The sequence below is a fragment of the Varroa destructor genome, unplaced genomic scaffold (assembly GCF_002443255.2).
Source record: "Varroa destructor unplaced genomic scaffold, Vdes_3.0 BEIS01000003.1, whole genome shotgun sequence".
Lineage (NCBI taxonomy): Eukaryota > Metazoa > Arthropoda > Arachnida > Mesostigmata > Varroidae > Varroa > Varroa destructor.
In genome coordinates, this window is record NW_019211456.1 from 13,282,793 (window position 1) to 13,525,000 (window position 242,208).

The 242,208-nt window shown below is 41.1% G+C and overlaps 11 protein-coding genes and 5 long non-coding RNA genes across 52 annotated transcripts; 9 read left to right on the plus strand and 7 right to left on the minus strand.

The window, feature by feature from the left end:
* Nucleotides 1-19,261: 19,261 nt before the first annotated feature.
* On the minus strand, nucleotides 19,262-49,076 carry hlk (hulk). Of its 5 annotated transcripts, none has more exons than XM_022796952.2 (32): nucleotides 48,629-49,076; nucleotides 42,252-42,411; nucleotides 41,958-42,124; nucleotides 41,391-41,720; nucleotides 41,033-41,221; nucleotides 40,770-40,901; nucleotides 40,371-40,553; nucleotides 39,433-39,540; nucleotides 38,838-38,969; nucleotides 38,588-38,694; nucleotides 36,456-36,666; nucleotides 35,904-36,230; nucleotides 35,462-35,779; nucleotides 35,067-35,252; nucleotides 32,149-32,289; nucleotides 31,821-32,026; nucleotides 31,491-31,608; nucleotides 31,127-31,309; nucleotides 30,771-30,902; nucleotides 30,199-30,381; nucleotides 29,826-29,966; nucleotides 27,766-27,937; nucleotides 26,560-26,717; nucleotides 25,519-25,563; nucleotides 23,915-24,103; nucleotides 22,665-22,796; nucleotides 22,202-22,384; nucleotides 21,810-21,950; nucleotides 21,298-21,480; nucleotides 21,041-21,181; nucleotides 20,714-20,896; nucleotides 19,262-20,559 (listed from the first exon to the last, which is right to left on the minus strand). In XM_022796952.2, exons 1-32 carry the CDS (start codon nucleotides 48,837-48,839, stop codon nucleotides 20,387-20,389), a joined length of 5,565 nt encoding a protein of 1,854 aa, XP_022652687.1. In that variant the 5' UTR covers nucleotides 48,840-49,076; the 3' UTR covers nucleotides 19,262-20,386. The 5 variants fall into 5 exon arrangements, with proteins under 5 accessions (XP_022652687.1, XP_086839637.1, XP_022652690.1 ...); XM_086983511.1 differs by lacking the exon at nucleotides 48,629-49,076 and adding an exon at nucleotides 43,051-43,102; XM_022796955.2 differs by lacking the exon at nucleotides 39,433-39,540 and having other exon boundaries at nucleotides 48,629-49,075.
* Nucleotides 49,077-49,367: 291 nt separating this feature from the next.
* On the plus strand, nucleotides 49,368-55,560 carry LOC147756545 (uncharacterized). Its single transcript, XR_015323657.1, has 3 exons — nucleotides 49,368-49,565; nucleotides 54,814-54,856; nucleotides 54,996-55,560. It is a non-coding gene; the product is annotated as an uncharacterized LOC147756545 (long non-coding RNA).
* Nucleotides 51,138-80,224, minus strand: LOC111246870 (uncharacterized). Of its 13 annotated transcripts, XR_015323649.1 has the most exons (16): nucleotides 70,390-70,490; nucleotides 70,084-70,241; nucleotides 66,831-67,852; nucleotides 66,462-66,605; nucleotides 65,856-66,172; nucleotides 65,367-65,534; nucleotides 63,683-63,802; nucleotides 63,321-63,494; nucleotides 62,410-62,673; nucleotides 62,088-62,264; nucleotides 61,490-61,738; nucleotides 60,947-61,281; nucleotides 60,445-60,543; nucleotides 54,559-54,670; nucleotides 54,273-54,369; nucleotides 51,138-52,590 (listed from the first exon to the last, which is right to left on the minus strand). XR_015323649.1 is itself a non-coding variant. In XM_086983523.1 (15 exons), the coding sequence occupies exons 5-15, from the start codon at nucleotides 66,488-66,490 to the stop codon at nucleotides 59,851-59,853; spliced, it is 2,169 nt and encodes a 722-aa protein (XP_086839649.1). In that variant the 5' UTR covers nucleotides 66,491-66,605; nucleotides 66,831-67,852; nucleotides 70,084-70,241; nucleotides 76,032-76,122; nucleotides 77,647-80,205; the 3' UTR covers nucleotides 58,261-59,850. The 13 variants fall into 13 exon arrangements, 12 of the variants coding, with proteins under 12 accessions (XP_086839649.1, XP_086839647.1, XP_086839651.1 ...); XM_086983523.1 differs by lacking the exons at nucleotides 51,138-52,590; nucleotides 54,273-54,369; nucleotides 54,559-54,670; nucleotides 70,390-70,490 and adding exons at nucleotides 58,261-60,087; nucleotides 76,032-76,122; nucleotides 77,647-80,205; XM_086983521.1 differs by lacking the exons at nucleotides 51,138-52,590; nucleotides 54,273-54,369; nucleotides 54,559-54,670; nucleotides 70,390-70,490 and adding exons at nucleotides 58,261-60,087; nucleotides 75,441-80,224.
* LOC147756546 (uncharacterized) lies at nucleotides 70,239-76,976 on the plus strand. Of its 2 annotated transcripts, none has more exons than XR_015323653.1 (2): nucleotides 70,239-73,397; nucleotides 75,023-76,976. It is a non-coding gene; the product is annotated as an uncharacterized LOC147756546 (long non-coding RNA). The 2 variants fall into 2 exon arrangements; XR_015323655.1 differs by having other exon boundaries at nucleotides 73,391-73,487.
* Nucleotides 80,225-83,210: 2,986 nt separating the features above from the next.
* Nucleotides 83,211-99,085, minus strand: LOC111246516 (uncharacterized). 4 transcript variants are annotated; one of them, XM_022796245.2, is made up of 8 exons: nucleotides 98,637-99,085; nucleotides 97,455-98,107; nucleotides 95,484-95,777; nucleotides 92,061-92,222; nucleotides 88,340-88,971; nucleotides 87,737-88,063; nucleotides 86,897-87,164; nucleotides 83,211-86,668 (listed from the first exon to the last, which is right to left on the minus strand). In XM_022796245.2, exons 3-8 carry the CDS (start codon nucleotides 95,644-95,646, stop codon nucleotides 86,364-86,366), a joined length of 1,857 nt encoding a protein of 618 aa, XP_022651980.1. In that variant the 5' UTR covers nucleotides 95,647-95,777; nucleotides 97,455-98,107; nucleotides 98,637-99,085; the 3' UTR covers nucleotides 83,211-86,363. The 4 variants fall into 4 exon arrangements, with proteins under 4 accessions (XP_022651980.1, XP_022651982.1, XP_022651981.1 ...); XM_022796247.2 differs by lacking the exon at nucleotides 97,455-98,107 and having other exon boundaries at nucleotides 98,818-99,085; XM_022796246.2 differs by lacking the exon at nucleotides 97,455-98,107.
* A 390-nt stretch (nucleotides 99,086-99,475) lies between these two features.
* On the plus strand, nucleotides 99,476-102,288 carry Nop56 (Nop56 ribonucleoprotein). Its single transcript, XM_022796253.2, has 2 exons — nucleotides 99,476-100,407; nucleotides 100,687-102,288. The coding sequence occupies exons 1-2, from the start codon at nucleotides 99,766-99,768 to the stop codon at nucleotides 101,575-101,577; spliced, it is 1,533 nt and encodes a 510-aa protein (XP_022651988.1). The 5' UTR covers nucleotides 99,476-99,765; the 3' UTR covers nucleotides 101,578-102,288.
* A 1,429-nt stretch (nucleotides 102,289-103,717) lies between these two features.
* LOC147756547 (uncharacterized) lies at nucleotides 103,718-112,021 on the minus strand. Its single transcript, XR_015323652.1, has 2 exons — nucleotides 109,260-112,021; nucleotides 103,718-104,607 (listed from the first exon to the last, which is right to left on the minus strand). It is a non-coding gene; the product is annotated as an uncharacterized LOC147756547 (long non-coding RNA).
* Nucleotides 111,851-117,757, plus strand: LOC111246513 (ribonuclease Z, mitochondrial-like). Of its 5 annotated transcripts, none has more exons than XM_086983519.1 (3): nucleotides 111,851-111,869; nucleotides 114,529-114,674; nucleotides 115,345-117,757. In XM_086983519.1, the coding sequence occupies exons 2-3, from the start codon at nucleotides 114,644-114,646 to the stop codon at nucleotides 117,684-117,686; spliced, it is 2,373 nt and encodes a 790-aa protein (XP_086839645.1). In that variant the 5' UTR covers nucleotides 111,851-111,869; nucleotides 114,529-114,643; the 3' UTR covers nucleotides 117,687-117,757. The 5 variants fall into 5 exon arrangements, with proteins under 5 accessions (XP_086839645.1, XP_022651972.1, XP_022651973.1 ...); XM_022796237.2 differs by lacking the exon at nucleotides 111,851-111,869 and adding an exon at nucleotides 113,816-113,964; XM_022796238.2 differs by lacking the exon at nucleotides 111,851-111,869 and adding an exon at nucleotides 113,898-114,008.
* Nucleotides 117,758-118,810: 1,053 nt separating this feature from the next.
* Nucleotides 118,811-121,819, plus strand: LOC111246514 (ribonuclease Z, mitochondrial-like). 2 transcript variants are annotated; one of them, XM_022796240.2, is made up of 2 exons: nucleotides 118,811-118,975; nucleotides 119,429-121,819. In XM_022796240.2, coding segments are annotated over exons 1-2 (2,316 nt in total). In that variant the 5' UTR covers nucleotides 118,811-118,973; the 3' UTR covers nucleotides 121,743-121,819. The 2 variants fall into 2 exon arrangements, with proteins under 2 accessions (XP_022651975.1, XP_022651974.1); XM_022796239.2 differs by lacking the exon at nucleotides 118,811-118,975 and adding an exon at nucleotides 118,988-119,144.
* A 1,266-nt stretch (nucleotides 121,820-123,085) lies between these two features.
* LOC111246515 (ribonuclease Z, mitochondrial-like) lies at nucleotides 123,086-126,504 on the plus strand. Of its 3 annotated transcripts, none has more exons than XM_022796244.2 (2): nucleotides 123,086-123,320; nucleotides 124,090-126,504. In XM_022796244.2, the coding sequence occupies exon 2, from the start codon at nucleotides 124,172-124,174 to the stop codon at nucleotides 126,386-126,388; it is 2,217 nt and encodes a 738-aa protein (XP_022651979.1). In that variant the 5' UTR covers nucleotides 123,086-123,320; nucleotides 124,090-124,171; the 3' UTR covers nucleotides 126,389-126,504. The 3 variants fall into 3 exon arrangements, with proteins under 3 accessions (XP_022651979.1, XP_022651977.1, XP_022651978.1); XM_022796242.2 differs by having other exon boundaries at nucleotides 123,087-123,320; nucleotides 124,083-126,504; XM_022796243.2 differs by lacking the exon at nucleotides 123,086-123,320 and adding an exon at nucleotides 123,335-123,861 and having other exon boundaries at nucleotides 124,083-126,504.
* A 3,004-nt stretch (nucleotides 126,505-129,508) lies between these two features.
* LOC111246512 (kinesin-like protein KIF13A) lies at nucleotides 129,509-205,086 on the minus strand. 8 transcript variants are annotated; one of them, XM_086983515.1, is made up of 16 exons: nucleotides 202,131-205,086; nucleotides 163,852-164,108; nucleotides 154,087-154,178; nucleotides 147,572-147,728; nucleotides 145,612-145,827; nucleotides 141,836-142,050; nucleotides 140,052-141,407; nucleotides 138,711-139,702; nucleotides 137,709-138,185; nucleotides 136,632-137,048; nucleotides 135,633-136,234; nucleotides 135,189-135,454; nucleotides 134,380-134,623; nucleotides 133,182-133,247; nucleotides 132,701-132,859; nucleotides 129,509-132,421 (listed from the first exon to the last, which is right to left on the minus strand). In XM_086983515.1, the coding sequence occupies exons 3-16, from the start codon at nucleotides 154,144-154,146 to the stop codon at nucleotides 132,354-132,356; spliced, it is 5,295 nt and encodes a 1,764-aa protein (XP_086839641.1). In that variant the 5' UTR covers nucleotides 154,147-154,178; nucleotides 163,852-164,108; nucleotides 202,131-205,086; the 3' UTR covers nucleotides 129,509-132,353. The 8 variants fall into 8 exon arrangements, with proteins under 8 accessions (XP_086839641.1, XP_086839640.1, XP_086839639.1 ...); XM_086983514.1 differs by lacking the exons at nucleotides 163,852-164,108; nucleotides 202,131-205,086 and adding exons at nucleotides 155,555-155,866; nucleotides 157,132-157,283; XM_086983513.1 differs by lacking the exons at nucleotides 163,852-164,108; nucleotides 202,131-205,086 and adding exons at nucleotides 155,465-155,866; nucleotides 157,132-157,283.
* A 499-nt stretch (nucleotides 205,087-205,585) lies between these two features.
* On the plus strand, nucleotides 205,586-211,199 carry LOC111246517 (uncharacterized). Of its 2 annotated transcripts, none has more exons than XM_022796252.2 (7): nucleotides 205,586-205,862; nucleotides 206,485-206,790; nucleotides 207,254-207,451; nucleotides 208,188-208,352; nucleotides 208,796-209,050; nucleotides 210,065-210,338; nucleotides 210,503-211,199. In XM_022796252.2, exons 1-7 carry the CDS (start codon nucleotides 205,770-205,772, stop codon nucleotides 210,748-210,750), a joined length of 1,539 nt encoding a protein of 512 aa, XP_022651987.1. In that variant the 5' UTR covers nucleotides 205,586-205,769; the 3' UTR covers nucleotides 210,751-211,199. The 2 variants fall into 2 exon arrangements, with proteins under 2 accessions (XP_022651987.1, XP_086839658.1); XM_086983532.1 differs by lacking the exon at nucleotides 205,586-205,862 and adding an exon at nucleotides 205,959-206,244.
* A 2,866-nt stretch (nucleotides 211,200-214,065) lies between these two features.
* LOC147756548 (uncharacterized) lies at nucleotides 214,066-220,810 on the minus strand. The gene is made up of 2 exons (XR_015323656.1): nucleotides 214,629-220,810; nucleotides 214,066-214,405 (listed from the first exon to the last, which is right to left on the minus strand). It is a non-coding gene; the product is annotated as an uncharacterized LOC147756548 (long non-coding RNA).
* Nucleotides 219,005-221,352, plus strand: LOC147756549 (uncharacterized). Its single transcript, XR_015323658.1, has 4 exons — nucleotides 219,005-219,231; nucleotides 219,910-219,989; nucleotides 220,235-220,361; nucleotides 220,933-221,352. It is a non-coding gene; the product is annotated as an uncharacterized LOC147756549 (long non-coding RNA).
* A 2,000-nt stretch (nucleotides 221,353-223,352) lies between these two features.
* On the plus strand, nucleotides 223,353-225,209 carry LOC111247958 (uncharacterized). The gene has a single exon (XM_022799567.2). The coding sequence runs from the start codon at nucleotides 223,494-223,496 to the stop codon at nucleotides 224,181-224,183; it is 690 nt and encodes a 229-aa protein (XP_022655302.1). The 5' UTR covers nucleotides 223,353-223,493; the 3' UTR covers nucleotides 224,184-225,209.
* A 6,358-nt stretch (nucleotides 225,210-231,567) lies between these two features.
* Nucleotides 231,568-236,948, minus strand: LOC111246961 (uncharacterized). 2 transcript variants are annotated; one of them, XM_022797422.2, is made up of 4 exons: nucleotides 235,510-236,944; nucleotides 234,016-234,218; nucleotides 233,332-233,532; nucleotides 231,571-231,941 (listed from the first exon to the last, which is right to left on the minus strand). In XM_022797422.2, the coding sequence occupies exons 1-4, from the start codon at nucleotides 235,670-235,672 to the stop codon at nucleotides 231,687-231,689; spliced, it is 822 nt and encodes a 273-aa protein (XP_022653157.1). In that variant the 5' UTR covers nucleotides 235,673-236,944; the 3' UTR covers nucleotides 231,571-231,686. The 2 variants fall into 2 exon arrangements, with proteins under 2 accessions (XP_022653158.1, XP_022653157.1); XM_022797423.2 differs by lacking the exon at nucleotides 233,332-233,532 and having other exon boundaries at nucleotides 231,568-231,941; nucleotides 235,510-236,948.
* Nucleotides 236,949-242,208: the final 5,260 nt, after the last annotated feature.

Below are 242,208 nucleotides of genomic sequence, written 5' to 3' on the forward strand. Positions count from 1 at the left end.
ATTTATTTGACTAACTGACGCATCTGTCGATCAATATCAACAAAAAATATACGAGGTACAAAGGCCTCTAAAGTGCGTTGAACAGAAGTAGTAGCGGCTACTTGGCTGACGTTCGGTTGGTTGATACGAAGGGGGGGGGGGGGTGAAGGGCGGTAAAAATATATGTTCTGTTCAGCTTTGACAGCAGTGATAGCGTAATGATAAATATGAGTATCATTGAGCAAATAATATTCCTATCTATCTAATAAGATCTAGGTCTAATAAAATCAGGGGATCGGGCAGGACAAAAGAATTAATGCCAAAAAATGAGGTACTTCGGAAAAACTTCTGAACGGGACCCGTTATCAGGATCAATAGGAGGAAAAAAACGTGGGCAGACAGTCCACGCTTAGGTGTTCCACTTCATAAATATTTAGTAACAAGCTCGATTACTGGATATAGAAACGCTGACTGGATGAGCGCTGTGAAATTTACAGCGCAACAGGATGTGCTGTTAATATGAGTTTTGCTAAACTCGGTTAAACATGCCCAAAGCCGAATCCGATAACATGAGGCGCTGTATGGGAACTTGATCTGGTAAAGGTGGTACAAGATTAACAATAGCTTTGCGTCTAGAATACAGAAAGAAGTCGATAAATAATGATTTAGGTTATACTTCACACGAGGTTTGAAGTCCTTTTTTGGACTAATATTGAATGCAGAGTGGCACTTATGTTTAGATGAAACGGTGGACTTTTTTACTCAGTAGAACGGGCCTAAAGAACGTTGAGACATTTTAAGGAATACGTGTATGTGTTCAGTATAATGCAGTTTAACAGAGGATTCTCCTATTTTGCTTTCAGCAACCTTGTTTAAATATGATGGCTATGCTTGATAACGTGCATTTGCGACAAGTGTTTCATAGCTCAAAACGACTGGGCCTAAATGGAAGGCTCTTCATACTCACAGCTTTCGAGTACTCTTCGTATCAGCAATTCTCCTAAAGTCTAAAGCGCCATAAAGCCGGGAAAGACCGCAAGTTAGAAACATCCTCAATTTATTTTTCTGAGTTGTTTCTATCTGCGCTCTCATTGGTTATGGCTGCGTATTTGCTGCTATTGACCAGAAAAGGTTTAGATCGTAGGAAACACAGAAATGAAAAATTCACCTGAATTAAAAAAAAAGACACGATAACAATAGTAAATTGCTCGCCTAGCAATTATTATACTCACTCAAAAAAATAAAACAGCAAGCTAGCAAACGAGATGACTAGTAATCCACAGGAGTCACTTAGAAGGCACTGTGCATAGCTCGAATCGATCCGTGTTCAAGCTCTCTTGCGCACTGAAGCTTTGTCAACCCAATGGGCGTTAAAGCCAAGCAGTGCACAAAATTGCATCAAATATTCAAGGTGTTTACGTGCTTGTTGCTGATTCGTTCGTATAGGCCCTCGTAGTAGCACTGATTTGGACAGATAACGTAGCAAGTTTTGCGAGAATCGAGCGCTGCCTAGAGAAGTATAAATGGCCAACGAGGAAAGCTCAAGGCAACAACTCTCTTGTTCGGTTTCCTTTTCCACTGCTTCACTGAAGGCAAGCGGTCTACAACAAGATCGGGTCTCCGACTTCGGCAAAATGTTCTTCCCGAGCGAGAGCTCGGAGACAAATCGGTCTCATAGGTTCAAATTGTACCGATTCCGTCGATTTCATTGGTTGACAATGCCGACAGGACAACGATTTTGCCCAACTCGACCCTCCACTCGAACACCTCCGCAGTCAACGCCTTCCTAGTCCATGGTCTTCTTGGTAGTTTCGTATGTCCGCCTTTCCTGTAATACGCCTTCTTCTGAAGCACGCCTACGCCTACTAAACCATAGAACTGGCCTACCTATCTAGAGCTCGACACGCTTTAGAGCCACCCACACTGTTCCCTTCTTGCCCGTTCTTATATCTAAAGCCAACCACGCTGGCTTCAGACCATACCAGTCGCTTGCCACTTCGCCGTATAACCTGCGGCATCCTGCAGTGGTGTTCCGATTGCCGTCAAGATCCTGGAACGCTTTTCGGAAAGCTCGGAGAAGAATAGTGACAGCGATACATTGCGGTGCAACCCTATTCTTGTTCGTAATCGACGTTGTCGTCATCGTTGTACAAAAGTGGCTGTTGCGCCTACAGTCGGTCTCATTGCATGTTGACACTGCTGTACCCTGCTGGTACGGTAGTTCACCTCTCGTCTGCGAAGAAGTGGAGCAAGACGTCAGGAGAACATAGCAGTCCTTTGCCGTATGTCAACCCGAGGACAGTGGTGGCGGTGGGGTCTTGTTAGTGGGTTCGATCAATACAAAAAAGTTCTATCAGAGCTGACTAGAGAATACCGGCCTCCGCGGAAACCTACCGCGAGGCGGGTTACTTAGCTCCCGCTTTGCTTTCAGTATACGGCACCAGGAACATACAAGGAGACTGGCCAAAATTCGAGCAGACGCCGAAAAAGTGGATTGGAATAAGGTGCTAATGCATGTGGTAGTAGTAGTAGTATGTAAGAACTGAAAATAAGCAGAGCTGTTAGATATCGAAAATGCCATTCACTGCGACCTTTGTCGTGCCATGCGCAGTGTTGTCTTTTACTCAAAGTGGTTTCGGGGGAAACGGAGTGAATAAAATACACACTGGTTCTACAGATACGAGAAATTTGGTAGAAGTATCCTCTGGGATTAACTATCCATTTAACCTTTTTTGGCACATCCGTCACAATAAAGCTCTGAACCGATTCACGACGTTCGAGAAATGAAAATTACGTTTTCGACAGATACTATATAAGGCTGTATAAATAACCAGAATACAATATAGCTTTCTAAGTCATTGTTAAAATTCTGATACGCGTTCCTCTAATAACCGTTAGTTAGAATATAAAACAATACTAAATAGTGTGATCCCAATTGATCGAAAGCTTGCTTACCTAAATATATTTGTTGTCTTCATAAAGCAGCAGACTGGAACACACCGCAGATGATCCGAAAACTACGATTATCTCCTAGAATAATGTCAGTCAAATCCGAAATGTGCTGTATATATGGTGCATATATAACCGTCTGCCTAGTCTATGCAGTACTTTAAAATAAGCTGCTTAACGACGTATACAAATTTTAATATTCTAATCTATTCGGGTACTGAACGTGTTTGCAGTATAACTAAATACGCAAATGTTATTCTATTAGAAGTGGATCAAACATATTCGTAGGGAAATTTCTCCTCGATTTCTGCGTCTGAAGTTAGATGTAAAATAATCAACCTGTATATAAGGTATGTATGCCAATGGACGTGTGCACGTGTGTGTGTGTGTGTAAGATATGGACCATGCAGAAGTGTGGTCATTGGTTCTACCACGTTCATAGTCGAGGATCATTGTCAGGAGGACAACGATACAGACCAGGTCGAACAAATGGCAAAATGTCTTAAGAATTGCCGCTTTTTCACTGTACAAAAAGGGACGCGAAATCAGAGAGAGGCTGCCCCTTGGATCGCTATCTCTTCCTCTGATTTCCGAAAGATAATGAAAAAAGGTTTAATGCGGCAGTTTTGTGCGAGGTTTTGATTAAAAAAAAAGTAGCTCGAAATAAGAGTTCAAAAGGTTTCCGGCTCGGTAAACCATTGCACACAAGGAATCGGAAATCGTCGAACTTGACGCGACCGATGGCGCAGAAGTTACTAGCAAAGACGGACCCTACAATTAACAGCAGACACATTTATATCGTTGACATCTTGCAAGGCATATTGATAAATCTAAGGCTAAGCTAATAAGTTAGAAGAGTAGAAAGTTACAGTTAGAAGACTTAAATTGTATACAGATGCATATCTATGGACTGAAAGCTCATACAACAAATATGTGATCGACATTTAGGTAACTACACACATAGATACAGGCTTTCTACGACTAGCCACAATGGAAGCTTGCTGCTTATTCTCTCTTTGTCACCTACCCATTTGTTTACCGCATATATTATTCTATATTAATTTATAAATAGCAACTGAATTCATCATTTTGAAACTTTTTTCGTAATAAAATGGAAGCACTGGTTTTTTTGAAATAGCCTGCAACTATTAAGATAAAGAGGTCGATTTCGCTCAAATGGGTCTATGGGTTATGTGATTATTTTAAGAGTCATTGTTTTTTCTTCTGCAAATCCTACTTTGTTTCTTATCCGCAACGTCGCAGTCCACCCTTCACACCTGGAAGTCGGTGAGCGATTTTAACAAGTACGTTGACTATTCTTATCTTTCATCAATGATTAACGACGAAAAACACATTTTTCCTATAACAGACAATTATTATAATAATCGTCTCTCTGACACGAACTTCTTTGCTCATGTTCGTTCACGTAAACGAATACCGTTTGGACCTTTCAGAGTACTGCACACACGCACGCACGCACGCACGCACGCCCGTACGCACGCATTGTATGACAGGACAATTAGTGGAAGAACATTTCGAAAAGAAAAGAACACAAAATCTATCGTCTCGGAAATTTTAAAGAAAAACACTGGCAGTATCAAGGCATGTTAAAAGCTGGCTATGCGAATGATTTTTCATTTGCGTATATACCTCGGTAAAACCGTGAAACCATATGTACATATATGTTCTCTTAAAAATAAAAAAGAAAATAAAATTATCATTTTAGTTGGTGATCATTTGCTAGAACCGTTCAGGGCACTGAGTCGATATAAACACTACTTATATGTTAGCCGATAACCGTTTATGTAATTACCAATTCACGCTTCTTTTATATTTTATGCATGGTTAGCTTGCTTGATGAAATTATTGTGTTTATTATCACGATCCTTTTACCCTTTCTGCTGGTTATGATGCCCAAGGATTTTCTTCTCGTAGTAGTCTTCTGCGCTGTCCTACCAAATCTAGAAATTCGCTCGTGCCTTTTGCAGATCTGTTGTGTGCTCTATCAGACCTAAAATCCCTTTGTGGACGCTTCTCTTGACAATCAGCTAATTGACTGTATAATGTTGCAGTCGACTGCCGCACGCAAATCTAAATATCGACACACTATCGTCTATTTATACGAAGAATAAATAAATGTTTTTTTTAACTGTTGTGAACAAGTTTTCATTTGTTTACGTACGTTTATGCAACCAAAGCTAGAGACTGCTTGGTACTGTCACCATTCCAGACAATACGCGTCGAAGTGACATTTCGTCTTATTTAGAATACGGAAACATAAATGCCAACGCATCACTCTGCGTATCTCTTTATCAGTTATATATAGATACAAATCGTTAGAATATCGCTCGTACTTTGAAGAAGTTTGCTCTTCGCAGGCGGCTTCCGCTCCGATGGGCATAGGCACACTAGAATAAATGGACGGATGTGTGTGTGTATGCATAGGGGAGCATGTGGTCACAGTGCACCCGGCAAGTCTGTTTGGCGAGAAAGGCCATCCGACGAAAAATTAGCGTTATTTTGTGGGCCATCTTGGCCGAGCAAGGGCAATTCCACCGCAGCTATTCCTGCAGACCTCAATAGGATGAGGTCATTATTACGCTATTGATGTCATTATCGTCAAGAATACGATAGTCTCGTTGAATAACAGCGGCGTAAAGTCCGCCGATGTGATGCCAGCCTTTGCGACGTTGTACGTTACACAGTACGGCGTCAGGCAGATCGATAAACTCATTTTTGAGGGTGCAAAGGATGTTGCTAAGGCGTTCGAAAAACTTTTGTAAGAAAGATCAGGCAGTCGTTGCGTGTCAGATAAACTTTGCATACTTCTAGAATTGCCATTTTTATTACCGGGCAAGGTATGTATAGAATAGTAAGAATGAACTAAGGATGAGGCAACGTTTTCAATGCCTGTTATAATTACAAAGGCAACAAAGTATGTTAAACTATCGATGCGTGCCTTTTACCAGATTTTAACCAGCTATAGTGATCTAAACGTATATGTGATTTGACCCTGACTTGATTCTATAGTCCTTGCGGGACTCTGAATACGCGTGCTCATAAGAACAGCATATACACAGAAGAGTTAACTGAGTTAAGGAAATGAAAGGTACTGAAACACGCAGAATTTTTGTCCATCTTAGCTCCGTGTATTATAAATGAACTCACGAATTTAGGTTATAGTTTTTGAATGAGAAATTATTATAATTTTCCAGACCTAATTAACGTTTTCAGGCCCGTGTGCCGCTAGCGTAGAAAAAACACGGTCCAGTATCGTCCAGCGAGGACAAGCTTCAGGGTCAGCATTAAACCGAGTCCGAACGCGAAAACAGTCTGGTAAAAAAGCGACAGGTCCCCCCACATTAGATAAGGACTCGTGGGAAAAATGGGGGCCAAAACGGTTAACGGGGGAATAAACGACAGAAGTAGGAATGCTCGCAGTATGTCAGTTATTCGTGAAGTGAAGCAAAAATTATCTAATTTACCGGACCGAAATGACCGAGCAGCAATAAAAACCAAAGTGGGTTAGAAAGAAGTTGGCTGAGAAAGGGCAGATAGTATAATATAAAGAAAACTGAGAAGAGTTCGCGTCGAAGAGAGGCAAAAAAAGAATCAAGAGGCAACGACTGTCGAATATCTGTGAGGCACAAGCTATTTTCATTAACTGTCATTAGAATAATAACAGCGAGCGCTCCCATTTGATGTTAGGGAAGAAATCTGCTCCGAAGAATAGGGTCAACGTGAACAAATGCGAAAGTGAAGATAGAAAGGCTGATGTCGATCGTTACTGGGTTTAGTTCCAGATTTCCGCTTATTTGGAGTCTATCTCAGCGCAGGAATGAAGGATAAGGGGATGCGGTAGGATCTGAAAGGGCAGCGAATTAGGAACGGTGAATATTAGGACGACCGAAGAAAAGCTGGCAATATCCTAGCCCAGATCATGCGGTCACAGAGTCACAAATGTATCAATGGTGTTTGTCTTCGCCTTAACCCACGACGTCCTTGCCCGTACTGACTAATTCATCATAGCGGCTGTTTTTAGTCAAGGAATCGATTGCACGCTCAATCGATCGATCCGCCTAGCTCCGTTCGTCCATGTACGTTCGTCTCGCGTTTACTATTTTGAGTACGACAGAGTGAGAAACCTTTAACAATACAAGGAGAAAATGCTGAATGGAACATCCGCCATTTTCGTTTGCCTTCGCGTCCGTCAGGGTAGTCCGTAGTCTAAATTCACAGACTTGATGAATTGGATAAGGCGATACGTCTGCTGACACTGATGTTTCTGTTGCTGCTGCTAACTTTCGAGGCGTCATGGACACTATGGGATAGGAAGTTACGCTGTTAAAAAGTGAAGCCTTGCCATTTTAATTCTGGTTAGGTAGTTAAGGAACACACGCACAGAAAGATCTAACAACATGTAGATATACTCTTCATGTTTTGTTGCAGAGGGATACCTGTTTTTATCCGTTAACTAGAGGTGTATCTCTTAGAATCATTTAATTATCGTCTTTTCAATCACAGCTTAGGGAAAATATGACTTGACGGATTCTAGTAATGACGTCGCAGTTAACTAGAGCTAGCCAGACAATCGAAACAAATAGGTAATGCTTTCGTATTTGAATCCAAACGATGTTGAACTTACTTAGGGTTTCAAACCAAAATGTATGTCTGTGAAACTTCTTGATACAAAAATAACTCAACCTTCTACTCAATGATGTCAACTTTCATTAGGCTTAGTTCATGTTCTTTGAAGGAGGTGTACTTGAAAAAAGATTAATTTGTAATTGGTTGCTTTTCGTACTTGCTCTTGGGCTTTTTATCACTGACAGTTCGCACCACATTGAGGCTTAAAATACTGACAAGATCCTTTAGGTTGAGTAGTGCCAGCGAAAAAGGTAGCCATTATATTTCGCCATTTGATGGAAACGCCGGGGCTCGTCCGCCTACAAGTGCTTGCTTCGAACGCACACTGTATGAAACATAATTTAAAGTGAAAATCATACTTAGAAAAATTAAAATAAAGAGATGTTTTATCTCGAAAGATTTATAATAAAGCCTTTCTGTTTACTTTGTGCAATCATGCATTGAAGCTAGTGAGAAATTCGGATTTCGAGAATGTCCATAATTCATTTGAAGCGATGCGGCACAATGCATGGAGCCCCCAGAATTAATAGTAGGATACTTATTGTGGGGGAACGGAAGGAAACGGACACAGATCGTTGCTCCTTCAACCCTTAACCAGCATAGCGAAACCACGCCATAGTAAAAGGCACTTGGGAAATGACTCTTTCACTACGCGGGATATTTGTTTGCTAACGTAAAATGTGCTAAAAGGTATGGCAAAAAATTCCTCGAAAAAAAAGAAAGAAATATGTATGTAGGGGACGCTTACTATCTTAAGCGCAGGCATACCACCTGGGACGCAAATGATAATCATTACGACAGGGGAACGAGGGAAAGAAGTATAATTAAAACGCATAAGTATACACCGCCTGTCCGCTGTCTACCTTCGCAGTAAGCTACCTGCGTAAATAAACATCGGATTGCTTAGTTCTCCTGACACTTGTTTCTGCTATAGATTATATCAAATAGTTGTAGATTGAGCTGACCTTCACGGCTATCAATGTCGTTGTCTATATTGTAGCATAGGTCTCTTCGCCATTTGTAGTCTATTATGAGATTTTATTATTATATTATGTTATTATGAAGCTTATTATAGTATGTTCGTCATATTTTGATAGGAGAGTTTAAATCATGCAGTAATGTATAGTTGTTTGAATTATCCAGATATTGTATAATTTTTGCTTTGCGATCGTGTACACTTGTGGAACAATGTGAAATGATTGCCGAACAGCCTATCGCACAGTTAGTTATACACGAGGATTCAGACTTGCAATACTTAAGATAGCGCAAATACGACTAACAAATTTACTATCCTCTATGAGATTTCATTGAGACGTAATACTCTGTATTCTTGTATTATTTTGATTCAAACTTATTAGCAGCGGACCGTCCTTTAGAAAATACGGTCTTCCGACAAGCAAATGCTGTATCCATAGAGTGTATGCTATTGAGTGACTCGAGATACCTAGCCGCTACCATTTTATGTATCAGAAGTTCGAATGCACAGCGTTAAGCTCGATAAAATTATGTACACACGCAAGTGAGTCGTAGAGGAACAATCACCAGTGTGCAACGTAAAAGACGTCCATAAAAGGCTTAGTCGTCAGACATTCACTACGAGTACTGTTGATTGATAGTGTGTTTCATGATAGCACTGGAAAATTTTCTGTGCCAATTAAGTGATTGTCGGTCAAATTTTGACAATTGTATCTCTAGCCCAAAGCCATCAAGGGCACGAGATACAGCTAATGTTTTTGGAACGCTCGTAGGACGGGGGTTGTGGATAGGTAGAGTACAGGAATAAACGAAGGTTCGGGCTTATTTTATGCCGGGGCGTAAGCGACAGATATAAGGCAGTTACTTTTAGGGAAATCGAGAATCAGGTAGAGCGTCATGGAGAACAATGCCACACTCCAACCTAGTTCAGCACCGGCTGAAGTTAGGTCGAGCCAAGCTCAGAACGCATATAGTTACCCACGTATATGGCAACTTGTACTGCTGCTTACGCATTATGCAGTCCACGTTCAGTAGCAGGGGAAGTTGGGAAAAGAGCGTATCAAGAGTAAACAGAATTTAAAGGTGTCGAAAGGTCAATGAGCAGACAATGACTAGTGCATAACCTTGGCGAGCGACGACGAAGGGTAAAGAACAATAAATGACGAAAGGCACATAGAGGCTTTATTTTCCGCTTGAATAAGCGAGACGTCCATTCGTGTCCTGCACAGCGTCTAACATCTGTTAGGGTATAGGACAACTATACGGCAGCCAACCAGCATGCTGGTCAACAACAGGAAAGACAAGTCCAGTAATGTGACGTTGATGGGGTTTAGGAACGAGGCGCAGGGTACACGTGGACGTTAATGACGTAAACACTTGTACCGTTCCGATCAAAAAGCCTCATCCACTCGACTGAGCGATCTTTACGATAAATGCTAGTCAGAAGGAAAGAACCATTTTTGAAACTGAGAATCTAAGGCGAACAAAAAGAGTTGACAGATCAATACGGTGCCAATCACGCAACCATAAGCAAAATATTTATACTCAAACCTCGCACAAATTAAACATCAAATGTTAATCAAATGGTGTTATAGTTGAACATGTACTCGTAATTGTTGTCTTCAGGCTCGCCTATAATATACATACTACCAAAAGGTCACACATTGTAGTAAACTGGAAAGTCGAGAATGCCTGTTTTTTCGGCTATGAACGTAGGAAGTAGATACTCGATCAACGCACCGAACTTACCTAAGAAGTAAATGTAACTTAGCCAGGACAATTGAACTGGATGTTAATGATCTATGAGCTATATAACAAGCAGTTTTTTTTGATCTCAGAGTTAAACTATTAAAATAAAAAAAGGCCGCGCTGGAAAATGAACCCCTTCGATAGCTAGTCACTCGTCGTATAATCATACGTATTGCACTCTCTAATAAACTCTACCTAGACCACAATCTATTCTTTGGGAAATTATAGGCTTCGTTCGTATTCCAAAGCTGATATTTAAGGTGGTGCCAAGTAACCATATATTACAAAACGCAAGCGCCAATGAATTGGCTATATATTCTGATCGATTGAACCACTTTTTATCTAGTCTGTACGATTATATTTATAAGGCTTTTGCGGCTAAAGTCAAACAGGAAATAACATGCAAATGGCGAGTAGGACCAGTGTGTCTTCTGAGAATACACTGGCAGTGAACGGTTGACACCACGAATCAACTGTACAACTAATTCCCGAGCGATCAATATTTTAGGATGCAGGGGTTCTAAAATGCGCACCTCCAGGATTCTCTGTTCTTGGTTGTTCGCTCTGCCACATCGCTTGAACGCTTAAGCATCAACACCCGCAACCCAATGCGGGGGGTACATTGAATTCTCGCGCACCTTGTGTCTTAACTGCCTAGAGAATAAACCAAAGATAAAGCCCCATTGCACTCGCATGTTCGCAGTCATATACGACGTTTAATGATCGTTTACTATACATACGTATCTATCGATCGCACGATACTCGACCGTTTTATTAATGTGTGCCAATAAAGCAGGGTAATGCATATCAAGTTTGTATAAGCAAAAACATGCATTATCATACATGTTACAGAATGCACTTAGGTCACTCACTACTTTGGCCCTAAGAGATAAATGACTATCAAGGCTGACTCCTAGCATGAAACGAAGTCTGTCTACGCTCTGTCACCCATATCCGTAAAGAGTAACTCGGATTTGCTCAATGTGTACAAATTCAGCTAAAATACCTAATAGCTCGTATTATAGGTTTCTAGTAAATGTATTCGATAATTACTCGCTTAGTATCCTGTAAGTTATTCACGTAAATACGTTATTTATCTTCTTGGCTTTAGGGATTCAAACAGGTGTTATATCCAGCCTGCGTTTCGAGTCACTTAGAAGCAACGTGAAATACTTACAAACTCTTCGATACGATCGTACAGGGACGTATGTGTATTGCTATGAAATACTGGGCTACGAGCTAAAAAATCCACGATTTTTTTTTATTAACATTGAGTCTCTGTACCATGCCGAGTAAATTTAGACTGCAACTCAAGGGCTTTGATGCATAGTATAAAATGAGGTTGCCAGACTTTACAGAGTGTATTTATTTCAGTACAACTAACCTTACAAAAATATAGATCTAGGATTTATTTTAGTTTTTTTTTCATGATAAACGAATCGGTGATAGTATTACAGAACAGAGCAGTAAATTACATCGCTTGCGTCATGAGGATGTTAAAGTTCAAAATGGGTTATAGTTATATAGTGGCCTCGCAAACGTCCAGTCCAAAGCTACGTAAGTGGTCCTTCAAAAATATTTGGGGGACTCTATACCTTAAAATCACTGATGTATCATTAATATGCGTTTTATAGAAGAGGATATACCGCTTTTTTATGTCTAGCGTAAATGTCGGACATGGGATTGATCCGAGGTGAGAGATCTAGGGGAGGCCGTGTGGGCAAGCGCCACTTCTGGCTGCACTGTGGTTGAATAGAACACGGGAAGATCTGCTGCGACGATTTGTCTATCATGTGTGATGTTGTTATTACCATTTGGGACCTACTCTTGGATCATGTACATCAGTTGTATATGATTTGGGTTGATTTTAATAACATCTGGGTTAAATAAATACAAAATATATAGCATTCGATTATAGGTACGCGTAAAACAACCGCAGTAGTTTCATAAAATGTCCGACGATGTTTTTCACAAGATAGTTTCGTGCTTCCAGTCAAGGCATAAGGCTGTGAATTAAATGATGTACTACTCCTAGTCACCACAAGCTGGTGTGAGCATCATAAATACTATGTGAGATACGACCATTTCTAAATGTTGCTAATGATTAATAATAGAGATATAAGAAACTTTGTCCTCTAAGCGTATTCAGCCTAAAAGTTCGAGCTTTAAATATACAGGTACAACGAAGATAAAGTTGAAAAATTTTTGACGTAGCGTGTGAGGTGGAACCCGTAGTATCCGACAAGTAAACAAACGTTTTATAAATTTGCCTAGAATGACGTTAACATAGCTGTAATGTTTTCGTTGGGCTTTTTCGGTCCGATATTATCCGATGCGGATATTGGGTTTCATATAAAAACTTCGGGGAGCTCTTTTCGTATAATGTATGATTTTTGCAGGTTAGAAAAATGCGAAGTTTTCTACAAATTGGCATCACGAGCGAATGACAAATATCTTATTAAGATGATGAAGTGCTTCAATCAACACCTTCTAGCGCCTTTCACATGAACCCCTTGCAGGCACAAGGTGGTCTCACCCATTTGTGAACAGTGTGCTGATTAGCACGGTCCTCTGGACCGTAAGCATCTTAAAATCTTACTGAATACTCTGATTTTCCCATTGACATAATGAGCGTTAGGGGTTTCATTTTTCATAGAAATGCCACTAGCTTCTAGTTCCTGACTCCACTTCATTACAAATTTTCGACTTCTCCCCGGTCGTTCTTTGCGTTATAGATTCTTGGCGACAGCTGGTGGAATCGGCAATATCGACGACAGCCGAAACTGACGTAGTCATTTGAAAGTTATCGTATCGTCCAGCCAAACACCGATTCATAGCACCTACACACGTTCTTCGAATACAACTATCAGACTACCCCCTCTCTACCAAGTAATTCGTCATCCTTTCAGCCAGGGCTAGTACTGATGGTAAGAAACTCTTCGGCAGAGAGCAACAGGAGCACAATAAGCACAGTCTGTATTCTATTGTCACCCTAATTCTGCTTTTGCCAATCTTTCACTACGACGGCGATCTCTTTGCGTTCACAGTATTCTTTAACCGTATCTTCGAAATAACTTTGTCGATGGATTTCCATAAGCTAAAACATTCCTGAGAGCTCGTGTGGGAATAAACCGGTCCACGTACAGACGAAGATAAAAAAAATATAGTTGGAAATTCGAACGCGACCGAGGCCAACGCATTGGGGCGACGGGAAACCAATGCTAGCAGTGAATATGACGTGAATTTGATATTTCCTTTCGGAGTTCTTTTGTTCATGTCGGCACGGCAGTGCCTACCGCTTCTCCTTACGCTTTTACTTGTGGAGCAGCTGTCGCCTTCTATCTTCAGTGGCTAGTTGCGAAAACCGAGGTGCCGACTGCCACGGCCTTTCTAACTCGTCATAGCGGCGATAGTGGCATTCCTGTTTTCCTTTTCCTTCTTATATGCCATCGGCTATTCATTCCCAGGAGGTTCCAAGGGCGTTCTCTGAGCGAACCTTCGTCCTTCAATGTACCGATCCTGCCAACCTAGCTCGCCACTACGCCGGTGGAGGGGAATACGAAACGAAACAGAACGATACAGGGGCGGAGTGCAAGAAAGACTGAGGGGCAAGCTAGCAGCATCAGAAGGAGTGCACGAAGATATCATGGCAACGAAAGGGCATCAAGACGGGTGCTGAAAAAAAGCGTGTCGGTGGTGATGTAGAAGGGCTTCTCAATGATCATGTTAGTAATGTTAGACATCGAATGAGGTGCGGGGGATGATTATAGCAAGACGAAGCCTCTACAACGAGCATATCTTATGCATTAAGATCGGCAAGGAACGCGCTATTGGAACAGACATGAGTGATATTAGCAAGAAAATTTGCGAATAGAAGTGAGATAATGAACATTATTATGAATAAAACCTCCGCGAAAGAACAAAAATTCTCTGATAAGGTTAAATTACTGATAGTAAAACGGTACTTTTATATATTAGGTGCGTCTAGACCAAACATGCTAGTTGTCTACTACATATCACAACTAAATAATCAAAGGTTGGTAGGAGCATGCAGTGATGCCAAAATAAACTTCCAGAAAATTTAACTCATGCCAAAAAATATGTTATTCAAGTATCCAAAACTCCATGCGCTCGGCTGTAGGATACGCGAAACAAAGTAGGATATGGGTTCCGCAAGAACGTACTGTAGATTTATGTAACGCAAAACCCGTTCCGCTGATTCGTGTTAATTAGCTGCTCTACCGATATTACCTTTTTCGTTCAATTTGGAATAGTATTTTCAGATTCGCTGAGCCTGATAAAAAGTGGCGCAACTTTTGAACAACTTTATTCTTCGTACGTAACTTCGCAGCAAGTTGAGCGCTGTATTTTGGCTTGAAAGTTGCCACTAACTAAAATAACTTTTCTTTCGAAATTAGATAGTTAGATACTATTATGTGACTTGTTCTCGCTTGCATGTACAGTTGCATGGTTTGCTCTAACTGATACCCTATAGCGGATTTACAAATAAACCTCTTGAATACCCTAGAAAAACCTGTAGGCCAATAATTACAATAGAAAACTTCCAAACAAAACTTTGTCAAAACTTCACACGCTAAGAACGACCACTGAGTCATTACGCAGGCCATAGTAAAGCTGAAGAGTACGATTATCGTATAGCCTGTAGTATCCACGATAGCCTATAGTAAACTAACAATTACGACATATAAATGTATTCTTTATATTTTTTATTATTGACAGTTAGTTCCATTGCGCTGTGTGTGCCAAAGTTACTTCTAAGGGAAATCTACACAAGAGTTGCAAAATCCATCAAGTTTTAGTCAGACATTTACTATTTCCCAATACGACTAGCCGTGCTAACTTCACTATAAACTTTACAACATCGCCGTTCGGCATTCCACCAGATGGCTGGCTCCCGCGACGAAACTACTTGTGTCTATCCCCGGATTCGAACCTAAGGCAAACGCGCTGCCTGCTAAGCTAAGACAGGTGCGAATTTCATTACGCCTAAGACAACTCATCCGCTGTATCTAATACGATCGGCAAACGGCTAGTTCTATTCTCTACGTTGAAAAATGCCATTATATCTTTATGCGATTGCACAAAGCTGTTAGGGAATCCTGAGTACTCGAAGAAGCCGCCGTTCACTTTACAGCGGCTCGCCCTGTCCGAAGTAATCCTGACGCGGCGACATAACCGCAAACCGTCCAAGCAAAAACAAGACGCTAAATAATGTAAAGGATGAGACTAGCTATTTCTAGCATATACGAAGCCTGCTTTTCGTTGAACTACTATTAACTCAGTTAAGGTCAGCCATTGACGACAGCTGTATTTTGGCTGTTACAAATATATGGCTCAAGGTTCGCTGACGTAACTTCTGGTTACACTAATATTGGGTCGAACTTTTGTCCTATGTCACTATGTGCCACACTAGTGACCTGTTAATTAATAACAAAAACGATTAACATCTACCTATACAATATTTATGGTCCGTACTATCTGAATCCTAAACCTATCGTTTCATAATATTTAGGGTTTGTACGGTTGAACGACTTGACCGCATGGTGATCGCGCTTTTGTTTGCTTAATATGTGACAGCGAGCGTTTCGACGTTGCCTTATGTTCAAAATGGCTATTGGCCGGTCTAATCGCATGTCAAGTAGCGGCACTGTTTTCAAGCATTCAAATATTTGTATATAGAAAGAAAGAGAGGTCTACGCAAATGACCCCCATGGGAATATCAACATGGACGTTCGATAGGTGGGTCGGTCGATTCTCTCACATCTGAAGCTAGTTCTGTGCAATTAGGCACCGCCGTGTCTGGGTTCGCTAGCTAGCACCGGTTGTAATCTAAAGCAGGGTCTACATGTAAAAACCCATTCATCAGTGTCGTTCGGGCATGAATGACTCTTCAATAGACCCAGTTGTTAGACACTTATGGGCTTAAAAATTGGCATTGGCTGAGCGGAGTAACAGAGGCAAGACGCCGGTAGCAATAGCAATAACAGTAGCAGGAGGGGTGACGCCAATCGTAGTAGTGGCAGCTGCGTTCAGCGGCTAACCAACTCTGTTACGAACGTTTGCCGTATCAAGGAAACGAAGAATTTTACAAGGGGATACAGGCGGAATACGCCTATGCTGAATCCGGTATTTATATATCATCCTTTCACATTTAATCTTCTAATTCATAATCCAGTACCAGGGTAAGATAACTGTTCCCTGGTAAGTTCTTTCAAAAAAAAAACCCACCCAGTGTTGCTATACGCAACGATGATTAATGCGCCCGCCATTTGGCTAACATTGGAAAAGGTAATTGAAAAAATCAGGATTTTTCGTATGCAGTTGTACACCTTGAGGTGCAGCTGACCTAACGCACCGACACAGGCTAACGTTCGTATGCAGCGGTTATTCCTCGTGATCTCAGTCACGCCAATCCAAGATATCTATCTTATATAGCAATTTTGTAATACATTTTTCAGAGTTGTTTAAATTTTATTTAAGTAATCAGTAAAATGGTTGAAGACTGAAAGATATAATTGAACCAGTAAACGCTACATTTACGCTTTCAGACATTCAATGTAAGGATACCTAAAAAAAAAAAGCTGAATACTGTTCTATCAAAACTTCATGTCACAGAACGAATATCCTCTGTATCAAGATTAAGTTCCCGTACGTACAACGTTCCGAAGCGTTCGTTACTTAATGACTTGTCTACTATACGACTTATTTACGGGTTATACTTTTTTTTTCCCGCCTTTAGATGGCAGATAATGAACATGCCGCGTTTTGGTCACGCGTCCGTCTACTGTAGCCAGTAGCTTAACAGAAGAAAAACGATTTATTATAAAAAGCCTCTCATTCTCTATGTCACACCCGCTTTATCGAAATGGCTTTTGCTCTCAGTCAGTCGAAGAGTCCGCCAAAGGCTGATTGCGAAATCAGCCAAAAGCCCGCCCAAGTGAAATTTTATTTGGAGGCTGTAAATGCTGGGAACGGCCCTAACAGTGATAAAGTAAGCGGTGCGAGGTGGGGCAGTCCCCTTGTAGTTCCGACGTCAGGTTAATGACGCGTTCACATTGGTGTATTTGATCATTGCGAGGCTTCCGATACCATTGAGAAAGCTGTCCGAAAATATAGCGCGAGAAGGCGCGGTAGGTAAATGCCCTAGGATGTTGTTAGCCAGTGCACAGAAGAAGACTATGGCAGAATCGGGTTGTTCTCTTCGGTCGTGTCATTTTTTGAAAGCTGTAGCAGAAGAAATTCTCTAGTGATACTCGTCTAAAACTTTAGCAGGGCAGGCTGTAGTGAAAGCGTAAGCGATAGTAAAAGAGCATTCGTTAAATGGTGATTATCGATTTAGCAAGTTAGTTATTGAAAAAAAAATGATCGAATACACAATTCTACTTGATTAATCCATCCTAAATAGCAGCTTGACGGGTAAGTTCACAAAAAAAAATTATCTTTGTTTCAGCAAAGGAAAGGTTTGTAAATAAACAGCTTTTTAGTTACGCATCTAGTTCCCAAGTAAACCGTAAAAACTGAAGTGTGTACAGCTTTAAAAATTTATTCATTTTAGTATTTAGTGACTCATTCTCGGGCGCATTCTCCTAAAATAAGTGTACATTGGAAATGCTCATGGCCCGCAACAAATTTATTATCATAAATGACAATGTTTTTGCTTGTAATGCGCAAGGGATTACGATGTAATGATCCGAGAACAGGCACATACGAATGGCTTTTGAATTACAGACTAAGCGCTTCTTTCCATTAATGTTAATGTAAAACTACGCTGGACATCCTCCAGCAGTCAGGCAAAGAAGGGCGATAAATAAAAAAAGGTACATGCAAATATCTTATAGGAAAAAAGATGGCCTGCTTTATTAGTAAGTTAAAAATATTTTTCAGTTTTTCGAAACAAAATATATCTTTGCTAAAGCCCAAATGTGGTGTTAACGATGGTGAACGGTCATTGATGCGGTACACATCTAATTTGAAAGGTCTCGAACAAATCTTGCACTGCCATGACAACATCGTTTACCTCTCTATACGATATAGATTAATACAATTTTTAGCTGTAAAAATACTTGCCTTCCTAATGTGCTCTTAGTATTACATTAAAGCCATATAAAAGTGGAAAGCGTGACCAGTGCAAAACTCGTCATTAGAAAATCTAATGACGAGTTTTGCACTGGTGCCCGTGCGACTGTCAGCGTATCCATATGTAACTAGAAGCATCTACGAAGACTTCATTTTAGATCATTCTCAGCTACGATTTATAACTAGCTCACCCTTCTGTGTTTTCTGTCCCACAGACAACGCAGGCCATTCGTGATAAACAGAGCGGGTGTCACACAATGAAGGTCTCTACATCAGTAAACGACTTATACGGATACCGTTGACGTATTCCAGAATATAATAGGCAAAGTTACTCAGTACCTGATCTCGCCCAGCCAGGTGGGTAAATGTACCCATCTCATAAAAAGTTTGGATGATCTAAGACCAGCAGTTAAACAAAAATGTAGTTACTAGTCAGCATTAATGTGACCTTTCATATCAGTAGATCTTTTCGGTGTAAGATCCATATAGACGCATATGACAAAGCTATGAAGAATGAGCATGTCAACAAATCGCAGGATTAACCTCAACAGAATACTGAACGGGAACTGTTGTGGTAGTTGTTCAAAATAAACTAAATGTTGTTTCATTTGTTGTTTATCAGAAGATTGAATATGATAGAATCATAATTTTGGGTCCGTAAAGCTGCAGCCAAGCCGAAACGCTAATTATATAACGGTGTTTTGTTCATGTTTATGAATCTGAGAGATAGATTTGCGGAAAAATCTTTGATAATTTTGTTATAGAATTTTTGCGCACTCTTCAGTATGCGGAAAAAATATATGTATATACATAACACTTCCCTAATTTATCAGAACATATAGTAACAATTTAGAAGGCCCATAGATCGCCAAAAAACAGTTTGTTTATTGGATATATTACAAGTGACCTTTGATATCGTTCGCCCCATCTTTAGTGTTCCTGGTTTACTGGTCCTAGTTTTACGGAAGACTTGCCTACAGTGAGTGGCTTACAGATTTTAGAAACTAATTTATGCATTAATTGCCTCGTTTATTGCCGGGCAGCAGTGAAAAACGGGAAAGCATCTCTGATACGATAGACAATTACTAGAAGATGATAAACTTCAAAGTATTAAAACATGCAAAGTAAGATCGGGCTTCACTAGTTTCTTGAGGCACAATTCGAAGCCGGTCTCTTCTTAAATATCTTTTCCATTCGTTCGATTTACGATCAAAAAGAGAAATCTCGCACAGATTAGTACTTCGCGCTACTTCCAGGCATCAAAAAGCGTATCGGTAATGTTGGACGGCAAAATTCCATATGCCCGTCGTGTGTGCAAAAGTTGGTCGTCACAATAGCGCGACATCATATGTGCACTGGGTCGGGCTTTGTCGTTGCTTATTTTCTGTTTTTGTTTAAAATTTAAAACATTTGAAATTGTAAAATCGATTCCGTCATTGAGCGGCCCCAGCGTTCGTATTGGTTTGTTCTGGTATGTCTTCTATTTTGCAATACGTATATGTACATGCAAATTCGCTCGTTGCCCTTGCCTGCCATCTTTCCACAGAAATACGCACAAGTCTGATTGAACATCAGCTCTCATTTGCGTTCGATCCGGCATCCTTCCCATCGCGTTCTTTTCTAACTCCTACCAGCACTGTGATCTTTGTGACAAAATGTAAAAATAGTACAGCTCATTTTGAGGCCACATTTTAAAGCTCTATTGTACAGATCTTATATACCGTACAACTGCTCTATATATTGGTATCGGGATCAGTTAGTTTTTCCGTCTACAATACATCTGTCAATAAATGGCTTTCTTTCTGGACCGTTCCAATAGTTCTCTGCTCACGTTCTGTTTGTAACAGTCGTTATTGTCGCGCAGTTGGAGAAGTAAAGCAATTTATATAGCCACCTCGCTTACTTGACCAATGAAGCAACTAACAGAAGTATTTCATAGGAGTTTACCATATCACTATATATGTATATTATTATCCTGGTCGTGCAGAATTTATTCTTTCTTATCCTTGGTCACGTCCTTCATGCAAAAAATAAGGAATAGAGTGTAGCCGATAAAACCTACTGCAACAATCACCAGTGCGTACATAAACAATGTTAATTCAGGTTGCCTATAACGATTCTTACGTAGCCACTCAAGAACTTGCTCCTCATGCATCAGATCACCTGGAACAGTAACGTTGATAAAAACTTATACTAATCTAGAAGAATTATATCTTGGCCAATAAATTTAATTATTAATACTATACGTATAGGTATGTATCCTCATGAGAAATTCGAAGATGACTACCGTATGGATATTGTCCTTCCATGACGTTACCTCTAAAGATTGAGGGGAACTTTCTTCGAAAGTAAACAATGGCAGGCACCTTGTTGATTCCGTATTTCCGAGCATACTTAACATCGTTGATCTTCAGCAGCATTATGTCCAACTCCTCAGCTTCATCGTCAATGTGTTCAAGTTCCTTTAGGACCTGGTCGCAGTCGTCATTGTTCAGTTCAACTAGAAAGTCAATGATTTCTATATGAAACGATTGTATCATCTTGATTTTAAATCTCGTCTTGAACTCACTGTGAAGAATCTGCATACGCAAGAATAGCCGTGCTATCAATCAGTGTACAATCCCATTCGCTGTATGTTACTCACAGAAGAAGACGGCGACGAAGTCATTCTCGTCAAGCAATTTTTCCAGCATTTTACGGTTAACCTCCTCGATTTCATCTTTAAGCTCGATATTTTCTTGAGCAGTAAGCCAAGCAAGAACTTTGTCTTCCTTTGTAAGGTCGCCTGCGGGTATACCATAACATCGATGTGACGCTCTGCATATTTAACAGTAGCACATTATGCACGCCTCACATGAGATCATAAAACGATTAGTGATTTATTTCAATGGCTAGCCTCACCATCATAGATCGTTGCTCTGCCCTTGCGGAAATAAGCGAGCGAGGGAAATGTAGTTATGTCGAATTTAGCCGCTGAACTTAGGGAGTTGATTTTGACGAAGTCGATACCATATATATCCGCTTCGTCGTCAATATTCTCGAGTTCTTTTAGAGCCCGCTCACAGTCGTCGCAGTCTTCCTCCACTGTAACCATAAGGCGAAGCGTTCGCCGAACAGAAATGTTTAGCAGGCGTGATTTTCCTTTGGTACTCGTATCGTTATCTATGCATTTGACCCATAACTTGCCTCGGTATAACACCTGCAAGTTGCTATTGGGGTATGTGGCTACAAAAGTTTCGCGCGAAGAAATACTCTCCTCTAAATTTCTAAAAGGCATCGTACTCTAAATACTGGTTTGTAAACGTAGAAATATCCATTCGAACACAATATATAGGCACTGAAATACCATGTAACACACAAAACGTAGCTTAATCATGACCTTATCGGCCGTGAAATATGCTGTGAATGCTTACGAAATAGTACAGCTAGAAAAGGCGAACTTTCGATAAGCCGATCAAGCATTTTCTCGTTGACTTCCTCAATTTCGCCTGCCAGCTCTCTATTGTCGTCATCTGTTAGCCACTCTAATACCTGCTCTTCATTTTTCAGGTCTCCTGTAATAATTCGATAGAATATAAATCCAAGACTCACGATAAAATACAGGCTGTGATCGAGACACAACATAAGAAAATGCATTGATTTTTTGAAAACGTGCAGAATAATAGTCAAACTCGTCGTTCCACAACCATAAACATATATACAAATTAAAAGTTCTGTTTTCACAAGAGATTATATGCTGCCTCTGATCCTCTAATGAGTCGTATCCTTGAGGGCTTAGTCATTTTGAGAACTATCTTTGAAATACCTTCAAATATGAGTGGATTTCCGTTGCGGAAATATACAAGTGCCGGGAAGGTTTTAATGCCATATCGTTTCGCGAGACCAACATCTTGAATCTTGACCACGTGGATACCGAAGAGATCCGTCTCGTCATCAATTCTCTCCAGCTCTGCTAGGGCCTGATCACATGCCCGGCAGTGCGATTTGTCTTTTCGGGGATGAAAATAGATCAATAGAGCAATTCTCTTAAATTAACGATTACTGTAAGTCATTTAAAAAAGCACAATTTTTTTTTGCGAAGGCAAACTTTTTCGGTTGTTTGTTATACCATTATTGATAAGAAAGTGATCATCACTAACCAGAAGTGTGATCCTGCAAATCATTTTCGGATACGTCCCTGATGTAGCCGTTTAATAGGGTAAATATCAGTTACTTTAAGGAGCCGTTCAGAAAAAGGTTCTAACATTTGTACACGTCAATTTACGTACAGAAAAATACTCCAAGATATTGCGTATTCTCGAAAAGCTTTTCGAGCATGTCTCGGTTAACGGTTTCGATTGTGTCCTCGGTCTTTTGTGTGATGAGCCATTGAAGGACCTCCTCCTCTCCCGACAGGTCGCCTGTAAGGCATAGAAAAATCATGTCCACCACGACTGATGTCGTGCACTGAGCGTTTCAATTTGAAGACAAATATATTTTGTTCAGAATATGGTTTTGATTCGATCAGCGTTATTGCAAATACTACTTCACAAATAGGATATATAAGTAGCACCCTTTCACGGCTTTGGAAAGCAAACTTTCTGTGCTGTGTTTACCAAAGGCTCTGACACCGTAAGAGTCTAATATGTTCTAATACTGAAAAGAGCATTGTGGCAGAGAATATTTCTTTTAAATGTGTATTGTGAAATATAAACAGGGTCTATCTTACGCAAAGCACTTGCCTTGCCCCCCACGCTTAGTTCCTTTATTTTCTTAAATGATCATTTTGCTAAATCTGCCATCAACGATCAGAAACGCTTATATCAATAATTTTTAAGACATAATACGAAGGATTTTTCTCGATTACATTATTTAAATCGGTTTCTTTTATGTTCGATTTTAGAACGGAAAGAATGTTTTACTAAAATACAGAAACAGAGAAGTTTTCGTAATAAGTTAGCGAATGTCATCTGGTTCTGACTGTACCCCAATGGACGCTGACACAACAGTGAGTCACCACCCAGTTTGACATGGGTCACGTATCTGAATCTGGATATACTCACAACATATTTCCGTATAATTTTTAAAAGTCTTTCTCAAAGACACCGAATTCAGGTATACGTCATAAGTCTGTTGACGCACGATCGTTTTAACGTAAAAGAAAAATGAACAGTTCGAAAGCAAGAGAATAAAAAAACAAATTTAAGCTATAACAAAAAAATCACGGGTACCGTCTTTGTCATCAAGTTGTTAGAGACATGATTAGGAAGAAATGCATCTAACTATGGCCCAAAGAGCAATGTAGAGTGAAAATATGTTGACAAAACTATGTCTTAGTCAGCCTCAAAAATTATTATCCAACCAACTTTGTCTTTCGGTCTGTGCATACTATAGCACAACGTGAAAAATGATTTGTTCGTCGAAAAACATAACTATATTTAAATAATCATGAAATATCCTTTTATAATTCACTCTACTTATTGGCTAATTTCAACATTTGGTGGGATGCTATTATTGAAGCTTGAGAATGATTGCAAACCTTCGTAAATGTTGGGGATGCTGTGTTCGAAATAAACAAGACTTGGATATCTCCTAATGCCAAGCTCCTTAGCCACGGTGTGATCACAACTTTTGACAAACTTGATTCCGTGCCTCTCCGTATCGTCGTCGATGTTTTCTAGTTCCTCTAGAATCTTCCGACACTCTTCGCAGTCAACTTTCTCTTCATCTTCATTCAGGCCATCACAGTCATCACGGTCAGCATGATAAGACGCACGGAAGTCAAGCAACAACATAACACACTGACGTTAGTTTCACGCACCATCAAAGGACCCATTGAGACTAAAAATCGAAAAGCCTTTTTGGTAAAAATAAAACCAAGGTTGAAAAATCCCTATGACAGCGTGAACCATAAGCATATCTTTGATGAGCAGTTACTTTTCAACACACTTTCGATCCTAACATCAACAAAATAGAAATAACACAATAGAACCTATTGATCCACGCCCAGCCTGTCCACTACTTGTACGAATCTAAGAATCCGACCCGGGCAGCTACCCGAATACACAAGTGCTCGCTGTCTTTCTACATAACTGCGCATCAAACTAAAAAACGAAAACCTCACTTTATGCACTGTTAATAGCCGGTTAACGTTCATGAGAAAAAAACGTGTGCAACGAAAAAAGCCTAAGCAACTTCAAGCTTGACGGTGTCAGCTGCTCCTGCACAATATCCACAGGTCTCAGTACGAAAAACAGATATATAGAGCAAGCGTACATGCTCACCACTAGCACGCTAGTACTATGCACCAGGGACAGCAGTGGACACAAAAAACTAGTAAAACATAGAAGAAACAATTACAAAACACTAAATCTAAAATGGGAAAATTGTCCATGATGATGGAAAGATATGACGCCTTATTTTTGCGTCTTATCTATCTATCTATCGCAGTATTATCACTAAATTGCAATTAAAAAAAGAAAAAAAAAACAACTGATTTAATATGAATATCAGTATTCTGTTCTATACACGCAACAGCGATCAGAGGCGATCATGGCGCTTATTAGCGAACCCCTTCGCTTGATGTGTGTGAAGGTTAGACCGCGTGAAGAACTAAAAAGATGTGCGTAATGTGCGAAGCAGAACATATAAATAAATAAAGAGAAGTCGTGTCCGATCAGGCTAATAAATGAAGTAATCAAACGTTCTACCGGTGTTCAACTCAACTAGTGGTAATGACAGCATGGCCAATAAACATCACCGACTAGCAAAGTTTACCTGTCGTCGTATATTGGTGAGCACCACTTGAAGACGTTTTAGGTAAAAACAGAATAAAAGGACGAATAAATAAGCAGGCGAAGGAAAAGCGTATTGCTCAATAAAAGGTTGTCAAATATTCATCGGAGGGGGAGTTGCCTCCAAGTTCGGACCCCTGACTAACTACACTACACAGATAATTGGCCATTAATGAGACCTCTCTCTGGGATGAAATAACCACAAAACTCAAACGAACAGTTGATCATAAACCAAACGGTGCCTTGTTAGTTCGAAACGTCACAGAACGGAAATATTCGCTATCCTGATTAGATACAACAACGCGAAAGTTGTCCCTAAAAAAAACTTCCGCAAAAAACTTAAACCTACCCGGATTCTGTGCTGAACCGTCACACTTCAGGCATTTTCGGTTGTCTTGTCCAAACGATAACCGAGGAACAAAAACAATCAGTCTGTGATTAGACATCTTGCCAGGTTCAAAAATACTATCCATTTACATAAGCTATGTGGAACATAGAAGGGCAAATTTTTTTTAATTATTTTGCATGGGTAGGTAAAAAGCTAAACGAGTAGGCGAACTAAATGTGGTTCCATTATATTCTGAATAAAGATCAAGTTAGGGTAGAGTCTTTTTTATTAGTAACGTTGGCTGTCATCATATGTGGCGTGGGTCCATTGGTGATCATCGACAGACCACTCCGCTGTTGTATCAGATAATTTTTTAGGTTCAGCTTTTAGGGCAATTGGATTTTGATTATCTATAGCTTTCGCTTAAACTTGAAATTTCAACTTTTCAATTTTTTGCTTGTTCGGGCTTCAGATCAGTTTCTTAGAGCTGCTCGTCAACGGCAGTTTGTTACAAAAATGCTAACTCGGCGTGGTATCGATTTTGCTGGGAAAAATTCAAAATCAATTATAGAAGCTGTGACGCGCACCATTAGAGCAATTGACGAAAGTAATGAACGCTGACCCTCCGCGTCGAGGAATGTCCTATCATTAAATTATCATTGCTTCAGTCTGTCGAATGCGGCTGTTGTTTTTGGATGTTTTTGGCATCGTTATGAAACACACATTTCTGTATGGTTCTGATGTATAAGAGGATGGCAACAGTCTTACATCTTACAAATGAGGCACTTGCCATCGATTAGGAATCGTACCATACCCCTTAAGTAGCAGCTATGGCTGGAACGAATATTGGATTTTTGATTCTACGACTGTTTAAAAGCTCTATCAAGTGTAAGGCAAAACTACGCTTGCTGTATCGGGTTATGATTTCCTTAAAACAAATTCCTTAAAACAGATTCCATTAAAACAAAATAATCTACACTGCCGCTATCTTAACCGCGTCTAGCTCTGCGTTTGAGGAACTCTGAGGAAAGACGATGCACAGACACCTGCGCGTGCACTTACAGAAATAGCAGGCGACCGATGGTGCCTCCTTGATGATATTCCGTAGTTCGTCTCCCACCAACTCTTCAATACGCTCCGAATCTGGGTTCTTCTGAAGAAGCATCCATTCAAGCATATTCTCTCCGGTACGGAAATCACCCGCATAAATTACTGGATCACTGTGAAATGTATCGCACATTTCTTAAGCCAAGCTTGAGTGTTTCCCCGTTCTTCCTTTCACTTCGCTACCAAATCTAAATGGCTAAATAGATTTTTGACGAGTCTAACGACTCCCTTGGCGCCCTTTTCTAGCTTATACTAACTATAACGAGAGAAATCGCAATGACTGCTGCACGATACGGCTATGCTATTCAGTAATGGCGACTAAATGCGACAAGAACCAAATAATCCACGAATAACTGTGTGGGAATTTAATGACTATAATAACAAAACTTCCAATTCAACTGTGTTTAACATAGAAATGGTTGGGTTCTATATTGTGAAGAAAAAAGGGCACCTTGTTCCCTGATTTATCCAACAAGTGGCGTTTATCTTGTCAGAGCCCAGCCGTCATAGTATCACGTAGTGCATAACACGTCGGCCCAGTATTATCCAGAGCTCCCTATTTAGTGCAAATTACTCCATCGATGCATTGCATCTTTCGCTCTACGTTTAGGCGTATCATTCGACAGAAAAGCGATCCTATTTGGAAATTATAGAGGCTAGATATAAGAAGGTGATTATATGATTAGAAATGCTTAAGGAGCTCTAGTTCTTTCTTGCTTTGGTCAAAGTAGGACCTCGCTTTCTTGGCTGCATCAAGAAAGCCAGGTCCTACTTTTTACTCTGACCTTGCTCGATTACTACCAATAGGATGCCTCATTATATCCCTTTTTTTTTTAAATCTTATCATCGATTTGTGTATGTTACGAGCGACCGCCAAAAGTAACAGCACAAAGATTGTCACAGATTTTTCAACCCACACTGAGCTTTACTTTCAAATACGCCTACGGCCTACGAAATATCCTGTCCTGACTATCGGCAGTCGCTAGCTAGATCCTGTGAATTATGAAAGTAAGCCATAATTGTTACATTGGCATCTTCAATTATTTACTTCAAGAGCTCAGAAACTCTCCTTGCGAACGATAGGCAATATCACCTGTGGCACAGTAGTAGACAATGTCGCAATCGTGATCGAAACAACGAAAACATTAAGAGTTCACTTACGGTTCGTCTTTGCGAAAGAACAGAAAAGCGGGAAGGGCGTAAACACCATACTTTCTTGCCAGTTGTACATCGTCGATTTTCACCATTTTAATTTGTTCGGCATCAGCATCGTCGTCGATTCGTTCGAGTTCCTCCAGGACCCGTGAACACTGTTTGCATGTCGTCTTGCTATCTACAATGGCCAACATTTTTCGAGAAGGACAAAAAGGCAATTGTACGATAATGCTGATTGTATTTTCTAGAACTTTCTTAAATGAAGTCTGTGGCATAAGTCTGCCGACGGAGGAACCAAGTCGATTGACGATAGATACTCTCTATCGAATGGACTGGTTACAACGATCGTCACGCAGACCGTAAGGCACGGTATACTCTATCACAGCAGGGTGAGCAGATTGCTAGAATGGCTGATGCAGGATAGTGCGACAGTCGTCATTATTATATTTAGCCAGTGCCATTTGTTGCACGATCCGTGCCGTACGACATTGAATCTGACGAGACAATTTTTCAGTATATGTGGAAATAATTATAGACCTATAGCTCGTTTCTTGGGAAAGTCGTAAGGGGTTTTGGCTATTCACGAAGTAAACGCCTAGGCTCATTATAAAACAAAGCCTGAAACACTATGAAATAAAAAATCTACATCTTGAAAACTACATAAGGGCAGCAACAGCCCTCCTCCTGGTCTGTATTTCTCCATGGTCATCAAGAATTTAAATATTTTCTTTCGATTTTTTCCGGAAAAATTACAACCGTAGTTGCCTTTCAGCAGTCATCAATTGGGAATTCGAAGAGAGGCGCTTTTAGCAAAACAGAACGTTTTACTGCACTCGAGAAGCCCGATGGCCAAAGAGACTAAGAATGTGACTACTGCAGGTGAAAAATTTGCGTACGTGTTAGGCCTATACTTGGTCCATTCTGTACCGAACGGGGCAAAGTATTCCGTTCAACAAAAAAAAAAAAAAGAAAAAAAAAACACTATATCAATAAGCGTAAAAATTGGGTACTTTCCATCTAATTTTTTTACCTGCCAGAACGCACAGGAGAGCATTTTAGTAATACGAGCTAAAAACGAGCATTTTGGCCGTTAGCTGTTGCAGTCGTTAATATGCTATAGGAGAGTTCGAAGTGTGGCAGGCAATAGGCGAGATACACATGAGGGCAATTCAAGGAAAAGCCCAACTAGAATTGCTTCAACTGACTTGTAAAGCACTTAGACATCGCTCCAGGTGCGTGAAAATTCTCCCTGGAAATAACAACTATGCCGAGTACACAACGTGTACAAGCCGTTTGCATCTCTGCTTGAAAAACACTTTAGACATCTTAGCGAATTATCGTTAAGAACGTCCCTCTATACTTAATCTCTGCCCCGGACAGGCAATGGCGGATTTAGTCATCATAAGACTGCTCTTTTATGACGTAAGTATTTTATTTAGATATAAAGCACTAGTATATATAATATAAAGTACGCAATAAATGTATAAAAGGCAGTAAACCATAGTAGTTGTCAAAGTTTTGGATAGCTTCCGAAATTCGATTAGTCATAGAACAGACCAAAAAGATCAACAAAGTCAGACAGATCGTCCACAGGTTTTAGCTACTTACGTTTATATAGGCCCGTGTCATATATTCAACATTATCAGATATGCTATTTCTAGAAAGAAACCAAAAATAGCACTTTAATTAGGGCAAACATCTTAACGTGCTGCGTCGTCTATCATTGCGATGACCATGCATCTTACCGCCTACACAGAACGTAGCAACGCCCTTATAGTTCGACATGTCTCAGTCGACTAAGGTATAGATCAATGATGGCTTTGGGCCATATCTGATCAATCGTCATGAATATATGTAACATATTTAGCACCTATTTTTCAGAGTCAAAAACGTCTTTTGGTAGAGACCATGGGGTCTACATGTTTACACAGTTTAGAATGTAGGTGTAAGTAGATAGTCTATTTTCCATATTATACTTTCCAAGATTCCAAGCGGAACTTTCCACGTAATAGGTTCATATATCAATTAAGTAGCAAGGTCGACTTCGTATAAACGTTTCGACTTACAGAAAAAGACCGCCAGCGATTCGACCTTGCCCAGCATCCTTTCAAACATTCGCTTATTAACGCGCTCAATCGCATCGTCCATCTCCATATTTTCGGGATTTGTCAACCATTCCAACACTTCTTCTGGATCATACAGATCACCTGAAATGTTTATATTAAATTTATCTCATAAGGTAGACTTTAGCGAAACAGGTTTGTTTTTTTGTGGGAGATTTTTTCAAATATATAAAAGTTCTCTGGATGTTTATTACGCATATCAAACGAATCCACATAAATTGATTAATTTGCGTAGTACAAAAGAAGTCGTTCCGAACTCGAAGCTGCTTGCAAACTCATCGCACATACGGCTGCACCGAAAGCACCCTTTGCATACCGGTAAACTTTATGTGCTTGCCATGACGAAAATAGGCAAGCCCTGGTGGGTCTCGGATGCCGTACTTTTTGGCCATTAGATGGTCTACCATCGCAACGAGATGGACTTCATAATCAGCGCAGTCGTCATCGATATTTTCAAGCGCTTTTAAGATCTCTTGGCTTTCTTCATCACGGGCTTTGTCTGAAATCATCAAATGCAACCAATAGAACTCATCGTAAATAGAAGGTCAATTCATTACTAGGGGTTCAGGTCATGATCGGATGATTCGTCAAAAACAATAAATATATGTCATAAAAAACAAAGAAGAATGTCCAGATCTGGGAAGAAGGTCATTAGCCTGACAAATACAATTCGATACGTTTCATTAAGCTGCGAGGTGGCACCTCGTAGATGGGCTACTATATAGAGGGCTATAGGAGCTTAATAAGACACGCCGTACTTAATATTGTCAAATATGCTTTTTTGTTCCGCGTTTTCAGATAAGACTATTCATATATAAGATTTATATTAATGATAATTGGACTCGTAAGCTAAAGAATAAATAGCGCTTCAAAGCGAAGCTTGCTTACAGAAAAATACGGCAAGGTAATCGGTCTCTTCGATCATCCGATTAAGCATATCGCGATTAATATTTTCGATCGTGTCCTCAGTTCGCTGCTTGATCAACCAGTCGAGTACTGCATCCTCGTTGGTAAGGTCACCTGGGAAACATCGAGAGAAACAACGAGCTTTCTGTAAGGCGTCTGCGCCGATCTATCTATTTGTTTTTAACTAGAGTGCTAAGAGAAATAAACAATCTTGTTTATAACTAATTAATTTGTTCATTGCGCTTCATGAACTTTATTCTAGTCGACCACTCAGTTATGTTTCATAGTACTTCTAGGGTTCTCTTAAATGGCAGAAGTACACTGCATTGATCACAAACCGAAGTAGATGCTGGGTGAATGGTTTTCGAAGTAGACCAAAGAAGGCACCTCCGTTACGCCTAATTCTTTGGCATACTCCATGTCGTCCGTTTTGACAAAGTAGATTCCGTATTTATCTGTATCATCATCGATGTTTTCCAGTTCCTCGAGAATCTTGTCACAGGTCTGGCAGTCCGCAGTGTCTGTCAGTCAGTCGGGATACAACAAACTTAATTTTGGTAATAGGCGACTTACAGTACTACTAGTGTATTTCAACCGAGCCAGCATTTAACAACTATCTTGAGAAATTCGTTTTTTAAACCCTTGTGTATGCATGCACGTGCGCGAAACTCGTTGCAGTGGAGAGAAGCTGATTATACTGACAAAACACAACGGTGACAGCCTCCATTTGGTCAAGCAGCATCTCAAGCATGGGCCTATCGACATCTTCTATTTCATCCACAGATGCGCGCTCTTTTTGCTGAGTAATCCACGAAAGTACCTGCAGCATACTCATTTAAACATTTTCATATTTTAAGCCCATTGCAATATTATAAGGGAAATATCTGTTTGCGCAGTCATCATAGAACAGGTAAGCTAGAAAACACCGTTATCCTATTTCAGGACAAAATTAGGCTAGAATAATAGAGCTCTGTTATCGACTGTTTCTATTGTACTTTAACCACTTTAACTGTGCTATTACAGCTGACTTACGGCATCCTCGTCCATTAGATCTCCGACGTAGTACTGGGGAAACTTCTTCCTAAAGAATATAACAGCGGGAAAGCTCTCGATGTCGTAGGCCCTCGCTACCTTGACGTCGTTTACGCGAACAAAGTCAACATCCATGGCTTCCGCCTCATCATCGATGGTTTCTAGCTCAGCCAGGACTTTTTCGCACTGTGAACATTTGTCCTTTGCTGTGATATTGCCAAACATTGTTATAATTACTATTGATCCATCAGCCAACCGTAGTCCGCTCAGACATGACAATGCATAAAAGCTATGCGAGTAAAGATAATTCCCACTCGGACATACTTACTGAACAATACAGCAACGAAATCATTGTTTTCAATAAGTTTTGAGAGCATCTTTTGGTTGATCTGCTCGATGGTGTCGGGGATGTCCAAGGTATCCTCACTTGTCAGCCACCTGAGCAGCTCGTCTTCATCTTCCATGTCACCTTTAAACGAAATTGCCATCATCATTAGCATTAAGGCCATGCAGTGAAAGGGTTATAGAGCACCTGTATGTTGAACGAGAAATGCATTAAATTAAAGAGATTAGTATTATTGTCATTATGAAATAGAGTCGTTATGCTGATAATTAGTAAAAAAGCCAATTTTGTCTCAACAAAGGCGACCCTCGTTTGCAAGGAGTGAATAGGCCGCAGCTCATTGTTCGATTCTACACATATATATATATATAGAGATTGACGTTAAGATATGGCAATGACCTTTCAATTAAATGTGTGAAACAAGATTAAATCTTTCCCAGCCATTTGCAAGTTCCAAGATGGCACATGTGTAACTGCTGCTTATATGACACCGCAGTTACACGTAGTCCGTCCTTGACTGAATAAAACGGGACCAAATATTAACCTGACCTTTGTCCTAGATTTAGAGTACGTGTAAACAACTCTGGCTGAAATTCACTCCTAGCCAAAAGGTCAAAAGTATTGTTTGGTGCTCAGCAGGTTCTCAGTTACGTGTTCCGCTGTTGAGACCCAACCTGCTCTGATCGAGCCTTTGCATTGGCACCTCAGTACTTAGCGGCAAACAGCGGAGTTACGCTAAGCAGTTTGTTATTACTAACAACAAATCGGAATTCGGGTCTTTATAATATAATCGCTTCCCTTATTACGTAGAAAACATAACATAAACGTGCATTAAATGAGTCTTGGAAAATCTCTGGTGTTATTGAATAAGGCTGTTAACATCTGGCAGTCTGCTAGAAGCAGGATAATTTTAGCCGTTGAGGGTTGGGTACTTGAAAATGTCAAAACATGTACACACTTTTGATGGCATCGTTTGCTATCGTGCTTAGGCCGGATCATGTGTATTTAGTTGATCTAAATTCGTCAGATATTCTAAATTACTAGTGATTTGTACACTCACGTAGCAGTCAGTGTGATAAGCATAGATCTCAGCAATATAATACGAAGAAAGCTGAATGGTAAGCGAAACCGCTGTAGTATCGGTGTGACTGTCGAGAAGCAGGCAGAAAGCGTAAAGAGAAGGACGTCCTGCGCCAGGCTGGGCGCAGGTTGAACAGCTGTTGGATAGCTGGAAACATCCGAGAGTGATGCTCCATTCGTTAAGCAGTAGTAGTTCTAGCGGTTGTAATTTTGGTAGCAATAACAGATTAAATAGCAGTGCAGTAGGACACAGAAGATAAGGCGAGCCAGATAGACATATATTTATTCGATTAGAGTTTCCTATCTAGTTTCGATCAGTTCAGTCGGCGATGCAGCTCGATCCGTCGAGACATACGCCACGCCACCGAACTTTTGCTGTTTTCCCTTTCGGTATACACTCACTCTCCCTTAACGGATTTTTGCGAGAGCCTCGAATCAATCGCACTCCAAGCTTCTGCTTTTTCTTGCAGAGCGGATTAACTGGTGAAGTATTGCAGCTTTTTTTATAGGGTCGCACTGATATTTCGTCGTGTCTGTTGCGTCCTAGTTTCAAGTCATCGGAAGTGCTAGATTTTCTATTGGACTCCGCACCATTTTCTGCCGCTTCGTCCGCATTTGTCTTAAGCGTATTTTCGTAGGACAACATAAGAACGTTGCAAAACGACGAGGAGACGATGACGGGCTTTTTTCGAACGGCTTTATCATCACATGCTGAGAACTTAACTAAGTCCTGATGCTGTTTTTCATAGTTAATTTTGCCGTCCTTGTTCAGGTTCTCAAGTGGAGTGCCTTCGGGTGCGGGACATCGCGCTCTTTGGCAAGAGGCCCGAAGTTCGTCGCCGAGTTCCGACGACGCAAGGCGGAAGCCGACAGTCACACCGAGCCATTGAAGCACCTGGCACGCGGCGTATGTACAGCCTACAAGAACAACCGACCCGGCAGACGGTGCTCAGGGTTAAAAGGGTTCATTAGCAGAGGCTACACAAACATGCAGATTAGTCACTGATCAGTAGTCGAACTGCGTTAATCGGAAACAAAAAGGAAGCAGTAATATTAATGTGGACCAAATTTTAACTTACAAAACTCAGGAATAAATAAACATATATATATATATATATATATGTATATAGTATCGCAAAAGGCCGTAGAATTACGGAACAACTCACTCAGAAGCAGGAAATATCTAAAAAACGTAATATATATATATACACACATATATATTTTTCGTCGCTAACATTGGAATAAAATTTTTTTCTACGCACCTTTTTAATGGGTGCCTTCGTTTTTACCTATGCGGACATCCATAGCTGCTAAGTTTAAATACACTCTAGTAACCTCTAAGTCCTGCACGAGTCGCCGAGTCGAAATTACATTTCTATTCCATATTAAAGGTAAAAATTAACTTATTTCCATTATATGGGTTGACTGATCCTGTGCAGTTTGCAGTCAGATAACTAGTCTTGCCAGGTCTACAGAAAAGATGAACTAAATTTAATCTGAAGTGCATACGTACCCCGGAATTTGTTTGACAGTTATTTGGGTTTTTCTCTCAAATGAATCCTTTTCTACAATGTATGTTGTGTGCTAGGTTTTTCAACAAAATGGCTAGTTAGTTAAACTGGACGAATTATAGATATGGATCCCACAGAAGACACAACGTCATATTACGAAGATCCAATCAACTATGGAACTAAAAAATGGAACCCTTTTAGTAAGCCTTTTAAAAATGAATTTGTCTCATTGAAAAGGAAATCGTGCCGCGATGCTGCCTACTGAAAATAGTTAATGGCATGTTTACACTATTGTCCCTTTATTAAACTCACCCTTATATACCATAGGCTGGCCGTTTCTGAATAGCACGATCGCTGGAAGTTTCGTGACACCAGCCGTTTTTCTCGCGAATTTTGTGTCATCAGTCGTTACGAACACGACACCGTGATCGTCCGATTCATCGTCGATTTTCTCCAGCTCAGACAGAATTGACGGGCATTCCTTGCAGTTATCGGGAGCTACGTACCAAATTGAGGGCGTTCGTTAGACACAACGGTATAGGGCAAAGTTTAGCCTCTACTGGTATTATTATAGCCTAACCGAATCCTCTTTTGTAACCTATTTCCTCTAGGGAAGTTTTCAGCTTCACAGCAGTTATATAATGACGAAGTATACTACCATAGAATTAGATTTTACCAATTTGCTTAAGTCAAAGTTAATTACATACCATAAAATACGAGAACATATTCTCTTTCTTTTACTAACAAACTGAGCATTTCCTCAGTGACTTCCTCAATTGTGTCCTCCTGAGCTTGCTTAATAATCCATTTCAGTGCCTTATCTTCATTATGGAGATCGCCCTCGTAAACACTAGGTATTTCTTCCTCAAAATAAACTAGGGCTGGTAGCTCGTCAAGAATGCCAAAGTCTTTGGCAATTGAGTCATCATCAATCTTGACGAATGGAATGCCTAACTTGTCAAGATCGTCGTCAATGTTTTCCAAATCGTCGAGAACGTCCTTGGATGTGTCGACGTCCTTGTCAACTGCAAAAATACCACAAACTTGTCTGATAGTTTTTTTTTGGGGGCGGGGGGGGGGGTAGGCGAAATGCATGCCTTATACACTAGTAAGTTTAATAAAATGGATATAAAAAATAAAAAAACTTACAGAATAGAACAACGATTTTTGGGTTGTCTTCAACTAGATCCTTCAACATTTCCTCGGTGATTTCTTCGATTTCCTCGCTAGTCTTCTGTCTAACAAGCCATGCTAAAACTTCATCTTCTTTAAGTAAATCTCCCTGGTAAATATTCGGAATTTCGCGGTCGAAGAAAACGAGCGTTGGAAATTGTTCAATACCATACTTCTTCGCGGCGTTCGGATCGTGGGTCTTTAGGAACAGGACAAATTGTTCATCAGCTTCATCGTCAATTTCTTCCAGCTCCTTAATCACTTTCTCCGTTTTTCTGTCCATTTTTTTATTCTTCATTTCATCTGCACAAACGAAATCATCCAGATTTATCTAAAACCATATTTGATACCTTTTCTTTAGTCAGTATATGCATCAACCACTCTGTTCACGTATCATGCCAAGGGTTACGGAAAAATGGGGCTCCAATTCTGTGTATACGTCAGAAAATCCTCACATGCAGTTTTCCACGTGCTTTTTTCTTCAACCGAGCTCTTTTGACCAATAGAGTACAATGCTGATATACTTACAAAACACGACTGCAACATGCTGATTTCTGTCAACAAGGTTTTCAAGGATTTTGTCTGTGACTTCTTCAATAGAATCCGAGTTGATTTGCTCAATGAGCCAATCAAGGACCTGATCTTCATTAGCAAGGTCTCCGTGGTAAATCGATGGGATCTCATTCTCGAAATACACAAGGCAAGGTAATTCATCTTCGATTCCGTAATCTCTGGCAACCTAGAATGAAAGTGTTTATTAGTGTTTTATTCTTTATAGGTATTTGAGTGAAGTACATAAAAGCTGTCTTTCCCAGATCATCAATAATAAAGCCAACAAGAATAGCTTGTCAAAAGAAGAGGTGTTCCTAAATATCTGCAGTAAAACAGCATTAAAATAGTTTTTTACCGACGCGATAAGAGGTTGCAGTGTTCTCGACGTTGTTCTTGCCAATAATGATTCTAGAGACAATGCGATAATTTGTCAAGCCCTGTTCGCTACTGATCATGCAATGGTCCTAATAATAATTGCAACTTCGATCGTCGACATCTGCCGTGACCGTTCCTGGAGCCGAAAAAAGAAGGATTACGATCGGATGATCCATAGTCTACTGATCACCGACTGAAGTCGCATTTTCTACATTCGCTGTCGTGTAAACCCAACGCACGAGCACGTTTTGTACATCACATTAATACAAGAATTCTTCACTCAGAGTAGGAGAAGTCTGCAATGGTCAGGGAAAAATTGACGCTCACATTAAGCGTATTAGCTGTCAGCTTAAAGAACACAATGACTAAGTAGGAGTCACGCTTGCAAAGCTGGCCAGAAGGGGGGCTACTGAAAATAGCCCCGTTCTTCAAAGTCCCAACTCATCTGCAATTCATAGGTATGTTTAGCGATGCCTCCAACGATAATGCTAAAAAAGCGCAGATTCTGCATGATTTTTTTGCTGCTATATATCCATCACGTGCCGAAATTTGTTAGCGTCCAGCTAGACTTTTACTGTTAATTAATGTTTCAAATAAATTATATAAGATTAATGATATTTCGCCAGTTGATGTGGAGCGCCACCTGACAAAAAACGGAGTCTGACGCTCAGCAAAACATAGGCCTTCGTCTTTAAAAAGTGCAGAAGTGCAACCTGCAAACCTCTGTTTCTTATTTTTCGGCGTCCACTTGAAAAAGGCGCAGTTGCCAATTTCTTTCGGATCTCTGTCGTCAGCCAGTCTACACGCGCGACAACGATTCCTCCATCACCGCAGTCGCATGCAAGCTTCTAGGAAGTATAATCGCGTACGAGTAAATAACGGTTCTTCTCTTTATTCCTACGTCACGTCAGGGTGCCTGGTTAGAACAGGTCTTGCCCCTATCATGTACATATTATATACTAACTCATTGAAACGTCTAAGAATGTCTATACTAGAGTTTACGGTGACGACACAGAAGTGTACGCAGTGGTCAATAAGAAAACAAAAACGGTTGTTTACTAGGTATCAATAAAATTCTCGGAATGATCTTTCAACCTTTCTCTCGATCTCCACTTATCTGTGGCAAACTGGGCCGTATTATATTTCGAGCATCGAAATACCGTTTCCAACTATTGTGTTAGCTCAAAAGTTATACAAAGTAAATCAAATGTTATAAAAGATTTTAGCGCCACTCCTCTGATGTGCGACGCCTATTTAACCTAAATTGCTAAAAAGCTAGCTGGCTAATAACCGCGTTGGTTCTGCAAGATTCTAAATTGTTCTTGTATAATGTAATAATGTACTAAAGTGTATAAACAACAGGCTTTTTCTTGTCGAATATACGTTTCACTAATGTAGAATACGGTTTACAAGGCATAATGCCATAATCCCAGAAGAAGCTCACTCGAAAAGTTGCCCGCTGTTGCAATATCAAAACGAATGACGTAGATCTTGACGTAGACGAATTGATGCTTCAACGGATATGTTTAGATGACGAGAAAACGTCTTGAACACTTTCTTAATAAAAGCAAAACCTACCGCGGGGTGCACTATAGTCAAGAATTTTTCGACAAATGAACCACAACGTTCGTCATTGATCTGTGACATATATATTGTGCCCCCGTTATTGAGAAAAACAGCGTGTTACAATTATAGCAAATCTAATGGGACTTCAGTCGCCTAGGGATCCTTGCCTGGTCATCGTCGATTTTGATGAATGGCAAATCGTGTTCGTCCGCCTCATCATCAATGTTTTCCAGTTCTTTCAGGATATTCTGAGACTTCGGGTCATCGCGATCATCTAAAACATCCAAAATTATGTATTCGAAAGCTTTCATGTAGAACAATTCGGGTGATTGTCCGTCTTTAGGTAAAGCGTTATCTGTCAAAAGTTAGTACGAATCTTCCGGAAGTCGCCAGAACTACGTCGCTAGGAGTACTTACAGAACAGCACAGCTAAGTAATCAGAGCGCTGAATAAGTGCCTCCAGTATTTCTGGTGTGACATCTTCTATCTCATCCGATTCCTTTTGACGTATAAGCCAATTTAAGACTTCCTGCTCCTTGAGAAGGCTACCTGAAATAGTCCATAAACCAAACATGCACTGGTTTTTCTAGCTTATCTACAGAATGTAAATTCCTCGGGAACAAATGACAGAACGTCGAAATGGATAGATATATAGATCAACATGTTTCATCACACTCTGGCTTGCAAAAACCTGCCGTTACTTTATACCGCGATGCGGCCCAAAAAGTCACATTTCTCTAATTGATAACTATCTGGGATATCGTTAGATGCATCAACATGCGGCACTATATAGAACAGTATATGTTTTCATCGCAAAGTTTAGAACCACCATTCCAATGAACTAACATGCCCCCTTTGTTAATGAAACAGCACAAAACAAATTGAAAACTGAAAAAAAAAATAGCAAAAACTCAGAATGGCTATCAGCGTGAAAGCCGTTCTGAACTGAAGAAGTGGTTGTTAGTCCACGGCAGGATTTCGCTTGAGCTCTTGGCCGACTGAAGCGCGGTACCTTTTTTCTTATGAGAAGTGACCTGATAGATACGATACTGCTCAAGTTCATCCGAATTTTGAACGGTCTTGAGCCACTCAAGTACCGCGATAGCGTTACTCAACTCACCTGCAATAGAAACCAGATTACAAAACGTTCTATAGACTCTTGAAAGATAATCAAGTGAATATCTGCCTTCATGAAATATCAGTTCTTAGGAGATGGTAGATTAATTCCCTGCCACAACAAAATACTGAATGATTTTAGCCGAGAAACGGTATCTAAGTTGAAAAACGTCTCGAAGTTCCTTAATTATTCAAAATTTAGTAATTATGAATACTTTCAAGTGTTCTAGTCACAAAATGGTGCTATAGTGATCCCTAGACAGAATGTTAAAATTAGTTTAGGTTCGTTATACGCGTGATCTATTACAACTGTTTTATCTCATATAATGATTGACTATTATGCTCAATGAAATTGTGACTACATCATTTCTTCATGATAAAACTAAGTTCTGGACTGTGTGCGTATGGCACTAGAATCAGCTGAAGGAATCTCATTCCAGGAATTTAGAACCTATATTCATAGGCGAAAACAAATCAAATGAGACAAATATCAATTTTAAGTAACGCCGAAAGAAATTTCCTGACACATGCAACGCCCATATTGTATGTTCCCGAACCTCGTTGCATATTGCGCCGCCATTTTATGAATGAGACCTAATTACTTACTATACATTTCCGCTCCCCCAGTCTATCTTAATCACACATGAAAGAATAAGTTTAACCTATTAGGCTTACACTTTTGTACCGGTCTTAAACATATATATATATGTTTATATATATATATATATATATATATATGTTTATATATATATATATATATATATATATATACGATTTATATCCATATCGTCCATAATTTTTGACTACTAGTAATAACCTAAGCATGTGTCTTACCTGGATAGTAATTGGGAATGCCCGCTTCAAAGTAAAGCAGTGCTGGGACTACGTCTACGCCAAACTGTTTGACTACATCGGGATCGTCAACCTTCACGAATGGAATATCATGCTGATCACATTCGTCATCGATGCTTTCAAGCTCTGCTAGCACGTCTTCGCTCTTTTCATCGCCAGCGTCGTCTGAAGGCCAATCAGCAAAATCACTATACTAAGTGTCGCCATCGGTAACGTGTTTCTTCGAAGTCAAACTATGCGAAACTTCAGATATGCACACACCTGCAACGGATCTCAGCAGGCGAGTGGGGCCTCGATCCCATATTTCTGCTACGTGATGTTAGATAATCAAGTTTCAAGAGGTAATGTTATTGCGTAGAAAAGAAATCCTGATCAACTTACAAATCAGCACGGCAAGGTAATCTGAGCTTTCGATGAGCTCCTGAAGGACATCCTCCGAAACTTCTTCGATTTCATCCTCCATCTTTTGCTCTACAAGCCAGTTCATAATTCGCTCCTCGTTCTGCATGTCATCTGTAAAGCAGGCTGACTTATACCCTGTTCTGAACTGAAATTTATCCTACACAATCACTCCAATCGTATAATGGTTCGCAGCTTGTTTTGTCCTACATGACAGAAGGGAGTGAAGCTAAATTTTCTACTACCTTTATAGAACTGCGGAATTCCATTTTCAAAATAGATGAGTAGCGGTAGATCAGCGGATTTAAAGCCGTATTTTTTAACGAATTCTATGTCGTCGGTCTTCACGAAGGGGATTCCATGCTGGTCAAGATCGTCATCAATGGTCTCCAACTCATCCAGGATCTGTTTTTGGGCTGCATCGTTCGAATCATCTGTAATAATAATAATCAAATAGCGTACTCAGTTCACACGTCTATATCAGATATAAAGCATGCAAAATGTCCCATCTTATAAATCGTCGTACCCTATGTACGTTACGATACCAGCTGATTAGTAGATAAATCGCCGAAGTAACAATCAGTAAGTAAATGGAAGACTCACAAACAAAGACAGCAATGATATCTGTCTTATCGATGAGACTTTCAAGTCCATCGGCGGACATGTCCTCAATCACATCGTCATCTTCATCGTCGACGTTCTTAAATTCTTCTAGCCATTTAAGTACTTCTTCTTCGTTGTTCAGATCGCCCTCGTACAACAGTGGAATTGTCTTGCGGTAGTAAGCAAGCGCCGGGATATTATCTAGACCGTACTTATCAAACAGCTCCTTTTCCGAAGTCTTAACAAAACCAATGCCTAATTGATCTGCTTCGTCGTCAATGTTTTCCAGCTCAACAAGGACTAGCTCAGACTCCTTGTGCTTATCTTTGTCTGTGAACAAAGAAAAAAACGAATGATTAAGTGTACTTTTTACAGCCAGATTCATTATGATCTCACACGTACCTAGCCGCTCGTTGTTACGGATGCGAATCCCGTTGTTGAAATTGCGCGTTGTATGTATGTATATATATATATATATATATATATATGCAAATATATCTTGAAAAGTTGCTGATAGTTGCGGTTTCGATCATACAACTCCAAAGTGTTAAGTTAGTTATAACTTACAAAAGAGGACAGCGAGGTAATCTTTTTCCTTGATCAGGGTCTCGAGAATTTTTCCATTTACTTCCTCAATTTTATCTGCTAGTTCCATCGCCTCGAGGTTAGTTAACCATTCTAATACAGCCGTCTCGTCCATCAGGTCACCGCTAAAGAGCTGTGGTTCTTGGTTCCTAACGTGAGAGATTGTTGACAAACAATAGCACATAGACAACTATGAATGGATACACGACTGTCTGCAGTAAAGTGGAAAGTCTCAAAATAATATAAGAAGCAGGTTCTTTATTAATATTCTCTTACCTATAGTAGGCGAGTGCAGGGAACTGCGTAATTCCGAGCAGCTTCTTGGCCACGGCGCGCTCTCCATTCTTAACAAAACGGACTCCAAATCGTTCTGCATCATCATTTATATGTTCCAGCTCCGCTAAAATGGATTCGCATGTCTTGCAAATTTTCGTGTCTTTTGGAGAAAAGAAAATCGCATAGATGCTTTTAATACAAATATCCATATCGTCCATTCAACAAATCATTGTAATAAAGTTGTCCCAGTGATGGAGGAAGGACATGAGGGGGTTCTGGTGGTCTGGGATCGAATCAGAGCGTTGTCAGACTTTGTTTGCTATTCACCTGTTTGATGGTATGCCTAACAGTGGTACCAAACGTAAAACCCGAAATATCTAGCTTAGATTTACTAAAAGTATCGAGTTATTTATTATGGAACATGCGTTCGTTTAAGAGGTAGTTATTGGAAAACATGTTAAAAAGTTTAATCTGCTTCTCGTAGTAAGAGAGGCTCATCACTTGATAGAAAATATAATAAATTTAACATCTTTATTATGATTGCACAAGTTAGTCTTTTTTTAAGAAATACAATATAAGTATTGCTTAAAAAAAAAAATATATATATATATATATATATATATAGATATAGATACAAATTATTCATCTTTAAACAATGCTAAAGGCTGAAACAGAAAAGCTACGTCAATATCAATGAATTCTAATGAATATGAACGCAGTTCTAACGTACAACGACTGGCAACATTAAGTGACAAACTTTAAATTAGGAAAAATTTCATTCTTCCTCTGCTATATATACCTGCTGTTGTTTGTTGAAAATAAGCTTCTAAATTCATGGCCTTTTGCTAGCTTTTTTCGGCCTTCCGGTACGCCAAGGTCAGATGGTACTCTTCCCTAACTGCAAGGCCGCCCGCCGCGCAGTTAAGGAACAGGAACATCTGGGACGGCAACGTCCCAGCCGACCCCCATGGCGCTAGGTGTCATTAATATAAATATCGACCGATCAGAATAAACTGTACGTTCTTTTTCACACACACACATGCTCTTCCTTAATGTTTATTTTTTTTAATATCGAGGTTCAGACCACCGCTTTAGAACTCCAACTGTGGCACAAGCTCAGGCAACACAGCGGACCCTGGTCTGCCAATTGAGCGTGGCAAAAAAAATTCTAGTCCTAAAAATAATTTATAACACACACATGAGATTGTCATGTCCTTTAAGAGTTGTGCATCAACCATGACAGAACGAAGCTCTCACGGGCCCGCTGAGTTTTACTGGCCACTTTGTTTAAGCAAAACGGCTAATCGAGTTAGTTATATTATAAGAAAATTGAATATTACTTCCTTACACTGCATTAATCTACAACAGAAACAATCATAATTTTTGGACAATCAAACAAAGTTTCAAATATTTAGGAAATGTTATATACGTTCGAGACGCACCTAGAAGGGGTGTAGCAGAAATGTCCTGTTTACTAACACTGTCTAACAAGTTTTCAACATACGTATGACACTCACCGAGTGCAAGTACGATATGGCATTTATTTTTACTATTTACCTCCGAAACATACTGGTGCTTTAAAAATTTGCTTGACGTCGTATTCAAAACTAAACGTATACTTTTTTTTTTCATCAAATAATCACAGTGAAATGCCTGTCTCGATGTTGCAGAAAAACAACCCCGAAATACATATTCGCTACGAATTTAAGCTTCACCTTCAACGGGCTAAAGTCGTCATAGGACCCGCCATGAACTTCCGCGTTGTCAACTCACTCCCCTTCCCTTCGCTCAAGGTCCCTTTCCCACCTGGCCAACCTACCCCTTGCACCCACGCAACGAACGCAGGCTGCGATTCTGAGTTTACGAGACGCAATCCCCAGGGTACCGATTCAATCGAATTTTCGAGATTGAAGAGGCGACACTTGCTTAGAGGCCTTAACTGAAGAAGCAGCAGCGTAATAATAAAGGTTGCCAAACACCATAAATATGTGGTAATCAGCGTCGTCCAAGTCACAAAATCGATTTCAACGTCTGTCTGCTAATGTTCTCACACTCATAGCTGCCGCACACGAAACATGTTTGTTTTACGTTGTAGAATATGCATGGCATCTATTAATACCATTATTCAGTGCTTCGTCACCATATGATGTCTTCTGTGTTCTAGTTTTATGATCTCACCGTCGCACTGGAGAGTGCGACGATGAGATCGTAAAATCGTGTGCTTAAAGAACCGTCCCCAAGCAACTGACCTCCTTTTTCGTTAATGCCTTTAGGTGTGCTAGCAATGTATGACCATCCTCACACGTTTGTCATGGGTAGAATGTCTTCCTCGCTGAGCACTTTTAGCATGATAGCCCATTTTTGCCGCTGAAAATTGGAAATAAGAGCACCTCGTTGGAAAACAAATTGCCTCCTCAAAGCACAACTATACTGAACATTGAATAAATACTGTTTTCACACCGGAATAGAGTTCGAAGTATTGGAGAACCGCCCACTTATTTTCTACGTACCGGTAATTCACTGCACAGAATTACACTGAAACAGTAAACTTATTTTTCCTTAGAAGTCGACTTTTGCTCTACGGTTTTTTATATATCCTAATCCTAAGCCTAAAGGTACTAATCGTAATACCAGGACACCGGTTTGGTCGAAGAGGGAACTGACGAAATAATATATAATATAATATTCCTTTCTGTGGCTCCTGTGTCTTGCACCAGTAGACCGAGTGACTTCATAGTTACAGGCTGAAAACGTGTAATGACAAAACTATAATTTCAATTGCTTCCGTTCTTTTCGCAGTTATCGATTCAGCGAAATAACTTTGTACGGGAATCGAATCTAGCGTTTCGATCCTAATTAAGTTTTACCTCGGTCTGCCAGTTTTGTTTAGGATTTATGCGGTTTCTGACCAGAGTAATAGTAAAACAGTATTCTGTCTACTCGTATTGCTACTCAGAGGCATAACAGGGAGAACTTCTTTTTTTTACTAGCTGAGGTATTAAACCCAGTTCTACAATGAAGTTATCTGTCAATCGTCAATAAGTACAGAACTGAATATCGGTGCTTGTTGAACTATTGACTTCTGCCAAATCTTATATTAGAGCAATGCATCAGCAACGTGTGATTTTCCTTGCTTTTTGGAACGACGTAAGCTTTAAAGCAACAACTTTTCACCATCGTCAAGTGGAATGGGGGCCGACAGCAGCATAATGGTGCAGCCTCACGGACTTCAGCCTCTTCGTCGGCTTTGATATGTAGGATAGAGCTGAAAATGGGTGGCTCTGCTAATACCGGCCGTCATGGTTTTATGTGTTTTGACTAAATGACATAATTTTGTTATTTCACTTTGTCGACATTTTAGTCGTAGTAAAACGATTCGACTGTCATAGTACCTTCCTCAGAACGCACTCTCTGACCCACAGTCGGCGTCGACATTTCGACGAATACTCGATCTAGGTGCTACAGTGTCTGTAGTGAGGTAGACGGAATATCTGCCTTTGCATCAATAGCATTGTTAGCTTTCTGTTGAGGAACCCACAGCCTGAAGGCTGCATTTTGGTCAGACACAAGCAAATACAGATGCTGAACTGCCCGCCGCCATCAGGGCAACAGTAGTCTAAGAACAAGGAACAGGGGCAAAACGTATAATCTGAAATAGAATTATCGACCCACAGCCGATCGCCTCTTGAGCCAAGAAAAGTTTTCAAGGCGCTTTAGAGCTCTGCCATTTACGAATGCATGCATGCACGTGTATGTGTTCATGCCGCATGCAATGCTGCCCGCTGGACTGTTACAGTTCAGAGTTCTGAAGCCTTTTCGCACAAACGATTGTTCCTTTAACGTAAACTTGTTTGCACTGGTTATCGCACCACGTTTGATACAAATGTCTCTACGTGACTACCGTTTGTGCTTAGTGGAAGATTTGGCGCAAAAAACTTAGGCCCGATCTTTTTTCCGCCACAGTATAGGAACAAGATTCTGCAAAGCTTCAAGATCTGGAAAAGCAGTGATGCTTGGAAAGAAGCAATCAATCATACACGCTTGACGTCTGCGTTGGGACCGAACAATACCTTCTGCGCAATAACTGCACGCAGAAAACATAAACAAACTTACGCTGATCGTCTCAAATATTAAATGGTTTCATATATGATCTTGCTGGCACCCTTTGCGCCAAGCGTACATTGCTACTCTTGTGATATTGCGCGTTAGAAACACAATTAATTAAGTTTATTAATACGATGTAACGCTTATTAAAATGTGATTTGATTCCATCATGAGTGTTGGCCATTTTCACTAGTATATGATGATTAAATTGCTTTCGCGTGCAAGAACAAAGGGAAACATCTAGGTACAACCAAGTAGAGCCTTAAATAACTTCGAATATTATATATCTGCTCCGTAACCACCGACGCTATTCACAGATCGACTATAAAAAGCATCGCTTTGGTACTCAGCTCGCTCATTGCAAAGTACATAGTAATTATCTACAGTGTAATTCGACGCATTGTGAAGAGTTTGCACTCTTGACACGTTATGACACGGGATCGCTATGACAAACTGAATTTGCTGCCTCTTTCAGCCAGGACTCGTAATAGACAGAGGGCTTCTTGCACATCAGGCTTAGGTTGGGCTTAGCGTATTTAGAGCCAACCCCTGGTAACCTGGTCATTTTCCAACATTTTTTCATATCTATACGTGCGAATCAATACTATTAAACGAATTTCTATAGATCTCTCACTGTTTCTCGGCGACCTGTTATTTCATACGTTTCAAGCTTGAAATTCGTTTATATGTTCTCATATACGATGCATAAAATTAGTAACGATAGCAGAATGATATTTGTAGACAAACGTGTGTGAACTATCATTACCCTGTATTGTATACCACACAGCCCGAAGACCTTGGGAAAAATGTCTAAGTTTACAGATGCTCGCTAATAATACCCCAGAAGGGCTCGCCATAGACCAGATCCGCCGTAAAAAAGATAATATACAGTAAATGTCGTACAGTCATCAGCCAAGCACGTGACGGAACACCCCGTGTATTGTGTACGTACCTTAATAATAATACCCTCCTAATCAGGAAGGCGTCTCGCTGCAACATCAGTGATGATCTCGAAGAAGCCAAAAGTAATTTAAAACGTATTTCTATTATGCGTTTAGTCAACAATCCAGAGCAAAAAGGTTACTCTCTAGTATGCGTTCTCGCTCCTTTAATAAAAAGCATTCTCTGCGATTTTTAGGAGGGTTGTTGTTACCTCACTAATATCTGAAAAAACATCTAATCCGAAGTTGGAATATTCTCTACGTGATGTACATACATAGGCACCGGAGGAAATATTCCTAAGTAGAATCCTGCACTCATTCATCGTGCACTAGCTGACTGGTGCCTATCCGGCAATAAACCTGCAGTTTATTAAAATGTATCAATTTTTTCATATGAATTAGTTTTTAATAGTAGTGGATAAAATCAACAAGACGATATCGAACTGATTTTAAACGTCGGATCAATGACCAACCAATAAATTCATGACCACTTAGGAACCCAACATGAAATCATCAGCATGTATACGACCGAGGAGATATATCGAATCAACAAAGTATTGTTTGGCGATGTCTCGTAAAGAGGTCTGTCGTTTTCGAACGATGTTGTTACTGTTTTTTAATGGGTCTTTGGTCCCATCACATAAGGGAGGGGCAGCTAGTTCGGGCTCTGTTAGTCCTCAATGACTGAGAGCTTAGGGTCCTTAAGCCATGCTTTCGCTGGCGTAGGCTGAACTATTCGTTTGCAATGCCAGCAAAATATCTACCGTCCTCAACGTTTAGCTGTTTTCCATTGGTCACAATGCGGACGTATTTGCGGAAAAACCCAAGAATTAAGTCCTAAACATATCGATCATGTTTTGTTTCGTTTTATCTAAAGCGATAAAATCCTCTGTTGAAGCTTGGCTATGGACATTTGGTATAGCAAAGCCGTGAAAACCTCCAAGCAAGTCGTCGCTCAAAAAGTTACTTGTGTAAATCCTGACATATCCATTTGAATGGTGCATTGGTATCTTTTGGTTGACAGTAAAAGGATCACTTAAGAAATCATTGGACCACTTGTGCTCGACGCTTACCGCGCTTGCACTTGAGGTCCTCAAGTGCACAGATAGTGGCAGTAATTCGGTACTAACTAGCCGGCCCGCACACGCTCCACTTAAGTAATACTGAACATGACTTGGTAAATTGCTTCAATTCCCAATTCAACAAGCTTCCTACAAGTGAGTGTTGATCTTTCAGGGAGGAACACGCACGTTTCTCAGATTGCCTGCTCATCGATTTTCCCATAGTTATATTGAACTGGCCTTTTATCGTTGTGGCCATATTGGTACTTACAAAAGAAGACAGCCAGGTACTCCTCGGTTTCAAGCAGCGATTCAAGTTTCTTCCCATTCACTTCAGGTATAACTTCACCATCGTCACCGAGAGGAGTCAATTCCTCCTTTTTTAGGCGCGCCTCTGCGCGTTCGTTAAGGCAAACAAGGATATTTAGGACACCGACCCAAAATATCCCAGTGGTTGCGATATTACCGAGCGGCCTCATCATGGTCGGTCACCCAACCGAGGCTCGCACGGCAGCGGACACACACTCTTCCCTCACTCCAAAATCACGCACTCGAATTAAAAATTCTTCACGCTAACGAAACAACTTATTTACTTGTTCGCTGATTCGTACCGGTCACAGCACTACCAATCTGAATCAGAGAGTCAGCAAGCAAAACAAGCAGAGGGGCTAACTGTTTCCACTAGAACAGCTAGTCCTACGTAAACAGTTAAGGCAGCTCAAGGAAAACAGCTAAGCTACGAATGAAATAGGCCGAAGGCCGTCCCATGTGAACCGATGCGCGGTTCCGGGTTCAGCGAGAAGAGCGGAAAGGCAAGCACTTGGTAAGAAGAAGGTTGCAGTCGTAGAGAGCGCACCGATGCTCACTATCAAAGCATCAACAAGAACCATTTGTGAAGCTGGCTTGCGATCAGAGCGCCATACGGCAACAAAGCCTTCAGCGCTCAACAGCAAGAGCCGTAGATCAAGCGGCTAGTCTTACCTAGCTGCAGGCTAACATACATTCACATAATCGGCAAGGGAGTACGTGATATATCTGTAACAGAGAGTAAGAAGCTCCAGATCAACAACTGTGACATTACGTAGGAAGCTACACGCACACATCCATCGACTAGCCTACATGGTATGGCAGTTTTCGTCGACTAAATACAAACTGCAGGGGCTGACGACGCAAGAGATGCGCGCGAAGCTTAGACAACGACGACGACGGTACGTGAACCAAACCCATATCGTCACCCGTCTGTTTCTACAGCGGTCGTAGCAAACAGAAACAGTTGAGAAAACCGTGGCGGCAGTGGCACGAGCAAGGGAATATGCCGCCGGGCCTAACAGTCAATTAGTGAAGCCAGCTACACACAACTACAGTATTAATTATAATGATATTGTACAATCACTTTTTTTTTGATGAACAAAGCCAGCGAGATGCGAAAATGTTTGCGAAACTTCACTATGCTGAAGTCATAGAATGTAGTCCGTATTAGGCGATCGACAGGACGCGCGATTCATTGTCAAGGTTGCGTGGGAGTTGTGTTGTTGTTGTTGCTGTCGTCGAAACGACGATGCTTCAATGAACGCCTTTCGTGCGTTTTGCTCGACCTGAGTGGGGTAAGCGCAGTGGCACGGGCCCCATCGCAGATTGACGCAGGTTGACAACGTTATAGTATACGACATATACGAATTGGTGCTATAGCTTTTCCCTAGTTTGTTTCACAATGGACGATTGAATAGACCTGGAAACACGGGCATGCACGTTGTCAGCCAAAGATCGAACATTACACGTAAACATACATTATAAGCAAACATAAATTAAGTACGATACAGGCCATACCAACAGGACGAACATTTCAAGCTAGTAGACATCGTGGTATATGATGATACTGATGATGATGTGATCATTTAATGTGATCTGAACTGATCTTGCTGTCCTTCAAGTTTACGCTGGTCTTGTGCCAATCGGCTGCTAAAATTAGTGCTCTTGGCTACTGTGAAGCCGGCAGTGCCTGATGCTTGTTGACTGCTGATATAAACGATGAAAAAAACTCAACAAAAAGAAAAAGAATAGTCTTCTGGTAGAAGCCGACTTTCACGCCTGGAGTGGAAGCTGACCGTGTTTACAGACCACAACCTCCATAACTTTTTATAGTATCGCACAGAGACATAACGTTGTGTCTAGCACTGTGCAGTTCATAACAGAAAATCGTCAATTGACTTCTTTATTTATCAGTGTTGTGTCGTCTATATCGCTGACGAGGCTGGAGGCTAAACTTAGTGACCCCTCATTTTTTTCAACCAGGCAGTAATTGCCGGGAATTATTGAGAGCCATTTTCTGATTAACTACGAAAATTCAAAAAAAAAAGGGAATTAAACTTTCTAAGAAATCATTTTCTTTTAAAAGATGATTTCTCGAGAAATTATTATATTAAGCTTCAAATGCGCTGGTGGTACTGATAGAAGTGTAAATACAGGTGTAAGGTGACACAGCATTTTCAGCCTTTTCCAGGACTCTCTTTGAGGTACCCTTTTTCAGGGGCACCTTGTTTCTGGGTAGCATTATGATTCGTACAGCAAATTAAAGGTTTCAATCTAGTCGCGTCGTCTTTCAAAGCCTGCTTGCCTTCAAGTAAACAGTTAGGCTCAAAAAATAGCTATATTTTTTTAAAAAAATTAAGTAAAATTAATTTTAAAAAATTTAAATAACCATAAATATATGAATTATTACCAAAGCGATAACATATTACAAAACTTAATGTAAATATTTGATACCGCTTTATTAGATAATTGTATACCATGGGCGTGTCTATGAACACGTTTCAAAATATCAAGTACATTTATTTACACATGGTCATAGGATGCATTATTCTCATCACTGTTTATCTATTGATTTTGAATAATGGCGAAATGAGTGTTAGTAAAATGTTTCCAATAAACGTTTACCTAAGGAACTATTGTGTCTTTAAAGCAACCTTAAAGACTCGGGAACAACAAAGAGTATCTAAAATATTTAAAAACAGAGCAATGTAAAATAAATAGGTAACAGTGTATTCGACCTAGGTCGCGGCGAATCATTCTACGAGGTAGAATCTTGAAGGTTTCTTTTTAACTTACCCCATCGAATTCGAGGCATTGATGTTAAAACTATATATAGGCTTCCCTATGCTACCATTTCCAGAGATAACCTTTTTCGTTTGGGAACTTAAACTATTTCTATGCCGATTGATGTCAATATCTCACTATCAGCTGTTTCACAAAAGCGTAACTTTTTTCTGCTGCCTCGTAACTCAACAGTTCTTTACTATCGAAGGCATACATATATTAACAAGGCTTAATTTGTAGGCACGTATTAGCTTTATTACCTACACCTCCGCAATGTACTGCTGTTGCATCTTACAATATATAGCCAATCTCATTAAGACGATACCAATTATTGACCAATCTCAGGTACAATATGAAAAAGATAACCATGGAAATAAAGACTGGCAAGTAAATACTTGTACACGGCCATTCTAGATGACTGATTAGGGTACGCTAGCCGTGTTTATTTTCACCTGTTGGTGCATCAAACACCATTTTTTCTAATTTATGCTTCCTTTAATCGCGCTTGGACGAGCGGCTTTTTAGGCATCAGCACGGTTCATTGCTGCGCTCTTCTGATGCCAGGTCTTCAGCTCTTCATAGGAAAAATCCCAGTAGCTTCGCATAATACAGACGGATTTTTGTAAGACCTACCCAGATATTCGTAGAACCTGTTAGACGTAGACAGGAATCTAGTTCGTAATACGATTCGGTAGTTCTTTAGAGAATCGACAGGGGAAAAACTGGAAGAACGAATGCTCTTTTGAGGAGGCTGACGACGACGACGACGACGACGAGGAGACATCGGCTTAATTTTTGGAGGTTCCATGGCCGTGAAGGAGAAGAAGCGCAGCTATAGAACAATATATGACGTCGCCGAGATCTTAAGAATACTACAGGAAATTTTTAGTAGACTCTATGATATTTGTGTTGTGTATTCCACGAATGGCTGTGAGCCGACTTGGATGAAATAGCGCTCCCTTACCAATGAATTTACATTTAACGAACTAAGAAAAACACCTAAGAAGCTAGTACTGCGCAGAGGATTTTTTGGTTGATACTTTCACGGGATTTATGGCTGCCAGCAGACGTCGAAAATGCTATGGCACTGTAATCGCTTTACGAAGTGCCAGCTGCTGCTGCTGGACCTGTGTGCGGTGCCTGTCGATGAAGAAAGATAACTCGAAGTTAGAAAAGTTGTACCTATTATGCATAATAGTACGTATCTTTACGGTGTGCGGAAAACTATCAGGACAAACTGATCTTGCCAGTGGGTTCATAATCATTAGCTCGACCTGTTTTGTCAAGATCATTTAGGTTGTGCTGTTCTGTGAATTTCTCTGTACCTTAGTGAGAAATTATAATTTCTCTCTAAGTGTATTCTGAGCGATATCACCACCTCAATTTTCCGGGGGAACATTTCCAATGCGGCTATTTTTTCTCCGGTGATGTCCTCAAATTGTGCCGTCAGAAATTTGATTTGTTTCACAGATTCTGACGTCTAATGCTACGGCTTCTTGTGTAGCGCCGAACGCTGGTTATGTTTCTACTAATATATAAATGACAGACATTTGAGTTAGCGGAAAGAAAGACTGGAGAATCAGTGAAGAAGTCGGAGTCATCAGCCATACATACATACATATATATGTAACCGCATTCAGTTACGTGTGAAAAAAACCTTCGCCTGATTGGCATTAGTCTATTGTTAGTTAATCTTCTACAAGGTACATTAAAACCTGCCATTGAAGCTAACAATGATTTGTTTTAGATTTAACTTTGAGGCATTTTGCAGTATAGTAGTAATTTAGTGAAGTATTCAACCATAAGTTGATCATGTTTGTAATAGAATGGATGGCAAATAGGCGTAGGTTTTCGAATCCAAGGCGGCAAAATGATCAAGGAGTAGAGAGTTCAGATCAAATATTGTGACTATTATAGCTACACTAAAATAAAGCAACAGATTTGGGGTTAAAAACAATGACTGATACTTCCTGAATGTATACTTAATTGTTTAATAATTTGCCTGGAATGCGCCGAAAATGAATATTTCCGTCCAAGGGAAATGACCCATTTCGTCGACAAATGAAATGGCCAAAATTCCGACCCTTTGAAATATTTCGCTTTAAATATAAATAAAAAAAAGAACATTAATAATTAATCTAAAGCTAAAAATTTAGTCCGCTTATAAATTATATGTTAAGAGCGTTTAATGACAAAATTGTTATTATCAACTAAATTATCAAAATATACTATTAATTTGTGTTAGTTCCAAAGGATGAGCCCCGTTTCCATGAACGCTTCGAATTGTGGCCAATTAGTCCTATCGGTTACTACAAAGTATTTGTTAAGTAGTAAGGAATACGCCCCTAAATATTTAGTAATTAGCATCATAATATTCAAACGAAATATATTTAGAAAGAAAAAAAACAGCTTTTAGCGACACAAAAAAGTGGCCAATGCCGATCCGGGTATTCAGGACTGTACACGGCTGGATAAGTGCGCCAGTTACTGAATATATTTTTAGATTGCACTCTAACAATTCTTATAGACAGTAAAAGCTGTTGAAAAAATATTTTCACCAATTAAACATATGTATTGAAATTAGCTAGAGCATAGCATCAACAAGGATTGCCTCTGATTTTGACGCCATTTTATTACTGGCGGTCATTTTGAACGCAGGTGGCCGACTGACTGGACCATGATCAAGCATCTTTCAAACAACGTTTACTAATAATAACAGAGGGCAAATTGTGTGACCTTCAGCATATATTGATCATAAAAATCCTACCATATAGATGGTACCCTCTGCAATCTGTTCGCAAGCAGTCCGATTTTGTACTTACCATTTCCAGATGTCGCTTATTAAATACCGTATGTATACAGAGTTGCAATCGAATCAGTGATGCGTATCGAGCAATTTAGCAAACAGCTCTGTGATACCTTTAATTTCAAAAAAAAAAATCTCAAATAGTACGAATTTAATCGACAAGAAAAAGAAGCTTGAGCCGGAGAAAAATTCTCTTAAGCGTCAATAGAAAATAAGATACCAACGAACAATTTACTTATCGTTATAATTATCGACATGGATTACTACGGCCAGATTATAACATTTATCTGTAACATACTAACTTGCGGTAAAAAAAAAATAGTAAATATTAATACACGAAACACTCTGGTCATATTTAGGGCGACGTGTGCATTTTGTGGGGTAACAGCAAACTGCTGTTTCTGACGCAATAATCTGAAACGAACGAACAAACAAACTAAAGTTAGACTTAGGCTGGACATATCCCAGCCGGAAAATGTACGAACCAGTCGTTAATTGTAGAGAGGAGCTTGTTCATATTTCTCTAATTATATATCTTTTTTTTTTGCCATTTTCAGCTATTCTCTCTACGCAAACAAGTCCTCCGAATTACCTTTCCAGGTCAGCATTAAGGACCTACCTCTACGCGGTGTCTTGCTAACGAGACAAAATAGCGTAAACTTTGTCTGCTTTTTACAAAATACTTATTCATGACTAGCTAAAGCAAATCTATTCCGGCCCTTGCTTTGCTTACTTCCAGGTAACATAATGACAACAGCATGCAGGATCGACCTTAAATCTATAATGCCACTTGTGGTCGGTGGTCTCTACAAACAGCATTTTTTTCTAAAACGACTAAGTTAAGAGGTAATAACTAGAGATTAATCGTTCATCCGACTTGCTGGATCGCACATAATCACCGGCACAATCCGTATAATCCGTAAAAATATAATCCACGTATGTACGATTTCAAGTTCTTCTCACTCTTAGCTCGTTCTCCCACTCGTACTATGATGGTATTCCCTTGAATTCGTTTTTAATTGCCCGACTTAAGCTATACGAGAAAAGAAGTCCTCAAATCGACCTAGCCTTAACATTTTTTTTGTTAATTTTAATCAGTATTTTGTTTCTCTACCTTACACAAGCCGGGTACTAGCTGTCAGTTTACTTGGACCCGACATCATCGTACACTCAACGTGAGATGTATTTTTCTCAGACTGGACAAACTTGTTTGTTTATTGCTAAGCTAAATTCTGAGGCTATTTTGAGTTTATGCTTATACGAATTTATGTTCTACCCAATTTATGTATGATCTACGTGCGGTCAGTTTATTCGATAGATTCGACGCGCCTTTGACGCGTGCAGGTGTACCTAGCATTGGCTGAAGACTGGCTGAATTCAGACAACTTCATTCGATGTTGGCCGATGGGCAGCTCAAGATATGGAGCGTTGCTAGGACACCAGCAAAGACATCAGAAGGGAAGATCAGTCTAGCAATATTTTTATTCTACCCAGCTTATCCTTTCACGAGCCACTTTCTGAATAATTTAATCCCTGCTGACACTCGTGTGACCAGGTTTAAGACATTTAAGGCTCCTGCATTGTGATAACCTGTAAGCACTTAAGGTACTCTGGCTACCTTAAGTCTATATGGGTGAGTCTTTAGGAGGAAAACACTTGTGTGAAACAGACGTAACTTTGATTTTCTGGCATTCTCGGTTAACATCAAATCTGGTTGGAATCGCACCGGTTGATTTTATCATATGCTTATGCACACAGGGTCAAATGGCCTCTTGGCAAACAGTGAGATCAAAATGAATAGCTGTATTAAGGAAGACGTTCGATCGGTTATAAACAGCTATTTTTGAACGGAAATATTCGTTCATTCCTAAATGCATGAAATACTTAGAAAGTTAACCTATAGCACAGTATACGAAGCATGTAAAACTTAAGTCTATTGTGTTTAAACTGTGTTGTGTTACATTACTTTTGACAGCCTACGTTCAAATTATTATGCTGAAATGTGTGTATTATTACATTTAACTATCGTTTATCGCTGCGAAACCTCTTTGCATCATGCTTGAAGCAAGTGTGCCTTGAAAACTTCTGAAAATGTATTTTAAAGTTACCCTGATCACCTCATTTGCTTATTGTCATAAGAACTTTCTAGGCGCTTAATAGATGGAGGTATAGTTCAGTCAAGCCTGTACTTCATATCAGTCTCCACATCGGGATCAGCTGTTGGCTCGTAAACGGTGTTCTTCCCGGCGTCTTCGGATTGGAAAGTTGATTTTGAAATTATTAGCTAACGGGTCGAACACACAAGTTTCCTGAACGGTTTTTTGAAAATGCAGAACGATGCTACAAAAAGATCACCTCGAATTATAAGAATTAGTTCGGCCGCCTTTTTGAGTTTCCTGTTTGGTCCATCGTTCCTTGTGGGCCTTACTTTACTTGCCCGAAACGCAGACATTCTCCTGCTGTTTCTGTCAGCTCCTTTTTTGAGGTACCCTGATGCATCACTTACGTCCAAAGAACAACTTCTCTTCCAGACACCTCGGGTTATAAAATTGTTACGATTAAAGATCGCTTCTTAGTGTCGTTTAAGCGCTGCAAGTCGCTCGATTGGCACGATATTCATTACCTTCGTCAATGCTAAAAGTCCTATTCTATAGTCAGAGTCCACAATAGAAGAAAGAAAGGCATGCCACACTTCGTCATCAACCAAAAACAAATTTCTTCTTGGTCGAACGTATGAAAAACAAAATAGCTTACCACAAGACTATATAATAATAATAATAACAGTCACCGACAATAATCACTGGATGGCCTTATAACGCTTCGAAATTGTTTTTTACACGTTTGTCGGCAAGGTATCGATGTCGTCAGGTCATCATCTGGCCTGGCGCGTCTAGAAATAAAGGCTGTCTACCAGGTTTAGGTAGCGCAGTTTTTGAGATGCTTTCTATAACTCACTGTATTTTGTCGTAGTAAATCATAATATGGTGACTCATTGATTGTAATACAATCATCTCAGGCCTTTCAGTATCTACCTATCCCGATTCGCTGAAACGGTAGAAATTCGAAGTAGAGATTACGGTAGTTGTCGGATTTAGACAGAGTATCAGCGGTATTCGAAAATACAGCGGCGGCTAGTGAAATCAGTGAGAGAAGAAACCAATACTTTTCTACTTACTGACGTATACCTAATAAGCTACATTTTATAGAAAAAAATTGCCTGCGACATACAGATGTGTCCCTGAATTTTTCCTGTGTAAACATTGCACATGCTAAACAGGACAAACGTACTAGTAAAGGCGAAGTATCCGGATGACTATTTTTTGTTCGGTATTTAAAATGTACATATAGCATAACTGTGGAATATTTATAGCTCGTTCTCAATTAATATTAAAAATATGAATTTTATGGATTTTGAAAAATTCATTCCTCGAGTATGTCTATGCCCCATTATCTGAAGCTATGCTAACGCCAGTACCGAAGGTGGCATTGGAAATACAGATATTCATTTTAACTATTATTTGATGCAACTTATTGACTATCTTTGCTACACATTTGTACAACAACCAAGCGCCAAATCCGTCAACAAGTCCTCCTCAATCGTAGGACACTTACTGCTAGTAAATGATAGGCCTACCTAGCTCCTATACTTGCTTCAATTGTAAGCCTAATTTTTTGCCCGGCCAAGATACAACTGTGACCCTTACCTTACTTACCTAGTCGTCATTTGAAAAGGACACGGAAATCGTGTAGTTAGACGTCTGCACTACGCCGGGCCGTAACGGAAACAACATCTTTCCAGCGATTACACGGTTACTGATTTCTTAGCTACGATAAGATTAGCTAACGCTTAATAAATACTACGGCAATTCAATAGCTAGAATAGATAATATTTAGATAATATTTAGTTAGTTTAGAAGACTAACTATTTGATGGTTATATTCATCGTAAGATTATGACTTGAATATAATTTGCCCCGAACGAGTTTAACGTACGACACATACCAATAATTATATCCTTCCGTATTATTATTATTGTTATTATTTCAAGTAATAATATTCTAATTTACGAAATATATGTAAATATGTGTGATAAATAAGTAGAAGTTTAGTAGTCGTCTTTTTGTTTGACAGTCATCACAGCGTCTTTGGTAGCTTGTATGCCGGCCAGAGGGTTAGAGTGATCCTCGCATTATCATTATCTTGAGGTTTTTGCACTTTATTTTTTCTTTCATATTATTTTGTTATTACGTATTATTATTTGTATGTATATATATATGTATGTATATATATATATATGTGTGTGTGTTCCCTACTCCTTGTAGTTTTATTTGTTGGCATGTTTTTGTGAGTCGTTGATTCTCTCCCTGTTGTCAGCAGTTTTCAGTTGAGAGGGGGCACTTTGTGAAGCATCATATTGGGTTTTGTGTGGATATTGTGCAGACACTATTTCCTTACAGCGAATTGAAAGTAGCGAACGCGTATCTCCTCTCCGCGGTAATATAATCATATATAGCTATATATTAACTAAGCCGAACAAAACTTCTTAAAAGGCTGTTGCAGACGCGGAGGAGATCTTCAGCTGGTTCATGCTTAGCTCTCCTGGGGTCGGATTATGACTGGTCATTTTTCATTGTTCCAATTCCGCCGGGCCACCGATGTAGGTTAGCTCACATTGTAATCAAATGTGATACGCACTTTGTTGTCCTGTTTCGGCCATATAAAAAGGACATGAAACCATTGTTTTTTCGACAGCCAATCGGCAACAGGATAAGATCTAATGTTTCTTTGCACACCGTTAGTGATCGGCAAAATGTTTATTGAAGACTTGAACCTGTGCTTATTGAAATGATGTTACAGGGAATCACATCACTGGTTAAAGTCGAGAGTTGGCATCGAGTAATGCCAATATTACGATATATAGCCTTGGATAGAACGAAGTCAGAGTTATTAAGGGATGTCCTAGCAGCAGTATATTGAATGAGACACGGCCAACAGCTCAAAGTCATTACCATTTATTCTACGCTTCGCACATTTCTCCTACAAAAAAAAGTCATAATAATAAATTATTCAGACGTTTAATACATTTGTATCAAATCATTTGAAAAGCTGTTAAGCCAGACAATGAGATACTGTCATCGTGCCGTCAAACAGAACTGCTAAAGGCTAGAAAGTCGGGCGCCGTCATCATGTGTAATTACAGGCCCGATTCCGTCACAACCGCAGAAGTCGCCAAGTGGCAGTAAACTCAACCTGTCACTGGGTTTTCTCATTCCAACCGGGTGCATCAATATAATATACCAGTCGTATAAATATACTAATATATCTGTGATTTTACAACTAGTAAGTGATTTGTTAAAAATCGGCTTTCACTTCTAACGGCGCCTATGTGACCGTTCATTTACTAAATATCAATACACTTTTTTGAACTTACCCGAAAAAAAAACCTATTTTCTCACATTGTTTCTAGCCATATCTCGAAATAGTATAGTTTTTTAGACAATAATATAGGTAAACTGAATCACATGTAATTCTGTTACTTGGGACGCCTGCCCTGAAATCGCTCCTACAAGCGTCACATGTGGAAAATGATTGAGATCATTCGTCAGCGTAACATCCAGTAGCGTCGTCCGAATTCTTACAAATCTGCGCCGACGGACTGAAGATAAGCTCCAAGGGGCAACGCATTACTTTTGGTAAGCCAGCTGTACAGTACAAAAAATGCCGGCAGTCCAATGGATGCGGAAATAGACCAAAATCCTTTGGGCAGGTCAACGGGATCGGAGAAGGCGTCGTTGTCGACGCAACAGGATACAGAAAACGTCCAGAATTCACCTAGAAATAGGACGTCGGGGTCCTTGTCACTTACTACAGAGTGATTAGTTGCTTGGTTTATCGACGTATTTGTATACATTTGTCACAATTGGAAGTCTACCCTATAATTAGACCGTATTTAAGTTTATTCGTTACTTTTTTCAATTTCTTTGTGTTAAGTGACCTTGTGTTAGTAAATTGCGTCTTTCTGTTACTATTTAGTTACAATCTATGTAGTGACAATTGAATCCTATGAATAAATGCATTCTAGATGTTTACGCTTTTACTCTTTCTTTCCTTAGGCAAAGTTCTTTAGGCAAAGACTGCACCATCCTATGCATTAAGTGGTGAAGAGGTCATTTACCTTGACACACTTACCTCGTCTTCATCAGAATCCTCTATCTCGATGTCATTATCTTCTTTGTCCGCCTCTTCAGCAAGCTTTTTCAATTCTTCGTCGTCCTCTGCTGAGTCTTCCTAGAAAAATCCGAAGTACTTCACATGAAAATATCGATACAAGGTAGGCTATACTTCAGCGTTACGTCGATCGAGAAGTAGGTTTTAGCGAATCAAAGGAAAACTCAGAATCGATCCTTTCATGTTCGCTCTGGTCAACTAATGTAAATTACGAACAATGAATTGCCTTTAATTTTTAGTTGGTTTTTAACTAAATAGAATAATTTTAGACCGTAAGAAATCTACGGGAATAACTAATCATCTATTAGCTAATAAGTCCAGCCAAAAAGTAGTTACTCATCGATCATAAACGCGGTGATTCCCAGTAGAGCCTATTAATATCGGCGGACACTTTATTAAGATGGCCTAGACAGAGTGCTTCGGAATCGACCTAGTTTTAGTTCACTTTTGTCTTTTCCCTTACATCGTCGTCATCATCAGTGGCAGTCGAAGTAGTTGCGAGTGGGCGTTTGTATTGTGCTAATGGTTGTCGGAGCGGTGGTAAAGCGGTGTCAAGCGGCTTCTGGCCGAACGACTGCCGATTGTAATTTGTAGCATTCTCCTGGACAACCTGGCGTGTCCGCACCATAAACTCCTTGGACGCTGGCGTCTGCTCGCCTTCACCCTTATCGGAAATCGATCCTTTTTTATCCTCCGAAACTGGCTCTATCTCTTGCCAATTTTCGCAACGTTCTTGAAATACGCAGATAGGTTGCGCGTGATTCCAGTCCCCATTTTGGCATCGCAGGATTGAATGGCCTACCACAATGCAAAGTATTAGGGAACACAATTGGTTAGCGATTTATGTTAAATATGCGAGGTATTGACAGCGAGAAATATATATAATCCTGCAAGATGAGCATTTTGTACCAATAGAGCTTTACAAAACTTTCTGCTTGAAAGCTCACGTGTGCAGTTGACAAATGGTAAAATAATTATTGAAATATAGTTTGTATTGAGGTCCTACCGAGCAGCCTTCCCGGCGGATCGCAAGCGAACACCGCAAGATCACCTTCGACCATATAGCGTAGGCCTTCACGAGCCTCAAAACCACCGCATCGTGCCTCTCGCGTCATAATTCTAACGGAACGCGTTTCGAACACAAGATTCGATACATTCGTTGTACAAATAAACTCAGCGTCGAACTTAGGTCCCGTGTTAAAAGAAAGCACCTTGGCGACTGCTGAGCTGTCCTCAGCCTCTGAAACATTATATACTTTACGCTAATAGCTTTAAGTTTTTCCTCTCTGATTTCTGATTTGACGTAACGTTTCTGAGCTATCAACAGTCCAGATTCGGAACTGTTAATCCATAGATCAAACATTACGTCGATAGAGTTTCGATTCAAATTATCGGTCTTGCTCTCGCGTACAATATGAATTCTTCAAATCTTGATGCTTTCCATGCATTGAGTCGTATATGTCTTTAAAAGTTAGCAGCTAAAAAGTATACATTAATTCAGATGGATGAAAATTTGTCGCTTTGCTTGTTGAAGTTTTGCAAAAAACACTGGCATAATAACGTCAGGTATGTTTCTTCATTAGTTCAATGTCATCCACAAGTACCTGCTTCAATAATAAACACGGGATTGTGTTCGTCTAGTACTGTGTAGTTGAGTGTAGGCATTAGTTTCATGGGACTGATGCATTTGATCACAACATCAGACCTCGGCTCAACGTAAAGTACACCAAGTGGGCCGAATCGATATGTGAAATCGAAATCCAATACAACTCCTTGAAGAGCTGGAAAGCAAAAAAGTTCGGTGCTTTTAATGGAACAAATATTACAAACAAAAAGCAGCTTTTCTATAGTTTCTGCTAGTTGTGACGTCCGCAGAGGGCTGCGCCTTTTGATGGCAGTCCTCATCGATCTAGTAGTGTCACTCACTTGATCTCTCCGGTACGGCACATACTGGAGGCGGCGATGTCCAATTGCCGTTAATGCACCGGGCTTCCCCAGCACCGATCCTCTGGACACGGCCGAGGTCCAGGCAGTGGAACATAACGTCGGCGCCGTGCGGGAGAACCTCATAGGAAAGAACTCGACTAGAGCTCGCATGGGCGATCATATCACCAGATAATTCAGGTAGTTGGCATGGAAAAAGTAGGCCCCCGTCTTGTGTACCATCCGCCTGCAGTTTACGCCGGTGGCCTGACGCGCAGAAAAAACCAATTTTGATATGGTTTGTAATTGAATTATTCTGTTGGTAGCAAAAAGGAAATTGTTGTAACATGTAATTTTTAGATTGGACGACCACTTATGCGTGTTAAGTGCGTTAGCGACATACATTCTAGTTTATCTTATTGTTGTTAACGTTTCTAAAAAACAAACAATAATTGTAAATTTCGAGAGAAGGTTGCATTGTATTTGTAGCAGTAGTTTCTACAGGGACGATTTAAAGGTCTATTATAATTCTGTCACGCGTACAAGTATTGATAAATATCTCTATGCTGAAATCTGCGACAATCAACGAATTAGCTCGCTACTATTTAGGGTAAGTACTGATCACTGCGACTAAATAGGGTTTGTCTAAGAAGCTGAATCTTAACCGTGCGAATCCTTAGTATGCAGCGAACGTTTTTTTTTTCACCCTTGTGCGTTCTGGAGTTGCAATGACGTGCTACAATCGTACTATAGTCATGTTGGCCACTTCCAGAGGGACTGCAGAGATAAATACCATTTCATAAATATAGTTTACCAAATGTTTTTAACAAATAATTTAAATTGTAGATGCCAAAGAGTACTGACTTGTAGCGAATCAAAAGTTGTGTAAGTAGTGTAAAAGAAAAGGTCTTTACATCCATGATAAGCGCAGATCGGTGCAGAAACGTCCCACTGGCGGAACTGCATGCAGTTTGCAGATTCCGGTCCCAGAAGTATCGATGACGACGGGCATTCAAAATCCACCCTAAGCCATGATGTCTGTGATACGACTAGCCCGCTCGATTTTTCGATCGGGGGACATTGAAGCGCTACGGAAATGGATGAAGTGAGGTACCGCAAGACACTTTTAGATACATACTGGTTCAAGATCGTTGACAGATTAACGGGTGAGAAAGTTATATCTTTGTTTCTGGGTGGTTTGTATTCATAATAATTTTTTCTTAGTATAATTTTTCAGTAGGACCCATAGAGTAAATAATTTAGTTTAAAGACATACGTCTTGAGATGATTCTGATGTGAATGTCGTCCGTCGTATCAGAACAAGTAAACGTGGCATTTGTATCATTTTTAGCTTCGAACTTGACGATTACGGTTACTTGGCCAAACGATACCCTCTCTGAAAGCAAAGACAAAAGACGGTCGCTATCTGCAAGTTATCGCAGTTCAAAACGGTAATTTTTCAATCATTAACGATCGTTCGATTGGTGAACTGAAATACCGAGCTATTGAAATGTGTGTATGGTCTCGTCGGTTTTATACTTCCCACTATGAGATTTCGCTTTTACCGTACAACCTTTCGTTTTTGTCGGCTTAGCGATATTTCGCTACGTTCACACCTTAAAATTGATCGATCTGCATATAGGTAACACTGTTATTTTAATTCTCATGTATAAAACTTCACGAAGTCTCTTACGGCTCGTGTGGTAGCACCCTGGAGCTGTTAATGATACTAAATTTTAAATGAAAATGAAACGAATTTTACCCTTTATTATCATGTTGTTTCATCTGATAACTATTCGAATGTTTAGGGTAAGTTGCTAGTTACTTTCTGCTCGTATTTTTTTTTCATTTGTCGTTAATTAATCGTAGCGATTATCTTTTCTCCATCTCTGTCTAACAACCCCTTTTTGGTCTTTGACAAAAACGACAATTGCAGTAACAATAAGAATGATTTATCCTCCCAGTCACCGGCTCTGTTAGATGCACAGCGTCGTCCCCGTCGCCGTCGTCAGGAACAGGCGATGGACCAATGCAGCTTTGAAAAAAAGACAGTAGGTTAATTTAAAGACAATGCAACAGCAAAGGCCTTACTGCTGTTATAGTAAAATCTGCTATTGCTTCTATCATTTTACGTAAACGGCAAAGTGGTCGCCAGATGACCACTAGCTGAAAGATAGGAACACACAGTCAGTCCAGTAATGTTATATATATAAATGTCATCTTTTTTTTTTTTTTTCAAATATTCGTAGATCAATCACCGATAGCAACTGTATAAACCGATCGTACATGGAAACTAACAGTTTATGATGAGCAAGAAGGTTTAGTGACACAAAACACAATATACAATAGACATGTTGCTGCATGCTTTATACAAATCAGCCCGCTAAGCGGTGTGCCTCTTTTTCTATACTGTGCAACAATTCACTAGATCGTTTGCATGCCCATTAAGTGCATACTCTCTGAATAAATAACAATGAGATGATTACATTACTTAGTTCTGAAGAGCCTGCACCGACCTTTGGAAATAATGCCTGATCTTTTTGGTAGATCGCGCATGGCTTCAGAATGTATTATAAACAGAAAGGTTGAGATTTCTGAGAAAGAAAAGGTGAGACTCCTGAAGTTCTTTTTGCGCAGACCGCTCTTTGCCTCGGAGGTAAAATTCTAATGCTTTGCTACGTTGCCCCTAATTCAAATAAAGATAACTGCCACTGCTTTGATCTAGCGAGAGAAGCATAAATAACCCAAACCTTACACGTTGTAAACCCACTTTTGTCCCCCCACTCGACAATGTAGGATGTAAAAGAATAATGCTACAACTCATTTAGGGCAATGTCTTATGAGTACTGCGCTAGATAGCAGGGTCTAACACAGCCGGTTCTAGGCTGCGCATGACGTCGAGCCTACACAACTTCCAGCAAGCTCATCTGTGTAAGACCATTCTAGACCGGTCCACTTACCTTCGATGAAGACGTGGTCAACTTTGCCCACCCACTGCCAAGACGGACGATAACTTCGACTAAGGGCATGGTAACAACTCATTCGAACTTGAGAGCCAGCAAATACAACGTATTCACCTCCTGGACCCAGAACGTACTCTGTATCAACTAGCGCGACCAAGCGGTTTGCTGAAACAAATAGCCAACGATAAGGAGAACAATTGTGACAGATTTTCATGTCTTGCTAACGCATACGGCGTACCCTGGGAGTTCAGAATTCAAATTATTCATTTACGTTCACTTGATATGATTATTTTCTAGCGTTCACTAACGCTCAAGACTATAGCACCTCACTTGAATGATTTTCCACGCCTATCGTATGTTTCGCGAAGCCTTAAGTAGATCACAGTTTCTATTTGAAGACTCTAATCCTTAAAATCAGTGGCACAATATCGGTCGATTGAAAAAAACTGTTGCTACTTTGCCCGAGTGCAAGTGCTTCCTACTCACAGATGAGAACAGCCTCGCAGTGCGGTATTTTCTCGTCGAACTTTCCATTATTACATCGTACGCTGTTGGAGCCGACGAGGCGGTAAAAACGTTGAATAGGACAGTGAAAACGCAATTCAGAGCCATGAGGGACGTACTCCTCCCCGGTCAGTGGCCGATTGCCGAGATGCACCTTAACTGAGTACGACGATGAGCCTGTCAGGTTGATGTAGCATGGTATGCCAAGCTGCGCCGGCGGCCTAGATTTAGCTAGGGTAGCGAGTCCAACAGTGACTGAGTCGTGCACGGCCAGTACACCTAACCCAACAAAGAGATGACTACAAGCGAACAAGTACAATCAGACCTTTTAGCACAGATCGTACTCGCACGCAGCTGCGGGTCCGCTAGTACACAGAACATAACTCAAACTAATTGTTCAGTTGCGATAATTCCTACTTCATCTGGATAGGCTACTGATGCTGTGAGGCTTCATCTGGGTGCAAAACAAAACCCAGTATCTATATATATAATCCCTGTAAATATGCAAGCTCGCAAATGAAGGTGTCCGAAATCCTTTCTCGAAATATCTTGCAGGATCCGGATGTGCCATAATATAGAATAACTCACCATACGACATAGAGTTGTATAGGCGCCATTGCGCCGCTCTACAGGAAATCCAAATCTTTGATAAGATTCAAGCGCACTTCGATAGAGAATATGGGAGAACTCACTTCAAATCCTAACACAAGTTAAACCGTCCGGGACTTTGCACTGGAACGGCACATCAACAAAATACAGCAATTAATACAAGGGGACGTTTGGTATTTTTCAGCACGGTTTTCGTGACGTCTCTTTCTATCGTTATGATCATTAATGCTAACGGACCTTTTAGCACTAGTACTGTTGCACAGGATCAACTAACTAAATTTCCTTCAATATTCAGCTTCTGCCTGACTGCCTGCCTGTGTTGTTCAGGATGCTTACTGATCAGAGTACCTGTTGTCTTGGCGCGGGAGTAAGTGTGAGCGGACGGATAGATAGATATATGTAGGGATGGACGACAGCCACGACCCCTGTTGCCGCCGATGTGCGCAGGAAAGCGAAGGCGACCGGCGAAGTCCGGTGGGGTCCCTTCCCGTTGGATGCTGTCCGTTGTCACTGTCCCTTCAAGCGCGGGGCCAGTTCACTGTAGTGGCTCGTTTCGCCTTCTCTCTCGACGTGTGTCTTCCCTCAACTATTGCTGCCGGTACTATGGTTGGCGTTGCCGTTACGACCGCTATCGGGACGGGACGGCTACACCTCCGACTCCCGAGGCTTCTGCGCACCGCGCAGTGTGGTCCATCACCACTCCGTTGTCATTCACTTCAGTGCGGCTGTTCCATCCGTCTGCTACGTTATAGACTCTGCTGCTGTTGCGTCCATTACTGTTGATCTTCCGCTAGTGAGCGAAACTGCCCTGTTAAGTTTCCTGTCGATGTGCTCTGTTTTCGATCGTTGTCTCTGCTACATAGTTTATAGTCAGCTACTTGACTGTTCACTCTTCCTTTCCACGATGACAAAGACGATACGTGAAAGGCGTACCGATGAGAGCTCAAAATATGGCTACGGCATAAGGCGTAGCACGGTAGCTGCGGAGAATGGTGTGGCAGGACAGCTCGTTTCAGTGCTCTGCTATGAGTCTACGGTGCTGATTGTCTTAAGGATGGCTTCTGCTTTTTTCCTCGATTAACCTCCAGAACTGTTCACTAATGTGGTCCGATATACTGGTCCGGTGAAATCGCGATGAAGTTGCGGTGTGTTGTCTTGCTCACCCCTTATTGTTGGTGCCATTACGATTTATTCAGCGGTCGTCACAATGGAGTATACGGCCAAAGCTCTGGGCAAACAGGTAAGCGGCTTCTGTAGGCTAGCAGCAACTACAATGCTAGCAAATGCTGCAAGAAAGCAACAACAGGCGGCGCTAGCAGTTCCGCAACATCAGTGTCAACAGCCGACGTACGACAACAAGCCGAAGACGTCTGCAAAAAATAGCGAACGACCATGAGTAAAAACGAAGAGGAGACGATTGAAGGGGAAAACGAGGCAACGAAAACGAAAATATCACCGAAGAAGTGTCACAGCCAGCAAATGGGTGAAGAGACAGCGCCAACGAAAGAAACTATAGCGACCAAAGCTCACTGAATCAGCAACAGTGACGATTCCGACGGTAACAATGACAATCTACCGTCAACAGTGAGCACGACAGGGACATAAAAAGAAAGAGCATAACGATAGGCTGTGGGGGAGCGGGGGGTAGAACTGGACAGCAGTTTTCCGCGTGCGGAGAACAGGGAAGGGGTACGGCAACAAGTTGAACAGGCCGATTGAGCTAAGAATGGACAAAGACGAAGATCGCGACTGAAAAAATATTAGCCACCTAATGAATCCGGCTGCCAGACAGGAGATGCGACGGCCTAGAGGGTGAGACAGACGCGCATACAAATAGTGGTATAACCACCAGTAAATGGTACGGGGATACTATCTAAGTTGCAAAATCCTCAAAGTAACTGACCAAATAGGGTCTAGACACTTCGTCACTCTATTGTCTACGGACCTGGGAGAGCCTAGGTGCCTAGACTAATACAGCTTTGACCCATACGTCAAACAAAATCACATAGAAACAAACGAAAATGTTCAATACAGATTTTTGAAATGGCCTAGACGCGTCAAATTGTTTTGGCGTTATACAGTTTAGTATCCAGATGGTTAGCTAAGCTAAATCTCACACACTAAATAGAATGCGAAAGCGTTTCATTATAGAATAAAAACAGTCAAGGCAATCTTTGGATGTGTTTTCTTGTCAGAAGCTTATGACAGATCAAGATGCAGTCTTATGTAGTTGAGCATTCATTTCAGTTGAGACATACTGAAATCTATCAGAAGAAAAACACGAGTATACGATATTTTGAACTCCTAAAAAATCGTAGACTCTAAATTTTGAATACGGTGTCACGCAGTACTTTGTTCGCTTACTACGCCGCTTCTAGATAAAGCAAATCGTTCTTACTGTATTTAGCTCTGTCACGCAGAGTCAACAGGGCTTAAAAAGCAAGCTTAAAAAACGCAATGAAAAAAGTGCCGTTTTTTTTTTACAAAACAGCTCTAAAAATAGCTGTTAGTAAACGTCTTGTAGGTCTTATACGAGAAAAAAATACGCTATACAAAATTAACCATAGGCGAATACACTTCGCTGTGAAGATTGTGCTATCTGAGAGGAAGGCGACATGGATTTTCTGCGTATTGAATAAATATATAAACCTGCGAGGGGTGCTTGCAAAATCTGAACACAAGACGAACGTAAATCGTATGGGCCAATCTCATGTATACTACTGAAACAGATCCTGGCAAATCGCTGGTTCTGCCGGAACATTCATTTCCCAAATGTATTAGTGTGCCATCTTCTCCCAAAGAGTGTCTAGTCAAAAAAAGCGCACATTTCAGGAACGAAAAAAAATCTAGACATTTTGGGGGTCATTTCATTGGGGGATTTAATAAAGGGGCATGTTATACCTAGTAATCAATACGAGCATAAGACATTACGATGCAGATGCTACCCCAGTTCAGTAAATACAAGTATTATTTTCAGTTGTAAATAAATAGCATGTACGGTGCCAGGATAAACCTTAGATGGCCAACACTCCCACAGCCAGAGGCAATAGGTTTAAGAACACCTTAACAAGAATGTTCATGTAATTCATTCAAATGTAATTGTACGGTAGCCTTTGAACGATGCACATATTCAAGACAGTATTCAAAGCTTTGTATTTATGCTGCGCTAGTTAGTACTACCTAATCAGTAAAACAGAAAACAAATTACGTTTTAACACGTATACGTACGCGTTTAAGACAAATAGGGTTGGCTGAGTAGGCCCACAGTGGGTAGATTAAAAAAACTGTTAAATATAATAGACTTGCATTTTTTACTGCTAAAACAGATGCTGATTACACTCTAACTTCACTGTTTTTTTTTTTTTTTTGTTTTTTTTTTTTACAGAAATCTAAAATAGTATGTTTTCATTAACTTCTGTTTTCTACAGTTGAAAGCTTCTTTTCGACCTGACCTTTCGAGAGTGCAGTTATGGCCCTCTTAGCTTCGAGTCACTCACGATCTACCCAGAAGAATAGTTAATCGATATGTTTAATAGCATCCTGCTGCCGATAATTTTGAGGCATAGTTTTTTAGGAAACGAAGTAACACAGTAAATAATACCTGGATCATGTCTGCCTTTCAGACTTAACATCTTCACCCGTCCTAGAAATGTTGTTTTTGGCGACTCCTTCGGAACAGCAAAGTACTTAAGCTATTTCCGCTAACTTCTCAAAAACCAGCTACGTGCAAACTTGGTAATTATCCCCGTTCGTGAACACCTGCAAATATCGAGAAGTATCCTTTAACAGTCAACCATATATATTTATATATATGTAAACTTAATAGGCAAACTTAGATACCTTAATGTTTAACTTATTTCGTTGAGAAAACAACCTTTTTTTCGAAAATATTTGTCTTCGCTGTTACCTTAAATCAGCTACGGCTGCTGTTTACAAGCACTGCTATTAAATCCGCACCCGCCAATAAGTCGCAAAGGGTTCGTCGACCTTGCTGATTATGAAAAGCGGCTGTAAGTGGCGACAAAACAGCCTAGATATCAATAATACACGGAGAAGATGATCGTAGTTTATGGCTACTTGCTACGTATACAGTCGTCCCCCTATGCGACGTGCTTAAGCAATCAATCCAGGTATTTGTTGGTTAGGGAGTGAGCTAATTCAATGGCCAAACTTAAGCTATGGAGCGACAGACATCGATGCAGACAGCGGTAATTCGAACGTTCCTAATCAAGTATAGCGGCAGAAGCGAAAGCGTACGTTTGTTGGGCTGACGGCGCCGACGGAAGCAGCAGCAATGACTACCGAAGTAGGAGGCTCTAATCAACGATAACCAGATACGTTTTATGCTGCTGCCATTTTTTTTCCATTCATTTGATCAGCATGGAGATGAATGGAAACAAAAAATACAACAACAACAACACGGGCCGAAATAATAAGAGGACAGAAACAAGATAAGGACAAACAATATATCTCAGCAACATCGTATAGATGCTATTGTGGATCCTCTTCTTGTTTCTCATTTAGGTCGTCTTCTCATTATCGTTATCCGTAAACGGCCATTCCTTCCCAGTGGGTTCTCAGTCGCGGTCTACTAGCATGACTTCACCAGACAAACGCGACACGTAGGTCGCTCGAAGGATCTGAACGAAAAAGGAGACGGGAACGGGATCAGGAAACTGGACTAGGCTTATTGCGGCAATGTATTCTACATTATATAGCGCTGCAAGCTCTATGCAGTTGTTTCAGTGCGTTATCGTCATCTTCTTTTATGAGGCGCCGGCTAACTGTGACCCGCTGGGCCCCCGGCTACCCGCCTGCCTGTTGCCGGGTTTTTCGGGGTGTGCTCAGGTCATCCGGTGGCGACGTCGGTGCGTCCAGCCTGCAACCACTGCGTTTTCGCTGTACTGTTGTTGCTGCCGCTGCTGCTGTTCCCGTTACCGGATTGCGTCGTCTCAGTGTGGCTCTTTTCGTCTGCGTCGCCTGCTGCTCCTTCTCGCTTCGAGACGAACAGCGGACAATCAGCGGCAGCTAGACACGAAACGCTATGGACGGATGAAAAGACTAAGGGACACACTCAGATACGTCGCTGTGGCCACTTCTATAGTGACCGTCACCGGCAACAACCACCATCACTTCGATAGCCACTGCGGTCAATCGGCGCCTTGTGGGAGAGAGGACGAACGCAACACCAAGATCTAAGAATAAAGTAGACAAATGATACACATGCGAATAGAGTTGAGGCCAACGAAGAGGCCCACTTCGGAAGAGGGAGCCAACCACCTAGCGACTGAAGCAAAAACTGACCCTTGAACACTGGAAAAGGGGTAGTGATAACAACAACAATAACGACAATGGATGATGACGACAACGACAACAAAGGCAACAACCACGATAAACGCGACAACGATGTCAACAACAATAGCACGTTCTACTTCGGCGGCGAAACGAGTGTCAAATGGACAGAGCAATGGAAAGAAAGAAAAGAAAACAGGCAGAGAAATAGAAAATGCTAGTGGCGGAACAACGGCCAGTCAGTCAGTCAACGGGATGAACATAGCTCTACCACGTGAAACTGAATTAAGCCAATCGCAGCGGTGCGTTGATACACCTTTGTCCAGGGTTCAAAGGCGTCCAACCAGGCAGTGTCAGAAGAGAGTCGAAAGTATGGCTTCAGCTTTACGTACTGCTGCCACTAGCGCCGGCGCCGCCGCCATCGTCCTGCGAGTTGAACCTGCGGAATACGTGTCTATGGCACGACGGTCACTGACGCAAATGGCACAACCGGTTCATTTTTTCAGCCGAGCTCCTTTCTTCTGCGTGGCTATTATACTCGGCCTGGTCCTCCCGGGCCGGTGCACAGAATAAGGCTGTCCCTATGTGTCCATCGACGCATGTGTCTAAGTGTGCATGTTTGGAATGAAAGGAATGGACTGACATGAGCGCGTAACCTGCGGTCTTACACTATCGCGTTTAGAGCGTTAGAAGGGTTTCAATGTGTGTGTATCTTCATGTTCTTCTATGTATACGTATATGTGTAGATGCATTGTCCACATAATGGCAGCCTGCGAAAGCCGCGAACGAATCAAATAGCTTTCTTTCTGCTTTGCTTGGCACAGCTTCTTAGCTTCACTGTTATTTTTATGCGTCTGCTTACATACGGCTTTCTGCGTGTGTGTGTAAGAGTAGATTGCTGTTTATCTGTTTGTATATCTGTCTGTCAGTCGATCGGTCGGTCGGTCGTATCTAATCCTGTGTCTGCCGCTGCTGTCCACTGTCTGTTTGTGCTTGCTACTGCAGTAGCAGACCGTCGCCACTGTTCGGGCTATTTTCTGTCCGCGGCCGTCGGATGCGTCATTGTGAGTCGAAAACAGACAGGGAGCTGCGTGAGCTAGTATTAGCTATACCGGCACTCTCCAGTAAGCAAGGTGTGCTATTAGTATTAGTAGTATTATTGCTATCATAGTTTGATAGGCGAGCGAGCGAGCGAGCGCGCGCGTCCGCGCTGCTTCTGTCAGGATGCCAGCAAGCGTCGTCGTTGCGATGATCGGTCGGCCCGTCGAAGATTCTGTTTGGTTCACAGAGATGCCAACGCTAGCTAAAGCTTTTGCAACGAATGTTGACAGACAATGAAGGAAGACACATAATGACGATAATGACGAGAAACGGCGTGAGGATTGTTCCCTTATGAGTGCAGCAGTCCCTTCGCGACACGCCTGTTGGCGACATAGAAGATACGTATTACATGAAACATCACCGCCTTCCAAGTTGCCGGCCACCACTTGCTGAAAGTTTTTAAACTACTCGTAGACGGGCGTAGTAGTTCTTGCATATGGACACTAAATATGCAGAAACAACGATCCCCACCGATGTATCAGAGGGACCGCGACGAAGGGCCGAAATAGAGCGGACAAATGGGTAAGCCCGAGGGTCGGCTCGCTTGTAAGCAATAGCAGCCATAGAAGTAGCATTGTCGAACAGTCCGATGGCCAGACACCCTGTTTACGCGTAAGCACTTTCACGCAATTAATTTTCGTCTGCTAGGCAATTTCAACAAAAGGAAGATAACATGACAGGTTAAAAGAACAGTAAGCCGTTATATATTGCTTAGAGGTGAACATAAGGGATACAATAGCGGTAGTGCTTGCCGGCATCAATATGAGCTGGAAAGAGACACTGTTTTCTCTAAGGGTTGACCGTTAGCATTTGTCACTAATATCGTCGGAACTAACAAAATGTAGGACAAATAGGCTGAAATAATAAAAACTAGTAACGCCGTCGAGGTAAACTAGAGCAAAAATCGAAAGCGAACGAAAAACGAAGCGAAAATCGGCCCTCTTTTTATTGAAGAACAACCATTAGAGAAAAACTTATGTAGATAGGCGTATTTGCTGATTGAGCACTTGTAATAAAACTTTGACCCAAACTACGCTCTACGGGTATTTAGCACAACTGTACATTTCTCTAGCTTTTGCTAGATAAAAATCAAATGAATTCTTACTAGCACCACCGATAAGATTTCGTAAAAACCAGCCAATTGTAACTTGCACTTCGCTGCATTTTTTGGAGAGCAACTGATAACTTCAAATCTGGGTCCATTGCCGTTGGCGTCAGATTTACGCTGGTACGGGTACGCGCAATTATGACATGCGTAATATGTTCGGCACAACTGGCCTTCTCCTAATAAATACACTTTTCGAGATTATCCCCCGTCTCCCGGCTCGTGGAAAGTCACGAAGCTCTCATATATTCTGCGAATCGATGAAAAATAATAAGATTTTTGTTTTTCGGCGGAGTTCGATAAGTCGCTTCAGCGGTCACACGTAGACAAACACTGGCTCAGAATATACATTCTGCGGGTTGACAAATTTTTAGTACTATCGATACATGTGTGCATCGAGATCCTTTGATGAACAAGCGTTAAACATAGAATCATAGGTCACCGATTGTACTTTACGAAACTGAAGTTTCTACAGTAGTAACTCCGTAGAGTTAACTATAACATATTTCTGCATCTAAATATGTATTGAAGTCGTAACGTTATCAGTGTACCGTTGGAAGCCTAAGGGAATAATTTTCGAAAACAGACATTCACGATTTCCACTGTCTGCTTACATGTTTCGTTCGATATGGTTAATTTTCGTAGATTTCAACCTCTTCACTTTTTCCAACTTTCAAAAGATGCATAACTTTTATCTTAGAACAATAGTTCTTTTGATTATCACTTAATAAAAAAGTAAATTATATGCGGAAAAAAACAACGAAAGCTTTTGATAATACCTATAGTGCCTATATACAGATTTGTAGTTTGGTTGTATGAACTGATTATAGTCGTCGTTTATTCAGCTTATTTCTCATATAGGCAAGTTTTTATAATGCAAGCTAAAATTGCAAAAAGTTATGTTGTCTCATTGGCTTCACAAACCGTATAACTACAGCTACCCCGTATCAAAGCTTGAATTGCTTTAAATTTCCTATCAAAAGTTAACTGTCAGCCAAAAATCCCTTCCAAACCACGTACGCCATTGACGTTTATATTGCAGCGCAATGCATGGACTAAGCTGCACATAGAAGGAAGGCTATTAATACCCACGGGGTAAATCTTATAAGGCTTTCACACGAATGGATTCGCTAGCGACCGTAACTGGGCGGCGTGCTAGCTGGGCCTGTGCTATCGAGAAGCTGAAGTTTGAAAATAACCCATGTCTGTAAGTGACTTTCCCAGAAGGAAAGCTCTCTGTTTAATAAGCTCGAGTTATCTCATTAGGCCATCATCAGCTATCGCATCCAACAACGAGCACTATTCATAAAATTGCCTCCGTACGACTGAAGCATATATACAATGTGGTAACATACAATATAGATGTGCATTATCTAAAAATAATTATGGCACGATCATCTCTCTATATCTAGCAGCCATTTTGTTTTTCTAGTGTTCGTTGCATTTGGCGACCGACCGACCTTTGTTTTGCTTGTTTTCTTTCTTCTAGGCCAAGATAGGCGACGCGAGGGCCTTTTGCTGATGCGTCGACCATAATAACTGCCGCTCCAACAAAGCCCTGCGCGCAGGCGAAGCTTGACAAAGGAAATAAATGTAAACGATCGTGCCAGTCAACTTCTGCTAGCAACAACACTAATATTAAACCTCTTCAGCTGCAACCGCTCCGCCGCGCGATAATAATTCTGTGGTCGATAGCAGTACAATATTGCCCGACTGACAATGTCGGGCTTGTGCAGAAGCTGATGAGGCGGCGGTAGCTGCAACAGAGCCAGGGGTGTCGGCTATACAGTTGGTTGCCTGCATTGGCTTTTGGCCTGGCAGCGTCATTTATGTTACTTCGCAGAGCCACGGCAGAGAACCGTAAATGATACAACGGTGAGACGGTGAAAAATCGAGCGAATGAGATAAACCGCGAGATGAGACGAGACGAGACCGTGATGAGTAATGCGGTGTCGTCTGCGAGCGATACAACAGAAGCAAGTTGTACGTTACCACAGATTACTTTGTAACGAATTGTTGCTGATGCTGTCTTGTCGTATTGCCTGACTTACCTATGATGCTGTTAATGTCGTCTATTGACACAGTTCACTTGTAGCAGCTGCGGCGGCCGCCAACAAACCACACGCAGGCAAAATAGGCCACCTAAAATAATGTCACGAAACAGCAAAGAGCAGAAAAAAGTTTGAAGAAAGGCGAATATTTGAACGTAAGCTGTGTGATACGCTTCGAGGGTGAGCTAGAACCAGTAAAAATAGCGGAAGCGAAACAGGGACGGTAGATCAAGCGCAAAAAGGAATTAGAAAGCAAACAAACACGGAATATTCGACGCGACGCGATAGGATCGCTGGAATCGTATGGTAGTGACAACGTCGTCAGTAAATGCCAATAGTAAGATGGTAACGAGGTAGTACAATGGTGTGGCGTAAAAAAAACTGATGAAACGCTAGCTCCAATTACAGGTGAACGAAATGCAGAACAGACAAACTTCTCAAAAAAAAGCTTGTTTTGTCGTCCTGCCTCCGCGGCAATCCCACGTACGAACGTATAGCCGCCAGAACTATTGTCGGAAAATGAAGAGTGAAAAAATTTATTTTGCTAGAGTTAAAATACGGAGACCGGTATATTTGTTTTCACCCATAGAGTTCTTGGATAAAATTAAGTTCAACTTTATTGCTTATGCTTCTATTGAAATATCACAAACTTTGTTCGTTTGTAATGAATAAATGTAAATTTATAATGTTCAGGGTCTACAACATATGTTAAACTTTGTAATCTGTAATTATCATACGTGGACATAGAAGGCAGCAGAGGTTTCAGAGTTGCTCTTCATCGAAGTACCGTAGAGAATTACATGACAGAGGTGTCCGCCAGGGCTGACGTAAAGCATGTAACTATAGAAAACAGTTAGCGAACTAACGCGGTTATTTATGGCCTGCTATCGAGTGCCGAATAGGTTCAAATAAAGAACGATAATATTGTTAAATAAATATATAGAATCCAGAAGATGTTATTAGCCTAATTTTACCACACGATGCACAATCAATAATAAATCAGTAATAAAAAAGAAACCTTATTTTTGCCTAAACGTTTTAGTAAACAATGCGTAGTCTGTTGTTTTTCGCTCGAAGTGCAAATATATATATATATATATATATATATATATATATAAAGCACAATGCATTTCTATGGACCTTACTGGAAAGCCTGGATTTATTGATTTATGTTCCATGCACCCATTTAATATATCTTTCAAGTAGTGAGGAACACTCGCCTATCTGGCGGCAAACGCCTCATTCAGGGCCGCTCTTTAGAAGGCGTCAAGTAAACTTTCGCAAGTCAAATAGTCCGCAGCGATGTGTAAAAACGACAGTTTTGTTGTTTTCATTGTCCCGCGTCAGTATCGCAGGTTTCTAATCTTTAGGCAAAACTATTCTAAATTGAGTTCCAACCTGCATATGCAGCCTCCATCACGAGTACGCTTCACTAGATTACTCTTTCTATTGATAATGCTGATAGAAAAAGGCTCCCTCTAGCGTCAAACTGTACCCGTCCTGATGATCCCAAGTGTAGCAAATGGGAGTTTATTGAGACGTAATTCATATTACGCTAAAAACAGTCTTAAAAAAGTTAAAAAAATGATGTTCAGGCACCTAGATTAGGACTTACCTCACTATTCAAGATGAGTTCAGAGACTTCACTAAAGTCTACGTACCGCCGTCGCTATTTCGATCTGAAGTGTATGCCGCTGTCTGTTAAAAGCTGTGATCTCATGCTCAGTGTGCCTAGGAAGATTATTGTTTCTGAGTAAGTGCATCCTAACAACAGGCACTATTGTCCATCTAACTAAGGTGTTCATATAATACTGCAACTATCCCTATTCGTTCACTTAGGCGAGGTTATTCTAGGTACCGATGTCACTGGTAACGTCCTTCCAACAAAAATGAAAAAAGTCAATATCTTCATACATCTTTATCGAGAATTGAAGATGGTTTGCTGAATCACTCTAAAGCTATATTGCTGATAGTTTCAACCGATCGCAGCGTTATCGATTTTATTTTGAGAGTCTGCAGGAACTAGCGATAAGTATATATTGTTGACCCAAAATCACAGCGTATTCACAAAGTCCACTATTTCCGCGTCCATAAGCTATTAGTGCTATCTATAATTGTTTCACCGCGTTCCTAAGTTTCGTGTGTGCTTACTACGCGCTTCAAACGATTTTCATCTGCTTCGTTACAAAGCGCAAAGAGCTGAAGGAATTCGTTCTGCTTCTCACAAAGGGAAGTTATAACGTCGCCGACGTTTCCGACAAAACAACTACTACATATGTACGATTGTGTCGATGTATTGATCTGTATCGACGCTGTTTACGTTCCCGTTGGCGTTGATGATGATGATGATGATGATGGTGGTGAAGATAATGCTGATGCTGAAGATAAATGCACCGCTACTCATCGTCATCATTACATCGCCATCATTGATTTGATCTCTCCTGCTGCTGTCGTTGACTTGACTCTTATCTGTACTAATGCCATACTGCCGTTGCTGCCCGTTCTCATTGTCGTTATCGTTGATGCGTTGTTGTTATTCTTATTATTACACGTTATTGTTGACGTCAAAGGATGTTGAAGTCGTGCTGCTGCTGCTGCTGCTGCTAATGATGGTCATCTCTAGAGAGTGTCAATAGCGAGAATGGTAGTGGCCGATGACAAGCCAATACTACCCAAAGGTACCTGGCGGAGTGTCCGCAGTAGCCGTGGCAACGGTTCGTAGTGCTACGGTCGGCGATAGCTACCGACGGGAACTGATTGTTCGCTGAGCGGCGATGGTGATCGATGACGACGAATACTCCCACTAACAGCAGCAGGACCACAGTACACAGCAGGCCAATCCACCTAACTTAACGAAGACTAAAAAGGGCCATCATCGCAGCCGCACTAGAAGCGTTCAAAAACAGCCGTTATACAGTTGGAACGCATGAGCGTGACATTCTGTTGGCTGCTGTCACTGCTACTGTCATTGTTGTCACAGGCCGCATGAAGTCGTTCGCAGGAGACCGTCCGTCCATACACTGGCCCAGCGAATGTCTTTCGCTTAGTCGCCTAGCCGGTGATAACGTTTATCGTAATGGCGATAGAGATTTTCGCCGAGATTCTAATATTATGGTTATTGCGTTGCAGCGCTACCAACAAAACTGCTCGAATCGACGATGGCGGTATAAAATGGACGTCGCTTTTGCTTTTGTCACGGTTTTGGTTACTGTCGTCGTCAGCACTGGACATCAATGTTAGTTTAATATAAAGCAGGTGCCTATCAAAAACAAGGACACCGCCTATGCAACCAATGGCACTATAATTTAATGGCCTACTCAATACACAAAAATGACTAATGTAAGTAATGCAGGATCCCTTGAGAGCTGGTTGAACACCGCATTCTATAGAGAATTCTATGATACATGTCGCGTCCTAAAAGAGCATACGATGTGTAACGGGACACGTAGGTAGGGCGTCACACAAACGTGTCACAGCCGGCACTTGAATTGACTGGATCCAGCGGCAAATGACAACGTTCGTTTCCAATGTGGGGAATTCGTGCCGATTTTCTTAGCTTTTTTCGTTGGTTCAACGTTTGTGCCTCATGACTGTATCCGAAAATGTTATAACGTAACAGCCTAACTAGGCGAGAACTTCTGTAGTGCTTATATTCTCTATACGAGTTTTGGTTCACGATGCATTTTCAGCGTGAGCGCTGTCGCAATCGGCGCTCAACGCTAAAGGTCTGCCATGGGGGAGTTATAAGGGAGAATTGAGACGGCACCAAGCGTCCCTTCGGGGGCACAGGCGTTCCTGCACAGAACGCAAGACCAAGTAGTAGAACTGTGTAGACGGAAGCGGCTGCAGTGCGCTAGCCTGTAACATCGGGGCTGACTGCCAACGATGGCCAAACAGGTGCCCAAGTCACTGTGCATGGCATTGCGCCATCGGCCCGGTGCGTGGATGCTTACACAGCCTATGAAAATACCGGTGGTCCTCTTTGAGATAAAATACCTAAAAAGGCTGTCGATGGACAGCTAGAGCATTGCTTCGTTCGTGCTGCCTGGGGGTGCTCACATTTTAAGCTACCTGTATTGGTAACTAAAAGTACTGCTTGTATTTGTTCGTCATACAAACGGAAGATTAACCCACAGAGAGATGTATACAAAGGCCATTGCGCAGCACATAGATGAATGGAACCGCCTATATCCTCCACGCACAACAGCTGTTGTCTACGGTTTTACTTCGAAGCGCACGATCGCCTCGCTTTTCAAACGACAATCATAGGGAAATTAATTTACTAGTATCTTACCAAATATCTACAATACACACCTTTAGTCATAAACTTTGAAATGTGATTTCCACTCGTGAAAACAGCACACAGGCTTGAAACAATGGTTTTATATAGACGTTTATATATACATTTCTATTGTTAACCATCACAAATGATACTATCAGTACTCTGTATGATCTGAATTGTTAACAGGTGTTAATCAAAGTACAATGTCCTGGACGCTGCAAAAGCCCACAAAAATGTAGTAGTACAACAGATCATCGACATTATAGCCAATGCCAAATGCTCCATTTTTTAAAACTACATATTTTCTAATTAAAAAGGGCATACTATTTTTTAAAGGGTAGTTTCGCTATTGGCTTGTGTATTCTTTATATTTGATATGGAATGTAAATCGAGCAAAAACCTGCCTACAAATGCAGGACTTCCTTGCCGGACGTAGGAGATGGCACGTAGCGGGTTTATGTATTAGATATAGCAGTTAGTAAGTGTTTACAAAGTCGTGCAAGCGTATGAGATTAGATCGAGCTGCTCAACTTCTATTAAGAAGGTTGAAACAGGCTACTCGACTCGCGACTACTCAAAAAATGTCTGGATTTTAGAACGAATAAACAAAAAAAAAAAAGAAATCGAAACCTTACTATCGCCGTAATTACCACAACGTCTATGTGCAGTGTGTGACAAGTTATGGGACTGTGCGACTTGCTGGTACTTATTAAATTTAACTTAGTGCTACTCAATTCCTCTCTAGTAAAGTAAGCTGATCTGAATGTTTCATTGGCATTTTATTATAGATCTTTTCCAAGTCCAACATGCGGATATATCAGGTCAGATAGGTTACTAAAAACATTTGGAAGCTATAGCAAAAACAATTGAAATAGGTGAATTCAGCGCACGGCAGCCGCGGGAAAATGTGAATTTCAATTATCCATGTAACTCTCTGAGCAGTACACGCTGCTGAACGTTGTTACATTTAGCATATATTGCCGAACTGGACCTTGTATAATGCTTAACAGCTGCTTTCACTTGCTATATGCTATTTACTTACTAATAGGATTATCCACTTACAACAGTGATAAGTACCAGCATTCGTATATAAAGATTATGCTGCAGACGATACATGCGTGTCACATAAAAGCAATTGTTTCTAGCCTGTTGGTATAAACCGTGGGTCAATTACGTGGCCGTTCTGTGATCGGAACCAAGCGCGCCACTTTTGATTATCACTTTTAGTCATTCGTGACATAACTACATGTCGACATACTAACGGCTGCTTGTAGTTATCTAATCTAAGATACTGTGCAGACATATTGCTCAAATCTGGATTGTTCCGTTTCATCACAGATAGTCGCCCGAGATATAGCTGCAACGAACACCATTCACGTTAGACTCACGCCGGCACATACGAACTTACACTGGCTATTCTTAAATGAAAGCTTTATGTGCTCCAGTTTTCTTTTGTTAAACAGCATAGAGAAACCTCAGAAGGCTGAAAAAGTACATTGTGCGACGGTAGAACCAAGCCTGAAAATGGAGTCACGGGAGAACCGTTTCTGTAGAAAACGTTTCTCGTATTCTAGTACATGGCCGTGACAACGTTTCATTTTCTATTTATAAAGGGAGTATTGTTAGGGTCGGTAGTTCGGCTGTAACTTAGAATTTGAAAAAATAAATAAAAAGAAACGGCACATTGAGTACAGGTATATTATGATTACCACATAAGTGTTTCAAAATTTCGATTAATCAGTTTTAACGAAACGATCTTTAGCCGATTCCTAAGTTTTAAAAAGTATGATTTTTCTTTCGTTATTGTTTGAGGTAGGCTAATTTGTAGTAGGCCAAGCTGAACGGTAGTTTGTCTTAGGATGTCACTGTGTCAGCGAAGTGAACTTTATTACAGCCGGATTCGTGCATTTCGTTCCTACATCTTTGTTAAATTTTCCATAGCTATTTTTACATGGTTATCGGGTTAAACCCAAATTCTGCTACAGAACGGTTCTAAAATGCACAGGAGAAAGGCTTTGCAGATGTACTTGATTTTATAAATAAGCAACCTAGAAACTGTACAGCAATAGCGGGCTAGTTAGAACGAAAACAAGATTCCTGTTCTTTATAAGACCTCTGTGGACACAAAGAAGTTAGCTACACAGGTGGATGAAGGCGCCCCACAGCATCATACTTTAGTGCCCTAACACTGCATTTCCACTGAGCAATGCACGGCGATCAACTCTCTCGTTCACAAGATTAGCGAATTCAATCTATACGCCTTCGTTACTTCAAAAACACGCTGTATATGTTTTTCTTGTTTTAACCAGAACTCCGCTTTCAAAAGACTTGTCACGTCAGATATTTTTCTACGAATATTGCTATTTATAACATTTATCTAAGCTGCAAAGATAATAAACGTTGTTGAAAGAAAAAGCGAGATGAGATGGAATACAAGAACGAGGAATTATCGTCTTCCGTCTGTTAAAGTTCCGTTGTTTTAAAAAATACTTGTTTTGAAGCTCTGCTTACGCGCGGATAAGCGCGTGGCAAAAACAAGCTACTTTCGACGTGGCTATTGTTCCGTGTACCATTTTATAGGCAATATCTTGCCATATGCATGTAAAAATCGTGTCCGACCTGCCTATATACACTTTAATCATGTGTCACGTCCACGAATATTTAAACACTAAACAGTCCGTACTTGATCACCCTCCAATTGATGGTACATCATTGCAGATTCTACCTGGGGGCAAAAGAAGACGCGTGTAGTAATGCACCTTTGCTAAACATATATATATATATATATATATATATATATATATGTTTTATGGGGTTTTATTATTGTAATGATAGTCATAGTCCTGTAATTCAGCCGTCATTTTGATTTACATATGCACAATTATGTTGACGATGTATGGAAGGACCGGCTGGTTTACTTATTTAGCTCAACAAAACGCACTAATTATGCAGACGCCTATTATTTCGTTATCGATCCCTTATTACGTAATCCTCATATTTGATGTTCCCATGATTGTACGGATCATTCGTCGGTAGCCAATGGGTGTACCACGTTCATCTACATATCTAACAACGAATCGTAATTTTCAGTTTTTCTAACTTTCCCTCAATTGTCAGTCCCACTCAGCGCAAATGACCCTACATCGGGCTCCGGCACTTCACCAATATAAAAATTAGGCCACATATAACTGACCCATGCAAACATCAACTTAAGAGAACCGTAAATATGGACCATTTTAGTGTTTTAATCTACGATATCTTATACATTTCGCACATGCACAGACATTCACTCGTAATATACACGACAAAAACTACATTATCGTATCGACCAATGAAACCGTCGGCCTTAGGGGTTCTTCCTAACCCAGTAACCCCTGACCGCCCGGCTTATCCCTCCTTTAACTGTCTCTAGCGGTAATCACCTGAACCCTATTGTTTCTCTGTCTCCCTCTGTATGTATATACTTTATGTGCGCCTACGGCATTCCACACACTGTTTGTTGGATTTGTCTCCGCCTACCTTCTCTTACTTATATTACTACTCTTGTATGGTCTACTCCACAGGTTCGATCAAGTATCTACGTTGTGTAATTTCAGAGAGGTTACCGTTTTTCTTTGAATTCGATTTGGCCCTAATCACAAATGTTCATTTTTTTATTGCTATCTCAACTGTTTTGAAGGGTGAACGCCTCCACTCAACGATGGACGCTTGAATGTTATCACACAATATTTGACAATGCAGACCGTCGTCACAGTCAGTCACCTTGTTTTACAATACAAATCTGTTACATAGGTACAGTCGCCTACTCGGATTCCCTGTTGATCCGGCAACCCTAACCCTGAGCACGGCACATACTAATGTACTGTGTCATGCATTAATACTGCAGCAACTGCTATATATTTAAAATTATTGAACTTGAGAGGGCAAACTTTCAGCCAAATGACCGACTCTGCTACAAATTGAATACAGGCATTTGAAATCACCACTTCTACCTCAGTAGCCTTCACAATATATCCGCCATTGTCCATCGACACGGATCGAAGGCACAAATTAAATATGCTTTCAACAGAATAATGATTCAACAATAATGCTTCCTCTTCGTATTGTTATTAGTAATATATAAACCGTGCTTGAAGGCAAGCGGTTTGACAAATCGTGCCATAGTCACGGTGTCAGGCTGCTCCGCCTTTACGGATGCTAGGTCAACTTTATTTAAAAGCGAATAATCTTGCAAGCGCTTTTGCTCGCCCCGTCATGTTCTAAGTACGAAGCACACAAAAAAGCTAAAATACGTACATCAACATTAACAACAGTAACAATATTATCACCTGTATTACTACTGTCTAACGTAAACAACTCCGCCTTTACACGACCGCACTCGCACAATCATCTTGGTGAGCAATAGAGGTCCCTTCCCGTCTGAGTAAGAACTATATGCCCCTTCTTCTATTTTAATGGCAATGCCTCTCCATGTCGTGTTCAAGCTAATTCTCGAATAGTTCCAGTGTGTGTCATTAATGATTCGGCTCGACATCTTGTATCACGTTTGATATTTCACGATCCTATCATTCTCATTCATCAAAAATACATTGTTCTTATAACTCAAAACATATTGATGTATGTATATGCCTTTTGTTTAGTCTATACATTATATGGCGACGGCTGCTACGAGATACGTCGCAGCCTCGGCGTTGCTGGTATCCTTAGTGCAAATATGTTGAATAGAAACAAGATCATTCGTTTGAATTGGGCAACATCGCTCTAACAAGTTGATGGGGAATAGTTTTTGCACACCTTATGTCAGCCACCTGCGGCTACCAATAACAACACTCTATACAACAATAACCGAAATCAAGTCTAATTTATACGATATAGTTCTGTGGATCAACACCCCTTTTACCTTCTATAATAGTTCGTATAATCTACGTGTGCATGATGACCTGGCGGTATGCGACACCGAATTTGAGTCAATTTAATAAATATATAGTAGACTGGTCCTTATGGTCGACTACAACTTGAGCTCGACTGACTCGTCGATACTATTGTATTTTCAATATCATCTTGTGTGAAGTCCGTGCGTGCCCGTCACAATGAAGGATAAGTGGCTATGCGCACACCGTCACTTCCGTATTCATGCGACCCGACATTTATACCGCACGTATCGCGTATTCTTGCGGTTCTTACGGTGAAATCGGTAACAAGAAAACGCTTTATGCTTTATCATTTGTTGCTTTTGCACAGATATATAGGCAAATCAAATGCTTCGATGTGGGAAATATCATAGCATTGACGCTAGGAGCCGCGGCGGCATCCACGAGCTTTAGTAACGCCTGCAACCCCAAATACTTCTTTTCTACAGTGGAGCACTAATAAGCAATACGAGGTAGGGGGCATAAAAGAGGGTGGAAGGCTAATAGCAGCGTCTACGAGCTATCGAAGACCATCCGTCTCGATAAATTAAATAATAGTTAACCGGTCACTAATAGAGCCACGCATATTAATACCATTATGTATATATATATATATATCAATGAGTTCATGTTAACGCAGTTACCGGATTAGCAACACAGCTATTTCTTGAGCTCTTCAAAGACTAAGGTTTCGATTGCCACTTTCGTCGTTACGTTTACTGCTGCCACCGACGCTGCTACCATCGTCTCTGTTATCAAATATCAGCCAAAATCAAATAAATTATAACATATATTGCGTCTTGTTTTCAAAATCCACCATTATAATAATAATAATACGAAAAAATGATTGGCTGAGGCGATACGAAAGTTTTACCCGAAAGCTTCACTGCTACCGAGACGGCTAATACGGATATCCTAACCCCGACGCATTCCGTTAATACTTGGGAAGCGCTTCTTGTCCGGTACGAAAAAGACTGTTGCAGCCTTTGTTAACCTTCGTTAGGATAAAATGCAAGTGGACATGTCCTTCATTCGTTTGTTCAGTGTCATTAACAGAAGTAATAAGATGTGTAAAAATATTGTATCGTGTCCTACATGAATCTATGTATGCGTGTTCAGGTGTACCTCTCAAGCATAGTTTCAGTGGGCCTCTTCAAGCTGTGCCCGGTACGATTTATTCACGTTTTGTCGAGTCTCGTTAAGAGCCTTGGTTTTGACAAAGTCCAATTCTTTGTATTCGATCGCAGTGCTCTGCTGCATCTGCACCGCCGTTGATGATGACGGACACGTTTGTGACTGCTGTTGTTGCTGCTGCTGTTGACTGCTGGCTGACGAGAGGTGATGACCGCCGTGGTGATGGCTTCCATGGGGGCCTGGCGTTCTCGGTGATGGCGTCGATGGCTCGGCATTGCCCAAATCAAGGTACTGAAGTTCATGCCCATCGCCTGCAGTGCACGATCGGGTGGCCAGGTTATAACAAAGATGACCGAAATAAAGACACTAAAGGTTAACTGATGTTTATCGAATGCCAGATATTATATATAGATTATTATTATTATTGAGTATGGGTTATAACACTAGGGATATTTTGGTGTCAACACATTGGATCCTTAAAAATTGTGTAGTCGATAAATATTTCTAGTAATAGCCGTAATGAGACGCCAATGACAGACCATCGGCGAGAAGTAGAGCGTCGACCGCGGTAGAACTACTTGCTCCTCCCCCTCCAGGTGCACCACTACATGGTTTTCGGAAATCGTGCGGAAAGAAGTGCTGAGGCCCCACAGGGGTTCCAGAGATTATGGACGAACTGTTTGTACCCCCACCATGCCCACCATTTATGGTGCCGTTATTGTTTCGAGTGGGAACAGGTGGGGGAGCTGGCGATCCGCTACTGCCCGTATTAGTTGAATTTATCCGACGGGGTACAGTACTTGCGATCTGGTAACGAACGTGTAAAAGACAACAGCCTCCCTTAAATGTCAATCGATCACTAGAAATAATTTTTTTCCTAATTTACTACATTTTACAAAATACAGCAAACAGAGGCGGTTGTTCGCTGAAGTTCATAGGATCCGGCACACTTTAGGTTGTCTCGTTCAATATTGCCTATGTCATTGATTCTTGGGTCATAAATATGAGTAACATATCTGTATCTGTTTCGAAATTAAGAATAATACTCACAGTGTACCTTTATAAATTTTACAAAATAGTTCGTTAATCCTGCGTTAATACTTGTCAGGTTAATATATAAAAACTAAAAGTCAATAAGAATTTACGTATCACACACATGCTCAACAGACCAACGAGAAATATTGGCCTTTATAGCGTGCAATATATATATATATATATATATATATATATAGTTTCTTTTGGAAAACATATCGTAAGAGGTTTAATTTTGAAATACGTGATCTTCTTTGTATGAATTTAGCCCATTGAAATACTACAAATCAAGCCTCCTAATTATGGTATCTCCTAATTTATAATAGCTGATCAAAACTGTTGCCTACTGTGGCTGAAGGCGGCGTAACAGGTTCATGAGAAGGTTTTGGCTTCAGTCTTCGATTGACGGCTGGAGGAACAGAATTTATAAGTTCTGTTGAGTCAGGCAAAAATCCACCAGTGGTCGAAGTTGGTCCAGCTGATGCAGCCATATCCCATGCATTCCCGTAAATTCGACCGGTCCCTCCGTCAAGTGGTCCTGCTGTGCCTCCTTGCGATATTGGCACATCGTAGGCACCCTCGTCACAAACACTATGTCCGTCAAATGGCCCTCGCATGCCTGGAGGCTTCGGTGGTCGTGGTGGGGCATCCACCAAGGTTACAGGTGGCGGCACCTGTTGGCCAGTGACTTAGTTAAATTCAAATCTGAACAATTACTAAGTATTATTCCTACCGCTATTGCTACTTATCATCACTATTGGTCCACGTCAACTGTGGGAGGGAAAACGGTGCCAGTTTGGAGAGTCAACAGGGTACTAAAGGGCCTTGACTCTCTCTTAAGCTTTGTTTTGTTAACACTGGAACACAAACAATATTACTCTCACAAGAAGGTAACCACAATACTTTTATTTTTTAGGTATTATACTATATATATATTATGGTGTGCTTACCACGTCATATGAGAGCGCGTCTGTGCCGAGTACAGACGCGTCCAATCTACTGCTCACCGCGGCATTATTTGTAGGTACGAGATAGTGATCTGTCCGAATTTCTGGTGGATTTACATTTGCTGGTGGTGGACTTTTAGTCAATATGTCCAAAGGAACCGGCGTGGACTTTGGGATTGCGTATGTCGCAGAGGCGCCCTGTTGCGTGTCGCTGGGTAAAGGCCGCGGAACCGAGTAGGCGGACGTGTCACCTACGGTTACTACAGTGGAGGCGATCGGTTTCGGAACGGAATACGTTCCCAGGTCGGATCGAGGAACATCGTAGTTAAATTGTCCTTGGCCGCCACTCGCACCCCCCGGGGGCGGCGGCCTAGCCGCCAAATTGTTGCTCATCTCGATTCTTCGCATATCGTCCATAATCGGATCGGGTGACGTACGGTCTGCGCTTGTCCATTTTGCGCCGGTCCTACACTCTAAAAGGGGAATATAGGGGGAGGTCTCCTTATCTTTACCGCCTGAACTATCAGCGGTCCGAGGTCCGGAACTGAGCGAACCCCCACTCTCCTGAGATGGGACAATTTTCAGGGGAGCTGGGGCAGTTCGCTTAGCAACGTGTGGTAGAGGATTTGGAATACCTGCAAGCAACAAACATGAACAAGTACACATATATATATATATATATATATATATATATATGTTGAACAAACGTATATCCAAAGGATTCCGCTTTTGCTATGAGTACACGAACAGAGTCTTTTAGCGACGAGCAATGCAAAATACGTGTATAACGCTAGCTAAATCGATCATGTAAGTGTTAAGCTCAATTTGGTGGGCCATGAGGTACAAGAAACAGAATTCGAGCATTACTATTTTTGTTTCATCAGGAGGTCTAAAGTGAAAACGACTGTTAAGTATAAGAACTAGATGTGTGAAATTGACTTTTCCGAAACGATACAATTGATTTTATCAACCTCACAAGTTAGTTCGCATCGTGAAGGGTAGTATTCGAGTAGCATTATTCTAATGTAACAGCCTCAAATCGTCTCTTAATTAGATCGAAGCTTTTCAGGACAGTCTTTGTACTTCACTGAACTGCACCACATGCATTTATTGTGCCTCTCTAAATGTCTTCGAAGGTTACTAATTCTTACGTTATAGCTTTTTTTAACGATGTAGGCCATTCATAGTATATAGAGATTCTACGTAATCCTCGGCCATACATATAATGACTGTATGATGCATCTATAGCAGCAGTTTCTGATTTCGAACCATGTCTATTATTGATTCGTTACTTAATATGCTATGGCTGACCCATCTCGGTTCATTCACTACCAGTTCATTACCATCGGGCCACTACTATGGGCTCATTGTCCTATCCACGGCGCTGTCGTGAAAACCGCAAACAACTATCAAGAAGCGGCCATTCATGATCAGCATAAATTTTATTCCAGGCATCATTGCATTCGTCTGTAGAATCACAGGCCGACAATTCCTAAACAACTTATTTCTACTTAATAGAAATGCTCCTTTCGTCGGGGTAAAATGGACAGCTGATATGAGCAATCCATCCCGCCACGTGTATACATAGCGCCCTATTGGAAATGACCAGCGGCGTTTTAATCAGCGCTAGTGAATAATGTTTAACTTCTTTATTTAATCATCGCCTCTATTTTTCTTCCGGATGATCTCAAGTAGGACAACAGCACGCCTGTCATCTCGAAGCTGTAATAACTCACGGCGTGCTTAGAGAGTCCTAGCGACCGATAGCGTCAACGTCTATAGGCTCACAACAATTTTCTCGTATCTGTAGGTCTAGATGATTCAACTGGATAAATTTGATCTCATCGCATATTTTGCTCTGTGAAACCATGGCTAAAATTACTCTATAATTTACAGAGTCTAACTCCATAGCTGCTACGATTTAGTTCTTTTACTGCAAGTAAATATAGGTAGTGGCTCTTCCAACAGACATCTTAAAGTACGGGATTCTATGAACAATTTCATGAACGATGTGTCCTTACATACGTGCTGCAAACTATGCAACAAACATTTTAGCTGACTGAAGATCACACGACACTGCACGGTTCAGCTTACACAAACGCTAGTCTAGGAGCAAGCAGTTGGTCTCTATGACTCATCCTACGACCATGTCTCCACGCGATATACCGAATGCTACTGAGAGCTTATATATACACACATGGAAAATATAGAAACAACCTCATATGCCGTATGTATATATAGGAGAAAACACAGTTTCACAAAAACTAATAGCGCCACAAAAATGCAATAGCTATAAAAATTTAAAGAAAATTATTTTTGTAAGGGCAACACAGAGTATCTTAAGCTGACGCTGTGCTATGCCCCAATTCACTTTCAAAGGCTTGCCTAACATGTTACACTTGTCAGTCCTTTGTTTCTGTACGTTGCGCTTCTTAATGCGTAATATCCGCTTGAAAACAAAAGGGACTCAGGCTTATTGATGAAATTGTATTTTACAGATTTTATGTATATCAAGAAAATTCTACAAGCTATAGCACCAGGACTATCCACTGCACCATACAAGATGGCAACTCGTTTTCGACGAGTGGGTCATTGGTCGGGCCGCTGACATATTTAGCACTAAAAAGGAGAATGGCGTTGCTGTGCCGGTGCCAATGTTTGCATCTGAAAAATCAATAACATCTGCCAAAAGTGGTGCTGGCTTAAGTTCATAGAACGAGCGATTTGCCTGCAGTGTTGGGAACGATTTTTTTGAGGAAAGGCAAATCACCGTGTGATTGTTGTCGTTCGGTGACTGACTAACCGTAATTCGCGATAGCCCATAATTCCATTAGGAGAATACTCTGAGACCCCAAAGACAAAGGTTATTGTGGAGTTACTACCATATGAAAACAGATTAATTTTTTGTCGCTACTAAGGCGGTTCTCTTCCTGATACAATTTTGTTTGCCCCATGTCGCTTTAGTGAGTGTTCCGCACACAAATATTTGTTTGGCTTTCGCTGATTAGAGCTTGGCCTGCCACAATAACAGACGGCGGCATTACCACCGCGCCATTTCTGAGGGTTCCGTTGGCCAGCGGATCCGCCTGCAACGGCGTAACATGCAGAGTACGCTAGTCGCTCAGTAGCAGCTGGGAAACAGTTAATCAATGATAACGTCGAGCGCTGTCCCATATCACATCAGTGATTCACAATCATGCTCGATTGGGTACATAATGTTTAGTTCTCCTGAAGGCTGTAGCTCTTATGAGCTGAGTCACCGGTGACATTACTGCAAAGCTATAATTAATTCGCTAGTGCGCTTCCAGCTTTGTTCCATTTGAGTTTCGAGCTGCAGCCATCAAATGCATTTAGAGAAAATCAAAATCCTTTCTCACCGGAAAATTCGTTGCAGTAACTTAGAGTAAAACTGAACACGCTAACTCGTATGTTGACCTCCCCATACTTTTGAAAAAGACATCCAGGCTGACTACTGAAAACCGACGTTCATGATTATTGTAGAAGCTAGTTAGGATAAATAAAACCGGGTGCACTCGCTGAAATTTCAATCACGTTGTTGGAAAGTTGAGCGTTTTTAAGCTGTTGCTAACAAGCGAGCTCAGCCTGACTACTTCTAAGCAGAAGAGAGGAAAAAAATAGGTAAACGAATTGTACCTTTTTTTTTTTCTGTTTGCCAAACGTTTCTGTCTGTCTGTCTGTCTGCAGAAAACATGAAAACGCTTACCTCCAGCTTCAGCGAGACGCGAGATCCATATCTTATAGTCATCGAACGATTCCGTGCTCAGGTTGTACTGCCGTTCGCTGGTTTTCAGCACGAATGAAAAATGTCGGCGTCCGTTCTCTCCTTCAGGACTAATTCCTCGACATTGGGAAAGGTCAATGCTTCCTAAAAATCAACGCAGGGACAAAAGAATGGCTGAATAAAGTGGTGACAATCGATCACAGATGCTGTCATAAAATAGCTACTTGATATAAAAACTGTGACGATGTACCTATGACGAATAAGAGATATTTACTTATTACTACTGCTATCGTTTTAGTAGTAGTTGTTGTTCCAGACTGACGTATTTCTCATAACTTTCTTAGATACAGCGACCAGAATCGAGCTTGTAGCTCTTGAACAAATCACAGCTCAGGCCTAGCACTGCCGGCCTTGTCCATGCTTCGGTGATTCGAATTCTCGTCATTTTTCGCAGCTTTCCGACGAGTTCCGTCAATTTTCCGACGAGTCACACTCAGATTTGTCGTTCAGGTAGTATCAACTCAAAAATATCGTGATAACAGTAAATGGACTAGCCGTTTAGTGCTAAGAAAATAAGCGGTAATTTTATCGTTGAGTTCTCCTCATGAGCTGCCACTATTTTCTCAGTAATTGTTTTTTAAAAATGATTTGCTTAAGTATCAGCTTGATCGATAAATAGCGATTTATTATTACAAATAGCTACTGTTCTATGAGCCAATGTATCATGGATGGCTTTTATCGCTATTAACGCTAATCTTACACATTCTATTCGTCGCTCAATTCGCGTACTATACAACCTCTGTAAATGGAGTTAGTTTTTATGTTACTTATAGTTTTTATTCGTATTAAGATTATTGCCGCTAAAAAAATCGTTCGATCGAACTAATAGACGCAAACAGCTGGAAAAGCCGTTGACAATTCGGAGTGTGAAGGGAGCAGGCGGCGGAACTCAGACGAAAAACCGCAGGAACAGTGATTGAAGGATTTAATGACACTAAATGAAATAAACCATAAAAGTGAACCGTCGGTGATACCGGTACGCGTATGCTCATGCAAAGGGAGGGGCCTCTGTGCCGGTCACATCGAAAAGACTGAGCGAAAATAACCGAAAGCGAGAAGCACAGCCGATCGAGATCAAAAGAAAGCGGAATCGGGAGGCGCCATCGAAACCACCGCCGTTAAACTGTAACAATGCTAACAGTCGTTAAAAACGGCGCACGATAGCAACAACAACACCAATACAATGCTTACGTCAACGACGACAAGAAGCGGATGGGCAGACGGCAAATGGAACGCGCAACCGAACAATTACTGATCATTTCTTGTTTTCTGGTAAATGCTTGACAGAAAGGAAGAAAACACCTAATCAAATAGTAATAATATCTCTCTAGCAATCGAAACAATGGATGGAGTCGAGTAAGAGTAGTCGTTGAAGAACGACAAAAGTACAAAAATAGCTCTAGCAGTGTTACAGATTGTTCTCAAGGCCGAGTTTAGGAGGGCTCTTTCAGTGACAGCATGCAATAATCATTCTGTTAGGTAATCAGATGGCAGACGCTCGTCGAATATCGCTATTGTGTAGATCATGGTGTGCTTATCGGTGACATTGTCACAACGTAGGGCCGCCACCGCCTTTGTATGGCTTCATAACGACCTAGTACCCAGTTGAAACAATTTCCGCTAGCCGACACAGCAGTGACATGAAAGCGTGGTACAAACAGAAACGCGATGGTTGCAGCACCAGGTCAAATGGTAACACGTGAGTACACGTATTAGTCCGTCGTTGGCGTTCATGCCGGCGTCAACTTTGCTTGCGAATTCGGTTCAATGCTGCAACACACCATGTGTCTGACCTAGTATCATATATGTCAATGTTTATACGACGACAATGTTCACTCTCCATCCACAGTCCATACAAGCTAGCTTGGGTATGAAAAGCGAGCTTTTATGACAAAAAAAAAATACATGTACTTTGCATATACCATTCGTCCGTTTTCTTATGGCCTTTTAAAGGAAGTTTACGTTTAAACTCGGCAGGGAGGGAAATAGACACCCACGGCTCATGCTGAGCAGAGCCTAAAGATGTTACATTGATTGATTTATTTACCTCTGTTTCAGATAGCAACTTCGACCTTTGCTTGCCTCGATCCAGTATGCGAGTAGCATAACGGCAACTTGTCATAAGCTCGAGATAACGAAAGACTTAAGCTTTTATTTAGTGTATTTACTACTGTATAACTATGGTGAGGGTAAGAATATATGACAAACGCCAAGAACGTGTCTATGAAATGACTAATATCGCCAATGGCTCTTTACAGAGAGGCCACGCACGTCTAGTATGATGAGCCGAGTTTGGAAATAGTTCGGAGAAAAAGGTCAAATGCATATTCCCGCCTGCATAAATCACGTGCACAATTTGCTTACGTTAGCTACATGACGGTAAATCCATTCTCGACGAATCTGGTCATAATATTGCAATGCTCACATGCACCGTTTCGTGTCCAACGCATCTATCGGTAAGACTTATTGTTATTAAACCGTCATTCTTATTTCTGTCTTCGTATATTTCTCTTGTTTTCGATTCCTTTCTTGAAGAAAAAAGGTTAACAGCTAAACATTACTGGCACTACTATTACTGCCATAAATTTCCAAGAAGCTGTAAACAAATCCCACTTCAACGCAAAAATCCTACTCTGGCTGAGAGCACTAATCAGAGTCATAATTAGAGCATTCATATTCATCTTCCCTTCGAGTTTACCTAGTACCGTGTTGATCTTGCCCCGGCCTATTTTCCTGCTTTTTACGTTCAATACACGCTTCTACGATGGAGCCTATTACCGCTGGCTAGTTGTCAAGCAGCGACCAAGTAACACAGATCAAAAAACAAGAAGGCAATCTCGCCTAGTTCTGGCTCATTCTCTGCAGCCGCAGACTCGACCAGCGGCCTGCAAAACCGTACTGGCTAATAGGCATCCACCGAATAGCTCAGACCGCAACATATTTTCTCGCTGCACGCATACTTTTCCTACACGATCATACACATCCCAGCGCGTGTCTAGCTCGCTAAGCGATTCCCGCTGAGAGCCGTAGGACCAACGAGCGCGTGCTGATTTGATACGAACACAAAACTAGGTGGACATAGCCGTCGCCTATTTGCCTCTATGCAAACGAACTGCCATGAATGCAAAAGTCAGTCGGTATCCGATCGCCAAACACCGGCAACACTGGCTGTATTAATATTATCTATTATTATTATATATATAATAGTATCATTGCAAACGTACAGCCAACCAATTAGGCGGAAACGATTGTCGACGCCTAGATGGAAGCTTAGAAATACTTGTGCCTATTCTATGATGTGCGGTAAAGAGGGAGATGAAATTAATCGTACGCCAATAAACAAACCTTTCGCCTTGGTCGACGTCGGCTCGTTGAAGTACTCGAGTAGGTAGCGATCATCCTTTGTCGAGCGTAGCACAAACCAGCGCTTGCGGCACTTCGAAAACGTGTGATTCGCGTGCGGCATCTTCTGCAGCCAGCCAGCGTGGAGAATAGACATCGAATCCATTTCGCGAATGGACGAGCGTATAAACAAGCCAATTATCACACTATCGTCGCTGCAGTCGCCGTAATAGGCGCTTTCTAAGCAGTTCCCGTCCGTACTGTTGGTAGCATTTACCGGGACGATGATTTGTCCACCTGAAATGATGTCGCACATTGGATAACATTGTAGAAACTTCCGCTTCATATTTCGCGCTCTTCCAAACGTCAACGCTGTCGTTCTATTGGACGTTACAGTAGCTGTCGTTGCTGACATGTTGCTGCTGAAAGTGTCTTTGCTGGTTGGTCCACTGCCGGTAAAGATCACAATGTTACGTTTTTCCCTGATTCTACGACAAGCAAACTGCACGATCGAACCAAGCCGATAGTTTACTTTTTTTTTTTGACGGAAAAGAGGAAAATGGTTAAATAGAAGTGTTTAGTAAATTCGATACTTTGTTGCCTCTGGTGGAATCACTATGTGCCTTCCATTTTGGCCGGTATTTCGGGACGTCGACAACGAGTTGGAAGCGATACCTGACTAGAATAAGGGTAGCATCAAACAGTAGTTACGTTTCGATCGATAGGCATAAACCCCATTAAAACGAAAGACACTGATTTTACTGTACTGCACAACCAAATCGTAGATAGCAGCGACCGCACAAGCCAGCCTTTCGGGTCTACTGGCTCACAGCGCGCTATATCGTCTCCACAAATGTAAACGAAGTAAGACAAAACACGAATTAACGAGATGACGAAACCGAGTTAGCGAACATGTGTCTACCCGCCGACCCAAGAAAGAGTGAATGACAACTGGAGCTGTGACGTCGAAGGTGGTGCAGACCCAGCCTATATGTCGCTGTTGCGGCAAGGCAATTGAAAGAATGCTCAAGCCACACAAGAATGGGCCACAAAAAGCTGCAACAATAACAGCCGCTAACGACGACGGTGAACGGCTAGACTATCGCCTAGACTTTCATTTGAAAAATAGTCGCGTTCTATTTCATTGTGGTGTGTGATATACACAGACTAGCTATTGGCTACATAAACAGAAACCGTTTCGCCTGTGTCATCGACAACTGTGAGCAACTGCCACCGCGTGCCCACGATGCTGCCGTAATTCCACCAGTGGTAACAACAGCAGCGGTACAACTCTTTCCACACCCTTCTTTTCCTTAATTTACAGTAATATCAATAATAGTAGTCATAATAAAAATGGAAACTCAATCGTGCTGACGAAGATCGCCAGTAAGCTTAGATTCGCGCTTCGTATAGTAAAACAACCGGTGATGAAGCATCGGTCGTGGGCGATAGGCAAGCAAGTGGGCGTGGAAAGGGATAGGCAAGAAGTAAGGTAACGGTGACATCGTCTTTGTAGTCTTTGCTTTTCGTCGTAGTAGTGTCATTACGGCAGTAGTACTATTTGTAGCTTTCCTGCTAAATTACGACCTCGCCATACACGAACGAAAGCCCGTTCGTCTGTGTACCACTATCATTACTATGACCGCCAGTGAGTATCAGTATTTCGTTTGCGACCCAGTCACCCAGCCCGCTAGCCCGTAGTCAGTCATCAAGCACGATCTCGTGCGATGACGCAAAGCATACGGAACTCGGCCGGCAGCCAGCTAATCGGTCAACAAGCACAAGCCAGTAACCGACAACTCACGCACGCGAAAAAGATACGCGGTCACACAAATAAACTCACTCATAACAGCACTGAACAATTTTGTATGCATTCAACGACACATCGACATATAAATACGTACACATACACACACAAAATTACATGTACGCGTCATGTATACCTGGCGAGAGGTATAGCGAGACCCAGCTTACCTCACATATAATAATGGATTTGATAGTTGTTGTCGGGGCGGTACGTTTGTTTGTTGGTTTGATGGCTCAGCGATGACTAACCGAGCCAGTTCTTCATTGTCCCTGTCGATGCGATGTCGCTACTGATGTAGTTCCTGTTTCTGTTGCAAACCGTCAATCACAATGATGTTTGATGACTCGGGCACTTGTTCGTTTTGTACCGCCTGGCTCGTATCAACCGATAACGGAAACGTTGGCTATAACGTCTAACCGTGAAGTGTAATAGTCGGAAACGCTTGATTCAATGCTGTTTGTTTGGTTTTCGCGCCGAAGTTAGCCATTTGAACTTACTGATTTTTTTCCACTTTACCGTTTATGTCTATGGGGTTCGAGTAGCAGTAACCGATATTGCTGCTGGGTCACAATCAGTTCACACGTCTAGGCTGGTTTCGGAACTCGTTCTGTTCGATGGACGCATGTCTTGTCGGCAAGTCTGTGCGCTGCCAATATTTCTGGCAGCGACAGACGAAAGCAGCTGCAGTGGCGGCTAGCCAGGGTCCACCTGGTGCACACCACGAAATGGACTTGCACGCTTACCAGGTCATCCCGCTAATGCACACTTCTCGAATCGCGCGGCCTCAGACGCTTAGCGGATTCTACTGAACACTGAAACACTGGGGGAAAAGGGAGAAAGACGTGAACGTAGAAAGAAACGCACAAACAAAGAAAATAGCAGGACGCAACGATGAAAGCAACAACGAGTGTACCTCACAGTAACACCGCTGTTACTACTTTTTATAGAAAAAAAAAAGTACTGGCGTATGTTCCGCAACAATACGTCGGCGGCATCGCATATACACAAACACAGTCGCACATAGGCACATAACAGCGAACAAAAACTACGAGAACACGGGCTAAAGGAGCATTACTTGTGAACAGGGAAATGGTCAGCACACGCAACTGCCGGCCAAGTACATCAATAATCACAGCAGAAATAATCAGCAACGGAACCGTCCTAGTGGGACACTTCAAAAAATTGTTATTGTCACCTATTTGAATCCATATGCCGAGTAAGTAGTGTGTGCGATAGATTCTAGCGATGTCGTATTACCAAAGGTGTAAAATCGTATAAAACCTGCTACAACAACGACACGAAATCTAAACAATTACGCGACCGAACACGAAGCCGATCTTCTAACTTACGTTGTGAGCTGGCAACTGCTAACGCTGCAGATGCCGTGATTCAATCTCTGGAACCACACGGTTGCTCCACGTACTTTACGGTTTTCTACGACACACTCAATTAACAGTACTCAAAACACCAGCAACATTAGCACAATAGCACCATTGTTATTATTGTTATTGTCATTATTACTATTTCTACCTCTGCTATGATTAGTCGTTCTGCCGCTGTCGCTGCCATTGGTGCCTCTACCACTTCTTCATTCCTTCTCGTCCATCCCCCAGCCGCAGCAGCGCCCACAATCTTGAGGCAGACAGATAGGCCAACTCGAGAATTCTTCTTCTGCCACTGACTCTGTTATGTATCCCGACGGCGCTGTTGTGTCTAATGTCTGTGCTGCCTACTTCTACTACAACACACGAGTGTTGCTACCGCTTCGAGGAGGACGATATTCATACTCCTCGCACATCGACTGGCAGCACAGTCGGCTTTGGGCAAGCTACAAGCGGCGACCAACGGCGACCACCAGCATCTAGCTAGTCATTCAACCAGCCAATCAGGATATCTAAGGAACGGAACAGCAACAGTGGCGGCTGAGACAACGTAGTCTGCTCCTCGTTGAAAAAGGAGCCGAAACCTGTAGTAAACCGGCAGCAACAGCAACAGCGACAGGGTCTGGGCCTGTTTTTCTGTCTCAATAGGAACGGGGAAGGGGAGAACCTGCTGATTTGAAACGTCCCTCAGAGCTTCATCGTTATTAAATCGACGGAACTGTCAATTCGCGCTCCGAGCTCTATCGCTCGGAAAGAGAATCAATAACAGAACATGCGGGCGCAGATGGCAGCCATATTCCTTTCTTGTTTTGGATTCGTCGGCACGTGGACTTGTATGTAGTGTAGTGCAGGAGTAGTACTGCTACTATTACTGAGTTTGTTGGCTACGCACTGATTCGTTGTTGTAGCGCAACGGTTGCCGGTGCATGTAGTGTTCGAGCACACCGTTGTTAGACAGTAGTACACCGAAGTTGTTTTTGTTCATGTCAGCTGCGATAGTTGGTGGCATATCCGTGGTGCGGAGGAATCGTTAAACGGTTTTCTATTGTCCGGTGACGGCGGCAAGGCAGCCCGTTGTTAGCCCGCCGGAACCGCGATGGCACCGATCCTTCGCGTACTTTTTGAGCACGCCACAGGTTATTCATTGTTCGCCATCAAAGAATTTGAAGAAGTGTCCGCGTTTTTGCCACAGGTTGAACGGGCAGTACTGGACGTGAGCAAGTTCAAATCATCAATTGTGGACCTTGTGGCGTTCTCCCCATTCAAGACAGCCATCAATGCGCTTGAAAATATTAACGCTGTCTCTGAAGGTGTTGTCCATGACGACCTTCAGCTTTTTCTCGAAACAAATCTCCCAAAAAAAAAATCCAAATTTATATTAGGTCTTGGCGATGCCAAACTCGCTGCCACAATTAATGAGCAGTTCGGCTATAGCTGCACACATGTGGGCATCGTACCAGAGGTACTCCGAGGCATTCGATTGCATTTCGCTAAGCTAATCGAGGACCTCAGTGAGTACAACTGCTCCAAGGCACAGCTAGGTCTTGGCCACTCCTATTCGCGTTCGAAGGTGAAGTTCAACGTTAACCGTGTGGACAACATGATCATTCAAAGCATTGCCATTCTTGACCAACTTGATAAAGATATTAACGTCTTTGCAATGCGGGTTCGTGAATGGTATTCCTACCACTATCCGGAACTGGTAAAAATTGTGAACGATAATCACATGTATGCCAAGGTACATCATCTCAGTTACATATCGGTAACGCTTAATCAGAGGTATCGTTCGATAATAACTAATCTGGCAATCTTCGTATTACCAAGGAAGTGTTATCATATAATTTTTCATGACATGTGCTTAACTTTAGCTATGCTCATCTGCTTACCAATAACTATGTTACTAGAGTGCCTGTCACATAGATTTATTGTGGTATTTCGCATTTCGAGCCTAAGCCTGGAATCTGAGGTTATAGATCAAACTTAACTACTGATGTTGGTGTGACGTTGATAATTTCAGGTATGTCTGCTCATCAAGGATCGCAAAAACCTCGAAAATAAGGAAATTCAGACACAGCTAGAAGAGCTATTGATGGATTCGGCAAAGACTCAGGCAGTCGTCGACGCTGCCCGCGCATCAATGGGAATGGACATTGCTCCTATAGATCTGGCCAACATCGAGATGTTCGCCTCGCGTGTTATATCCCTGTCTTCATACCGCAAGCGTCTAACGGAATATTTGCGGTTAAAGATGCATGACATCGCGCCGAATCTAACAGCAATTGTTGGCGAAAGTATCGGTGCCCGTCTGATTTCCAAGGCAGGTTCACTTATCAATCTAGCCAAGTATCCCGCGTCGACTGTTCAGATTCTTGGCGCCGAAAAGGCACTATTCCGCGCAATGAAGACACGCGGTAACACACCCAAGTACGGTTTGCTTTTCCATTCAACTTACATAGGCCGTGCTCAAAAACGCGACAAGGGCCGTATTGCTCGCTACGTTAGCAACAAATGTTCGATCGCGTCGCGTATCGACTGTTTCACCGATGAGGCCTCATCGGTGTTCGGAGAGAAACTGCGTGACCAGATTGAAGAGAGACTGAGATTCTACGAGACGGGCGAAATTCCGCGCAAGAACGTCGATGTAATGATGGAAGCTGAGGTGGAGGCCAAAGCAGCGGCGAAGGCAGCTAAGAAACTTAAGAAAAAAGAAAAGAAAAAGCGGAAGGCAGCCGAGGCACTTGATGAAGAGGCGCAAGCTAACGGAGATGAAAGTATCTTGAATGGAACCTTGTCGACCGGGAAGGAGAATGGCGAAGCTTTCGAAGAAGAACAGCCAAAGAAAAAGAAAAAAAAAGCCAAGAAATCGAAGAAAAACGATGACGACGGCGAAGAGAATGAACAGGCCTAATTGTTAAGCTACGGCGTATGCATTCACACATCGACGATGTACTACCGGATGTAGGTGCGGAAGCAAGGTCGCATTGTCCTAAACCTGATAGCATTATGAACAAGGGGTATTTCCTTGCAGATTAACAGGCCACTGTGAAAAATTGCTGAAAAAAAGCATTAAATGCATCAAATGCCTATTGCGAAAGAGCAGTAATTTGAAATGACAACGGCTCTGGCGAGCTGCAACCCTCGACCGAGATATTATAATGTCATTACTTATTCACGTTACATTGTCGCAAGCAATTTATATCATGTTAAATTTTCTGTTGATGACTCTGTATTGGCATTTACTTTAACTATGGACATATATATAATTGATAATTAGCTGAATCACTAGCTGTCAGATAGCAATGCCGTTGTTCAGTTTATTTGGCGAACGAGTATATCATTACTACTACAGGTATGGTTGTAAAAAAGTCATTAAAGAATGACCGCACGTCGACTGAACACGGGGGAGATTTAGTCAATTTTTTTTTTATATTTAGGATGATTAAGACTGCATGTATCTACATTGGTGGGTGTTCTAGGCGGCATGCGTTCTACATTATATTGTACATGGTTGAGAAAAATATTGGCCAGCAATTCGTCGTATCGTGCACTTCCATAGATGTTGTGTGCAATCGACTAGTAAATAACTAAACAAATAAAAAAAATACAATTTTTATATACACTTTCCGTGTTCTTGGCTGCTGAGGGGAACTTCAGGGACACCCGTCCCTTAGATAACTGAGTACGAAATAGCTTTTGAAAGCACGAAATATATAAACAGGGCCTTGTCAATATCTCAAAATTTGTATGGATTTTGAATTTTTAACAGTGAGTTGTACAGTTACAAAAATGCATCGTAAAAAAGCGTTAAATTCTTCGATTTAATACGTACAAAAACTAGAGGGCTTGGTTTTGTAAAGTTATTTTTTTTAACGATTCTCTAACGAGTAGCAGACGGATTCGACCTAAACAATATAACGCAATGCACAGGTAATTACTACTACGTAAAACGGATGTTACAAGAATTGTTCTGCAGATTTACTTCGAACAATATATGTACCGATTAACCCACCGCTCCAAACAAGATAACGTACGGGCGCAAAATTTTTATAATATTCATTTGGGCTCAGCTTTCATATTTTGATAGGAATAATGCTATTGTTATCACTGCGATATATGTATTAACTCCATGGCTTTCAGAAGTTTGCAAACTCTTTCTAGCAACGGAAAGCTACAACTCTAGGCAGATAATTCGGAAGTGTTTTTTCTGTGTGTTGTACATAACTCATTTTAATACGGAACCTGTGTAATTTAGCATGTGAAATTCCTGTCTCAATTTAAGCTGTTTTAACGACATTTTAACCTGACAGCGGTGAAACTGGATTTATCGCGGAGCGATATGTACCAACACAAACGTTCAGGGCATTAATAGGATTACTCCATATAACAATAACACCAGTATTAGCAATGTGCGTATGCACCCTTTCAAATAAACGTTCGAAGTTGTGCGCTTTTTTAATATACGAAATAGAATAATTATTTTCTTTTTCAATTGTTTTCTTCTTTCGACTTAGTATCTTACGGGTAGTTCTATTTTTCTATTGTTCACGCCTCTGCGTACATTTTTTACTTTATATTCAAGCAGCTGAATTGTACGTTTCTTGAATAAAAATGCTAGAGTTAGGGTATTAACTTCACAGCTACAGCCCACTCTTACAGCAGCTGCGCCATTATTAGTCAGAGTAGCCTCTTGGACTGACAACATATCACAGACGATCATTTCAGCCGTTTCAGGAAAGCGGCGAATCTAGGGGTCATCATATTTGACAGAAAACGGGTTTAACGTGAGCAATTTTATTGCCGTGCTGGAACGCTTCCTTCAACCGCTTCTCTATTACTTCTAAGTAGGACAACTACAGATCTAGATATAAATCCATTGCGCGTTGTTCCAGACGAAACCACACGATTAGCTGAATAATTGAAGGTCAATTGTACTTCACCCTAAGACACCCTGAATTCGTGTGCAGAGTGACATGTAGTGAGATAAGAAACATCTGTTAATTTAGAAATGCTTCAAGTACGTATTTAGTAAGAAATGCTTTAGGCCTCAAGAACTTTTGTAAAGAACGTTAGCGTTGCACAGTTTATTTATTAAATCAGTTATCAAATATTAATTAATGTAGAACTTCGTCAGCTTCACGTACTAACACGTTAGAGAATAAGAGGCTTTTTAAGGTTCTGTAGTGGACGCATGAAATCATGCTCACCAAGGTGCATGGCATTTTGAACAGTACTGGCTGGCTCCAATAGCTTTCACAAGGAAAGCAGTACGATCTGTCCACTTTGTTCAAAAACGGTTGGAAAATGTTGTAGTTATAATGAGAAGTCTTTTTCGTTTATCGGATCATCCTTGTCTCCTTCATTGGTGATTAGAACATACGTAACAGGATTGTGCGTGCTCGTAGTGCATCTGGCTGATTCTGGCTAGTTTCTTGGCCATGATCTGCAGAATACTGCGAGTTAGCCGGTGAACGTTGCCTGAACATTGCCTATTATATTCGTTCTGCCATGTATGCATAGGAGATGCCGTGCTAGCGTCATTGATGCATTTATGGGCTAATGATTTTTTCGAGGCTATCCTAAACATAGCTAACGCCCAGAACACCAAACACACGGAACTAAAGGTTCGATACAACATCGGTCAACCGCAGTACAACGGACAGGCCTTATTTAGTGTTGTCGCATTGAACAGCTGAAACTTTGGCTAACGCCTCATAAAGTGGCCTAGAGAATGTTTTCATTGTATAAGTCATTTTTAGGCGTTCCTCCACACGAAATCTGAAGATCACAGCAGCGATGAATAGTCGCATGGGAACCGTTTGTGTCTATTATACAGTGTAGCGTAGTCGAACGAAGAGAGCCCACGAGAGACCTGAGTAGACATAACAACGCTTATTGTTGATAATTTTATTTAAGAGGGGTTAAGTTTAAGTCATGATACCTGTAAGTCAAAAATAAGAGCTACTTATTACGAATAAATAACAAATTTGAAATGTTTTTCAATTTTAATTTTAAAAATTAAACATTTTTTACTATTTCACGTATTAATAGTGCACGCTTACTCTGTCACTTGTGTACTGTAGAAGTATACCGTTAATAAAGACGACCATATCTGATCTGAGTCTTAATAGTATTAAATACGCTCTATATGAACTACAAAGAACTGAAGTTATTTGACACAATTTTAGAGGAGGTTGTCTGATATGTAAATGTGCGCGCCTTTCAGTTACGTTTATGTTTTATGAAGGCAGTACTCAGTATTGGTTTACCCGTAGAAAATATCACGAATAAAAAGGCTGATTTTGTGGATTCGGGTTTATGGTTGAAAGTAAGTCAGAATAGTTAGGACAAAGAATCGGGTTATTTGAATCGAATCTTGGAGCAACCTCGAATATATTACTGTGACAATTAAAAAGGTTTGCTAAATCATGGTTCAGGATTTCATAATTTTTTGGTTCTCTGTATCATTACTAGGAAAGGAATGCTTCTCGTTTTACAGAGTCATCGCTCAACATAAATAAAAAAAAGTCGGTTAAAACAAAAAATGTTCTGAATCTGAAATAGTTTGAAATCCATGTATATCCGAACAAAAGTTCCAGGTACTCATATTGGCGCTGATTGGCTGCTAGAACCATTGTCTGGGATTTGCTTTAATAACAACAACAACAAGATAATATATAACCCATATTATATGCGTAGTTAAATGAGCAGTTGATATTTAATTCTGGTGAAAGTATTTAATAACAGTTTAAATCTTCAACTCATTGGGAAAGCATCCACTATTGGCTGTTTTCAGGCACTTTGGCTACGTGAAGAAATGAAAAATCAAGATATAACGGTCATATTCTCACTGATAGTTACATAGATATCTAAAAGGCTTCAATAGAAACCTTGTAGAAAGCGATGTACGCATTAGATGAGACTAGCCTTCGTAGAAGTCAATCTCATGTCATTTTCGTAAAGAAGACGTATATATATGTATCATATTCCTACCTGGTTGTGACAGCCGCTAAAGATACGACATTCGTTGTAAATTGTCGTATCATTTTAGTTACGTTTATAGCCTACCATGTGTAGAAATAACTGTCCGTGACAACGTAATCTATACAATTACAACGATGTCATTGCTCTAACCTGCCTTCAAACGTTAAGAAGTGTCAGTTCTCGCTGTTGGCGTTTTGGCGACGATGGGCTTGATCTGAATATTAATATATTGTAAATAGGTCAATGTTCAACTTTCTTCAGTTACTTCAATTTAGAGTCATGCATTACAACCCGAGATTATTCGTCGTGTTTGTCGTTGGCGTGTTTGTATCGATGTTTTTCACCTTAATACTAGGTCCAATTGTTTACGTACTGTTCACTGAATATAATGCAAATTATACTTTTACGGGGCTGCAAAATATCTGTTCGGTCATATCGGGGGTATATGTTCAGCCGCCTTGACAACTGGACAACATAGGAAAGCATTTGCTTTACATTGTTTATTTGTTTGGTTTTTTGTTCAAATCAAGTTTTTCACCTTGAGCTAGACTGACGACGTGGAAGGCCCACAATGCGAGATGACAGTGATAACTATTTGATTGCAATACACATATTTTGGATACATCTCCAAACAGTACAATTATTAATAAGCACGTTTCGCCGGAGCCAGTCAACAAGATAATATTTTATGCATTTACCCATAAGGATATGCTTGTAGAATTATACCTTGTACGTCTGCCGCTAATGAAGACTGATAACCATTAGCTAAGCTTAAAGTTCTTTGCTTTGAACTTTAAAAAAGTTGTGGAGGATCAGATGTTCGAATTCGTTTGTATCAACAGGTGTTCGATATTTTGAGCAACGACAGATAGTGTCCGCAGATTTCCTGTCTATATTCGCGCTAATTAGGGACACCCAAAAGGACCTAGTCCGTCTTGCTTGGTATGCCAGACCGACATCTTCAAGACTATGTAGATACTTATCGGTGCAAGTGTGGACCATCTTGTATGTCAAGCCAGAAAAGCAAGCTGGTAAGCAAACATCGTCTAAATTGCTACAAAGGACTAATGTCAACGTCTATGTTCGTGGTGTCCTGTAAAGCTGATCATTTCCACGAGACTGGCTGACACCTGTACGACCTTTAACAGTCAATAAAGCACAGTGGATAAAAAGAAAACCTAGAAAGTTATTCGCACGAAACCAGTAAAACTAAAAAACACAATTTTTTGGGGTCGATACAACATCGGCTTAGTGAAAAACGATAGATTTTTTCACACTCGTCCCAGGAGTCGCTGTTGATGAAGTCAGCAGTCTCCACCGCGACGACCTATGTTGTAAGCGCAACTGGGATAATCTGTTGCGCGTTAAGGAGTGCTTAGTGAGCTATACTCCTGATGCACGATTCACTAACCTTTTATCGGAATGAATCAACGGCCAGAATTTGTTTACTGTGACGACTGACGACTAGTATATAACAGTTCCAAGAAAAATTTCCAACTTTAGTGAGCCTAACCGTTTTTGGTATAACGGGCATTGTTGACCAACTTCCAGTTTATTCCACAATTACCATCTACGTTTTACCCGGCAGTCTGCGCACACGTACCTCATGCGTGCCTGCCCTTGCTTGGTATCAGGTTCAATTGACAGTCATATACAAAAATGATCACCGTGTTTTTCCACGAACAAAGAAAGTCAGACAACGAAACCATTTTGCCCAAGCCACAACATTTCTACTGGAATATTGGTCGCGTTTAATTAGTGGCTGGCAGTTCTTCCCACGACCACAGCTTCAATTGAGCTTATTTTATGCCATAAGCTGCCACTATTATCATTTTGCGATTTGCTTTGATATCTGTCGTTTTGATATTCAGACTCTTATAAGCCTATATAAAAACGTCTGTAAGTGAACAAACGGTAGGAAGGACACCAGGAAGGACTGTAATTACAGATAATGCAACAAAGTGTTTACAGTGAGACACAAGGAAATAGACAAAGGCTTTACAGCATGGATATGTATGCACTACTGAAAATGTAGCTCTCCAGGCAAATCTTTTAGAGACTATGGGTCCATGCACGAACGTAAAGTGTTTAATACAACCCACTAGCACTGTAGATGAACTCTCAGCAACTCTGTATCTCATAGGTCTTTTACCTCTGCCTTAACGTAGAGAGTTAAACAAACCGCATCGTTCACGTATTCATTCGTGCACAGAGTTCAAGCCTTATTAATACTCTTTACATTATAAATGCAGTCAGCCATTTGTCATACTGTTGCTCAGTACAGTCTTATTCAAAACAACCTATGCATAGCATAATACATCTAAACTAAATGCCATTTCGAATGTACCGACGATTCATCATCGGTGCGCCATTTCGTGCTACTGTACAAAGCGAATTTCCTGACACCTGGGTCGACGCACACTTTTACGTGTATATTTCGCAGGTACCCACTGTTGTCCAGTCTGACGACATATTTTGTTTGCTCTGACCTGACACCCTATATCTGTCTACCGCGATATTGGGCTATGAAACATGTTCGATAGTAGCTCTTCAAAGTTGCTGTGTCAAAATCAGTGACCTTATGGGTAGCAGACTTCGTTGAGAACAGACTGACTTCATACCAACGACAGGTCTTAGCACTTTAGGTGTGTCCTACTTCGACAAATTTGATTGCAACTCAGTAATTGAGTAATGTTAGGCCGCCCATAGGGCAGGCATTATAATGGAAGTATTTAGCATGAAATAATTTTTCGCAAATAAGTGATAAATAGTGGTAGAACAATAAGACCAACTGGTATACACTTTTTCTAACTTCAAACGTGAATTAGCGACGCTTTTCGCAAAACACAAAGCTACTTGCCGTCATGGAGTTAAACACCATTCTGCCATAGTTTATAATGAGCGGTTTTCTTATAGACTGAATGAATGACGACGTATTTACTCATAACCAGAATCGTTATTATAGACAAAATAGTAGAGTTGAACATAGAGTTACTGGACTGCAATGTATTTGGTTGAACTGATAGTGTGATGAAGCGATAAACAAACGTTATTAGCGTACTTTCAAAAAAATATATTTAAAAACAACACTTCAATTTTCCCCGGTAAGTATGTTTGTATCTGTGCTTAAGACGTTTTCTCAAATTCCTTTCCCTTCCTGGCTACTACTGAGCAATACGACCAATGTTTCCAGAAGCAAAGTTACTTCATATCGTGAAGGTTTATGGACTGGGCGTGTAGACGACAATATGATAAGCTGACTAGAATGACCCCATTGACTAAAATAACGTTTTATTGCGAATCAAAATACTACTAACAGAAGAGCGTCACAATAATTACATGCATACGAATATAAACACATTCTGAAATCCTATTAAAGATTGCGGTATGGTAAAAAAAGACAATTCTTTACCTAATAGTAGTGTGATAATGGTGCTATTTGACTGAGCAAAAATTTAATTATTCACCAATAGGGTACAAAATGAGAACTTACTGATACAACCAAGAGTGTATGTACAAAAACCTCAACATTTAAATGTAGGACAAAGAAGGGTAGGTACACCAAAATCAGGCATGTTGCTACGCAAACTCTGGGAAATTGCATCGTACCTTGACAATTCGTGGAGGACAAATAAAAGTACGGTCATATGGTGCTAAGCTACCACGAGCTGAACTGAGCAAGATGTCAATCTTCTGGTGTCGATCGTATATTACGAGCTTTCCAACGTGTATATGACATCTCTATAGAATGACATAACAGATGCATATCTAACTCTACAGGTAAATATCATACGCCGAGAGCAGTAGGCAACCAGTTAGTCAGAGATGTTTACGTGGCTTCATTACAGGTTCATCTCAAATACATGAACATCTTTCCAAGTAACATACGCTACGGCAATATATAACCAGCACGGTAAATCGAGACTGTACAAAGGCGAGTCTCCACAACGCACGCAGATAGCACAGCCCAAATGAGGCAAACCAAACAGCTAGGACTAGCAGGCGGACATATTTAAACCTAATGCCCCGTAAAGGAACAACAAAAGCTCGAAGATTATTAGTCTTATATAACAATAAGAAGAAGAATGGTTATATATATATATAAAAATCATTAATTCAAAACACGACTATCATATGCACTTCTAGAATGGCCTATGATGTAAACGTCTGTTTCCATCTTTCCTGTTAGTAAACCATTCATTTTCCTGACATAGTTATGCACAGCGTTTCCTATTATTACACGTGAAGAAAAAATGCAACTGACTAATCACGACCAGAAGTATCTCGCCTCGATTTTTTTATTATTAATAAGGATTTAGCTTGTTATTATAAATTTCGTGCACTATACAGATTCATCACCTGCAAGCATACATCGTCAACTGGCGTTCTCTAAGAAAAGCAGAAAAAACTAGCGAATTGAATTAATGTACGCCACAGTAGTATGAGTTATCCCGCAATTCCTACCTTAGCCCCAGTCCCAGCAAGATACCGTTTGTTTACCTTCTTCAATTAATGTTAAAGTACTATATCAATTAGAAACGCACTGCATCACGCTTTTGACAGTTCGATCATTTTCATAATTATTTATGCATATTCACATTTATATATATACACGCACACACACACACACACACATCTATACACATTCATGTAAACGAACCTCAGTCGAATTGCCATATGTTAATATACAATTATTATAGCTAAATAACAGTAGATTTTTACTATCGAACAGTGCCTGCGGACTCAGCGCCGGCCAGGCAACAGTTTTGTCTACGTTCCACTGTACATAATCGTGCCATGTTGCTATTTATTCTATGGCGACTGCAGCAGATAGCCCGGTCGCTTCGCTCTCAATTAGCGCGCCTTCGTCGTTCAGCGTCGCAGATAGGACGAAGGAGAACAACCACGGTTCGGCATTTTGAAAGATGTAATTAAAAGTAGATGACATGATACGGGTCTCTAATATCGATCGGCTTCCGGCATTTCGGACACTTAGCTCGTTGGCCAAGAATCGATTGCATGCATCGCTCGCAAAAAGCATGACAACAAGTATTCAACGCGACGGGTCGCATGTTCTGTCTTAGTAAGGATATGTACGATTCCAGACACACCGCACAGCAAAGTTGGTTTTCAACCGTGCTCGTTTCGAAGGATTCTGTTGATGCTGGCCGTGAACTGATCCTAGCTGAGGTCACAACGGGTGAAGTAGCGGTTCTTCTTAAACCACCAACCATAGCGTTACTTACTAAATGTGTACTGGTTATTAGCCGGAGCTGTCGATTACCGCTTGAGTTTCGATGACGCGTTTCCTGTGACGACGTCCTACTGTGAGCCAAGCTTCTATTCGTCTGCGGTGAAACGTGCGTTGCTGGTCGAATCATTGCATTTATCGGTTGCGCTAGAAGCTGATGGTTATGATGGACGAATGATGACCTCGAGCCACCTTCATAAAAGCTATTGTTGTCTGTGTATGGTAACATTTGAGGTAAAGAAACAGTTGTCGGGTGAACTGGAGGTTGATACGCAGGTGCCCGGTAGGCAGAATAGAACGTCTGAAATGGATAAACATTTGAATACTGGGTGGGCCTTGCGACGACGGTAGCTGTGGTAAAATAATTCGGCGCATTAGATGCCATGAGTCCCGCCAAAGGATTTGCAGGCCACGTTACAGTGGGTCGTGATACTGTAGAATTCCACGAGTAACTCATATTCACGGGGCTAAACTTTAGCTATTAGCAGCTCTTGATTAAATTCAGCAATTAATTCGCAGTAGTCGGCGGTCTGCTATGGGCCACAACGAACACAGTGATCCTGTATTGATCACTGTGACGAACTCAATACTTTGCTAACGAATACGGTATAACTCAAAAATATGATCGACCGGCGACGGTTTTTATCGATTCCATATTGGCACGACACTAGCTCCAATGGTTGGTTATTATACACAACAATCTCCTGGAAAGAATTGAGGTTACTGCTTTCGGTATAACTTTGAGTTTTGCCGTAGCTTACAGCGGGCCACGCGCCTCGTGGATAGTTTCCAGTGATCACCAGTCATCTGGTGGGGGAAAGTGGAAACGAAAAACCTTGCTAGACGTGCACACTGCACATTGTAAGGGCCGCAAGCCGTGTCACGTGGCCCGCTTTTGCTGACAGGCAAAATAAGGGTTGAGTAACTTATTTCTCACACTGCGTTTCAGCACCCAGGTGATCACTAACGTATGATTTATAAACGTTCGATTAAGAGGAAACACTTAAGTGTCAATTCTGTTTCGTGTCAATCTGCTGGGTTCGAACTTACACGTGTAAACAATGACGCAGGGTGGTGCGTTTAGATCGGGGAAACTTTTGGTCTTAGACAAAAGCCATTTCTTTCAAAGACCAAATAATAAACTACTCGTAACAAAAAGCACTGCGTCATTGTTTTTATATGAGCAAAGATCAGCTATTATTTTACTTTTTTTCTGTCGACGGGTCCCACCGTGATTAAATTTATTTTGGGCGAAATTAACGGTTTACGGTGTGTGTGTGTGTGTGTGGCTTTTGTAAAACGTGAAGAAGGTTTCACGAAGTAAAACGGGAATATCTTTAATAGGTTTTAGATTTAAGATACCCAAAAATTAATCAAAATGGCTCAAGAAGCCGTGTTTGATATACCTGGATTCTTTTATTCATAAATAAACCGCCGTTTTTGAGAAGCGAATATCAATTGCCGATGGGTCCAGAAAGCGGTAACAACTTTTTTAAAGACTTTTTATGTTTTTCTTATATTTTTTTAAAATTTGTTGGACATTTTGAGCCCTTCCATTTTTCGTAAATGTTTGCATGCTCCCAATCCAAAGTTTAATTTCGCCGAGCGTTTTTACTTGTAGTGTAATTAAGCAATACTTACCAGCTCAACTTACAGTTACTATTAAAAAGCCTACTAAAAGTTATTTGCCGATTAAAGAAGAAACACTTTGAAAATAATTAAATGCTGAATTAGATCCTAAATCGAAGCTGTAATCGGGATGAATGATCTTTATATGAAATAAATCTAACCGTCAGAAATAGCACTTTTACAACATTGAAAACATTCCGTTGAAATATATGTTTATATACAGTCTTAAAAACAAAGCGTGAGAAAAAGCTCTCAATGTACGTGTAACTGCCCTCTTCGTGTAATTTGACGCAATTTCCGTGCAAGCAAAACAGAAAAATAAGCGGCCAATGAACTTCTACTTACTTGGATCTGATTTCAAGAGTAACAGATCTCTTCTAATTTACAAAAGCACAGATATTAGTTTTCCTGCTAACCAACGAAAATTTAAACATTGTTGCCAGCTAAATCGATAGTATTGTTCGATTTGTGTTATATTTTATGCTGGAACCACGTACACTCAATGCGGCATACATGATCAAAGTTCTCAAAAAAAAAGATAGAAAAAAATGAGTAGGAGTAATTTATGTCTAGGGTGAAAGCCTCTGACCTCCGTTTCAACTGAATTTTGCAAACTATGCGAAAGTCAACAACTTAATGAAATTCCAATTATACTCATCTAGTATTCAGAGTCGTTGTAATAAGCAACTTGACAAAAAAAACAAGTTTTAAATTCATGGGCTGCATGTTAGTAAATAGCAGTAAGCTGAAAAATGTTGATCGATCTCTGATTGATGACTGTTTTCCCAAAAATGATGATACCGCTGCTATTCCTGCCACTTTTGAACTTTCCGATTTCATTTCCAATGTTGAAAAAATCTAAATTATCATAAAATTACAAAAAAACACGATTTTTACAAGCTGGATGTTGCAGCTGGCGAATAGTAGGACAATTCAACCAATAAATGAAATTTTGTTCTAGTTACGTTGTAACATATATCAGTCGGATGCACTTGCTTTTATCTTTTATGAAGTAGTCATTAACGTTTGGCTCAGTATATAACAATTAAAAATCTCTGAAAAATCGACCAATCGACAAAACAGTCAGTATGGAGCACTTTTTAGCCAAGTTGCCTTTAACTCCCGCAGAAATGCCTCAAAAAACTCTTTCTCTAGTGCTCCACTTTATCTCCCAAAGTAACTATCAACAACTGGTTAACGAAATACAGTTTCTTTATGATAATAAAAAATATGAGTGCCGATTATACAACCTCCTTACCATACTTTTCGTTATTCGTCTTCTTTTTTTTCTATGAATAGATGGCTTAACTGCTGCCCAAGGTGCCCTTAGAGAGGCGCGCGACACTTTTATTTGTAAACATTCCCCTCTCCTAAATGCGAAAGTGCGATTTGAGCAGTTCCATGTTCGTTTATCGTTTCCGTGACAGCGCAGTGGTAATGTTTTTGCCTGCTAAGTGGGGGTGTATGTTTAAAACCGGGTATGAATGTACTTTGTTTGGTCATGGGATCGAGCCATCTAAAACCGTACTTAATGTCAGTACTGAACGTGGAACACGAATTACTTATTAGTGCTTATTGATTACCAAACTGCGTCCCCGAAATAATGGCCTCAGTGTGATACAGTGAAGAGCGTCTCAATTAGATTCTGGTTAATTTATAAAAAAATGTGCATATATCCGGCACTTCTTTAATTAGCTAACTAATTTTTAGTATCCAAATAGATCTCTTGGATTCCTTAAAGAAAAGGTAGCCATATACCATATGGTTTTCAAAGTCGACTTTTTTTTTTGAATCCGTACTTAGTCAGCCCTGAATACTTTACGGTAACCCCGTCTATTAAACGAGTTTTCCTTTAACAAAGTTTTAATTTAAAAAAAATCGATGATTCTCCACTGAAATAATTGACTACGTGACATAGTTGCTCATATCCTTCTCTATCTACCACATCTACTTTACCACATTTAATCTTTTACTTGCCTATTCGACCCTCTTTCTCAGGCCGTCGACATTAGATGACACCATCAAAGCCGGTTCATCTATAACATATGATTGAATTGACTTAAGTAACAATTCAACATTCTTCCTTTAAATCTACTATGGACGTTAACTATTTATGATATTAACGCTTACCCAAACTAAAGCAAGTAAGTATCAACAAATATTTGCGAAGCAAACTAGTGGCATATAAAATTCTAGATCTAAAACAGAATTTGTAAACGTTACCAACTAATGTAGAAATGCCGAAATGAGTTCATTTTGTGCGCCCTGTAGGGTTGGAACTTTAATCCTATAAATGTTTATGACATATTGTTATCATAAAGAAAATAAATTGGTGTAGCGCTGCATTGACATTTTAAATTCACATTGAAATTGTTGAAACTCGCGCATATACGTTGCTGATTATTAACCACTTTATGAAGAGGTTTCGCTAACTAGGTCTAGTCAAAATCGTTCTTTGTTATAGTCAAGCCTACGTACAAGAAATACTTTCGATAGGTCGGCGCATATATATAGTTGAAGCTTGCGTTATACTGAGAATAGTTTTTTAATGTATTATATTGATAAGAAGCCTAAATATATTCATCTTAAGCGGAACGAAGATTTTAAAAGCTCAGGTACATTGAGCGCTTCGTGAGGATAGAACTTGAAATATAAAATGATGGCTGCTATAATCATATGCTCAATACGCGTCTAAAAGGAAACTATAAGGCTTGAACGTAGAAGAATAATACATATATTACAGAAAAATAATTTGTTGCATTGAATAATAGTAAACACATTAGTTGTATATGTTTGAATTTTTATGTGTTCTAGGTATGCTCCGTTTGTGGATACGGAACTGGTCTATTCATCGAGGTCTTACTAAGAATCGATCTATAAGCTCAACGGTAAACGATGGCACAGGACCATTTCAAAACAGAGACCACGCTAAACAGATCAAAAGGCAACAAATGTTGAAGCGAATCGAAGGTGCTCAAAGACAGTCTTCAAATGTGATCACCCTTCGGGTTTTCGGCAATGGATGTGTAGGGGGGCCAAGATCAGTGTCTGTCGTTGTAGGAAACTCCCGCTACTTGTTCAATTGCGGTGAAGGAACACAAAAGTTGTGTCAAGAGTACGGCGTTAAGATGTCCGACGTGAGAACTCTGTTTTTTACCTCGCCAACATGGGAAAATATAGGCGGTATATTAGGTTATATGCTGACAGTTCAGTCATGTGGAATGCATGAGTTTGAAATCTGCGGACACTCAGATATAATGAAGATATTCGAAATTACAGAGCCATTTGCTAATTTCAACGGGATCAAACTGACACGACATAACAAATTAGATTTCTCCGACAGTCTCATCAGTATTCAATCTGTCATCTTCAACAAAAGCAATAGCTGTGACACGAGTGATAGTATAATTAATGAAAATGAAGTTAGTGAAGATATAATTCCGAATGATGCTGTCATTGGCTACATTTGTAAGCCGTATAAACAACCGAAGAAACTTAATCTATATCGTTGTGTTGAACTGAGAGTACCCCCAGGACCGCCTTTCATGAAGATAAAAGCAGGTGAAGAGGTTGTACTCGACGATGGCCGTGTTATAAAACCTGATGATGTTTTTTGTCTGGACTCATGCGCAGCTGTATTTATCATATTGGAGTGTCCTGCAGAAGAATACATTGACTCGTTTCTCAAGGCCAAGGAGTTTTCACCGTATCAACTTGGGGAAAATGCTGCACAGTATGATGACACAGGTGTAATTGTACATATGACTCCCAAAAAAATTTTCGACTCGCCTAAATATCAAATGTTCTGTAAAAAGTTTCGTTCAAACATAGTTCATCTGCCCCTTTGCGAAGAGAATACCTATGAGTTAAGCGCCAAATCATGCAGCGCACAGTATAAACTGAGTTTGATCCATGATGAGATATTCCCGCCACCTTCAAGGTCTTCAAATGTTGGTGTAGCCGCTTTTACCAAATATCACATTAGACCTCATTTGGGATTAGATGATAAGGCCGCAGTAAAAATTAAGCCTGAACAATATATCAGTGAGGCAAGGTCGGTACCGAATTTTGAGCTTGCTTTAAAGCAGGTGAACGATCAACTATCGAAATTGAAAATCGTTGACAAAAGAGAATATCCGCTAGTGGTGTTCCTTGGCACTGGGAGCGCTGTTCCGAACAACGATCGTAACGTGTCCGGTATTTTAGTGGTGACAGGACCAGAAACATACTTACTTCTCGACTGTGGCGAAAGCACGTACAGCCAGTTGATTCGGCATTACGGTATTAACCGTTCCAAGGAAATCCTCCGCAATCTTCAATGTGTTTATGTATCGCATATGCACGCCGACCATCACCTTGGCCTAATTACGATGATAAATGAACGTACCAAACTGGGCGTTGAAACAACTTTGCGCGTTATAGGACCAATCAGTCTACTTCAGTGGCTGCAGAAATACGGTGAGCTCTTCGGCCAGCTTAAATTTGACTTTGTGAACAGCGCCACTTTTCAAGGTAAGGCCACAGAGGGTTTCCCGCCGGCTAACATACCCAGTCATCAGGACCTGCTTGCAAACCTAGGAATCAAACGTATTGCGACCTGTGAGGTTGATCATTGCCCGGATGCTTACGGGGTTCGTATAGACATTGGCAGCGGTTACAGCCTCGTTTACTCAGGCGATACGAGACGCTGCCCCAGTCTCATCGAGCTGGGGCAAGGATGCGACTTGCTCATACATGAGGCTACGCTTGAAACCGGATTCGAAGACGAGGCATTAGTTAAGGGGCACTGCACGACAGCACAAGCTGTTGAGGTGGGGCGTCAAATGAATGCAAAGTTTACGCTGCTAACACATTTTTCACAACGTTATGTCAAGATACCTAATGAAGATGAAAGCATCTTTGCAGAAGAGGGAGTAGGTTTTGCATTCGACCATATGCAAATATCACCCAAATTACTCCAGATTTTGCCTCATCTCTACCCGGCAATAAGATGCCTGTTTTCCCAATACGTTGAAAAGATGAAACAGAGAACTATCAGCGCAAGCAAGATGGATTGGGTGCGGACAGAACTGAAAGAGTTTAACAAAAATGGGAATAAGGTCCGAGCCCCTGAAGACTGTTTGAAAAATCATTCGAAGGCGATTGAAGTGTCTTAGCTTGGCAGTGCTGTCTACATATATATAACTGTCGTTAAAAATAAATTATTTTGTACATATATTCGTTATTATATCGTGATTGGTCTTCCTGTATTTCTATACGAGAAAGGCTATACCTGTATTCCTGTGTGTTGGACATAGCATAATAGTAAACAATTCGTACAGCTATACCTAGCTATAATCGTGCGTACTTATCGCTCTATACGGGTGTGTTTAAGTTATAAAAAAATTGCAAATAAATTTCAACATCGTTTAACAATGTTTAACTAATATTTACATAATCTCTCGTATCCAAATATTTCATTTATCTTCGAATTGCTACACATGCTTTTTGTCTATTAGTAGAAAGAAGGAGCATTGTTATGAAGTCTAGACATAGTTTAGTAAACTTTAACATATGTTTCGTGCTACTTCGTTCATTTGATCGTGTTCACTTATGAGAAATGTTAAATAAGGAACTGGTGACTAATATTGTAAAACAAAAAAAAATGAATCAGTTTTCTAAAAATCTAAAAAATCTGAATAAAATTGAAGCAAAAAGTCGTATTACGTTGAATAGAAGATTTCGAAACTATTCAAAATAAAACAAAATAATGATGTTGTGATAAGGAATCCCTAGACAACCAAAAATAAATAGGCTAGCATTAGGGGCTCTGTATAAAATGTGTTTCAAAACTCTATCTTAGGGAATGTGGTTCCTTTCGCATTCATTTTAGTCTGAGGCCATGCCTTATAAAATAAATGTGCTATGAAAAGTAGCAATGTACAAAACTGACAAGTGTGAGGAATGAATGAAACATAATGAATAGAAAAAACGTCTAGGTCGCAAATGTTGACTTGAGTAAAAATTGTAATTCAAAAAGATCGATGATCTTGCTATATTGATTATAGACAGTATCTTGTATTACAACGTTTTTGCTACCTTCAAGATGCGTTTCTCACTGCCAACAAAATAAGGGGCTTTCAGGTTTCCACGTTTTGGAAAGCTATAGCCAATAATGAGCTGACTTTTGACTTGTCAATCGCTCGATTTCACATAATTGAGGTAAGCAGAGCCGTCCGACTTGACTAGGCTGCATCTAGTTCTAGCTCATCATTGGTTCCGTGTGTTGACTAGTATTGGCTAGATACAGCCGCTCGAACCAAGCCTTTCCAGCAATGCGCACGTTCGAAACAATTCACGCGGGGTATCAATTTTCCCGTGGATTTGTAAGCCGACGAGAAACTTGAAGCACTCGGAAGACAATGTCCATCACCTTACGCATATATGAATATTGACGTGTACAGATGTACGTATTAGTTAAAGAAGTGTCCTTATGAACAGGAATTTTGGCAATAGTTCGAAGATTATTAGTATCCCGTGAAACGCTTGTTTACCAATCTAACTTAGAAAACGTAGAGACTGAAAATCTCGCAAAAACGCACCACCTTCTATGTGGTTGGTGTATATATGAATCGGTTAGTATAGCTCTTGTGCAGTTCTTAACATTGCAATCTGTACAGCATGCACTGTGCGATTGTTAACTCTTAGTATTGAGAGTACTGGCATAGTAATGCGTATACTAGGTATCACGCGTTTGGTGCCATTCATTGACTGTGCAACGTCTCTATAGCAATGTGAACGTTTTATACTGCTTTTCCAATTTTTTTTCCATCGTTATTCTTGCCCGGTGTTTTTTTAGATGTTTTGCCGATGTTTTGAATACGTAAAAATATGTTATTTATTTTCGTTGCTGTTGCAGGCGTTCCATGATGTTTGCATTGAAAGACTTCGGCCATTCGACTTGTAGCTACCGACTTTTTGGCGCAGTTCGGAACACAATTGGCCGGACAGCCTGGAAGCATCGATTAGCCCAGCAGAATCAAGATGAATGGATACAAAACCATCAACCTAATGACATCTACCTTCAGATTTTGGGAAATGGCACTATAGGCGGGCCTAGAACAGTGGTTGTTGTTGCAGGCTTTAAACGCTACTTTTTTAACTGCGGAGAGGGAACACAGAGACTCTGTCGGGAGCATAAAATCAAAATGAAGAATTCCACAGTGTTTCTCACTTCGCCAAAGTGGGAAAATATTGGAGGTCTAATTGGCTTTGTATTGACTTCACAAGATGCAGGGATACAAGAGCTTCAGATAAATGGATATAATCACATTTCTGATTTGTTTAGAATCACTCGTAGCTTTGTAAATCTAGGGTATTTGAAGCTAAGAACGAACGCTAAACTAGAATATGCTGATGCGGAAATGAACATTCGGCAGATTGTTCATAGAAAACGAAAATATGATGACCTCGGTAATTTAAAAAACATCCAGTTAGCTGGGCAGGATGAAACTGCTAGTGATTCCGTAAGCAGTTATATTTGTAAACCGATCTGGAAACCGGCCAAGATATCTCTGGAGCTCTGCGTTGAATTAGGCATACCCCCAGGCCCACATTTGGCTCAGTTAAAAGCCGGTCATGAGATAACTTTACCTGATGGACGCATCGTTAAACCAAGTGATGTCGTGCAGCCTAGCGCACTGTTTACAACTTTTGTTATATTGGAATGTCCCACTGAGGATTACATTGATTCTTTTCTCGAGGCCGAAGAGTTTAAACCGTACGACCTTGAAGAAGGGGCCCTGGAACAGGATATAAAAAACTTAATTGTTCATATTACTCCAAAAAATGTGTTTGAGTCAGCTAAGTATAAGTTGTTTCTGCAAAGGTTTTCGCCAAAGGCCGTTCATTTACAGCTTTGCGCGGAGAACAGTCACGATCTGAGTGCGCAAGCACATCGCGCGCAGTATCAGCTAAACCTGATACACAATGAGATATTTCCTCTCCTTCGGAGATCTTCAGTAACGAAGGGTGTAGCTGCTTTAACGAGATACAATGTGAGACCACATACGGGGCTAGACGACGAGACAAAATTAAAAATTATGCCCCAACAGTATATCGGAGAGGCAATGGCATCACCGAACTTTGAGCAGGAGTTAGCCGAGCTCAAAACTAAGTTGGAAAAGACAAAAGTTCATGATCAGAGAGAATACCCACTAGTGACCTTCTTCGGAACTGGAAGCGCCATTCCAAGCAAGGACCGTAACGTGTCCGGCATTTTATTAACGACGAAACCGAGTAGTCATATTCTACTTGACTGTGGTGAGGGCACTTGGGGGCAAATGATACGGCACTATGGGCCAGAAGATGCCGAAAAGGTCCTTAAGAACCTGAAATGTGTGTATGTCTCTCACATGCATCCCGATCACCATCTCGGATTAATCTCGATTATCAAAGAACGTATCGAACTCGGCGTCAAAACACGTCTACGTGTTTTAGGACCACCGGAATTGCGTACATGGCTTGACCTCTATAGTGAAGTCTTTGAGCGGCTCCCTTTCGAATTTGTGAACTGTCTTGTTTTGTGTAGGGATAAGCAAGAGCCGTCTTCAGCGGAGCAAAATCTAATTCGGAATCTATTCTCTAATTTGGCTGTTAACAATATTTCAGCTTGCCTTGTTCCTCATACGAAGAATGCATTTGCCATTCGTGTCGATACCAACGGTTACAGTGTGGTATACTCCGGTGACACGAAATATTGTCTGGATCTCATTAGACTGGGTGAAGGATGCGATTTGCTTATCCACGAGGCAACAATGGAGGATGGCCTCGAGGAGCTGGCAAAGAGAAAAAGGCACTCTACGACAATGCAGGCTGTTCAGGTCGGGAATCAGATGAACGCTAAGTTTACGTTGCTCACACATTTCTCTCAGCGTTATTGCAAGCTGCCAAATATAGACGATGCAATATTTGAGAAACATCCCGTTGGCTGTGCGTTCGATCATATGGAAATTGCCCCCAAGCATCTTCAAGTGCTTCCTCACCTCTATCCTTCACTAAAGAGCTTATTTGCGGAACACGTTCATCATATGAATGAAAATAGTAGCGCATCTAACATTATTCGGCGACTTCGACTTAAAGAAGAAGCGCGACGAGAGCAAGAGAAGGATAATCTTAAAAAGCTCATAAAAACATTAAAAGGAGGTCTTTTAGAACAAAAATTAGATGATTAGGTATTTCTTCTAACAATTAATAGTCAAGTAGTTGTAAAGAAATATACTTTTTGTACATTTGTTACTTTATAAAGGAAGGCATGTGTGTTCACTCTATTCTATTCTAGTCGAGCAGATTTATACGTAGGTATGTTTTGAGGTAACAACCGTGGCTTTTGATATTAGATTCGATCTAAATAAATGAGATGAAAAACGAGTAGACTAAACTAGGTAAAAAATATTTCGTACTCGGTATTAGCTAAAAATAATTGAAACGTCGAAAATTACTTGAATGTATATTTTAACGCTGACAAATATAGTTCGCGTATTCGACAACAAAGAGTGGAAATTAATGATCACAGCAAAAGAATTGAGCGGAAAATACCGTTAGAGTGAATCGATTGCGTTGCATTGTTTTGGCGTAATAGAGATTTGTATGAACTTCTTGTACGTGGCTCACAAATGTTTGAACAAGTGTTTATCATTGCGTATTTTGGTTTGAGGATGTAAGAAATTCCATATCTGCTTTAGTATCTCTAAGTATCTGCTCTAGTAAGTTTGCTAAAAGTTGGTAATCGACGCTGTTGAAAAAGGCACGCTATGGCATTAGCCATTCTTATCTTGAGTTCTGCACAAAATGCAGTTTAGTAAGTGCAACGCAATTAGTCAAGCATTTTACCAACGATTTTCGCTTCTTTTTTAATAAACGACAAGATGCTCGAAGACATGCATTGGAGTGTTCATCTTCAAGATATTTTTATGGCGTCATTTACATGATTCCGAATCTCTAAAGTAACAACAAATAACAATATAGCAAAACCGATGTCTACTTTGCACTCCCATGGCCGTCTCTTAGACCCTTCACTTGAGGAGGTAACAACGAGTTTATTTAGTGCTAACGCATCAAAGAATGGTCGCTGACAGAAGCTTATATACGTAACTTGATAGATATTTGCCACCATACTTATAACAATGTAAAACCAGTTTGAATAAGGTTACAAATGAAGAGCGCGTTCCTATCTTCACTGCTGTTACCCAATATCTAAAGCGCAAAGCCAGACTAAATTCATCAGAAATAATTATTACTACAGCATTGTTTTATGAGGGTGACGACACTCGTCATAGTCGTGACAGTTCGGCAGCCGCAATTTTGCGCACATAGAATTTTTTGAAACATGCGCGAGTAACTCAATATTTACAAAGATTGACTCTCTCCCACAAGTAGAGCGCGGCAATTTATGAACTGTGGAAGCCGATATTATTGACTTCAGTAAAAATGAATAATATCATAGCAAAACGTATGCTTGTCATAGCAGTTAGAATGATCCAAAATTCAGTAATTTCAATCGAATAGATGTGTACATACTATTAAACGCCTATTCCGCACATACTGCTTCATACTTAGTTTTTGCGTTGTGCTTCTTACCTGCACGCTTTCCTCAAAATCCTATTGACTAAATGAAGCAACCCGATCCGGCTCTCCGTCACACATGTTAGAATCGAAACACGCGTAGATTTCAGTAAGCGAATTCGAATATGAAGTGCTCGATCAATTGATGTGTATGTACGCACTTTTCAAGAATAACGGAAGCACCTGAGGTATGTTTGAGTAGCCAGTTGATTGTTAAGTCAGATATATATAGAGGCAGTACCTTGACCTCGTAAACCGATTTAACGGGTTACTATGTAACTGTGCGAATAATATACATGGGTTCTAGTTCCTATAGTGGTTATTACAGACAAAGGGCCTGAGGCAAACATAACAAATATAGCCACATGCTGAGGGTGGTAGATTTTATGATTGCTCAAAAATACAGCTGGGGGACTAATAGCTGCATTGATAGAACTATGTGACAGAAATACGTATACGAATATCTTATTGTATAATGGCGGTATTGTGCGTGTACTAGAACATTCTACAAAAAATTGTAGAGCAACTCAATGGTCGTGCGTGCTTTTGTCGATATTGTCAAATTTAGTGCAAGCGTAATCATGATAGTTACTAGGTGGATATTAAAGTGTTGCTTTGTTGGAGAACTCTCGAGTATGATGTGTTAAGCTGAAAAACGGCCAGTTTGACACACTGATACGTTAATTGAGCCCCGCGTATGGGTAAAGCTTTTGCAGACATCATCCGTTTGTAAGTAGCAGGTCTTGTATTAATACCTGGTATTCGATAAGAGCTATCGTTTGAATTATAGCAGTGTCTACTGGACGAGATCTAAGTTTCCCGAGTTTATTGACAAATCCATAGAGACTGTCTGTTTCGTATACAGAAAGTGGATTTTCTTGCTATCTTGAAATGGTTGCCCCGGTATAACAGTTCTTATTACATTATTAAGCTATTCATCACATGGTTAGTTTACAGGTTTATAGATCACGTTTGGAGGATGTGACGCCCTGTCATTAACGGTACAATCAGCTTCCCAACTTTTTACATTTCTGTCGAAATGCCGAAGAATCGAGGAGTTGCTGAGCAGCTACGACAGCAACGAATCGAGAAGCAAAGAGTTGCACATAAACCTATCGCTGCTGCCCCCAACATTTACCTTCAGATTTTGGGCAATGGTTGCCCGGGCGGACCAAGATCGGTGTTCGTTTTCACCGACATTTCTCGCTACCTGTTCAACTGTGGCGAAGGAACGCAGAAGCTTTGTCAGGAGAACAAGGTTAAGATGCCAAAAATGAAACAACTCTTCTTTACGTCGCCGAAATGGGAGAATATCGGAGGCCTAATCGGATATTTATTGACACTGCAGGATACAGGAGTGCCGGAACTGCAGATTAACGGACACAAGAGTATTCTGCAGTTGTTCGATATTACGCGTGGTTTTACACACCTCGACTTGATCAATCTCAACAGCAATAATGGATTGGAGTTCTGTGACGAAGTCATGAAAATTCAATATGTCATTCTGAACAGAAACGATTGTGCAAGTGGTACAGCAGCTACCAAAAGGGTTCGATTAAACAACGAAACGATACCTCAAGATGCAGTGATTAGCTATATTTGTAAACCGCATCCAAAACCTGGGAAGTTGTCCCCAAAACGCTGTGTGGAAATTGGTGTATCTCCAGGGCCTCTTTTCGCGAAACTAAAAGCAGGGGAGGAGGTCACACTGGGGGATGGACGTGTGGTGAAACCCACTGACGTCTTGGGTCCGTCGGAAATCTCTCCGACTTTCATCATACTGGAGTGCCCTTCTGATGATTATTTGGATTCTTTTCTTAGCGCTGATGAATTTCGACCTTATCAGACTGGCGAGGATGCTTTGCAACACGAACTGGTAAGTCTGATCATTCATATAACACCTAAACAGTTGTATAACTCGGCCAAATATCGCGTATTCCTCAACAAGTTTCCCTCAAAAACTGTCCACTTAGTGCTGTGTGAGGAAAACACTTACGAACTGAGTGTAGCAGTCTATCGGACGCAGTATCGGCTCAACTTGATTCATGACGAAGTCTTTCCTCTTCTCCCAAGGTCCAAGGACGTTGGTGTGGCTGCATTAACTAGGTACAACATCAGACCGCATGAAGGTCTAGATTGCGAGGCAATAATTAAAATTGTGCCGCAAGAATACCTCGACGAAGCGAAAACTGCACCTGACTTTGATGCTGTTTTAAGTGATCTAAAAGATAGACTGGCTAGGGTCGAAATAAATGAACAAAGGGAGTACCCCGTCGTCACATTTCTTGGGACCGGAAGTGCCATTCCAAGCAAAGATCGGAACGTATCCTCTATTTTAATGGCCATTAAACCTAACGCGTATCTACTATTTGACTGTGGAGAAAGTACGTGGAGTCAAATCGTTCGCCATTACGGCGTCGAAGAAGCTAAAAATGTGCTCCGCAACCTTAAATGCGTCTACGTCTCTCACATGCACGCTGATCACCATCTCGGTCTAATTACGATTATAAAGGAACGTACTAATCTTGGTATCGAAACAAATTTGCGCATTATTGGACCCACAAACCTAGCTGTTTGGCTTAAAAAGTATAGCGGCGTCTTCGAGTCGATCGACTTTGACTTTTCATACTGCGGCAACTTCAGAAACGACACTGAAGAGTTACCGGTCTCTAATTTTGAGACATTTACCGACATAGGAATTGATCGTATTTCGACTTGTTGCGTCCCTCATTGCAGGGATGCATATGGAGTTCGCGTCGATATTAGCGGCTACAGCATAGTTTATTCTGGCGACACGAGACCTGCTTCGAGTCTCGTCGAATTAGGCCAAGGATGCGATTTGCTAATTCATGAAGCAACCATGGAAGATGGGCTCGAAGAAGACGCGTTGACGAAAGCCCACTGCACTACGAGCCAGGCTATCGAAATTGGGCGTCAGATGAATGCAAAATTCACCATACTTACACACTTCTCGCAGCGTTACTGCAAATTACCCAACGTAGACGAAGCTATTTTTGAAAAAGGCCGTGTAGGTTGTGCATTCGACCATATGCAAGTCTCTCCTAAACACCTTAAGATGCTCCCTCATATCTATCCAATGTTGAAGTGCTTGTTTGCTGAACACTTCCATCGAATGACTCTGCGGACCAGTAATGTGGTCAAGAAGGCACAACAAAAGGAGCAACAGAACCTGGAAGAAGGTATCAAGGCGTATGAAACGGCACAATATGCGTCAAATATATTTCAGACCGTTTAATATTGTCACTTGTTTTCGTTACCTATGTACTGTAAATGATAAATGTATATAAAAGTCTTGTGAATAAGTAAATTATTTGTCTATTTGAATAAATCATGTATATATTTGTTGATCTATCGATGCCCATTTTACGTACAGGGAGAGGCGGTGGTCCTGTTCGTGCTGCTCAACATGTTGGTGGAATGTTTAATTAGAAAGTAAATGACATCTTCAATTACGTAAAGCTATTTCGCAATATCAAGCACTTGGCTGTTGCAAGCGAACTTATACAATAAAAGACAAAGTTTGGCTGGTACATACTTTAAATTCTTAGAGAAATTTGTAAACAGCATAAGCAGATATGGGGATCCTAAAGACAACAACGCATTGCCGCGATCGAGGGGGCTTCTCACAAAAGCAGAGATCGAAGTCTAAGGGCCTTGTTGGGCACAGCTAACAGTTCAGCTGCGACTTTTTACTTATGAGTAAATTGAGGACAAATGAATCCCCCGTGCCTTTGACTTTAGGCCTGTTAAAAATTCAGGCGGTGTATTCCAAATGCAATTAACGAAACTTAAAAACCTGTCTGGAGCACACATTCGCCATCGACGTGGCATGGTTCAGCTTCTACCGCCAGCCAGAGAGGGACTAGGCGTTGGCGTCGCTATAAAGTGACATTGGTTCCAGTAGCAGCGTCGAGTACGCTCAAACGTACGATGACAGTAGTACTACCAAAGTGTTGGGAGAAGTATGTAAAAAATAAAAGAAACTACCTTTACCACGTATTAAAAAACCATTATGGCGGAACTAGTGTAAAGGTCTTTCTTTTGAAGTCCGCCGGATTCTCAGGTTGTAGCGAATACTTTTAATGGTTGTTACCCATTAGTAGTGAAGGCCGATGTTAAAGAAAAATTTAATCCGGCTCTTTATTCAAGAGGAATGAACACACTATTTGTCATTGGGACCTGTTCGTTTATTTATTCGTTTTATTGAATTAATATTACTTCGTTCGATAAATCAATTATGCTCAGAGGGAGTAATTATAATGATTACTAATATGTCCTCATGCCATAACATATATCAATTAGTTGTGCCCAGTAGGTAGCGGTGACACAACCGGAAATTGTAAGGAGTATCATTTTGGTGACCCATAAAATGAATCTCTTTCGATAGAATTTTTTTTATTTTTAATTTCTCTTGTTCTGTTTATATTTCAATTTTCTGCTTGTTGCGTCCTCGCGGGGTGCCTGGAATTGCTTTTACACACCGTTTTTTTAATGCTGTTCATTTAAATTACGAATTGACATCGATTTATTATAGTTCGATCGACGAGCATATGAACAGTATTTTGCAGACTTCACTAGTACACTTCATACGGTTGTCGGTAGAGATTTTTTTGCATCGCTGTTCGCTGATTATTGCTATTGTAATCATTGTTTTTATATTTTCTCTATCGTGAACATTTTAATTTGCATCTACGCTTGTTAATACATAACAGCTATTATTTGATTGAAAGCTGTGCGATTACCCTATTTATGTAAAATGTATTTGCTGCATCTTTTCATATTTTAGTACAACATTTTTAGTGTTGTCGTAGCTTCACCATCATCGCCGCCATCATCGCCATTTTCACTAATTTATTACTATTATTATTATTTGTACCATTCGTGGCCATCTCAATTTTCGTTCATGGCGCTCGCGCGAACATTTCTGACAAACTCGACTGTAAAAATCGGTTCGGCCCGGAGACCCATTGGAAAGTTGACTGCCCAGAAAATGGTCTTTTTACTTCCTGTCGTCTACACGTCATCGTCCTCATCATTTATATCTTTACCTAATAGTTCCAGTCATCCCCGATTCATGTTATCCCATTTATATTATCGAGTTTTCTGAAACGCTTTCTGTCTGTTTTTTCGTTCGTGTTGTTCCAATTCATAAACATCTCTTAACGGCAAGTAAGGTTCATTTTATCTTGAATTATCATTATTAATCATCCGTTCCCATGTATCTATCAATTTATTTGATTACATGTAAGCTTTTTTAAGTACATTTTTAGTCAAGACTGGAAGAACTATAATTCTAGCTCCTTCATCTTTATCTTTGCAAATCATTTTCAGCTTACCAGCCACTATGTAATTGTGGCTCTAATTTATGTATCCGGATTGTGGCAGCACTGGTTCGATAGGCATTACTAGCAAAAAGGGTCGTTTTAAAGAGTTTCGCTTTAAAGACGTGTCTAAAGGTAATCTTTATCTCGATGTATAATATCTTCCACCTACTGTTTACGCCGACACACAATAATAGGGCTGATTATGCACAGACTTCATATGGTGATAACATTAATGCGTAATTAGAAAAAAATTTTTAACACTAGATTGGTTATTTTTATAAAGTCTCGTCTCGTGGGAAGCCTGCCACAATAAAGCGTAGCGCACAACGCGACGGGTTTGTAACAGTCAGACCAGGCTTCACTTCTATTTTGATACTTCTATTTGCCAAATCGCAATTAAGCGCTATTAACAATGCTAATTGAGAAATAGATCTGAATATAGCTCCCATTTACTTGTATTTTTTCGGAATATCAAGATAAAAACTACGTTTTTGATACGAAGCGAATTACACCACGTAGATTGAAGATTTAAAAACTTTTTTAGTCTGACAAAAAAGTATACATCAACGTCATAAAATCATTATTAAAGCAATGTCGGATATATAATCATAACAATTAATTGGTAATGACATATATATATATATATCTACTTGTGAGGTATATACGGTCAATATAATGCACAATCAACCTTTTCTACGAACTAAATAATATTATTAGATTAGCTAATTACAACGACTCAACACTACGTTTTTGAATATTCTTCTATCTTATTTTGTCTTGTTACTATAACGCTTTTCGTATTTTCGTCTCTCAACACAAGATCGTATGATAAGCTATATCTTTGAAGCAATAATAATAAAAAAGTGTGATAATTAAAACAGTAATATATACGCTACTTTCATAATAGATAAGCGTTTCTACGACGTCAAACGTTATTAATGCTATAGAATCAATCTACAACATTATAAATGAATTGTTGCCCTTGCGATACAAACTTAAAGTACATATAATCACTAATGACAATGTGTAAATCTCACAAAGTTACGTCACATGTCCCGTTTATTGTTATTGTTAGTTGTTATCATTTTTGTTGTCAAAGCAAAAGATTGAAGCGGGCTTTTATTTGTACTGCTGATCTTCACCTTTTACCTTAGCATGAATTCTCCCCTTGATCCTAATTGTTACCTTTTAAACGAATACTTTTCCCTTTATGAAAGGTATCGTGAGTAACGTATCTTTCAGTATTTTCGCTTATTGTTCGTCTTCCGTGTGCAGCGCGGATCACGATGACAACGGCGATTCGTGTGCAATAGGTATTACATTGTACATTTGCTTATTTTTTTTTTGCATTTGAACTAGCTGCTATACAAGACATATATATACCAATATCTATCTGTATATATGCTATCTGTGCGGACCAATAGACGTAGCCTTTTTCATAGTAGCAGACGCAGCGTTATACAGCGAACGTCTTCTTCAACTATACGTTTTGCCTGACTTCATTCCGTTCTACCGAGTGATGCTCTCACAGCAAACGAACAACTTTCACATTCCGACGTGCTTTTACGTTGATGCGTATATATATATATATATATGCTCTAATTTCTGGCCTATGCTTTTTCTTACTTATAGGACCTGTTTATACTTTAGGTACTAATCAGCTAGTAATTAACGCATACTATTCGCTATAGCGTCTTGCGCGACAATGATAATATTATTTAAAACTCGCGGTCGGCTTCAACGTTATACTCATTGATTTGTCGACATATTCTGATTAGTCAAACACGTTCTCTAAAAATTCTTTGTTTGAGTGCGCATATATTGTTGCTATATTATACATACATACATGAACAGGATCATCGTTAATATTCATATATATATATATAGAGAGAGAGAGAGAGAAAAAGAGAGATAATGTGTATTATATATCGCATGATGTATTATCTGTATATAAACGATTGCACACTTGATTGACAAAAACTAAAAAATAAAATGCTAGCCATTGTAGCTATATCGAGCTAGAGGTAATACTTGGATGATGGATGTATATTTAGGTATGGTGTAATAGCACAACCAGGACAGCCGTCCCGCTGAAGTGATAATCGCTGCTCTATCTGAATGTTCTCTTCTTGCTATATAGTCAAATTATCCCATTAACCGTCACCCACGTGACATAACGCGTTACAACGCACCAGTACACTATTCAGTGGCAGATATCGTGGCTGTCTACGATTCATGCGCACTTGTTCTTTCCCATAACGCAACGTGCAATTCGTGCTACGATGCCCTAACGTTCGCGGTATATCCCTCTGTTTAACGGATCTCTCTCGTTTTGCGACAATACAATATCACTGATTCCACAATGGCACCGCTTGTTTCAAGCTTTTTCATTGCGGTTTGTTTGCTTTAATGTTGTATTCTCTTTCATCTGTTTATCACAAGCCGTGGGGTCCCCGTGCGTACGATTAACGGACAACGTTAATTGCGTTCAACTGTAAGCGAACGTCGTCTCTTTGTTTTTGACTAATTATTCTAGTTAAAATGTGTTCTCTCTTTGCCCTCTACTAATTTTCATAACCCTTATATATAAATATTAATAATAAAAAAAATCACCAGAAGTCGTCACCAACTTGTTCTCTATAATAGATACACATACAAAGCCTTCATAAACATCTGCCAGATGGCAGTAACACTTCCACAGTTTCAACCGTACGAGGTCGTTCTCTAGCCATTACTAAAAGCTAATTGCTATTATGCAGATGCGGCCATAGCCGGTCAACCAGAAGTTGTATCTGTCATTTAGTTTGAGGTGGCTTATATCCTTTGTTGTTGTTTTTCGTCTTGACATAGGATAGCAGAGCCCTGATAACATTTCATGGCGTCTTTTTTTAATGACCTAAGGGTGCGCTCATCTACCCTCTTCTCATATTTTCTAAAATCTCCAAAGGTAATCTCTTCTTTGTGTGTTTTGTTCACTGCAAAATCTGCCTTCGTTGCTGAAACGTAATTTTTTTTTTACCTCTAGTCCCAGTCTAACGTGCGTGTTTGGTTTAGTTACGTTTATGTTCGGTACTATTAACATGTCTGGGTCAAGTAGACCACTAATCATGCTGACACCTTCTGGCTTTTTTTTGGTGTTGCTCGTGAGGCATCGTACACATTAAATTGCGCCTTACGCATTGCATCTTCTTCCGTCGTCATTCTTCGATCGCGTATAATTACAGATTTGTTTAAAACAGTACGATCGGATCAGACGTTCCCACAAGTCTCAGAAGTGCCACCAGTTTCTGTTGAGTGAACTGCTCATAACCAGGGAAGCAAAAACGCCCTCGTCCGTGTCAAGTTTGTCAAGCTTCTCAAACAGTTATCTACCGGTAGCCCCTATATTTTGCGGCAGATGATAGAAAAATCGTCGAGAAATTATGAGGAAAACATATTTTTCGGTGGTCCTTGATGCGTGTGTTTGTGTGTGTCTCAGTATTTAAAATGCCATTATTATTCAGGCTTTCCGCTAATTGATGTGTATTTTTCGCTGATCATGAGTGCTTCTGCTCAAGGATGGTTAGCAAGTATTCACTTGGGACTAATGTTTGTTTTTTAATACTATAATAAAGCAAGTCTAAGCTGTATAGTAGTGACCTATCGTATATTCAGTCAACCGTTTGTACCGTATTATCTTCTGATAGCTAAAGACGGAACCTGAATGCTGATGAACAATTTTTTAATTAAGCCCTTATTTTTTTTAACGTAATGGAACTGTTTGAAATTTTCGTTAATAACTTCGAGCTGATGACCACTTGGTGCATTCCTATCTTCCCTGGCTGCCCTTGGTAGTTACCTCAGGGCTTAAAAGCGTTTAACAAATGGTACGGATATTCATCTCGTGGGCGAATCTTCGGTGGAGAGCGCCTGCGAACCATATCCGCTTGATACGAGACTCTTCGCTATAAGGCAAACAAATTACAGATACGCACAACATATGTAATTTATAAATCTTGTACAATAACCAGGTGTAGATAGACTTAAACTACCCTAGACTATGTTGTCACGGCAGATCGAGTGGCGCCAATCACCTGGTCTGCATCTCAAGGGCACATCAACCCAACTGAGTATAAGAATAAGTTTGACAGTAAAACAAAGTGAAAACAAAAACCCTATTTGATATAAATACAATTGTCTCCATTATTTTTAAGCAGGCTCTATTGACGGAATTTCATATTTACGTTCTGTCGAATCGGAGGTATTGTGTGATCTCCTGAATAACTCTTCGGCATCTTCCTCCTCAGGGTGAGATAAAATCGAAATGGACTCGAGATTCTCTTCGATCAGAGGTCGCAATGGCTTCAGCTTTTGGCCCACAAGAGCGCCTGTAGCCGGAGAGTCTGTCATATTAAGATGCAGTCAATGGTAAAATTTTCACATGTTAGTAATTGCCTGCTAAAGCGTTCTAAATACAAATGACGATTTTCATGATTAAATTATCGTTTGCCGTGTGTTAAAGCGATAGAGTTGCGTAAATTCTCGCATTTAATTGCTTTATATAGTTAGACGATTGCCAATCGGGAACTTTTTTTGTTTATCCACAATATTCGACGATCACTCTAACTATTACTGCAACAAAGTCGTTTAAAGATTTTGAGTATCTGCTATATAAAAGTATATTGGATGGTTTTCTATAATGCTCATTTAGGTGTTGATCTTTACGTTTCAAAGAAGACTGTCTTAGGTTGAGGTTAAAGTTCAAATTGAGGAAAGTTGGACGCGCAGCTCCTGTACGTTAGTAGCAGTTGTAGTAAAGGTGAAGATGTTACCAAAAGTAAGTAACGCAGTCACGAAGTGGTGGAATCGTTTGTGAATCCGCGCAGCGTGCACGAGGGATATATTTGTTAGTGTTAGATAATAGCTCCCTTCACGACTAAAAACAAATTCGCTATTGATACGCTTAACGTCGAATTCTAACCTAATGTTTACTCATTTATGATCTTACAAGCAAATTGCTCAAGTTTAATCAGACCTAAGCTCATCATAATCGTCATTCTCAGACGAAAATCCCAAAAGGCTGCCGATTGCTACGTTCTGTTACTGTAGAACTTATAACGATCCTAGTGTCATTTGGTTATCAGTCAGAAATGGCATCCCTCGTTTGCACTGAAGCGTCGGAATGAATAAACATGCCAAAAATATTTTCTAGTCAAGCCATAGATGTAGCAAATTTATTCTCTCCAGTGCTTTGGCAAGAAACATCACTTATACTGCTTATGCTTACTTATGCTGCTTACTGATACCAAATTGAAAACTGTGCTATTTATTCGCCAAACCTACGAGGTTACGCGAAATGGAAAGGTAAGGTGAGGCGGTGTCGGTGAGACAGGCCAGAATACATGAATGAATGGATAAATGGAGGCAGAAATTGAAAAAGTTCCGGCAGTCAAAGTATTCAAGACATTCAAGTACGGTATTGCACAGGGCTGGATGCGCAAGAAATCACACACATTGGCCAAAATCCGTATTGAACACACATCTACACCGTCTCCACCTCGGACATCCTTCCATAGCGCATGTTTATCTTTTTTTTTGGTCAATGTTTGGTCGCCGACAAAAATGAATATACTAAACTTTCGCTATAAGCCATAGCAGTCTTGCTCGTTACTTTTGCATTAGTCTTTTCATTGAAAACTTGTTTTAAACCCGTGGCCTAAAGACTAGTCATGAAGCTTGAATGCATTATTCTTCCTTTAGCTTATTATAGTACATCTCACTCATTTTTTCTCTTTTGAACGTCTAAAATGCGCATTTTTTGATGTTCATTCCTGAAACAAACGTCAGAGAGTTATATGCGCTATGTGCTACTTGATTATGTGTGCGTGCATGCGTGTCAAAGGGATTTCTAAAGGTGACCTACCCGTGATAGCACTGGCCGCGTCCTTCAGCTTGTCGAGCCCGTCTCCGTACGATGAATTGTGTGACAGCGAACCGTTATGTCCATTGTGAACAGCGGCTGATTGTGAATGTGTTATTGTTGCTGCTGCTGCGGCCGACGCCATTCCCGTGGCTCCATGGTTATGACCGCTCGTGGACTCATCGTACATCGACAGTGACATGATGCTCTGCTTGATCATCGATGACGTCATGCTCGAAGACATGCTCTGCAGTATGTGGAAAGAATTGATCAGTATTTTGATCGATCGATCAGAGAGGAACGAAAAAATTGGAATAGAGACAGAAAATGAAGTGAATAGCAGAAATCAGGTGATAATTTAGTCACTTTAAATATTATCAGCCGTTTTAAGTTCGTGAACCATCCACCTTGATTTTCGTTTACTATGGCACGCGGGCTCGAAAACAACCTAGCATGCGCAATTATACGAACCAGTAACCAAAGCATTTGCCTTTGATTGACAACACTAGGAATAGAAAAAGCAAAGATCCTAACAAGAGAATATTGCAGCAGCTAGATCTTTAGCTTGCGAAAGCTATTTCCCCAAGTAATTTCTTTGGCGCCTCAAGGAATCAAAGTTATTGAACAATATGGGAAAAAGCGCGAATCATTCAGTGTGTTGACCAATTCAACTCTTGCTAGCCTTTGCTACTCCAGCCAGGGTTAATAAGAGTGTTAAATTAGTGAAGTCTTGTCAGCTTTCTTCAACTGCTTTGAAATTCATAGCAACAATTCTTAATTACACATGCCCCCATCAAAGCAAATAGGCTTACTTGCGCCATGTTAGGAACCGATAGCGTTTTGCGGATAGGACGCCCCTGGGAGTGCAGGAGTTCCTTGACAGCAACGTCTTGCCGTAGCTTATCGAGATTGAGAATCGACTCCACTGAGATGACAACTTTCGTATATTTCTCAATATACGACTCTCCGTCAGCAGCTACATCATCTAGACCTTGGGCAGCCATTAAAGCTAGAGTCTCTCTGCCTTCAAGATCTTCACACGCTTTCGGGATGGATCCCACAATCTCGTACGTGACACCTACAACATAAACAATAAGAGCTAACTAATAACCAACGACTTCTATGAATGGCTTTTCAGTGCATGGACTGTTCCGTTGATAGTGGATCACACACCGGTATTTTTTTTGCTTCCAAAATGAAATTTCGTTGGACATAGTCTTTTCTGTACGTTATGACATTATTAAAAACAATCCTACCTGACCGATAAAGTGTGGGAGCGCCCGATATCCGCTTTCGCAGTTTCTCTGTGAACGTCTGCCGTTTGTAGACGTTAATGGCGAATCGCTTACGCAGTATGATGTCCACTGAGACAGGGTGCGAAAGGCGTACCTTTGCCTTCAAAATGAGGTAGATCCGGTCTTGCGAAGATGTGGCGGCATTTAGTAGCGGCGAATCGTGAATCGACGAATCCCATGCTACCACGACACGATTGTCTTCACTTCGTACGATGGGCAGCGTGTATTGGGGACTGCCCAACTCTTTGCTGAGTATCGAGTTAGCACCTGGAATGTGGGAGGGATGAAGATTCATATCGTCACTGCTGAGATCGAGGAAGAGCACTGGTGTGTGTAGCTCCATTCCAGCCAGTTCGGCTCCGTCGCCTTCGGCTGGTGCTCCCGGCACCCGCGAGCCTGCCTGGGGGGTGTAGACCGCGTCCCGCTCCTCCTGTAGACGCATCCACGCATCCAGCAGCTGCCGCTCTCGTTCCGTTTCCTGTTCGCTTTTGTTTTCTTTTGCACTCATTTTGACCAGCTGCTCATGTAGATAGTGCTTGCGCTTGTCAAGCACAGCCACCCATCTACCACACGTTCGAGAAAAGAAAGGAAAAGGAGTTACATTATGCTTAATCTTGGTATGGTAAAGTAATAACGTATTTGCCCACTAAATCTAGAGAGAGGTAAGGCGGTCTATGTTTAAAGCCGCGTGAGACGTTTCGTTCCGTAATAAAAGGGCCAAGCCATCTAAACCAATGCTTGTCGGAGGTAGTGAAAACATTTGTTGTCATGACTAGATAGCTAGATACAGCGACAAACTTGCACGAGTTGTGAAAATATTAAAAAAAAAGATTACGATACACATGATTTTCAAATGAGCAAGTCACATGAGTATCATGAGGATATGTTTAAGAAACACCGCTATTTCAAATACATAACGATTGCGGTGATCCTTTCTTGTTAATATATAAAAGCTCTTACTTGTCTCGCAATGCGCGTAGGTCATCATCTTGGTATGAATCGAGAGGCTTCTGCAGCCCGACCTTACGAGCACAGAGTCCTCCTACAGAAACGTGGGTGATGGCCTCGCAGCTCAGCGGCAGGGTGCCCGAGTAGGGCGCAGCTGAAACCGATACCACCATGCGGCGCTGCTGGCCTTGGCGTAGCTGGAACACGCCCCCCGTGGCCGCGTCGGGCCGGGGCGTTACCTCAACTGGCGCGTACTCGCCTTGCTCATTGAGTTCATGAATTTCAAGCCACAACTCAAGCTTCCGTTTTAGTTCACTCCATCGGGCAGCGAGGGAATGTTCACCTAGGTGAACTTCCCCAAGGCTCTCTGGCCCTAAATCCATTCCCGTCCTAAATCCATCATTTATACCCGTGTGCCCATTATGCTTGCTATATTTGCGGTAAGAAGAATGAGCACCGGTTGTTGCGGAAGGATTGCAGCACCAAAATCACGCCAGATCACGGTGTAACGAAGGATTACAACAATCGATGGAAAACCCTTGTTAGTATAGGTTGAGCTCTTTTGTCAAATAATCATAATAACAGTAAACGTATTAACATAATAATATAACACTAAAATAGAAATGCGGGCTTTATAGGCAGGCACACAACATTAGCGAGTCGAGTTTACGTGATATGATAAATTGGATTACTGTTTGTTTCCTTACCAGCTTCATTCCAGTGCGCTGTTTGTGTATGTGCGTAGGGTTACTTTTACAGAAGCACGGACAGTGATTAAGTACACGAATCATGCGGTGCTCGAGTTGAGCTGCACATTGCGCTAGTAAAAGTAGTAGGGATGGCAAAAAAAGCAGTTTGATTTGAGTCTAAACAGAGCTCGAAGTGTTTCCTCAGCTGATATGCTGTGATACTATTATTAATCATATTATCATCAGAAATTACACCACACTACTTTTAACTCCTTCCTGGTATGGGTGCGTGAGTGAACTGAAATGGGTGGTTGATGGTAATCATGATGCTTCATGGTGGAAATGACGGTGCAATAACAACAACAACAAGTTCAACCGGGCGCCCCCGCTTCTGACCAACCTGATGAACTTTACCGCCTCGTCCAAGCTGCGTCTGTCGTGCGGCCGTTTCGTTGTGGCCTCATGACTATTCTGGTTCATAAACCAAAGGGCAGGCCCGTGAACCAGTGCCTGGAATAGCGCTCGCAAGGGATTGAGGAAAATAGCACCGAACGCCCCGTTAGGTGATACCCCACAGGAAGCCCTGAAGATTGGAGAAGGTGGACGACGGCCGGGCATTTCATCAGCCTCGCCCGCGTGGTAGGTTGAGTCGTGTTTATTGTGGGGTATGGCGTCTCGATAGGGATTATCGTTGGTAATGGTACTGTCGCTGCCATCAGCGTTTTGTGGAGGACTTGGCGAAGAAGGTGGGGAATCGATTAGGGCGAGTCGCGGATTTCCGCTCATCATAGCCGAGGTTAACGGATCCTCGCCCGTGCTTAAGATTTCCGAACGCGTCATCACGGAGTGGTCTAGTGGACAGCTCTCACCCTCGGAGCTTACGTGGTGGGTAGCGGAATTTAGTAGAGGATAACAGGAGAAGCTTAGGTTGAGTAGAAATAGGTGAAAATGTAATTGAAGCAAACAGGTACCGCACTCGTATGTCTTACAGATAAAAAAAAAAACTTGGTGTCGTATTGAACATTGCATCGAGGGTGACAAAACACATGATTGCGACTACTAGGTTTTATCGAAGCGGTAGCGCATCGCAAGTACATACATAATGCTAACTGGGTGTAGGCGTCTGACAGAAACAATCGAGATTCGGTATGTAGGTGACCTTGGGGTTGTTGAAGCGAACTTCCAGAAGCTTCAGTTTAAAAGAAAACATTCGCCTGTATACCTACATTAAACTATGGTGGCTACGTTCATGCGAATTGCACTTCTGTTCTTCTCTAGTTAGAAAAGCCAAAGGCTTGAGTATATTTTACAATAATATTCAACTATAAACAGAATTCCAAACGCTTTTCGTAGCACGCACAACGAAACGACACGGCACAACAGGCAAATGATAAACACGTACCAAACTATTTGCTGTCTGTTGCTTGACTCCTCGGATTCTAGCTGCTTGTGGTGACTGGAGAAGCCGGAACTTGTGTGGCCAAACACCTCGACGCTGAGGGCGCCCTCTAGGCAGTACTCCACGAAGTCCTCGGTCACCGCCAGATCGAATTCCTTGGTGTGGTCGAAGCGGACGATCGTTGACCCTCCATGGTGCCCGTGTTGCCCGTGCTGACCGCCCGCGACCAAGCGAGCCGGCGCACCATTTGGTGCTGTGACCAGGATGGCGTGGTTCGGCGGCACACTGGCACCGGCAGGATCTGGCACGTCCTGAGGAGCGACGGTTACGTTGTTTCCCCAGAACGAATACTGGCAGAAGACAAAGTTGCAAAGCGCGGACGGCAGTCCCGTAGCCTCCTTGATAGTGACGCGTATGCGGACGAAGCGTTGCGATGCACTCATGACGCTGGCGACCTCGCCGGAGCCGCTCGAACCTGTAGAAGTGACGGAAGTGGTGCTTGTGTCCATGGCCGAGGCCTGGCTAGAGCCGGGTGCTGCTAGCGCGACGCCCAGCTGGCCTGCACTCATACTGGTACTCATGTGAGCGCTCCCCGCGCTTGCGACCGAGCCCTGGCCATTAAACGGTCCACTCGTTCCCCCACAGTCAGCCACCCTGTCCAGGCTGCCCTGAGTTCGGCAAATCTCCATATGCAAACGGCCAGCCACCTCGCCATGCTGGCTAATAATGGGCACCTGATAGGCTAGCTTTACGTCGTGAAAAACGGCCCCCAAAAACATATTCGCCACTCCGATCAACGAGTGGTTCTCCTGCGACTCGAAGAATGGATCGAGATCTGTTCTTAGCTCGGGGTGAGGCGGTAATGAAGCGCCGCTCTCGGCAAACAACTCTCGCATGTCGATCAGCTTATTTTCTAGCTTATCCATCGACCAAATCTGCGAACTCATTCCTGGGCGGGAGACCAGTATGGCCGGCTCTGACACAAACGCGCTCTTCTGCAAAAATCAAATAAATAATACTAATAATAAAAGAACAGTAAACCTATGTACAAACCAAAAAGGGCATAATGGCATGGGGAAGATATTATCCCAGCAAAATATGAACGCTTTGCTTGCCTTTGGTCGTATCATTTTTCTATTATATCAACTGTACACGAATCATATTTCCTGCAGGCAGTTTAGCATTATCTACATAAATCCTTATTTATAGAATATGAGTATTTTACTCAACGAGAATTACTTTAGTAACCCGATCCTTAAATAAAAAACAATTGGTAGAAGATAAATGACCATAAACCCGCAACACCAAAACAAATGAAAAACATTCTTTTCGATGGGTTCTTACTTTTCTGTTAGGCGTCAAATTCGCGGTTGGAATCTGCAGCGTCACGCGAAAAGTTGTATTTTTGTTGAGCTGCTCGGACAAAAGATTGGCCTCGCGCACGAGGTCATTGGCGGTGGCAGTTTGCTCGCGCAGTTTGGCGAGGCTGACCTTGAATAAGTGGTCTCTTTCTCTGGCCCAGCTCTCCTGTGCTGCCCGTTCCAGGCCGACATATGGCGCGTACGGTGTTGTCGGCGACATTTGCTCACGCAGAATCTGTAGCTGCTTCTCGTACATTTGCCGTTGCTTCTCGAGTGCCATATTCTTGTCTTCCTCATGCTGTCGTTCCAAGGTCGCGATAGCCGTTTGAATAGGATCGTTGGAAAGCTCTTGCAGCATGAGTTCTTCTCGAGCGAACTGATAGTCGATTGGAGGCTCGGCAGCCTTCTGCGCCACTTGTTCGGGGGACAGTTGCTGCTGCTGCTGCTGCTTCTGAGGGCACGTAACACGGAAAAAGTGATGATTGCCCCAGAAGATGCGGTCGCCATTTTTCAGTAACCGTTTTTCACTCACCACGACACCATTGACACACGTTCGCGCCCCTTCCCGTGGCTCAATCCACAACTCCTCACCATTTTCAATTATCAGTACACAATGCTCATTCTGGATGCCTATGCCGAACAAATGGATATCAGGTTGAACTTCTGGTCGTTCGGAATCAGGACGGCCGACAAGCGTTCGCTCCTTTTTAATATTGAACAACAGCATCTCATTGAGAGACGGGTCGGCATTTAGATTGACCAAGTAGAACTTGTCGCTTTCCACCTTGATACCATCAGCCTCGACAGATATGCCCATCTTTTCGAGGGCTTGCTGCCGCTGTATGTGGACCTGCTCGGTGTGTTTCACCTTTTCCTCCCATGGCTGGGAAATTTCCTTCATCAAAGACTCGCTTTCTTCGAGCCGCGCGGATACATCTGCACTACGCACTTGCAGCAGTCTCGCCTTAAGCTCTTCGACCTGCTGCTTCAGCTGACGGATCAGTTTAGCGTTCGGGTCTTCATTGACAACGGCGTGGTTGACGATCCTCTTGGCGCGGTCTGCGTACCGCAGCGTAGACAGGGTCTCCTCGTAGTTGTCGGCTGCCGGACTAATCGTCGCTACCATAACTGTTTTCGAGTTTCCGCCCAGCTTGTCTTTAAGGAGCCAGGTGAGAACGGAGTCCCGGTAGGGAATAAACTGACTTGATGTCTTTCCTTCGGCAAGTTTCGAGATAACCATGCCTAATGTTGTAAGGGATTTGTTGATGTTCGAGCCTTCTTTCAAACGGTCACCTACAGCTCCGGTCTTCGTCGCACGTTCCGAGCCGGCTAAATCCACCTACGAAGTGTTCGCAACAGAGGCGATAATTTAAATTCAACGTACTTAGGTGTACGTGCTTAGGTAAATTTGCAATGCAAAGACAAATGACCATACAGTTTTTAGGATTTTCGCCAGCGTCGACATGGCTGTATACTACACACGCAGGGTGTAGCAATTTTTTTTTGGAAAAGATTTAAGCTTCACAAATTCTACACACGTGTATCAACTACAAAAACATACATCAAGGAAAAATTCGTACAGGTTTTCTAGAAAATCGTCTTAAGCACGAAAGGAGTCGCGAAGATCTGTCGCTGTTCAAGCAGCTTCCCACTTCTAACAAACGACAGCTGGATAAATTACGTGCATAATTTGACCATACGACTTACAATGCTTGGTGTTGAAAGAAATTATGTTGCTATATCAATGAATTGTTTAGTTATACATACCAGGCTCATTTTGGACATCTTTTCGCCTTGTGAGTTGGTAACCGGGTCGTTAATTGTGCATGTGAGCGTGATATTGAAGACGGCATGGGATCGAGACGATTCGGAGTTCATATTAGTTGCAGCCACTGTTCGGCTTTTGTTTCCTTGAGCCATCAGCTCGTTGATTTGATCGTACGATGTTACTGCGTGCTTGGATAAATTCTCCACGTACGTGCCTAGAGAGATAGACGAACAGAAAAATAATAAAGTTGTTTCAAAGATTAGATGAACTAAAATAATTTAACACAGATATATATAGTAATTTCCACATTGTACAAGCAAAACTAACTGTACTGCGACGACACGAGATAACAATGCTAAACGTACGTCACTAGCAAGCGTCTTGAAACAGGTAATATTATTATTTAAATATAAAAAAAAAAAAAAAAAGCTTAATGTCATAGTAAAAGGCTTTCGCTTAAATTAGCATTGGTACTCTACCTAAATAAGTATTTTGCGGTAAATCAATCGGTAATAATGCGAAATCAAATTCACGTTTCTTACGAGTACAAAAGTGTAAGACACCTTATTTATATGCGCAAAAATTGAATATACCTATATACTACGTATAAATTTGAGAGGTATTTGGAGCTGTGATACAAGTAAGGCTACAAAAAGCCAAGGCTGAAGTACGGGTTTGCAGCTAAAGGCCGTAGAAAGACCGCCATCACTTATAAACCATACTTCAGAACTTTCCATGACACAACTGCGGCACTCGCCCGTTTTCATTCACAGAGTTCAGGTACCCGTTCAGCGTTTATTGAAACATTGTCTCCCAGCTCAGTGAACGCTTTTCCGTAAAATTTAAGTAAAATTTTGTTTTTAATACTCTCCATCGATTCTAAGTTTGTGCGGATTGGGTAACCAATTTATGCCTGTACTTTGGATTCATTAGCTATGTATTGAGCATATAGTGAATTTATATCCAGCGAAATAATGGATTAAAAAGAAAAAACGAAATTCATGGTTAGTTTTAGAAACCGTCACTAAAACAACAGATCATCATATCGAAGACTTATCGCCAAAAGTTTATTACTATTGCGGCTGGAACTGTTGACACTTAAGCATTTATTCCGTCGTCATCTTTTTCACTATATTGATTGTTTCATCATGTTTTGTCTGATTTGCGTAAGTGACTGAAGCGTTCTGTCCATCGCCGGCGGGGGCCTCCTTCTTGCAACAAACATAAAGAAGGATATGGGAATAAGCTGCTGGATTAGATAAATTTCTCTGTGTTTTGACGCTTCTAGGGATTTATCGACAAAAATAGGTCACGCAATAAGTTTAGCTGCAATTTCCTGAAAAATCATCTCTTTTGTTTAAGGTGTATTCTAACTGCATGCAATGGAATCACAAAAGTCGACTTTTTATTAGTTACTGGAATCAGTGTTTTTGGTTCGCGAAACCAGGTCTCATATGAGGATCTAAAGCACAGACTTCGTATTGTGAGAGTAACAACAGGCTGTTTTTGCGTCTCACTCATACGCTTATGAACGATAGTGACAACAAAGCAGAACAGGTATAGAAAATGATTTACTGAATTGTGACTTGTAATCATCTTTCTTCGCTGCCTTTCTGGTTCGACTCCACGAACCAACACGATAATGGAAACTACGTCAAAAATAGACGGTATTACATCGTATGGTTACATGTTCGATACCGTTTCATGTCAAAAAGATCCCAAAGGCGGTGTAGTCAGAGTTGGCATTGAAATGAAATATGTTACCAGAACAGCGTGCCACGTTGAGGAACAACAACAACAAACAATTCCAGGCTGGCGTACTACTCGTACTTCTAGATCCTATTACGTGGACCTTAGAAGGGATCCATGCTTTACAGCAAGAAATTATCAGACCAATTAGACAGATCAGCAGATTTATATAATACCAATAGCCAAGTTTGTATTGCAATAAGACTGCTATTTTGTCACGTATCAATTGGGGATTCGGATAGTAGAAGAGGAAAATACGGTAGCGAACGAAAGCTTATAAAGATAACATGGGTTGAATCAGTCATAATACGCCGGTATCGAGGTCAGAGTGGCTGCGTGTTTGGGGTTCTACGAAGCAATGAATTTGCCTGCTTTTTGGTACCACTGTCTTATATATAAATAATCATTGTGTTAAATGAAGGCTTTTTTTTTTTAGTTAAGGTATATCTGATACAATTCCTACGAGCAGTCCTCTAGCTTATTAACATGTCTACACAAATACTTCAATAATCATTTTTCCCGGTTGCCCATAAATCTGATACAAATAAGACATATGCTAACATTTTGAGTATTTCAAATTGCAATCAAAAGTAGTGTCAATTGCGTTGTCGCGAGTAGTACTAGCACACCGTGTAACTACTGCTGTGAATAATTCTGTTTAAAAATGCAGATGTACCTGATACATTTGTTTTTATTGGTTATGCAAAAAGCCACTTGAGATCGATACGTAGTACAATAGAAATCTGTATAATATCGCCTATGTCTGGCCACATCAGCCACAAGTAGTCCAAAGCCGAATAAATTACCGCTATGGAAATGTGTGATTTTCGGCGCGGAGAGAAGCCATCGTCGTTTCTCTAATGGTCTTAGTATTTGTACGATTGTATAGCGTCAGCAGACAGTTCCGCCTGAACGATTCTTTGTACTGTGGTTTCTATAACCTTGGCAAACCTAGTTTCCTATAACAGCTGTACAACATGGTATAGCTAGTTTTCCGGCAAAAATCATTCGATTTGATGATTTTAAGGGTAAGTACGCCCCGTGTGTTCGATGTGACGATTCGTCCTTCAAAACCATGTTCATCAAGCCTGTCCTATCGCTAACCAGCAACTGCTGTTTCAGAGACACAGGCAACGACTGAGGCAAAGAGCGCATAGTCAGCAGCCAGCGCAAAGGGGTCCGTTCTGGGTTTCTGCTACTGGCATTGCAGGTGAGTACAAACTCTTTTCAACCAACGGAAGCAGCCGCCGTCGCTGCAAGGGCTGTAACAACGCTGACCAGTATTAGTGGAGGTTCCTCCTTCTCTCTCGCTTCTACGCAATCCCTGAATAAAACGCTTAACGAACAATACGCTAACGTTGCATACAGCCAACAGTGGTTGCTCTAGGTCGCGATAAAGCTCGATAGGTTTTACCCGTGGCCGCGAGACGCTTGCAGAAGCAACTGGGTCTCTTTTTGTCTCTTTAGCCAACAACAAGTTCGTCTTAACGACAACTTGCGTCTTTAAGTCTATACACACGCCAATCCTCGAATCCACCTTAATCACCTTGCCTTATTAGGCGCAATATGGAACCGCGATTATTTTCCCATCGGTAAGAAGCGAAAGAAATCACTACTCAGAGTCCATTTCTACCAATGACGTTTTCAGAATTAATGATAAGCCACTACAAATCAAACACGTACATTTGTCATATAGGACCACGTATTTGTTCTTAATACAAATCGCGACATATTCGAACTTACGGAAATGACAAGAAGTATCCGTTGTCGACTTTATTAGAGATAATTATCCACCTTCGAGAAACCCAGAATCCAAGGTTTTTCAATTTCAGCAATAGGCACTAGGTTAGCCATTCACCGTCTTGAAATTCTTCCAATATTATCCAGTTCATCTCCTAATTGCTACCAGCAAGGGACACACATCTACAAAAGACAACTACAAATACAAGGACGTGGATATAATTCAATGTCCCATTAACTGGGCTATCCCTTAATGTGTTGACGCCCGACAATGCCGCTTGCTTACCCATGATATTGTGCTCTCGAACTCGCAGTTGTTGTTTGCATCCGCTTGCATCAAGCAAGTCGTGAACTTTCTCATTATAGATCTCCATGTAAGATACTTCGACCTTAAATGATGTGTTTGGGTCAGCATGGCGAGCGATTCGCTCGAACAGGTCATCGCACAGTCGTGGTATCAAGCCTTTGTCCTCTTTTGAGCCCATCATTGTGTACGATTTGCCTGAAAATGAATGAGCAAAGCACATTATTTGTCGCAACGCTATTATGCTACCAATGTTTTGTCAACTATCATCATTTTCGAATATGTTTATAGTTCATATAGAGCATCACTTGAATGTGTGAAAAAGATAATATTCTTTTTGGAATTTCTGGACGACTCAGCTTAACAAACTCGGCCTCAAAGGTTCGATTTTAGAGAAGTATGATTATACTGATGTTTTATTCCCTGTCACAGGATGATAACTTCGCATGAGCAAAGGCAGCTGCATATGTGAACAGAGAGGGGGATGTTAGAGGGGGAACAGAGAGGGGGAAACATTTTTTTCCCTTTTGACATGGCATGGTAGTAGTGGATAACAGTAACGATTGATAAATTGGTGGATAATGGCACGGAGCGGTAGAGCCCCGTGTCATCTCAGGCATAGCGTCCTGGCAGCCTATGAGCCGCTACAATTATAGCTGTTCTGTCAACGCCAAATCTTTGCTTTTGCTGCATCTCCAACGCTGATGAGATCGCTCACTTGCGTTACTAACCTCAAAAGTTACAAGAGGCTGAAAAACGTATACTGTCATTATCCTGCCAGTAGCGATGTTCTTTTCGTCTCAGCTGTTCATATACGAGGCCCAATCCAGCGGCCGTAAGGTCGATAAAAGACTCCCCTTAATTTCCCTTTAATTTCACAGCAACGTTACGCTACTGTTATAAGTAAACCAACTATGTAACTCGTTTATGCTTACATATGAACGTTGTAACCCGACGAAAAGTTACTATTTTTCATTTTTTCCTAGTGGAACAATTATTCTTCAATACTTAGTATCCGCAAAATAAAAACAATCTATAGAGATGCACACTATATAAGACTTGATCGCTGGACGGACATCAACAATAATTCGTTCATGTGTATAAACAAATATCTTCAGCCACATTAGGGTTCGAAGCAAAGCAAAGCAAGACGTTTTATTTGTACTACCTTTTAGCTAATTACGGCCCTGTAGAGTTATGGAGCGAAGGAACATTCAGAAATGTTCCTTCGTCCATAGAAAAGTCCAAGAAGTCCCAATATTCACAAATAATTTAGGTAACAAATGACATGAACTGCGTTGATAGAACAGAATAATTGCAAAATGTCTGGAGTCGCGGGGCTGGTGGTCTAGATCAAGTTGAAGTGATGACGCAGACAAGGAGCAGCGACACGCCAGCTATCTACCGTTGTAACTATTTACGGCATTCGAGAAGACCTATAATAAGCATTAACCTTTATGGACAAATGACACAGAAATAGATCATTTCAGATACGGAGGAAGACTGCAATAGCTATTGCTCGTTTTGTCGGCACATTTTAACCATTTTCTCCTAAGAACGTCCAATACTTCAACGACTCAAAACATACAAACCTAATATTTGTCATGCGGAAGCGTATTTGTGGTTGTTTGGTGGAGAACTCTTAGATTAGATCCATATCCGAGAATAAACGTAGACCCTGCCTCTTACTTGACTTGATTCGCAGCTGGATTCGTCGACTTAATGCGAGTTAAGCCAAAGCATTTGAGGCTTTCTAGATGCTAGTGCAATTGTACGAAGTGTACCTCCGGATTATTTGTGTCCAGTGGGGGGAGACGCTATCCATGGAGGGAATCTTTGATCGATCAAGTTTATTGCGGCAATAGTTCTTGTACTCATAGCATTGTGCAATGTATAGATAATCTTAGGTGTTCAATATTATAAGCGATTGCTAGCTTCTTACCGGACCCCGTTTGTCCGTAGGCGAAGATACAGGCATTGTAGCCTTCCACGGCGTTGTCCAACAGCGCAGTGCCGATGTCGTGGTACACTTCTTTTTGTGACGCAAAATGCGCGTCCTCCACATCGAATGACCAGAAGCAGTGGTCGAACGCGAAGCTCTGTCGAAAGAAACATAGAAAAATGTATAAAAAGCATAAGAAGTCGTCTAGCGTGCGTGACCTCCGCAATACCGTGTCCAGATGCTGCCGTAGTTCTTAAACGCGGAAGACTTTGATTGATATCGACCAGCATTTCTTTGATATGACACTAATACTTAAGTTCCTTTCGTACAATTACTACAATATTAATGTTTAATAACAAACGTTGCCCTTGAGAACCGGTTGTTTCTTCAAATTATGTGTTCCAAATGTGTTTAAATTAAACTGTCAGGATTGATAGTTTCGAGGTGTCGATTAGCTTGATTGACAATCCCAATGTCTTCTAATGCAATATAAATAGCTATTTATAGACAACGGCAAACGGTGTAATAGATTAAATCTCAAAAAAACTCTAATACTAATTTGACTCCTATGCAGTTATCATATTATCTACATAATCGTGTGGGCGTAACTGATTTCCTTAAAAACAAGTGAGATGCTGTAGATTTATTTGATCCTATCCTTACGTCTTTTATCAGACTATGCCACACGTTACGAGACAGCTAAATACATTATAGTATATTATTACCTATCGTACCTATTATACCAAGCTGGTTCGCCTATGTCAAAAGAATCCAACAATTGTATAATGTTAAATTTAAAAAAATGTGAGAATCAATTAAAATTGACCCATTGCAAATAGGTTGAAAACGTTAACGAAAATGGAGCACCATGGTGCCAGAAGAATTTCCACAAATTGGTTTCGAAATCAATTATAATTGATAATATGATCGTATGATCGATGATGAATTATAATTGATGATATGATCAAGTCTTAAAGAAAGGCGTATGGTCTTGCGCCAAGGTGACGCAATCCCGCATTAGTAAGTCAAACGGTATACATTAAGCTAAACCCAAAGTAAGTGTAAGATGTGCCGGGTAGCTGTGTGCATTTTGAGCTATTTTATACAAACCTAATCGAGCTTAGCCTTTCTACTCATTTTGAAGCAGTACCTCAAGTTGGCATGTGCCAACTTTTGAACAGAAGTAACAGCACCGTGTGTCGTCCCACCGTGATGTTTACTTTTCTGCCCAGCAAAAGGTCCTGTTGACTTGTTGCGGTTGTTAAGTCTCTATTTTTAGCCACTCGTTGAAGTCAGCGCGATACATTCTGTCGCTCGTTCTTCGATCGACATGAGTCAATAGCACGATCGCTGCCGCGTAACAGCGTTATGCCTCGCTTGCGGTACTAATGTACGGTGCCAATCTACGTCACTGAGACAATGGCTTTCAATTGATGTTAAGGCCCACAGCCCTCTACCTACGAGGTAATTTCTTGGCTACGAGAAAACATCGCTCAATCGACGCCTAGTTGTTCGGTTAAACTTCTTGAAGTTGGTACAATCATTCGCCACCAAAAGCTCTTTGGCCAGAAAACTACGACACAGCTGCAACGGTAGTAAGAGGGCTATCAGCATTCGTAGTGAAGTCTACAATGACAGATAGAGGATGCAAAGGACAACAATACTATCCAAGACATCTCTGGGTTGAGCAGTAAAAATCGTTGGAAACCGTATCTTCCACCATCGAAAGTCTCGATTGTGCGTGCCTCTATTCAACTCAAAAGACGGTTTCTATTTCCATTGACCCCTATTTTCCCCTATGCCCAGCGGCGACCGCATCATCCTCTTCGTCGTCTCGCCTCCACTACAACGGTTACCTTTTATTCTAGAACTTCGGCTTCGACCGGGCATTATTTATTGCACTAGCATAATTTCTACGAACGAACACTACGTATAAAGGCTGTACGAAATTTACGGCGATTGGCCACAACTCAAATGATATAGAACAGCTGGTCGATGCAAGCAAATCGGCAGGGAAAGCAACGAGCGACTGAAACTGCCACCTCGCTAGCATTTCGTATCGTTTGCAGTTCTGCCGTTGGTGCTCTTCTTTACCAGAGCGGACCTAATGTCAGGACATATTTTTTCCCCCATTTAACTACCAAACGCGACACAATTCATCCATCTTACGTTCATCATTGCGTAAGCCCTGCAGTAAGGTCCAAAAAAAAAAACCGACAACGCCGTGAGCATAAAGCTGTATCGCAATTCCCTTTGTTAACTTGATGATCGAAGCGATTTGCTAAAAGGGCTGTATTTAAACTCTAATGTAATAATGATAACAAAAGCTTAATACCAAGCTTTTGTTGCTTCGAAGCAAATTACAGCCGACCCAGGCTTAGAACGAACGTGGCGCTCCCTGATGTTCTAATATTCGTAAGAAATAACCGTAACTGTTTCTCGTTAGGAAAGCCGAAATTTGTATGAGGGTATTTAAAATGGAAGCAAAGCAATATTTGCGACCAATTATTACACGTAAACTTTCCTATTCTGATAAAGAGTTGCTAAGTGGTCAATTTTATAATCATATATATGTAAAACCCTATAATAACATTGCAAAAAATTACAACACATTCAGTGAACCAGGGCAGCTTATGTTATTATTATGTATGACGCGCTTGACTCACAGTCAGTCAGTTGGAATTATTAACCAGTTTTGTAAAACAGAAACTTTTAATGCAGCATATCCGTACGAGAGAAATTTTGTGGAATTCGTGCTTGGAAAAAACTGTCCTACCAAGTCAAAAAAAGGCCTTACTTCTTTTTCATTTAGTGTATTTGGACTTAGACAAAACTGCTATTGCACAGCTCATTACCTTGTTCCCTGCTGTTGTCTGGTTTGTCAAAACGTCTACAGCATTTATCTGTCACACTAAAGATGGCCCAAGCGTTAAATGCACAATTTACGCTTATTTTATCGTATAAATAAGTAGCTGTAGATGGAAGACGTTAACCTTTGTTGGGACTGAACGAGATTTGCCCTGCCTGCCAACAACACAAAGGGCACAGGTGAAGGTTCTGTTTTACGAAGCATATCGGTCTGACATGTCGGTCGCAAGCATGACGCAGACTGCAATGCGAACTTTAACATGGATTTGGTGACCATTCAAACCAAAACTTGAATGAAAACATTGATAACGTTAGAAATAACTGAAAAAGCTATGAAGTTAAGTTATTTGTATGACCGAACACAAAAAGGGTAATTCCATTATCTAGTAAGCAAATATCTTCGAACAGGTTACCATTTGTACCGACTGTAGAATCTACAAAGTTAATGGAACATTTACTATTAATAACACCTGTCTATTTTACATGTTTATCGCGAACGTTTTTGATAATATTATTTATGTAATGAAAGTGAAGCAAGCTTGTTAGATGTAAAGTTTATCGTGAGTTGCGCTTACGAAATGATATAAACTAAAAAAAAAAAGCCGTTAAATGCCTCGTTTGGCAATTATTAAACTTACTACAGTAAGGACTTTCAAATTAAAAACGCAAGCGTAGCGTGTCACTTTAAAACCGTTCTTCCAATTCCAATCCCAGCTTTCTTTTTTGTTGGGGAGACTTCTAAAGCGAGCGCCTTTGTCAAGGACGCCTTACTTCTAGCAATAACTAAAAGGGAACGCGCAGCGTAGGGAACTCGCTTACAAAGTCAGCCGATTTATGATATCGTATTCCTGTAAATTGAGGCGAACGGCAAAGCTATTAGAAAAGCAGTGGTTAACAATTATAAAACAAGCGTGCAGCTTTTATCTATTCATCAAGTTAGACCGTTTTTGCTCAGCCCGCAACCTTAAAATAATAGTGAAAAGCTAAACAGAAAAAAAAGTGGCGTAGCAAGAATGTCTGTGTATATTCGTTCCGGCATTGCTAGACAACACCGCAACGTCATTTGACTTATATAACGATATCACGGTTTCGCGAAAAAAGAAAAAAAAATTGTAAGAATAGGGGTTCACTTGCAAATTTTCGATAAAGTTTATAGTAAACAATATGGTTATTTGACACACGAGCTCAGATTTGTAGATCTGAGTTTCGTGACAGACAAAAAAATGTCGGGCCAATTATGCGATCAATGGACACACCGAGGACAGGGCCAACTTTGTGTGAAGTTGGATATACTTCGTTTTTATTGAATTTCTTCAGATAATTCATGGTATTTATTATTCTCTATTTGAATGTAAATGAGGTCGATCTCAACGCATACGGAAATTGTCCAGAACCGTCGGAGGCGGTAATGGTCATAGCTTTTCGCGTTTGCTAATTTTAGAAGTACACTAGGAACTAGACCAATTGAGGCGTGAATAAGCTCTTCTATAGTATGAAATGTGACAGCATCGTCTCGACCGTTTACAGCGATAAATATAGGGTTTCAGAAATAAACGCTACTTGTTTGAATTGATTGTTGATGGAGTGATGTTTTAGCACGAAAAACCGAACGCTGAGTCGTTTTTTACCCCCCTCGGTTCAGTACCCCATGCTAAAATTCTGTATTAAACAATTATCTTTTATTATCCCGAAGAAAACAGATATCTGTTTAAGCAACGCGATACGTGTTGGAAGAAAGTTTCTCTTCGATCTATTTGAACTTCAGCTTGATGTACTACTATGTGTTCAAGATATGCGAGAGATACGTTTTGGCCACTTACCGTAATATATCACGCGTTCCGCTAATGGCCAATTGTTGTATAGCCATAAAGTTTTATTTTTTGTTAGCAGAATGTATATAATGCATTATTTTTTTACATTTTTACCTAGCATACTCTCAGTGAACATAGTACGAAGGGCTGATAGGCGCGCAAATGGCCGCAGTACAAGGCTAAGAAGGGAACGTCGAAGTTCTTCCACGAAATCCAGAGCTGAATACCCATCATTAAATTTTTAACACGGCTATGACCTCATCCACAAAGCCATGAAAATTATCTGCCTGGAAAAGGGGTTTCACAGTTGGTCGTCGTAATCTATCTAGAAACCGCTTCAACAAAGACACTCTGACCGGGTATCTACGCGCAGTAATCGCCACAGCCCGAAGCAGAAATGATTTTTTCGCTTCCATTAAGCAACCGCACTCATATGCCAATATGATTGTGGGTAGCCATCAGTTTTTAAAGGGATCTGTACAAGCATTTGCTCACGCCGGTATAGATTCCAATGTGGGAAGCTTGGTATTGTAAGAGACTTGTACTTATATGTACAGGGTAGATCCAATGCTTCTCGGATTGTTGTATGGAATACGCGGAATATAATTCAAATATAATATCTTATCGTGGCGTTCGAGAAGCTAACATGTTTTTATTCAATGGCTTAAAGCAGTGTCCCGATCATAGAACACACATGTTTTCCGTATGTTTCCATACGGCCAACTTGGAACGCAACATGACGCAAAGGAAACTAAGCCCGGACTACTTCTGAGAGAAGGAGTACGACGCCCTGACGCTCCAGCTTGTATTTGGATCAGAGCTACCCCGCTTTTAGGCAAAGGCTCTACTCAGTTCTGTTTCCAGAAATACTGACCAATACCGAGTGATTCACTATACAATTTACTCATGAGAGCAGTCACGTAAGGGCGAAAAAAGTAGAGCAAGTAACTTCAGAATCTTAACATATTAATATTTTATCTCGTTGAACGGCTGAGAGACAAGGCAAACCAAATGGACGCGTAGAGTTTGTTCTATTGTTCGTCTGCTAAAAGAGATTTCTTGAGGCCGCGAGCAGCCAGTCATCAACCAGGTAGGCTTGTAATATACTTCTATAAGGGGCTCCATGAAGACTTCTATGAAATCAATCGCCTATCCGCTTTCTCTGGAAAATAGATTATCTAAGTAATGATCATTATCATATCATAATAAATATCTCTAAAATTAGAATTTTATGTAGCTGGAAATCTTTGATATGCACTATTAGTGTTTTAAAATTTACTATAGCTAGTAAGGAACTATCGTCACTAGTATGAACGTACTTTCTTTTGGCAGCTGCCACAGTCACATATAATCGCTACACCCTATATAAGTAACTAACATCTTTTCAAGCCCATTGAGACATGAGCACAGTATCAAATTGCAAAACAGGTTACGACCCATCGATGATTCAAAAACATTAGCAAGATTTTCTGAAAGGCGCGAACGTTTAAATTTACTTCAGTATCTCAGAACTCTGCAATATTTACACACACACACAGTTTTGACTGTAGATGGTCAGGACTCGAAAGATCCAACGAATCGCACCCAGGGTCCATGTTACTTTTCAGAAAGTATATTCATTTGTAAACCGTGCTTCCGATGCCGCTTGTTCTTCATAGAAGTCGAAAACAATTACTAGGTTCCAGGGGTGGGTTAAGAATAATTGTTAAGTTATAAACAAAAGTGAATGATTTTGACAAATTGTGTAATAGCTAATGTCTTCTAAGACGCACGATGCGGTAAAGGAATAAGTTGTTACCAATCAATAATTTCATTGACTTCATGGATCGTTGTTACCTTTGGCTGCTGGTGATCCGTAGGCGAACTTTTGTAGAGAATTGTTTGGCCATTCCGCATTTCCACAACACATTTTGTTCCCAAACTTTGTTCTGTAATAAAAACAGAACATTCTAGTGAATAATTTGTTGCATAATCCTATTTTCTATTATTATTATTTTTGTTCAGTATAATAGTTACATTTGCTCGTATTTGGGTAAGCCAAATACACAAAAACATATAAACTGGGAAATCTATTCGGCTACTAGTATCTATCTATATGTATATATGTTTTGCGCATGGTTTCTAATAAAAATAGTTAACAATATCCCAGTTAGTTGACAGACTCAAATTTGTATTGGTTGACTTAGCTAACAGTAACTAGCATGGCAGATACAGCCTAAAAGGACCCGTCTGATTGACGACTACGTACGGCTACGTAACAAGATTTCTTTCCACAAAAAACATCAAGCACTGAACTATTATATCTGTCGTATTAAGGTTGTGCTATACAGTCGGTTACGAACACGTTAGTGCTCATCGAGGACCATGAAAACTGTAGTTCCCAGCGATGCCCCACACGCAAACAGTCACACTTTCCATACTGAGCAGCACGTTTCTGTTAACGCTTTAGTGACAATATCGTTGCAGCTGCGACGTATACCTTTGCCCATGGCAAAATTGCTCGGGGCGAAAACCTGGTAATCATTTATTATGGTCGCATAGCCATGGTTCAATACATAGATATGTGTGGCACGTGTGTATGAGCCCATATTTTATATCCGATAGATGACTGAAGAGAAGCACCCAATCACGTTAGCAGATAAACTACAGACAGAACAGAAAATAACGGACGGAAAAGTGATCGAATGCCAAAAGTATGTCAGTCCCAAACTTCGGAGCAACCAGCCCTTAAGCCCGCATTGCTGAATGGTGCGCCCCGATCTGCCGCTGACCACATGAACTACAACGATCTCTTTTATGTCGACGACTGCACAGTGTTAAACTTAGTTTTGCCTAATAGCTCTTGATAAAAAGTACTTTTCTGTATATACCAATTAACAGAATTGATCTAGTTTTACCTGTTGCTGGCTGGTACAACCAGGCTTATTGGTCTGTGCACGAACAAAGATTTTCAGAAGGATAACCGATACAAATGGAGCGTAAAAATCCATCGGCAGTCAATCGGGGATACGGTTTTATTATGTATACATATACATAATTTGATCTTTACTAGTCCTTCCCTTTCTTTCCTGTATTGGTCTGTGCTCTAGAGTCTTGATATTTTTACGGAGCATTGTGTTTTGCGTGTTTCCTTAGTTAAACAACTTGATGACTATTTTACTAATAAAGATTCGGCAAATATCACAGGATTTTATGAACCTTTCGTTCATCATACCTCGTACCCGAACGTAATCACATGTTTTCGATGCGGTCTATTCAAGTAGTGTTAAACAACAACAGCAGCAACAAGATAATCAATGCCCACCCAGAACGTGGTCAATTCTTTATTGAGCTCCTTTCTCGTTCAGCCTAAGAGGCAAGAGCCAGTCAACTTAACATTCAGGCACATCACTGCAGGCATTCACTTATAATGCCAGTATTGGACATATTCGTCACGGTAAAACACCGCACTAGTGTGTTTCTCTTTCATAATGATCTGTGGCAAAGACGTCCGCTTGTCTCAGCTAGGAGCAGACTACGCTTTAGCCGCACAACGTCCGACACGTACCGCACGTTTGACCTCGTGCAGATGCGTTTGAGGTTGTGCACTTTGCCTGTGTGTAAGTCTGGCTGACACCTGCGGAAAGAAAGATGAGAATGGTAAACAAGTTTTGGCTTTACCTTGCTAATGTACTACACTGCTATAAGGCGGCTGTTCTTATGCTCTCGGATACTGAATGGATAATAATTGAAATGATAATAATGATATTTAAAGAGGAGCCCTTGACTCTATAGGGCAGGTCGAAGATTCGCATCACTGAGATACTGACGTTGTCGTCCGTTATCCTCTATAGAGCTCATAGTAGATAGATAGTGTGATTGTACAACACACGGCCATAGCCATTGCTATATATATATATAGAGAGAGAGAGAGAGAGAGAGGGAGAGAGGGAGAGCACCACATCTACATTAATCTACTATACCTACACAGTCTTGCAGTCGGTCCGTCTGAAACGGAAGCGCGCGCGCGCGCACGCACGCACGCACGTTGTAGAAGACAGCATTGTACATCTCACGTAAGTGTGTGGATAGAATAGAAAAGATAAATGTGGCCACGTTTCACTATTGGCCTTATCCATCGTATGCAACATAATAGTGAAATACATTATATTCGCTTCAAATAAATTTTTTATTTACAAGCAGGACATAGTTTTGACTATTCATACCACAATGATAGAACTATATAGTGAATGATTAAGGGACCAACGACACAGACCTTTTAGAGTTCCCATAGAATATACGTTTATGTATGTATAGACTTCGATCAAGCACAGCCTGCTTTTCTTGCCCATTGCTTTATTTATAGATGATAGATTTTTTAGTTAGTAATTTCAATTAACGACCCTTCGTTGATTTCAGGGAAAACGTACGTCACAGATTAAATTTACCCGATGTGAAAAATACGTGAGGCATTTCAGCCGTAATAAATACATAAAAATGATCGCTTTTCACTAAGAAATAAGATAACCAAACATGATGATGCTGTTATTAATAATAGCAACATAAAATTGAAGAACTCCGAGTTGCCTAACATACCGTTGTGAGCGTGTAAATGGTATATATACAATAGGACTTAAGTAAAATAATATTGTATCTCTCACGGAGCCGGCAAACTGAAAATATGCACAATGACCGCTTCGCAAAAGACGCTGTAGACCTATGCTATAGGGAAGACCGTTAATGGCCAGCACAATGTTTAGTTGCCTGTCGCATGATTCACTTTCTCAAGGTCTAGAAAGGCAAGTGTCTTTGACTTTTAGCGTACAATGAATTAACTAAAAATTTGCATAGTAACTTTGTAAATTGCATAAACATCTATTGTACCGCCGTCATAATACCTACCATCCACTAGATCCGTACTATTCGATAGCCTATGCCATCTCCAGGAACATCATTAAATGCTATTTTGCACAAAACAGATTCCTCTGCATGTTTGTTCGTTCTTAGAATATTTCGAAATCTTTCCTGCGACCTAGTCATTTTCGTGGAACAGCAAGGCTTGGTAGTAGCCGACTGTTTTCCTCTCTTCAACTGATCTTTCAACGGCTGGTTAATTTCTCTTTAACAACTGAAAAGCTAACGAGTCTCCCTCTCCTTTGCCTAGCCGCATTACACAGCCCCGTCGCTCGTCTCAACTGCGTCAGCTAATTACATTAGAATAATTAACGAGACATGTCGACACAAAGTCGAATGAAGGTCGTCGTACGTCGTAGTAAAAATGACAACTAGCAAAAGTAGCTAGTAACAAAAACACTAGCGATGATGTCCAAATCAAAATTCCCTCTCTATACAAAGGGAAGGAGGGGGATATGAAACACACCGTCGAACGGGCTGATAGGCCGTGACGCACAACCGCATCGATCCAGCAGGTAATAGGTAATAAAAACAAAAAAGAAAAGAACGGATATCGCTCTCGATGGGGTTACATTTATGGGATCAAGCAGTTCGTCTGGACAGAAAACGGGACTGTTAAATAAAAATCATAAGTGACGATTGTCCTTATGAAAATCAAACAGCCCCATAGCAGGTCTTCTGTCGTCGTTCTTCTCTACCTCGATATCCGTTTTTTTGCTATTTTCTTATTTGGCGGCCTTATTTACGACGTGATCTGCACTTAATATTTGATGTTGATACTGATAAAAAAGAAAAGTGCTATCCATTGATGGCTTGTCGCGGCTACCGGTGCCGTGACGACGTTCGCTTGAGATCCTATCAAATGGCCGCAGCAGCAGGAGCAGCAACGATACCAAACAGCAAAAATAGCAATGGAAACAGGGAACCCAAGGTTATGTAAACAATAAGTGCTGCTCTTACTGTTACGTTGTGGACGCGAATGCCATCACACTCTGTATCCATAGGCTGAGTATGCTTGTTATAGCATCGATAACGATGTGATACATTTATATCGAAGGGGTTAAGTCCTCACCATAAAATTTGTCATACAAATGACAACAAGGTTGTTGTTGTTGTAGCTATTACTGTTATCTGGCCACCCTCACCACCTTCCAGTCTTTCCATCAACGTCATCCTGCTTTGTTGCTGATGCTAAACGTCAAAACAACTGTGCAATACCACTTACAATGGTAGTGGATAGGAGATGATGGTTAGTTCTTTATTCTTTTCCCAAATAGTAGCCGATCAGCCCATAGCTGCGGTTACTATGGCGGTAGACGACGTGGACTACAACGGAGGCGAACGAAGGATGGAGAAAGAAGAGACGAAGAATAGAAAGAAAGGGGGGAGGGGATAGGTAGGGAGGTAGGTAAAGAGCCCAGGGAAGGGGGCGCAACATTCGGGCACACACTCTAATATGAATGGACTGGGCAAGTCACGCGCAGAAATGCTCTGAAAAGCCACCATCATAAGCATCGTCATCGACGGTTGTTGTCAACACGGGTTCAACTGTGATCCCGGACAAACAATAGATGAATTAAAATATGTCACTCCTGACAATAATGAGAAGGATACTTTTGTGGGGGAGGAAAATTACGACGTGGTAACCGCTTTTCACCGCTTTGTTAATGGCCTTTGTTATCCAGTAGTTTAGTTGTTGGGTGTTTTCTTAATGTTTATCATCATTGACGCTGTTACTTCGCTATCTGTCTCCGATTTGATGCCATACACAAGCAATACATATACTGTGGATTTTGTCCTTTGTGGCATCTCTTGTTACTGTGTCTTTCGTCGCTGTTGTTTTTACACTCTTCGTTTTTCTAGAATTCAGCCTCTGTTACGACTTCTTCTGTAAGCTAAAAAAAAAGAACTTTTCGGAGTATATGTTTACCCTTTTAATTGCAATCCCGTTGGTTAAATAATCCGATCTTAATAATTTTCCAACGAATCGGAAGGTATTGCAAAAGAGTTAAACTACACTACTTACGCCAATTCGTTAGTTGCCAATCAGCGGCGCAACGATAGCCGCAGTAGAACCTATAATAGTTACAATTACTCGGGACGGATTTGCTTTGCCAGGAGGCCCCGAAAGCCCACATGTTTTTATTCTTATTCAACATGACATCTCACCTGCATAGTCTTGGTTGAAACAAGCTCGCAAAGATGGCTTTTTTCGTCTTCATTACCGTTACTATTACTGTTGTGTGGGAGTATGGCCTAAATCATCAACAACTATTGCAGAATATCCATAGCAGCCGCATGAATTCGCTTTACTCAAAGCGACGGAACAGCGGTTCGTCGTGGTGATACAAATGTAGCACCTCACTGTCCCGGCGGCTAACGTGAGTAGCGTTACCGATAACTGATGTGCTAGTGTGCAGCTGTCATACCACGCGCGGGTGTTTTCCTTTGACATCGGAACGATGTACGAAATTGTCAACAATATAAATAGGAAGAAAAAAAAGTTACGATTGTCTCAGAAGGCAACGAGGCGAGAACAGACGAAGTAAGGCTAATACGGACTACCGTAACAGAGTTTTTCGAAGCATAAGCTACCAACATTCGAGCGCTGGGCTTTTTCCGCTAGAAAGGCCAATTAAGAATTAACTGAGACACCGTGGACTTTTCTACCCTCTGTAGATCGGACATTGAGGCACTGTGCTGATATCCAGAAATCTGCGTTCGGGCGCTTCTTCTCAACCAAGCATAACAACAAGCCAAGCATTCGATTCTTGATGATACAAGTTATGTAAAACGTATGTGTTCTTTGCGGAACTCGAAGCGGCATTCTTTGACAACTAGCGAGGCAGAAGAACCGCTAGCGCTAACGGTAATGCGCCACTTGCAATGCCCATGGCTTTTATAAAAACCGCTATTTACGCGCTGTGCAACTTGTCTCACTGACGTGTAACATTTTAGGCAAGTAGATAGACAACGAGATCGAGTAATTTCTTTGCTTCGAGTCTATGGGTATTATTCAGCCCATGTCTGTCATTGCTAGCTCCATTGGTTAACTACCATGTTTGGTCACTTCAGACAACGCCTTTAACATACGAACTTTACAAGTCCATTTTGAAGAGAGACCCCATTTTTTTGTCAACCTTGAAGATTTCGTCGTTTCTACTTACGGCTTTTATTTCCTTCTTTCGTAATTCAACAAGCCATCACATATAATAATTCTAATCAAGGGCAGCACCAGTTTTTCATAGGCATATACTAAAGCCTTACCGATGGCCAAGGCTTACGTGGCCAACAAGGATGGTCCAACAGTTTGAACTTAATCACATATTGTTTTTGTTATTATAGGCTAGTCGAGATTTAATTTAGCTTTAGAGCAGGTACCCAGGACCCGGGTTCAGCTTCCACTAAACCAGGCCCGAAGAGCCGGACCAATGGGCGAATACAAGAGCCGAAGCTTGAGATGAGTCACGTTTCTAGGAAACCAATGTTGAGATGGTTGTGATAGCTTCAGCAGCTCTTGATATAACTACCATAGCAAATATCGAAGGAATAGCGGCAGCATAATAGACTTAAGGACGTAGGCGCGTTTTTAAAGTTTCGTTGAAACGGAGCAATTGACGCAACGTTGTGAGCGAAAAGCGACTCATCTAGATAAATCGAAAACACTAATTCAGCTTCGTTAACGATAATACTCGCTTAAAGAAAACATACTTTCTTAGTGACACTGTTTTATCATTTTTTAACGTATGTTCTACCTAAAAGTTTGAAAATATATATATATATAATATATATATATATATATATGCATCATACGAGCAGAATTACGTTAGTTTGAATAAGGTGAAAATGTTTTACTAAGACATTACGATGAAAGTACGACATCATAAAAAAAAAGGAATAGATATTTACTGTAGCCTTTTAGAAAGCGGGCAAACAAAAAAAAACTGAGTAAAATTGTATGTGCTTAGAAATTTAGCAGTATGAAGATTAGCTCATTCAGTATGAACTGCACTCGATAATATAAAATCAACAACAGAAAAAATTTCATGGATTAGATAGGCACAAATACGAAAATGCGTAAGTATGTTTTTTGCTTCATATATTAGACATGTGAATGAACCCAAAGCATAAGTGTCGTTAAGCATAAGTAACTAACTTTAAACTTTCGGCTTCGGTAAGTAAATAATGCCACTCGCATTTAGCTGATTTCATACTATTGTTGCTATTACTCTAAATTCTCTAACTTAAACCGAAAGCCCATAAGTTGGCTTGCATTTTCGCTAAATTGTGTATTTATACTCACGCTAGAGAAATACCAGTGAACCATATGCTCAGGACAGATCTTGGGAAGGCTATTTCAATGCATCATCAGATTATCCGTTGTTCTCAGGCGATCAAGTGCCTCTTTGTGCTCAAACTCAGTATATTCATCTCACTGATGCGTACTAGCTCAAGTGAATGCGAACCGTATCACACGCTTCCTAAACACATGGCCATTGCATTCAATAGCAGGCGAAACCTTTCCCCATTTTTATATTGTTCCTGGGATTCGGGATAAATCGGCAATACAAATAATGGACCAGGTTATGCCACCTTCAGTAAGTTTAAGCGTAAGTAAATTTAACCAATTCGAATTTCCAACTTTATCTACTGGTACTCTCAAGTATGCACATACGCAGATTGGGCTGCCATCAACCTACGTATGGTAGGAAAGACGGGTTAAATAAACGCTCGATCCACTTGGCCTAATCAGGACAACAAGAAGATTACATATGTCAGTCAATTTGGTCCTCAAATAGAGACAGTCGGGTTAGGTTGACATGGCAGCGCAGCATTTGGTGCTTACTATAAGCCTTTTTTTCTAACATAATATTTGGTGTCATGTGATTTAAATAGAACGATGGGCACAAATAACACCGTTTTATAGGTCATTCTTTAGATCGAAGCAGACGTTTTAGCGTAACAGTTGCCCATCAGGAGACGTACTACGATGACGCTGGAGATGATTGTTACAGCGTTTAGTAACGCATGATAACAATGCTATCATATTAACGGTCATAAAGTAATACGGTACAATTTGCATTACGTAGTGGTAACTTCACGTTATTCCGTCATGCTATTATATGAATCGCATAATGTAGATGTTGAAACTGAACGTCCGCCTTCATTCCCCATTCTCTAGGCTCAAGAGATCCTGTACCAAATAATGTTGAAGCCAAGAAGTACATGAACGTTAGCATACTAGTCTCCGACGAGTGTCGTTTATACACGAAAACAGAAAGTCATTTTAGCCAGTCCTGATTAAGATCTGTAGCGCAAATAGATTTACTTACGTAACGGCCATATCTTTAATTCCGATGCCACCGGCCCATGCTAAACATCGGTATGATTTCACGCTAGCATAATTTTCTAGGTCGGCAACTACGCTGACGCGGCAGATGGTAGCCACGGCGTCAGTAGCTTGCACTCGCAATTGTGATAGCTGCAGAAACGATTTGGAAGTTTTTTTACGTTGCCGCACATACTGATACCTGTCTTATGGACACAATCACCTTCGTCAACGTGATTATCATGATCAGAAGAAAATAACGATCCGGCCAGAGCCCAGAATGGGCATCATGCCAGCGTTAGCCATGGTAGCTGCTGACGATTGCCAACTGCTCTGACAGGGGGAGAAGAAGGAAAACTCATTGATGCGCTAACTGGGGGCAACAACTACTTCTACTAATATTACTGGTACTATTATTAGGAACTATTAGTGTTACGGTCCTGGTTCGAAAGTCAATTTCAGCTTAACTGACCCCTTCAGCTGACTGCAACAGACAACTTCAGCTTCGGTAGCTTGCTCTCTTGGTAGTCTGACCGACCGACCTCATTCAGATCTTTTGCCTTCGGCAGCGGTGACATGGGCTGTTATAGTTAGCACTTTAAGCGAAAGCGCTAAGGCTGACATTACATAGACAATGACTGGCCAAGCTTTGAAACTTAGATAGCTTATTGTAAATGCCCACTTCTGCATATATTTTTTCCCACCTATGGTGCGACTCACAACTTCGCAGCTCGCTTTTGCTAGCGTTTGATATTAGAGACACTGTGTTGAGTTTATGCCTGGCTAAACAGAAGCAGTACATGTTACATTGTTAGGATTAATTTTATGTATTTGTCATAGGGGAATAGAAGCAAATTAGTGTAATAAGTGGGATGGGTTTCTGCTTATGAACGTGACAGAGTGCGACTGTGTTTTTTCTTGCTTCAGATAAACAATATGGGCAAATAGTTAAGCGATCAGTGAAACAACGACCCTTGAAAACTATGTGATCATATGGTCAGAATTGTTAGTTTACCTTGACAAACCCCAGTATTACCAATACAGGTAAAATTAGTGAAAAAATAATGACCCGTGTAGTTAGCAAACAAATAACCCCCCAGAACTACCGTCAATGCATTCAATATCTAGCGAAACTATTATCGTGTAGTGGATGATTGAAGTTATTGTTTACTTGACTATGAATACTAAATAACTATTAGCGAGACTATCAACATGACAAGAAGCTAATGATCCGCCCTAAACTGCCGCTATCAAATCAGCCTCAAATGTTGTTTAACATCACCAAGCTGCTGTCGCGCTTGGACAAACTTAGTTCCAGCCAAGAAAGTTTATGCTGTATCCACCTGAGCCCTGTTGACAACCATTTCGCGTAACGTTACCTCAGCGGCCAACTGTTGTTCGCAGGACAACGTCTGCTCAATTTCGTCCGATCAGGAAGGGAAAATCGTCCGCTTATTTGACCAAGTTTTAATTTAGTCGCCTTTGCAGCAACAACTTCAAGGGTCTATCACCCGCTCCGGCCTGTCGGGTCTACTTCTAGCTGCTAGTGCAACTGCCATCGTTGGCGCTTCGAGACGCCTCGGGGCATTTCGACCGCTCCTTACGGTAACTCTCTAGACGTCGGTAGAGTTTTTCTCTGATCAAAAGAAAGAAGAATTTGTATTAGTGTGTATATGACCTAATATAAAATATGCGTACGAGAAATATTGGCCACAGCGCTATGGCTAGAGTACGATTGAACATTACTATTTCCAGATGGCTATATATCATCGCGACGGGAAAATCTGTATTTTGTCAAACTTTCGAATGGTTCGAAACTGTATTAGCGTCACTGCCACTATCGAAATAAACAGCGATGGTGGAAGTATGCAATTTACATAGTTGTCGCTGGTACTGGTAACTTATTAAACTGACGCTACTTCTGTTACATCAAGTTTTAGACGAATCCAATAAAGAGCGTTCCGACGGTGCACCTTTGTCTATTATCGGAATATTGGTCGCGTCCAACGTTGAGCAGCAAACTTGGGAGACAGACGACAAATACGGACAGACACATAGAATATCTGCTGGGCGCATAATTTATAGTGAACGGTATTTCATTCAATACAGCTGAACGGAGTCGTGCAGGCGGTTGTGTGGACGAGTTTTATCCAGATCGATCACGGGCCAAGCAGCAGAAGTACAGGACATATCACGACCATGGAAAATCAGCCTGGTCGAGCGGGCTGGTCTAGGTCCGCAAACGGGCGGATGTCGTCTTTTCCCAGCCCCGTGTGTGCCCACGTCTAACAGCGTATATGCTGTTCGGTACCGAGTAAATGGATGCATTTAGGTGTGCGAAGTGGGCAGGTGTTTGGACCGGTCAACTAAGTCAGCGGCGCCATTTCACGCATGCATAGTAACAGTCCTCTGTGTCATAGCAGTCGTTGTCCGCGCAGTTGACGTTGTAATAATAAAGTAGTCACAGCACGCTCTAATCTCTCAAACTCTGTATCGGACAAGGTCAAGCGAAGGCAGCCTTGTTCCACGTACTGACGAGGAACATTTACCATGTACCAAGTACACACCAACTTATATGAGAGTGAATAGTAGAAGTGATATGTAGTAAATATTAGGTATGGATGTTTGAGGAGGTTCTGAAAGTGATCATATTTAATTTTCGTCATTTTTTTCTTAGGCTTACTTTATTGAGAAAAAAACATTAGGTGACCATGATAGGTTACAGCCTTCTGGCCTATTCGTTACATTTGCCGTACACGATATTACACTCCGACTTTCGCGCACGTTTCTCATTACCGCTCGTTCTCGACCGCTCGGTTCGATTCGAGAAGACTGTTCTGCACGACGGAAATTACTACCTCAAAGAGCTACAGACAGAAAATAGAAGAAAATATGTTACGTACGGAATGATCAGTATCTTCTACACATGTCAGCTGATGCTGTTGCCGTAGGTAGATAAAGACGATCAACTGTAGAATAGGGTTGCTAGCCCGAAGAACGGGTTTGGGAGAGATTCGGCGACTGTTTTCATTGAAGCCTATAATTAAGTTGTCAAAGTCGTCAGGCAAGAAGCGTTATTTAGGCAAACAGACAAGAAAGACCTTATGAGGCTGGATCACGAAGTTCGTCAAATAATACAGGCTAAGACCAATTGTATTAACAGAGGTGGTAAGAGAAGTTCGAGTCTAAGCAGTCGCTTTTGCTAGATAAAATGCCTACTCAGTATATTGTGTTGAAGAGTAGATAGCTCTGGCTAGGATATATCGTAAAAACGATGCGGAGGTTGGGGCGTGCGAGCCTTCGAGGGTACAAAGGCGCCTCGCTGAAGTGCAAAGTCATGTACTAGCCAAAGAATGTAGAATAGAAGATCTCTGAATTTCTAACAACAAAGTTGCATACTCATGCTTGCGTCAGCGAGACATACGGCGAAAGCAACAGACAGAAGCTACAGGGAGTAAAAGGAATTATACGGATATAACAGTAAATAGTATGCAGGCTCCTATAGGCTTCTAACGAACAAAGCGGAGCTAGTTAAGTAACTACTTGGTAAATTGATGATATTTCCATAGGAGCATTTTGTGACACATGACAAGTTGCGCCGTACCAGACAGGTGGGTAAAAACTGACATGATACGGAAGCGAAACAATGGAAAGGGCTAGACAAAGTAAGACGCAGACTAATACACTAATGTACCACTGTTCATAAAGGTAAACAGAATGTTCTTCTTCAAAGGAATCTTTCTTGTGTTAACGCAACCATATTTTTTTCAAGGAAGTTGCTTACCAGAAGGACAGAAATGAACACTGCCGGAAAATATACCGATTTTTTTACGTCTTTGAGAACTATCTTTTAGAAATACACATCTCCATATAAATCGTTTACGTCCTTCCCATGCACCACTCGTATCACATCAGCTTAAGGCTACCCAAAGGCCGATCTAATCCAGTCATCGCATAGGAAAGCTTACTGTACTTCAAAAAAGACTCCGAGCGGGAAAAAACCTGCTGATAAAGCACAACCCTGGGAGCTAAAAGAGGCGTCGAATAGAGTTAAGGGAAAAGGAGTTCGCAACTACGTAAGCTAAAACCTGGCGGATCTAGTCCGACTTCAAGCATCTCTGAGCATAATCTGTTCCCCGCCCCTCACGGACTCCTCCAGTCGATAGTCCGGGATGGTGGCGGAAATACGGACATAGGCCTGTTGTTAAATTTTTGGAGTTTATTTCCCAAACAAAACAACTTTAAAGGCCGAGCCTGCTTGCTCCTAACGCACCATGCCTGTCGTCTTATTAGACGACATCATTTCAAAGAAATTGCCGCTCGTCTAAATCCAGTGATGCACACGGTCATCTTTTCCGTGAGCTCTAATATTGTCGGTTGTGCTGCGGCTACCGTTGCTCTAAAGAGACCGAATCGGCTGCGAACCCTATTTACGTTTACAGACAAAATATTCTTTTACGGGCGTTTCGCTACTGACGTACTTTTCTGAAGACAAGTAGAATGCTATGAACGTGCGCGTTCTAAGCGTGAGACCGCGGGGACGGAAAGAGCTTCAGCTGCTTCGTCCGTAATTACATACTGAGCACTTCATTCTGCATTTTGATGCTGAGCCGTTATTGTGATTCCTTTAAATCCAGTTCCTTCAGTGCCGTCGGTTAGTCGATTTTCTCTAGACCATTATCTGTCCTCCGTGTAGAAAAAAATGTGTGAGAGGGAGAGAGAATGTTTTGACGAGAAGTAGCTGAATTGATCATATCAGTTCAGATTGTTACAGCGATGTCTGCCATCGTTGATATCAAGTGCATTAAAAATTGTTATTAAAAAAAAGAAGTATTACTGATGACGTAGCATTGGAATCATTTTTTTTTTACATTAGATGACATGATAAAAAAAAACAACCCGTTTCTATCGCGGGGAACGTCCGAACAAGAATTTTTTTGTGATTGCGACTAAACGTGCTGAATAATTTATAAATAATAACTAGAGTGTGCATTGATCGTTGCTGTAGTTTGCCACGATTAATACGAATTATTTAAGTCTTTTTATATATTATAAAGAAATAGCTTTTATGCTATCGCCTCTATATTATGCGAAATTTTCTATCTAGCTAATTTTCGCATAAATACGATACTAGCTACATTTATAAAATCGATCGAACGACGAAGGGGTACAGATCAGGACAGGAATTTATTGTTATCTCTAGATCAAAAAAGACAGTTCAATAGATGGCCACTTTAGGTAGATACAAAAATAAAGAGCTAGTTATTTAAGCTGATAATAAGCTCTTCTTTCTTTACAAGCTTTTGTAAGGGCAGTGCATTGAGATGTGCTTGCAAGCAAGTAAGCAAACCGAAATATATCACTCTCTTCCTAAATACTAGAGCTAAAGTATCGCTAGAAGACTGGTTATCTTCAATCTCTAACAGATTTTAGTGCTCCCTGCGAAAGAAAAAGGTGTATAAGTGTATGGAACTAAAATCTTTATTGTGGTTTCGTGTCCTTAATTTTCTAACGATAATAGTTTTTAGCAAATTAATGTTGGACTTGGGTTTCCTATGTGTGAAGTATGTTTGGTCCTGGTTATGGTGCAAGAATCGAAAACGCATTTATATTGACAACTTCCATAGATGTGGGCGGAATTACCGTTATACTTTCTGTCATCTCATAGACCCTGAGGTGTCCTACAATCGCAACCTAAGGCAAGGCCAAGAGTGTGAAACCTTGATGATAACGGAAGTAAGATCACACTCAATAACAGCTAACAACGAAAACGGATGTATTCCGTGATCTTAGTCGCATCTGTCGCGTACGTTTCACATTTGTTACGGTGATGCATGCTCATAACGTCCAATATGTTGGTCAGTCGGTCACTCGTTCGAACGACTTTCACTCTGAACTTCATGTTCGCTGCGTTCCTTCCTTTACCCAAAACCCAAACAGTACAAGGATGTAGCTCAGATTGGTACGTTAGATCCGTAACTAATTACACAACTGGGTTACGTTATTAACGAACGTCAAGACGGAGTGGGTGCGCTTAAGGCAAAGCAAACATTTTGTACAAAAATCTATTTGCCTTACTGCTCGCGCTAAACGCAGCAGCCTAGATAGACCCCAGTTAAATGGCCAGGTTAAATTAGGTCAACATCTACTGAACGTCAACTTTGGAGTATTGGAGCTCTACAATTAGTTGTGTCCTTAAGATAATTCTAGTTATCATTTGCCGATAGACGTAGGCCACCACTATGTGGTCGAGGATGACTAGACGTAAGTTCGAAGAATTGTCTTACTTGACACTTTCTAAGCTTGTAGAGTGATACATTTGATCGGACCCGACCCTTTTGGGCTGAACTGCATAGCGGTTGTTGTCAATGAATTTGCCTTATCACGAAAAAGATAATGGTGTCACGTTCGCAATGTTTCTATACTAAAACATTCGTTACTGATTCGTTGTCAAGTATTTTGCTGTCTACACTGCCTACAAGTAGCAGACCCGACCAGTATCCAAACATTCTTGCTCGATATTGTGCATACAGACTTATAAAGGCTACACTCGTAGATTGTACACGAAACCTTTTCGACGATCGGTCGGTTCAAGTCGAGCTGTCAACCTTTCTCTTCAATCGATTGATACAGATATGCTAATGAATGAGATTTCTATTAGAATGGTGTTTCCTATCTGTTTCAGTTCTTCGTATTAACACGTCTTTATTGTACCATGCACTGCTTGGCCACGCCCGCCGACGTTCAGACGTTAGTCAGAGTAGCACCGATCAATACGTTTTATTATGATTACACATATAGAAGGGAGCGCTTAAATATAAGTGTTCAACAGAAACGGAATATCTAAGCCTTCCGCCTTCCTAGAAAATTATTTTTATTTACCTCGACCGTACCGACATTTCTACTCGGTCTTCAGACTTTATCTGAGACAAACCCGAGTAATTCGAAGCGTAGGTCACTTTTGTCTTCACAAGAGCTTAACCGGTAAAATTGAGGAACAAGCTTCTGGTTCGATCCAGACACCACCTTCAGTGTGCATTCTACGGAAGTTTAAAAGATATTTAGTTTTCTACACACTGCCGAGATAGATAGCTATCATACATTCTTGTTTTCTGATTTAGAAAAAAAAACACGCTTCTGCCCTGCCTATTCTCAGGACCAAATGTAGCATAATATTAGTTTATTGTAGCCGTGTCTAACCTTTGTACACACCAAGAAAGGAGACTATATAACGTACTCTCGTACTATCTTCCATGATTACATTGTCTCCAGTCATAATATGTTGTTGACGAAATTACCCAAGCTTCGTTCCGTGCAAGCGTTCGTCCTTTCACGGCTATCCTGTTTTAGAGTAGTTTGGTTCGCATATGCGCCGTCCGTTCGAGGTGTATCCTACTTTGACTTGTATGCATCCCGACTTCCATTAGCCTCCAACGCCGCCGAGATTTAATGCCAGATCACTAAGTCTTGCCCCGCCTTGCTTAGGACGAAACCCCACAACATTAGTCATCGTGTTGCCCCATCCCCCTACATGGTTCCCACCCTATCCTGGTCACCATAGTTATCAACAGCCTGAACAGTGCGACGGCCTCCCTCCATCTCGTCCATGATCTTTAAGTAATAGCCAACGGGGATGTTCGGGTGGGACGTACCGATACGGAGCAATATTTGGGCAAACAAGCGTGCCTGTGATCCGATTTGCCTATGTGTGTCCAGGAGGAACCTCCGCAAAAAACAAGCCCCCACCCTTCCTAAAGCCCTTCCGCTTTGTCAAGTAAACCCTTTTAGCCATCTGTCCATCTTAAGATGCGTGCACACAACATGATAACACCCGGTAACCACACCGAATGAGCAATAAAATGACCAGAGCTATCACCATAAAGCTTCCTGTCTATGTGAACAGAGGACTGTGCATCATATGCTACTATAACTATAGAACTTTAATGGGAAAAAGGTCTGTGATAGTACTGCTAGACGTGTATTCCAGGTCAATACTAATTGATAATTCGGGTTTACATTTCGGGAAGAACGCTCGGGTCTTCTCACTGTTACCTATAACAATAATGTATATGCGTGTCATAGATTACATTAAATATATGGGGCAAATAAACGAAACTGCTTAACGTACAAAGACGTGGCACGCATCAAAATGGTCTCCAAAAAGGTATACTCTATAATTTAGCTTGCATATACATGTATGCAGGATTTCGATATCGGCTTCGATGATTCGACTATTTGGATATTTTCTCATTTCACACTTTGTTTAACGTTATTACTACTATGTACAGGTATGACCAAAAAAAAATACCTAACTATTCAGCAATGATTTGGAAAATTTAGTCCGAGTCATCGTGACTTATGCCTCTCCCGGTGCATCTACTAATCAGGACATTACTCTGTCTTCTATGTGAGCATTAAATATTTTTTTTATTTTACAAATCTATCGCATAAAGGCGTCCGCTAGTTACTATGTTGAACTGAATCGGTGTCTTCCAGTTGGTCTCTCCTCAACGACTAGATCTATCACGATTAATTAAGTAATGTAAGTAGGGCTGAGATTGATGATTAAGTAATGAGAGTAGGGCTGTTTCAACATTATCCATTTCTTACAAGAACGCTTTGTCTCTTTTCTGTTTGCTTCCAATCCTAGAACTAACTCTGCGCGTGTATCTGCACAGATCGGCAATATCTCTTCCTTCCGATCTGATCACGTGAGTCGCGATTTAGAGTGTTTATCGTCGTCGATAGTTCTGAACAGCGGCATTTCGGTTCACTTACGAGGTAAATATTCCCCACGCGACAGGGAGACCATGAGGCAAGTCTGAATCAGTGGAGCGACAAAGCAGGCTCGTAAAATCAGCTGCATCTGGACAATGAGAACATCGCTGTTTTAGTTTCCGTTGCCTTGATTAGGCCCTGTATGTAGGATATCGTTCTTCGTTGAATTTGCAAGAGCTGGCAAAACTGACGGCCTACATTAACGTCGCAGCAACAGGGGACTTGTGCGATGAAGATGACGACGATGATGCTGTCCGGTACGTACGGTACAGCCCCCTTGTTTATCTTCTTTCGGCAACAGCGAAAATATATAAATGCTGTACTAAACAATAAAATTATTTAAATAGCAGCTGTATAATTAATTTCATGGCTCTGTTTGGCATTGCCTGCTCCATTTAATTTAACAGGTTAAAGTTTCGCGATCGAATGCATCTTCGCATTACCCAGATTTGTAAAAACCAACCAGTCAATTGTATACGGCATGTATTGATAGCAGCTATACTCTGACAATATTTAAGTAATATCTCCTAAAAACATGTTATAAGGTGAACATTTCGATGTTTATATCAAATCTGAAGATCTTCTGGATACAAATTTAATGGAAACGCATTTTCCCTGCCTATATACTTCAAAAACAAACAGCTTCCTTCAATCTCTTCTCTTCACTGTTTAGTTCGAAAAATCTGGCCCAATGCAGACTCTCAGTTTGAAAATGCACTATATCATTGAATCTAACAAACACCTTCTGCTGAAGTTCGCCTGTCTCGTAATGTAATTAAGTGCTTTTCTTAAATATATCGAAAAGTAATCGTACCACGTTATTGCGCGCTATCACAGTAGCACACCGCAGTATCGCGTGTGATACTAAAATTTCACCCATCGAAATCTTGCCTAACTCAACATAGTGAACGCTTGATGGGCCTACGGACGTACTGCACGACACCTTTTGTTGGCCTTGCTATATCCAAGATAACCAAATCATGGGCCTATCAATGGAAGGTCTCCGGGGTTTCATCACTGCGTGCACCTTTTGCGCTATACTTGAACACTTCATCGCCGTACGTGGTCAGTTCGTAATCATCCTTCAGGCTACAGTGTAATTTTGAACGGTATTATTTATTCCATTATAATGCGCCACTCTCGATGTTTAAATCAACTTGGGCTATTCGTATAGGAGCCGAATACTGTAAAACAATAAGTTACAACAATAATAGTAGAAACAGCTTCCACGTACAACGAAACGGAAAAATTAGCATTAGTAGTAGCACGCCGAAAAGTTCTTTTAACTGTTATAAATAACATCTGCCGCCGTTGACTATGACCGGGGTCGCTCATATCGAATTAATAACCGCACAGATACAAATATTCGATCCGTAGTTTCCTAAGAAAACAGAAGCCACAGAAACGTACAGTTAAACGTCTATATTGTCTAATACGAACCCATCTGTCAACAGTTTTACAAAGAGAGTTCACGCCTTGTGTATGAGCTCGTCCCCTGTGCAGATCATGCACGCGACAGGATAACACAGGCTGTATGTTAACACCGTCGTAACACCGATAGCTATGACTAGGACTGGCTAGCTGTCCTCTAAATGCGCCTTCATAAATCAGGCCTCTTCGGTCCATCCTCTAAACAATTGCTCGTCTTAAATCGTCCTGTCCTATTCACTTTAGATTTGGCAAGGATCTATTTCGACGAATCACTGTTGCCTAGTACAGACTGACGACAGCTAGGCAGCCCCTTCTCCCCACAGCGACCGCCGCGATTTCCGCTCTGAAAATGAATGCCAAACTGAAGATACGATCCGAAAAGCGCCGTACTACTAAATCAATACCGTTATATTGATCACTACAAGGACAAACGAGAGTACTGAGTCATCCGATGATCTAGCTTTGCTTTGTAACAGTTACGAAGCTAGTAATGCGAAAATTAATTAAAATCCTAATGCAGACGAATTTACTGCTAACATATGTACTTGCTACAAATACCGACAGTATTAGCGCGAGTAAATCGGGCATCTAATCACTACCCTCAAGCATCTCGAAAGTGAAGCCGTTTTTCCCCTAATTGTATCTAAATACCAATTATAAAATTTCGTATTATCTAACCGAAAATGACGGCTCTGCTTTTTTTTTCTAATAAAAATATTTGACGATACTTAACCTGACCCGCATGTTCACAGATGTTTCACAGAAATAGAAGTTACAACCGGGCACTGCATGTATGTAAGGCCGACGTGTAAAAGTGCTTCAGACATTCCACGCCTCGAGCATCCTCGGTCATAACTAATACGTTATCCTGTTATGAGAGAGATAAGACGCCCCTATATATTGATTTGGGTATGACCATTACCTATAAACTTTTAGTTTGTTTCATTCGTCGCTCTCTTGGTTCTGTTTAGTTGAAGAACTTGTGTTTGGCTCATTGTCGCATTGGTAACATTGTTTGGTACCAATCGTATCACCGATCGTACCAAATAGGCCAGATTTATCCGGATGGGAACCAATTCAAATACAATATCGCACAATAGCAAAACTGTAATATCATGTTCGATTGGCATGCTCGACAAGACTCTCTGCCGGAAACGCCCTCAGTTCCCTCTATCTAAAACGTACCCGCTTTAAATTCCGTCCTATTCCCGTGCTACTGGATCGGGTGGCCTGCGACGCCAGCGAGACGTCGGCAGTCGCAGGAACGACGCTTTGTACAGCCGTGCAAATCATAGTCGATTTGCAATATGTAATCATTTCTCGATAGAGCTATTGCGACGCTCGTTTTTTTTGCATCAATGTATGGCAGCATTTGTTTGTGGATGCTTCAAGCAAAGATCAAATAATAGGGGAATGCGTCAAGTAACTGGCGAGACGCACGTTGGCTACTACCACTTCGAAACTATCTTTATTAAGCACTATCTTTATTTGGCTCAACTTTTACCACCACATATGACTACGAGCAATAATTGTTCTTGACGCGTATAACTGACGCTGGCCACTGTTATATCAAAGCGTCCAACTTTTGCTATCTACAGCCATTCATATCAGTTCGTTGTTGACTGTTGCTATGCAGCTACTCATCAATGAATTATACCATAATTTCATTTTTGTAGGCTCTCTACCAATAGTCAAGCATTTCGCACTTGTAAATCGACCCATCGACCCCAAGGCGCACCTGAGTATTTTAGAATAGAAAAAAAGTGGTTTGCCTTATCCAGAAGCTTTGTACACACAATAGAGTTTCGATCGATGTAATACGCCGGGAGAAAAGCACGCTTGGGTCTGCCAACTTAAAATGGTTTCGAAAGCGTACATGTTTTTTTTTTTTTAGAAATTTTCGACCTTTCACGGATGTGCCAAGCCTAAACATTAATTCTTGATTTCATGAAATAAATAGACGCTTTTAGATGATTTAAACTTAGCTTCCACTTTTTTTGCGTGTAATCCATACGGCATTGGGAGTAAAGAATGTATGTATAAATTATTGTGGTTCGCTACATATTTACTTGTAGAATAAAGAAGGCAAAGAAAAAGCCTTAATGATAACAGTTCGCAGGCGACGAAACAATACCCAGCACAGGACACTATCAACAAGATCTCGCTAAACTGCGTACTTGAGTCCCATTCCACTCAACTACAACGAGGCAGTAACAAACCGCGGTCCAAGTAACGCTACTTACCATGACGCCAGACCCTAACCGATCTGATGGACACAGGGGATATATAAAAATGATCTGTTATGATGCTTGTGAGCTCATTCAATAAACGAATCAACGAATTTTATCACATTCCAGTGAATTTAGGAATCGGGTTTAGGACGTCCCGTAGTTCGGGGAACCCAGAATAGAGTCTGGGTTAAGATAAAAGTGATTTTAAATTCCACTTTACTCGACAAATGTCCACGTAGCTTTACTCTGAAGACAGATTGATTCATTCAGAGATCCGGTATGTAGTGGTCCTATTTATCGCGTTTACGTACGGACCTTCGTGGCATGACAATCCTCTCAGTAGACCTGTCTAAGTCAACCATTTTGTAATTTTATAAAAACCAGTTTTTGCGAGCTGAGCTTTGACCGTTCACCTGCGGCTGCATACAAACGCTACAATCGTTCCTATTAACGCTTCCATGCCAGCGACCCCCAAAATCTATGTAGTAAGGTCAAAGCGAAAAAGTGGCTAAGGCGCGTATTGCCCTTAAAGTAAACCGCTCCCGAACCGTATTCTTACATGAAGGTTTTACAGAAGGCAGAGCATTTTCGCTTCAGGGTTTTTTCAGATGCAAAGTTGCCTAGATAGTCAAACTCAAAATCTTCAGAGAGCTCCCACGAGAAATACGTCGAAGATATTGCTCAGCCACAACCATACAAACGAATCCAGAGAAAAATGCTCCCGAACTAGAAGCCAATTTTAGTATAAGGAGCAGACAAACATTACACAATCTTTAAGGCACGTTCTACAAATCCTTCTTATGCATTTTTTTTAAAATATTTTTTTTTATATTTTGCAGGCAAATCAACCAGCAGCTTATCGATAGCATCATTTGAAGTCTGTCTATGCAGACAATGCATACCCTTCGTAGATTCGATATCGCTTAAGGTTTTCTTAGGTCTTATCTGCTCTAGGTAAAGAATGAATCTCACTTAGTACCAGCTTGTTCAAAGCAGCTCTATTCTAACTTCGTAAAATAGTTACATATGTCAAACAAATGGCAAATGTTAATAATTACCTTGGTACAATTTTAGAACAGTTTCATTTCAATAGCTTAATATGCCATATTCGCGAAGCATTTTGCATAGCCAATAAACGATTCTCAAGTACACTTGGTGCACCAAACCAATGAAAATGAACTCCACCATTCTGTCTCAAAGTTGGTAAAGTCTAGGTTTGTGCAGAAGCCACTGAGGGGCATAGAGCAGAACTACCGGGGAAAAATCATGATTTTTATCGGCACGCATACATGTGTACGGGGATATCAGAGCAGGAGTTCTAGTCAACAACAATAAAGACCAATCCATGTAAAACCTCGCCTATCCTCCATGTAAAACCTAAAATTGTTTTTACGTGAATTATTCTTGTGCTCGAGTCGTAGTTATTCGTTTGAGTCTTTCATTCAAAGGAACATTACTTGTGCCACGTTAATACTACCTACTATTAATAAATTTCATAAGACAGGATATAATGATCATAAGCATAAGACAGAAACTGCAGAAGATTTCTGTCCGAACTATGAGCGTTACTTTACTACAGCTTATCAGGTTCTGCTCTTGATGTACATCTCTAATATCCGGATTGACTGCGCTAAAAGCAGTTAGCTTCATCAATGAAAGATTTGAAGCTTTATTGTGCATTTTGCTTAAATTACTTTCCATAACTTGTAAGAAACTTCCAAACAAAGTTTCATACGGCGTAGAGGAACATCAGTAAACGGCAAACCCGCTATCAGCATCAGACCCATAGCCGTTACCATAAAATTGATAGGTAAACGTCGCGGGAAAGAAAAGCCAATCCGCCATTTAAGTGAACGTAGGATGCTGTGGGACGTACCTAACGCGTTTGATCGATAGTACAAGTGACCCAGGCATTCTTTATTCTTGTAGCTAGCTTTGCAATCCCACTTCACTCGCGGCATCTATACTTCGAATGGCCCAGACCAAGCATGACGCTATTGGCGTCATGTCGGACAACTGCCGCGACTACCGACAGTTACCCGTCCAATAGACTACCTTTTCCACTGGCTTTTTCGATAACAAATGGGCAACGTCGAAGACCCTTTCAGGACGAATTCTTTTGCCCCGCAAAAACACGCAGGGCCAACAAAGGCAATGCAATGTGACTTTCATCGCATCAATGCTCAGTGTGTCCATGCCATCAAATGACTTAGTCAGTTCAAGAAAGAGCAAAATAGAACAAGCACCAGGAGAAAGGAGCGCAAAGCGGAAAATCAGTAACCGTTCAGCCGATGTGTATGTGTCTACGTAAGCGTGTGTGTGCGCGAGTAGTGCCATCCTTTCAACGTTGGAAGCACAGCAACTCTGGATTGAAGCCAGCCCCGTTACTGCAGTGACATTGCCAGCGTCCGTTCAAGCGCTGTGCGTTGTACAGTAGCACCAGCAGCCGTAGCTAGTCGATTTCCGGAACCGAAATCGTCACCGCTACGATCGACGCCATAGCTGTCCCGTAAATCTCAACGGGGAAGCCCATTGACATCAGCGCTGTATTGTCATTGCTGCCCCAGTACCCCGCCATTTTCGAAGAACTGCTACTTCAGAAAAGAGATAATGAACAACCGATATGCATACAACTTTGGCCGACTGCAGGAATAACAGATAGCTTTATTGTAGGAGACACGAAGCAAACGATAACATAGGCGTTCGGGCGGGCAACAGTGAAGTTTCAGACTCCTAAGCTGCCTCATCGACACAGTTATTAAATGCATAGTCTTTGGTCGGTGAGGGCTGGCGGCGGTGAAGTTGGTGGCCGAGAATAAAAAGCTTTGGATTTATATTGAGTGCAGCAATAAGCAGTGAGAGAATGAGCTGCTGTTATCGATCGCGGTAATTTTTTTATCACGGTTCAACGAAGACAACTGGTTTTTTTCGGCGTCCTAGAACTTGGTAGCACGGAACTAACAGCGTTTACCAGTGGCGAGTATGTACGTGCACCAGTTTATTTTAGCGCATTAATGAATTTCATTTATGTATGCGTATATATGTATTATCATGCGCCTGGTTTTATAAGAAACAAAACTGCTTCTGCCATTGTGTAATAGTACCGGCAAAAGAGATCGTCAGCTTAATTGTGCGCCCACAGCTTAAACTTCAATCGTCTAAACAGCAGTCTGCTCTCAATAGTTCCCTTCGAAAACATCTCCGTCATATTGAATGCGTTTACGCTATTGCTATTTTCCAGCTTCCAACCACAATCGCAACAACAGAGGTCCTCGCTTTTCCCTGAATTTATTCGTTTATTCCAAAGTTGTGTCTTCTCTGGTGTGTAATTAGTTTTGAGAAGAGGTAAAAGCGCAAGAGATCTGAATCTCGCACCTTCTGAACCGGTTTTTGAAGCTATATACTCAGACAAGTGTACCTTTGCACCTGTGTCATATTCGTAAACTCACGTCCCGTGTCCTATAATATTTTCAGGTGCGCTAAGAGACTCGTAAAGCAGGTGTTGACGAATCCGCATTTGTTCGAAACTCAGGTCATTTGGTACATTGCTCTTTATGAGTCTTCTCGTTCTTAAATGGTTTTTCAAAATAGCCTAAGATAACTCATTCATGTGAGATATCTAACTCTTCTGCCTGCTCTCTTAGGGTAAATCTGCGCCCGTCCAAAGTTCTTTTCCACGTTTTCGCTGTGACGAATCGCTCAAAACAAGAGCTGTCTTCAGGACTCTCTCTCGTCTGTTGCGAAACCCTTACTACCACCTGTATACTTACCGTAGACTTACAGCCTTTGCGGCACTTGTGTGGACGTGATTAATGAATAGAATAAGCTCCAAAAAAAGAACTTTTTTAACTATCTCCCATTATCATTATCGGTCAGTTTGTGCACTCACTGTTATTGGCCTTTCTTTGTGTCTCCTATGTGACGCAGTTGTGTAGCGAGAGAAGACGGATTGCAAGTAGGAACCATTTCTTAATGCTAGTTGTTAAGCACTATGCGCTATAATGCAATCAGTAACGTGTGTACTTGCTAAATTTAAGGACACGTGGTGGTCTAGGTTCAAATTCGGCCGTAGACACACTTCGTTTCATGTTGGAAATCAGTTATTTCAATTTGTACCTACCGGCTAAGTACCGGGCGTAAAACATTTTGGGCTTACTTATACGCTAATATACATAATCGCAAACAAGGACAATATCGGCGGTTCTGCTAAGGTTTAGGCCAGAAGAGACCAAGTAGAATGGTAAACAAGCCACTGCTAACACCAATGAGACGTTACTGCATTTTCATTTTATTAGAGCGAGTATCGTGTAAGGGGAACGATGACATAGTTATCATAGATGTAGCTAAAGGACAGCCGTGGTGATACGTACGAGGACAACGACAATAAATTTACGACAGCGGCAACGGCTGCTGGGCCTGGTTTTTAGAGAGGTATCATCCGGTCTGACATCAATGACCGCCGGTAAGAAGTACGAGCTGACGTTGCGAGCGGTGGCCTGGCTGCCGCCGCCGCTGCTACTACAAACAGACCAATAATAAATTTAGTGAGATAGCTACTCGGTCGCGCTGGTGCTACTCCAAAGCGGTTTTGCTCAACACCTTATCCGACTCACGGCATTCGGCGGCGACGCCAAGGACGACGATGACAGCAAAGTCAAAAGCGATGACGCGGCCGCCGCTAGCGATCCTGTTGACGCTCATGCCGAATGGCTCAACTCATCCCCATTCGACTCCAATAATCAGAATGACTACACCCCCTGTTTGCCACACATCGCTACCTTTTTTTTGGAGGTTAAGGGCAAATGCATTATGCAGACCAGACATCTCTGAATTGTGCTTTGTCCGGTACTGTGGGGCTCCCACCCACTAAACCCAGGACCTCTTTATCAGCTTGGGTCATGTTTCGGGATATGTTTGATATTACTTCGAAATACTTTGCTACCTCACTGGGTGAGCAACAAAAATTGAAGGTGACCACAGTCGGACGTCGGAAAACGCCAAAACAGCAACGGTTTGACTGCTCTCGGTCGACTAAAGAACGGAACGGGGTTCCCGGAGAGACGTTTACGCACCAGGCTTAGTGTGGTTATCGCACAGCCTGCCCACAGAACCGACTGGCTACTCATTGCTCGCTCGCAGCTATACATACGTAGTCACTAGCGGGGCAAATGGATGGTAACAAAAGTGTTTCAGTTGCCGTGGCAGGGACAGTCTGCTTCTCTATAATACGTAGATAGATTTCTTTATTCACACAGATTGTGTTTTTGATGGGACCTGAAGCAATGACCCCTTTCAGCCACATATCTGTCGAACGGTTGCAGTAATGATACCCACAGCTAGTTTAACATGTCTCTGAGAGAATATGATCAAATAAAGTATTTGAATTTTTTTGGGAGATCGCTGCGTGATATCACACTCTGATGTTTTATATAGTCGGACTATATAGACGCGTACATACCTGTATGCTATAATACAGAACCATTCAGCCGATGTATAGAACAAATGTTTTAGTAAACATAGGGTAACACGATTACCGTCTCGACGACTCTCCCTATCGATATAATATACAGTTCAGGTACGAATAGCAAGTGGTCTTGTTCCAGGTTTATATAGCTGAGAAACAACTATAATTTCCCTATTCAGATGTTTAATTTCATTTTTGTAGGACTTCTCTCGACGAAAAACCTACAAGTAGTAGCAATGCTAGTCACATAAATGTATATACTGCTACATGTATACACATTCAAGAACGATTGTTGCTATACATTAATTCTACTCGATATCAATAATTTGAGGGACGATCTTCTATTCACAACTGGCTAACGGTAAGCAAAGGCTTATCTGAATGTCGAACGCTGTTCGCAATATCCCGTTATAACCGGCCGTTGTATCGGTGCCTCCACTACTCGACGCTCCCAAATCATTTCGTCATCGTCTGTTATTATTATTGTTGTTATTGCTGTCCAGATGTCGTTGATGCCCCAAATCATTGCTGGAGTTCCAACCGGCGTTGTTTCTGTATTTTGTTGTTGGCAGTCGTGCAGCGTTTGTGGTACATTGGTGGTGAACATGTTCAAGAAGGATTTGCTGTCTGTCCGTTCTATTTACCAGAGCTACGACAACCACGTGGCCCTGACGCGGACTAGTTGCCCCTGCCGCAGCAACCCACTCGTTTAACTGATCATATTCTCATCTCGCGCTGTCCGTCCGTCTACCTGTTTTGTGCCGAATCATCAACTGCGATGACAGTGACAGCAGGTGCCGTTGTTGTGGAAGTAACATTGCAGTTGGCGTCTTTGCTGTGAAAATCATTATCGCTCAAACTCTGCCATATGCGTATGTATGTTTGTCTTCAGATCGCAATCGGTCAATAGGTGGCTGTTTGCTCCCGGCTTTCATTGAATGGTAGAATTGGCTAGCCAATGGTAAACTAACATCTCTCCAACTATTACGATGGCGACGAGAACTATCGCCGCTGCCGCGGTTAACCGTCACGTGCTTTGCTCACCTGCTATAGCTTTGTTACACAGGCATTAACGTCCTTGCCGAACATTACAGAATCCTGATACGCGCGAAGATTGTGCCTATGGCTCAGGCTCAATCCGACAATGGGCCATGGCACACGGGAACATATGGGAAGAATAGTAAACGCAGAGTGAATCTACAAACTAATTTATTTGAATTTTTACATTGACTCCTTTAAAGTTCTGTGTTGGTCTTATGTAAGGTTTACTTTCTTTTTCAACAATAGTACCAACAGCATTTCACGAATCTCGCTTGAACGCCTTGTCATTCAGATGACCCGCTAAGGTTACCTACAATACGCTATTTACTACTTACAGGCGTCGACGCATAAACGACGATTTTGCTTCGCGAATGACATCGAGTGTATACACTTTCGCTTACGACCAGCAACATTAATTCTTTGCTGGGATAATGTACTGCAAATCAGCGGGATCATTGAAAAGTCGGCCACATGCGTCGAACATGTGGCTGCATGTCATAATTGTAAACAAGCTAGCTCCGCTTCTCCGTCATTTTATTTGTTTTGCGACACGGGTGGTACTTTTTGGAAGTTTGTGTTGACACAAATCCGTTGTTGGACCGCGCCCAAACGATTCTCCCTCTGTTATCGATCGTGCGTGACATTTCAGCGCAAAAGTAACCGTTCCGATCGGATTAGACAGAGCAGACAAAGCAGTACCATATTTATGATAGTTCTTTACTAACTCCATTCTGTTAATTGGTGCTTTTCGTTGAGTGCCACGGGTGTTGCTAGCTGACTATGTAGTGTATAATGCATGCAAGCAATTATATAGAGAGATATGGATGTAGACATTAATAGACATTGTACTAGATAATACAGACACATATTGATTGGCCAATCAGACTAAGCAGAATTGTCCAGAAGTTGGGCATCAACCTTTTTAACATCTGAAATTGCTACGGTATCAAAACAATGACGTAACTTCGTTTTTCATGAAAGGCCAACGTCTAAGCTGACGTGTAAAAAGACGCGAGGGCCCCATGTTCCAGAAAACCGCCGTTAATGGCCCACCTAGGCTCAGGTAATGTGACTGCTTTTTTTTTTGTCATAGTCATACATGATCCGTCACTTAATGATGTCGATCGTATGAGTACTACCACGCCTTGCACTGTCTGACACAGTTTCATTCTGTAAAGTATTAGAAAATAAAGTACACAAATAAGATGTTCTATGGTACCAAACTTCTACATTTCACGACGATATAACAACAAGTTTGTATGTAAGCCATCATATTATTGTATAATTTAAAGCAATTAGAATAAGCTAAATGTGAGATCTCGTATTGTAAGAATCGTGCTTCTTTTCCTCGGGTATATTATAGCTTGATCTGTCAGAACCATTTGCTTTTGCGCACCGCAACCACGTACGACACTCCTAATGATAAGGAGTCAGAAGGCAGATTCTGAAAATCGACGTACGCGCTCTGCATGACATCAAACTTTAAACAGGAGCAGCCCTTAGCAACCTCAAAGCTAGGCTTTCTGAATCGCAACGAAACCAAAACGTGTACTTTTTTACGTCGATACACGTGTATCCAAATTTGAAACATTGCGCATAACCGGGGAAGTAACGACTGGCAAACTGCCCGAACCAGACAATAGCAACAACATGTTCAGAAGACGTCACCGTTTCGCCCAGGAAGTTCGACCCCATCCACCTTTTGCGCTTATGAAATCAGCTCAGTAAAGAAATCTACTAATGGCTTTCAAAGAGCGAGTTCGTTTCCAGTTACAGAACAAACGAATTGCCATTTTGTTGAGAACTGCTGTTCATATTTGAGACATTACGTGTTCAAAGCAGTAGAACCCCATGATAACTGTAAGCCGTAACGCCAACACACGTTCTGCGTTGCACTGAAAGCTAACAATCGACCATTTGGAGACGACCAGATGTTCTTCTCGCGTTCAGAGCCTCTTCTGTAATTTTCTGTACACAAGCACAAGAAGGCACACGGGGGGCATTGCTGGTACGATAGTTACGGTGGCGGATGTAGTGCCTTAGCGAATCATTGACTTGGAACACATGAGAAATCTCAGAGGGTTGTAGCAGTATCAGCAGCAGCAGCAGCAGCTTCCCTGGTACTGCTTGCATGGTTTGACCTTTGTTTGCCCGTTGTATGCCCGCTGGCCTAATTAGGCTTTTCCTTCTCACCTTCCTTCCGGGAGATTCCCACAAGTCAACTGCGGGAACGACACCACAGCAATACATGTGATAGAAGCAGCAACAAGGCAATGGACCAGCAGGCTCTATCCATTGGCCCTTCTTAACAGACATGAGCTTCCGATGTAGTCCTAAGGGGCCGTCAACACGAAACAGGGGAGTACGCAGAGGTGAAGGATAAGGCAGCAGGATAAATTTTACTAGCTAGAGACAGATTCAGCACGGGTGGAATGAACGACGCACTGTAGATAGAAATACGGACCAGATGGAGCTAAAGTAGTCTAGGCAGTCAACTGTCTTAGTAATGCGGAAGCATAAATTGGACCCGTAAAACCCTTGCTGTTTCTGTAGTCGCTTCTGAAGGTAGTTTCAGATAGGCAATTAGCTTAATCATACCTCCAATTTAATCTATAGTCGGTACAATTAACGATGGATATGAAAAGCAGTTCATTTTTCCGTTGAGCGTAATTCGCGTATCAGCACAAGGCTGTAAGCTGATAGATATAATAATCACTGAAAAGCTAATGATTTGTCTATGACATGTCAGAGTATCGCCTCCCTTGACTAAGAACACGCTATAGGTAGACCAACAACTAATAGCAGACTGGTTAATTTAGAGCGGGCAACCGTTATACTTATATCCAGGCTTTGTCCTGCAGAAAGGATTCCACTAAATAGAAGTGCACCTCCATTTAGCACTAATGGCATTCTTGCAGGGCATTCTTACAGGGCATTCTTAATGAAGATCTAAACATCACTCTGATTTAAAAAGTATAATGTATCGATTCGTATTCACAGCCAGTCATTTCGTTTACATCTGTTATCCCTATGACAATTCGTAAGGTTTCGCGGGGCTATTACTTTCGAAAACACCAGTCTAAACTGCATACCCAACCGAGTATGCAATTTAGAACAACTGATTCAAACGTGGTACGTTCGATTTGAGAGCGTTTGCAGTCGTTGGCCACCATTACATGATTTCAAGAGCTACCGCTAAGCTAGATCGTTCATGATATTAGTAATTAGTTAGCCACACTGGTGGGGTGTCTACGTAAGACGGTTTTATAGGTATTATGCAAAAAGATGGTACACAATTTTTTTATACGTTCACATTATTAGTATTGTTTGTCTTTGTTCAACATCGACCAAATGCTGCTTCCGGGTAAACCAGGAAAGGAGTAAAACTCTTGAAACGCGTACAGGAAATGTGTCACCTTCGGTGGGTAGGCAGCATATGCGGAAATGACGAACGCTCCAACATTATAGCCAAACAGAAGAGTGTTAAACTGAAGTCGTATTAGCTAACACCAGGCGGAGTTGGGTCGGGTTACTACTAAGTAGATAGAGAAACCCACCTACAGTGAAGAACGAACGAAGTTTCGATTTGTGGACGGTTCATTGACAGAGCGTGACGGACGACGTGATGAGGGATGGCAACGCAAGAGGTGGCAGAGTTATGGCAACGCTACGGACGGATTTTAAGGTAACTAATAAATATATGATCACGACTCTAATAGCAAATGTATGAATATTCTATATATTTCCATATAGTACGAAGCGCTGGAATTTAAATATGTATTTAATATTTTATAGAATGACAAACCTGATACGCTTTAAATCTAGATCTGCTTTTTACATTTAAGATAGCAATATTCGGTCGGTTAGTTTTCTTATTCTTGCCCAGAGAAAAAGGAGCGGATTTTTGGACCACAATCTGTGAGGTTCGTCAACAGGGCACAGCGAAAATATGGTTAACGTTGTCCATTATCGTACTGCAATATGACATCAACGTGCACTAGAGGGTCGTACAATGGGAACGCCTCTAACTACGAGAACGGCAGATGACGACTTTCGTTGATTAGAATAGCCACTTGAGCAACTTAACTCCGTGTTCCAAACAGTTCATCGCCTGTAAACGGGACAGGGGACGGCCATACCATATACACATACAGACGGGTGATGACCTTAAGAAAAAAGGCCGCAGTACCTTCGCATCAAGCAAACACACAGTAGGCTGGTTTCGAGCAGCTCATTGAACTGGTCGGATGGGGCATAACTCGAAGGTATCAATAAAAAAGAAAACGCTGTCGAATACATGTTCTAGCCGACAATCGCGCATGGTTAATTTCTGTGACGAGGTCTACTATACGTATGTTTGCCTGTACTCAGCAGGCCAGTCCTGACATTTCCGAATCCAACCGTTTTATATATTTGCTCTATATATTCTATATTTGCTCAATCACCGTAGATAGATATGTCAATGACAGCAATGGTTTGATAGATTTCATTGAAAGTCTCACTTGAACTGATTCCGTATAGGTAGGTAGTGGATACGTGTCTTTTATGGAGTAAAACTAAATTATCCAATACTGATCCAGAGCAGCTGCGGACTACCGATGACAATATCTTATAATGCTACGCAAACGTTTTACCTTGTTGCGTATAGTGTTTACCTAATAATGGTGTTTGTGTGTCTGATATTCGAAAATAACAACTGTTCTCTTACGTAAACTACGACTTCCAATGCGTCTAGCTAAATCGTAGGCTGCTGATACCCAAGCTATCCGTGGATTCCACATGTAAATAATAACACAGATAGATTAATTTTTTTGCCGATGAAAGCATGCAAAGCGTAAAGCAAGACGGGCGGGTAACTAGACGCAGGGAATCGTTATGACGATTTGTTGCAATCTTCTATCTTGTCTTTCTGCGGTCAGTCAATCGATCGCCCCAATGGCAACAAAGTAATGAACTTCATCGTGAAAAGGTGCACTGAAGAAGCTTTGGTAGCCCTCAGAATGTATCTAGCTTTTGGTCGATAGTCTACACACATTCCCTACTACGGTTAGGGAGAGCTACTACGGTTGCAAAGAGCTGAGTTGAAAGATAAGACCGACTAAACTGCCAAGATCTGAAGTATTACGAGGAAGCAGAACCCTGTCTTAATTACTTTCTATGGGAATGCCTTTCCCGCTTAGTCGCCCCGCTGTCCCGCTAACTCAGAACGATTTGGTTTTTTTATACTTGGTTTTATTATTTCTTGTTGTTTTTCAGTAACACAGTAGAGTAAACTACAGCCTAGATGCGGGAAGAGCATAGCTGAAGTCTTGTACCAGGCTGTCATGTCATTTGACTGAATACAAATGCTTAGGTCAAACAATAATTTTAAGGAGTTACGATAGGTTACTGCGTTGCGTCCGAATCGGTTAGCCAGTACTGTTCAGCATAGGCTCTTACACCTTGCGCTGTAGGTATCTGTGCATACATTACAATATAACTGATAATAACTGAATGATTAGAATATTTATCGGGGCTCCATCATATCTTGACAACAAGAGCGACAGCTGCAAATCAGACGACTGCTAATGCCGTCGACGCCTACTACTTTAGTCTGTTCGCTCATCTCATAACAGTCTGCCACCACCCCCTCAGTCAGCCCCCTCCCGGCTCAATATCACAATACAGCCCCCTGCCGTCGCTGTTGGCAACTATATGTAGCGCTGTCCGCCGCTGGTATAGATAGCTAAGCATCGGGGACATGACAGCGGGAATAGAATGGTGATGACGAATAATAGCTTCTTTATTCGTCCATAAAAACTTACGGTAAGTTGGCTGTTATGGAAACATCGGGCAATAACTGGAGTAATCAAAACACCGGAGAGTGACGGGTGGGCGAGGGACAGACTAGCGGTGATCGTTGCAGAAGGGTCAAAGCAGCCAGAGTAGCTAGTGTACTACTGATCACGTTTTTAAGGCCGTCGGGCACCCCGTCGCGACCTAGCTCACGTCAGTTTCAGGCGAAATGGATAGGCATCGAGAAAGCAGAAATACGAAAGAGAGAATGTTATAGGACGTCTTCGCGCAGTGCGTGACTGCACTACCATTCATTGCCATTGTCATCTGCTGGATCGGAGCGAATTCAAACGAACGGTAAATCTGCGGCTAGGAACAGGCGGATAGATGAAGTGAGTGGATGGATACACGGGTGGCTGAAGTTAAAAAGAATTAGATCGAAATCACAAGCAGGATAGTACGGAGGGTAGGGGCAGAACTGGTCGTATGTATTTTTCTTCATTTTTTGACGCCAGCAGTGTCAGCGACATCTATAATATCTGTATGTTCCCGCACATATTCAGGCTGCAGGCAAATCTTATGAGGCAATCGCTGTCAGATATAGCGCCAATATCTTTCAGGTTATGTCTAATGATAACAATGCAATCAACCTGAGCTTGCGATGATGATGTCACCACCGTTGCGAATGACATTAGTTGCTCAGTTAATGAAGTCGGCAGCCTGATGCGAACTCACTTATTGTATAAGTATAAATAAAGCAAGTAGGTGACGGTAGGCGAAATTTGCACCTAGTAAGAAGAGTAGTCGACAGCAGTAAACACGATTACAGCAAGCGGCTCTGTTTTTATGCCGAACCGAACGAAGCGCGACGGACAGATGAAGACTACCGCAAGAACGGCCAAAACAATAAGACAACTTCATCTGCAACAACAACAGCTGTAGCAACAACAATAACGATGATCGACACCATGAGAAAGAAAGTCTTCATTTTGTATATGCGCATGATTTATGTTCGGTTTGACTCGTGTGGGCACGACATTTGGTAATAGCTTTACCAATTCATACTAGACAAGCCGTTATCTGCTTTTATTTAATACTGTATATATAGCAACACTTTTGTCAGGGTGCCTGTTGTTTTACTCACGATGTCAATTTACCGTCCGTCATTAGCAGCTGATCGCGTACAAACACTATGAAATTGAAACAATGGTGCCCTTCCTAAACGTGTCCAGCCATATTTGTTACATCGACCAGCGCGATCACGACCGTTCAATGTTGTATTCAGCCCGACACCTATATCGAATGAAGGTAGTTCCATATTCTGTCTAGAAAATGTAAGGTATTCAAAACAAGATAAGGAGTAATAAGTTAAAAGTTGACGCTTAACGTCATTTAACATGGAGCGCTAGCCACATCCGGTCCCTTTTGGTTTGTAAGTTTTATGTACCTGTTTATATGATTCGATACCTTACCGCCTCCACTCTGCAGGACTCTTATTGCCAAATTATTTCTTTACTTGTGTGGCTTTGTTTGCTTTATTCGAATATTTTTATATCGCAAACGATCCAGAGAAAATGATGTTATTGAGGATCTGTTATGTCATTTTCCTTAAACTGCTATTACCACTGCCAAGTGTTTCCTTACTTGTGTCCACTGTGACACGGACACTGTTGAATCATCCGTACAAAAATATACGATACAGGGAACTTCTCTATTGGACGTCAAACTTAATCGCCCGCTGCTAACGCCCGCTGAGTACTTGGGCATTCACTAAGTTAACGTTGTCGCTTTGTACGCTTGGGAATCGCCTGAAAATACAACCAGTGACTCGATAGATCAATGATATGGTACACCATCGGCTGAGAATGTAAGATCTGTCTCTATTTAGTATTACATTACTGCTAGGATTCATTCACGGCATTATCGCGCAGTTGTCGCTGACCGCCTTTTCGATGTGTAGTTTTTTTTTTGCCAATATATGGGGCCCATTTCAACATTGCCTCAACGCCATCCGGGATAGGAATAGGCAAACGTTATAGTAACGACGACAAATAGCGTTGGCGGTAACAACTATGGCTAGCGTTAGCGCAGCTGCGTCTCGGGATCAGATGTTTTCTTTTAACAATATCACCTCTGTTCCTGTTTTTTTTTTCGCTTATTATTTCTTCGCTTTTGGGGCTGCCATGCCACATATGTGGCATATATGATGTCTGCTAGAATGTCCACAATTGCTTCTGTCAAGGGCTGGTCATATCACGTATCATGTTGACATGAATATTAGGAAGTAATTTCTAAAAGAAACAGGCATTATATTCGCTTTAATTTTTTTTTTGTAAATGATTTTAGCATTATCGTAGTGAAGGGAGTTTTTTGAAGAGGCTAGCTGTTCCTACTTAAGGTATCTATTTGGCTTTCTGTGGCCTTCCTCCGCGGACGGTTTGGGCAATTGGCGGATCCGTCAATTGGTGAAACAGTTCATTCATTGATAAACCCGTAAGCAAGCTTCTGTTCTTTAAATCTTTTGCCCCCAAGTTGTGCTGCTTGGGTCGGAACGTTTGTAACCTGGTAGATGATGATCTAGTCCACAAGCACGTCGAAAACCAATTTTGTTAAAGTCTGGTGGCATTTTTTTTTGTTCATTCAAATAGATCTCTGGCTGCCAATTGTATTTGTTTCACCTGCGTACTTCCCAGCCGTCGGTAAATAATAAAAAGGGTAGGCCTGGATACGCGGTTTTTTGGTCACATAATAGCTCAGAGAACTGCGCTCAAATACAACTTTAAAATTTTAGCAGCGCAACAAACGTAGGGCAGCCCAAAAAAAAGGCTTCACTAAACTTTAGATCAAGCTGCTGTAAAAATTCAAAATTTTTGCTAAAACTACTCACCGATCTAATAATAATAACAGTAACGGTATATCGATCGTAGATAATATTCAATCATGCCGTAGGCCAACAATAGATAGAACAATAGATAACTCATACAAATCGAAATAAAAAAAAAAAAATGCGACCTTTTGTCCACACTGCAATTTACAACCACCTACGAGGTACTCAACACCATGGTATTTTTTTTTATTTGAAACTGGAACAATCGTAAGAATTAGATAGACACTGTAACCTCATATCGCAATGAGGCCTACAGGTGTAAATAGATTTCCAAAAAAGGCTACAGACGTAAGAAGATGAGTGTTATTAAGGGCCGGCACAACTCAGTGGCAATAATAATCGTCGCTGGGCCGAAGCCGGAGCTTCTCGCATACCTCACCAATAATAAGTTGCGGTGCGACAGGCGACACTGTGACCAGCTGGATATCATCTTGTTAAGACAGCGTAACTTACCCCCTTCAAAAATAGCTTTGCTCAAACGTAAAGGGAACAGATATATAAAAAGAATCGTAGATTAACTGCAAGCTAACTTGGCCAGCTGGAACAATAATCTGGTACGCCATTGCTCACTGGGACGAGACTATCGTCATTATATATACATATATATATATATATATATATATGCAGCGTTTAGATTGAAAACAAGATCTATTGTTAAAATTCCTTTGTCCTACTTTAGCGGTTATGAAGTGGTCATTGCTTAGAAGGGCGTTTAGAACAACTTTTACAATAGGGTATGATTAGAAAACAGGATATTCGTTTCATTTCCTTCATTCTCCTCTGCTAATCCATGTATTTTCACTGTTGGTTTTCCTTTACTTGCTTGCCACCAAACTGTATAACGTAACCAGTATGGAAATTCTAATTTTGTGCGATTGTATAAGCCTTTTTCTACATTGATTTCGGTATTTTGCTTCCATGAACAGAATTTTATCGTATCTGTTTGCTTCATTTTTTTTTTATTTTAACTGCATCTAGCCTTGAAGACAAAGTCTATCCGGGTATTAACATCAAAATGTTTCGTAAATAGAATACCTGTCAATTCTTTCAGAAATCATAGAAGCAGGCGAAGGTGACGACGAATTACACTATATAATATACGAGATTGGAGCCAGCATAAGGTATCGAACAGTCTTCTGCGTTTCAGTACATAACGCAAAAGCCATTATGTCAATAATTGAGAAGCGATGATCGGTAAAATTAGCCAAGAAACACTACCATCACTGTGACGCTACGCACGTCTCCCCCTTTATCGGCGTCCTCGACTTACCAGAGGCAAGGAGTACAGCCTAACGTTAGACAGCGTTTTTACGCACGAGTTCCGCATGCACAGACATCGCGCTTAGTAGAAATTGGTCCATTATGAATGATTCGCTCTAGGATAATGAAAATGTATGCTACTGCAGAGAGCTGCGTTTGCATATACAATCGTTTCCACAGTACCATTGCATGCACGTGGCTGTGTACGCTGGTGATTGTTCCTTGATTTTGACAAGCAACGAAAACAACAGACTGCGTTAACAGAAGCCGGGACTGCAAAAAGCACCGCTAGCTTTACCCCATGGTCAAGCACAGCCAACGATAAAGCGAGAAGAGGAAGAGCGCGACGAACCAGCTTGTAAAATTTGATTACGGTAACTTGCACATATGAGATATGTATTTATTCAGGTACTACTCATTATCGTAAAAAAGTACTTGACTTTTTTTTTATCGATAGCTTTCGGTATGAATCCTGTTTGGTAGCTATAACGACAATGTACTAATTCATCTTTGTAGCTGCATATAGATAGACTATGGTCGATAACCGTAAATACCAGGGTAGACAAAAAAGTACACATACAAAATACTGCAAGAGTTCCAAATAAAACACATTTTGAACATCTACCGAGCTGAAACAGTGAAAAGAGCTCACGCGAGTCTTTTCATTCATATTCAAGGCAGGATCAGTGGCGATCACTTATAGTAGATTATCGACTTGTGGCGTTCGTTTCATCCTGTTTCCTTAACATGCAAGAACAATGCCCGGGTACAGCGCCACCTCGGCAGTTCTTGCGCGTTCTCATACGTTTATTAATTGAAGAAGCTTACTATTCGGATCAAGACCCGTTGATGAAGCTCGCGACGAATCGATTTTAAATCAAAGCGTTGGACAGTTGTAAAAAAAATCGATAGTCAATTTACAGGAAGCTATATCATAACGGATTATATATTTAGATCGAATAAGGAAAGCAAAGGTATCAACATACCTACATTTTTTTTTTAACAAACTAGAAGTTGACGATTTCTCGTTATTACTAAGGTCGAAAGTTTGCTGATCCGTGTAACAGTGGAATAGCTAATAGTGTTACACAAGTGTGACCCTGCTAAAGCAGTATTAATAACGGGATAACTTTTCTAAGCGAAAAGAAACATGCAAAACACGCTGATGTTTTCACCTCCAAAAGTAAATACAACGTTTTTTCATCCATATACTAATAAACCCTGAATGCACTTATGTTTATCTTTTTTTTTTTAATCTCAGCATGCTAAATTTAAGCTACACTTCGTTTATGTATCGTTTGTTTTCAGATTCCCTGTCCACTATTTTCACTTCATGGGCATAAGCTAGCTCAAGATTTTGAATTTTCCGCGTTGTTGTGTGGAATTGAATCGGGGAAAAGGGCCACTTTGTCGTCGACTGAGCAGGCATTTCTGCAAGTACTATATGCATGCAATGGAATTATTCTACAAAAATTTGCACTCACTAAACAGATACGAGTCGTTTTATTGCCAGGAATGTATATCCACAAAAAATGAAACGAGATAAGATAATAGGAAACGAAAGAAAAGATGGTGTAACCATTCACCTCTGCCATAATTCTATTAAATATACTGGAGTCACCTTGCTACTTTCTACTCACACAGTCATAGTCATTTAGCCTTCTGGTGTTAAACCTTTGCAACTATTGGCCGTTACCCTTAATTGCTCGGTAGGCATATTTATTCCCGCGGTGGCTGTGCATGTTTTCCCCAAAAAATGATAATGACTATATTTTCTTTCTTAGCCCCTTTTCTTGACTCCCTGCTGCACTCCATATCCGTTTCTCTTTGCGCAAAACGAACACAGAAAACGAAGACACACTTAGAAGGCCCTAAAGAAGCAAACAAAGACAGAAAAATTCTGTTTCATATAGTCGCTTCATCTTTCGAACCACTTAAATTGTAAATTCTGCCTCTTCACCGTCTGCCTTTCGCTAAAGCCCCTGACGTTCTCATGTCACATACGCCATAATTGTAGTTTCCCTGTTTGGACTGATGGAGAACGTGAGCAACAGCGTCTATATTATGTACAGCGGTAACGACAGACACCCATAGGGTGTCTTTGAATACTGCTCTAGGAAAGCTTTGTACGTCCAATAGGACGACTTCCCTAACAGTGGTTCATGTATGATCAATATTAAAGGATATGCATATATGCAAAAAGAAAATGGCATATAAGCGTAAAGTTAAGAGGTTATTTCCCTCTTGATGAACGACGAAAGCCAAAAGGTTAGGGTAACAAAATAGGTACAAGCATAAGGCACGTAAAGAAACACCTTTGCGAAGCAGTTGTGTCTTTATGCAAAGTTGCCGAATTCTGTTTTTGTACAAAACTGGCATGGTTAGATGGTGGACGGAAAAAGAAGGCGCATATAGAGAAGTAACGTATACTCCTCCTCAACATAAGCTGTATACACTGCAACGGAGTATGAAAAGCAAATGTTCTAACTGAAGATCATCTGCGGAATTAGACAATAGTGAATGTTCAACAAACAATTTTTTGAACTCATCTAAGAGGTTATCGTCTGCTGTAGGACAACAAGCCTCATTTCGGGTGCTGTAGTATCGACCCACATCACCGTTTTATATGTATGTGCAATACTATATAGCTCTGTGTTGCCAATCACGATAATATCGAGCGTGGCCTTAATTCAAAATAATCAGATTTTCTGTAATTTTTATTACGATTATTGCCAGCCGCATTTGCCGCAACATTGGAGTCAGCTTTTTTCAAATACCTGTTCCGTCAAACTGGTATTTGAAAAAACTACACGTACATATAAAGACGGTGATGTGGGTCGATACTACAGCACCCGAAATGAGGCTTGTTGTCCCACAGCAGACGACAACCTCTTAGATGAGTTCGAAAAATTGTTTGTTTAACATTTACGATTGTCTAATTCCGCAGTTGATCTTCAATTAGAACATTGCCTCGGCATTAATTGGCTTTGAGTCCTGACAGCAGGGACCAAAAAAGAACAGGGTTATTACCGTATTGTGCTTTGCAATAAGCAAATTCATATTTTTTTTGCATTTCTACCATTCGCATTACATTCAAAAAGTTAACTTGTGGTCACGCTATTTTCTAGACAACGTTTACCGATGTTCAGATCATTTATTCATATTTCGCAGCTGTAAGTATTGTGAAAATATGCCTAAGCTACGAGGGGCGCGGGCCGTTCCTCCAAGATTCGCCCAAAGCCCATAACTTCTTCCGATTATTGAAATTGCGACTTTGTCGTGCTCGACATCTTTTCGTAGTGGAGCCACCGTAACTGCAGCAGTTTCCGTCGTCAAAGCGAGTTCTTCACTTGTGTCAAAAAACAAAGTGTCCCAATCGTGTGGTAAGCTGGCGCACTAACTGCTTTTGATGGAAAGTTAACTCACAGGAGTAACTACGGCAAACTTCTATAAATATTAGATTTCAATCTCAAATCACTCGGCACAATGATGTCTAGAAGCAGCTAAATATGAAAATGTCTTCTATCTGTCCCTATGTTGGCTCGTGCACCGCTTTCATCTTTAAGCTCTACTGCACATTGCGAGGCATTTGCCAAAGAGGACATCGAAGAACAGTTTATTCATCGGGCCGAGACGCGTCCGACGCGTTGCGGCATAGAAGTTGAATGGCTTGAGTCGTTTCCTATGAAGGGTCACTTTCTAAACATATGTAAGTCGATATCGGTGCGGAAGATATCTGCCTCTATAAAATATCTATTTGTGCGGTTCTTGATAATTAGTGCAACGCAACTATAGAAAGTATCCTGCAATAGCGAGGTTTGTTGCCAATGAAAGGTAGCGGCCATTAGGAACAACATTAAAATGTGTACGTGAGTCATTGCCAATAGCCGCTGCGCACATCCGCGCATGAATGTACATGTCATGCGGCTGGACACCACCATTAAATTGATTATTATAGACTAACTATGCGGCGGCGGCGCGACCTATCTGTGTGCTGCACCTGTTCGTGTTATTCAGCACACAGGCCCTTACGGCCTTCCGACTGTTTTCTCCACCGCAAGCTGCTTGCTTTCTCAGCAATGATGTTTCTAAAAAGTACCTTCCAGCAAAACTCCGTTGCAGGGAAACACCGCCGGTGATTTTTTCAGAGGATTGCAATTCCGTTATTATTATTCTTGAACGACTCATTCAGTTGATCTTAGTTCCCGCCAATTGGTACTGCTGAAACGCAAGCAAACTAAACACTCTTCCCCGTAAAAAATGGCCAATGTAACAGCAATAAGCTATCATCAGCTACGAACACAAGCGTGCCGTGACACTTCACGCATCGACAGCCAACAACGCTGACAACGGCAAACGTGTCTTCAATAAATGAGACAGGCAACAACTACCACAGTAATAACGACAACAACATACAAAGCAAGCGATCTTCTGCGTCAAACTAGCCATCCACAAGGGCGTTTATGCGTACTTTTTCGCGTACTTCCTTCCCATTACACTACACCCTCTCTACACCCTCTCTAGACATAAGCTCCGCAAACACCATTTACTAACAATGGCCATATGGCGACAGAAGCAATACGTTTGTAACAGATCAACGTACGCATCGTCAATGGCGAACCGTGTTGTTATTGGAGAAGGAAAGCAGTGCAGTCTGCCAGCCGGTAGCTTCTTCTCTACAGCAGACTTCGTAACCCACAATCCAGCGGCCAGTGCTCGCGTTGCTGTCAAGACGTTGCGTTGTTGCTGTCGATGTCAACGACATTGGCGGTGGCCGTTATCGGCAGCCCTCTTGCCTCAGACGAACGAACCTACGCCCACTGCTCCTTTCCCCCTCACTGACTCCAGCGCACAGTAAACATAATAAACATGTAGTCACCCCAGACACCCATATACTTTATGGGTGTCATTGCTATCATCAGCACCATCAAAGCAGGAGCAGCAGCATTCATGTTAGCACGATCATCAAGTGAATGAGATGTTTGCAGACCCAGTTATACAGTTAAAAACGCCAGTTGCTGATCCTATTGCAACAGTTTCTAAAAATATATCAAGACAGACAAAAAAGCAGCTCAACGGCAAGGCGGGTACAGTGGCAGGACGCGGGATTACAAGCGAATTTTTTCACTCCTTTTTTAATATATATATCTCGTTGGACCATCTGTTGTATAGTATATTATCCGGCTGGTGTAGCTGGCAGTAGATATGTCGCTCTTGAAAATATAAGCCCGCAAAGCATAAGTCGGAGAAGGGTTACAACTTAAAGAAGCGAATAAGTAAGCCTGCTTAGATTAGACCGATTGAGCTGTTAGCAGTTAGGTGCAGAGATCCAAAGATGTGTAGACATGCAATCTATAAACATTGCTCCTGGCTATCGTGCCAGGCTCGGCTACGATTGGCAGTATATGTAACGTCCTTTTTTGCAGCAGTTATTCTGTATTTGTGAGCAAATAATTTTCGTTTATACATTCTTCAAGACAATGGACATAGTGCTATATATATGGACAATATTTTTAGTGCTAGACTTATCATCCTTGTTTATGGGTGAAACAATCCCTCGCACAGCTCTATCAATTGGTAGTTTGTGTTGCAATTTGTCAAGAACACGTACTATAGACTGATACACTAAACGTGCCTTTGACAATAGTAACGTTTCTATTTTCTCGATCATTTGAGAATTTACAGTTACTTAGAAGCTTTACTATCTACTGAAGCGAATTGTGAAAAGGGCAAATGCTGAAATGAGTGCACAGGTTTGCTTGATAGCCCAAATAATAGCCATTGCCGAATTATTTGGGCAATCAAAAAAATAATTTTACGCAATTTAGTTGAATCACTAAATTCAATGGACGCCTTGGTCACTTGTAACGATCAACAAACATCTTTACGCGTGCTCCTTTTTACCTAGTCTCTGAAGCTAGCCCAATACGAAAGTAGTTTCGAGTGCAAGAGGCCGCTACCCTAAAACGTCAGTTCTACTGACAATGCGAGAACTTGACTACGCTTTAGACGCTACGTAACGAGTATCCAATAACGCATAAACACAAAAACATTGACGAATCGAAACGGACAGGCAATACTGAGAAACAGATTACCAAACAGTATCTTAGGAAAGTCGTACGCCGTTTATTTGTTATTAACGAACTAAAGACGATACACGTTTGGTTATTCCGGTTGGGCCCTGATGGTTTTCGAATTTGCCGCCGTAATATGCACGTCGACACCCCTCAGCTAGGGATCGATAATAGCGAATCTAATGATTCTAGTCGCTACTGGTTAGACCCTTTTCATGTTATGGAATAGGATATTCAACTATATTTTATCGCCTGAAAATAAGTTACTCTAGTGCGACATATATATATATATATATATATATATAGCAGAACGTCATTCATTGTTAATAAAAATCGCATCAATAGGACTGCGAAATAAGCTAGTCACTTCTATTCTGAAAAACCGTAATAACAACAACAACAACAACAACAATAACATAATTAGCAATTCTAATTAAATGAATCGATAGATCGATAATGCAAACAAGATATACGCGTTCTGTTTATTATTAGTGAATCTGACATAGTGATTATAATAGTTTTTTCGAAGCAAGGCGTTCGTCCTCGCCGCGCATTGATAAGCGATGGGCTGATTTCGCTACCTGATCTTTGCGTTGTAACTAGACAATGCTTGTAACAATATGCAGCTTCTAACACGTCGCAAATCTTTCGCTGTTAGTTCCACACCGTTGACTGTCATTTTCTTTTACATTCTTACGTTCGTCATTCCGCTTTCTGTTCTAAGAGCATATAAAGGACAATGCCAGCCAGCAATACTGTCTACGAAGAGATCGTATCTAATCCAGATTTTTTTAGTGCGATCATGTCTTCCGTCGATAGATCGATGCAATCTGCTCTACAGCCTTGCATAACGTCAACTCACGAATGATTTCAAGAGCCACAGTTGTAACTTTCCGATAAGGAAGACCGCTGAGCAATGGTTTCGAATACGCGGAAGTCGATTTAGGTTAGGATACGCTGGATCATTCCAGATTAACGAATACGTAACTGGCATAGCTCTCATTCTGCCAACAACCTAAACACAGTAATGGCAGCAACAACGACTTTAACCGAAACTATGTAAATAATTTCATAACTACGTCAAAATTTTCCGTTTCGTTTCGTCCTTCGGGTCACGAACCGTAATAAGAAAAAAGGCTCAAAAGCCATTGTATCAAAGTATCCAGAAAATATAACGTATACAACGAGTTATCGTAATTAAAATGGTAGTGCCGGCAACAATTGCTTAAGCAATAGACATCTTAAGAGTTAATTCTATCGGAAACGCATTTAGCGGCCCGATTGGCAGGTTACCACGCAAACAACACGTAAATCAATTGCGTAATTATCACAATAACCAGGTACTTCAACAAAAAGATCTGCTGGGTCTTTGAAATATCCAAATAAAGCAATGTTTTATATTTTGTTGTTATATTATTTTTATAATATTTTCTATTATATTACATATATAATTCAAACATTCAATACTCTAAGTTGAAACGCTATTTTTGAACAACTAAAATTACCATAGTTATTAGTTAACTGACGCCCATTTTCTTGGAACGAGACTAGCAGTGATGATTCCAAGGTGAACTTAAGGCGATTGTTAGTTTATGCGCTCCTTTCAAGACAGGTCCAAAACACGAACGAAGCTGTGGGAAAGTAAGTTCCCATACGCTAGCCGTGAAACGCTATCAATAACGCTACAACACGTTTGGGTGATGTCTAATAACTGACCAGTATTAGCGGACTCGATGCTGTTGACTCGTTATCGCAATGAATCCACCGCGAAATTATATTTGTACGTATTCCAATCCAGACACACTTGGAAAAATAGTCCCTAGCCATGGGCCTACTGCCGACCTGCGTATTTCTAGGCTTGTGTGTATGCGTACGCCCTTTAAACCTCGCAATTCTATTGGACATGGCCAGCGTGGCGAGCTCGAGAAAGATTGAACTGAGGCAGGGCCAGTAAATGTTCAGCTCTCTTTTCTACAATTATCTGGGCACTTAGGGAAAAAAACGGAAGGGGCGGCACAAAGTGAAATCGCGGGCCTCCCACACAGTCTACTTTTTTCTTCCTTTTTTCTATCCCCTCTGTCCTTCTTGCCACCTTAACGACACCTGTGTATTCAAATAGTGCACCTTTAATCACCGTCCGCAATACACGAAAACACGAGTTGAGGCGAACGTAACTACAATTTTCATATCAGTCCAGCTATTCTTTATAGTGACTATCTATACATAATGATGCAATAGGAAGCGTGCAGTTCAGCCTGGCCAGTTTACCAGCGACACTTTGGTGAAGGTTTAAGTTAATTTGACGTAATTGGACGAATTTATCGCGCCTAACCGCCCTAACGTTATAAACAAACATAATTTGTCCGTCATAATTTTCAAGTACTCGGGCGGCATTCAGTCATCCAGCAAATGCACTGGATTCTCTAAAAGAGCGTGGCATAGTTTTCACGATGATTGAGGAGCAATGTAAATTAAATTATGAGTTATAGCTGGTGCCCATGCAGCTCAAAGATAACATGGTTTCTTTAACATACTAATCACCACAATTTCTATATAGACGTCTGACTATTTAAGAGATCTGGACGATTCCAAGTAGTCAACGCTTTCTAGCGAATGCCTGGCCTGACAAGGGCGTCCCTGGCCTGTTCGCCGCCAACGCAAAGTGACCGTGCAACGGATAATCGTACGATGTACTCTCTCTCCAGGAAATGACTTCTTCTAATCAGAATAGATACGAAACGATCTTTTCAAACTAACACGATGCCCAGCATACTTCGCATTGATGTATCAGTTTGCACTTCTTGTTTCGCAGTACCTTATCCGGCATGTGACCCAGCGACGCCACGGAATAGCCGTACGAATCCCTCTTCAAATTTCTGTAGAACCGACGCAGCCGTCATTATAATGCTAGTAATATTAACGGGAATTGATTATCAAAATATACGTGTTACTCGTTCTATTATTAACCATTAACATTTCCTAAAGATATACGTGTATTTTTCTATAGTTCAGCGCAATCGCTTAGCATCCAGAGGGTGCGTATAGAAAATCTACTCGTTCCATACCATATCAAGTTCTATATCAAGCCAGACAACCATAATGGTGTCCATCAAGATCCTCGAAAGCAACTCCTGTTAACCTTATATGGTCAGCAAAAAACGACGTCAAATCGATCCGGTTTGATGGCTGTCAATATAAGGTTGTCTCCATTTCGTTTTCTGGAGGTAGGTACCTTAAACAGCAACAGACTTGGATACGATTCGAGGAGCTGACAGTAATTACAAAATTGCGCAATATTTTCTACAACTGATCCAGCTTCCAACTCTCAAGTTCACCGTGGAGACGACGTTATACGCCTATACATATATGCGTAGAAGCAATCCGCTGCGAAAACTGATCGGGTCCTGTCGAGATCCCGCGCGCGTCGTATACTGGGTATGAAGGAAAAGAGGATGAATAGGCGATGAACAGTTTGCCTAGACATCCCACAAAACTTACACGCATAAGGCACTATCACGCCTCCACCGCTCCTGTGGCCGTAGTCGAACGGCTGCTTCGAAGATCACTAGTGTAGATATATCTACGGTAGTGACATATATATAAAAGCTAGTTCTCCTCTGCACCGCGCGGAGTGCTATGTTGCGGGTGCCGCTGTCGCTTCTATGGCGACCACTAGCACAGTTGCCGTTGCCACCGCGCAAGATTCAGCATTCATCAAACAACCTTCCATATTCGCCCCGTTTGTTCGTCGTCGACCGCAATCGCTTGTAGTCTGTTGCCCCAGGTCCAAGCAGGCCTGACAGACGAAATTGGCGGACGAACAGGCGGCAGCAGGAGAGCCGCCGTACCGCCGTGAGCCGCTGTTTCCAAGGGCATTCGAAAAGCTAGTGCCGCGTTACAGCTGTCGAGCCACTGGAGTCGACGGGACGAATGCTTCAAACAAATACTAATAGATAACTTCAGATATGACGCTGCTGTGTCGAATAGAAAAAGACGGCAATTTGTTTGGTTTATCTCTCTCTCTCGCTCTCTAACTGATTAACTGTTCTGCATTTGTTAATGCAAATACTGCTAGCGAGAAAAATGCCAGCGACAACAAATAATCCGATAAAGATCTGGTCTAAAACTGTGTGAATCACCGGTTTCATTACTATTCAAGTAATCGAGTTGGGTATTGTAGAACGCCGCGTAGATAGTTTCGTTGCTTTTCAATGGTGTTATGGTACAGTGCAGATACTTTCATTGGGAATCGATGCTGAGTCATCTGATCGTCCTGCCTTTTTACTAGACGAAAAGTATTATCTTGCTAGTTGAGATCTGTAAAGCATGACAACGTCTTTCGAATTAGCCCCATTTATCCGTCAGCTCGATTTCTAAATAAAGGAGCCCACTTCGGTTCACCTCTCCAGCACGGTGTTAGCGATACGACTAGTTTTTGTTAGGACGTAGACAAGACGACTTTAATGCAAGTCCCTCTACCACTAACATGAGTATATACATATTTATGTAAGCATCATCGCACTGTACCAGGTACATGATAACAGCTGGAGTACATCGTCCCTTTAACTTTCTGTCTGTCTATTTCTGTCAGTGTCGCACTTTCACCTTTCCATTTGACGCGTGATTTGATCGCGTACTATTTATTTATATTGATTAAGTTACACATACGTATGAAAACGAACGATCGATCGATCGTTTCGTTGGGTTGTCCACTTACCTCGCCTGTTGAGAGGCCGCACCCTGACCGCGACCTTCACTTTGTCACACATTTTTACTGCTTTCAGTTACACACACAGCCACAATGATACGCGACTTACTGATGTACGGAAAACAATAGATTTCACTTGCCCACTGCACTAATTACTGATCCTGCGATTGACTACTTGACTACACTGTCGACTAGGGCCGGGCCGGGCTACAGTTTTGCTATATTTGATGATAGCGGTGCTGCTGCTGCTGCATTTGTTGGTGCCTATTAATAAAAATACGCCTGCCTTCGTATGTTGTCGATGGTTTTTCTCTCAAAGGGCTCAGTCAGAATTTTCGGAGATCGTTCGTTACCGTTGTCATTGCCATCATCATAACGTTTTCAATCCGAGCCGTTCAACGCGACCTTTCGTGTCTGTCTTTTCCTGGTTCGTTTTTTGCTTTTGCCCTGTTGCTTGCTTGCTGTATCCAGTCACTACTAATGTTCGTCATACGTATCTTGACAGATGAAGACGTTCTTCAGCGCGATCTCCGATTCCGTTTGCGCCTACGTCGACTGGCTGCTAGTTAATTCGAAACAGATTGAGGCCGCTGGCGTCGTGGCTGTCGCAGATCAAAACAAGAGTCGAGTGCGCGAATTCTAGCAGCCACATCAATAAGCTGGGACAGCGGCAGCAAAAAAAATTGCCATTTTCATTTTTCGAGTGACGCCAACGAGAGGAGCGGCATCGCAGATTACTTAGCAGTATTGTTATTGTCGTATAGAAAAATGTGTAGAGCCTAGATGCAGTAATAAAAATAGTATATCGTTTTTTCGATTGACGATGACCTTATAGCTGTATCCGTAACTGGAAATCTTGCTCTCGTTGACAGGACATGTAGATTTTAAGGTGTCTTATGTCCTTGTTTTCGATGATTGACTTTTCTTGCACTTCGTCGTTTCTACCATTGTAGTTACTGTTTAGAATTAAATTGCATTTTCTAATCGCTCCAAGCGGTGTTAGCAGAACGTAAAGAGCTATAACAACGACATTATGCTAATAGCCATACTAAGGCGCAGGCAATGACTATGATTCAATGCCTGCCTAATAAATAAACTTACACCCCCATCCGCCTTGCCCTATTCATGTGTTAGAGGGCCGCTACGAGGGGTAGACACGTTTGACAACCGCCAGAGGGATGACAGTAACAACGATCACTTGCTCTTGTTGTTTCTGCTGCTGCTGCTGCTGCCAGTTGTGGGCAGAAATCGAAGTCGGCGCCAAATTGGTGCGAGAGAATACTGACAAAAACGGTAACAACAGTTCACGTAGACTCCGCAGTTCTAACAGTAACGTGAGTTGATCGTAGCTGCTGCCGTTGTTGTCACGTTGTTTTTGCTGAAGCAATAGCGGCGGGAGCGATCTAATCGCTAATGGTAATGCTTACCACAACTGCTACGGCCAAAAGCGGTGCTGGCCAAGTCGTATTCATTCGAGGCATTCGCTATTACCACCTGTATCGCTATTACAGCCACGCCCGCAGTAACGGTATCAATAAGAGTATCGAAATGAAAAAAAAGAGGCAGGACGCAACGGCCAGCAGCGACAGAAGGTTTACTTTTATTGATACCAGTCAGAAATGTGATAGCAGCTGGGGCGCACGCGAAGGCCCGTCGCTTACTGCCAGCGTTTCCAGTACGATTCCATACTCCGAGGCCGCGTGTACTCTACTTCGTCGATATTTGACAGACGTTTTATAAAGGTCGGAGGAAGGACAGCACTCAGCGCGCGAATGATGACGACCGCGCTCACATACATCAACCGCTTGTTACGAAGAGGTCGTGCTAGGACAGAGTACAATGAGCCAAGAAATAGCAGGAGCCGGTATAAGCTATTTGCGTTTTTTTGTTGCCTGTTTTCCCTTCTTTTGCTGGGCAGCCAACTGAACTGTTCTTTCTCACAAAAAATCTAGGAGAAAGATGATACGGCAACACTCATACGATGCACAATGCCGTAGAAAAATGTACACCCGCACACACACACACACACACGCCCACACTCACGCGGTCAGATCCACTCCCTTGGATAGACACTTCTCACTTATTTTGTTCTCCACTCTTGGGCAGATTAGCGTTACTGAAGAACGCTGCCAGCGTCTTCTGTCAGTGTCGGATGTCGGCTTCGACTACGGCCACTGATTGCATCTTCTTCTCCTTCTGGTGATGATAGTGATAACGATGATTGCAAGAACACTCCGGTACAATAATGCTCCCACAAGCCTTCGTTCATTAGCGCTAACAACGCATCGTTAAATGGCTCAATGGCTGAACCCATTCGATGGCAACGGCGCCCGGCCGAGCAGTACCCGCTTGTCCTACTGCCAGTGGTAATAATAGGCGACGGCGGCGACGGCGGCGACGACGGCAGCAACGGTATTTGCTGTAACCTGCTGGTAAGTAGACTGGATAGTAACAGCGGCGGCAATTGCCGTAGTAGCAATCAACGCTGGGCTTTGTTGTTAATCTATCACAATATTCGCACTCTCCTTTTGCGCTAAGCAATAACAGCAGCAGCAGCAGCAGCCCCAGTTGTGGCTGGACTGCAGAGCATTTACTAGTAGTACACACACGAATGCAATGTTTTCTAATCATCGAGACATCCACACGGAGACATCACCAATTAAAATTGCATTTCACAATCAAATAATAGCTTCATATTGAATGATAAGCAAAGAACCACTCTGACCGATTTCAATGTTAAAGGTGCCCGTTGCTGTCCCTCCTTCACTACGGAACCAAACGTAACTCAACATAATGCAGCAGCCGATGACAGACTGGCTAAGGCGCTCACATCACGGCGCTATCACCACCCACCCCACAGGGGCACTCTGCAGTCCTCCGCTGCTGCTCTGCAATACCTGGCCGCCATCTTGGCACACATGTCTCGGGGGAAAGGGCGTGCGCCGACCCTCTCCCGATCTTCTCGCCGCGGCAGCGAAGGTTGTAGCAGATGGAAGCTGCTCGACTCAATAGAACGAACAGCGATATGAGTAACAGGGTGGTCAAAAGCACTGTGCCACCCCCTAGATACCGTCTGCTCTCACGGCCATTCCAGACAGTAAACAAACAGACGGACAACGCGTAAAGGGTGTCCTTTAAGCAACGACTTAATTTCATATAGTGCTCATATAGGTATATATACTTTTGTAGGCGGGTGAAGTACTGAAGCAGATTGCAAAGGGTTAATGACGATGAATCACTTATACAGTAAGTCGAAGAGTTCTAGAACTTAAAATGCATAAATTCAAATCCGCCACACAATTCGAGTCTGGAAACGCGCTTGCTCACGCGTTTATTGTTGGCCTGCTTGTCTTCTTGTCATTGTGTCATAAGTGGCAGGATGACGACGATGAAGCCTAAAGGACTCCCTGTCATGACTGTTTTTATTGATTGTGCTGATTTAGTTTATAATATGGAAGGGTAGAATTGGCGGGCGAACAAACGGTGTGCTCCTTCTTTCCCGATGTTTAATGAGTGACGAGCTAAGCTGTTGGCGGTCGCTATTGACATTTGTGCTAATGTTTATTTTGTGACCGTTGTTTTTGGACGATCGTAGTATAGCGGGTTCAGCGCTATACTGAACTCTTTCATCAGTTTGTTCTGTCCGAAATGGGTCGACGAAAAAAGAATCGGCAGGATGCTTCTACAAAGAAAAAGATGGAACTGGGTCTACGCACGAACTTCGTCAATTCAGAATGCAGTGTAGGTGATTATTCAGATTCTATAATAAACTGTCTCTTACTTTCTCTTATTTTTTTTTTCAGCAACTATGATTGCCAGAAAATTAGGGAGTATCGAACCCCGTTCCGGAGTTTTAATGGCTTTCTTAATTATGAAATACATAGGGTCAAAACAATAGATATATGTGCAGTAGAAAATATTTTTCAAAAAAAGCGCCTAAAGATTCCACAATAGTTTTTTCGACGAGGTTTCGTGTGAAGTCTGTGCAGAGATCGACTGACAGGATGCCTTTTAGAGGTATCACTGCACAATGTCTGCCACCAAAGAGGGGTCAAAAATAGTTATACTATAGTGTCGGATGTGAGTTAACAGTTACTGTAAGATTCGGTCGACAGCAGTTCAGGTGGGATCTGTTTTGATTATCTATTGAGAGGTAGAGGAAATCCTTTTTTCTTATATAGCAAAATTTTTATCTCGATAAATACTTCAAATAGCATTATATGCTGTCAGTATTAGCATATTAGATCGATTTATCTTACTAATTACTTGTGATTTTTGCCTTCCGTTTGACTGGCGCTTGTATAATCATATTCGTTCCCACTTGAACAGCATTGTCTTAACCTGCGTTTGTGTGATTGTTCAGTTGTTACATGATTCGAAGAGTTCGGCTCCGCCCAATGTGACAATCGATGAGTTGGAAAATAGTGAAATTGATTTGTCGATCAGATCATCATTTAGATCCGTCGGTACGTCAGAGAACGTAGCCCCATTTTCGAAAGTTGAGCTCGAAACCCTTCTCGCTCGAATCGATGGGCTGCATATGAGCGACCATGACAAGGCGTTGCTCCGGGTTCTGGAATCAATAATTGCAGAAGTAGAATTCGGCAATGCGAATTTCTACGACATGTACGTGTACTTTATTCACCGGTTGTGCATCTCTTCGGCAAAGGTTAGATAGTTGCTTATTTATAGACTAAGCTATTTTCTTGAAGCTTTTTGTCAGGTCAAACTGAGAAAATGGTTCGTCCTTTTTTTTAGTTCACCTACACGTTAAATTTCTCTTGAATATGTTGGGACTGTACTTCACTCGCCAAGCAACATATGATTAAAAATAGCTTTCTACAACGATTTCGGAAGTACAATCAATAGGTACATAATCTTCTAAGGTTATTTGTTTGGTGCAGCTAAGGGCCCCTCTCAGAGCAGGCCTCTAGTATTTTTTTCTAATTACGCACAAAATGATAATAGATAGAAGAAAGCCATGCAATTAAGTGATTGATTAAAAGTCATTTAACTATATTTAAGCAAAGCCGACATCTTTTGGTTCTGCTGCTTGTTGCTATTCTTATTCTATTATTCGCTTAGACCTATTCATTCTTCAGCCTCCTTACATATGCCTTTCTTGGTTACAGACCAGTACGAGTGCGCTTGTGGCATTAATGCGCTGTTTGGCTCGAGGCGATTCAACGAAATTAGTAGATTCGTTGATAATGTCCATCTGCAGATCGCTCCGACGAGCACTTATCGATCCGTTGGCCAAAGAAGATCTTGAACTGCTAATCAGCAGCGTTCTGGAGGAAAGCAGTCTTCATCTTCTACAGGAGCTTATCGTAAGGCCAATTCTGATTTGAAACTGGACTGAAACGTAGGCAGAGCTTCGGTCATGATAATGAAACATCAATTTAATTCTCAGCGAAATAGTTTTGATGGACTTAACCCCATTATACGATAATAATAATAATAATAATAATTTTCATTGACTCCTAGATGAATTAACTCAAAAAGACTCTTAAGGTGAGTCGGAGTGTTTGAGGCTCTCAACGGGCACTATATTTATTGTTTGTTAGTCATTTTTGTCGCTTTATCCAAAGTGAGCCAAGCTTGAGTATAGTGCCAGTGTGAAGTTGCTGTGGAAGTAAGCGCGTCTTACTTGCACTTTGCTGTCGCCAAGTTCAGTTCACTCTTTGCTACCAATTTGTAGAAGCTGATTCTTGTAGCAATTAAAATAATCCGAATAAAGCAAATTCTATTACTGACGACAACTGGAAAAAGGTGTCTATTTTAAATTCAGTGGGAAAAAAACGTGGGCAAAGAACAGACTGTCGAAAGCAAGCCACAGGTTAATGTAAAACAGAGTAAACAAAGGCTAAAACCAGTGCAAAACTGGCAGGGTCTTTAGATTATAATCAGATTGAAAACGTGTCGAATTGCGCCAACGACTAGATTCATATATACCCACCCGAATGTACGAATGCAGGCGGCTTCGTTCCTTCAGATCACTCCGTGAGCTTCCAACACAATATGGATTCTGATGCCTTGCGTAATTTGTTTGCTTTTTATTCCTAGACTGCGAATGAGTTCGCCATTTTTCGGAGGACGTGTACAATGCCACCAGATCGCGAGAAGGTATCACTTGCCTTAAAGGCTGCAGGCTGCGCTTTTACTAGTATCGAAGATTTGTTGGACAATGTGAATCGCATAGATGCTGAGAACTCAAGTTGTGTCAAACAGGTTTGTTACAGGGGTTGCTTTTCACGGCGGTCTCGTGTCTGACTTTAGAGAGTGTTAAATAAAAAAAAAACTGGTTTGTAAAACTAATCTATTGCATGAATCGGCCGATTTTTCAATGTTTCACGATCGTTTTGTGTTTGATAACCTAGTAGTCTTCGAGTAGCATTAGACAATTGTGATTATAGAACTTACCGTTTCCTAGGATCGGATATTTATCTTACTTCTATACGTCCACTTTGCAATGACAAAGGGTTATAATACTGTTTTAACTTACAACACCACTCTGTTATGCAATAGACGACATTTGGCCTTTCTTAGCAATTTAATTTTCATTATGTACCCGTAACTTCTGGCCTTATAATGCATTCATTTCGTCTGCGCTTAGAAAACTGTACTGCGTAATGTTCAGATGTTCCATATAAGTTCATTGTTCTCGTCCCTAGGTAAAGTTGATTTTACATTCAGTTTTCACCAAAAATCGGGAATTTCTGGAAACGCATGCGCGCCCTTTGGTGGAAACATCTCAACGGATTGGCTATTGTCCGCCCGAAGCATTGTCTGTGATTGTACCTCTACTTCATGAAGCCATGAAGAACGGTTTAGCGACAGACAATTCGAAAAGCTGCTATGGGATGGCGCTGTTGTTTCTCGCAAACGTAGATCTCCAAAAAGTCAAATCAAAAGAACTGCTAGAGGCGGTAAGTACGCTTGATGAAATAAAAAAAGCGCGTGTAATTACAGAGCCAAAATCGCAACAAGTATATTTTTTCTAGTGCCAAACACTTGGGATTAAATGCACAAAGTACTCCTAGGTAGTGACTTACAAAGAATCGCATTTAGCCCTGCATATTTTATCACCCTAGCAGGACCTTTCAAACGGTTGAGGAAGTATGAACTATCACTGGCAGTTACGGAATTACAAGCAGCATATTTAAAGATTCTCTTAATAACGCCCCTAATTTCAATAACAAAATCATTAAGGACGAGCTGGGTCTAACAGAAAGCCAAACTGTTGAGATGGGAGAGTCCTCATCCAGCTAGCACTGAATCGTGAAATCATAAGCGACTAAAAACATCACAGTTGCTGGTGTCCTGGTGCATTTTATATTGACTAAATTCACCCATCTTAAAAGCGTTTTTCGTATCTCATATGGTGGAAAAAAGGAAAACACGAGTACGCAGTTTGAAGACTGACATTGTTTTTTGGGTTCTGTAAATCACGCCACATGGTTCAGACAGCATATATAGTATCGTGGTATCTGATGAGGTAATGCAGGGTTAATCCCGTGCCAGCTGTAGGACTAGTGAGGATTCACCTTAGAGTTTCGCTAGTGACACGTTTGTTATCTTTGTCGTATTTTTAGGTTAAAAGCCATTGAAAATTGCCTCTGTCTGTGAAAGGTATTCTGTTCATTTTTGTTCAACATAGACAATGTTAGACTACACAAAGGATGATTATTCTTATACCTGTTAACTGAATTTCAAACAGTGGAAATACCTATCATTGAATACTCGATCCTTCAAGATTCTTTTTGGCATTACATTTTATGGAATTCTGTGCCTTGCGCGTAAGTGCCTTAGGAGATTATATTACGAGCGTTGTATCACAAAAGGTGTTAGATATTTCCATATAGAATTTTATATTTTTATATAAAATTGTGTGAGGGCGGATATTAACAAAATAAAAATTGCATTCTATCGTGGACTTTCAGATATCTCTCTTGGGACAAATATATAAGCTGGCACCGAGTGCCCTCAGGGATATCCTTCCATGCTTCGCAAGTGTTTATAAAAACTGCCTTTTATGTTGCGCATCACAAAGAGATATCATAGTCCAGGCTCTCCTTAACGAGGCATTACATATTGCTGAGGAGACGAATGACTATGAACGACAGCTCGACTTGGTTGGTTTCTTCGAAGATCTGCAGAAACAGGGAGTTCGCGTGCCTACTGAGGCTTGTGGAGTCCTTGTCGCAAAGGCTACAGGTATAACAAATAGCACTGTATTAATGATATGAAAAGCACACCGAATTATGCTATCTAACGTCTTTGTAGAATTTATTATATTTTATATTAGACAGTATAGAGTTGATTGTAAGTATTTGGTTGCCTTTTCTTTCTAATAACCTTGTTGAGGCTATCTTTTATAGGTGTGTCTCTTATCAACCGAGTGTGCGGTATTCTTCTGTGGCTGGAAGAGACGAATGATAATATTGTTGACGATGAGATGATTGCCAAAGTCAAAGAACGAACGCAGGTATGGTACCCAATCGCAAAAGATAAGGCGCAAAGGATCCGAACTCTGGAAGTGATTCGAATCGAGCAGCCTAGTTTGTACCGATATATCAAAACAAGGAAAAGACAAGGACCTGCGGAAGGCTTGCAAGAGATCTTGTGAAGGACCGCTTTTCTAGCGGCTCATTATATTTTTATAATGAAGACCGAAGTTCATTGCCTGTGCACGCCCTATATAGGAAGTCTCTTAAGAACGTCACAAGTGTTCTTAGTATTCATGAAATTATAGCACATTTAGTATAAATAACTTGACGGGTCATAGAAAAATTAAGTACGGCACGTAATTGACACAATTACATATTATACGTCCAAGTCATATGACACATACTGAATTGACCATTCAAAAACAGTCCATGCCTTGAGTGTAAAGTGTGTGTAGATTGAGTATGATGTAAAAAATAGCCAATAATGTATATATGTAGATCATGAATACTGGGTGAGGCAGTTGTTGCATTGTAGCTCGTTATGAGGAATGATATTACTATTATTGACTATAAATTGGAAATAAAATCAAGTTGTGCGAAAAGCTTTCACGGACAACACAACATCCAATGAAGACAATTTTCTGTGTCATTTAGAGTATTTGTACAAAGTTTGGTATAATTAAATTGACTTATTCTCTCTCACACCGTGTAGCATTGACTTTTAAAAAAAAGTCAATTTAAAAAATAAAAAAACTCGAGTTTCATCTTTGGCTGCTCCGTGTAAGATTTCTATCGAGAATTCGATTAATGAAGAAGGAAAGCCAAGAAACAGTGCTGCAAAAACCAATACGGAGGAAGCTCATACATTGTAGTGCTATATCCTACGATATGTTTATAAATAATCATTTTAGTCCTTGCGTGCGATCGTCATCATAATGTTACGTGGAACTCAAGTTTGAATAATGTGATACTATGATACTCAGGCAACAGTGGCTCGATTGACAACCGTGTTGGAACCTAGCGTTGGCGTTATGGCAAGCTTAAGGGTAAGGCTCCCACAAAGAACGCTCGACAAATTTGGCAATTATGTGTTTATTTTCGGTATTTTTCTCCTGTAAGTATTTTTGCTTCTTCATAGTTTTAACCGCAGACCCCAGATAAAGCTGTTCAAAGCAGTAGCGGTGCTGCCATGTCACAGTTAATCAAAATGGCTATAGTAGTAACCTAATGTTTAGATAACAGATTCGTGTACAATAGAAACGAAGTTACAAAAAAGGTAGACTTATCGCTTATGTATTTATACATATATTTTTTTTATTTTCTGTGATTATAGACTCGATTGATAGCCTATATGTCAACAAAAAACATATATATCAGAACAAATTTTTTTGATAATTGTGGAAAGGATTTATGTTTGTTCCTTTCTGCGTCTTCTCGAGTACGTTTCGCTGCTTCAGGTCTCGCCAGCGACACAACTCTACTCAATTTGTTTTGCTGCGTGATTTTAATTATTTAATGCTGTAACATGCATTGTATTGTCACCAAGTCCGCCAAATTAGAGCTCAGCAAGGGCACATGTTCCATTAAGTATTAATAAGCCATGACGATTTTAACGAAAGTTTAGTGAATAAGCTTTCATTCAATCTGAGTGGCACATAACACATATATAATGTTTAACAAAAAGTATTATCTGTTAGAAATAAACTGAATCAAATACCTGCATTTTTGCTACGTGGCCCGCTTCCTTCTTTTGTGACTTTTGAGATCGAAATATTTTAAGCTTGTAGTCTAGAATATGAAGCTGTTCAAACACCCAAATTTGCATCTTATTGTTGAATTTCCTAGAACTTTATGCTTATACTTATAGCTTATATATGTATAATGTATAAATGTCATAGCTTATACCGTATTCCTGTGGTTAAGGATAAAAATAGGATCCTCCCTATAGCCGCGATGTCGTGCTACCTGGTTATACTTCAAGGATTTCATTACTTCAAATCCCAGCAATGTTCCTGGAAGTAGCGAAGCTGTGACCATAAACCAGTTTTGCATAAGTCATGTGTTCAAATCTGGATAAGCGCACAAAACAATATGACGGAAGTTCTTCTCGCAAAAAACACTAACTGCTTAGTGAGCAATTCACAAATATGCTGACGTGCAGTTTTCTGAAGTAGACGGAAGTTGAAAAACGTGAATACGAGAATAACCTGAAACTCACTCTAATCAGGAGGAAAGAAATATCTCCTTGAAAAGGTAAAAAAATGTTTTTATTACCACAAACACAGCGAAATAACTTAGAGGGAAGGTAGCTACGAAATCAAGAACGTTTATACCGTGGCTTTTCAAAATCATCGAAGGCTTATCAATAGAAGTTGCATGCCAAAGAGCCCAAAAATTAAAGGTTCTTAAGAGATTTTGCCAGTATAACATTCTCCCTCAGTATGTTGTTTTCGTATCCCTTTCGAACTACCACCTCTGTTCAGACACAGATGCTGACATGAACACAAGCCTGAAGCTATGAGCTTTGTCGCACCTAACGTCCAGATAAAAATCTCTCTTTTATTGAGTAATGACACTGGGTATGCATTATATAAAGTTTTTCATCCGTTGGATACCTGCTAAATGCAAGGAGTGCCATAACTTTATGCCATCGTAATAAAAGTTTGAATCGAGGCATCTTTGCCTAGTACTCCTTATATATACATGAAAATGCTAGTGGAAATTGGTAAATTAGCTGAGCTATTGACAAGTTAGACATACTCTGAGGTTTATTATTACAAATCATCATTCATTCGTATTTTCTGCGATAACTGACCAATAAAAATATCCAATATTTAATCTAAGTATTTCAGAGCGGCTTCTTATATATTAGTGCTTTGTGCGAAATGGAAATAATACTTCGACTTTTTTGGTGCTAGCGCCGAATATAATTATTTAAGGGTAAATTAAGTTCTTAGTATATATTATTATAATAATAGTAGACTCCGAGACGCAAAAAACTTGCTTAAAAACTAGAGTCAATCACTTCTGAAAGACTGCGTGTAGATTCAAGTGAAACAGCTCATCAAGTCGCGTAACCGCGAGGTCAAGCGCTTACCTCACGACAGGTGGCACTGTAAGTAAAGTTGAATGGAAAAGGGTTGTACATATATTTTTGTCAAAAAAAAAACAATTTATATAGAACAAATTTAGTAACAATCTACAAACGATTAAAAGACCGTACGCTCGCGACAACTAAGTAATTACGTCAGTTTCCATTGAGAATAAGAAATTTGCACTGTGTTGTAGATCCACATGGAAAAAACCAAAGTGTGTAAAAATGTCTGCGATACGTTAGAGGGATTTTTTTTTCTGACGACTGACAAACGTTGAAGTTGCAAGGCAAAAATATTTAAAAAAATCAAGTGCCTTTAGTGTAAAAAACTAAGTTTTTTTTTTTAATTTTATTGTATGACTCTTCGAAACTGTTTAAATTTTAAGAGAGAACACGAAGATTTCGAATATAGCTTCGAACATGCAAATAGTTTATTTGCTAGTCTGTATATGGGACAATCATTTATGCTACCTTCGGCGTCTAAGTAGCGTCTCTTGAATGCTATTCGCTTTGTGTCGCGGGGCCATGATGGTCCCGTCAGGTCTGCTGGTGTCAACTCTTCTGTTGTTGCGGGACAGCGTCGTCGCATCAGTTGCTTACCCTTACCTTGATAGGCAGAACGTTCTGCCGTTGATGGCCATGCTGATGTTGTTGCTGACGGCTGTGACAAATCCATGCTTTCGATAACCGATAATAGTTATAGTCGCCTTGCACGCTCATCGTATCTGACGAGAACGCGTCTACAATGAAGACAGTATCGTCATTATGGTACTGCTATGGCAGCAATTTTTCTTCTTGTTCTACAGTGTCTTCATGCTGATAATAATGGCGATGTCGTCGCCCAAGATGGACCCCTTAGATCAGCACCAAGTGTTATGCTAAACATTTTATTCCCAAGCTCCAACGATGCAGCTATCGAGACTGAGTAGAGATGTGCGATAAAACCCTGCACACTAAGCTTACCTCTGATCAACATCACAACATTCGTATATCGGCTGTCCAGCTTGACCTTGGCAAAATGTTGAATTGTTCTTTCCGCTATTGTCGCTTATCGATGGTACCATACCAGCTGTGCTTGCATTCACACATTGGTCGGACATAGTCGAGCATAAAATGGCGATGCGGATCAAATGTAGTCTCCTTGAGCAACATGCCGTTAAGTCTATTGAGTCCATACAATAGCCAATCAACGTATCTCAAAGAATCCCTCTATGCGCATCCGACTACCAGCGAACCGCCTGTGTGAGAATCGTATTCATACGTCGACACAACATGTCCATGTTATATTTATAGGTTAATGCGTTGCGATCGGTGACGTGTAGTATCTCCGTGTACGAAATGTGCTTGCTCAGATCGCTTATGGCAATAACCGACCGACCGGTGTATCCAGCCCACCGCTCGTCGAGCAACTTCTGAAAAACCACTTTGGTCGGACGTGCAAATATGCAGCGAATCACAACAATTGTTTTCTATGTCCTGTTGAAATTGAGTCCGACACTAGTGGCATATTTTTTGACCATATTAACCTAAGGCATACACACTGTACAGGGTTCTTCGCCTTAGGCACTCTGACGCGCACTTACTGCAGGCCGCAAAGGCGCACACACAACTGCCATTACCAGTACAGAAGAAGAATCAAATGCTTTTGCTCAGTGGCTTAGGTTTACCTGCCCCTCCGTCCATATCCTCTTGTCGCTGTTTGTACTATACCACCAGTTTGCACAACTTGAGGTGCGTTCGCTTGTTCAAAAGCTGCCGCCTCGAAGTAGCTGGCATCTTGTTTCTATCAAAAACACATAACTCCAAAGGTAACGTGTTCGTTTTTCACAGGTTTCTTTTGCAATCACAGCTAAGCGAAACGGACGCCTTCTCCAACTCCGCTTTAGTCTAGCTATTTGACGTTTCTGTAGATACACTTTGTTGGCGTAGCGTGTGTTAGTCGTCATAAACCATCTGATCGACTCGAACGTGACCTCCTTGCGACGTTGCCCGTTTATTCAGCTCACTCCGCTCTGACTGCCTACTTAACAACACCTGTGCGGCATAGGGTACTGTCACGTCTGTTGCCTTAACGGCAAACTAGTGCGATACTATCTGAGATATTAAAATCATAATCACCAACTACGGTTCGGGCAATCGCTAGCGTTTGGGTTCGCTCCGATAAACTATCTTGGCATTTTGGCTTTACTGAGTTTAGTTAAATTAGTACGGTACATTGTGGCTTAATTTCTATAAATGCTGCGCATTTGTCTTCAACTTCCAATTACTATATACTCGTAGCTCTAATAAACCCTATTAATCACCTAACTGCACAGCAGTAATCGAATATTGTTTTTGTTGAAGCTCAAATAAGTTCACCAACAGCTCGCTGTGCTAGTTATGCTTATTGCTAACAATGTTATGATCAGTCTCTAAAAATGCAATCAACATACTACATTAACACAGATGATTCGCTTCCTCGGAGCTAGCCGTTTGACGGACGCCTAACGACGATAACCAGAGGGAAAACTCGAAACATAGAGATAATTCACTCGCGATGAACAATTCATGGTGATTTGTTTCAAATCATGATGGTCAGCATATGACAAGTCGCCTATATTTCATAGATTTGTGGTAATTGCATTTCATTATTAAAATTTAATTATATCTATGACGTCCGTGTTATTGTGCAATACGATGGTTTCCGAGGGTTTGGCAAAATGCGAATCGGTAGAGTGGTCACTTGCCCTTCCAAGTTAGTGTCTTGGCTTTATGTTCATATTGTCTGACAACATAAGAAATTGATAGCATTTATAGAGGCATCATCGGTGTTTTTCGCTAGACTTCAGCAGTTACAAATATGCCAATGATAAACCTTTCGAGGCGTAAGCAATCAAAACTGTAATTGATAACCAAATAAGTAACAAAAGTTGTAAAGCCTATTACGAAAGCCCGAAATGAATATCTTGATCTTGAGGCTCTTTTTTATCTACTTCAATCTATAACACTTCAGGAATCTGTATCTACTTTGATTTGCTGATCTGTGTTACTGAATTTGACTTTAACAAAAAAAAAAAAAAAAAAGAAAAAGGCAAAACTGAATTAATTCATGTAGAAAGGCAAAAAATGAAGCTACATAGGAGCATCTAAATAAGCACAATTTCGAAATATCCAGTATGTGCTGCGCGCGGGCGTGCGTGTGTGTGTGTGTGTGTGTGTGTGTGTGTGTTCTCGTACATGGGATTGCTAATATTAACAAAGCAATAATAACTATTTTCGTAGATGAAATACAAGAATCGCTCAAAAGGATAGCTTCACTGGTATTAATACGACTTTTTATTTAGAAAAATTTGGAAAATGTGCTCAATAGCTTCACTCGCCAATTGAATCTGTGCTATTACACATCAGACCCGGTATATCAGGATGACGCTACTACTTGGCTGTTGGGGACAGTTGTGCTATTGATCGTTTCTATAGAATGTTATTTAGCGTTTTCCAATGGAAACGCTCGATATGCCAACACTTCAACTAGGTAAGCCTTATTATAATAAAACAGCACGATAACATATAGCAAAGCTGTTGAAAGCCCGCTACATCGCGTATAGTCTAAGCGATGACTTTTCATTCAGTCGCGTTGTGTGGACGCCGGCATCTTCAATCAAGGTGCGTGTGAGGGCTACCGTTACGCAACTTTTGGTGTCTAAGCATAGATCGTCGGGAGGATTACCCTATCTACGGAAGATGTATCTAGCTGTCTTTCGTACATTTTCCATATGGTGGTATGAAAGTGATGTTGGTTGCATTTTGTATCATGCCGACTTCGAGCTGGCGGGCAAACAGATGTGAATTCATTCACTCATCAAATCATATTTCTATTTATTAAAGTATCTGTCATGAAGAAACTTTCCGTGATTTGGTCGGTCTACAGTCTAGTGCATATGACTAACTTCTGAGAAAACGAATTTGTAAAAAATGTTCTAACAGAATGGACAACAATGAAGAATCATTATCAGACTTACTTAAGGCACTTAGGTTAGATAAGTTTAGTTTAAGTTAGATAAGGTAAGATAAAGTTAATCTGAGATCTTTTAGGCTATTTCTACCACCACCTAGATATACCGAACAATTCCTCTACGGATGTGCACAAGAGCAATGTTGTTCATGCCTAAATCTGTACGTTCATGTTGCGTCTGTCTGTGTAGCTATACATTCAAACGCATTATATCACTCAAGTGAAATGAAGAAACCCCGTAGGTACCGCAAATCTTGTTCCGCTTCATGTTCTGAAATTCGTTGCTGACAAATTGCTTTCGTATAATGATCGCGTAAACTTCTGAGTGAAAAATCTATTGCTTTTATTGAGAACCACAATACGCATAACCTGCCTTACTTATATTAATGTTTTAATATTCATGGCACGTCGGTAACTTCTAGTTAAAAAAAAAACCGTATTACACGAATGTGGCATTCACTGCAGGTACCGCCAGCTTGTCCCGGTATACAATGCTCCTAATCCGACTAATAAAAGTATAGTATGAACTTTCGTCTCACCTTTGTGAAGTATCCGGTAGACTGTCTGCTTAGTTTGTCACCGTAGCCGTCTATATATAGCACATTTATAATTCAAGGGTACGTGGCTAACTATTTATACCTCACCGAGCGATGCCAGCGTACGTATCTATAATTATTGTTATTTTCTGTTATAACAGCGAGTCTCATTGAGCGAGATAACGTCGTAGACCACCTTTAACCGTAAAAATGACTGCATCGTTTCATGTCCAAATAATGTACGACTGTTGGACTCTTTTGTTCTTTTTCGTTTCGTTAAATGGAGCGACACCTCGCGACCAGTTGCGGATTGGATATCACTTTTACCAGGTTCATTGTTCGTGGTGGCAATTGCCAAAATAATTTATTACCGGAGTCAAGCGACTAACAATGCGCGTCTATTGGAGCGAGACGCGTTTCAGGGTTAAAAGGGTGAAATCTGTCGCGTCTCCATCGTCACCTAGTCGCTGTTGCTGCCCTGACGCGATTTTATCTTTCATTGTCGTCGTGAGCGTTGGGTGAAGGTGCCTGTATGTGGTCAGTGTATAGTGTTGTTGGCGTCCGCATCTGTATCTTGATGGCGGCTGTGCATTGTATGGTCACCGTATCCATATTTATCGGACAGCTCTCTCAAGGGGTGAAGTGGGTTAAGCAAAGCATCACGTGTAAAAATAATCATGTAATTTGTTATTACATTACGGCGTGGCAATGGAGTTCCTAATGCTGCAAAAAAAAATTAGCTGTTTGATCGAAAATAGAATATATATCTAGAGATGTCTAGGGTTGTGTCTGCATATCAATTCAACGGTACTCTAGGCAAGGTTAGAATGAGCAATTTTAAATTGCCTTAATAATGAATTGTCTATTTGTCAATGAACGTTCATGAATGTTCATTAATAATCGAAATCAATGATACTCTGATGTTCCTTCGCAGGGATAGCTCTAGTAGCCTATCCAATTTAGAACTAGAATAGGACAATATAACTGGCACCTGGCATTTAGCGCGTTTGGCGCGTTAGACAACGAAGCTTTCTGGAAGGTGAACCTATCTCAGAAAATTCTAACAGCCGTAGGCGCTTCAGAAAACGGTTTTTTTTTTCGTTCGCTCATTCATAATTTTATCCTATTCATTCGTAACAATCAAGCCCCCGGGCGTCCGTACGATTCGCATAACTTCTGCTATTGAAAGAAATTAGGCCTTGTAATACCACTTACAGGCGGCTCCATAAAAGACGTTGATTTTCATTTAGGATTAAGGTTCCTCATTTTTACTTCAAATCAATTATGCGACGTCTTCCCATGATTGAAATGGGACGACCTATTCTATCTGCGAGTTAGTGAATATCAATTTAGATGCAAATATATAGAGATCTTTCTCAAACTTCTTGAAATCTGGCTATTAAATTCTAACATTATATAATATTACCTAATTGTTTGAGACTCACGATTGCGACTATCCGATAGCCATTGTAGCTTTGAGGCCATAAGCAGAGAACACATGTTATTTGATATTAACAGCTTTTTACCTCCTGCTTATTGAGTTTACTTGAAAGACGCCACGGATAATCTGGAAGTCCTTTGATTACAGTGTCAACTATTTCTCAATTCGTTATCTGATAGAATTGTCCATCACACAATCTGGCCTTCTGGTGTTTCTAATTAATGAAGTCAAAGCGACAGCAACCATCGATATTATTTCTTTTGTATCTATTTACAGCCCCGTGGAAGAAAAGCCGAACAATGAGAAAGACAAGCATCAATGACTATTTGTAAATATCCACGATTGGCTGAAACAAGGTATAATTTCCTTATACCGGTTCTAAGGTCCGCGCAAACTTAGTTGCCCAAATGGCCTTTAATAGAATGTTTCAGATTGTTTTTTTTTTAAATTGGTTAACCTATTCCTAGATAAACTACTCCTAAAACATTTTTCTCAAATGTCCTTCATCCTGTCTAACTTCATTAACTAGTATCTAATTTGTTAGCGGGGTCATCACGGCCATCCTGGCAGGACGACGTTAATTAACTCCTTATTGTTCCAGTATGCGTCTCGTCATAAAAAAAGAGTGAAAAGTTCTTCAGGTTTGCAAAAATTCGATGCGGCACTTTGTCAACTGTCTCTGTTAAGCTATGTCACGGGCATCAACCCTTCTGAGATGATCACGGAAGGTGAGAGGGAACGAGAGAAAAATCGTCGACTGCAAACATCTTGCTGTCAATCCTGTGCCTCCATAGATTTCACCGAAACAATGAGTCTATGTTAATTGCTAGACCTCCTACGCTGTCATTCTCCTGAATGCTTCAGTGTCACTGAACGAATACGTATTATAGTTTGAGGCAATGATTCCTTATAACTTCCTTCTGAAAATGTATACTGTCCAAGCTGTAGTTATTGTCATCCACGTAAACATACTTGATCCATAAGCTAAGCGATGTGGCCAATGCATGACGGGTGGGAGGCCGCCCTTATGTGCGACCAGTTTAATGATTCTTGTTTCATTTGTGCTAGTCTTCTTCGCAATAGTAGCAGCAATCGACGCCCAGCCTTGTAGTTAGAGTGACCAGTATCTTCATCACCTTCTTGGCACCCTCTTGCCAATGCAGAGCCCCCGCTGCGATATCGCTGTCATCGAGGCAGTAGCAGAGAAAAGTTATTCTTCAATAATACTCGTACTTTTGATGTTGAAGATTTAGCTGCTGATGGCGGTGATAAATCATGATATCTTCTTCTTCTTCTCAGACGTCGTCATCGTTATATTTTCGCGAACGACGTAGACTTAAAGATATCATTGGCCTCCAACAACGCTGGATAACATTCATTCGCGGACAACGTCAAATGTAACAGTTTATTTGCTGCCATTGCGTCATAGGGTTTTTCCCGCGAATTCAACGGCGCCTTTGTCCGAACGAACCGAGGCTCTTGTGCTTGCAAACAGCGATGTTCGGTATGGTATGGAACGACATGGGGGTCAAGATTTGTCACCTACTAAAATCGCCCCTGTGGGTACCATCTGGATGCGCTTCTTATTCGTAATGTTTTCATTGGTGAAAAGTACCGGCTTGACAAGTGATAGACGTCTGAACTTTATGACACTGTACAGGCATTGCCTAGAGATCTAATAAACAAGACTCTGAAATGATGTGTTCATCCGACGGGCGAGCCAAACTTATGCCTTTAGTATAACTAGTTCAATGTGTTAATTCTTAAATTTGGCTATTCTTTATCCCAATCAAACTACCTTACTCGTCAATTCTGCATTCACATTGAAGGTAGCTACACCTTCCTGTAAAGAGGTCAAATCATGTACGTTAGCCTTTTTAATAGAAATGCCAGATGAATGGGTTAATGAAATTGAGGTGTTTGACAAGAAAGGCTTTCGGTCAACCGAATCTTCTAGATAATGCAATTAACGTTACCAAGGCTGAATGCAGCCAGTGTTATATCTTAGGAGGTATAACTTCTCTCGTACTTGTCTATTAGCTCTTTGTATATATCGTACTTGTATAAGATCTATGGATATAATCTCGTAGTATGTAAGACTTTCAATACATGGTTGTTTCAGTTTATACTTAGATATATGGCTGGACAAAATATCAGATTTCCTTACCATATCTTGGTAATACCGTATACCTAGCGCGTTAATTGTAAAAGCTTTGTTAAATGTATTTGTAGCACAATCATTTTTTATTTATGTTAAACCAGTATTATTTTTACGGCCTTGCCCTAACTGCTCATTGAAATAGACGGAATCAGCCACAAAGTCTAAACTGACGTATTCAATCATAATAGAGATTTTTTTAAACTTGAGCTGATCGCCTCTGTATCAGATGCAAATGTAGTGATATTTCAAATGATATACTAAACGTTCTCACCAGCTAAATGTCATAGACATTAAAATAATACGATAACAATTCTATGTTTGCTACTAAAACTCGTAGAATTGTGAAAAAGTCGTTACCAAAAAAGGCAGCGAAGCTATGGCTCAAAAAATATCACAGGCCGAACTATATTCTATAGGTATCGTAAGTAAAGTACAAAAGTCAAAATCGTGAGCCGTTGACAAGATAGCCAGGTTAATATCTCTCGTGTCTTAATCGTGCTGTGACTCACTCCTCGATGCTTTGCGGGAAGCATTATTACTGTCAACGCCGTCGCCATATTGTACTGGCAGTGAAACAAAGTACCGGCATGTCGGTTATGGACGGTCCGTCGGACTGACATGCAGACAAACAACGACGCTGACAATAGCGTCCCGGTGGCAACCAGCCCTCGAATCTAGATTAGTAAACAATACGATGGGTGACAGTCGAGCCGTTATTATATATATATAAAAGAACAACGCAACGGGATGTCTCACTGCGGTAAATAAGCAATAGCTCAACGAAGAGGTTGTTTTTCATTGACGTCAACGCTTTACCAGCGCTGTTGTAGGTGGAAGGGCAGACCGAGGTGGGCAATAATGTCTGGACGATGTTTACATTTCCAAAATGCCATAGTTGAATATTGGGCAGTGCTGGTTTACGATTCTGAGCCGCATTGGCGATATGAGGTCGGGAAATTTCGCGCACATTATGAAATTACATATTGTGTTATGATAACAGTATTACTGGGTACCTCTACAAAGGTATGGTTGATAAGACGATGAACAGTAGACGCTGTCGCTTGCAATCCTGTCCGTTGGTACCTCCGCTGCTGCGACGGTCGTTAATGATGACGTCGCCGTCACCGCCCTTACCATTACTAACATCATCAACATCACCCCCTGATCATCACGACTAAGGGCTGACAAAGGCCACTGACCATCTAGTCTATCTATGGACAAAGCGCCGCAAATATATCTCGACAGGACTTAACAGGACAACAACAAGTGACGATATGCAGCATCATCTTCGTTCTACAATGTTTGTGTACTGGAAGAGGTATCAGCAGCGACAGCTGTAATAGTGGCTGTGGTTCCAGGGGGAGCCCCCGATGGGAACGCAGCGGCTTACGATGATGCTGTGACGCCCTCGCAGCCACAGGTCTCCTATGCATACGGTATTCACTGTGCGGCTGGGTCTAATCAGCCTGCTGTTATTCAGTTCTCTTCTGAGGCAGTAGTACAACGTTAGGCAACCACCCCACGTCGTCAGATCCCTCGCCCATCCCAACTACTGCCCGTAGCTATCTATATAAGCTAAGTTCAAAGCATCCCTGGCCCAAACGCCCACTGCATGAGATAGATTGTGCTACAGCAGTACATTACTAACGTCGGAGTCATTACGAATTGAAACAATTAGGCATATCAGCCACTACAGAACATGTATACAAAGGTGTTCAGCTTTTCGACGTGCACACTAATTGCGCTGACCCTATTTACGAGTGAAGCTAACACCCAGTCATGTCATTTACGCGAACTCGACATTTGCGCCGTGTCTTCGGTCGCGTTCAACAAAGTTGCCACAACGGAACACGAAATCGATCGGTACTGTAACCTATTCGAGGACGCTAAGGAGTGCTTCTTCAATTACACGAGAAAATGCATGACGCCCCTGCATCGTGAGCTGTTAAACTTTGGCATCGAAGGCGCCAAGGAGCTGAGCTCGAAATTCTGTAAACGTGGCGACCGGCTTCGCAATGACTATCTGAAGCATGCCCCATGCATCGCTCGCGCTATGCCCGAGGGCAAGAAGTGTCTTCAGGATGCGCGGACAGGTTTTGAGAAAATTGAAGAGGCCAAATTTCAGGATCGAATCTCGACCGCGTGCTGTACTTATATGCGTTATCAAAACTGTTTGACGGGTGCGGTTGCAGGGCGCTGTGGCGAGAAGGCTGTCCAATATGGTCACATATTGGTGCGTATGGCATCGTCTAACCTTATCGACATCATGTGCCAAGGTTACGACACGAATCCTGTCTGCAAAAAACTTTTGCCTCCGCCAGGAACGAAACCCAAGGGCAACTCGAAATCGGTGGTAAGCAAGTTGTTCGCTGCGTACGTCGGCATTTGAGCGTACAGCCCAGTCGCTTCGCGATCTCGATCAGTGTTACCAACTATTTAATCTGGTGTAAATGGATCATGAATTGTCAAATGTGCACTATGGCCGTTTGGCGTATGGTTTATTGCACTGTAATAGTTTGAGCTAACTCGAGTATCACAATCTAATCAGCTTTGTGCTATTTTTAATTATTTGTCAGAGCAAGCACTGCCTGCATTTAGCAAAATACGTTAGAGACAAAGAATTGGATGCCTGTTCTCGTCCGGATCGATTGTTTATATGAAACGCACCGAGAACGTTCATCCGGTGCATCATCCTAGGTTTCGTGTGAGCATCCCTTAGCAAGCGTTCCTAGAAGATAGGTTCCAGTCGAGCGAATATCACCAATATTCGATATCCGACCAGCTATACGTGATTTAGAGTTTCATTCGTCATGAGCCTCATATGATCCACTTCAAAATTGTGTGGAATTTTGCTTAGTTGAAATATTTCTCTTCTTGATTTTGGATGACACAAGAAAGGGTCAGGAGCAATCTGGGATTTTGACAAGGTCTATGACAAATCGTTTCCCTGTAAAAAGAAGCTAAATCTATGAAGTATGCCAAACGTAGATTATGCACAACCGGTTTTACGCATGAGTTAGCGGTAAGAGCTCAAGTGAAGGTGACTTCGTTGATGTTATCGACCTTGAAGGCAACCAGTTAACTTTGTCTGTATCACTCAGCGGTTCCCTACCTATATATATATATATATATTTAAATAGAAAACTGAAATGCTAGTTGTAATAGAAACGCAATTGTATTCATCTTCTGTGTAACGGTGATATAATACTGTTATCGTCTATGTTGTATGACTGGACAAAAGTGTTTTGTTATTTCCGAATGTGTTTGCTAACATATTGTATTCTCTACTACGCATACGACTAGAAGAGCTGATAATTACGATCTATCTTATCAATATATTTAATAAAGTTTTTCGTGTTGTTACATTGATAATAACGATATTAAATAAACTGATAGGCTACTGGTGACAGTGAGATGTAATCGCCATTTTATTTTTGTATGTTCGGGAGCTATAGGCATTTATTGTTATTTTGAAAGGGCAAAGCTAGCCAGATTTAGTGGTAAGCGAACCGATTCGGAAGGGCACATAGATCTCGAGATCAAAAAAAGGCTTAGGATGATACTAGTTTCGTTCTTTGATTAAATACGTTTGAACAAATACAAACATGTATTCTTAACTTAATTCAACGTATCGTGCGCGTTAACAGTACCGAGAGTTTTAGACAAATACAAATGGAAGACAATTAAACAGAGATTAGCGACAGAGTCATTTTGTCTGCCTATCCGCTCGATATAGCCTCGTCGTACCTAGAGTTCGGACTGCTGACAAGTCGAAACGGCACTAAAAACGTTCTTGTATTTTGAGCCTCCGATTAAGGCGCATTTCATGGATGCCATATTGTAAGGTAATTAATATGGAACAGCTATGCGAAGGTTAAAGCAAACGCCCCTAGCGTTGCAAACGTGAAGCTCCTTTATCGATCGATGATAATTTACGGCGCGGTATTCGGTTACTCATTAAAGATAGGTGAACGTCAAAAATGTTTAATTCGATATTAGATCCGTGAGTGGGAAAGTAGAGTGGTTTGTAATTTAATATTTTTTTTCTAAATCTACTTTTGAAATTTAAAAGAAAATAGCTTTGGTAGAAAAAAAAATGTTAAAAACTGCTCTAAAACTAAACCACTTGAACCAGAAACGTTTCTGAGGCGTCATTGATGGAAGCACAATTGATTTGACCATCATATCCGTCGTTTCTGGCAGCCTACGAAAGTAGAAAGGGAATTTCGTGTCGAAATTTGAGCGCGAGATACCAACAAGTCCGGCAATTGGCAGGCCGTCCTAAATGTCCCCAGTGTATTTAGGACGCCTGCCCCAAGGTCCGACATCTGAGCCAACTGACACATGACGAATAGCAGCAACATCAATTATTGACAACTCTAGCGAACGAACTTGTGTCACACTTTCCACCTACCACAAGATTCGTTCCATGCAGGCCATCCTCTGTCTACCGCAATGTCAAAGCAAGCTTGCAAAAGTATCGCGGAAATATCCTGTGGCGACGCCCGCTGCTGAACATCAAAGGCAACACAGACAGGTAGTCCTATCCTGGATCGGACACTCGTCCTTTGTAGGTTGGTTGACGAAAGTGCACTGAAGTGAACAAGAGCAAGCGGATTTCCGCAACCTCAGTGAGCCGTGGGAGTGATAGCTACATTCCCTGAGGGGCAGCAGCAGCAGGCTTTGATGCAGGGGGTGGTGCTTGGCAGGGCGACGAACCGAAGCCAACCAACGGATAAATACAGGAAAGAGGCAGTAAAGACAGACCTAAGCAAAGTGTCAATAAACACCGCACTTGTGAGCAACAGAGACAAACACATGCGGATATGAGAGACATTGAGACGAAATAAGGCGACATCTTCTATCTCTGAATCTCTCAAATTTGACGCCTAGCGCATCATTAGTTAAATAGTATTTTACTGAAAAATCTAGTTGGCGGCCGTGATTTCCATAGAAATAATAGCAGTACAAGCGAAATTCTACCTGTACCATAAGTATCGTGTACAGATGTACGGCAGCAAAAAGAACATTTTCGTGGATGTAGATTTCTTTGCCGCTGTCATTATCACATTGAATGCAACCATAGAATCTGCAAAGAAATGAATGTATAGGCACGGGAAACGGGGAAGGGTTTTGCAAGTCGTAGATTGGCGTGAGAGAACGCGTTGAGTACTGCTCATCAAAGTAACCTCTTTATGGCTACCTATAGTTTAGAAAGAGTATGCATATAATGTTCTAGAAGGATCCTCGCCTGCCTTTTTATTTATCTTCGTTTATATTTTGAATAGATGAACTCATTTACATTGCTATCTATCATTCATATCTTCTTAGAACTTGCTGGCTGTTGCCGCCTACCTTCAGTCGCTACTGAGGATCACGCATATGATTAATTATGACAAACATATACTAGAAACGGTAGGACGGTAATCTTTATAGATACGTGTATGACACATTAAAGCGTCCGTAGTTTTAGCTGCTGCTGCGTCAGTAGCTGGCGTTGTCTACCTAAGGGCTCTGCCTCTTGTTTTAATCAATAAGAGCTATTACTATCGACATGTATATCACTTGAGAATTCAACGACAGGATAAACTTACAATAGAATTCTAATTCATTCCTTTAAACCTACTTGCAGTTTAACTTTTGAACTGTAGTTACTTAATGTAAATTGTATTATTCCGCTTAAAAGGTATCGACAGCGATGGCATGATCGTATAGCGCTATAGCCGTTCGGAGTCTTCATTTGCTTGCAGTGGATTCGGTTGATTGCTGGTGGTCTTCTGGATCTGGGACTCGTATCAGCAGTAGCAGTGGCAAGGGGCAAACGCTGAAGGCAACGTTGCTAACCTAGCCGGGGTCAGTGGCACATTTCCCACGATCATTACCCCCCGAACCCAGCCCACTTCCCCGTTTCGCACTCTCTGTCCCATCCTAACATCCTGTTTCCCTAACATCTCGATTGGGCGTCACCATCTGCCCTCGATCGGCTAAGCTAGGAAGCACGGCATTCCATCTTTCTTTCTTTTCCTTTACCTCTCCTTAGCCTCCTTCACTGCCTTCTCCGCCCTAAGCTTTATCTACCCACCTACCAAGCCTTACCGCAAAGAAAGACTATGGCTGCCACGCCAAGACTAGTACAGGGCTAACAGAATGATGCCATCAGCATAACCCGCCACCACAACTATCGTCACCACCAGACCCAGCGACTAGCAGACGAACACATGCGCCCCGCACCCCCTCCCACCTCTTGAAAGGAGCAGTAGCAACCACTGGTTCTGCTTCTGTTGCCCGTAACAACAGAAAGGCTTGGTTACCCGTGGCGACTTGCTCTCTGCTTCACTCGGTCGACCCCAGCCAACAGGCAGCTAGCTGCTTTCCAACTAGTCAGCCTTGCAACTTTAGCCCCCTTCTTTGCTCTTGTCGCTATCTACCTTCGCGAGTTCACAGAGATCGTCTCACCTCGTAGCTCTGTCTTTTTTCCTATTCGTTGCCGGCTCCCTTCCCTAGAGCTACACATCTCACCCAGCAACTTCTCCGATGGTACAAAATGGCCGCTTTGCTTCTCAGTCGTTCTTTTATTCGCGCATTCACCCGTCCGTCTTGTTTTCTCATACATATATCCCGTTCTGCCGAATGTACCGCGACCTGTGAAGTTGTGAGCCCGCAAAAGGCCGAAGGTAAGGGGCGGTTGAAAGGCTCGAAGCTACGAAGCAACGGCAAGTTTTCTCGGTTCCTGGCCACGGCTATTGGGTACACCCGTCGCCACCGCCCTCCAACAAGGGACATGTTGCCTAATCGGCGTAAGTACTATATGTAGGCCGAGTCTGAGTGTTACAGCTACTTCGGTAGCGGGAGCCGCCACGACAGCGGAAAACGCGCTGGGCGAAGCACACCGTCACTAGAGCCTGACTGTTGGTAGTTGACGTGGTCACGGCATTTCCGAATCACCGCAAACATTGCTAACTCAACATGGGCAATTTGTGTGTACCGGCGCTAGTAACCATGGCAAAACAGCGGAGAGAAACCGGGATTTAAAGGCCAGCTTGGTTTGTTACCACGCCGAGGGTCTGAGCAAGCCCCGCAGAGCCATATATCAAGAAAAACATGACTAAGTAAAAGGATTCTTGGCTAACACGAGAGAGAACTTGCAGTAAATCATTTCAACATCAATGATGAAATGTGACGTCGACTGCGGATTTTAGGTTTTCTAGAGTAACGTGGCCTTTGTAGAATTGCAAACGTTGAGCTGAAGTTTGACATAGCGCTATAAGGACAGCATAAATAAATATAATTAGGTAATGTTCCAATGTATGGAACTATATTTACACGAATATTCCATTGCTTATGGTCGAGAGCCAAAACTGAACGGCCAAAACGTGCTTTTTATTTGCTCTGTTTTCTGAACCTCGAAGAAATATGAATTTATATGTGTATATATATATATATATATAGACACGTATATATATATATATATAGACATGTATACATATATATATATAGACATGTATATATATATATATATATATATATACATATATATCTATATGTCTACTTGCTTCATTCGATATATCCACATCGATAGTTCTCACTAAGAATTTCCGAATTGATAAGGTTCAACTTATTCCCTCCCAATGTTTACTTATAGATACTTTAAATGTTTACTTAGATATTTTAAAATATACACGATCAGTTTATGCTTCATTAGATAAATGTAATAAAGAGACAACACCGATATGATATGCGCACCTTCCCGAACACCATCTGGACTCGAATTGGTACATTTGTCTAATGTTCGTACAATATGTCATATCATAGCTCATCTTGACCCGCTCCGATCATCGTCACGAAAGTGCTTTATGATCCTCTTAAAAGTAAATTACCTGAATTGTTAGTAATCAATTATTACCAGAAAGCTAGTCTTTTTTTTTTTTACAAAAGTCTGCTTTTAGCTTTTCACAGTTAGCAAAACATTCCGCTTTACAGTCAAATTTTACTTCAGCAAGATTCTGCATTGACAAGCAAAGGCGAAACGACCCATCGTCCTATTGTTCAGGGTGCTCAGATATGTGGTAAATCTCCGTTTCAGTAGCGGCTCTACGTAAACTGTCATCAACTTAACAGTTAATGGAAGCACAAAGTTTAAAAAAGAAGTTGTACGAAGCAAAGCAATTTGTACACCGTACGCTTTGTCCAGTATGTGCATGAAGACTTCATCTAGAATTCTGACAACATTATTCAAAAATAGTAACGTGTTACTCTACGCCAAAAAAACATCGCACTCTCTTAGGCGAGCCGGCAATGCAGGACTTGCCTATTTAGTCTGACCTTTACTGTCAATAGATAATAACTGTTGGCTGAAAAAGTTTGTCATGCTGCACTGGGATATTAAAGTGTAAATAGTTATTGTCAACTATGCATGTTCTCTCTGAATGGCCGATTCTAATTATGTTATTATAGTTTTTTTCGTGTATAAGTCAAGGTTCGTATTCTCCCAGGTTTGTGTTTGCTTTAGCTAGCCAATAGTTTCTTTCGGATTTCCTAATACGGTCAGGTAAGGGAGCCTTGTTTTCGCTGGCCTTGTCAACGACCACGCTCTCTGGCTACCACGATCGCGTTTGAATTATTATTTATCGCCCGAGGTTAAGTATTCGATCACTGCTAGGTTACGCGGTGTTGCGGCTACCGTATTTAGCTTCACAATAGATCCATTTGAAGGAGTTAGAAACAAGACCGACCCTGCCACCGCAAGTGCATAAGGTCATTGACGATAGGGACTATTGTAAACCGTTATGGCAGCTGAATTAAACGCGAAGACCATTGCCGACTGGCTCAAGGATCAGTCTCTACGAAAGATGAACAAATATAGCACAGTTTGAATGACTGATTGATTGTTAAATTCAGTTATCAAAGACCTGAATAAGATCTCTAAGTCTGCTTATGATATGGCTGTTTCGGACAGACCGCCTGTCCATACACAAACTATTCGTGATTTCGCAGTCAACTGACCCAGTCCGCATAGTTAACCCCCAGTCGCTTGTACCTAGTTCGACCATATTATAATCTGCATATTACTTATATATACACTTTTATATTTGTATAGTTTTTTTTCCATTGGCGTCGTGCTGCGCGATCTTTCCGACTTAGCCAAACACGGCGTTGCTTTTCCCCTATCAGTATTTATTTTGCATCATATACAAGCTGCAGTACTCAGTGGCATCAAACAAAATACATTAAGTTAGCTGTACACGGTATAGTTTTCGATGCCAATGGTGTGTACCAGATAAGCAAGCTCGTCTAATTTTTCTACGTAAACGCCGACACTGTCCCGGTCTGATCCTATTCAGCGTGTCAGTTCAGCGAACTCTCTCTAGATGAAACACCGTTGCAATGACAGCTATTTATTCCATGTTGTGACCATGGTCATTCCGTGGCCTCCGAAACATTCGATAGCCAAGGGAGTCAAACATGTCATTAGAAAAACCAGTATCGCGTTCGGACAAGATGTACATTCTACGTTCAGAGCGGTGAATAGATTTCGCTGGAGTCGTGCCGCCATTAAATGGTTAGACCCATAGCCGTTACAGCAGTTAGATTTCATATCTTCGGTGGGTAGTGATGAAACGCTTTGAACAGTAACCATGAATTTTACTTATTCTAAAATCTGATGAAGAGCAAGAGAGATTTTTTTACAACTGTCAGGAAATATAGCATTTTTCATACATAAAAGAAGTATTCCAATCGTTCAAAGCAAATTTTTATTTTTTACTTACATTTTTTAAAAAGCTAATTTTCTGGTATTTTCATATATATATATATATATATATATATATATATATATATATATATATATGTGTGTATCTATATATACCATTGGTAGGCCGTGCGGAACATGACCTCAAAGCCACGGGTGCTGAGGTAAGAGCATAGTTACCGACATGGCGAGAAGTCCGGTAAAGACAGCCAATGGTCCGGCTAGGATTTGAAGAGTAACGTCAATTGCTGTCGGAAGCTCCATAGACAAACCAAATGCGTCGCTACTGCCGTGCTCTTTGGCATGATGCACGTGCTTTTCGCGAGCCAGACGTTCCGAACGCCAAACAACGTAAAGTAGTACGAAGAAAAGTAGAAACAGAGATAAAAATCTGAATTCCTGTTAATAAATAGGCAAGACAAAAAAAAAGAGATATTAAAAATACTATTTCATTAAAGCTACTTGTCTGGATTTAGATAATTTTTTCACTCTAAGCGACCTTTCTAAGGCTACAGTCCGGAAATGTCTACACTAACGATCCTTAAAAAAAACCCTAAGCAAAATCGGCGCTATCACTGGTGGTAACAACAGGTAGGAACGGCCACCAATAACTCCTACAATAATTAAAGTAACCTTTTGTATCGTTTACGTTCGCACAGAATAGAAAACGGCTTTGCTATAACCTGCATCCATCTAGAGATTGCTTCCGCCCGAACAAATGTAATGTCGGTTAGCTCAAAAAGCCCCTTCGGGCTGTTTACCTATTTCTAGGGCTGCACAACTTTTCTCCTGGAAGAATTTATTAAATAATGTGCCAAGCATTTCTCAGCTTGACTTTTGGCCAACGTTCGGGCAGTGCCAGCTCCGTAGAAGACGGCATGCATACTTTCGAGATATTTACCTATACACACTTTAATAGCATCCAATAGACCCAGCGTTTCCTTATTCGGCATATTTACAAACAATAAAATAGTCAGCAAAGTAACATTGGTAATATTCAATAATGTTATTAGACATGGCACAAGTTGTACTATGCCGATGGCAAGCCAAACTTCGGTGGCCAAACAATTTTGAATGACACTATCCTCAGTTAATCCAACTTCTCGCATGCCGTGAACTACTCCGCAACTACTACCGTTCCGTGAACGGGTACAGCCTTTGCAGGATCATTCTATTCTGACCTATCATCAGGCTCACAACATGAACTTTATGGGGAAGGGGCTCACATCGCGCAGCTGGGATTTTTTTGGCCACATTTTTTCTGGAACACCTCTCTTGCATATGTGGTCATCGGCGTGCGGGAAACAGACATTCTAATTTTCAAAAGTGTGAGTATTCAACTCTGATCGAGGTATCGAAAAGTTTTTTGGAATACAGATGGATTCCATCAATTTAATTAGCACACCTGCAGCCATCTATCTATAATGAAAGACTGAAGTTTCCATCCGTGAGCAAAATGATCACAGTCGTGACCCTGCGTGTCCCCCTGCGTGTTTGGTTGCTGATCTGGAAGTCTCATTTCCTGTGGTTAGTGAGCAATTTCTGCACTATACGTTTGCTAACTACCAGGAACTCGTGTACGCGAAATGTCTGGTTGCCAATCTGCGTCGCCTCCTTCGATCGTTTTGAAGTAATCAGACTACTTCCTTACTATTCAGAGAATGTCCACTGTTAAGTTAAACTAAAATAAATTCTAGATTTGTCAGCAGAGTTATCTGTAGAGACTCATATTAGATGACTGTAAAAAACATGTATGTCTTAAATCAGTGAACTTCACGGAATGTGTTACCTCGTAGAGTCGATAGCCTATCAGGGTTAATATCATGGTTGAAAATATGATAAGCAATCGCAGCAAACAGCCCACGATCAATGATGACGAAAATACCGGCGCCATAAATGAAACACCAGAAAGTAAAATGCAGCAGAGGGATGCAAAGCGTACCGCTGGGATATCACTCAGTTTTGAACGCTCCAGGCCAAACTTTAGCACCTGGTTAGACAGATATAACAAAGCAAAGTGCATTTGTACATGGATTACTGACAATTCTCTGTTAACTAATTCTAATAAGATAGAAACTTGTCCGAAAAATCTATAAACTGCACATGAAGGCTAGCAGGAAAGATGCTCACTTCACGAGCGACACTTATGTGAAGTCTCTGAGAACAACCAGGATAGAGTTCCTACAATATTCTATCATACTTCGTCACCGTTTCTTTGCACCCTGGGTTTCTGTGATCATCAACTGATAAAAATTAACTATGCAAGAATTATTAGAATAAGTTAGTGACTAAGTGAACATTGACAGTAGATGAGATATACATCTCGGATAGCTCATCGGACATCGTTTATAAGAAAAACAAAAACTCGTTTTAGTTTTAGAATATTTGAAGTTGTTTAGACATACCTTACAGAAGTGCATCATCTAAAAGAATCAACACCCTTAAAGTGATCGATCAGTATTCTTTTCCTTACCTGGATCAAGAAAACGACGGCCAGGCCTGAGAGATTTACGGTCAGAATAACGACATTATAGGGGAAACGACTGTGGTATAGGCTGGTTGATACTGTGAATATTGAGGTGATTATAAAATACGTGACGGCCGACATACGATACTCGACGGCGGCCATGAATCGGTCTTCAGCGTTAGTACTACGTTCAATAATCCACAATGTACCTGGTAAATATATCGGACATGAACGTATATGTGAACTAGAAGTTAGAACGATGTTCGGAAAGTAGATAATAATACTTCGTTTGTCTAAAACATATCAACTATTAGAGAAAACACTATGAAATGTCTGATACGTGTATATTTAAGTAGCTATGATAAATTAATAAAGTTCTAGTTGTCGATCAAAGGGCTCAATTGTTTTGTATAAGAAAAATTAATGGATTTTACCTGATAGTATGGAGAATCTATCCTATAGTGATAAATGTGCGGCTGAATAGCTCTCACAAATATAGTTGACTGATGGTCAACTGTATTTTCGAAAACTGCGTGAAGACCTCGATCATCGAGGTAATTGCTATTAAGAATCACGATCCTTTGCTGTTTATCGGACGGCTCATGGTTTTCTTAGCTTTAAAATGTTACTTTCTGATTTCCTCGTCTTCCAAGGACCGTTTTTCAGTCTGTGGATTTTTTTATTGATCTAAATATGTGGCATTTTGGCAAAGGCTGGCCGATGAACTACCTGAAGTTAAAGTTCTCAGCTTAGCTGGAAGATGCTTCCTCGTACGGCCAAAGTTATGTGTTCCGTTTAATCGTTTTGTATAAATCATTTCACAAGGTTATAGAAATTCAAATATAGGGCTCTTTCTATATCACAGGAAAAACGCGAAAGGTCTTATCTCTGTGACTATATCGTGTTGTATAAAATTTAGCTGATTGTTCCGGGCCAATTCATGATATTTTGCGCCTAAGCCTAGTAAAAACTCATCTTGCTTGGTGTCAGTAAACAATGCGATACAGAAAATAGTATTATCTTTCCTGTAGAGCTTCAACGATTTAAACTCGCTTCTAGAATCACTCCTATCTGATCAGCGAGTTCCTGCTAAATCTACACAAACTGTCCCTTCATCGACAGTGTCTGAAGCTATTCATCATGAAACCTTTGGAAATGTTTAGGCTGCCGGCCATCATCCAGCACGTCTTTTACTAAATTCTTTGCCTTTCTGGCAGCTGCAGCATATGCTCCAGAGCTACATTACTACGTTAGAACTCGGCTAGTAATCACTTGTACACATACGGCGAGCAGCGCTTCATGAAATCCTATCTCGACGTCTACTTTGTTGTCGGTGACGAATCGCCTATGCGTACCGCGTCAAGCGGTACGAAGCCGCTCAGAATTCTGGAGAATCTTTGTCTCAACAGCCATAGATAGCGTTGAAATGATTTAGACTAAATAGTTATCTATGCAAAATATATCAAACACATAGATGTCGACACTGTGCAGTCAACTTACCGCAAATAGCGCCCATTTGAAACGTGAACATGAGAAACACGTATCCTATGATGTAGTTAATTTTTTCATACATTTCCGAATCCCGCACGACACCGCTACTCGTGTTCGCTCCATCAATGTCGGCTTCTTCGAGCTTTCTCAAGAGCTCGGAGCGTGTATCCATTTCGGGAACTTGCGTCTTAAAGTCCGAGTGTCTTCAAGTCACCGATATTTCAATCACATACATGACATAGAAGGATGGTAAGGAAACATAGGATATTCAGGCGTCCGGGCGCAGCTCGTATTCGAACTAGCTATATTCGCTAGTCCACTGACGCACGTTAGTCACCAAGGGCGTCAAGCACCGTCGTCCCAATAAATGGCGATCGGACCCGAGAAGTTTGAGGCGGCAATCTTGGAGCCGATGATCAATAAGAAACAAGATTTCTTGCCCTCGGAGAGGGTCTCTTCGCCGCCATTAACGCTACCGCTACTCGTATAGTACGAGTATAGTTACGAACTTATTAGAAAATCAACGTCACACTTGGCTAGCATAGGAGACGATCCCGGACGAGCCCGCATGTTGGTGGTAGTCTTTTTTTCCCGTGGACCGATTTACATACACCAGCGTTAATGAGTATACTTATTTAGGTTTTTTTGACTGGATAGTTAAGATGACTTCTTTGAGGTGAGGCGACTAAATTACTGCTGCTGTAAGTTATACATAATTGGATAACGATTAAAGTACAATGACTAGTTGAGCAATATATTGTCTAGCCAATGCCATTATACGTATGAGTCACTCATGGGTCACAGCATATGTTCCTTAGTAGACTACAGTAGGTTTAGGGTAGGGCAATAGTCGTCACAATTGGAAAATCGTCGAAACATCTTTTATCATCGCCAAGTAGCGGACCAGGCGATTTGCTGGCGAGAATTATCATGACATGATGTAATTCGGCGGATTAGTGAGATCGTTCTAATGCTCGAATTGAAAGCCGCTGTTGCGTAGGCAACCTATTATCGAGTGACATTTACGCCGCTCGAACTCTGTGCCTCGCCTCTATAATGCCGAGCTAGATAGATAATTTGTTCCGATATAGTGTCTCCTGCCATAGACTTAAGTAAGTAAACTATTTTATCACGCTGCGAGTCTTTTGCTGTTTGTGACACTCGTACCGATGTACAGATATCCGAGTGTTGACTTTTGACAAGACCGGCATTGAACAGCATCTGATCGTTTGCTGGTCAAACGAGTTTGATACGCCACTGTTTGCCGCAATAGTTAACTAGCGGTGAAGTTGAGTTACTATTGTAGATAGATAAACAAAGTTTAACTTGAAACTTAGAACTTGAAACTTAACTTGAAACAAAATCGTTATAGTTGCAATAGAAATCACTCAATACGTTTATAGCAGCGTCGGTACGCTACACAGCATCACAGCCAACTGAGTAATACGAGTTTAACAATGACTCTTATATGTAGTAAAATACGCCTCTGCTTGTAGCTTCGTACATATTAGCTCATTGGTAGCACAAGGTTTCTGTGCTGGTAACCTATCCAATTATATGGCCGAGAGACTCTTTTAGCTATTTGCGATATCTAACTCAATATTTTAGTATGCATATTATCCTCGAAATGAGGGATTTGGTAAAATTATTCTCGGCCTGTAAAGCTCTAACTGCAATAGTCGATATGCGGCCTCTGCCTTTAGCTTATTATTAGCCTAACAGCTGTTGTACATACCCTCAACGAAACTTCTCCCTTTCAGATGACAGTGACATTTTCCAACAATACCTACGAGTAGCAAAAGTTGAGGGGTTACTTTGACCACAAGGGGGCTCTAGAGATGCTCAGCTTTGCGTTGGATTCCTACGTCTCGTTAACGCACATCCTGGTAGCTGCCACTTGTTCCCTTCTATTTATATTGAAGAGACAGCTAACTGTCTTTGCGAAAGCCTAGCAAAATAGCATACAATATCTTCTACTGTTCGATCAATTTCAGCGTTTTTATTATTATTTCAGGATTAGCTTTATCGCAACAATGGTTACGATTAAAAATCATCTCTATAATTAGTTTCGAAAGAAACAATTTTCAAAGCCGTATGACATTTTCTGTTATTAATTGTGTCAAGGAGGTGTATTTAAGGTTTTTTCTATAGTATATTTTTGTTCTGAGTGTATCGTCTCAGTAACATGCTTCTATTCAGCGGGTGGTGCCAACGCAAAGCACATGTCAAAGGAATCCTAATAATATAAAGTCGACTATATGCGGCTTTTGAAGATCGCCAACCGCTAAGCTACGCTACGAACGTCTTAGATCAACCATCGCCCCAAGGGTTAACTACGGTGTACTTTTTTACTATAAGAGGTCTTTCTATGTTGGAATGTGCTCCCGTATAGTTTTATGCTACCGTCGGTCATAAGCATTACGTGCATCTACTTATCTGTCATAGGTTCCGTACCCATCTCACGGCCATTCTTCTTACTCGCGTAAAGTGAACCAGACACGAAACTCCTTACGTAACTGTGTCAGCAGCGATTCCCAGGGGTCGAAGCGAGCGAGCGAGGACAGCCAGCCTGTATGCAACGGAAGAGTACAGCAAGGTGATAAGCGCACGTTGGACATGGAAAGCGTAAGAAAGATGTTATGGCGTTGACATCGATATGTCCGTGCTTCTTTCTTGGACTCCTATCTCCTTTGATGTCTGTTTCTGACGATATTGTAGGTGGGTGCTTACGTCAACTGTTTACCTGATGGCCGACTGTAGACTGAAAGGTTATTCAGGACGAGACCGGACGTCTCAGCTGTAGGAGCATTTGTTGGATGGATGACGTAATCGATGTTGCCGTTAGCTTGTCATGCTCTTTGGTACAGCTTATCCGGACTGATTGGTTACAGGAATGCAATGCTTGCAGCTTCTGCTGCTGTAACCGATGGTAGAACACCGAGTGAATCTTAACGGGCAGACAGGCGGGTAGCAGTTGGGCGGAAAAGGCTTAGTGGGTTAGTATGACCGTCCGGTAAAACGAACCGAACGAGAACGCTTTCTCTAGCTTTTTTTTTGTGTTTTGCAGGAGTCCTTGCGGCCAGACTTTGGATGGTGATGGAGATGGCTTGCCCCCTGATAGGACCGCTGCGTCGCTAAGCTAGTGGTATACAAGTTGCATCAAGCGCAGGCGAAGTGTTGTTTTGGTCGGTGTCCTCTGGTCGGTTGAGGTTCGACGTTACCCGTCTAGCGCTGGCTAGTTGCTCTCACTGGCGGCTCATTCCTCGTCTCTCGTTCATTCCGCGCACCCAGCGTTGCCCAGCCAGTAGCGCTGGGTGCTCTTTAGTGGCTCTTGGTTGTAGACAGCTTGCGCCCGCCGATGCTCTATGCCGAGCTGACCACATCTGGCCATGTTCTCAGTGGACCGACCGCCGTTCAGTTGGCGCTACCCGGCCCTTTGCCTCCCATCTATCTATCTCGCTGTCTCTCTCTCTCTTTCGTACTTTCGGTATCGCAGCTCGGTCTCACCCCATTCCCCATTTTCCTCAGTACACACACATCTGGCGGACGGACGGCTGGCTGACCCGAGCCGAGTCGATCCGATAGTCGGCATCACTACCACTGTTACCGTCCATGAGTCGACCCCGCCGCCGGCCAAAGTACCGTCTCAAATTTCACCTCCCACATTGGGGGTGCGCCAATCTGCGAGACGCACGCCATGATCACCCCCGGCATGTCCATCTATCGTGGGGCGCCTTCAAGTCTTTGACGGCCATAGTCCTCTTGCCATCAGTAGCTTCCCTGCCATTCACTGGCCACCGTGCGAAAGGCCTTCTTCTAGTCCTTCCTGCTTGAGGTTGGACAAGGCCCTCTGACGGTAGGATCGTCGAAAGAAACAGATCGAGGACATATGCATTTGTATCAGGTAGATGAAAGACGGATCATTATATACTTGGGTACGCGCTGACATGAATTCACTTTTTAGATGCTGTTAGTAGACAGCACGCCATTTTATACATGCACACAAATTAGCTGAGGAAAGAATTTCGTAGGGAAAAGAGACGCTTCGTGATGCGAGGAAGTGACAAAGAGTTATACCAAAAATAAGAATTAAGTACTTAGCCCTCTATCAATTTGAAATACATACAATCTACAAGTTTACTCACAATTATATTTTTATTTATTTTACTAAATGTCGTGCGAATTTGAAATGTTGTATGATTTCGTCGGACATAGGTTTGACGGCAGTGGAAAAACATTGCACCTATGGAGGAAACGTAAATTTTAGCCGCTAATAAATGAGCGAACGAGGATTGAATAACATCAGAAATGAATCCCGCAAAACTGTAAGCGCCCTTGCAGTTAATCTTCTGGTTATGAGGAAGATTCAAAAATATCGAAGACCTTTACGTGTCTCTAATCAAAGTTGATAGCAGGAAACAGCATCGTGGAGTACTAGAACAGTACGTTCTTCGCAGGTGATTCATGTCACGTGAAGAGCCTATGGTTGTGAAGAAAATTTTGGATAGCGATTTAGAAGACGGCAGTATATGTTCCAGCCACTTTGGTAGCTCAAAGGGTGATAATCACAATAGCAAATCTGAAAATGTCACTGTCCTCTCCCGTTGAACGACACGAAACGATACTATGTACCAATGCATTCGTTTGAACAATGAACCTGATATAACTCGTTTACAATAAAGATCGGAGCATTTCTTCTGCAGAGATTTACAAGGCTAATAGCAAACGTTGCCCAATTTGTTCGAAAGCACTTGCGTAAAAATCAGATAACCACAGTGACGTTAACAGCCTGTAGCTCGATTTTTGTAAATTATGCATTGACGGGTATCTTATCGGAGGTGTAAGAGGAGACCTAGGATACCCCGTTTGTCCTCAACCGGGCCAATTGAGCCGAAGGGGTTTAGTGCGTATCGCACGAGCATAACTACCGAATTTTCCGGCCATGATATAGAGGAATGAACAGAATCGCTTGTGGGTACTTCCCCATTTTCTCTGAGGCAATATCACACCCCGTAAAGAGTCAAACAAGGAAGCTAACAACGTGTCCTCATCAGTTCGGCCAGTATTGCATCATTAGGTATGTCCCAGGTCACGTAGAAGACGTGGCAAGCCCGGTTCGTTGCAGAACGATTAGATATATTGCATCCTTACTGTGCGATTAAACCAGTTTAGAAGAGCAGGACGCGTATTGCAATGACAATGAAAACAAATATCTACATCAAAATTGTAACTTTTATCATGTAATAACTCTACTCTAGTTATATTACATTCTAATCGGTCGTTAAGAAGTGAGCGAAACTGTTTACCAACATATTTATCCCATACATATTAATCAAACGTATTCCATCGATGTACGGTTTTTGCATTCTATTCAGCATGTAGCAACGCGTTGTGCAATATAGACTTTTCTTTTACATGTTTTTTTTTATCTATTGAGATGAACATATAACAGAGGAAGTGTACGTCAACGTCATGCTACCTCTGAGTTTTTAAATATAAAAAAAATTAATTGTTATACATACATTAAAAAGTGAAATCTTTATTAACTTAGAACTTTGAAATGGGTCAACATTTTTTATGTGCACAGTACTAGATTTATAAGTAATAATAAGCGGGATAATAAATATCGTTCGCGTCCAGCAGGTTGTTTCAAAAGGAAATTTCTGAAAATTTTTAAACGGTGATAAGTGTTGCTCACTGCCGGAGATGGATGGCATTTTAATCGAACCTGGTAGCCAAAACGCAAACAGCTATCTTCGAAAATTGCAGAATAATCTTACTTTTAACAGGCTAATTCATCCACGCATCTTATGGCAGTTGTTATGTGTAGCAAATGTTAGTAACGAGTGAAATACTGACAGTTGTGACATATCTGTCTAGTGAGAGAAAACGATCCATAGTGCCAGCAGTCCGTATCCCAATACCACCAATACACCCAAAATGAAACATGGACCCAAAAAACAGCCCCAAGTAATATTCGTTAGAATAACTACAGATAGCAAAAAAGACGCAGGCACATAGACGTGTGATTCATACAGGAAATGCACTCTTAGCTTCTGTAGTGGGAGACGTAAGTTCGAATCCGGGTAAAATCCGGGCGCGGTGGAAGCTATCTTGATGGAATGCCTAACGGCGATGTCGGGCGTAAAATTCGAAACAGAGAGGCGAACGTCCGTTGATCACGGGTACTTGCATCGAATAGGTTCCTTCCAAATAAAAAGTTGAAAAAGATACCTATAGCGACACATTTACTCGACACTCGGGGTCAACGAAATGACGCAACGTACAGATCGAACCCGTAACCCTGTTACGGTATCTTCCCCATGCGACGGCTACGATATATAGACGACGAATTTCTATATTGTCTTTTGTGTCAATGGCTTATTTCCGCCGAACTAAGCTTTCGGCTACCCGATCAAGTAGGGTGCTGATAGCTGTGTGTTACGAACGGTGCTGGAGTTCAATGCGATTTAATGGAAGCGCTGTTCCTCAACTTTTGCGAAACACCGAAGACCTATCTATTGGAGAAACATCGAAATCATTGGACAGTGTCTGCGATTTTCCAGATTCCATATTAGTAATGGCCGTCGTTTTTGCGACGTCGACACCGCCTAGACGATTTTTTTCTTCAATATTCCGTTTAAAATGGTAGGAAGTAGTGTTACATTTAGAAAACGACAAGCGTTTTGAATCGTATCTATCAATAGA

Excerpts from the sequence above, each read along its gene's own strand:
- LOC111247958 (XM_022799567.2), top strand. The coding sequence starts at position 223,494 with ATGTATACAAAGGTGTTCAGCTTTTCGACGTGCACACTAATTGCGCTG.
- LOC111246512 (XM_022796228.2), bottom strand. The coding sequence starts at position 202,182 with ATGTGTGACAAAGTGAAGGTCGCGGTCAGGGTGCGGCCTCTCAACAGG. Across the intron at positions 142,051-145,611 it reads TCGAGAGCACAATATCATGG|GCACGTACGTGGAGAATTTA; the intron begins GTAAGCAAGCGG and ends CTATCTCTCTAG. Across the intron at positions 137,049-137,708 it reads GAGGCGGTAAAGTTCATCAG|CAAGCATAATGGGCACACGG; the intron begins GTTGGTCAGAAG and ends CCGCAAATATAG.
- Nop56 (XM_022796253.2), top strand. The coding sequence starts at position 99,766 with ATGGCACCGATCCTTCGCGTACTTTTTGAGCACGCCACAGGTTATTCA. Across the intron at positions 100,408-100,686 it reads ATAATCACATGTATGCCAAG|GTATGTCTGCTCATCAAGGA; the intron begins GTACATCATCTC and ends TGATAATTTCAG.
- LOC111246515 (XM_022796244.2), top strand. The coding sequence starts at position 124,172 with ATGCCGAAGAATCGAGGAGTTGCTGAGCAGCTACGACAGCAACGAATC.
- LOC111246517 (XM_022796252.2), top strand. The coding sequence starts at position 205,770 with ATGGGTCGACGAAAAAAGAATCGGCAGGATGCTTCTACAAAGAAAAAG. Across the intron at positions 209,051-210,064 it reads CAAAAGAACTGCTAGAGGCG|ATATCTCTCTTGGGACAAAT; the intron begins GTAAGTACGCTT and ends GTGGACTTTCAG. Across the intron at positions 210,339-210,502 it reads CCTTGTCGCAAAGGCTACAG|GTGTGTCTCTTATCAACCGA; the intron begins GTATAACAAATA and ends TATCTTTTATAG.
- LOC111246870 (XM_086983521.1), bottom strand. The coding sequence starts at position 66,490 with ATGGCGCCTATACAACTCTATGTCGTATG. Across the intron at positions 63,803-65,366 it reads TGACCACGTCTTCATCGAAG|AGAGGGTATCGTTTGGCCAA; the intron begins GTAAGTGGACCG and ends CTTTGCTTTCAG. Across the intron at positions 60,544-60,946 it reads CCACTGATGATGACGACGAT|GAAGACTCAGCAGAGGACGA; the intron begins GTAAGGGAAAAG and ends GGATTTTTCTAG.
- LOC111246516 (XM_022796247.2), bottom strand. The coding sequence starts at position 95,646 with ATGGATTCGATGTCTATTCTCCACGCTGGCTGGCTGCAGAAGATGCCG. Across the intron at positions 88,972-92,060 it reads GCGTCTCGCTGAAGCTGGAG|GTATTCCAAATCCTCTACCA; the intron begins GTAAGCGTTTTC and ends TGTTGCTTGCAG. Across the intron at positions 88,064-88,339 it reads ACGCGCTCTCATATGACGTG|GTGCCGCCACCTGTAACCTT; the intron begins GTAAGCACACCA and ends ACTGGCCAACAG.
- LOC111246961 (XM_022797422.2), bottom strand. The coding sequence starts at position 235,672 with ATGGATACACGCTCCGAGCTCTTGAGAAAGCTCGAAGAAGCCGACATT. Across the intron at positions 234,219-235,509 it reads TCAAATGGGCGCTATTTGCG|GTACATTGTGGATTATTGAA; the intron begins GTAAGTTGACTG and ends TATATTTACCAG. Across the intron at positions 231,942-233,331 it reads TAGGCTATCGACTCTACGAG|GAATTCAGATTTTTATCTCT; the intron begins GTAACACATTCC and ends ATTTATTAACAG.
- hlk (XM_022796952.2), bottom strand. The coding sequence starts at position 48,839 with ATGATGAGGCCGCTCGGTAATATCGCAACCACTGGGATATTTTGGGTC. Across the intron at positions 42,125-42,251 it reads CCTGCACTCGCCTACTATAG|GAACCAAGAACCACAGCTCT; the intron begins GTAAGAGAATAT and ends CTCTCACGTTAG. Across the intron at positions 31,310-31,490 it reads GGCTGTCACCGTTGTGTTTT|ACACTGCGGACTGCCAGACC; the intron begins GTCAGTATAATC and ends ACTGACTGACAG.
- LOC111246513 (XM_086983519.1), top strand. The coding sequence starts at position 114,644 with ATGATATTAACGCTTACCCAAACTAAAGCAA. Across the intron at positions 114,675-115,344 it reads GCTTACCCAAACTAAAGCAA|GTATGCTCCGTTTGTGGATA; the intron begins GTAAGTATCAAC and ends TATGTGTTCTAG.